This window comes from Agelaius tricolor, unplaced genomic scaffold (assembly GCF_023055355.1).
Source record: "Agelaius tricolor isolate 1412-34295 unplaced genomic scaffold, bAgeTri1.0.p SCAF_11, whole genome shotgun sequence".
Lineage (NCBI taxonomy): Eukaryota > Metazoa > Chordata > Aves > Passeriformes > Icteridae > Agelaius > Agelaius tricolor.
In genome coordinates, this window is record NW_027269271.1 from 15508361 (window position 1) to 15796718 (window position 288358).

The following is a 288358-nucleotide window of genomic DNA, read 5'->3' on the forward strand; positions in this document are numbered from 1 at the left end:
ACACCAAAACTGAAACACATTATTCCTTATAACTTAAAAAAACAGAAATGAGGAAAACGTCCTATACCAAATGCAGGCAGCCCAACTGCCTTTGGAGCAATGTCCAAATCCCTTCAGATTTATAGGGGAGTGTGTCAGATGCAAGGACTGACGGCACCATCTCCCTGCAGCACAGGCACATGACAGGGGGGAGGAAGGAACCCTCACACCCCTGCCTGTGGGCTGGCAGGGCTCCCAAAATACCCCCCAAGCCCTGGCAGAGCAGAGAAACCAGAGTGGGGGAGTTGCTCCAGCAGGAATGGCTTTTTTCCTGGCCATTTTGCTGGCTGCTGGAGTCAGACAGTGGAAGGAGGTGCACAGGAATGGAGACCATGCAGCTGTAAATCCTGTCAAGTATAACGATGTTTTTTTAGGCATATTTTCTTCATTTCCCTTCCAAGGGACCAAACCCAAAAGATGGTTTGATCTGTAGGTAACCCAGAAACAAAGTGCTTCCCAAACAAATAATCACATTGCAGTCTGACAATGGTCATTATTATAAAAGAGCATTTTATTTCTGTTTTTTCTGGGTGTACTATATTGCAATGTAACACTATGCAGGTCTATTATGATATTAAGATTCTTGCTACAGAATTAAGTTTGTCCATTTGGTCAAATTTCAAAGTTTTTTCTTGGCATTCCTGCAGGACTTGTCACCACTTAAGCACATGAATTACTGACGTGCCAGAAAAGTGATATAAGACTTGGAGCAGGCGTTTTCCAATCAGAATTTGCAAAAGTTGTTGGGCTGGCTGGATGCACGAGGTCAGCACAAATATCCATTCTAATTTTGACAAAGGGGGAGATGAACATCTCCAGATTTTGATCACAAAGTAGATTTGCTTGTCAGGCTCAATGTGCTATGAAGGTTGTCTTCTTACTTTTGACGCAATCTTTGTCATCTCTAATTCTGTTACCAAGGAAGATTTTTATTATTTTTGAACAATAATGGAAAAATGCCTTGCTTAAATTCTGGAACTGTCGTACTTGTTAGGCACCTGATTAATATAAGTAGTTATAGAAACTCTTTGTATATATATAAACCATGCTAAAGTATTGTCCACAAAATGTCCATCCACTCTAAGTCAAATACTATTGGTCACAGAAAGTCTAGTATGAATTGCATGTGAATATACATATGAGCAGTACATGATTCACTGAGTAAATATGGCACTTTTACATATTTTCCTGGATGTTATAGACAATTAGGAAACAATCTTCCCTCAGCTGACTCATTCCTAAGTCACTGTAATATGGGTTTGGAAAATACACCCCAGAAGAGACAGTAAGAGGTTTAGAAAAGTCAACAGTGCAGCTACCTGAGTTTGTTTCATTGTGAAATTAACAGTAGTGGGATATTTTATCATCCACTGTGAGCCTGAGAGTTGTCTACTCACAAAAGCCAAGCTGCCTCACCCTGCTATACATAAAACAGCACAGTTCTTCAAGCACATGGCTTGGCAACATGATGAACTGACCTAGCATCTCCAAAGGGACTTGCCCTGACTTCTTCTTGTACAGACCCCAGCTGAGAGTCCTGTCCCCTTGTTTCTCCCATCCGAGTGTCCATCCAATACTTTAGACAGCTGATCCAGCAGAAAATTAGTCCCTTTTTTAGACTGTAACAGTTTTCTGCTGGCTTAAAAAGCTCATTTATCCTGTGGAGGGATCAGACCAGCACCAGACCTATAAAGGTACAAGAGAAGCAGCTGGAACGTGTTGGCAGGAATAGGGAGCATGGGAGGAGGAGGAAGCTGCCCCTTTGTGGTGACAGTGAGCTGTCAGACTGAGGATGTTGTCTCAGCTGACCAAACCCTTGGAGAAGATACAGTTATTAGTCAAAGTGCTTAGACTGGTATAGTTTATTCCTTGCACGGTGAATAAAGATATGCCAGCACAAGGCACTTTATACTTGTGTAACTGTGTCCACATGAGGGGTTGCACTGGTATAAATATAATCAGTTACAAACAAAACTCCACATCCCCTAAGTGCTGTATTTACAAAAATGGCATAGAACATGTCTTCAACCTTCAGTTATGAGATGTGCATAACTTCCATTCAGAAACAAGACCACAAACTACACATGAAACAATATTACACACAAAATAAATTAGGGGTTTAAAATGCTACATCAAGGAATATAAAGACTTTGAAAAAAACGTTAAATGTAATCCCGTATTTAAAATCTAACTAAGAGAACTATACAGCTCCACCAATTACCTGGACATTTCAAACAGTTTACATTCATCAGGGACAACAGCACTTTGGTTTACATAATTAGGTTAATATGACCAATGAAATGTTTCTCTTCCTCACATAACATCATGGTGAAATACATTTAGAATATATATACTGCCAAGCTGTTCCAGTAAGTGCATTCCACACACAAGTAAGGGTAGCTCTTGCAATAGCTACATCAATTACAGGTCCTAAATAGAACTAAATCAAACCCCTTTAAAAAAGCTTGATTTGATTCCTTCATGCCTGACCCATTTTTGATTAATCTGGATCTTCTCCAGAACACAGCCAAGCGCAAAAAATAAGTCTGACCTGGTACTGTGGCAAGCTCACACACCAAATTGCACAGCACACCCTGGATTAATGAGGAAGTTCTCATTGTAGTTTGTCTCCCCACCTTTGTAAGTCATACTCTTAAACCAACTGTATGCTTTTGTACCAAGCTCAAGGACTCAGATTAACTGTAGCTCAAGACACACAATGGCAGTTAGAAAACATTTAAGAGCAACCAATCTGACAACTGTCAAATATTTTACATTAATTTGAACAAACAGCAATTTAACCTCTGCAATTTATGAACAGCATTGCCTCCTAGAGAAATAAGGATTTATTCCTAGATATTCTTGCAAAACATTTATCAAGTGCCTGCATCTGACTCAAATATGTGTTGTTGGTTACGATGCAGAGATCTCCTCCCAGCAAAATATTTTACTACTTTTGATTAGCTTAAATTAGCCTGTGAGCAGCACATCTCTTTAAAACCTGACTAAAAGAACTCAAATGGCTGGATTAAATAAACAGCTGAACATGGCTTCAGAGGATAAAGTTCCCAACCTGATGCACAATCATTGGAGATTACATTATTTTACAAAGCAAATTTCCAACTGTAGGATTTCCTATTTAATTACTCTCAGGGAGATGAAAACATAGCCTGCATCAGTGTCCTTGGGTATGCTGGGTAGGCTGAGACTTGTGAGAAATTAATGTATTCATTTAATCTCATTTTTGCAAATCTGCAAATGTTCCTGTGCTGAGCTTGGTTTTATGCTACCCAGGCTAAATCAAGGAGCATATTAGAGGCTATTTCCCTGTCAGAAGCTTTACAAACGAAGTATGATTGCACTTTTTCTGGATCCCATCCCTAGAAGGTGCCAAGCAATTTGGTGGGAAGTGGGCTGAGGGGGCAGAGGGCACTTTCTCTCTTGCAGCACTGGTGTTTAAGGGAGGATGGGGTTTTTCAAGACAGCATTTCATCTTGCTGAGTTGACATTTCAAATATGGTGAGTTCATTGCACCCCTTCCACTCAAGTTAGTAGGAAATGGGCAGCCACATCCCTTTGCACTGTTAGGAAAACCTTTGCATGAGTCACTTTGGTCCCGATTCCACTGTGAACTGTGACCTTACTCTTCCTGCACCAAAGAGGAAATCACAGTGAGTGCCTCCTGCTCAGTGCACTGTGTGAATGGCCAACAGGCCCTGAAGGAGTTCTGCATGCTCCCTCTCACCTGTTAAAATACATAAAGAACCTTTTCCACTTGCTTTGACCATCTGAGAAAACCCTGTTGTAAGTAAAAAGGGATTGTCAGCCTAGATTTGATCTTGTTAGATGTTGAACACCTTCTACTGCCACTGAAGAAAAGAGGAAACAAAGGCATTCAACACCTGCAGCACCACCTGTTGAAGACCATGTCCTAAGGGGTTAACAATAACTAGGAAGACAATATAATAATCTCTTACAAACTATGCAACCCAAAGCATACATCTTAAACACAGTTTCCCTGGTGGGATTAGGAAATGGAAAGAAAAACAGACAAAATCATTTACTTTTACCAGTAAAAATTAAGTTACAGATGCCCTTGTTCTCAGGGCAAAACAAACTAAAAATATCTTAAAACAGTGAAAAAATATGAGAAAATTTTATTTAAAAATAGATGTACTCCTTACTCCAAATTTGTTTGTACAGAAAGGATTTGAAAAAGAAAAAAATAATGACAAATTAAATGCATAATCAGAGTATGCATTCTCTAGAGCGTTTTTGGTAGAAGTGTTATTTCTGTAAAACTGAGCAAGAAGTTATTCAGCTTTCATTTGCTCCCTGACATCAGAAGGCAAAGTTTCAAACAAGTTGTCCTCTACAGTGAAACCAGTCCTCTTCAGAGCTCTACACTCACCGAGCTCAGGTGGGAGGATTTCAAAGTGATTGCCTTTAATATCCAAGTAGGAGAGCAATGTCAAATTACCAATTTTAGGTGAAAGGACTGACAAGTTATTTTTCCCAATTTTCAGAGTCTTAAGTTTTTTGCAAAAGTACAGTTCATCTGGCACACTCTCCACTTTGTTGCAAGTAATGGAAAAGTACTGTAAACTCTGAAGAACTCCTATTTCAGGTGGGATAAAGCGAATGTCATTGTAAGACAAATCCAAGTATCTGATTTTGTTGCATAGGAACAGGTGGGACGGAAGAACCTCTATTTTGTTATGGCTGAAGGAAAGCCGCTCTAAACTGGTGAGTTTCTTTATATGCTCTGGGATGTAGGTTATACTGTTGTACCACAGCTTTAGAATGGTCAGCTTTCGCAGATGTTGAAAACTTACTATTTCTTCAATGGATTTGAGGTTGTTTTCCTTTAGATCCAATTCCTGAAGACTGAGAAGGCTGAAGACTGCATGAGGTATGCGCTCTAAATCACAATGAACCAATTCCAGCTGTGTCAGGTTGACCATTTTCTTCAGGTTGTTGAGCATCACTAACTTAGTGCCATCATTATGGATACACAATTTCTGCAGGTGACTTGAAACATCAACTGCAGATTGTGGGATTTTGGACAAATTACTTTTTATGTGTAGAACTTTCAGGCTTTTAAGTTCCCGAAAAGACTCCAGTGTAATGTTTTTAGAAATATCATGACTTAGGGATCCAATTAAATAGAGTTCTTCCAAATTTCTGAGGCCATACATCCAATGTGGAAGTTCTCTGATGTCATCAAACTTGACGCTCAAGATCTTGAGATTCTCCTTCAGAAAAGCCAAGGCGGCACTGTGGATCTTCACAGAGCACTGGTGCAATGAGAGCTCCTGGAGATTGTCCAACTGTGCAATGGTTGCTGGTATCATTACATTATTAATTATTTCAAGTTTTAAAGACTGCAGCTCAGTAATTTCAAACACTGTGTCTGGTAGTCCGGAAAGCATGAAAAGCTGTAGCTCCAAATGGCTGTGGGAGTTTGTCTGCAGCCTCTGTCGCAGTTTATCTGCAGTCCACTCATTGTTTAGGTTCAGCTGTTTCAGCTTATTTTCACTGACTTCAGACAGGAAGACAGCAAAGCGCTTGGAGTAGAGAGGATCGTACTGATCGATCATATGAAGCATAAAGGCAAAGTCGTTCTTGACATCTGGGATGTCATCGATTCCCGTCTCCTGCCGGACGTACTCAAAAGAATATTCCTTCAGTGAACGGTAGAACAGCCAGTACAGTGTATAAAGGCATGTCAGGCCATAGATGCTCACAAAGCACAGGTAGCAGTAAGAAAGTTTAGAGAACAGATGTGCCATCGTGTGATTACAGCAAAAGTTCTTGTATCCTGTCATGTCTTCAATATCAACATTACAGACTACCGTAAAATTAACTTCTGAGACAAGTGCTGTGTTGTAAGCAATAATAATAAGGAATTTAATTACCTTAAGTACAGTCTGGCGAACGTACATGACATAGAGTATATCACCCTCCTCAACATGCAGTCGAAATTTCTTCACCTTTTCAAACAGTGCTTTGGCCTGTTCACCTTCTTTTTTATCTAATGCCCCAGGTGTTCCCTTATCCACAACTAACTTCTCAGGGATTGATTTTAAAGACTGTGTCTTGACCAAAGTGCCTTCAGTGCTTGGCTGAGTAGTATTAGACTTGTTAATGTTGTTCTTTCTGTTATCCTTCTCTTCAGAGTCTTCCCCTGACACTTCAGATAAAGCTCTCGTTGTCCAGGGAGAATCAAAACATTTCCCCAGTATTGAAATGAAGTGTTCAATTTTGGAGCTTGATCCAGGGAATTTGAACCAAAAGTTACTACACAGCATGAAGACCAGTGTGTGTATAAGGACAAGGTAAGGGAAGTACTTGGCATACCAGTGCAGAGCCCGTTCATAGCACACCTGATTTATAAAGCTGTATTGCTGAAGGTCCAAGTCAGTCTTGAGTCCTTTCATTTCAACTGTAGCTGGAGGGGTGGATGGCTTCGGTGGGGGAAGGGGGGTAGTATCTGGCATTGTGCTAAGCACATTTGAACTATTAGATTGGTTCTGGCAAGGCTGGACGCGCTTTGGAAGGCATATTATCTTGTCTTGCATGACCTGGAACACACAAAAAGATGTCTTTTGAACTGATGTACAAACAATGGTGGCAGCACCAATGGGTAGCTGTCCTTGGAGCACCTCCAGCTGCCAGGCATTCCTCCACACAGCCTGCTACTTGTCCCCACAGGCTGCACTATTATGATTCTCAACAAGACTCTTGTTCTGTATGCCAAGAACTAGGCCACCCCTTTCCATCTACAGCTAGCTTTCCATAATTTGCATAAGAGGGCACTGACACAATCCAGGAGATTGTGAAAAAGGAGAAATGTGGGGAATGCTTCCAGAAAAGACCAGGGATCTCCAGCTCTGCTCTCCCCAAAGACAGACTCTTACTGCCAGGTGTATTCATCCTGGCTACATGATGTTCAGAGATGGCTTAGGCTTGACAGCAGCACAACTGCATTCATGTGGCTATACTCTCACTCTGTGATGTCTTATCACAACAAAAACTGCTGACAAAGGCCTAATGTGACCTTATCTATGCAGGGATATTATTAACTTTCAGTCTTAATAAAGACAGATAAGGACAGTTCTTTGATGGCATTTGTGTGTGCATGGACATAAATTTTATTTAGTTTCTCACACATACACATAGAGTCCTCATAGAATCATAAAATTATCTGGGTTGGAAGGGACCTTAAAGATAATCTACTATTCCAGGGATAGGGCATCCACAATTTCTCTGGGAACTTTAACCTGTTTCACTGCCTCAACATCCTCACAGTGAAGAATTTCTTCCTAATAGCTAATCTAAACCTACCCTCTTTCAGCTAAAAGCCCTTACTCCCTGTCCTATCACTACATGCCCTTGTAGTCCCTGTCTATGGGGGGCTTCTGTAGGATAGACTACACACCTGGGGGAAATGATCTAGCTCTGTTCTTGAGTCTGTCTATAAAAAAAAACCAAACAAGAAGTTTTCTGAATCTGGGATGGTCATCCATGTTGACAAACTGAGGTCAAAGTGCCTCTAGGGACCAATCACCTTTGGTTTAATTTGGGATAACAGTTCTGAGTTCAATGCAAGACTCTCTACAAGTCTGAACTAAAATGCTAATCCATGTGATAAACCAAGGAGCTCTCTTACTTGCCCTAAATGACTACCTGTGATTAGCCCAAACTAAGAACATATGTGCAGTGTAGATGTACTCTTTGACATCATGGCTGTTGAAAGCACTAAATATAAGGTATCCAACGAGAGCTACCAAAATCAGATGATCCTTGATGATCCACCCTGGTCTAGGGAGATGCTGAGATAAGACCACAGTATCAGTGCCACAACAAAAACTTCAAACACATCAAAAACTTCTGTAGTTAATCTATGTCTGTAAAGTGTCTGCTGCTGTGATATACACCCGCAGCTACATCCTGGATTTATGTATCTCACAATAAGTTGGAATAAAAAACCATTTGTCTATTATTTCAGTCTTTCCAAACATTATTTTCCAGCGTGCTTTCTCCAATCAAGCAGGTAAACTTAAAACAGATATAACAGATGATTTACTTAGTGTGGTTAAGCAAACATCTACTAATGCAAAATTTAGCTATACAAAGAGATTTTTAAACATGAATGTTGTATCAACTGAAAATACTTTAGAATGGAGAATACAGGCAAAACTACTGGATTTCATGTGAAATTTGAAGCACAGTATATCTAAATCCTAGGCCATGTAAGTGAGCAAATTCCTCTGAAATAAAAGCTCTGTCAATGTGTCCCTTTAGCTCAATTTCAAAGTTGTGCCAAGAAATGTGAGATCCATGTTTGAACCCATACTGTAACTTTATATTTTTGTAGTCATCCCAAACAGTATTTTTCTTTTCTGCTTTTGGCTCCTCAGCAAAATGTAGCTAGCAGTGACTGACAGTAATGTCAATTGTTTATGTGTAAGCATCCTCAGAGACATTTTGGAATGGAAGAGACATAATATTAGCCGTGGGTGTCATTAATAAAATCAACACATTAATTTCAAAACTTTTAAAAGCATAATGACAGAAATAATATTAACATCTGCCAAATAAAGAAAAACAGGAATTACAAAATTCCATTTTTTAAACTTTCAAACAGCAAAAATGGTAACAGAAAAGAACTGAAGTTGATAATCTGTTTTGTTATGCCAAACTGAGGTGAAAACAGTGATGCAGACACCAGCCAAGCCAACAGCTCTTATCTTAGTTGGCCTAGTTCCATTGCCTCTATGCAAGCCTGCTGATTCACTGCTGCTAAAAGTCTGGTCTGTGTTATTTGATGTTGCTACTTAAACAGCTTTAATCCTGGGACCAGCACATTTTTGCTTTGTTCATGGTGAGCCCAAGAGATAAAACAAGATGGGACAGCGTCCTTCCAAGGCCCTTCCTCATTAGTGGTGTTCTTTCAGCAGCCCCAGGAGCACTCAGGAGTCTGTGCCTGGGCTTTACCTGCAAGGTGCAGCCGAACACGCCGATCATCAGCATGGCCACCGAGAGGTAGTCGGTGAACACATCCCACCAGGGCTTCAGCACGCGGAACGCCGGCTGCTGCTCCGAGAACTGCCGGAACTCGGTCACGGGAATCATCCTCCTGCAAAACAGCACGGCCAGCTCAGCCTCTGCAGCTCACACCCCTCACCCTGTGAGAGCAAGTGAAAAAACCTCCTCTGAACATGGAACCCCAGATGTGGCAGAGAAGCTTCCAGCTACTGACACCCCACCTCAGAAGAGAGATGCTCGTGCTGCCACTACACAGCTCCTGGAAGGGAGGAAGGGAGAGCCTGCAATGCCATCCATGCAGGCAGGAAAATCCCTCTCCCTGTTGACTCCAGCCATCTCTGACGGGTCAGTGAGGCCTTCTGCATCCTTGAAAATCAGCCCATTCTGTAGATAGAGATGTTCAGCATCACATACATTAGCCTTGATCTCAAAGGTCTGGCCGAAATGCTTGTCCTGCATTCAAACTTCACACACCTTTTTAGCTATCAAGTTTCATTCACTTCCATTTTATTAATAGTGGTTTCAGGAATGCTTTGAAATATTTTTGTGCATACTCACTGCAATTTTAAATCTACTATGTTTTGAATGCAAGTTCCTAAAGTGGTTTAGGTAACCAAAACTACAGCCAGATCAAGGGCTTTATCTTCACCTCAGATGTGTAGGCTTACATCATCATGTCCTCTGAAAATCAGCTAACACATGAGCATGTACAGGCAAAGCAACTGATATTAAAGCCTACAGCATACTGTGTAACTGAATCCCTGAGATCAAACCAGTACTGAAACTCCTTAGTAAGTTACAGTGGAAAGATAAATTCAGATGGGAATGTAACAAAAATACTCCCAAGAGCAATTAACAAAATTTGTCCATTAACTGACATCATAAATGCTCATCACAATCAGTTCATATCACAGTAACACTGGAAGTCTATAATCCTGATTCAGCTGCACACTGGGACCCATTAATGTGGGTTTGGTGACGTCCATTTCTGTGCAGGCTTAGTGATAAGCACACACTTGCTGAGAGGCTGCTCAGGAACTTAGGGGATTCAGTTCATTCAGAGCCAGGGAGCAGGAAGGGAATGATTCAAGCCCTAATGGCTGCAATTCATTGCAAGTGTACAGCCATCCTAAGGATTTAGAACTGACCCCCACTAACTGGCCATACACGTGTGGAAGGATGTTCCCTTTGGCACCTTCTCAGGGACTGCTCTGTCTCTGCCTGCCCATCTGATCCTCAGGAGGTACTGCAGCCCTCAAAGGCATAAGGTGAAGTCTGTAAAGGAACTTGTGGTCGTAGCTAGGCTGGGGTTTTGCAGCTGAGTAGCATAAAAACTTCTGTTTCTTGCACCCCTCTCCTCTTGCAACCCTTCCATGTTGCTTTAAGCACTATTTGGCCAGATAGGAGAATCCCCTCTCAGCTTCCCATCCTTCTAAAGTCTGTCCCCAGGATGCAGGCTACAATGCCAGATGACACCCACACACACCTCTTGCACAACTGGCAATCCCCAAGATGAAGGCAGGCTATCCTCCATACCACTTTCAAATTAATAGACCATCAGTGAAAATGATGGCAATGCAAGCCTGATGCCACACAGCCAGGTCAGAGGCTTGGCAGCACCCTTGCCAACAGGCCTGAATTGCTGCAGTGCTGGAAGAGGAATGAAGTGTTTGTTATCAAATGGCAGGCAGCCAGGGACCACAATTCTGCTTTTTGTGTGCTTGTCTTGCAAATGTTAGCAGACATTTAAGGGAAGATATACTTCTACAGCAGAGAAAAGCTGGTATGGCTGCTGGGATAAACCTTTGTTGCCTTTCACTCTTCTTTTATAAATACTGCTGGCAAAAGTGGATCTCATCAATTAGAAGTGCCCCATGTAGCTTTAAGTACATGCCCAGCACTCCTTCAGCTAAACCTCTGCTGGCAGCTCCCAGTGGCACCTGACCTGAAGAACATCATACACAATCTGTCTTCCAGTCCATATGCATTTCACTGCCATTGGTAAGGAATTACCCCTCTCTTTTTCATTTCTACATAAAATGCAGGTGACTGAGTAGCTGCTGGTAAGCTTACTTTTTTTTTTTTTTCAATCAAGCACTGAAAAACGTAGAAAATTCTCAAAGGAATCCACTAATACAAATGTTAGCTAAGCAGTTGCCATGCAACAGTCCTGCTCAAAGTTTTGTAACACATATACTACTGTTGGCTCAGGTTTTGAGGCCAGCTGGCTGACTGAGTGGAATGCCATCAGTACACCCAAGAATACCTATCAACAGATTGCTTTAAAACCACCACATTTTCTTCCCAGCCCTGCAATAATGCCTTAGGAGTGCTTTTTCATATTCTGATGGCACAGCCCCTAGAAATCCTATTTGTAAGGTGTTTTTTTCAAAAGGATAAACAATTTGAATGTCAGGTAAAGACAGAATTATGTTTTCTGCAGTGGAGATTCTTGACAAAACACAAGTGCTCACATGCACAGAAATGTGGGGAGACCCAGGAGTCACTGGTTAGACACCCAAGCAACTGTGGGTCTGAGCCCTGGTGTTATGAAAGGTGAACTGAATCAGCACTGAATCAGGGCAGTGCCTCACAGCAGATGGGACTGGAAACTATCTTGCAAATTACTGTGCAGGGACAGCTTTCAGACCAAAAAATCCTTTGGCTGTTGTTTTTTTATAGGTTTCACTATGTCTTTTTAGGGGTCTTTGTTGTATCATATATTTGCCTTATTTCTCCTAAGTGATGTGTGGGGAATTTTGATGAAGGCAGATAGGTTCTGATACCACAAGTACATGCTGCCCTGATCCCTTGTTCCCTTCAGAGGCTGTTGTTTGCATAGCATGACTCCTCATTAGCAGAGTGCACATCCTGTTCCCCCCGTTAATGGGCCAAGCAGAGGCAGAGCTGCACACAGAAAGGCCCTCTAGAAAACCCATCTCTGGGGGTGGAAGGTCTGCTGTCCAGCACCAGACATCAAACCCTGTCTGCCACTAATGTTTTCCTTTACTGCTAAAAAAAGAAAACAAACATCACTGAATGATGATAGTAGTACTGCACATAAAATAACAGTAAAAAAACCAACAACATCTACTGACAGACGATATTTTTTAGCTTTGGGGAAAAAAGATATTTGCAGAAACTTTAAATGGCAATTGAACGTGACAAAGTAGGAAAACCATTTTCCAACACTCACTGGAGGAACCCTATTGCTTCTCCCCTTGCTGTATTAAGAATCAAGGAAAATGCTGGAAAGAATTGCAGAGCAGCCCAGGCTAACCAGCACTGCTGACATCTGCATGCAGAACAAAATGACACCAAGTCACTTTTCATTTGTCTCCCATTTCCCTCTAGCTTTTTTTTTTTCATTCTGGCTTCTCCAGGGATGGAAAGCACAACTATCAGCAGAAAAGACACAGCAGATCCCCCTGGCACAGAGCAATCCTGAAAATCCCTCCTGGCCATGTCCAAAGCCCAGCTCTTTCCCACTGCTACACCCAAAGGTGCACCACTGCCAGACTCCTTTATAATCACACACAAACCAGGTCTGCACAAAATAAAAGGATTTAGTCAATCATCAATTTAAACAAATCAAGGGATGCTAAAAAGTCACACCGCAGCCCAAGTCACAGCACACCATTTACTCTGGGACAGCACATCATGCACTGCAGTTTCTTATCTCTCCTTGTAACAAGGAGACAAAAGACAAGGAGTTCAACATTTCAGCTGGTTGAACATTTCAGACTAAGACTGCATTACTAATTTGTGTTCACTCACATTCAACATGTTATTTAATTACACAGTACATTGTAGCTGAAATGTGGCATCTGACTTATCATAAAGTATTATTCTAACCTACTTTAGTAAATACTAGAGCTCTAGATATTGGAAATTCTTTTCAATTAAAACCAGAATATGTTCTTTTTTTTCTCTTGCATTTTAAATAATCCTCAGACCCTAGAGAAAATAAAATGGTACATGAGATAAATCATCTGCTATTCAGCTACCAGAAGGAAATAAAAAAGGAACTTGGATTAACAGCCAGTTGTACTGGCTGTTGAGCAGTGCTGTAGCACAGAGCTGTGGGTTCGCCAGATTAAATTAAAAAAAAAAACAAAAAACAAAAAACAAACCCCAAACAGGAAGAAAAAAGTAACAAAAATCCCAAAACAAACCAAAGGAAAAAAAAAAACCCACAAGAACACTGGAAGGGAGATAAATCAGTAGTGATTCTTATTTTAAAATTTTTAAGCAATGTAGAAAACTTGGTGCGTGAAAATGAATATGTCATAATAAGATTAAATACTTGAATCCAGGTACAAGTGCGATACCTACTCTATCAGAAAACCCAACTACAGGAATCAGCTAATGCATAGGAGATTGGGGGCGAGACACAACAAATTAATGTCACCCAAAAGAGCCTAGGAGAATAAATAGACCCAAGCCACAGACAAAAGTATTGGAACCAAATTAGACTTAATAAATCAACAGATTGAATCAAATGCTTATTGTGAAGCGCTGCAGCGTGGAGCAAACCAGCCTCTCAGCAGCTGGTTTATATCAGAGGGAATAAAGGAAAGCAGTGAGGACAGTTTGGGAGTAAGGATGGCTCTTGCCAGGGCGGCCAAAGAGAAAACCGGGGCACCAGGCAATCCACGTGGTGTCCGCTGCAGAATAAAAGGAAATCAATGCACAAACCTCCTGCCACAGGGGCTCTGGGGGCCCGACTGCCACCAACCAGCCCGGCTGCCACCAATCAGCCCGACTGCCACCAGCCAGCCTGACTGCCACCAACCAGCCTGACTGCCACCAACCAGCCCGGCTGCCACCAATCAGCCCGGCTGCCACCAACCAGCCTGACTGCCACCAGCCAGCCTCACTGCCACCAACCAGCCTGACTGCCACCAACCAGCCTGACTGCCACCAACCAGCCTGACTGCCACCAACCAGCCCGACTGCCACCAACCAGTCTCACTGCCACCAATCAGCCCGACTGCCACCAATCAGCCCGACTGCCACCAACCAGCCTCACTGCCACCAACCAGCCCGACTGCCACCGATCAGCCCGACTGCCACCAGCCGGCCTGACTGCCACCAGCCAGCCTGACTGCCACCAACCAGCCTGACTGCCACCAGCCAGCCCGGCTGCCACCAACCAGCCTCACTTCCACCAGCCAGCCCGACTGCCACCAACCAGCCTGACTGCCACCAACCAGCCTGACTGCCACCAACCAGTCTCACTGCCACCAATCAGCCCGGCTGCCACCAACCAGCCCGACTGCCACCAGCCGGCCCGACTGCCACCAACCCCAGCAGCCCAAGGGACTGCGGCGCCCCGGCTGGCACGGCTCGCTGTCACAGCACGGGGGACAAGCCCTGGGGACAAGCCCTGGCCCTGCCTTAGGGCTTCAGGTGGGCACTGTGAGCTGCTCGGCACGGCTTCGTGCCCGAGTGCTGCGCCCTGCCCTGCAGCGGCACACAAGGGACCCGGTCAGAGCCAGGACACAGCGTGCGGGATGGACAAACACAGGGGACACGGAAACTGACACGCCCCCTCATTAAGCTGCATTCAGCTTGTGTCTTCAGAGACTGTTCAAAGGCAAAAACATTAGTGCTCAGGAAACAGCCCCTCTGGGACAACCCTGAACAAAGCTGCCTTTGGCTTGCAGCACCTTCCAGGCCCCAGCTCTCGCTAGGTGACTGTGGCTATTTTTAAGCAGATTCTCACAGAGTCACTTCGTTCATTTCACGGAGCAGCTTGGTTTGGAGCAGCTCTCAGGAGAATTCAAGGGTCAGGCTGCTGGGAGAGCCGCACCACCAGTGACACCAGTACGTGGCACTCCCACTGCCCCACCCAGGCTCTCAAGGCACAGCCTGTAGAGACACGGCAATTAGGAGCAGCACAGAGAGCAAAACAAAGCGAGTAACTGGGAGGCTCTGCCTTAGTCCCAGCCAGGCAGGTCTGACAGCAGAGTTCCTCACTGAGGCACAGCCCCAGCAGCTCCCCCCATGACGAGCTGGCCTTGGCGTGTCTGCACCATGCTGCCAGAGCTGCTCCGCATCCCTGCCTAGGCACTGCTCAGTATCACCCTATGGGTGACAGACAGCAGCCAGCCCATGCCCTGCCCGTGGCCCCCCTGCCCAGCAAAGCCCAAGAGCCTGTCTCTGTGCCCTGCTGACCCTCATGTGACAGAGAAGTGGAGTCACTTCTGCTTCATGTGCTCAGGCAGGAGACCAGGATTGCCAGAGCTGTGTTTGCCATGCCACAGGTGTTACTCACCAGAAGTCAAGCCCTTGGCTATTTTGTCCTTCCACTAGTGGTTACTCAATCACATCACATGAGTTGAAGCGATCAGTGTCACCCATTGCTTGTTTTGGGGTAACAACCAAAGCTATGCACCAGAATTGGGACTCCTGGATGTCAGACAGGCAGCTATCATCCAGAAAGTGCTGGTATGGCAAGGGCAGGGTGTGAATTACACACCAGAGGGAAAAAGGAAAAGGAACATAGCTGGAGGAGAAAGAAATAGTGATATTGGCAGCTGGGAAGCACAAAAAGTTGGTGGGAAGCTGACTAGAAAAGATGTTTAAATGATTAGCCTGCTGACATTTGACCTCATTTCCCTGACATCCCATCAATCCTCCTCAGATGCAGGATGAGCATCATCACCTTCCAAGAGTGGCACAAAGTTCAATCAAACCCCAGGCAGCAGGGGAACAGCCCTGATCCCCACCAGGGAAGGAGCTTTCTTTCTGGCATGAGGAGCTTTGGGCTGGAGGCTGCAGGACCACAATTGCAGCCCAGCTGAATATAACTCAAGGGTCAAAGCTCAGATGTCCTCAAGAGCCAATTCAGACTGGCACTGCTTGGTCTTTCACATCAGAGATCTACTGAAAGGAGAAAACGCTAGGCCAGCACTGCTCTCCTGGCTGTTTTAAACATACTTCATGTTAGGGTAAATTATGAAATGCCTTTTGGGAATAGTGCTGCAAGGTCTCTGTGTTGGTTCCCATACATGATTTACTGCCCATCCATCTTCATTAAAGGAACAGAGCACAGCTCACATTTAACACAAAACAAACTTGTGACCTGGCAGCAGGGACTCAGCAGAGCCCAAGGGCTGTGGGCCACGTGTGCAGGGGCCAGAGGGTTTTTACACAGGACACTGCACACTCCAAACCCCTCATCCTTCATTGTAAACATTTGTTACTCTGCACAAATACCATAAAGTCACTTTTCAAGTGTTTTGTGCTGTTTGGCCTCAGCTACCATGGGCCAGGAGATGAAGTTAAGCTGGAGTGCTTTTTTTTCTCAGAACAGGGCCTGAGACTGCACTGAGAAGCAGAATTTTGCATTCCTGTTTTACCTGCTTTGGAACTGCACACCGAGACAGTTAACTAAGCATGAGTAAGGGAGTTTTGCAGTCAGGTTGAGGGTGATGTATTCTCAAAGAGGATATTTAAGCGAAGTCACTGGTCTGTGCAGAGCCCCACGGCTTAGGGCAACAATCTCCTCTAGACAGCTGATAGACAGCCTGGCATGAAAATGGCTTGGTGCCATCATCAGTCATATATTCTGTTGAATATAACTTTGCTAAATTTGTATTTTTCAGTGGGACTGGGTGCCCAAAACAACCATAAGGAAAAACCTGTGTAATTTAACACAAAATTTGAACAAAGATCTAGCCAGCAATTGTTCCATTCTAGAAACAAGCTTAGGAAAACAAATTGGATGTGAACCCTACAAAAAATTGTGGTCTTTGTATTTAACACTTTTCAGATCACCCATGCCCCAAAATTTGACCTGTCTCTTGGGAACACAGTTTTACTGCAGTGTGAAGAGCTGCCTACAGCTGGCTAATTTATAAACCTTTGGAAACTGTGGGTTTGTGTCCTTTGATGTTAGCACATGAACACTTCATTTTCAGCATGTGCCCAGAAACCCCTCACAGCTCCTGGCACTGCCTGTGCTGGCACCACAGATGACAGATTATGGACCTGCTTCATTTCATCACCTAACCAGGAGAGGACTAAAAGTAGACGCAGGGACAAGACACCAAGCTAGGGAAACTAAGATTAGATTAACGGGCAAATATGATGATAAGGACTGGAATGAGTAACTCTTAATTCCCAAGAGGTTTATGTTCCATTCTTATCTGTGTATTCTCACACACATTGTACATGCAGTGAAATGATGTCTGAACTACCCTGACATTCAGTTTTGATAATTATTTTGCTACATGCTTGCACTGACCAAAATATCCAGCATTTTGGTAAGTGTAGGTGCTTGGTCAGTTCCCATGTAACATACAATAAAACCTCTGCTACTGACTTCTTGTATTTGCAGCATTTCAGGAGACCAGTTTCCCTGCTAGGTTTTATTGCCATCGGTGTTTCCTGTAATATAAAATTCAATTAAAAAAATAATTTTAAAATAAACTTTTTGGCTGGAAAAACTACTTTGAACACTGGCTTGTGTTGCCACTGTTTGAAACATGATGGCTCCCTTCTTGTTCCGTTGACTGCAACGGAGATTTTCATAGGAAGAAACAGCATCACTCTGAAGTAAGAAGTACAAACAAATGATGCCGTTTCTTAAACATAAATCCCATGTAAAAGAACTGGAAAGACATTAAAAACAAACCATTTGCATCCAAACAGTTATTTTTAACAGCCCATGAGTTTACAGTATTTTCAAACAAATCCATGTCCTTGTGGCTGAAGCTGGCGAGGAAATGTGACCTGGAGGAACAACAGAGGGTGAGTCAGGAGTCTCCAGTGGGACATGGACATAGACAGCCTGTGCACACCACATCAACCCACCATGCCACCACTTCTCTAGCTGCAGAACAGAAAGGTATCCACTTTCTTTAGTGCCCTTGGTGGGAAATATGAATGAATAGTACTACAAAATCATAACATAGCTTTTTTCCAGTTTTCTGCAATGCCTGAATCCAAACTGATAGCATGCCAGAACTCCCCTAAAAAGCCACTGAAGTGAATTTGATTTTCATACTACATATTACCAAAATTAAAGGTCACAGTTGGTATTAGTTTACCAATCTGGAGAACAGACAAAATACAATTAGCTCACAGAAGACAGTATTCAAATACCCATAGTTTGGTGGTTCTACAAAACACGTGTCCCCTGTGTGACAGCTGTTCAGAGTAGGGAAGGGGTTTCATTTTCAGGTGCACTGACTGGGGACAGCTAGACTGTGCCACCTGAACTCCAGCAAGGTCCCAACCAACATCTGGAAAGCTGTGTTCCATTATGTCAGCTGCCAGAACTGAACTCCCCCAGAGCTGCAATTCTGCAGGACCACAACCGTGGGCAAGATGCCAACGGGGGATTTAGTGCTGGAGAGAACTGGAAAGGGTGCAACTTCCAGAAACATGCTGAAAACCTAGTCCACTCCTTTCCCTCCAAGTTCCTGAGGCCCACACTGCAAGCATCCAGTTAGGTTTCAGCTGCCCACCTGCCTAACAGCCAGGAGAGAGCGTGGGGGGCATTCAGAGGCAGCAGCAAATGCCCCTGCTCTGCTCTTGGTACCATCTGCTGTGGCAGTGGAAGCTCAAAGACCTGAACCCAGAACTCAGAGGAGACATAAGGTTGTAAAGAGAAGCTAGCTATAAAGGACATAAAGAGGAAGTGACTTTAATAAACTGCATTTCAAAATATATGTTGCAATTTCCACCTACATATACAGTAAGTGCTGCTTTGGCAATGAATCCCAGACAATAACTTTGTTGTTAGTTCCAACTGAGTCATAGCACTTTTTCATGTATTACACACCAAAAAGACTTCCTATTGTCAGCAGCTCTTTGACTTCAGCTTGGTTGGACTAAAGACAAAAAAATGTTCAGTGCAAGATTCTGCCAGATAAAGTCGTAGTGAAATCAATAGGAGTTCTTTCCATACCAAGCACATAGTCTGTGTGGAGACTTGGCTTTGCTGAGCTATTTCTCCAAATCTAAAGAGAAGTACACTCCACGCATTTCCATGTCAAAGACTACTTCAAAGGCAATGCTTACCATTTTTCAGCTCTGGGAGTAACATTCTTAGTTTATCAGGGCTATCACTCAAGATGCCTGCTCTCTTTCCAGAGCTGCAAAATGGTTTTAATGTGAGTAAAAGCTTTTAACAGCAAACCAAAGCAGCAAGCAAGTAACAATCCAGTAAGTGATATTTTCGTATTCCTGAAATAAACCTAAACAATTGACACAAATCTAAACAATAAAATCACATCAAGTTTTAACCAAAGTTATACCAGGTTTTCCACAAACACTATCTAACATACTCAGATAATGAAGACAGAAACAATGCTGTTAAAATGTCTCAGAACAGACAATATTACACAAATCAGTGTTATTCCTCATCAAAAAAGAGGTGCCTGAGGCTAATACAAGTGCTCATATTTAAAAATGTTCAGCTGATATAATTAAAAATTAATTCCTAATTGGGACAGGAAGCACAAAAGGTCCATTCTGAGTCTTAAGCAGCTCAATCATCTGAGAACTTAGTTAAAAACATTTTATGCAGTGAGTGAGCCAAAAACATTAAAGAATTCCTGTTTTCATGATTTGGGAGGCTTTTTCATATAAAGAATCTTTTTTGCTCCTACTTGCCTGCAACACAAAAGAACTTTATAAAACTTCATGACAGTCTCATAAAACATGGATCCCAAAACACCTTGATAAACATAAAGGTATTCTCAGCCTGAAGCAGTTGGTGGATTTTCTTCCTCCCAAACCATCCTTTGTTACAAAAATCCCTGACAATAAAAATAAACTTATGGTCTTGTCCATAGCCTTGAAAGAATAAGAAAGACTAAAATAGATAAATTAAAGCACATAAATTGCACGTGATCTACACCCACTCAAAGAGATACACTAGTAACTACAGAATCAGAATTGGTATTCACATAGGATGACTTTTAAAGATCATGAACTGGAAAACCAGGACTACCTTCTCTACTGGACCTTTTCAGGACAGTGTCCATCCATAGACCAGCAAAGGGGGATTAGCTGCAACCTCATTCCACCAAAAAGTCTGTTGCTGCATAAAACAGAAAAAATGCAGTTTCCATCAAGCCTAAACTGTGAGATAAAAGCAGTTGCTAGAGGGGATTCTGACAACACTACAGCAGGTGTGCAAGTCTTTGAAATTATGTCATCATGGTTAAATGACTGCAAAGAGCAAATACTCTTTTTAGTCACAATACACTTAAAAAGGGGCTTTTCCGAGAATACTGTCTGTGAGCACTGGTGAAAGCTACCTACCCCTGAGACAGCTCATCAAACATTCACATCAACTGCAAAATGTGATCTGTAATGGTCCTTGCTTAGAGCACCAAACCCTCTGACAGCAACCTGCACTTCTGAGCTGTTGCATTCTGCTGTAAATGTCACGAGTGTCAGGATCTTACACTGCTGCGCGCTCAGGGCAGGGCTTGACCTGTGCTCTGCTTCACCATATGCTCCAGAGCAAGCAATTAGTCCAAACTCCCACCTTCCTTTCAGTGATAAGTAAATAAAATTGGAAATGTTCTCAGAATGTTGGCAGTCTTATTGCTGGGTTGTTGAATTTCGCTTATTTCATCAATAGAAAGTCACTATGTACTATTGCCACCAAAGGGAGATGTAAACTAGCATCTCCATTTTCAGCAGCTGGTAGGTCAACCCAGGATTAGAAGTTGGTATAAAAGGCTGTATTCTGCTCACCTGGAAGCCAATGGAAAAGTTAAAGTTTACTTTGACAGAGAGAAATGGATTTTTAATAATGTGGTACAGAACCAAATATTTTTACATGTTCTAGTTCAAATTCAGTGGAACTTTATACGCTCATCATAACAGGGCATTAGCAACTTGCCCTGGAGAATGATGCCATCCTGTGCTGCAGGGGAGGCCTTTGTTTCACTTTAAAACCAAGAAAAAACATGCACTGTATCTTATGGCAGGATTCTCCCAAACAAGTGGGAAATGTGCAAAGCACATGCATGGCATTATCCTACCTTTTAAGAATCTTACCAGATTGAACATTATCCTACCTTTTAAGAATCTTACCAGATCAAATCTTACCAGATTGTAAATCAGTCCTTCAAGAGAGAAAGAGACTGTACAGAAACTCTGTACTGGAAAAATTCCAAATAAACCCTCATCCTGGTTCAAACCTATGACTCTCTGAATGATACAATTGTAAAGTTTATGCTGTGTCTGATTAGCTGCATGTGCCAGGCACTAAAATGCAAAATGATACAGTGACAGAAAGCTCATCTAGGGTCTGACAGGTCGAAAGACAGCTCTAACACACTTTGCCTGCCTGGGGATGGGAAGGCAGAAGGGCCTGCTCTGTGTTTTGAATGAAAGCAGCGGAACAAATGACATAATCACACCTGGCCAAGAGGCTGAATCAAACCTAGTATCTTCCTAACCAGAAAGAGGTCCTAGAAATACAAACCCAACAAAAGTCACTGCACTATAGCTTGAATCTGCAACAGAGTTTTGTTGCACAAAATCCATGGGTGAACAGCTCAAGGATGAAGAAGACAGTAAAGTTTCCATTATGTTGAGCATGTGAAATCCAACACTTGTTAACAGTTCTTTGACAAATTATTTGGAAGAATGGCTTCTTTGACTTAGTAAGAAAGGCTTTAAAGTATTTAGAAGGCTTCTTTTACCTGAGGTCAATTGTTTCATTTTCAGTGTTTTCTTTACTATACAGCCAGCCTTCCCCTGCCCTTCACAGCCCTGACAATGAGGACAGCATCTTTCTACCAGATTTCCTTAAAGAGGAAAAAACTATAAAATTAAACTCTAGCTCCTGTTATTGTGAATTGTTTGGACGGCAACAGAGTTGTTGTTTTTTTTTACTTCCCACAGCTCTCAAAAAGCCTTGTGTTGGGAAGTGCCTTTCTGGCCATGAATATGGCCCACTTCAACCAGTTGCAGCTGAGGTCAGTGGACAATCAGGGGAACTGCTCCTCCCAGCACCGTGACCCAGTCCATTATTCTGGGTGTCCCTGTGCTGTCCCTCGGGCCCTGAGGCCACCTGAGTATTGTTTAAGGCTCCAGCCTGCCCAGCCCGGATGCTGCCCCCCCTCCCCGGTCACAGCTCCTTGTTGTGGGCCCCAAAAGCCAGATACCGAGGTGGGATGAGGCTGCCTCAGGAAATCAACTTCAACTGCTACAGGAACTGATTGCAAGATAGCACAAAGCACTGAGTGAGCGCTTGTAAGGAGAATTTAGCAGCCTCTGATTTCATTTTTCACTGAAATCCACCACTAGCCTTTTCCAATACTGGGCATACAAAGCAAATAGATTTTTAGCCTTTCCATCAGAAAGCTTATCTCTAAAACTGCTTACAAGAGTAAATAATAACAAATAAAACTGAATGTTATACTATGGCAAAACCTCTCGCAGGGCCTGTCAGTAGTCAGACTGGAAGAAAACAGCAGCACGGATGCCACAAATTTAGCAAACTCAGAAAGTAGCTGGAAAAGGAAATGATTCACAAACCACAGGTGCTCAGCACCAGGCTGCTGTGCCCTGCTGGCAGCCCTGGGACACAGGCACTTGTGAGACAGCAGGAATACAAGGCCAGGTTAAAATTAGGGATCATCTCAGAACTGTGCTCGGCCCTGCTCTCCACGCTGATCTGCACCACAGGAGCAAACAGGTTTTTCCAGAAGAAAAGTGAGCCCAGGGGAATGCTACCCTCTTGACTGCTTTCATCATACCAAAAAGAAAAGTAAAAGCAGTTCTAATACACCCGGAGGCAGTAGGGGGATGATGGGTGGAGAAGGTAAGATGCATAATTGGTTGAATTGGGAAAGGAGATTTTAAAATTATTATTTATTTCCAATGTTGTCATGTTTTTCTCCACTATCTTGCAAAGCACTTTTCTGCCCGTACAATCTTTTCCAGCATCATTTAAAGCTACAGTGCTTTGTGGAAGCAAACATTACGTGGTTGTCTTCAAACAGTGGTGCTAAGAACACTGAATCTCTCGTCACAGGAAGTACAAACTCCAAAAGAAAAAAAAAAAGAAATCATTAAAAAGCCAAACCATAACTGACATACTTACCTGAGCAATAGAAGTCCTTACTTTTAAACACTTTAACCCTCATGAAATTCTGATAGGATACATTCAGTGGTCTTTCATTAGCGTCTCATTTTGCTTGGTCAACTCTTTCTAATGAACTGGACAAACTGCACTTGGTGAATAATCGGCAAAACTGCCCATCACTCTGCGACAAGGCAGAGCTGGTTTTAAGCCGATATAAAAACCGAGATATCGACGCCGGAGCAGCCCCCGGGGAAGGGACCGGCGGGCGCGGTGGCAGCGCGGCTGAACCGCCGCCTCCCCGTCCTGCTCGCATCCTCCCCGTAATGCGGTCTGGTCTAGGGCTTATTATCGGGGAAAATGAGGCCACGGGCTTTCCCCAAGCCCTTCTGCCCAAAGGCTTTCCCAAGCCGCCCGTCTCCACGGCGACCGTTTCCCACCAGTGCCCCCTCGGCGGCCCCGCTCCCGGGAAGCCCCGCTTGGCTCCGGGCCGCCGCCGTGCCGGGAACCCCCCGGGCTGCCCCGCCCGGCAAGGGATGCGGTGGGATGGATGGGGCGTGGGGGCTGCCGCGGCCGCTCCTCCGCGGGAGAGGAGCCGGCGGCGAGCCCAGACAAAGTTTGGCTCCTCCGGCACTGCCCCGGTTCGGAAGCGGCACCGCTGGTGCCGCCGGCGGGCAAAGGCGGGCCCCGGCTGCCGCGGCCGGGCCGGGCCGGGCCGGGCCCGGCCGGGCCCCGTCTCTTCTCCCCGCGGGGGCGCAGCGCCGAGCCCTGCGGGGCGGCTCCGTTCCCGCGCCGACCCCCGGGGCCCCCTCCCCGTGGCGATGCCCCGTCCCCGGCGCGGGCAGCGGAGCGCCCCAGGAGAGGCAGCCGGGCGCGGCAGCGCTTACCTGGTGCTCGGCCGGGCGTCCGGCTCGGGGTCACGGGCGGCAGCGGCCGGGCGGCACCGCGAACATCCCGCGGCGCGGTGCGGGGCTCAGTGCGGCGGGCAGGGCAGGGCCGGGCCGGGCCGGGAGGCCGCCCGCAGCCGCGCTCCGCCCGCCGCCGCTCCGCCCCCGCCGCCGCGGGGCCACGTCTCCGGTCTGACGCACGCGGCGGGTGCCGGGGGGCGCCGGTCGGGCCGTGCCCGGCAGCCCCCGCGGGGCCGGCGGCGGCGGTGGGCGGGACGGCCGCGCTCCGCCCGCTGCCCCTGAGCCGCCGGTAACGGGACCCGGGAGCCGCGGATACCTCCGGGCGCGCCCGCCGCATCCCCGGCCGGAGGAGCGGCGAGGCGGGGGCTGGCGGAGCGGCACGGACGGGCCGGGCCGGGGCTGCTCCATGGCCCTTACGGAGCGCGGTCGGTGCCGTGGGAAGCAGCGGCGGGCGGGGGGAGCCGCGAGGCGCCGTCCCCGCGCGGGCGGGCGGCTTCGCGCCGCGTAGGGAGAATGACAGCACAAATTGTGATGGAAAGATCTGGACCTCAACACGCAGGGCCGTGGAACGACTATAAAGAGACCAGGCTGTAAAGCGCCTGGGACTGCATTAACAATGGAAAAGTGTCTCAGAGAGTGACAATTGGAAACACAAACTTCTGGCCCAGCAATTCAAAAAGCGCAGTCTGAAAACTGCTGCTGAAAGAAACCACATGTTTAAAGGGACTTTGGTCTAATATTTCCAGAAAGATTTATATCTCTGGCAGAGCAAAGAGACAGGACAAATTCTGCATCAGAGGGAGGTACTTGCCCTCCAATAACTTGCCCCTAACCTTAGGGTAATGTGTGTGTATCCCCCTAGGGACACTACAAATATGTAAACAAGGAAATACAAATATATAAGCCCACTGGGGAGGAGTTAATGAAAACAAACACAACATGATGCCTCACAGCTGTTTTGCTGCAAAAATATTAACTACATGAGGATGTGATCCAAAGGTCTGCCAGGGATATCTGCAGGGAATTCTGACTTAGTGTACTTTGTGACCGTCTGCTACAGGGACTGCTGAGGGCAGACTCAGGTTCCTCATTTGGGAATCATCAATGTGATTTATAGCTGTGGGAGTTTGGTTCATCATTTGCCTGAAGTGTTTGCTTAAGCGCTTTGTTGTTCAGAGCTGCTTTTCTCAGCTAAAACCTCAAGGCTTTCTGAGGCACCTCAAGAAACAAGGTCCAAGTGTGACAGGAGCTGGAAGAGGATGTCAGCACAGCTCCCTCACAGTCCTTCAGAGCTGCCAGCCTAAAACATTTCAGCAATATTGCACCATTACATAATTTTAAATGTTCCCCCCAATGCTTTTTGGGATATGGCTAAGAAATAAAACAGGACAAACGAGCAAGGTTTCCATACTGACAAAAGCACTGGGCTTCTTTTTCTGAGCTGAAGAAATAGTTATGGTGACTGCTGTGTTCATTTTATTGGTTTCTTTCCATTACTCTTAACTCCTGGCAGCAGCTTAGAGAATCCCTCCCTGTCCTGGATGGTTTCTTCTTTCAAACATTTGGAGGCAGTTGTTCCATTCACCCTTTCATCATTGCTTAGCTCATTTAATCTTTCCTCATAAGTCAGTCCCTCCTGTTACTTAAGTGTGGTGCTGCTTTTCCCTGAACTCCCTCTCAGTTGCTCGTTTATTTTACGGTGACATGGTGGCCAGTAATCCTGCCATTGTTAACGTTTCCTGTTGTGGACTTCGGGGTTATTTTTGTTCAGAGTTACTGCAGTACTTGGAGGACTGAGCTAAGCTTCCCCTGTGAAGAATAATTACAGGCAAGGTCACTGATACTGCAGTAGAAAACATGGTCCATGGATAAATATAGCAGCTGAGTTTGGGGATGGAGGCTTACTGCAGTTCTGGTGGAAGAAGGCCCAAAAATACACATTTGATAGTAAACACACAACTGGGGCTCCAAATACCTTTGCTCTAGTGGAAAAATTCTGCTGCCTGCAGAAAACTCTAATTTATTTGCGAATTCCTGCATTATTTTAAGACCATCTAGGCCAATGAAATCTGAAGTAACTTTGCAGTATTTCTTTTATTAAAATGGTAGGCAACAGTAACCGGATTCAACCATCTGTATGACTGCAAGTTTTTGACATGCTTTGATTTCACTGTTGCCTCTTTTTCATTGACTCCAGAGGAATGCGGGATAGATCACATAAGAAATGTCATTACTCCTAACTTAGTACATTTGCCTTCTACTGTCAATTGGCTTATTCTGTCATTCAAAACTTCGAGATTCTCCAAGTGTCATTGTTGCTACTGAGTGCTACCTTGCAGCACGTACACTGCGGCAGAACCAGGGCAGAATTTGATTTGCACCCGAGTTAAAACTGTCACAGACCAGCCTCCAAACTCAGCTGAACACAGGGACAGATTGCACTGCCAGTGCTTACATTGCAGTTATCCTCTGTTCATGGAGCCATGGGCTGATTCTCACATGTGATCCAGGTTCACGATGCCTAATCCTGGAGTCCTTTCTCAGCACCAACTGCCAGGATACAGCTCCCATCTTCTACTGATTCCTGCTCGGTGTTCTGGGGTTGTTTTTCGCTCTCCAATCCCTTCATGATTTGAGGATGCACCCTGAAAAACCACAAAGCCATCCCATACACTGAAGCTGGGTCTGAGGGAATAGTGCTGCACAGAGCTTGACAGACCCTTTACCCGCAGCCTCAGGAGAGATCAGAGTAAGAAACCGGGGTTTGAGTGCCACAGCCCTGTCTGCACTTGGAAGCACACCCACAATGAAAATGCTTTTCATCAGTCATCTCTCCAACAACTGTTGAAAACAGCATAATCTGCTAACATAGAAAAGCTAAATTGCTTTCAGACGAAGCACTGAAAAAGCGCTTCTGTGATTTGATTCAGCTCAGATCCAAAATGCATGATTTGACAGCTCCAGTACTTCTTAGCTGCTTGAAGTTTCTGTCAGAATTTCTTTTCCCTAGTTTGTTTTTCTCTAGTTTCGTATTTTAACCCTTCTCCCCCCAGATTACTGTTTTTGAAATACTATTTTTAAGGGCACCAGATGTTTAAAGAATAGCACTGCACTGGGAATACAGTGCTTCTAAATAAATTGCATGGATGCTATGGGCTGAGTCTGGGAAGCTGAATCAAAGCTTAAGAGCAGGATGAAGAATACAGCCATTTCTTAAGCCCACAGCATTTTCTAAGTACTAAAACTTGCTTTAATCAGAAGGAAAGCACTGAAAGAATGTTTAATCTCATGAGCTCTTTTGTTGTTCCTAAGTAAAGAAGAGCCACATTCATCACTGGTATGATTACAATGAAAGCAGTGCAACCACCTCAGGGAAGAACTTGGCCCAAGTAGATGTTTCTAGACCTCTAGAGCTATTGACAGCTGTGCTGTCCCCACATATTGTTGAGAAAATACAGAGCTAAAGACATACCAAAAGAAACAGAACTAGCTCCCATTTTTCTTTGGCTGAACTGGAGCTCCTGGATGTGAAGGCTGCTTTACTTCTGTAACATTTCTGATCATCATTAAGTGATCTCTCTGATCAGTGATCTGTCTGAAAACATCTTCCTAACTGAGGAGCTGTGCAGCTCTGCCTGGTCCAGCTCTTGCAGCTCTGAGCTACTGAGCCCTGCACTTCAAAGGATACAGCATCTTACCTAATTTTAGATGTGATGCAACGAGTGGGGGTAGCTCACATGAGGCAGGAGGATGCTCTGAGCAGCTCGAGCTCAGAGCAAACACTTTATAATTATCAACTGCTACTTTCAAAATAACAGAGGTGTTTATTACTTCCAATGCACATTTATGGGTGTGATTGAATAAACAAGTTGGAGGAAGGACAAACACTTCTGGTGGAGGATATTAGGACAAGACAAGCAGTAGGCTTGCTGTCCTCAGGTAGCAGCTGAGGCTGCTGCCTCCCAGCCTTCTGCCTCTGACGTTCTCTTACTGAAATGCTGTAGCTAGATCAGACATACACACAGGCTTTCTTCTGCATGGGAACCATCTCTTCCCCTCATTCAAGTGTTTGGTTTTCTCAACAGCTTTTTGCCTCTCACTGAATTAGTTTGCTCATAACCAAAACCATGCAGAGAATCTCAACATTAGTACAAAGAAGCTCTACTTTTAGGGAAGTTTCTACTTGCCAGAGCAGTGACCTCTCCTGAGCTACCCTGGCTCTGTGCTGTACTGGATGGAGTCACTGGTTACATGACCTGCTCCCCTGGCTGACATCCTGCAGAGATAACAGGCTGTTGGTGGTGCTCCAACTTGCATCAGGCTTTAGGCTTGAATGTTTTGAAGAGGATTCAAGTCTTTCACTGTCATTAAACCAGGTTAGAATATCTATGCCTAGTTCCCCTCCTCTGAAATTCTACCATAGAATCACCCACCCTTTTGCCCACTGTCTTTAAACAGTTAATTGTATATCTTTTACTGGTAGCAAACCAGTGTCAATAAATCATATTCTAAAAAGCACAAACAGCACATTCTTAACGAAAATATCTTTTACACATCTAAACGATAAAGTAAATGTTTGAGAAAGAAGTCTCTAAATTTTTTTCATGGTATTTTAAAACAGTCATCTCAAAATAAACAAGAAGAAATGTTTGTTAATCATCTGGAATTTTTAATTTCCTACTTTGCATGGGAACCTGAGTAATCAGACATATGGTATGCTTGTTAGCTGGGAAAGGGTCAGGATTAGAATAGATTCTCAAAATTAGAAAGCACTAAAATACAGCAGCAGTCTTGGCTGCCTAAACTTAAACAATGTTTTGTGCTAATTGCTAGAACAGAACAACACTGAAAAAACACCACACATCTAAATGATTCCCTGAAATTCCTCTTGATTAGCAGGAGAGGAAGTCTCAGGGGACTGGGGATGAGCTAGTCCATAACTTACCTGTACAGGGGGTTATCTGATAGAGACATAGCTGATAAGGAACAAAATGTGTTGGTGGCTTCTGTACAAGCTCAGTAGTTTTAAGAGTTGTGAGATTCCTAAGACAGTAGAGGTTGTTTAGATCAAACTAATAGTATTTTTGGATTTACAGTGCTAAGCATCACTGAGCCAGTCAGCAGTGAGAGCGTGTCCTGGTGTCAGTGAAGGCACAGTCTGCAGGGCAGGTGTGGGGAACGAGGCACACCAGCCTCCTTGGGGCCTGGAGTCATTCTCTCACTCAGGAGGGCAAGCGATGGCAGCAGCAGCTCCCAGCATTTCCTGCGTCACAGGACAAGGCCCACGCAGGGATGAACGGCTTTGTGTGCTGCTGCTTGTCCGTGGTCAGATCCAGATCAGCTCTGCTCCTGCCAGCGGAAATCAGTGAGGATCCTGCACCGTGCTTCCTGCATTTCAGTGAGGATCCTGCACCGTGCTTCCTGCATTTCACTGAGGATCCTGCACTGTGCTTCCTGCATTTCCGCGAGGATCCTGCACCGTGCTTCCTGCATTTCACTGAGGATCCTGCACTGTGCTTCCTGCATTTCAGTGAGGATCCTGCACTGTGCTTCCTGCATTTCCGCGAGGATCCTGCACCGTGCTTCCTGCATTTCAGTGAGGATCCTGCACCGTGCTTCCTGCATTTCAGTGAGGATCCTGCACCGTGCTTCCTGCATTTCACTGAGGATCCTGCACTGTGCTTCCTGCATTTCAGTGAGGATCCTGCACCGCGCTTCCTGCATTTCCGTGAGGATCCTGCACCGTGCTTCCTGCATTTCACTGAGGATCCTGCACTGTGCTTCCTGCATTTCTGTCAGCCACTCACTGTGGAACGTCTCTGACCCACTGCAATTCTGTCTGCTCTGTTCAGACTTGCCTCCATTTCAGTGCTCATGGGTAAAAGGGTTTCTTCCACTGGTGTTTTTCAGTCGTGTATTTGCTCCTTGCAGTTCACCAGGAATCAATTTGAATCCAGCTATTGGAAAAACATCCCACCAAAAAAAGCTTTGGGATAGTTTACAATTTCAGCTCTGGCTACTTCCCTCTACTGCAGTGGGGGAACAGCCAAAAAGACCATGTATTTAATTGCAGTGTTTGGGAACACTGATTGGAATAAGCTTTTTTGATGAGGGGGCATAAATAATAGCAATCTGTGGCCTGCACTAATTGTCAGTCCAATGTCATGCTTATTCAGGCCTCATACACAGAGCATGCACCTGATATTTTCATTTTTATTCTCACCCTTCCTCGATTGTCAGTGATTTGGTCTCTCCTGGGACTACATCAAATTCAGCCAAGTCAGTGACTTCATATTTAAAAGTCTCTATCATTTCTTTAATCATTACTTCTCTATCATTATTTCTTTTCTTCTCTTTAAGCGCTTTTGTATCCTCCATGTTCTGGCTGTAAGCCCTTCACACAAGGAAAATATGATACTCTGAGGGCTCCAGTCTTCCCTTGTCACAGCTGCAGATGTTTCTGGTGGATGTGATTTGCAGACTTGTACAAGCAGTCCAGGCTGCATTGCCAAAACTTTCTATCAGTATGAACAACTACCACACTATTCAGAATTAAGGCTGCATGTATTTCCATATACATATATAAAACAAGCCCTCATGCAGCTGAGATAAGAGATAGGGTTGTTTACTATAGCACAAATACAAGGGGATGAAATATCCATGCAGGCTGTTTTGGTCTAGCTGTTGGTTGAAATGGATGTGGTACGTTGACTTTGTTTTCAGCAAGAGGCTTATTATGTACCTACACTTAAGACATTTAAAACTCAATGCTTCAAACAACTTCCCCTATAGACTGGTCAATAATAATTTAAGAGACAGAATTGTGCATTTTTCTTTGCCTGCCTTCATCTGCTGTACTGTGGTTTTAGAGCAGTGTATATGACAAACCTTCCAGGATTCTCAAACACAAACTGACGTTCCACTGAATCACTTAAAGCAGCTGAAAAACACCATCAGAGAGGCCACACAACTGCATGGAATGTGATGAGTTTCCAGGAATAGGATTGTTTCCTGGAGATTATTGTGTAAAATACAAGTATAAAGAAGGAACAAAGGTAATGCTGACAGTGTCTACACCACCAGGCTATTTTAGTTTGTGAAAAGAAGAACGAAGAAAAAAGACATGCTGTAAGACCTTTGCTAGGCTAACAGGAAGCCTAGATGTCAAGAGCAGACTCTGAAACAAAGCAGTACAAAATTATCTCAGCATAAAATATAACTTCTCTGTGATTTTATCTTATAAACCAGATCCATTTTTAGCTTGAATGGAGTCCGAATAGAGAGGTTAGGAGCTTTATGTTCATGCTTCCATCCAGCAATAATAAAAGAATGACTAGGTAAAAGGCAATAATTATATAGAAAGAGATGAAGCCTGCAGTTCTGAGGAGAAAGGGGCACAAATGATGTGGGGCACACAAGCAACAGGAAATCTGACCATTCATTTTCATTAAGAAATCAGTTCTGCTGACTAGAACCTACTCTGAAGCAGAGGTTATGCAGAGAACTTTCAGAATAAAGTATCACATAGCACGTGCAAAAATTTGGCCTCTGTATATAACAAAAGCGATCCTTCCAGGAGAGCTTTTTGCTCTTTTTCTTCAGAGAGACTCTGCTCCAACATACTGGAGAAAGCCTGATTTAAAAATAAGTGGGCTCTTACAAGTAGAAAATCTGGTATGGTTTCAACCCTGGAAGTGCTTGTTTCTCAGCTTTATCAAAGAGATCTCAGGTCCTGACACTGGTTATTAGTGAGTAAAGTCTGCAGCTTCTACTTAGACATCAGGTGTCAAACTCAGGTGACATTGGGGTTACTGTTCAGTGTTTGTGTTCCTCCTGTTTCAGGTGGTACTTGAATGTACAAAGATGCTTGGATGGAACACAAAAGCAAGGTATAGCACTTCATGAAACAGGTTTTCAAATGCTCTCATATTTTGTTACTTATTTACTTTTTGGTGCAGCAAAGAGAAGATGCAGGAATTAAAAAAACTCCACATATGCGCATCCCAGGATGAGCAACTAGCTACAGGCAGCTTATCAAAATTTAAAAAACAAGGATACGATACTGGAGTTACTTTTCATATTCACATATTGCAAAGAACAGCCTGTATCCATGCAGCTAAACTCCCTCATTGCCATCAACAGAGCTCCACCCAAACTGCCAGCAGGACACGATCAGTGGCCTCTGTGCCCCAGAGTGTGACAGGGAGGGGTGCAGCCCAGCCCAGAGCTGAGCCATGGATGCACCAGGACGCGCAGGATGAATGGGGAGCGTGCGAGCGCCTGGGCCCCCGCCCAGAGCTGCTTCAGCCTCCCCGTGCCTCTCTGCACAGCTGCAGGAATATCTGCAGGGAGGGGAGGAGGGAGGAGAGGCCAGCAGAGCCACCAGCTTGTGCCAGCTCATGCTATTCATGGAACTTCAGCTGAGCCCTGACAACAGCACTGTGTGCCAGAGAGATACAACTCCTCCAGGCTGACACTGAGGACACATGCAGCAGTGCCAGCCTACCAAAAGTGATACGCCAGGTTGGAACAGAGAACAGGAAGGGATTTTTTTTCTTGCTCTGCACCTGTATTTTGCCATTACCTTCACAGCATCTGAGTGGTGTGGCCTTTAGTCCATGCATCACAGTGCAATGCCCCCACACAAAGCACCTCTGTGCAGAGGTACTGAGCCAGTCCTGAGGAGCTGGCTGGGAGAGCTGCCTGGCACAGCCCACAGGCCTTTGCTTATAGCCCAGAAACAGTCAAGCTGCATTAGCTGAAAAGGAAGACAGCAATGCAGGCAGCCCAGCCAGAATAGAGAGCAGTCTGCATTCCCTCTTCTGGCATGTTTGTTAACTGAGAACTCCTACAGGATTTAAAAAGAAAAAAAAAAGAAAAAGAAAAAAAAAAGTTGTCAGTTACTGTTTAAGTTCCTTTTCCTTCCAGTCTAACAAATAAAACCACACTACTGGCTCAAATTCCATGAATTTGACAAGAACATTAAGTCATTATGAAAAAACAGAAAGACAAATGATGAGCAACTTTCCAGGAGAAGCAACAGCAACAACAAAACTGATTAGTTAAAGCTTTGATAATTACACCCAGGATCACTCAGGCAATCTTGTTTTGTGCCTTTGGATAGGTCCATCTTCCTTTTCTCCCATCTGTTTATGTTAGACTTTGCTGATAAAGTTAAAAGCTGAAAGGAGATTTGATATGTATAGATGCACACTTGAAACTCTGATCCATCTCCTCACTTAAAGTATTGCTTTCTTCACCTTTTTCAAAGTTCATTAAATATGGAATGGATTAATTGAGCCAGAGGTTACTGCATTTGTAGTAACAAATACAGTTTCTGCAGATTCCTTAGAAGGAAGACTATTTACATCATATTCCCAGAGGTAATTAGGTAAAGCATAAACATTAATAATGCAATCTCTGTCATTCCTCTAGTAAATATTGAATGTGCTGGTTGACTTCAAACAAATATACCAAAAGAAGTCTCAGTTATACAGGAGTTCCTTCAAGTTGCATGAAGAGAGATAAGTGGCTACCTAGGGGAGGCAGATAGTATTTCCAAAGTGTTCCAGCCAAGAAAAAGCCTCAAAGATTAAGCTAAAACACCAGAAAACCTGTAAAAGGGAGGTCACTTTTAAATAACTCAAGTATGAGAAAATCTTCAGGGACACTGAGCTGCAGACCAGGCTTCATTCGTGCAGCTGTTTCTGAAATGACGCAGTATTAGACTTTTCCTCCTGGGTTTCAGTCTTCTCAGCTTCCATCCAGTTATGAAATAGTTTGTCAGCTTCAGGCTGATTGCATGCATCTCCAAGCTAGAAACAGTAAAAATCATCTTCAGGTAGGAATGTAAAGATAATACCTGTGTGTCTTGAAAATCCCAGGGATCCCCAAGAGTCCTGACACTGTTGAAGTGTGTGTTGTACTGACAGAAGTCCCTGGCTACACCATTAGCTGGAACACTACAGCTCTGACAGCAGCTATGGCTCCAGACCAGTTCTATTGCTCTGTCCTCTTGGCTTTGCCACTGATCTGCAAGGCATTCACCAAAAGCTGCCCCAGGCACAGAAAGGCAAAGGCCTTCATATATTTTTTTTCCTTTTTGGTTCCCGGTACCTTTAAAAAGCTCCCACTGAGAACTTACTAACTCTCGTCTTTCCATCTTCTGTCCTTCTAACCTTGGAGAGCAGCAGGATCAGGAATATGCCTTCATAAACATTCAAAGCATTTTGGAGTATGTTCTCCTACAAACAAGCAACCATCCTATAATGATGTAGTAGTTGGTGCTCCAGCTGGAGAAGGTGATGTTGACCTCTGGTGACTATTCTGGGGATGCCTGGTGGCGTGATCACAGTGAAACATTTCTGAGAACAGCTAGGCAACAATTTCACTGAAGCTGACACAGGAAAACAGTCACCCTTCCTCTTCATGGAAGCAGTTACACATCCCTTCCATGGAACAGGAACACCCAGCTGAAACAAAGATCCCCAAAAGGCTGTCTTATAGCCTCAAATATGCACACAGAGAGATTTGACTAGAGAACAACTGCACAGTGGCTGCCAAGTCAAAAGAGAAAATACACACAGAGTGAAAGGACTGAGCAGAGCAGTCCATGGAGACAGAAATCATGGTATAATCCAGGAGAAAATCAGAGGGTGAGGAGTCAGTTAAGAAAGCACCTTAGCTGGCAGCAATGTATTAAATATTTAGATTTCTCAAATCACAGAAATGAAACAAAAAGTGACAATTGGGATGCACTGTAAATAAGCAAAACAGCAGAGGAACACCCCAACTAACCTGCTGTCTATTTGTTTGCTGACATAACCCAGTAGACAAAACACTTTGCCAGATTGTAATGAAAAATATTATTAGACACTAAGAATTCGAAGCAAGCTATGCATTTGATTTTTAAATCTCATTCATTCTACATAATGAAACATTTTTTTCAATTACATTTGAACCTCATGTAGCTTATGCTATGTTGGACATTCATAGAATAAAACCAGAATACAATACATGATGCCTTAGGAAGTTACTCAGAACTCATCTACAGATTCAAAATAACAAGTGTTTTATTTTCCCACTTATTCAAAAGAAATGAAGAAAAAACCACTTTCCAGCAGAGCCACTCAAGATACCTAAAGAAAATAAGATATTTAAGAAAGGTTAAACAACAAAAACAATTTGAGGACTGAGAAGGAGAGTAGATTTCAACCTAGTGACACAGCCTAAGCAATGTAGCAACTTTAGTGCCCCATGCAGAAAGAGATATCAGCAAAAGGGAAATTAGGTGAGCAGAGCATGCCTCCAGGTAACTATTCTGACATGGATTAGAAGTGGGAAGAAGATTAACAGAATTTATATTCCCCACAGAATTAAGTTGTTTATCAATGGAAAAGGATTTCTCAATTCCCAAGATGTTTTCCACTTAATACAACTTTTGTAATAGTAACATCCATCTTAATAACCCAGCTTATTTCTCAGCTTGGATTGATGAGCATCAGAACTGGGCAGACACCCTTACAGCAAAAAGTAAACTGAAAATGCACATTCTTCATTCAAATCCATACATTAAAATAAGGAATTCCTTAGTGTTTTGCTATTTGGGTCGTGCATTTGCTTTGCACAGTGAGGACAAACTGGTATTGCTGCCCCCACATAAGCTTTCCATTCTGCTTTCTAGTGTATTGCTCCATACCGCAGAGACTGGAACCCAAGGGTGTGTTTACAGTCAAACCTCAAGGAGCTTACCTTATAATTTGTATTTAATTCATTTAAATGCTTTTTTCAAACGGGCTTTGCAAGCAGATGCCGGTACCTGAAGCCCTGCCAGGGCTGCCAGGCAGGCAATAGCGCCGTCAGGGGGACACGCACGGTACAATTGCCTGAGGCGGTGGAAAGTACGAGAACGCAGTAGAAACACCTTATGCAAGTTCTTGGAGCACTTCAAAGCTGAAATAAATTGGCATCTCAATAGGAGATTAAAAAAAAAATTAAAAAAAGAAAAACAAAACACTGCAGAGCTTTGCAAATGCTTGTTTTAGCTTCCTGGGCAATGCCTGATAATTTCTGAACACTTAACTAGTAGCTTAATTTTTAAATCTTTAAGTACCATATACACATATCTTCTACATTTGTGTAACTGTTCATAAATGATTGCAGTCCTTTTGTTAGCGTTCCTCAGCACATAGTCTCTTTCAACTGGAGATGTTCTCAGGATTTGGAAGGGAAAGGCAAAGACGTGATTTGACAAGTATGTCAGGTCCCCAATTGCACAGGATGAATTTTCCATGCTTCACCAGCAATCTGATTCAGTATCAGTTTATTCAGCTTACACTAAAAAGCTCTCTGATTTTCTAGCATATTACTTTGGCTGAGAAAAAGTTCAGGTAAATGCTACTCCCTCCCCACTGACCTCTGGACTTAAATAACTGCCAAGGAACCATTGACTTAACTCTATGAAGATGGCAAAAAGTACAGCTGTTGGCTAAGCACTGCAAAGGATGCAAGAAGAAATGCTGGTAAGGGGAGACTCAGACCTACAACCAAAGCCTTCCCTTCCAAATAGTATTTTTCCAGTACCCTTTGCCAGCTCAATTCTTTCAATGTATAGCAGGGACAGCCTCTAGAATGACTGAGTTTGCCTCCCAGTCTGTGTGTTTCTTACTCCATGCTTTATAGTTGGATACAGCCACTATGTAGGTCACTATGTATGGCCACTATGTAGGTCACTATATTTCTATCTCTGGATGATCACAAGTGGCACAGCCACTGAAATAATCAGCCCTACTGTGCCCTTCCCAGCTCCTTCTCTCATGCCAGCACAAGCCTGAATTCTCTTACATACCAGGTTGTAATTTTGTCATCAGCTGGACCCTAAGGGAGAGACAGCAACCATAGTGATTTAGTATCTCCCTGACCTCAATACAGAAGCCAAAGGAATGTTTACCTAGACACACAAGAGATAATTTTCTCTGTCATCTAGAAGCTTTAGGGGACTCCTTTGCCCTATGGAATTATTATGATTAAAACTCACATAGGGGTGGGCTGTTAATGAGAAAAGGCAGTTGAAATCAAATGACACACAGTTAAAGACAGAAACCTCTGAAAAATGCAAGAGGGATTTTGCAACTTAATGGATCTCAAAGCCTTATTAACCATAGCAGACTTCTGCAGCACAGCTTTGTTATTTTCTGTTAAAAACCCCAAATCAACCCAAAACAGAACAAAACAGCAGCTTTTTTCAGGGGAAAGAAATAATTTCCAAACCTCAACTTGTACTCTGCTCCACTTCTGTTTTGAGTCTGCAATGTCCTGGAGCAATACTCCAAGGAAGCAAATGACTGAGATCTGAACTGATTAGCCCTGAAGTCTTAAAAGAAAAGTTGTCATGCACTATTTGCTACTTCACTGCTGACTCAAGAGCATTTAGCTCGTGTGCATATTCCACTTCCCCATCTGCTCACTGCTTCAGCTTCTCTCTGACAGTTGTGCATTTCCAGAACAAACATCTTTGATATATTAAGAACTAAGTGCAGGGCAGCGTAAAATGTGCACCACTTTTCATCAAGGTATCAGAAGCACTACTCTATCGACTATTAATCTTTATTTGTGAGCTTAACTTATTAAATGCCTCCATTGTAACATAATAAATAATGTAACTATGTATGGTAGCCTATTGCAACCAGAAATGTTATGTAGAATTTCAGCCTCCTCTGCTACAGAATATGAGACTGTTTATATCATAGTGGATCTGTGTAAGTCTATGGCAATGAAAATCAACCTGTCTTTAAAACATGCTAGCATTACTAAATACAGAAAAACAGGCAGCTATAGCTGAAAGCAAGACTCAGTAATTTGAAAATTTTATACCTAAGTTTATCAGTTTTCTCTGAAGCAATGCAGGAAACAACACGTTATCAGTTCAGACTGTTTAGTGGATTTATTTCTCAAGCCAGCAAAACCACAGCCACTTGGCATAAAACCAGATTAAAATAAAATAAGATTTATATGTACTTGCCTTTGACATTGTTGCTCATTTCATACCAGAAAACGTACCTCTTTCCTTTTCATGCATATGTTATAATTTATAACCACAGAACAGAAAGAAAACAAATCTTTGTTTTACAAGATTCTTTTACCAAGACATCTTGAAGAGCGAGCTGAATAACTTGAAAGAGTTATTTGGAATGGTATGAATAGTCTGAACTTCTGCTAGCTTTGGGTGGGAGTCAAGTACACTCACTAAGCAGTTACTCAAAAACTCAGCACCTTACAGAATCAATCCCCTGCACAGCCCTCAAGTTACTTCAGCAGTTTAATGAGACAGACTGCTTTGAAGGAAAAACTAGCAGTAGCTCTCATCAACCAGATTCAGCAGTGAAAGGGACTTGCTCTACAACACCTGGACTAGCTCCTGCTCTAGCTTGTCTCCCCTCTTCAATTTTCTACCCCCACTATACTACACTCTGTTGCTTTGACACAGCCACTTTGTCCATCTCATAAAAAGCAATGCCAACTTCAGATTGCCTTAACACACGCTGAAATACAATTCAGCTACTGCTGCTGGAGAACCAGAATCATCCCTAAGTAGCAGAAAATTTTCTACAGAGCACAGAAACTGCTACTGCTCCATAATAGAGCACTAATCAAGATAAAACACAAGCACCCTGAGGAAAACAGAGTGTTAGGGATTAATGAGCACACATATTCAGCAGTAATCATGGGTTGCACAGCATGGAAGTGTGATTATTTTCCCTTCTGTTCCTAAATTTTCAGGCAGCCAGTGCATCCACAGCAACTAAGCATATCTGTTATCTGATAACAGTTCAAGACATGCTCTTTAGAAACTCTTGAAGACTTTTTTAAAATCTATCCTCATACTTTCTCCTTCTTGATATTCTACTTTAGATAAACATATTTAGTATATTTGTGTGTCCTAGGCCTGTTTAATTGTCATTCAATATCTATGTATGTGGATATATGTAGCTATATATGTAATACAATCCATGAGAAGTCATACCCATTCAGTTGTAAAGTTGTACTATATTAAAAAAATCAAACAAAATCAAAGAGGCAGCCAAGGATAATTACTCTGCAAGCAAATACAAAGTTGCACCCTAAGCAGTTATCATAAGGGGAGGTACTGATCTTTGTCCTGTTCTGCTGCTTTTGGTACTTGCCAGACTGTACCAGACTAATTTAGCTGGTTAAACCAGCAGAAAACAAGTACACTAAAGTGTTTTGCCAGGCTTTTGCATAGAATCAGCTCAGCATAAGGTCCAGCAAAAGCAAAAACAATGGTTAGACTAGAGAGCCAAAGCACAGAGGTCAGAGTGATGAACACCTTTAGCTATAATGAACAGCTTCACTAAAAAATCCCACCCAACTGTCTCATCACAATTTTATGCATTTTTGCTACTGAGCAAGGCCAATTTCAAATGATAAATCAATTCACTATTAACTTGCAGATTAGCTATGTTTTCAATGAACATAATGAGCTACACTCCTTCTTCCCCTTGCCATCCATATACTGCAAGCCTGAACCCTGACTTGAGAGGTTTTCAGGTTGCAATGCCGGGGAGATTGCATTGACTGGCTTTTTTCCCCTCCACACTTTTCAAATACTTGCTTTACAACATCTTTTGACAAGAGTATTGGTTCTGCAATAGACAGATATGCAAGTATGAGGTAGGGGAAAAGACAAGAAATAACTTTTATTCAGGGTGTTATAAGTAACACTTATCAACAGTAGCAGTAAATATTAGAAATAGCATTTTTATAAGAGGAAGAAAGCAATAGCAAGTAATAAATGTACCTGTTTAACAGCAGGCCCATGAGCTCTACAGACTGATACCTCCCTGTGTTAAGCACCATGCTGCCAGAACTGCTTACCAGCAAGTTCTGCTTCCCAGGAAACACTTCCCCAGAGCCTCCTGGGCTAAGCAGCAATAACCATCTCTCCAATCTCTCCTGTTACTTGGAGGAATTATTCCTCTCCCCTCTCTCTGAAGGTGGACTCATTTCCATCCTCTCTTCTCCACATGTTCTCCAAGTGTTAAATGCATATGACTTGCACATCCATACCACTTCAAAGTCTTTTAGCTGGCTCCTATGAAGCAGGGTGCACATTTGTACAAAATAACAACAACAACAACGGATTATAGGTTATTAGAAGCTGAACTAAGAGGGAATGGATATTCACATAAATGGAGCAACATAAAGAAGCAAAAGACAAAGATGTCCTTTGGTCCTTTAAATGGTCCTTTAATAAACACACTGGACTGAGATAATGCCTGAACCCTTCAGATGCCAGTCCAACCCCAGAGTGGGTTTCTACTGCCCCCTGCATCACCTACATGTCCTAGCAATGGAGCACTGGGAGAAACTCTTCATGTAATGCCAGGATGGAGACTTCTTCAGACACAGGAATTCCTGAAACATTACTGTATCCTGTTAGCATAAATGACCACAATACACAAATCTGTAGGAGTATGAAAAAACTTTTCATAAAAGCACAATCTGTTTTTAAAAGCACAATCTGTTTTTAAAAGCACAATCTGCTTTATTTTACTAACACTACCTCCTTGAAACAGGTAAGTTGCATCATTTTTTATTAGTTATTTCATTTCATGCCCAAGAAAAAAGGCCCACAGTTCCATAAAATTTACTAGGAGGGTTCTCATTTTGAAAAATAAAAATACTTTACTTTTACTTGAATATGTAACACTACTTGCAAGTCTGAGCTTTTTCCCATATTTTAAGAACATTTCACACTGCTGTTCATTACCTTCACACTATCCTGTAGAAGATAGGCCTGGTGCCACATAGATACAGAGAGCTGGAAGCAAACTTCTGAGCTTTGCATTAAATGCAACATCTGACGAAAAAGAAAGAAGAGTTCATAGAATTGTAATGCAAACAAAAATTTAATCTTTAAACAAAACGTTCATGATACGGAAGGTCACCATACAAAGTTCTTTAACACAATATAACACAAACAAGTTGAAAAGCCTTTTTTGATTGGAAATGATTATTTATACAAAGACTACATGCCAACAATATTATTGTACAAAGTCTGACAGTGGATTCATAAATTGATTCCCTGAAAATTCCCTTGTTTTGAAGAAATAGTGAATATTAAGGTAATGGCTGAAGTGAATTCAAGGAATTCAGAGTTACATTTGTTTCCATCCTCAATTCTAAGCACTTGGATTAGGTTTCATGGTACAAAAGGGATAGTAAAGGCACTGTGGTTTGAAAACAAGGCTAGATATCATAGCCTTTACATGTTCCAGCTTTTGTCTGGGTGTTTTTTAAACACCCAAACATGCAGCTAAAATAATCCAACCCTCCTGAGGGGGTGCAGAGTGAACAAATTAAAGTCTGCAAAAAATGTAACCCATTTAGCCTATAAAACAATATTATTATTAATTATACATGTGGGTCTCAAATCCTCTACCTTTTTAGAAATTAAGTACCTTTCTCCAAGTTATTTCTGTTAATTCACTCCTGACAAAATTAGTGTAGAATGCACATTTAAGATAATTTTTCACCTTCATCAGTTTGGTTGATTATGGAAAAGGACTGATGCATTCCTAAAAAGCTGAAGCTATTGGCAAGTCAATTACTTGCTGATTTAACTTTTTCAACACAGCTTTCTAATTTAGAAAAAAAGCTTTAAAGAAAATTCACATTTAATCTGATAAAAATTATTAGACTGCAAGTCTTAAGTGTCAAATTCTGGCATAGTGTGTTCTTTAATGTTAAGCTATGAAGTCCAGACAGGCCTATTGCAATTATTAACACAAGTCTTGCCACAGGGGTGTAAGTCAATGCATTGTGGCTTAATCACATGTACCACAACTAGCTCTGCTGATGAACCATGTCAATTCCTATGGGACTGTTACACAACTCAAAATGAGTTAACAGAGTTTGGAGGAGTTACATATGGACATTATGAAACACTGTTCAAGCAGCACTGGCCTGCACATAAACATAGCTAACCAGTTTAAACTAAACATTTCTAGAGCTACATAGAAAGCAATTCGTTTTACCACACTTTGGTTCCCTGAGAAGAAAAGTGCTCCAACTACAAAGGTCTTTGGAATGCCATCAGCACAGTGGATAAACATGCAACTCTTGCACTGCTCCTTCAAAGACATCTGCTTTCATGCTGGTCAGAGTTGTTTGGGCATTTTCATTCAAAATAGCATTACACTCCAAAAAACTGGCAGTGGAATGGGAGCAAGAGATGACTAAAAGTAGTCTAGTACTAAAACTAGTTTTATCTGTGATGATTTGTTATTACAAATTGGAATGCAGCTTGTTAGCACACTTCTTGAACACAAAGTCATTACGGGCAGTTTACTTCATCTGCTTAACCCATAATTGAGATTAGTTTTTGAAAACTGTATTATGTTAAAGTTTTAAAATGTGTTTTTGGAAAGAATGCTAACCTCTTCTTTCCCCAGGGCCATAACTTATGTTTCTGGTGAACATGATAAACATAATGTGAATTAAGACTTCAAATATAATAAAACAGCGCACAGCAGAAGAATGAAGTCAGGAAACATTTTATTTCCATCCATTTTTGCAAGTATTACGGATGGCATAAGAGTTTTTCCCACCACTCTGATTTATGAAATTATTACATCCCTAGAAGAGGCAAAGCTTATAATGCTTCCTGTCTTTTCCTCCCAAATGCTTCTAAGTTGTGTGATTATTTAGTTTGTTTTATCTTTGTCTTTCTGTCCCTATCTAATACAAACCTCAAACCTCCTTCATCCTCTCCCCAATAACTGGGTGTGGAGAAGCTGCACTGAGGCAGTCAGTAATGAGAAGTTATAAAAATATTAATCAGCAACATACACTACACTAACACCTGGGATGCTCACAACATACAGAAGACAACTTTGCAACTATTCTGTTTGCCATCATTGTTTCTGCAGATCAGTAACGTAAGATGGGTTCTCTAGGACATGCGCACGACAGTTACTTCAGATTCTTCCGATTCCTCCCAATTTCTAGGCAACATTTAATTTTGTATTTACTATTTTTAAGACAAAATGCTGAAACCAGTTCTAGGTATTTAATAGCAAGATTCAAATGGCATCTTCCACAATTATAGAATTAATGCTTAGTACTTGTCAAAAGCTTTTAAAAATTAAGTTATGTTGAAAAATTACTTTCCGTATACCCCATGCAATTAAACTGCTCAAATAGTTTAAACTCTTAATTTAATACATCCTAAGTTAGAGAAGAGTTCATATTTAGAAACTAATTCAAGACAGTTCTTAGACCTCATATGGCAGGAATAAAACTATTTTAAATCATTGCTATCAACAGAAAAAATTCTCATAGGAAAAAAGTATATACACTCTCACTATAGCCAGGCAATCATCTCTTCTTTTTCAATACTACCATAAACATCTAGCTGAATTATTTCAATCAGTAGAACCTAACCAACAATTCATGTTCCAAAATTCAAACATGTTTACCTGTAAAAGGCTGCATCTTTTGTTTAAATCTAAATAAATTTTTCTTTTCCAATACAATCAACTTAGTTCAATGCATCAAAGTTTAAGACTGGTTTGTGAATTGCTCTCTCTCCTTCACTCCTCTCTACGTATACAGATCTTTAGAGAGATATTAAGCAAGACTTGTAGAATGCAACAATGCAGAGTTTCATTTTAAACTTAGGACTTATCTGAGCATGCCTGCAAACGCTCTCTTACACGAGGTGGAAGTGTTTTTAACAACCTTTCTTCTACAATTAGATTATTTCGCTTTAAGAGCTGACATTCTTCCAGTTCAGCGGGAAGTGATTCAAGATAGTTTCCAGTGAGCTCTAACTGAACAAGATTCAGTAGCTGACCCACAAAAGGGGACAAATTCATCAGACTATTATTTCCCAGAAGAAGAAACTGCAGCTTTTTGCACTGAAATAATCCATCAGGCAGCATTTCAATCTAGAAAAAGGAAAGAAAAGAACAAAAGTAAAGTACATTAGAAGGTGTTAGCCTATGTGCAGCTGTGTGTTTTGACATTTCCCCTTTTTATTTTAGGGTAAAAAACCCTCTTAGTTTATGAAAGGAAAAGGAAGACTAATTCCTCTATCATTATGTGATCAAGTGCTTGAGAGCACTATAATGGTTTTATTATCCCTGTTTTCTTACAAAGCTGCTTAGCTCCTGGCACAAGCAAGCCTGGAAGGGGGAGCACATCCATGTATGCACGCAGACGTGTGAGGTGGCAGGGCAGAGGAAGAACCTACTATTCCTAAGAATCACTTAATGGAGAACAAGCACAGACTGTGGAGAGACATTAGCAGCCTCTGTGTTGTGAAACCTGTGCAAGCAGTTATCTGTGCAGTGCAGTCCTCCTGGCCCACTCTACTGACACGTAACATCCAAAACCAGCCTCACCAATTAAAACAATTACAAACCTCAGAGGAAGTCACAAGCCTGAGCTCCACACTAACAAGTCAGACAATTTAGCACTCATTGTGAGGTTACCAACCACAATTATTTCCCTCTTCCCAGTCATACACCTGAGATGCTCATCAACCAGCTGTTCATCCACTTTAGCATTCAGCTTGATGTTTTAAGGTAAACATTAAACACTGTTCACTTCCACTAAAATACTACATAGGATTGACAACTGCAGGGCAAGGGAAGATCTATTTCTGCAGCCATGTTAACCTATACCATCTCTGGATCAAAGCCCTTAAGCAGCTACAAACCAGGATAGTACTTATTCAGTATTATGTGAGCTTTGCTGATACCAAAGCTTTAGTAATTAAACAAGCACCACCCCTTTTTTCTGGATTTACTTTAATCATGAACACCACAAAAGCTAGAGGTTGTTCTAGAAGAAATAGCAGCTTAAGTCTATTTTTGTTTTTGAATACTAATTCAAAGTTCTACTCACATGGTTTTTTGTCAAAGCCAAGTACTGCAGGTTGGTCAGATAACCGATTTCTTCAGGGATGGAGGTTAGCTTATTATAGCTAAGATCCAAATAGTGTAACTTTCTGCAAAGAAATAGCTGCAATGGAACATTCTTAATATTATTATAATTTAGATACAACTGTTCCAGGTTTGATAATGCACCAATCTGCACTGGGACATAGGAAATACTGTTGTGCCACAATTTTAAGCAAGAAAGATTCTTAAGATGTTGGAAACTAATTATTTCTTCCACTGTTCTGAGATTATTTTCTTTTAAGTCAATTTCATGCAAATTGTTTAGGGTAAAAATGGAATGGGGAATGCGCTCTAAATCACAGCAGATTAGTTCCAAGGTTCTCAGGTTTACCAGCTTCTTCAGGTTATTTAGCACTATCAGTTTATTTCCCTCATTGTTGATAGACAAGTGTTGTAAAGAAGGCAGAAGATCTGTGATCACTTGAGGTATACGGGAAAGGTTGTTTTTTAAGTGAATTGATCTCAGATTTTTTAGCCCCTGAAAGCCATCATTGTATATGGAGTTGTGATGATCTAGCATGAAATATCCTGTTAAACACAATTCTTGTAGGTTTTTTAGATGAAAGACCCAAAATGGAATTCTTCCCACCTCACTAGACTTCAAACGCAAGGTTTTCAGATTTTCTTCTAAGAAGTTGACTGCTGGATAATCCATTGTTAGTGATGAATGATAAACATTGAGTTCTTTGAGATTGACAAGTTGGGTCACAGCTGAAGGAAGTTTGGCTTCAGGAATCAGTTCCAGGCTTAGAACTTCTATTTCTGTCAGTTCAAAGACACTGTCTGGAAGACCATTTAACATGAAAAGGTGAAGTTCAGTCTTGTCTTGGGAGTTTCTTACTAGTTTATTTTTCAGTTTTTCCACTGACCATTCATTGTTAAGATTTATCTGTTTGAGCTCATTTTCACTCAAATCAGACAGGAATATTGAGAATCGTTGGGAATAAAGAGGATCATACTGATCTGCCAAGTGAAGAATAAATGCAAAGTCATTCTTCACATCAGGTATATCAGTGTAATTACTTTTCTCTCTCAACTTCTCAAAAGAGTATTGCTTAAGTGAACTTCTTAACATCCACCACAAACTGTAAGTACAAGTTAATCCATAGAAGATCACCAAAACAACATAAAATGAAGCCAAAACTTTAAAAATTTCTGCCAGCGAATAAACACACTGGTACCTTTTGTAGCCTGTAAAGGCTTGAACATTAACCACACAATCAATTTCAAGTGTAATAAATGATAAATAGTAGGGGACATAAGTTACTATTATGACAACTACAAAGACTTTCACTATAATCTGTTTCATATACACTGTGTATACAACATCCTTTTCTTCAGCGTGTACTCTGAATTTCTTCACTTTTTCAAATATAGCTTTAGCTTGTTCCCCTTCTTTTTTGTCAAGAACACTGGAATTTTCTCTTCCAGTTGTTTCCAAGCCATGTTGTGAATATGGCAGGGACTGTCTGCTGGCCCCTATGTCTCCTGAACACTGAGGTGATGAAATCGCTGTTTTTGATTTGGCTGTTGGCAACTTCCTGGCAGACTGCTCAGCAACTGTTTCTGAGAGGGCACGCGTTGTCCAGGGAGAGTCGAAACACTTCTGAAGAACGGCTACAAAGTGCTCAAGCCTGGAACTTGTACTGGGATAGTAAAGCCAGAAATTACTGCAAGCTGCAAAAATGAAGGTATGCAAAAGCACTAGGTATGGAAAAAATTTGGCAAACCAGTGAAGCTGTCGCTCATAACATACTGCATCGATGTAGGAATACTGCTGCCGATGGAGATAATTCTGGATTTTAAGCGGGATGATTATCGGTGCTGTCGGGCTAGCTGACATGTTAAGGTTGGCTTTAACTAAATCCCAAGGCACAGCACAATGATTGTCAAATTCTAGCTTGCAAGGAAGACAACACAATACTCTGGTTTGAGTAAGCTGGAGAGCCCCAGCAAGCACAGCAACTAGCAGCATTATCATGGTGAGGTAATACCAGAAGACATCCCACCATGGCTTTAGTATGTGGTAGGATGACTGGGCATCTGCTAAGCATTTGAGTTCTGTTAGCGTGATCATGACTTTCACCTGTGAGAGAACAGCAGCTGGTAGAAGAAAAAAGAGAAGAAAAGACATTCTTAGAGAATTGCTTTAAAAAAATCTCACCATTAAATACTTGAAATCTATTATTGTTATCAGAGTTCTAAATATGTATAACATGTGACTTGGACTCCAGAGCATAGCAAAAGGATCCAAGAACTTCTGGGACCCGACCCCATCCATCATCTCATGGATTTATTTTAAGGAAAGGTACGTGGGAGTGCAAAAACTTAAAGAGTGAAACTAGCCTGAGAGAAGGTATATTAAAACCAACCATTCGGGTACTGCTGCAGTAGAAGCCACAAACAGGTATAAGTCAAAGAAGTGGCTGATGTACTATTAGCAGTCCTTCACTACCATTATAAACTTACATAAGTGATTTTTTATTTATGAAGAATTCCAAAATCAGAGTGGTACATTAACATGATGGCTCTTGTAATTTAGAATTTTCTACCAGATTAAATAATTCTACCCAATTAAAAATACACAAATTCCTAAAAAGCCCTTGTGTATTACATATTCTTATACGTAATTCCTCATCTCTTCCCATCAAGAGAATTAAGCGTATTGGCAGAATTAAAATTAAGGTGTCACAATGTATTATTGTTCAATATTGTTATATATATATATAAATGACACATTTAACTCCCAGAAGCATAGGTTTGATTCATACTTACTTTACCAATTAAAGAGAATAAAAAACACAGCACTGCTCAGTCAGGAGGTCTACACCTTTTAAAATTCCTTGGACATGCCATCTTTACATTTGTCTTCATTCTGGATGAAGAAAACATTGAATATACTTATTTAATGGCTTAATGTAAATAAAGAGCAAACATTTCCACTTTCATTACAACTGCTGCCTCATTATGCCTCCATTAAGCTCTGCATTGCTACAGCTACATGAAACGGAACAGGATGTATGTATGTGATCACGCAGCATGCAAAGTCAAAGTTTTGCAGTCACATCGCCAGAAAACTCCCCAAACACCCAGGAAAACTGCCTACAGCTAAGCCCTATTTCAACAAGGAATTTATTTTTTTCCCCCAAATAACTATGAACCTGTTACTTAGGAAACTGACCCCCACCTGGCTACACTCTCCTTTCAGGCAGCTGTAGAGACTGGGAAGTTCCCCCGACTGATAAATTTCCCCTTTTCTCCTGGATGAGTTCCCCCAGCTGCTCCTCACAGAACCTGTGCTCCAGACCCTTCACCAGCTCCACTGACCTTCTCTGGGCTCACTCCAGCCCCTGAATCTCTTTCTTGTAGTCAGGGCCTCAGAACTGGACACAGCACTCGAGGTGGGACCTCTCCAGTGCTGAGCACAGGGAAGGGCCCTGGTCCCCCTGGCTACACTGTTTTTGATACAGACCAGGATGCCATTGGCCTTCTTGGCCACCTAGCACACATTGGCTCTTGTTTATAATATATTGGTACTGTACATTTCAATTTTAAACAGAGCTGACAAACTGTTATAAAATGTCAAACAATAGCTGAACCCAATTCTTACTCCACATTCAAGTGGAAAAAATGACTGAAAATAAATTAACCCTTCTTGCAATGACAAAGCTATTTATAATAGAATACAAAAACTTACCAGGCCCACCCAAGGGAAAGCAGCTGAAGAAGGACTGGATGGTTACAGTACACTCCTGTAAGGAAAATAAACTGTCATAAGACTGAAATGTTTGGACTCCAAAAACTGTGAGTATTAGAACAGCAGCTCATTACTGCTTCCACAACAGCATCTCAAAGAGCCAGCATCTATGAGTAAAAGATCTGAGGATCTACAAGATGCCACTCCCTTCAAATTATCTACGTGTTCACTATCTGAAAGTTGCTTTTCCTAAAGTAGAAATAAAGTGATGGCTTCTCTCATTGTCCCCTTTCTAAGCACTAAAAGCCATTTAAGCTCAACAATTTTTCCATTTACATAAAGTTACAAGTTCTGCAGCTGAGATGCTAAACAGCTGAAAAATAGCAATTTCTTTAATCACTCCACTTCAACTTCCAAAAGCACATCTCAAATGCCTTTAAAATTATTTCTTTTGACATAATTCTTGTGGTTTGAATATAAATTTGTCGGTATAAAAGCATAAAGACATACTAAACCCATTCAAACTAAGGCTTTCATTCTGCAAAGAATACCTGGATCACATCTTGACTCAAGCCAAACATGCTTGATTTGAATGTAAACAGAAGAAAATCAAAAACATTTTTTCCCTTCCAGCCTAAAACTTAAACCAGTCAATTCTTCTTTCTTGAAATTTGTTATAAAAATGGAAGACTTGGGACCTCTGTTAAAGTTGTAAAGAACACACTAAGAGATTAATATATTGAATGATGCAACAAAGTAAGATCAAAAGGTAAAAGTAGCAAACTTTTAAAAAAGAAAATCACTTGAAAAGTCAAAATTTTCACTAAATTGGCTGAGAGTTTAACATAGTGTGAAAGGTCTAATGAGCATGAGGATGGGAGCAATTCTTTTCCTGACAAACATGTAAAGCTCATCAGGGACTTGCAGAGATACTAATGTGTTAAGATGATTCATATAACTAAATGCTTACTGGAGTATTCTTGGGGAATAAGGCATACCTGCTCAATACAAAGGACAAAAATCAGAGTACAGTAAAACATTTGATAAAGCATTTGATAAAACATTTGATAAAGCATTTTCCCTAAAACTTACAAAACAGAGAACAATTCTGTGAAAATCATATTGCTACACTTAAGAGTATGCATCACTCAATACACCTTTTTCAACCGATGACATAATGCTAAAAAAAAAAAGTGCTTTGTTTTTGTACAGACTGAGAACTCAATCTAAGGCTAACCCAGGTGACTTTGTAAGGTTTGTTTTCATAAAGTGCTTTGTCACCTCTCTGCCTTGCAGAGATTACACAGTATATACAATTGTAACATAAACATGTGAATTATTGATGATAATTTTGCTGAAGACATTTTTCTTTCAAATCCTATCTGTATGCCAAGAGTGGCTAATCAAATGGAATAATGCTGAACTGTAATGGATTTGATAAACCTCATCTCCAGCAGCTTTCAACCCATATCAAAGTCATAAAAGCTTTTCAAAGATGGCCTAACTCAATTGGCAATCTTTCTTACAAGAAGAGAGAATGAAGCTTAGCCCCAGGCAAAATGATGACTTCAGGAGAGTTACTCCAGACCAATACAGAGACACAGGCCAGAAAAATAAAGTAATAAAGATCACTAATATTGAGGTAATTTTTAGTTACTTCAAGACTTATTAAATCAGAACAACAGAAACATATCCAGAATGTGAATAAAAGGCTCTCGTTTTGAAAAATATTATCTGTAAGCATCAGACATCCACCACCACCCCCAGCTGCCAAAAGGGTACTTAGTATTGTATTACTCTGTCATTTGGTCACTGCTCACAGAATTTTAGGCACATTTAGTCAGTGATGTCGTTGCAGCAAGGCCTGTCCTCCCTAAAGGGTATTCAACTGGTGTTTCTGACATACTAATTTAATCAAAATAGATTTATACAACTAAAGCTTTATACAACTACTTGACAGGTACTCCCATGGCCCCTCTGTCTTGCTTTTTTTCCCCTCCCTCTCAAAGAAACACAGCCACCAAGTTTTCAGGCAGTCTCTTTAGACTCTTGTAGCTGCTTCTCAGCCTAGATAGGGAGATGCTGACATACTAAGTAATGTATCTGTTTAATCAATTTTCTATCAAAAATCATTCTTGAACTACACAACCAACTTAGCTTCTAGCTAGTTTAAATAGATCACTTTTTCTTCTCAAGTTTTGGATGGAAAATTAAGTTCGACAATGAACTAAACACATCATCGGTTTTGCTTCATAGGCAGTTTTGAGACTCCTCTATGAGATTCCCAGCACCTGTTTATGGTTTCATATGCACAGCCTGAGCCTTGCAAATAAACCCTCATGAAAATTCCCAAAAGAACAAAAATAAACGAACTTTACCCATACACACACTCATCACCCACACCAGATCTTTCCTGGCAAAACCTTCTCCTTTTATTGGCATGTTACTGCTCCCTTTCTCGAGTATTCTGTAAACAGCAAATGGCGAGGTACTGCAAGAGTTCTGGTGCAAGTGACTCCATAAAGAATGATGCTGCCATATTTACTCTTAGCAGAAGCATTTACATGACTGCCTCTGCCTTTTTTAAGCTGTGATTCTTTCAGAATCTGTCCTTTGGTCACCTCTGTGCATACACAGATTCAGTTGCAGGACCTTTTTGATAGGGATTGTGGTTTTGAATCTGTATTCCACTGAATGCTGAACAACACAAACAAGATTAGAGAAAGCTTCTTTCAGATCCCTCTGAAGAGGATCACAGGTGACAATTAAACATGTATAAGTGATTATCCTTTTGTATTTAAAACAAATCCAAAGACATTTCCACACTCTACAATAAACAGTATGTTCCTCAAGCACTGGATCTTCAGCACTACATTAACATTATTCCAAGTTTGCCATATCAACCTCTTAAATAATCAAAGACCTAAAGTCCTTCCAAATACGCAGAAATTAAGCTACAGACAGTCTCAGCCATGTGTACCTGGACTGGCTAGAGGCCCTTGCCTTTCTTAAACACTCCCGCTCTCAAGACAGCTGAACATAAGGTGCAAAACAGTAACAGCAAAATTTTACACTGCTTAAAAATCAGTCTTTGCTCTCTGGGGAAGGCTTTATAGCCAAGTAATTTCTCAGGAAAAGAATTGTAAACATGGTTTAAAATTTAGTGAGTTAGGCTACACTAACATTTTTACTTTACAAGATCTACCCTTCTCTGCTACAGCTTCAAAGTTCATTGCACAGCCCATAAGTTGATACAAAAATCTTAAGATCAAGCAACTACTACCTCACTGTACTACTATCATATCTTCATGAAGCTGAAAAAACCAAGAGTAGAACATGGCAAGTATATCTCAGCTTCCTGAACTACCTAAAAGCTTGAACATTCCCAGGTTCAACACAAAAGGACTTAGGTGGGAAAAAAAGAGGCAACTTAAAGGCAGTTTCGCTCTTCTTTCTCTCTCTGGTACACTTAAGGTAAGAAAAATACTTTGTATAGTCTAAAGTTATTATAAAGTTGCAGTCTAATCTAAATTGAAAATATGTTTTACTCCAATTTGATTTGCTTTACAAGCACAAGACTTTTTCCTGAAATCTGACAGTGCAGGACTAGACACATTACATTGTGCATTTCCTTCCTATGCCTGGAACCTCCAAAAAAGACTAGTCTTCCTTGAGCCATATAAATTTCTCATTAAATATCACTGATATCCACATATTGAGCCTTTTCTCTATTCCAGGAAGGACAGTCAAGAGATATAAACTTTGGTTGTAAAATCTGTCACTGTTCAAACACTCACTAGGGAGAAGGACCACATTCAAACATTCCAGTTGCCTAAAATGACAAACCTGTGGGCCTTCACAGATGATGGACCACATCAGTTAGCTCTGCCCAAGTGCATGAAGGTACTGGAGCTTAACTCTCACAAGAAGATGGGAGGGTAAAAACAAGTCCACTATTTTGAAGATTAAACTCCATAATGAAGCTGCATTATAAGATTTGCATTTAAAAGTTGTGTTAAGTGTGCTTTTTATTTCATTCAAGTCTAGCCCATAGAGCAATTTCAAACACAAATTCACATTCAGATAGAAATATTTTTACTAGTAAAAGCAGTTTCTCCAGCCCTCTCCTCAAATTAAAGATTGTGTTCTATCTGAAATAAGTCACAACCTATGCTCCTAGAAAGTGAGAAAAAGATTCAGTTTAAACCCAAGTTTAGAACCAGAGATAGGTGAGACAATCAGTTTACACAAAAACCCTACAAAATAAAACATAGAAAAATTGGTAAGTGGGTACAAACCTAAGATTCAGAAAAAGTATGTTACAGAGTTAGATAGATAAGACTTCTAATGGTAAAAAAAACACAGTAAAATGAAAGATGGACCAGCTTTGCTTTCATGTAATTGCATCAACATTACCAGTCTCTTTGAGAACAAGCTGTCTGCTTGTCCAGAGCCTATAACTCCATTTGTAGCCATGGTGCTTTCTGAGATCCCTAATGAACCAAGCAGAATCTGGACTCTGAATCTGAGCATTTCTAGTAAGCAATGTTTTTTACAGCTTTACTGTCTCAGTACTATTTTTAAACTCAGAAATGCATTTTTAAAATATACAAATTAAGGTTATAACTTAAAACTTGAGACATATCAGACTCTAAAATACTGACTACAATAAATATCAATGCAAGCATCTGTTCAGAAGAGTGCTTTATATTGATCATACAATAGATACTTACCTAGTTACATCCCAATATTTAATTAATAACTTATATAATTTGTGTTCATTGGAAACTCTAGCACTCTTTTTTGCTTCATTAATTTACATTTCTCCAAGCAGCTGTATACTGCACATACTCCACTTTGAAAAGGAAATTATTGGATAAATGTGGTAGCAATGATGTAGCTCTCAGAGCAGCAAAGGCTGTCCTTCACTAATACCCAAGAAAATATTTGCAGCAACAAGGGGCACCATCCCCATACAAATCTAATCTGGATGTCTAAAGAGCTTTATCATCTCAGAAAAAGGCAACAAAACCAGAATCAGAACTGCAAGACTAAGAATGCTCAAAGGAATGGTGACTTAAGAAATCAGACTAAAGGAAGGGGCTTTCTAGCATAAGGGAAAGAAGAATGAGAATATAGTGGGGATGGAAAGAAGGGGAGAAAATTGTATTGGAAATGTATCTGCCTTCTTAGGCCAGAAGCACATAGTCCATAAGTGCTCAGCTAATGCTAATTTAAACCACAGGAGACAGCTCTCTCCAGGCATGCCATGCTGTCAAGCATTCCAGCCCAAATGTGTCAAGGAAGATACCAGGAAATTGGCACAGATCACACTCTCAAGTGATATCTAGAAGAACAGGCCTCCTTTGTCCTTCCCCTATCTCCCAGTTAGGTTTTAAAGTCAGTAACTCAGTTGTAAAGATACAACAGTCTTTACTTCCAAGTTCCAAAGAAATCCTGGAGCAAGTTTGGAACATTAAATATTTAAAGTCTCCTTGGTGCTTCACCTGTTCTTTCCTAAACAAACATGATGACACCAAAAGCAACCTCATTAGTCCCAGCCTAGGTCTTTTAACTGCACCTTTGGTAGCTCTCCCAGAAACCATCTTACACAACAGTACATCAAGCCCTTCATCCCAGTACTAACATAGATAACACAGAATCAGACACCTTCCAACTGCATGAAATAAGACTTTTCAAGCTTGCTTATTGTACCTTTTTATTCTTGTAACCATGTTTTTGGGTCTTTCTCATGCTGGCAAATATGACTACATAACCATAAGACAATGGTATCAGCAGCATCCCTCCAGCATTCTGAATGGGCATCAATGGTATCTATTTTATTTTGCATACCAAGATAAGTATTACAATAGAAAATTAATTTTTATCCCATCAGTTTCTGTAAGTCAGAGATATGATGTCAATTCATTGTGCTGCCATGCTCAGGACATCAGAATGCAAAGCAGAGAGAACACTAGAGAATATTCACAACTTAAATACTAGTAGATTTTTCTACAAGCAGATTCTTTATTTATAGTATAGCTTATTATCTTCAGTCTTCAAGACCAGTAACAGTACAAAGGACCCAGCAGCATAATACAGTTAGAATTACATAACAAGAGACCCTCTTTCCTTGGGAAAAGGCAAGGAATTGCACATACACCCTCTTTCCATTTTCAGCGTCCTTCTCAATAAAATCATTAATGGCCAAAGACATTTGAAATAGCCAAGACAACTTCAGTAACCTTACTGGAAACCAGTCTGAAATAAGAGAATATTCTCAGAAGGAAGAACTTAGGAATATATCCACAAACCTGAACCAGCTCTGAATTAATTTCTCAAGCACCATCAAGAGTGCTGCTGTCACAGCAGAATAAAGTACACTGACTACAAATCCTGCTTAACAAGTGAGGTAAGCATTTGGGTCAATTTTGTCATCCACAAGGTTAACATGTTGCTATAACTAGGCTATCAACATCATTTGTTACATGGCAATGTAATACCAGATGTACTCAGGTATTCACTAAAGCAGGTTCATATTCTCATTTGCTTCTTCTAAATAAAGGAATAAGGAATTCAACCACTCTGCATTTAGACAATGATGGAAGGTGCCAACATTTTTCACACCACTTCTGCAGGGAGCAGAATACTGAAATCCAGTGGTTATTGTTATTCAGAACCTCCATTCCATATGAATTTCCTAGCTCAAACATTGCTTTCCAATACAATACCCATACCTAACCTAGTTAATAATTTACTTCTGACAGCTGAATCGCTTCATGCAAGTAATTTCATTTCTTTCCAACTCAAAAGACTCAACTCCGTCTCAACTGCAAAATTATGGTAACATTTCTGCTATTCTCAAAAAATTATTTAAATGAGGAATAATATACACTAATAATTTCTTACTAGCTATTTAGCTGTTTTGGATTGTACTAAGCTTCTGTTTGGTTCTGAGAGCTGGAAATACATGCTATTCCCTTTCCTAATAGTGGTCAAACAGTTATCACCTTTGTCTGATCTCAGAAATATTAATTTGTATTTGTAGTCCTCATTCTACCTAGAATAATTATGATATTTCTAAAATATGAACAGTTATCTAGTACAATAACTTAGAATTTCAACACTTGGCTGAAAAAAGGATACCAAAGTTTTTTCAACACTTAAAGACTGCTAAGACCAAGCAGCATTCTCTCAGGATAGCAGATGTTGAGAATGGAAACAGCAACCGAGGTCACAAAAAATAGATACCAAATGTATTCTGTCTCTGCAAGATAATTATTACCATGTACAAATATAGCCACAAGATTTAAGAATAGTCAAAAATTAGTCTTTTAGTTTTAATTTTTCCTGATGCTGTATAAGATTAAGAGAACTTTCTAGAAGGGAATATTATTACTTCCACAGACAAGAACTTAATTGCATCTAGGAAAATATAATTATCAGGGCAGCAATACAGAAACACATTTCACTCTATTAGTTCTGACATCAGAAAGCTGATTTGGATTTTCAGTAGTGGCTCATATCTCCTTTTAGAAGCAGCAGGTTTTCATCTCGTTTAACTGGAAAGACAGTTACTCATGAATGCGAGCCTGACACACTGAAACACTCTATTCTAGATGTTTGGTCTAAACAGCTAAAACAGAATAATGAGAACAGATAAATTTCCAATTGATATCTGATGGAAACTCAGACATTCTTTCTGTATGCCAGCTCTCCTGAAACCCATCTTATTATCTTTTTAAAGAATATCCCCGCCCCAAAGTAAGAAAAAGAAAAACTTGGGACTGCAGTCTAATACAAGCCTGCTTGAAATGGAAATTGAAGCAGGCTTTACCAATCTTCCAGCAGTGAGCAATGTGGCTGCACAACCCCCTCAGCCTCTTAAGTATCCTCCTATTCATATTACTCTGCATTATGTATATACTAATTGGACAAAGCAACCAGCTACATCTTCTCTTCTTTTAATAAAATGAGTGGACTGAAAGACAGATTTCCCACTGCACACCCTATGTGGTAGTGTCTGTACAAATTGCATGCCTAAACATAGCTGTACAGTTCAGAGCTGCACATATGCATGGGATCAGGAGAGCTGAAAGCCCATTGTACCTATCAGAAACATCTCCTAGAACAATGCTAAGTTTCAGAACCACAAACAAGTGATCAGACTTGAATTCTACAGTAAATCCACAGTAATCCTGCTTTGTTTCCTGAACAAACACAAAGCTAGTTCAGGACCTGTGTTCACGCGTTGTACTTCCATCAAACCCAAGTATGCTGTGCAAGTCTCCAACTGTGCAAAATTTCCTTTTTTGAGCAGGCTGTCTGAAGAGACCCAACAGCTGGTAAGGTTTTTCAGGTAGCAGTATTAATCAGAAACACACTTTGGTAGGAAGCCAAGTTTAAGAACTACAAAAACAAGAGTCAAGGTTTTATCATCACCTGAATCAATTAAGAACTTTAAAGTAAAAAACCTCTAGCTCCATATTTGTATGAAACAAAATAATAATTTGAAGCAAAGCAGACACTGCTTTTAACTCCTCTTTGGTAAAGAACTTGAGTATTGACATATCCCATCTCACTTCAATTAAGCAATAATTTTCCCAACTTTGTAGTCAGTGTCACTGCGAAGTTAGTATTTAAACAATGTTAATGTTTAAAAAAAATGTGTTTACTTGGCAAAGGCACTGGAAAAGCAACAATCTGTTTCACACTTACATTGGCATAGGTTGGAAATTAAAGTTTATCTTGTGAATAATTTAAACACAGACTAGAAACAGTCAGTTTTTAGTTAAAAATTTTCAAATTCCCTCTCTTCCTCAAATATTTTGGGTTACACAACAAATGCACACTAAGATTTTGCTTTCATTCAGGAAGAGAAATTAGTTCAAAGGACTAATAATTCAGCATTAAAATCACAATGTGCTACCATTAAATTTCAGCGCAGCAGATCCTCATATTTGGATGCAGATGATTTTTTTAGCTACCAGAAGGTAGCTAAATAAACATTTCACAACCTGAACTAGTCACAGAATACTGGTATTTTCCCCAGAAAACCAAGGCAATAATGTCTGGGAAATAAGGGGTTAAATTTTCTGCAACTGAAATAAGAGCTCTAAAAATCAATGTCACTTTAATTAAGCCTGAGCAAACTACATGACCGTGGTTTTGTAGCTGTTGCGTCACAAAACTGAAACTTTGCTAACCAAAATCACAATTCAAACTACTATCTCACAAAGGAACAAAGTGTTTGTAACAATATCTAAATTCTACTCACAATTAGTAGCAACCAGATTATGTTACTATCATATTCTTATTGGTATCACTGGACCCCTTACCAGCATTTCAATCCTTTTAGTTTCTCAGAGTCAACTAAATTCTCAATTTCAGAATAAGAAGTTGCATTCCAGCTTACAGCATCCAAATGTACTTGGAGGCTGAGCCCTTACAATGGAAATGCAGTCATATCATTTATTTCAGAGTGTGCAAATATGTTATTTTGAAACACAGCAACACCAGTGAGAATTGAACAAGTCAATTACAAGTTCTCCACAGTTCCCTTCTGATTGTTGAAAGACCCTAGAATCCTTGTGGGTGTACATCAGAAGGCTGTGTCAGCACTGTCCCTTGAACTCTGCATTTGTAACAGCTTTACTGAGAGCTGCATCATCTGCCTTCCTTCCAAGGTACTGCACCACTACAAAGCACAGCCTTTTCATATGGGTAAATTTAAATCAAATAGCTGGGGAAACTATTAAGTATTATGACCCTTTAGTTCAATAGTGAATTACAATTCGATTTCAACAAGCTAAAAATTAAATCCAGAACTCATTTGTAGCAGACTAACAACTCTTGGGGCAAATAATCCACAAACCCAAGCAGAAGTACAATAAACTGAAGCCCACTCACCAAGTCTGGTAAAACTCTAACTGGAATTATATAACCTATTCCATTTAAACATTAAAGACATCATATGTAAACTTTAGAATATTAATTCCACTTTACATCTCTCAACCTTCTACATGGCGACCCATGATATCTGAACCAAATAGCTTCACGACCACAGCACAGACTGCTAACTTATCTTTAAAAAGAATAACTGCAAAAGCAACTGGCAGAATAACACTATTTACAAGACAACAGCTGAACAGCTGTTATAAGGATGCCTAAGGATAAATACAGCCCACAGGTTAGTGCTAAGAATACAGAGAGCAGCATGAAACATTTAGATAGGCAGCACAGAGACCCATAAAAACCACACCTTATCCCCTTAGTCACATGAAACATCCATTTCTAATCCTAGCTGAGTAAAGCTTTATGGCTTTAGCAGTAGGCAGTTAGCTGAAGTAGTGTTACTGGTGCCACAGCCTCTTTTGCTACCTGTAGCACATCAGGCAGAGCAGGCACAGCAGCAGCTAAAGACAGACAAGATTTCCCCCTCAATCCCCCTTAGAAAAATATTTCTTTGACAGTAACATACTGCTCTACAAGGTTCATTTTGCAATGCTGGAATACAGATGGATGTTTCTTTAGCACTATTGGTCCCTTTCTAAAAATTATTCTACATTATTTCATTAATTTCAAACAACAGCTGTATTGGTAACTTGCAATAAACAAAAGGCAATTTTCTCCCCATAAAAACCATGTTTTCCCGAAAGAGGAAACAAGTACAAGCCAGACCAGTAACTCCCTTCTCTCAAAAGTGTAAGGGAACTAGTAAGTTAATATTGCACAATTTCTAAAAGTTATATGAATCCTACTGAAATTAGAAGTCAATTGCATTATGTGAATGCAAAAATATATGTTAGTGTAAAACTCTCCAATAAACATTTGTTATCTGGCTACAACAGAATGCTTCAAACACTCAAGAAAAGTCTTAAAAATCCCCCTATATCATATATTAACTACTGGTTCTCTGCCATAATCATTCTCATTTCCACTCTCTTTTCATTTCATGTCCTTTGCACTGCTCAGGGCCACAGATACTGAGGGAAAGTTACCTCTTCTATCCCTCACGCTGTCATCTGAGCTACATGGATTCTGAAGAAAACATGTACAATACAGATGGACAATACTTAAATTCTACAAGTACAAGTAAGATTTCACTACTGAAACCTCATGGGCTTTCCTTCATCACTCTCTTTAAGTTAAACAAGACAGATCAGTAAGGCCTAATCTGATGCCCTCCCTGCTAGGAAGGTACTTAAGAAAAAATTCCAAGACACCTGAAACAATTGATGTCTCACCTTACCCTTTCATCAAACAAAGAAAGCTGAGAGTCAGCAGAAGATACAGCACGAATACTTGAAACCATAATAAACCTAGCTTGTTCAATGACTACCTCACAGGTATAGTTTTAAATGACCACACAAGGGGCCAAGTCAAACACAGCTTACCTTATCAGCATACTTAATTACACACTTAATATAAAATTAAGTTTTAGGGAAGTCTGCTTTAACCATTCCTACATAACTAGTCAACTGCAGCATTCACTATGGCCAAATTCTGACCCAAAGCCAGGAAGCTGCCCCAGTTTCCCTGAGAAAACGGGCACAAAGTCAGCCTGGCGCCACTTGCACAGCTCAGCCAGGGCGCAAAGCGAGGCTGCACGCAAGGGGCTGCTACAAGATCCCTGACTAGCTGGGATGAGAAACGCTGGCAGGAGAAAATTGGCCAGGCAGGAGAAAGGAAGGCAACGACAAATAGGACGGTTCTTGTTCGACACGCAGAACTGTCAGGCCTCAACACTGAGTTAACACTTTTCTCCCTTGCGGGGAGGCTGGGACTTGGCTCCCGCCTGCCCCTTGCCCGAGGGCAGGTGCCACAGGGGCCGAAGGGTGGCAGCTGCCGCCCGGCCGGGCGAGCCCGGGGCGGAGGAGAGCGGCCCCAGGCGACCTGTAGCGCCCGGGTCACTCGAGGACACGCAGATATCGGTTACGCAAACCACAGAGCGGTTTTCGCCCGGCTCCGCCCGCGGGCCCCGGGGCGGCCACAGACCCGCTCGGCTCCCCGAGCCCGGTCCCTCTCTGCTTCGGCCGGCCCGCGGGGCCACGGCAGGTGAGCGGCCCCGCACCGGGCGCCGCCGAGGGACGGGGCGGCCGCCGCGCAGGCTCACGGGTGATCCGACGAGCGGCGCCGGGCACCCCGCGGGATGGCAGCGCCCTCCCGGTCAGCTGGCGGAGGGGCAACCCCGGGAAAAGCGGGGACTGCGAGAGCTGCCCTCAGAAAGCCCCGCTCCGCGCCGCTCCCCCTCCTTCCGCCCGCACCTCCTCGCAGGCCGGGCCCGCGGCGCACCTGTCAGCGGCAGCCGCCCCTCCCTTACCTGCCGCCGCCGCCCCCGGCCCGCCCGCGCAGCGGCGCTGGGTCCGCGCGCTCCGTCCGCGCGGCAGCCGGCGGCGCAGCGCGAGGCACCGGCTCCAACCGGCGCGTCTGGGGCGGGCCCCGCCGCTGTCACGTTACCGCCCGCGCAGCCAATGGGGCGCAGCCGGCGGCGCCGCTGACGGGCCGGGGCGGGGGAGCTGCGGCGGACAAAAGCGCCGCGCTCGGCCCTGGCCCGGCCCCGCCGCTCACCTGCGGAGCCGCCTGACCGCCCCTGCCGGCGGAGCGGGGAGCTCCCGGCCGCCTTAGAGCCCCTCGGTGCGGCACTGCGGCCGTGCCGGCCCGCAGGCAGCAGCCCCTCCTCTGCGTGCCGGCGTTTAAATAACCCGAGCCGTTGGAAGAGGTGGAGGAAGTGAGAAAGCCATTGTCGCCGGCCGTTAGCAAATAAAAATAGACGCGGTGACACTCGCGAAATACAATTTAATCCCACCGCAGGCTTCGGCTGGGCTGGGGTGCGGATTCCGGAGCGGCCCCGACCCCCGCTGGGGGCGGGCGGAAGGAACGGGCCCGGGGATGCTGGGGAGCGATGCCGGGGATGCTGGGGAGCGATGCCGGGGATGCTGGGGAGCGATGCCGGGGATGCTGGGGAGCGGTACGGCGCGGGTGCGTTCGGGATGAGCTCCTGGCCCAGCCGCGGCACCGCCGCTGCGAATGTCCTGCTTGCACCGGGGGTCTCCTTCCGGGGCCAGGGACACCCAGCGCCGGCAGCCCTTTCTGACAGGAACAGTCAAAAGTCTGTGCGGCCAGACTCTTCTATGGCTCTTAGTTCCACTAGAACCCTGATACCGATATTATAAAGTTCACAAATAAACACAACGTTTTCTAAAAGTCATAATTCATTTTGACTTTCCTGCACCTCCTCCAATAGGCAGTGAAGCTCCCTTCTCCAGATGTCTGAAGAGGCCAGTTCTGCTGGGCAAAGGCATGAAAGTCTGGAGGAAAATTTTGATTCCTACCTAGATTTCTACAAAAACTGGGACAAATGGGCTCTGTCTCCCTCCTCTTACTCATGCAAACATCTCACTCTATTCAAGTAATTGTCCTGACATATTTTCATTATTAGTAACGCCTTTGCAAGGACTTAGTCTAAACTCTATTTACAGTATAATTACACTCCTTACACTGGCTCTGTTACGGTAATGTTTATCCTCTGTCCAGTCATCAATTTCGTGGGAAAAGGGACTATTTTCAAAATATTGCTTTTCCTCTGTGAAACACAAAAATCCTTTTCCCTACAGCTGTACAAAACCACCTTCATCTTAAATAGCAAAGACACTAAATTTTACAAAAGCCAACAATTTCCAAATTGTATTCACAGTTTTCAAATATGTATTCAGTACACATTTAGCTAGTAGTGTTAGTTTCAATTTAAAAGAGACATCATACTTTTGAGGAACCACAAGCATTGCACTGGAGCCAAAAGTGAAACTAATTAAAACAAAAGGGAGCCTTGCTTTTTAATCCAAACTTGTAGAAATACCAATGCAGAGGTGTGTTGAAAAAAAAGACCGTTCATTTTTCTAGTTTGCAGTCCCATTGGTAGCCTAGCAGGGAATGTATTTGTTTTAGGCTGACAGTTTCTACTTAGGCTATGTATGCTGATAGTAATCTAACCTCAGAGAAACAGCTCCTGTCACCACAAAGATGTCAACATCGTGGCATTGTCTGCAATTACCGCTCCAAGAGTCCTTGGTGAGGTTTGGTAAACAGCAGAGAGCAGGCCAGTCTCTTCCCAGGAGACCAATTCCCTTTTGTCTTATGATCTGCTGCCTCCTTAGCTGGCTGTATCAGCGAGACAAATTTTCTGCTCTATTAGGGTTTCCCTGAGGAATTATTTAATCCATTTTACAGGGACTATTTCCCCCATGCGTGAGCAAAATAAATAAAAGTACATCTTGTTTTATAATCTTGCTTTCTACTAACACAAAAATGAAAAGTCTTTCTCAAGGATCTGCCATATTTTCTTTTTGTCAGCAATATACTAGGAAGACAAATTCATGTTTAATTAAATTATAAAACCAAGGACTATTTGCACTAAGAATCAAAGTATTGAATTAAGTCAGAACAAGGAAGTTAACGTTCATAAGGTTCATCATTGCTTGAGCAGAAGATTGCAGCACAATTATCTAGATTTAGTTCTTTACTCTGATACTGAGTAGTTCATAGGGAAGCACAAGGGGAGGACTCAGCCTGTCAGTCACACCACACCAATCTCTGAGCAAAGGACATATTTTGTTAACATCTTACTCAAAACCAGCCCTGTTTTATCCATGCAGCTACTCACTGTACACCCAGCCAATCAAGCTCATCTTTGAAGTTAGCTTAGAGACACTTATTTCAGGATGAATTTCTTCCAGTCTTTTTCAAGCAACATTATCTGGAAAATGTTCTTCAAGTTCCAACACCCATTCTATTTGTTTTTGACAGCCATATATAAGATACTGAAAAACAACAGCTTGATAATACTGTGAAAGTTGAGCTTCCTTTCACACATCCTGCCATCCCCTGATCTTTTTTAACTGCTATTTAAATGTCACAAACACAACTTTGGATATATATATAAAAAAACTAACAATTTAAAATGTGCTCAGTGTGAGTATTGGATATCCAGAGCATCTGCCTCAACCCCTTCACTTGTACAATTTTGGGAAATTCCATATAATAAGAAAGGGAAAGCTATATAGGAAAGTGCTGTATATTTTAAAAGGCAATACAGTAAAAATTTCACTTTTAAATATCTTCTATTGAAAATTCTTTTTAATATTACAGAGATTATATTTCTCTTGCCTTTTAACCCTCCAGCAGTGCTTGGGGTTGCAGGAGCAGCAGCATCTTCATCAGTGATCATGCTGGCAGCAGTATCTGAAGCTGAGCCTGCTCTGTAAATAAAGCACCCTATGACAACTTGCCTTGTGATCACCAAGTGAGTTTCTGCCTATCTGATTCTCAGGATCTTGTCTTTCCATATGAAAGGCTACAGCTGCATGTTTAGCTGAAGCATGAATTATCGGACCACAACTCTTTAACTCCTAAAACTCCATACTACCATTTATTCTCCTTAAGAGAATAAAAATACATGTAAGCTTCATAGTTATAGATATAATTTCATTTAATTTCCTGGCACATCCTGATTATTATCTCACTCGCTCCTTCTGGCATTTGCTAAAGCTTCTTTGTCCTCTACTGACAATTTATAAATCACATGTTCCATGCGCTCCAGATCATTGATTCCTGGTGCACTAACGTGGCTCGCAGTGACCAACAAAGGCTCTCCTGCAGGGCGGGTCTTCAGAACAACGCTTCCCTCTGCCGGACCTGTGGGCAGCCACAGCTCTGCCTGCCCGGGGGGACCTGCGCGCCTTCCTCTGCCTCTCGCTCCGACAAGAGCCCTGCTCCTCCCGGACTGCGCGGGACAGCGCGAAACTAGCAAAGCTCAAAATAATTCATCAGATGAATAGGATAATCATAAAAATTTCATCGACTATCAACTGGACAGAAATATCAATACACTTTCTTCTCAAGACAGGAGTATCTCAAAGCCATAGATAACGTGAAAACTGGGAGTCTCAGGGTCTGACATTTCATATTCCCTCCAAAACCCTGACAGCTTTATGCCAGATGAAATTAGAACAATATTTAAAAATACCTTTTACCCAAATCATCAGGTATTTATTTCTTTATAGGGCCATGCAAAGAAAAAAACTTTAAAAGGACAGTTAAGAATTGCCTGCATCTCTTGTGACTCTATGAAAACTAAGATGGTGCTACAGTGAATTTTAATTAAATGCCACACTTCCTACTTGGCCATCTATTCCAAACTGCTTGCAATGCCCAGAGTATGACATTTTACAGAGGGGTTGATGGAAGCTACTATATTCAGATACAGCTGTCTTGCCTTCAAGTCATTAATGGGTTGGAATATTGTCCTCAGCTGATGATGTGTTAGAAGGAAGGGGAGAAAAACTGCAGAGATACATGAGTAAGATTGTGCTTAATTCTTGCCCTTCACAAGGACAGGAACTGGTCTCAGTGAAGTACTACACATGCTCTTAACTCATTTGTAAGAACACCACTGAAAAACATAATTAAGATTTTTACTGAACAAAGATTCTGTTCACATACTCTGCTGAATGAAGGCTTTTAGTGGACTTCAAAACATAGGAAGAAGATGAGTAAGCTGAAGTTAGAAGGAGTAGGAAATACAGATGTAATTTTAAAACAAAATTCCCTGTTAGTGAAATTTACTTTGAAAAGGCAGACTATGTTATTTAATGTCATCACTGTTCCTGTACTTGTTAGGCCTCAGACATGCAGCCCTGATTTCAACTGGGACAGCCCAAGAAGGTCACTCCGTTCAAGTTTTCTATCGTTGCTGATTATAGTCCCCAGCTAATTTTTCATCAGAAGTTGCTGCTGCCTCAGATCTGCAGCCTGATTTCGGTGTGATGTCGCTCCCCACTTTGGGGTTATCCAAACTAAGTGGATCAGTTAAACACTTTTATGTACAAGGTTTCACTTTGCATCATTTTGAAACACTCAGTTTGGGATCTACCAGCATAGGCTCTTTCCCATTTAACTTGCCCTTACAAAAACCCAGAATCTCCTCCTCACCTTGCAGTCTCGGATCCTCAGGGAAGCTGTCAGATCAGAAGACCAAAGACAAATTATTTGTCTTTCAGCACACATTTAATCTGGATCATCTCCTCGTTCCCTTCAGTCTTCTTTCTGAATGTGTATTTTGAGGTTGTTCAGTGATTTATCTGGAAAAATTATCCCAAATATCCCTCCAGAGAGTGTACACATCAGTTCTCTACTATTTGAAGCCCATGCCAGAAAAAAAGTCTAACTTGAGGAACCCATAAGAAAAAAATGTCTCTGCTACATCTCAACAGCAACTTGCTTTAAGTTTTCTAGAGAGCATGGGAAAAATAAGACAAGAAGGTCTGTTACACCAAAGTATCTTCACCTCAATTCAAATACCAGGAAGGTACCTCTGGAATTTGTCAGAAAGTACTTCCATTGTCCATACCTTCTTTCATTTTTATTAATGTCATTATTCTACAGGGGGGAAAAGCTAATTTTATCCACAAACCCTTAAAATATAAAAGTATTTAATTTTATATTGAAGTCAAATGTACATAGACACAATATATGATCAGTATTGGCGGTATGAAAAATATCCAAATAATAAATTAATTGTTTGTGGGTACTGCTAAGAAATGCTAGATCTTTCCAACACCTGCTTCACTCTGCAGTTGCATTCCATTTTCTTTCTCATACTTTCATTAAAAATGTATGAGGTCATTTAAAATTGGACTCCTCTCAGCACCTTCTAAGATTAGATCTTTAGAGGCAATAAAGCAAGTATAATCTGAATTCCAGGATCACATTAATTGCCATTATGCCTTTTTTAAAACAATGCCAAGCTTATATAGTAACTACTATCTGATAAGCAAATTGTAACAATGCAGCCTACCAGGAAAGAAAAGAAAAACTCATTTTTTAATGAGAATCAAAATAAATGCTTACAGCACAACCTGTTATGGGGAGTTCCTTGGCATATATTTGGAATGTTTAATCACAAAACAATGTAGTCAGATATGTGTCATACAGCTCACCCCAAATGACTGAGAAAACCTATGCATTTGTTTAATATTCCATACTCTGAGTAATACGGGAAATTCTCACTGAAGTATTTCCAGCTTCCTAGAATTCCCTTATGCAATCCACTGTTAGTCACACAGTGTGGGAGCAGAGTCACATCCTCTTCTCCAATCCAGATGCTGGCAGGACTCAGCCTTTAGGAATAAAGCTGGGCTTGAGAGATATGTGGGCTGGACTTCTTCATCTGTATTATCCTGCATTCTTTCCAAGATGGCACACTAATTCCTCATCTCCTCAAATAAGGATTTGCAAAAGACAAGATTCACGTTCTTTCTGGAGCAGGGTTTGCAGCCACAACATGGCAGACTGTGAAGTGGCAGCAGGACCATGGGCTGGGGGTAAGGATGGTCCCTCCCACCCAAGAGACTCCAAATTATCCATGGCTGAGAGGAGTGTGGGTGTCCTGCCTCACCCACTGCACAGGCATGGGTACAGGACACTGAGCTGCTGCAGACACCAGCCTGCCTTTCTGTGCTTTTGCTTGAAAAGCATAGCTGTGCAATTCTGAGGGAGCCAGGCTATAGAGGAAGACACTAAGAAGAGGAATTGTGAGAAAAGAGATTCTCTCATCTGCTGTCCAGTTGATTTTGTAATGAGAAAAATAGGCTTTTGTCCATTTCTTGTTAGTAAACAAGTGCGTGACAAAGCCTTGTATGTACCATCAGTAATTAAATGCTTTTTCTTGTTGATGAAAAAAATCTTTAGGGCCTTAAATTCATATAAAAAAGAAATTACCACATATACCTGCCTTTTGGAACTGCCACATATAAGGTTTTATTTTTATGACTTGTGTAAAACCACTTTGGAAAGTGTTGGCTATATGCCAAGGGAAAGCTGATTTAAATTTTATGTGTTTCATTTCTATTTTGATTTGACAAGATACAGATTTATTAGAGTCCTATCTACTGCAGCTAGGGCAGAAAACTCTGACAAAACACAGCTGAAGTCAGCTGATTTTTTATGGACTGTTAATAGTGTGCTTGGGCACCCAAATTCTGCCAAGTAATTTTGTCCTCTTCAATTGAACTGCCTCACTAATCAGTTTTGAAGTGTAGAAACTCCTGACCTCCTTTCCTCTTAAAAAAAAAAAAAATTGAGCTTGATTATATAAAAAGAAATTAGACTAAAAATGCACTAATTCTTACTTCCAATGAGAATATCTTAAGCTACTATGGTAGACTTCTTTCAAAAATTGAGGAGGCATTATTAAGCAGTTACAAAATGAGTGAGATGCTTCCAAACTTAACCTCAGTACAAGATACTTGGAGTCCTTAAAAAAGGTCAGGAAAGTTAAATTTGGGTGATGGCAAAGTTACTTTTAAAATATAGAAATAGATACTGTTTTTATGTATGAAAGACAAATCTAAAAAAGCAAATGCCTTACCACACCTAAATTTATTACTTTAGCTGAGCCCTGGGTTTCAGGACTGATTTAATTTTATGAAAACTGTTAAATGCTGTACTCATCAGACGATGTATTTCATCATTAGGGTCAGTGCTCCTGTTTTCCCTGCTGTGCCAGAACTGGTAAAATTCTCTTAAGTTAGTGATCTTTGAAGAAGAAATTTTGGACCCTCACACTGCTCAAAGTGTAGGAAGGCTGCACTGCTTACTCAGTTTCTCTAACACTGATGAGACAGGCATCCTTTGAAAAATTGCTGCTGCACATGGGTAGCAACAACAATTTTCATAGTTGTTCACAGCTACAGCAGACTTTGATTGTTGCAGAAGTTGGACCTCTTATCTGGTTTTCATATTACTTCCATTGAAATTTAAACCAAAACTGTTGCACCAGAGGCTACAGAATTGTAACTAAATGAACAGACACTGCTGTCTTTGCCACGTTAGTTAAACTGCAGTGGATGCCATTAACTCACATGCTGAAAAGATTCTGTCACACCTACAAGAGTCACAGTCTTGCAAGAGAGGAAATGTCGGTGCCAGTTGGAGCAGACAAGACTCAAAGGCTCCTGTACTCCAGCAGACTATCTCTGCTGATCTGGTAAACACTGGGCAGCACTGGGGGTAAGAACTCAAGCAGTGCTTGTTTCATCATCTGAGCATGAATCAGGAGACTTTTACCAACATCCCTTCAGCTGTCTGTGTCATGGGCCTAGAGTAGACAGGATGATGCACAGGCCTGGAGAGAATCACAGTTCATGGATTACCCCTTGACATCTGCTTTGTACACAAATCTCTGAAAAATACGTGCATCAATGGAACTAAAGGCCAATGGTAGGCTAAAGTTTCTTTTTTCCCTTTTTGAAGCACCTCATGACATAGCAGAGGTTGGGATCTGCTGCCCTCCAGTGCATGCTTGCAGATGTCCTCTTTAGAGACCACGAGAATTCTCAAGAAGCATTACAAACAAAAAAAAAGTGTTAAATTTTTTGTGTGTCTTATTTAGGACCTAAAATAATTGCTAGGACTTGTTTCTTAATTTTGCTGTATTGTTCTGGCCTTGTCAGAGTATTTCTACATCCAAGTAGAGTGTTCTAGTTTGTTCTAAGAAATTGGTTCTCTTCAATCAGCTCTTACTCTTTCACTTTCTATGAATATACACAATGATTATATACATAACACAATACATATGGTAATTATATGGAAATAGTGTATATATCCCATTTTATATCTGCATTCTGCCTGTAATTGTTATCTTTGTGATACTTACTGACACATCAGAGAACTTTCTAGTATCCACATTAAAAGGAAACAATAAAGACTTGGTATAAAAAGCATTTTATCACTGGCTTGTCCAGTTCTTTCAAAAATATTTATCTGTATTATTGAACATTTTTGAACAAGAAATGTATTTGACACTATGTCATGCCAGGCCCTTGTAAAATCTGATTCATGGGTTCTTTCAGCTCTACAGAATCACAATGGGACTTAGCATAAAAAATTGCTTGAAGTTATATGGCCTTTCTCTTAAACAGTGATGTGCAATGATGTAAATGATCAGTACAATGGTGTTGATATTAAGGGTTTTATAACCAGTTTTATAAACATTTATAAGAGCAGGAAAAGTAGGCTGTAAAGACATTGCAAATATATATATTTCTAACTTAGTAATCAAATTTGGTGACAATGAGAGGTTGATTAAAGGGAACTTTTTAATTTACAAGTTGGGTAAGTCTCTGTCCTGATTGTGAAGGGAAACCTTAAAAATGCAGATTCTGTGAGTTTATTGAATACCTTAAGATATCTGGAAAATCTCATTCTCCTTATAAGTGGTTAACTTAGGCATAATTTCCTACGATTTTGACACTTTATTCCCTCCAGAAAGGCCAAAGCCCGAGAAAGGTAACCAGTTAGCCCAGTTTTCCCAAGAAAGCGCCAAGTTTTATGATGTTTGGGAGATGCTACGGACATGTGTGTGTGCAGCTCCATAACGTACCGGGGAGAGACATTTCTAAGCCATGGTGCTGCTCCGCGCTGCGCGCAGTCCTCTCGCCCTCGGCAGCTCCCCACACGCGCGGCGGGACGGGCGGGACGGACGGAGCCGGCCCCGGACTGGAGGAACGGGAGGGATGGGCGCTCTCCGGCCCTCGGACTGGAGGAACGGGAGGGATGGGCGCTCTCCGGCCCTCGGACTGGAGGAACGGGAGGGATGGGCGCTCTCCGCCCCTCAGGGCGGCGGGACCGGCGGCCCCGCCCCATCGGCAGCGATCGCGGCGGGCGGCGGAGGCGGTGTCGGGGTGGTGAGTGTGGCGGCGCCGGCCGGGGCGGAGGCGCTGCTCTCGGGGCCTCTCTCTGCCGAGCGCCTGCGGGGGAGGCGGCTCCAGCCCGAGCTCGGGGTGGCCGCGTTTGTTGTCCCGCAGAGCGGCCGGGCCGGGCCCGGGGAACCCCGGCTCTGACCAAGGGGCCTGTGGGTGAGGGCGGGCGGCGTCGGTGCCCGGCAGGCTCCGGCCTCCTCAGCCCCGTGCTGCAGGGTGCGAACACGTGTGGGTGGGAGCGTAAGCGCAGCACGGAGTGGCTGCATGGTAGAGCTGCTCTACGAGCGGAAAAAAAAAAGTAAGAAAAAACCCCACAATCTCATCCCGCTCCTTAATCCGTATTGTAAAATTTATTTCCCCGCGCACAATTTGCTCCATTCCTTGTAGACTATGGAAGAAGAAATGACAAAATTTGACTGCTATGATAAATCTTTCTCATAGAGAAGGTTTTAAGTTCAGTGTCTTAGCCCAACTTCCCTGAGCACAGTGATCTGGCAACAGTTCCTTTGGCTCAATAAGCCATTTATTGCATCTAGATGGTAGGAAAAAAAGTCCTGGAGAGCCCTCCACTGGTAAAATGGCACCTTTTCTTTCTCCAAGGCTTTCGTCCTCTAGACAATAAGAAGAAACAGTCCTTCAAAGTCTTGACAGCATTTAGCTGAGGTATAACATTTTCCAGATTTGTGTATCCAAAAAATATTAAGCCCAGGACAAATATAACAGGAATTATATTTACATTATGACATTACCGTGGTGGAGACAGGCTTTCACTGTTTATAGTAATGTTTGTCACTGAGGCTCCACAGTAAAATGAAACTATTTGTTACCTGAAAAAATGCAGCACCTTAAGGGGTCTGATCAAGTGTTGTTCAAGCTCTGTGACATGGTTTTTTTTAGAGATGGAATAACTGAAGCTCATAAATGAAGGAACAGCAGCATTTGGCCTTTTGTTTCAAAGGAGAAAAACAAATTAATTACAAAATTGTAACTTTTTAAAAATGCCCCAGAGGTTCAGCATGCCAATGTCAGGGTATGACCAGGAGGCTGGGCAGCTGTGCAGGGAGCAGAAGAACTTACAACTCAGAAATTGTATCTATGCTGGAACAGTTACAAAGCACAGCATGAACTAAATGATTGTTAGTACACAGATGTATTCATCTATTTCCCATGACCAAGTCCAATTATATCTTCCAGCCTAGTTTAAGTACCAAACCTGAGTTTCAACCCAATTAGCAACCAGAATGTTGCTACCAGTCCCACTAAAAAACATTTATGGCACTGACCTTTCTGGTAGCCTTGCTTGCTTCTCACTCCCCTAAAAATATAGAAAGCTGTAGGAGTAGTAATTTGTTATCCCTTTTCCTCTAACATGTTAATTTTCCTGTTTTCTCTATGGATATGCAAGCCTGAATTCCAGGAGGACTGACTACATGAATGCTTCAGAGCACTGAAAATTAGAATAGGATTAAAAGAATTCCTAATTTAATTTCTGGGTTTAGTAGACATGACTCTTGGCCAAAATGCTGATGTTTGACTCCAAGATTTAAAAAAGAAACATTAATAAGACTAAGAAAGAAATTAATATTACCTTTTAATTCCCCCACAAAGATCAGTGCATTTTCTGTGTTTGAAGAACCTTACAAATTTTGAAGAGGGTTGAAATGGGGTTTGCAGTACTTCTCTAGCTGCCTGGTGTGTAACTTCCATCATCTGGAAGAAACTTTGTATCCCAATGATAAAAACTCAGCTTAGGACAATAAAAACCATCTCATTGATGTGCCTTACACATACTTACATATATGGGGTAATAATTGAGAGTGCATTTATCGTAAAAGTAACAGGAAATAATTCTCCTGAGCCTGTGGTGTCTTAACATGTCATATAAAATTATACTGGGAATGTGTGTGTTTGGAAAAAAAGAGTAGGAGTAGGCCTTGCTTTTTTTTTTTTTTTAGATCAATGTGTGGGAGAGTATCTGGTTATATTAAGGAGGCCTTTCCCTTTAAATCCTTGAAGTCTAAGTGGAGGTCCTCAGAAATAAAAGAAGTCACAAAAGTACTTTATAGGAGGCTTTTTCATTTAATGCCCAGTACTCTTGTCTCTTGAGTCTGAACAAATGCTGTTCAGTTTTCAGTGGAAAAGTGTCACAAAGATAGAAACAATGGGAGAAGTGTTACATGCCAGTGCCTGTTCTTACTGAGGCTGTTCAGCCAAGTCGTTTCCATTATGTTCCTCATAAAGTTTTCACAGTTTGTACATTTCTGTGGTATTAAAGGTGGATATAATTTTTTCTTCAGGTATTTTAGGCACTTGCAGAGACTGACCACACCACAGTTACACAGGTCTGCTGCTGCTCATGCAGTGTGGTGGGTTTGTGTGATTGCCTCGTGTCAAATACTGGTTCTGTTTTTTGGTGTACCGTGGCACTAATGCTGGAAATATTTACAACTGTCAGTAATTTTTCTTACTTGCAAGTTAGTTCTGCATGTAAGGCTTGCATGGTTTTTGTTTAATTTTTCTATTTCTCAATACAAAATGAATCAGGCAAAGATATGCATGTTTGTCTCACTGCACTAACTAATTACTGCAAGTGTTCACAGTGGGCTGAAGAGTTGTGCTGTCTTTGGTCTGACCCTAGCACCAATGTCATGGTTATGTTTTAAGATAGCATCAGTATGTTATACAAGTAGTTTTTGTAACCTTAGACAAGGAGAGCAATAGACACCTTAATAATATTTTTGATTTTGCATAGTTGTTCTCAAAGATAACCTTGAATATGCTAAGTGGTATTATTAGAAATCTCTAAAAATGGATTTTGGTCCTTTTTAAGCATATGTATTTCTTCTATGTCTTTAAGAGTATCTGCTGACTAGTGTCAAAGATTTTCTTGCTGTTTACTTTTGTTAGTTCTCAGACTAGTAGAGTTTCTTCTTGTAAATGAACATAAATTGTTTACTTGCAGATTGCTAAATGCAGTGGGATCATGGGGCTATTTTGAAGGTCTAATTGAGTTAGCCACAACTCAGTGGTGTGTGAGAAAGACCCTAATTTCAGAAGTAAGACTGAGTTTGTAGCACAGGAGTAAGAGAAAGGCAAAATCAGCATGCTTTTAAAACTTATGCATTGAGGCATCTTTGACTGGTTTTCTATTAGTTAATAAGTGTAAAGGACATTTTCTTGTTGGACTAAAAGCATTCTTCTTGATGAAAACATCATATTTCACTGTGCTATGGATTTACCATTTGCTTTCTGTTCACAAGGCTCACATGGTATTGTTTTAAGAGGCAATGGCATTCCTGTGTTTCTAATGCAAATAGTATAGTTTTTTCTTTTTTTGTTCTCTTCCCCTTCTCAGGTAGCAAAGTCGGGGGGAACCAGAAGTTCTATATCCTTTAATGCGTAAATGATGGAAAACAAAGTTAATAATTAAACTGCTGTGGCTACTGTGTTTCTGACATTAGATTTGTGGGTTACATGTCTAGCACATTTCAGTCATTGTGGCAATGCAATCTAACATATATGTATTAAAGTATCTTCTGCAAATAGTTGCATGAAGTACCAGATCTTACTTATTTTTTGATAGTTACTAAAATTAACAGAACACATTTTCTCTAGTCTGTGAATGATTTTACTCTACACAAAGTGTCTTTTCTAGCTGTTTTCAGCCATGGGAGATATTTAATGTTTGCCAAGTCACTGTGACAAAACTTATTGTAGTTACATAAAGTTCCTAGGCCTCCCTCTCCAGTGTGACTGGCCATCTTAATTATCCTGATTTCAGCATACCTGATTTGAAACACTTGGAAATGGAGACAAGTTTTAAAGATGTGTAACTTTTAAAAAATTGGGCTCTTTTTCTATTGTATATTAGCAATCTTAATAGCAATTTTTATTACACAAACACATTTTCACAGGAATTCTAACAGAGACTTTGAAGCTTGAATTACATTTAGTCTTAGCTATTATTCAAAAAAAAAGATCAATGTTGTCAAATAAAGGAAACCTTCCTTTGAGATGACATTCAGAACCATTTTTCAGCCCTGTCAATTAGAGAGTTTCATCCTCTATGCTTACAACTGTGACAAGGTAATCATTTAGTAGCACTTAATTGAAACAAAATCACTGGGGGGAAGAGGAGAGTATCTTAAAATTGTCTAGTGTTATGTAGGAACTCCTTCCTAGAATCTGTAAGGTTTTTCAGGTCACTTATTTATTATGCAGGCATGTTTCTTGCTTCACGAAACTTCTGTTGCCGTGGCATTAAGCTAAGAACAGATTTGCTTTCCAGATCCATCAAACATTCAACCTCTGCAGTAAGTATTCCTTCAGTTCATAGACAAAACTGTTTCATATTTCATGCAGTGTTTTAGAGATGCACTAATTTTGCAATGTTGAGAATATATATGCTTTAGCTGTGGTTTATTTCTTATTATAGATAAAAAACATTTACTATCAAGAACAAAATAAGGTATTTGAACCAGTCAAATATTAACCAGACTAGCGTAACAGAATTTGGTGATTATTGCTTTGTGTACTTTAAAGTCACATCTAGCACATATCACACCAGAAAGATTCCTTAGCTTATAGAGAGAAGCCTGAGATACAGGAGACAGGTTCAATCTCAGCTTTATCAGAGGCTTTTTGTAGGTCAATTTATTTATTTTTATCTCACTGTTCCTTTAATGATATGACAATAATGTTGCTTCTTGATGCTGCAACAACAAGGGGTCTATAAGTACCTTAAACTTAATTTTATATAGAATCTTTTCGGTTTCTTAGCTTAACTGCTTATGAGATTGTGTAACTTCATTTGAAGTTTTCCAGTTATGTTCAGAGAAAACAGCTTTGCAACATGGCAGGCAGCTGGAGGTGACACTCTGCATTCCATAGAAAACACTGGAATGTAAATGGTGTTCCCAGTTCATCTAGTCAACTAAGACACATGACAGATCCTTCAAAACAGATGCTTGAGTCATTATACTGGGAAGTTGCAACATATTTTGCCCATATGAGAAGTGCAAGCCACTTTGTAGGTCAGCTTTTGCCTGAGTCAGTTTTTCATATGCTATATCTATTTATATTCTGTTTAATTGAGTTGGATATTCATTAAATGTCCTCAAATTTAATATTGGTTAGGTTTTTTTTTTTAATTTTTAATTTTCTTAAGATGTTGGCTTAAGTTGTAGCTCTTTACAGCGTATTCTACAATTTATTTATGTACCACGTCAGAGTGTCTGCTTCCAACATCATTAAACTTACTGACATTCAATTTCTTTACAAGTTTCCCTGAATTAAGAAAAAGATAAATACAAGCAGCACCTGGATTTCTATCAGGTGTTAGAGGGTGTAGGGAAAGTAGGAGGTCAGTTAGAGCTTGATGAAGACATGGGTCTCCTGCTTAACACCCATTTTTGACTCCTGGAAATCCTACCCCTGCACCTAGAAGTGGATTGGAGATTATCAGGTGATGGCTGAAAAAAAAAAAGATTCTTAAGATTTGTCATGACCTTCTGGAAAAAGAATGCCAGTAAAGGTTTCTTTTTAAAATCTCACTTAATTAGCTGGCTTGCCCAAAGTAGTGAGGTTGACCTGAACACCACTGTAATCTGAATCTGTGAAAACCTGAAAACTAATGCAAGTCCTGCTATTCTCTTTTAAAACTAGTTCCAAGATATAAGAAAGAAAGAAATAGAAAGACTTGGATTGTTAAATATATTTAAACTTGTACAGTAGGGAACAGTAAGGTGAAGGCTTATTTTATTGTCAATACATTTTTAGCTAGGGAAGGGTACTCAATGCAATTATAAAAGTCCTGCAGTTGATAAGCCTTTAGCTTTTAGCAAATTGAAACAATTTAAAGAGAGGCAGTGCATGGAACAAATTTACTCATGCAGCATACAGAATTGTCATTGTTAGTTAGCAAGATCTGAGGTGGGTCTTATTCCCTCCTCTACAAGAAGTGGCCTAGCATGTAAAAAAGACATGTGTGTGTCTTAGTGTAAGTATTACCTGTCTTGTTTGTACTTTTGAAGTACAGCCAAACATTGATCATATTTACCAAAACATACACTGTAAAATCAGATTAGTCTTCTAAACTATATGAGTGTTTTTAAATAAATCCAATACCGATGACCCAGTCAGGACTCTCCCTTAACTCTCTCTTGTTCTGTGTTAAGAAATCTGACTTGACCTGTCTAGTGATCTTAAAGGTTTTCTTCCTGAGGACAACTAAAAGGTGTTCTGTGTTTGATTCCTCTTGAGTTTGTATCACACAATGAGGTCAGAATCAGATCTGTTGAGAAGACAAAGGAGCACAGAAGATTCTGTTTAATTTATAGCTTCCCATTCTTCATATCAGAACACATGAGATGGCTTCATTACTGTAAGCAGGATGAGTGCCAGCATTGCCCTGCTGATGTGTCTACTTGGAGTCATTTCTATGGATGCAAAGTTGAAACTTGAGTCTAATGGTAATGCAGACATTTTCATCTCAGAGTATGCTGGCTAGAATATGGTTTTTGAATCTTTCTGATAATAACAGCAGCTGGCAGTAGTAAAAGTAGCTAAAAATCTGTAGCTTGACTCAAAGAAACAGGAGTGTCTTGAGTATTGAGGAACTAGGTAATTTTTTTCTCTGGTATCAAGATAGTTTGCAAAGATAGATATGAACTTGCATCTTATAGAAATAAATTTGGGTTTATTTTTCCTAACTTTCTTTCCAGTTTTAGCTTAAAAATACCACAACTATCAGTAGGTTTTCCTCTACCTCCATATAGAGTAGTTATTACAAACCTACTTTATGGAAGTTTTCCAATACCTTACTTTAAGGTCTGAAGACGTAAAAAACCCATATTCGGATGTGGTTTTGCTGTGCTCTAAGGTAGATACTTTAAAGCTTAAAAAATCTGAACAAAACCAGGAAATGTCTTTGCTATTTTCTTCTTACCCATCAATTTTACAAATAAAATTACATTGCAAATGCATACTTTCCAAACTGGATTGAGCAGGAATTGGACTAGAAATAGCATAGTCTTTGAGCTGTTAGCATATCATAGAAAAGAAAAAAGAAAGTATGTACACTAATTATTTCCTTTTAAGGTCATCTTTTAAAGCTATTGAGCTAAATTTTGCCCCTCCTCCATCCTTGCTGATGAAAGTTTAGTGGATTTAGGTAATGATGAATGATAATTTAGGAGATTTTTGTGTATTTTCTTGTTAGTCTGAATTCAAGATATTATGCAAGCTTTAGTGAAAGAACAAGTCTGTAATTCTGTGTAGCTACCGAATTCAGCTGGCAATGGTGTATTTGAGAAAGCATGAGGGAGGGTTTTCATGCTGAATCCAACAATATCATACTTTGTCTTCCTTAACAAAGCCCTTCTGTCTGTATGTTTTGATCTTGCAGACAATGCCCTTCAGACACAAAAATACAAGACGGATTGAAGGCCTTGATAGCAATGTGTGGTAAGTAAGAGGAAAATATCTGCAAATTTCAGAAAATGTCCTTGGCTGATGTATTTTCTTTCCAAAAAGATAATAATTACTAATAATAAGATACATGGCAGTTACTATCTCTGCTGGAATATATTCGGCACCTGTTTAGTAGCAGTGAATTAAATTCAATTAAAGGTGTGATTGATTTTTCTTTTTGAGCTTTAAATATTAGGCTTGGGCTTCTCTTCATCTATAAAACCATGTAAGACAAATATAACTCATGGGCATGGTAGTATAGCTGATTTTCAAATTTAAATGTTAATTCTGTTGAATAATGTGTTTCAATTACACCTGATTTGTGTTTACCAAACAAGTCAGATTTTTATTAAAGCCATTATACTTGTTTTATAATAAGCCATTATACTTGTTTTATAATTTGGCTCATTATTTTTAATACATCTTTTTCTAGGTATTAAATTGGTCTTAAAGCAATATTGCCCTCACTGATAAATATGGAATTTTCTTAGTTGGTGAAAAGACTATTTTGGGCTTACCTTAGTTGTATGTATGTGTTGCATTACTTGTGTATACATATACACAAGGTGTCAGCCTCAAGCTAATTTTTAGCAATTTGTATTCATTTTTCACAGGACTGTGATGCTATGTGGGAGGGTTATGATGGGGAGAGGGTTGTTTTGTTTTGTTTTTTTAAATCTTGTTAACATTTCAGTAGGGAGGAAAGAGTAAAACGTAAAGCTGATCTGTGAAGGGAGGAAGGAAAAATCTGTTGCCTAAAATTACTTTAAAAAATTATAGCACTCTGAGGTGACTGGGTAGTTTAAATGACACCTTCAATTGACTGATTTTAATCTTTAGGACATTTAATGTGCCTGGTATTCAATTTCTGCATATATCCAGAGAAACTGTGCGTTTGTGTATCTGCACATCTGAGCACACTTCTACCAGAAATGTTATTCTATTGATGCAGAACATCAATCTTTCCTTGGTTGCCCTCTGACTCCTGTGATCACATTATTTCAGCCCTCAGCTCTCCATTCTACTTAAACCTGTTCCCATTGCTGGAAATTTGGCAAACTGAAATATTTTTGTTTTGCCTTCTAGTGCTAATGAATAAAAAGATAATTTTATCTGGTATGTTAACTTTAAGATGTTTTTCCCTCCAGGGTTGAATTTACAAAAGTGGCAGCAGATCCCTCAATTGTTAATCTCGGTCAAGGCCTTCCTGATATATCCCCTCCCAGCTATGTTAAAGAAGAGCTGGCAAAGGTAGCAGCAGTTGACAGACTGAACCAGTACACCCGAGGCTTCGTAAGTATTGTGGAACTCCAGGACCCAAATTCGGTGGAAAATGTGCCACAGGGAAAAAAGTTGACTTTAAATTAGTATAATCTATAGATCATAGTCTTATGTCCCAAATTAAGTTCATCTAGTAGCTTTGTCTGTTACTAATGAACTTCCTCTGTGTAGGCTTCTTCGAGGCAGAACCCTTCAGCAAGAGCAGAATGGTAGAGCAGGTCTGGGAGGTCTCTGAGGAGCTGATTCAGTTTAAAGAGTGTAGGTTATTTACCTCTGACTTTAGTCAGTGGGAACATGAATCAGACAGTACAATGGGAGAATGAGAAAGAAATACTTGGTATCACTGCCATGTCCCTGGAGGGGACACAAATGGTGAATGGTACTCTGAGATTTGGGATGTGACTATATGAATCAATATTTTGATCACAAGTGCTATTTATCAGCAATATATAAATACAATAAAAAGATTTTCCTTGTACCAAATACTTTTAGTTGAAAGATAAGAGAGGAAACAGAAGGAGCTGAAAGAAACTCAAGAGGAGGTGAGGGTGAATTCGTGTCAGAGTATTCCCTTCTCTCCTTCTGTCTCTTGTCCTAGCTAGGCTATAGGCTATCTGGACCTACTCTGAGATGTGATAATATCAAAGAAATTAAAAAGCAGCAGATAGAAAATAAATTTCCGAGTAGATACAAATAAATTGAAAACAAGCTTTTCTTTCCTAGTGTGCAAAAACTTTAAACCCTGTTACCTGTTGGCAGCCATTAACACTGAGGGCTAGTGTTGTATTTTTCTATTTCAAAATGTAATAGTTTGATACACGTAGAAAAGAGCTCAAACTCAGACTTTATACATTGTCAGGCACGCTCCAATCAGTTACTTTCTTTTTGTTTTGAACAGGGACATCCATCACTGGTGAAAGCCTTGTCTCAAGTGTATGAGAAAGTTTGTGGAAGAAAGATTGATCCTCTCACAGATATCCTGGTGACTGTGGGAGCTTATGGATCTCTCTTTAGTACAATACAGGCACTAATTGAAGAGGGAGATGAAGTAAGTTTTTACTGGAAATATTCACATATACTCGCAGACATGAGAATCTTTATCTTTTTCTTATTTGTCTACTTCTAAATATAAGTTAATGTTGGGGCTTCTTTCTGTCCCTATTGGTTTGATTTTTAAGTTGTACATCTGACTTACGGTTTCAGAAGCTGTGGTTACGAGACTATACTTTGGATGACTTCCTATTACTCATCAATTAACAAACACCTTTTTTCACTCTTAGGGCATCTGTGGTAGTTTATTTATCACTGTTACTGTTAGGTGACAATACACACTGATTTCTTATTTGAGAAAACATGTGGATGTTGTCTGCAACAGAGGGCACAAAGAATTGTTGGTGTTTGGGTAACCATTATGTATCAGGTTCTGTTTTGGGCCACTGCATGGTGGGAGCATAGGGTGCAGAAAAGCTTAGTTAGTTAGTTAGTTAGTTAGTTATCACACTAGCTGTGATGGCTCAGCTCTTCACTATTACTGATGTCTGCCTTTTTGTCAATGAAATAAAAAGTAATTTTAGAGGAATATTTGTATCCATAGTGGATAAAACCTTTTTGTGTTGTTGTGTATTTTGCTTTCAGTGTTTCATTCATTTCACTTGTATATTGTATTCTCATCTTGTTTTTCTGTTGCTCTGATAGTCAAACTCTTTTGTTTGGAATAGTTCTATAAGCCTTTGCTTTTGGTGGGTTTTTTTTGGTTCTTTTGTTTTCTTATTGTCTAGCCTCTGTGCAGTTTTTCTTGAGTTTTCCCTCTTTCTTTACCTGAGAATTATTGATAAAATTTGAAGACTTAACTGTTCTTTTGAGATTTCTAAATACTTGGAAATCCTGGAATTTCATGAGTATAATTAAAGCAGCTCTGCTGTGATTCAGTAATTTACCATTGCTATTTCTCATCTTTGCTTTGTACCTTCAAATCTGTGTGTAGGTCTCAAACATTCTTATTATTAGAACTCAATAGCTGTAATGTAGAAAAACAGCCTCTGGGTGTTGTCAAAAATGAGTGGTGCTTATCATACTTAGCCTGAGGGCATTATTGTATTGTACTCTAAAAGGAGGAATATTCTGCAATGTTATAACATTAAACCTGGACTGCCAGAAACATTATCAACCTATGGCACCAAGGTAAATGTAGAAATAGGATGGTATCATGCACAGTAAACTCTTTGTTTCTGATACTGATGATTGTCATTTCAGGTAATAATAATAGAGCCATTTTATGACTGTTACGAGCCAATGGTAAAGATGGCGGGTGCAAAGCCTGTTTTTATCCCACTAAGACGTGTGAGTAACTTTTTAAAAATTACTAATTATATAAAGTTTCTCATCCATGTTCAATGCAGTTTGCTGAACACCTATATGATGCTTTTCTATATAGTTTTTCATAATGTCAAATTACATAAAAGTGAGATAGATTGCTAGAGTGTGTCTGACACAATGATAATCCAAAAGAGAATATTTTATTAGTGTTGGAGAAGGTGTGAGAATGTTTCTTATTTGCTTTAATTTGTGCATTCTGAAAGCTGATTAAAACTGCTTTCTTCAGTTTTCAGTGCAAATTATTGAAGGGGGATCCACATATCAGTGCAATTTCTCTGTCAGTTGGTTTTCAAAAGGTTTGGTTCCTGATCCCTACAGCAATTCCTACAATTACAGAATACAATTTATTTTCCAAAGTATGCTTGCTAAATAAGGACTGATCATGTGGTAGATGTATTTGATACACATACAAAATTACTGTTTCCTTTATTGTTAAATAGGCTATAGGTTAATTGTCAAATTGGTACTGCTGGCATTATGCCCACAGCTTGCAAGGATTGTTCTGCATGCCAGTTGTGCCTTGTGCAACTGGCAGCCTTGCTGAGGGGCTCTTTGGGCAGCACTATTGCAGGAACACCATGAAATCAGAACAACACAGAATGACAAGACTTCCAGGACTGAAGTGGGAGTAGGTGGAAGTCCATCTTCTAGGGATGTTTCAAATGACAGGGCACCTCCAAGCATTTTCTGTTTCACACTCTTGTTTTTGGTCTGGCCCTCTCCCAGTCATTGCAGGTGTCACAAGGGTAGTGTGGCCATGCTCTTTGTTCTCTGTACCAACTGGCCCAAACTCCTTAGCCATTTGTAATACCTCAGGGATACTTGTATTGTGCAGTATATAAACTCCAGAGACTCAGTAGTGCAGATTTTTAGCTCTTTGGCCATTTTCATTAGTTTAAGGAGAAGGAAAAGACCTTGAATCCCCAGTGGTGATCAGTCTTTTCAGTCAAGCAAGCACACACTTGCTCTACTGTCTGGCAAGTCTGTAAACTCTCCTGCCATGTGACTGCATTACACACTGTGATAATCAGCATGTGTGCAACAAGATCCTGGAAACTTATTCCTGCAGGGGCTTTAAGACAGACAGTGGCCAAAGGAGGACAGCCACTGTCACAATAGTTTACCTGTTCCTAGAACAACCTTCTCTTAGGTGAGCAAGACAGATTGAATAGGTTGTCACATATGGTTATGAAAGTGTTTGAGAGTGAAAAGTTGAGCAGGTCTCTTTAGGCTGCAACATGTATTAAAGTCACATATATATTTATTGTGGTTTTTTTTTTTTTTTGTTTTTTTTGTTTTTTTTTTTTGTTTTTTTTAGAAAAAGGATGGAAACTCTGCATCTAGTGCTGATTGGGTCTTAGATCCTGCTGAACTTGCAAATAAATTTAATTCCAAAACAAAAGCGATTATTCTGAATACTCCACACAACCCAATAGGCAAGGTAAGAGTCGTCCTTTAACACTACTTTAATTTCAAAGAATGCCTTAAATACTGTGATTAATGTATTTTCCTTTACTTTTCCTGTATCCCAGGTTTTTACCTTGGAAGAGCTCCAAGTAATAGCTGATCTCTGTATTAAACATGACACCCTGTGCATCAGTGATGAGGTGTATGAATGGCTGGTGTATAAAGGGAATAAACACATTAAAATAGGTACTGATTTTTTGTAGCATCTTAGAAGTAGTAGTGGAATGATGCTGTGAACTTGCCTCCCAAGGATAATGCTTGCTGGAAGAAGCTCATATTTCAAGCTTTGAAATTTTTCAATGTTTAGGCTCTAAGGAGGAGATCCCCTCTCTTTTCTAAAAATTATTTTAAAGAATAATTTCCAAACAGAATTTCCAAAGCGCTTAAGTGACTTTGAAGCAGATATCCATAGAAACCAGTGGGACTGATGCTTGTAAGTCAGTTATGATCATATGAATTTGCCATCCTTATTCAGTTACTCTGTTGGCCATGACAAGTATAGTTGCTGTCACTGTATGTATATTAGACAGTGCTTTGCTAAAGAACTAATAGAAGGAACAGGAATTAGAACTTCCTTCTCAAAGCTTTGTAGAGATAATAATGAGGGAAATGGACAATGAGAAACACAATTATTTTTGCTCCACTAATTATAAAAAACTAAAAAATAGTATAAAGGTCATTGTGGAGATAGTGCATGAGCACTGTCCCTCCCAAGGATGGAGACAGGATTAAATACTAGACATTGAATTCAGTGAAGTAAGTCCTGCAAGTGCAGTATGAAAGCCTGTTAAATCTTCAGGTAGTGTTCTTACAGGGGTAAAGCAAAATTGTAAGAACAAACCAGAAAAACAAATAATGATGCCAGGTTCTTGATCCTCTTGTTTTACCTGATCCAAGTTTCACTGAAGTTAGTGGAATCACTCCCACTGCCTTAAACAATTTAACCTAAGGTTACTGATCTCCTTTTCCAGTTCTATAATGCTACAGCTATGTATTTCTGTGAAAATTTCTAATCTGGTGGCCTTGGGTTGGCTCTGCTGATGTATTTGAAAAATCCAAAACTTCCTTCGCATATGTACAGATATTTTGTTTCTGATTGTAGCATCTTGCATGAGCTACCTGTTCTGATGTACTTATTGTATTGAAGGCACATTTCAGTCGTGTGCAATAGAGGCATATAGTTAAGATTAAACAATGATATCAAGGCACTTACGTATAAATTAGACATGGAAAGACTTACCTTTTTCCCTAGCTCTGCCACTGGTTGAATAACTTTGCTTCTAGGCTTCAATTCCATATTTGTACAGTGACAACAAAATCCATTGGTGGGGGATACATCATTGTGAAAATTGAATCTTATGAGTAATAGAAAGAAAATATCTAAATGACCTTGCAGTAGTTGTTAGCTCAGCTGCACAGTTGCTGATCATCCATTGATTATATTGGCCATGCATAGGCTGTGAGTCTGTTTTGAGGGTGACCTAATTCTGTGGCTGTTGTGGTTACCTTGATAGAGATAGTGTCTCAAAGACCTTCCGACATGGAAGAAGGAGAACATTTTGGGTACATTAATGTGACAGTAATCAGAGTCACTGCATCTTAACAGGTTACCTAACAGTAACTGATCATGTGTCCCAGCTGCAAAGTGAAGTCAGTTAGATTAAAGATTTCTGCGTGGGCTTAGCAGGTGTTTCATGGCCTTAGCATCTCATGCAAGGCTGTCTTCAGAATCAAAATCTCTCTGTGGTATAAGGTAATCCCTTTTCCTTTTCAACAGCAGCAGGTCCAGACACATTGTCAGCTACACTTCATCTTATGGACAGGGGTGAATTCTTAAGATGCAACATCTCCATTGTCATCAGCACATTAATGCTTCAAACCAAAACACTGCACCAACCAAAGGCATTCTGTAATTTAGCTTAAAATGTAAAAGTACTGTATAAAGAAAAGGCAAATTAAAGCCCAGAAAGATAGTCAGCTAGGTTTAGGTATGGATTCTCTAACACATCCCATGAGATCATTGACTTTAGTGTTGAAAGTACTCTACAACTTTCAGGGTAACACTGTAAACAATAACATTATTTCAGTGAAAGAAACAGACTCTGCTCTTTTTTTACTTAAGTTTCTCCTCTTCCTTATTACTTTAAGTCTACAAAAACAATACAATGAGTGTGTTATTTCTCTATTTATAAACTCTTGTGTTTCCATAATAACCTCTATATATTCTATACAATGCAGTGACACTTTTTTTTTTGTGGGAGATACAAAATGGATATTGCATCAATTTACAGGACCTGATAGTTGTTCCTTCATACAATTTTAGCAGGGGTTGCTAGCCACAGCTCATAAAATTAGTAGTCTTTGTGCTGTCACTGAAGCAGTTTTCTGTAGCATATAACACTTCATCATGTTTCCCATCATCTGAGTTCTGTGAAAACATGGACTTCCTCTGCATAATGACTAGGGTTGTGCTGACAGATTTAGAGATTGCACCTCATAACTGAGGATTCTGAGCAAGCCACTCAACAAGCTGAGTACTATCCCAGGTAACAGGCTTATTATATGTTAGCTGCACTTCATTAGTTTTTAAATTGTAGTCAGACTTGGTTATGGTGTCATATGATGTCAGATATGGTTGCCACAGGGAAATTTCCCTCTATTTAAAACTTGTTTGGAAAAGCAATGGAGCTGCTTCTTTCTCTGTGCCCTTGTACTGCTGCTATTGTTTGAAAAGCTGTCATGTTCTATCTCCAAGGTTGAATTCCTGTGACTATGTGGCAAAACAAGCTTGCTGGAGGCCATCAGCTTTGAAAGGCAATTCTTTTTGCAGTCTGTGAGAGCTGGTTTGGGTGCCTCTAGGAAGTGATCTCTACTGTTGGCCTAGCTTGGTAGAAGATACATCTGTTCAAACTTTTTCTTTTCAAGGTCACAGAGTAGTTGAGTATGGGTAGGCTAATAGAAAAATCAGTTTCTTTCATGCTGTTTGGTTTCTCTTCTTGGTAAGTTTGCTCCAAAAATTGCAATACATGTTTTCAAATAACTGAAAGACTTATGCCATGTCTAATGCTGATAACTGCCACAAAAACTTCCTCGTGAAATTCAGGAGTTTAATTTGGAAAATCTTTGTTCATTGGTCTCGCTAGAGAGGGGATTTAACAACTGACAGATTCACTGGTAGTGGTTCTAGTATGCAAATGAGGTGAAGTCAGATGTTGGTGACTACTGTAATTGCAACCTTGACTGACTTTGTGTCTCAGACTTAGGTGTGTCTGGATTTGTCTGTTTCTCTTGAAATTAATTAAGTTGGAGTCCAAGCAGAGCTTTGCAGAAGCTGTATAGAGAAAAAAAAATTGCAAACTACAGGAAGAGACCTTTGCTCTCTTATCTCCTTGGAAAGGGAACAAAGGATTTTGGTCTCCTATCAAATACAACTGCAAAGACAGAGAGAGGCCTCTGTGAGTCCCTTAATCCTTGCAGACATTTTAGCTAACTGCTATTGTCAGTCAGTCTCAGGCCTGTTCAAATTGTACAATACAGCATAATTTATTTACTCACTCTGCTAGTTTTCTGGTGTTCTGTTGTTTGGTTCTGGGTTAGAAGTCTTAGTAATTAGTTTCTTTTTCTGATGCCAGACAGCCAGACACTGTCTGACACTGGCCATTCTGACACTGAACTGGACAATTCTAGTAAAGAGGGTTGCAGTGCCTGAGTTAATGTTGTGTAAAGTTACCAGGCATCAGAAATAATCTGTCCTGGGGTGAATGGATAGCCTTAGATAATATTTTTCTTATGGATAATTGTGCATTTTTGCTGAGGATAATTAACATGTAGTTTTCAAACTGTACTTCTCATTTTCAGTCTCTTCTTTCTCTTTTCATTAATCCTTACCTTCTTTTCATGCTAAAAAGCACTGGCCCATATATCCTTTTTCATTTGTTACAATTGCTATAATTTCAGAATATTCTTGTTGTTTGCTTAAGATGCTGCAATGAACATACAGCTCTTTGCTAAGGGCAGTGCAGTTCTTCAAATTACATGGAATATGTGAGTGCACCTGTACCAAATTAATTTTATTTTATGTACAGCTACATTGCCAGGTATGTGGGAAAGAACAGTAACTATAGGAAGTGCTGGGAAAACATACAGTGTAACTGGCTGGAAGGTAAGAAGAATCAACATAAATGAGTTAAATTACATAGAATGCATTTATTACTCTAAAAACACCTCTGTTTTTATGACCTGTGTTCTGAAAGTTTCTGGCAAATCTTCATGTCTCCAAAATGTGACAATACCATTCAGTTGGAGCAATTACCTATTTTTAACACCCATATCTTAATTATCTTCTTGTCTCTTAACTGATAAACTCTTGTGAGCATAAATTACTAAAAAAAACACCACATTATGTTTTGTTCAAAATCAGTAAAGATTCTTGGAGAAAATATGGATATTATAATATTTTAACTTCCCAGTTTTCCCATCTTGACTTTTAAATATGTATCAGAAAGTGAAAAAAAAAATTTTTAGCAACTATATTTTTCATCACCATGTGTTCATCAGCATGTGTTCAAAGTGAACCACAGCATATATGATGCAGTAGTGAGCTTTTGTTTTATATTCAAACTGGCTTTGACACAGTAGCTTAAGAGATGGATAGGCTCTAAACCAATTAGAAATAACATTTCTAATAAATGTTCAATTGGATTTCTAACTCTTGTTTTATGAAGAGTTAAAAGTTTACTCAGTATCCTATGAGAGATAGGGATATGGGAAAATAGAATTGTTGTCTCAAATCTACCATTTTTAAAGGCATCATACACCAAGCTTTGTGTAAACCAGCTTTTTCTTAATAATTTATCAAAACAAATGCTTAAAATAGAAAAAACTCAAGACATTGTCTAATTTTTAGTATTTGTTATCTCTTAGTAACACCACTGCCTGTAAGTGTAATATATGCACCCTTTCCTCCCTTAGCTTGGTTGGTCCATTGGTCCTGAGCACCTAATTAAGCATTTGCAAGTTGTTCACCAAAATACACTCTACACTTGCCCAACTCCATTACAGGTAGGTACAGATGGGGCAAAGGAGATTGTTTTCTGGTGTAAGAAAGCTGTTGGCCTCATGTAATAAAACAGTAATCACGACAATGAACTTTTAGTTGTCAAGATACATATTCTAGGGTGTAAGAAGAGGAAACAAATTTGATCAGCTCACCAGACATTTAAAAAAAATCACTCTTGCGGATTTTGTCATCTTGTACCTACAAACTACATGTTGCATAAAACATGACAATCTTAATGGTTTCCTAGCAAATATAAATGAAAGTTCTGTCTACCAGTGTCAAGTATTCTATGGTACATTATTATGAAACAATTAAATTTAATTTCAATTCAGATTGTAAACTTTTGTGTCTAGGAGTCCGACTTCAGTGTATGATTAGTGCCTAGCAAAAGATTGGGTGTTTTGGGTGATGCCACAGCACAAAGTAATGAACAGATTACAGATGTATCTTGTGTAATTTGTGTGGTGGTTTGCTTAATATGAGCCAGGATTGAACAAAATTCTCGATTTCAGCAGGAAGTGGGAGTGTCTGTGAGGGTACTGAGTGTTAATGAGTACTTTTACCCTGTGTTTCCAGGAGGCTTTGGCACAAGCATTTTGGAGGGACTATAAGCGCATGGATGACCCTGAGTGCTATTTTTACTCCCTGTCTCGAGAGCTGGAGAGCAAGCGTGATCGGATGGCTCAGCTACTGAAAGGGGCTGGACTAAAGCCTGTCATTCCAGATGGAGGATACTTCATGATCGTTGATGTTTCCATGTTAAGTCAGTATAAAGTTTATTAAAGAGTGTGTGGAAAGTAAATCTGGTTAATGAGAAAATTCAGCTTTCATTTTAAACTATATTCTCGTCTCATATGCACCCATATGTGTGCATAACATTGTCAGGAGTACTAACTGGGATTGACATTTTCAGTTTCACCTTAGCTGCTAAGGTAGATTTTATGAGCTTCAGCAAAGCACTTGTGATCCTAACTTGTCCATGTTTTCCAAAGCTATGACAAGTTTTTAGAGAGGATAAAGGAGGTAGATAAACATTCCTATTTTCAAAACATCTATGATTATGAGAATGAGAGCCAAGCGCCTGGATATTATACTGAGTTCATACTATTTGCATTTTCTTTTTCTTTGGTCTTTTTTCTGTTTTGTTTTTTTTTTTTTCTCCTAATCTGAAGTCACACCCTAAAGGGTCTTTGAAGCATTCTGATCTTTAAACACTGAATGCTACCAAAATTTACAAACCTTTTGAAAATTCAGGCTATGGTAGCTTCAGAGAAAGAATTCACACAGGGGAAGGTCTTTTTAGTTCCACATTTTTTCACTAACTAGTCTAAATGGCATTTTTCACTTAGAAATGTTTAAACACAGAAAGATATCACAGTTTAATCATGTGTCAGGAAGTTTTAGGTACCCCAGTTTCACAGATGAGAAAACTGCATTTTCAGGGATTATTGCTGTCCATGCAATAAATGCACTCTTCAGTACCCTCCATAGCCCTGATCCCCAATAGTCCAGACTTTAGGACTTCTTTGAGTATTACATGGCTTTCTTCCAAGCTACATGTCTGAATTTGCTTTGGACGGAAAACAAGTGCTCAGATCAGAAGGGAAAGGTTCAATCTGTTGGCCTATTTTACTTCTTAGAGTGTAATTTAAAAATTATATATTAAAATAAAACATATATTTTCATTCTCAAGTATTAACTGTAATAAAATGCTGTTAATGAATGCCTCCCCATTGGAGTCTAGGAAATCTTACAACATATTTGTTTTACATTTAGATGTGGATCTCTCTGATGTAGATGAGAAACTACCTTATGATTATAAATTTGTTAAATGGATGATAGCATCTAAGGTAAGATGTCTTAGTCATACTCTAGTTTTACGAATGCTTTTCTATTGAAAGGAAGAGCAGTGCAACTGTAGTTATTAAATAATGTAGTAGAGATGTTCCATTCAAAATATTATTTGGTGTTATTGATAATGATGTGACTAAAATATTGTAAGTATGTTTAAAATGTACACTGTAGGTTTGTGCTACATCCCAGCACTTTTCTTTCAGGAAGCTTAAGTGTTAGTTGTACAAAAGTACCTTTGAAATATTTTGCCTAAGAAAAGTAATTTGAATTTAGTACAAGCCTAGCTAGTGCATACAAAACTGAACCTTGTCTTTCCCTCATGTGTTGGGAGGGAGAGTTCTAGAAACAGAATAGTAAAATCGTCATGCTTAAACCAGATTTCTTATACACATTTAAATAAGCAAATGCTATTTCTGTTTTATGTTTCAGAAGCTGTCAGCAATTCCTCTTTCAGCATTCTGTGCTCTTGAGACAAAGAAACACTTTGAAAAATACATACGGTTTTGCTTCATTAAGGTAAGCTTGTGTCCTGAAATCAATGCAGTACAGGAATCTGCAAGAGACTGACTTACATTTTTCCCAGGATCTCTTGTATTGAAAGCTTTTAAGAACATAAAGTTAGTTTGATGTAAAATTCAGCACAAAGTATCCTTCAATTGTCTTTTTGCTGAAGGACTTTACACCATCAGTGTAGGTGGCATGGCCAGGAAGGGCAACTGGCAGAAAATAACTGGATGGGTAGCCCTTTTAAGCTTATTGTATTAATTTTTAAAAACATTCTTGACCAGTGGTGACAGTGAAAATTATTGAGACAGGTAAGCCATCAATTAATGTGATACCCATAATCCAAAGCAGAGAATAACTGTATAGCAGAGTGTGTGCCCCATGTCCATTCAGTGTCTAACAGCAAAAACAGTGAAGAGGTCACCTTCAAATTTAGCTCACTTGCCTGAAAATACACAGACTTTCACGTGAGCTCCAAATTAAAAAAGAAAACATGGTTTTTTTGTGAATTGGCTGGTTTTTGCCGTTTTGTGAGCACCTTCTTTGCAAATATTCTTCCCCTGTTAAGTTTGTTCTTGAAAGGCTGAAAGGCTTTGGGGACAGGTATGTAAACTTCAATAAGCCCAAAGCCCGGAGATGTTTCCCAATTGTTCTGTAACAGAGTCAGCATAATGGAACATCTGCAAATCCTGAGCTGTTCTGTATAAAGATCAGAGCCTTAGCCTGAAACAGTAATGAAGGGGAGTTTCTCCTTGTGTTACTTACTTCTTCTGATGAAGTGTAAAGTCTGTGGTATAAACTGAGCCAGTAACAGGCAAGATGAAGTTACTGGTTGTGCCTGTGGCTAACAAACAGCACTAATGGTTTCAAGTTAGACTGCCTTTATGACTCACCAGGCTGGAGCCAAGCTACACAGTTTGGAGGGATTATGTTTAAGTAGTTTACAGCATAACCTGGTTGCAAGGAGTTTGAAAAATCCCAACTGTACTCACAGGGATTAGGAAAGTGTGCTAGCATGTCTCCAAACCAGAGCTGCTAAGTTACATCACTGCATTAATGCCATGAATTTATGTAAGTATTGTTTTCATTAAATGAATGCTGAGATGGTATCTTTTAAATATATCTAATAAATGTTTTCAAGGAATCAGCACTGAATGCTTTGTATTGTCCAGATTTGTACCTAACAACTGTCAATGAAAAACTGGTTGAAAAGAAATTTACAGGATGCAGCTGAAGCAACCAAATACTGATTTGAGATGATATAATCATGATTGACTCTTTTCAGGAACTCAGTACTTGCAGTAATAGTGTTGTTTCTTGTTTTGCAGAAAGACAGCACACTAGATGCAGCTGAAGTGATCCTGAAGAACTGGAATAAACAGACAGACTGATTTTTCTTATTAACTCTTCCATATAGTGTAATTATCTAATAGTAGGGTTTTTTTAAATTGGAAATTTAAGAAAAAATTACTTAATATACTACAGAATTGATATGACATTGTAAATAACTTTTTACTGATGCCTGCTGAGGAGTTAAAACAAGGATTTACTGAAATACGTGTAATGCAACTCAGGAGTTATTTTCAGTCTTTTAAAAATAAATTGCTTTTCTCTTAAAGAAACCCCAATGTACTTCTCTGCAAACTTGTGGCAGTTTTGCTCACGCTTATCTTCTATGGGAATTCCCGAAAGTGCAGAGTGTGCACAAGAGCAGCTGACCCGGAGCCACGGCCCGGGGCCGGCACGGTGCGCTTTGTGCAGGGGGTCTGTGGGTCGCTGCTCGGCCCGAGGGGAGGGTTCCAGCCCACGTCCCGCAGCCCCGCTCCCCGCTGGCCCGGGGCGGTCCCGAGCGTGCCCCCGCCCCTTCGCGGCACCCGTAGGAGCGCTCGGTGGCCCCGCCCGCCGCTCTCGGGATTTAATTGCAGGGGCCGCTGGGCCGCGCGGTATCCGGCCCTGCTGCGGCACCGCCGACATGGCGTCCACCAGCCGGTACGGGGGCGGGCTGGGCGCGGGGGGCCGAGGGAGGAGCGGCTTCGGCTCCGGCTCCGACATCGCCCCCGTCCGCGGTACAGGCGGAGGATGGCTGCGTCACCCCCGCTACCGCCTGGGGACTGAGCGGCGGCCATCGCCGCCCTTGCCCGGCCCCGGTGCTGCCGTTTTAGCACGGCTCTCGCGGTGCACGGCGCACCGGCCCCTCTCCGGTGTCCTGTTTGTCGGGGCCATTCCTTAGGGCGGCAGGCGGTCGGGCCTCAGGGCGCCCGCGCCTGTTCGTGCGGGCCGGGCCGGGCGGCCCCCGGCTGAGCGGCCTCTAAGGGGCCGAGCTCGCCGCCTCTGCGTCTTCGTGTCGCTATTGCTGGGCAGCGCTCCGAGGAGATGCCGAGGGTTTTGGGCGATTGATGTCCTGCGTGCGGAGCTCCTCGTCAGCCACAGCTCGGTGCGAACGGCGGCTCGGCCTGGTCTGTCCCCCGAGCGCGGCTGTGGCCTGGCCGGGCCCTGTGGGTACCGAGCCCGTCCCGCCGTGTCCCGCGGCCGGGCACTGGCAGCTGCGGCCCCTGTGTCCCCCGTGCTCAGCGCTGCCTTGAGCCGAGGTGCAGCTCCCTGGCCTGGCTCCGCCTTATCGGGGCCTGCAAACTGCTTTCAGGCTCCCACCCTAAATCCGTACCGGCACTAGTCAGCGACCAGACGGGTTTCGGGTTCCGAATTCCTTCCTCCTGGAGACACACCGAATTTTTCTTTCTAGTCTGAAAGCCCACGGAGCAGACTGGAGTGACTCCGTAACTCCTGCTAAACCTGTCCTAGGATCTAGGAAGTGCTTCCGAGTAATCTTGCTGCAAGTCGGGAGTTATTTGCTGGGATGGGCCTTTACACACGTGCCATGCATTTTCCTTGGGTGTAGGTGGCTTAGTAAATTGAACCCATTGCAAGGAGTACAGCGTATATGTGTCGGTAGATAAACCGAGTTAAATTGGCATGGGAAGACAAATTTTTGCAATGTTTTATGAAGGTAAAGTCTGAAACAAAGCATGGGTGGTATTCTTTGAGACATCTGGATTTTTTTTTTCCCTTTTGCTTAGTGTGTCACTGCCTTTTATGTAATGCCAAATGTCAGATGATTGTGAATATTTTGTCAACAGTGTTGTCATATGAAACTTGTGGCTGGGAATAGAAGGAAAGTTGTCTAAAGAGCTTTCATGTACTCTTTTGAACATAATTTACATCTGAACATCTTGTGTTGACATGCTGTCTGGAGGTTTTAATATTAATAGTTATGTTGATTTTCAGTTTTAGTTTCAGGTTGCAGACATTTTTGTGAAGAGTCTGTGGATTAAAATGTTCTGGTTTTTTGTGTTCTAGACTCATTAGAAATATCTAAAAAATGAAAATTAAGATGGGGAGTATAGGTTAGGCTGAATTAATGGCATAAAGAATTGTGGAAAATGGGGTAACCCAGAGTGATTCTATTGGAAAATTTTTTAAGATTTAATGGATTACAAATTGGTTTTTTGATTTATTCAAATAGAAGTTAGTAGTCATAAATTTTTTGAGATCAACTTCTGTACTCTTATGCTTTTAAACTTGAGCAGAATGGCTTTGTGGAATACATGGATCCCAATTGTAAACACTTTTTACTCCCATTTTGAAATAATTTTAATAGAATTATGTAACATACTGTTAATATGAAGTATTTACTTTTAAAACATTTGGTTAGCAGCAGTTGGTTGTTGCTTTAGTTAGTAACTAAAAGCTGTTTATTAAATAATGCTAATGCTTTATGGGAAGTTGTAATTCTTGAAGATCCATGAGTGTGAAAGAGATCCCTGTTTTCAGAACTTCTTGTCATGTAATTGCCGTAGGAGCTGATTATTTTTTGTTAAGATTTCACTATGCATTGCTTAATTTAAAATGGAATTTATTCTTCAAGTACTTTAAAATAAATCAGTGTTTGAATTGGGAATTTTCCAAACATACATGTTGTATGTGCGCTACTTTCTGAGTTAAGGACCTGGTAAATAATACTGTTCTGAGTAGAAGGAGTGAAAATGCTGGTTTGGAATGAAGAAATCACCACTAACTTCTTGGGAAAATTCGTTTAGCAGTAGTTTGAGTTACACTGCATTTAATCGAGTCTGTTACGTAGATTTTTAATGTTTGATTTGAAGTGATTTTGGTACAAGATAGATTACAAGAAAATTGGAATTTAGGTGATCTGAAGTCTTGATTGTCAAATGTAGTTGCAGCATTCATATAAAAAGTGCAGCTCAGATAATCGAGTTAATATTCTATAATTTAAAACATTAAGTGCTGTATTACTGAAGTGTTCACCAAGGAACTTTTTTGCTTTTTTTCTTAGTTTGGATGTGCTTCCAAGGGTGACTTGCCCAAATCATCCAGATTCCATTTTAGTGGAGGATTACAGAGCTGGTGATATGATTTGTTCTGAGTGTGGGCTAGTAGTAGGTAAGTAGTTATTCATATTTTTATAAATTGCTATGTAACCCAAATGGTGTGTGTAGGTTTGTGCTCTCTTGATGCCGAAGTGTTTGTGGTAGATTTGATGGGGTGTGTGTTTGTTTTGATTTTTTTGTGTGGGGCTTAGTTTTTTTTGTGATTGTCTGTTGCTACAAGCTTACTGCTCTGAATGGCCTGTCTTCTGGTAATTTCTTGCACTACAAAAATAATCAAACTCTGTTTAAAGACTGAAAATTTAAAATGTGCTGTAATATGAATTAGAGCATTGTGCTGTCCAGTCCCGTATTCTGTTTTTATTCATGACTCTTCTCTGATTCAGGTAAGTATAAGAGGTGTTATAGAAGCTCTCTATGAAATAACTTGCTTATAAGAAATAAAACCAACACAGCACAAAACCAAACCCCAACCAACCTCAGTTTCCCAGTAGCTAGATGTTATCTTCTGCCCTGAAAGATTTATCTTTATATGGTTGCTAGCATGTGTGTTAATCACTTTTCCCAAGGCTTTTTAAGACTATCCTAAATTTTCCCACTGGAATTTTGTGAAGCTCTTTTACTTGGTTTCTGTAGCAGCAACTTCCACAGACTAGACTGTATTTCGAAGTAGAATTGAATATTTAAAATGGAAGACCTGTTAGGCTTTGTCTTTTGTTTGAATGAGAAAGAGGCAGTTGCCATAAAACTTGCTGCATATACATTTTTATTTATCTTTTCTAGGATGAACATCTTACATGCACCTTACCGTCTTTATTCCTTTTATCATGGGAAACTTTCCTTGCTTGTATTTTGATAATCCTTTAAACTCCATTGTTTTCTGTTAATTTGTTTTTGGCCATTATGTGAAAAAATCCTCCTTGAAGGTACATGTTGGTGTGATTCATTCAGTGCTGATAAATATTTCAAATTGTTTAGATCTATCTTTCCTAGACTTCCTATGGTGGTTTTGTTTTGCCTTGCTGCATTTAAAGTTTTTCCTTAAAAGCTGAAAGTTAAGGTATTTGTGGAGAAGATAGTACTAATTTAGCCAAGCAACTAAAATGTCTTTTTATGCAAAAGCAAACTTCTACATAAATTGTTAAAGTAAATGTTAAAACATTTAAACTTGAGTACCAGTTTCCTTTAAAATCATGAAACCGTTTAAAACCTCTAAAGGAAGGGTTATAACTGCTTTGTTAAAAAGAAGGGGTGGTTTAAATTGCATAAATTCTGATAAAGGTCAATTAATCAATAAATTTCCTGGTTAAAAATTGAAATACCAACAGCAGTATTTCCTACTCAAATATGATAGTAAGCTTCTAAGTTACTGCTTAAAAATACTTTGGTGCATGTTCAGCTCTTTGTGTGGCTGTCACAGAGATTGAGCAAAAGTTTAGAAGAGCCCGTCTTAATCAGTTCATAACTTTTAAGATAGCTCTGGTATTGGGAGAAGAGGAAAAGCTTTTTCTTCATAAATGTAATTTTTTGGAACTTGGAATTTGTCACAAGTCTCACTTCATGTACCTTCTGTTACCTAGTCACAAGGAATTCTTGCCTGAAGAGTTTATCCTCTGTTTTTTCTGAAGTAATAGCATTGGTGCATTCTTTAGTTCAAAATGTTAGCAGTTTCAATGAGCAGGATCATTAGAATATTAATAGAAACTGTTTCTGAATTGAGTTTTTAATGTGTTTGTAGTTGTCTTAGTGCGGTTTACCGACAACATTACTGGTAGGATAAAAAATGTTTTTTAGGCAAGCATTCTGTGGATTTCTCCCCAAAAGGCTTTAACAGCATTGTGCTGATTGTTCTCATTCTGTTTTGCATTCCTTCAGCTATTTAGCCTGCCTCTGTGTCCAATTCCTAAGCTAGGGTATCCAGCAGGTAATTTAGAAAACCAATTAAATAGGGTGACAATAAGTAATCAAAGAGAAGTGAGAGCACTAAATATTTTCTCACCTGGTCTGATAAGAAATTTAGAGAGGGTGTAAACCAGATCCAATCCTTGATGCCTGTTTTCTGGAGATGCTTGTGAAGTAGGGATTAAAGGAGTGAAGACAAAATTTAGCTTTCATGTGTTCCAAATGCAACTTTCCTGTATTTGTAGCAGATTCCATGAGACACATTCCCCTTGAGAGACTAAAGATTTCATTTCCTGTTTTTACATAGGGAAGTTTTGTTTCAGGGCTTGCATGCATCGTGATCACATGTGAGCATAGCTCACTGAAAATATATTTTGGTATGGACTAGAAGTTACTGGGATCTTTCAGTGAACAGGATCATTCAGAACAGTTAACCCTCCCTATGCAAAAATCAATATATCTTGTAGCTGAAGAAGTGCTACAGATTTATTTAAAAATAGTGGTTTTTAGTGTCTGCAGGGCACTGCTGGTATAAATGGTAAATGCTGAATTTGTGCTCTTGCTTTACTGCTGTAAAGTACATACTGGTGTGAGTTCACTGATTTTTTTCATTTTTCTTTTTTTTTTTTTTTAGTGTGTGTGTGCAGTTTAGCTGTAGACAGAGCTAATAGTCTTTGACTTAACTAAGAGTATTTGCATTTGATTTTTTCTTGCTTGCTATGGTAAAGTACTGAAGTTGCTTATTTATGGAAAGAGTGTAAGACTATTATATGTAGAACTGTGTTGTAGGATGAAATAGCTGTGCACAGATAGTTTTCAGGTTTGTAATCAATTTTCTGGGAATAGGAGATTAAATCAGTATTATTGACTTGGATTTAGCAGTTGAAAGGGTAATGCAGTAGAAAATTTTGGGGGAGCAGGAGGCCAGGACACAGAGGAGCTGATCTCTTTATCAAGTGAATTCCATATTTTAGGCAGACCTGTATGTTGCAAGTACTACTTTTTAAAGGGATTTTTGAGAAAAGTTTTTTATCAGAGTTGTTTTCTACTTACAGGTTTCATTCTTAGTCTCAATAATTTAAGTTAGATCTAGTATGCTGGGGTTTTTTGCACAGTATTTTCCATGTGTTCTGAATAAACTGGTGTTTTGCTGTGTAGTATTAAAATAATTTAATCTTGTAATGTCATTATGACTGAAGCTGGTATTGAGAGTATTATTGTTTCAAAATACTGCTTCATTGTCCTAAAACCTCTCATCTGCCTTTTCATTATTAGTTTTTGTGGATTAGTTTGTGTTCTGTCTTTTCATGGTAATTATTTCCAACTTGTTAACTTTTCCTTCTGCTAATTGCTTTTTACTTGAAAGGCGCTTGGAGACCTAAATTATAATCATCCATGAAATTTTGATATTAGTGTGGATTGACATGCATTTGAGACTTAACAACTCTGTCCAGGTCTATTTGCTGTGACAAGAATAGTGTTTTATTATCCCTACCTTTCTCCAGTCATTCTAAGCTATGTGCTTCACTAAGAGTTCATGGCCAGGGTTCTTAGGGCTTAGTTCTGTGTTCATTTAAAACGTTCACCATATCTCATTCTCCAGACAGGGTTGGTGGGGGGAAAAGGGTGTTGTTCAAGAACAGAAGGCTAGTAAATCCTCTTTCTTGACAGGCAGATATTTTGCTTACTACCTTATAGGCAGTAAAAAAGGCTGGGAATCAGCTCATATGCCAGAAGGGGCTGAAGAAAGCAGAGTGAAAGTGGAAGACAAAGCACTGAATTTTCTTGATGTAGCAAGGTGGTGATGTGAATTTCAGAGGAGGATAAGAACAAGTCTGGTGGCATGTACTGCTATGTAGTATCTCAGGTATAAGGAATACCTCAGGTTAGGAACACCTTTTGAAGACATTCCTTAAATATCTATATAGATAGCTTCATTAAATGTTGTCTTAGTGTGCAGGAGTTAAGCAGTGAGGAATTTATTTTCAGTGTGTAGTAAGTGATTTTCTCAAACTGGTTTGCTCTGTCTGCTTTACTAGGCGGGTGTGGCTGAGAGGAACAGTGCTCTTGTGTGGATCTGCTTTGGGGAGCCTTCTTTGGTAAAAAAGCAGAAGTCTGTCTCCAGCTGATGAGGATCTGTGGACACATATCAACTCATTAAAGCTTTGAATCAGATTATGACAAATATTCAGACATTTCTGCCATGTTCTGTGTATACCTGGGTGTTCAGTTGAAGAATTTTAGGGAAAAATAGTCAATAGTCTGTGGTCTGCACTAAGGCTGTTACAAAAATTTGAGGATTTGTTTGGCTGATACTTCTGACACGTTTGAGATCAAAATGGTGCATTGTAAATTCAAATTGGTCCGTGAAGAATAGGTAAGATTTGACTATACTACAGGTGCTTTTTTCTTCTTGTCAGTATAATAAACAAGTAGAAAGGGGTTTCACAATTGCCTCTCAACTGGCCAGTTCATTACTCAGGATATCTGTCATTAGGGATAAGATTGCTTGCTTCTGTATAGCTGCTTGTTTTTTCTGAAAACCAAAGAAATCTTTTATTTCTTTTCAGCTGTTTGTAGTACCCAGTAAGTGGGGAAGGTGCTTAAGTACTTTTGACTTGCATCCAGTAGAGGGCAGTTACATCCATAGGGGAAAAATCTGTTAATATTTGCCTGTATGGTCTAGGTTTACTCCTTTCTGCAAGTATTGTTAATCTTTAAAATATTAATTCTTGATTCAAAGTATCACTTAAAAAGTAGGCAAAAATCTTTAGATATGGATGTGAACTAGCAGCCTTTACATGCTTGGTGTCTAGACTACTAAAAAGTGTGTGACAAAAGTTGACCCTTGGAAAAAGACTCTCTGCATTTAGAGGAAAGCTAATTTTAAAGGATACTGATGCTTAAAGATATTCTGAATAGTTGACTCTTCCATGAGCATTCACAGATTCTTCATATTATAAATTTCCTGTATTAAGTAAGTGACCTGCTTGCCTTTCTCAGCCAGCATTGCAAATAGTCTGTTTTAATTCTAACCCTTTTCAGCTTTAAAGGCAAAGGGTGATGCTTCTAAGTGTTTGGCAGTAATGCTTGTAAGAGTGGAAACAGACTTTAGATGTTAAACGTCAGCATCTTTTGTCAGGCTTTGTAATAAGCGCTGCTCTTAGCATGAGATTTCCTGGAGGGTGCGGGGAGCTTTCTAGTTACTGGGTTTTTGGCTAGGGACCTAAGGTATTTGAGGGCCACTACTACTGCCATTAGGTGAAGTACTAGATTTTTCTAGTAACAGTAACATTTTGAATCATCCCATTTAGGGAGTGGTTTGTAGCTTGCTTCCTTACCAGGCTGACAGGGTAATTAGGCAAATAAAGGCTGGAAACAGTCTGAACTCCTCTGATGGAAGAAGAGTCTCAAATATTATGATGTAGGGTAGATCAGGCACAACATTTTAAATTGAGATTCTGTAGTTTGGAGCATCCTTCACACAAGTATTAGAGCTGTTAATCTTTTAAAGGCCTCAAGTCCCGGGGAGGTGTAAATTCAATTGACCAGACTTGTCCACCTGATCATTTAACATTTCTACTCTCATTTGCTTCTTCCAAAATTATTATGCAAGCTGATGGCTTTGGAAGCCTGTTAGTCCTTTTAGATTTGTCATCATTTTGATATGCAGGAGCTGCTAAGCCTTTGTTCTTGTAGCAGTCATTTGCCTGCGGTGCTGTACTGTCTGTTTCAATCCATAGTTGCCTTTTGGTACTGGTGTGATGCTGTTGATGTCTGGCAACTAGTTAAAATCATCTGTGGCTTTTTTGTTTGTTTGCTTGTGGGGGCTTTATGTTTTGTTTAGCCATCTGAAAGCCTGCTTTAGTTACTTTAACTGTCTTGTGAATAGACTGGTGTTGCTGATTGTGATGATAAATTTGTGGTGGTGACAATTTATTGAAAACAAGATAACTTTTACAAAGAATACAAATGCCTTAGTAAGGGCTAGAAATAATGATGACTGTAAAATTATATGTTCATTTATTTTTCCCCTCTCCATGAGTTTATTCTGTGGAGCATTTAATACATCTGGTCCCTAATAGAAGTTCTAAGGCTGAAAAATGGACAAAAAGGTCATGTGTTCCCATATGGGGCAATATGTAAGCTAATAAATAGAATATGGAGTAGATACACCTGGAGTACTGTCTAGCTCTGGACTTCTGTGTACCAGGAAGAGAGAGACTTGCTGGAGCAATTTAGAAGGTGGTTGCAAAAGTGATTTAGGAGTTAGGAGAGTCTTGAGAGCTGAAGCTTGATCTGATTGTTCAGCCTGGCTCTGTGCAGTTTCATGTCTTCATTCTCCCCAGCTCGTAGCCTGCTCCTTAGTTTTTTCACTGTAGTTTGTCACAGCACCTCATTACTCTGCTTAATAAGGAGCTGACTGAAACTTAAGTGTAATCCTATATATCTATACACACATATTTATATTTAAATTTGGCATTGTAAAATGCTTTTAATTAAAAGTATAATATATGTGCTCACTAGATGGCAGCAGATTCCCTGACTAACTGTGAGAATGACACATTCCCTGTTATCAGTAGGTATTTTGGATCTTCAGAGTGCAAATCAACTTTTAATACTGTATTTATGTTAAAATTAAAATATTAGTTAACAATATGCAGAACTTAATGCAATGTGCAGCTAATATTAGAGCTCCTCTGAAAAGAACTTAAGAACATGCCTTCTCAGCAGTGTTTCAAGACTGGATATGGAAGATTACATAGCTCATGAATGTCATCATATTTCTAGTTTTGGTTAGATATCTTCAGTTTTAAGCTATCTTGTCTTCTTATAACAGATAATGCAAAATGCAGAAGGAGAAGAAAATACATATGTCTTATGAGTTACTGCAAATTTGATGTATAGATATTTCAAACTAAGTTTTAAAAACTACTCAAAAGTCTATTTTAATTTTTGGGTCTGACCTGAGTTTGGTTTTGCATTTCTGTAGCACATGTTCTTTGCATGTGTCAGTTGCGAAGAAAAGTAACCTTGGCCTGAGGTTTTCTGTTCTGAGTAGCACTTCTGCATTTTATTAAATGAGCTTTTCAGATGATGAGTAACCTGAATTTGGTTACCAACCAGGGGAGTTGGCAGTGTGTGTTTGCACTGGAGCCTGTGTGTTAGTCTGTTAGACTGTATTTTAAAGAGACACTGAATCCTGGAAGAGTAGTTTATGAGAAGAAATGGAGCAATGGAGAAAAATTAGTCTGTTCAGAAAGATGCTTTGGGATATCAGCCTGGAGATGCATTTCACAAGGATTTGGTCCTGTAAACTGTTGTTTTTGTATGTATTTCAGAGGAGGAAGCTGAGGAGCTCAACTCCTCTGTTAGAGGAAAATCAAATAAAGGAGTATCTAATGTGAGTGTATCTAGTGAAGCCCTTTTGTTCAAAAGGACTGCTTAGAAAGGGAGTAGCCAAGGAATATGTGGCCACTCCCATCCTTATTGCAGTTTTAGGTTGCCCAAACCAATATAAGATTGTGAGAAAGCAGAGACAACTGTATGGTGTACTTCCTGGGAACTTTCTTACTCTCATGTTGGACTGTTGGATCCATATTCCTGCTTGGGAAAGTCAGTCAGTAGGGCATGACCTAGCAAATTGAGTTTAGAGCTTGAAATCTTAAGTCAGTCTAATTTAGTCAGTAAAAAAATCTTAACTCAGTACTAAATTTAGTCTTTTTGTAAGACTAAATTTAGTATTTTAAAGTTTTGCTTTGACCACTTAGGGTGGGGCTTAATTGCATCTGTACTAATATCAGAGTTCCAATGTGGTTTTTATGTATTGAAGAACTAAAGATAAGTGCTGCATTTTGTTTCTTGTTTTAGTTTCTTGTTGAATGGGATAATCCAGCTAATCATGCTTGTAGCTGAATACGTTTTCCATCTATGGAAACCTGTGGGCTTATTTGTTCCATTTTCATTAATACTTCTAGCTTGTGTCACACTTTTATAGAAGCCTTTTGAAAGATGGAATGTACTGCCTAGGATTTCTGTATATTCTCTGTGACACTGACAGTATACAGAAAAACTTCTTTTCTGTAGTAGCAGATTTCTTGGCAAAATGAAGATATTTGCATACTGCATCTTAATTGCGCAATTGCTTTATATTCAGTGATTTGTTCTACTTAATCTTTTCTTACTCTGACATAGTAGTCTCAGTCTTCTGTTTGTGATGTGTTTATCAAAGCAGGCAGTGATGTAGAACTTTTTTGTTAGAGCAGGAATGGTTCATAACTCACAAGAGGCAGATCCCTGAGTGAGTCATTTAGGTCATTCCCACTTGTGTGGAAAAATATTACATCATTGCTCTGTACTCAGTGTTCTATTTATACCATGCCAGAATTTTAAGTACATTTTGCTTTTTTTAGATGCTGTAAACAGTATTGGGGGTTCGTCTAAAAGTAAAGTTACTGCTAGGCCATAGAAGGAGCATTACTGAATCAAATATTTACAGAATCCAGGAGTCAGAGGAGCACACTGTCTGCAAATTCAAGCTTGCCAAGGGTGTGGGGGTTGACCTTTGTAGCAGAAAGAGTAAAAGGCAGCACAGATTCATTCTATCCATAACCCTGTAGCTTTTCATGGTTTTTTCATGGTTGATTTTTTTTTCTTCTCCCTCTTGGTTTTTATTAGACCAGTAAATAAAGGTGGAGCCATAGTTTTGAGCAGGTCTGACAGGTATTGATGAGAACACCTTTAACCTAAAGTTTTTTTTTTTTTTGTTCTAGCAACTTCTTTTGGTTCATTCACAGCTTTCAATTTCAGGCATCCTCCTTGCATAGTTTTATGTTAAAAATTGAGTTATTCTGTCAGAATAGAGTCCCCTTGTATCCCCCAGGGAATTCTGCAGTTGCATCACTCTGTCCACACCTTCTGCATTTTCTCCAGCTTCAGATCTTGTATTGTTTGCAGAGTGCTTTTTTCTGCCTTTTTCTCCGGGTTAAATCAGCCTCTGTGATTTCATTCTAAGACTTCCATACTGTAAACTGTGCAGTCAATGCTACTTTTTTTTTGCAGGGATTTCTCTCACAACAAACTTAAACATTGATAGAGGTGATGAATTTTCTCTCAGGTTTAGCTAAGGGTACCAATTATTCTGAAGTTTCTTCTGAGCTGTATTCTGCTTTACCGCAGAACACTAAGAGAAGTGATCCTTTTGTGTTATTTTGTGCATGTGTTCTTAAAAATTCTGTAGTATTGCTCTGGAGGCAACACCTTTGTGATGCAGCTTTTATCAGATCTTTGAATACAATGAACTGTGCTGGGTTTGGGGCTGGGGTTTGTGCTTTCTTTTGTGTTTCTTTTCTTCCCCCAAGTTTCTGTTGTTGTGTTTACTGTAGGGCTTTTGCTTGCATCACAAAGTTTGTGAGAATTAATTCTCAAACTGGTAAGTTTTGAGAAATAATTCTCATTGCTGTTTCCTCTCATAGCTGTAGGAAAGGTTTAGGTGGATGTGAAATTAAGAGAGGACTGCAAGGAAAGTTGTTTCATTCAGAAAATATGGTGCTTTTCCTGTTTATTCTGAATCTGTACTGAAAATCTTCCAGTGTTAACAGGGTTGATTGTGTTTAAGTAGTTGAGTATATATATTTTATATAAAACTGTCAAGCATCATGAAATTGGGCAGGGTCACAACTGTCTTCAAGAACAAAAATTGAACTGCAAAATGTCATCAGTGGTGGGTTAGGAGGTACAAAATTGAGAGTACAAAGGAGCTAGAAATTACTCAAGTAATTTACTATAGCTTGATGGGATTGTGTGTGTGATAGGTAATTCGTGTGTGCACTATTTGTGCACTATTAACACATGGCAAGTGTGATGAACTTAAGTTACAGCAACTGACTCATTGAGAGCAATCCACAGGCAGTCCTGACTTCAGCTTGAAATTGAGATCTTGATTCCTTTTGTGTATTGGAAATGCCATGATGTTCTTAATGGATAATCCATAAAGGTGACAGTTCCTGATTTCAGGATGCATTTCTTTAGTTATTTATGTCTTCTGTGCAGCTCTGGTTGCATTTTTTTTCCATTGTAGATCCTGAGCATTCCGGTTTGTTGTCCTGCAGTTACTGTTGTGTTTGGGAATGCCAGCAGTCTGCCTCCTTGGAGTGCAGAGCTCAGATGCCTACCTTAATGTTTCATGCAATATTTTAAAGCACTGTGTCAATGCAGACTTTGTGTTGCCCTGTGTTCCCAGGTGACCGGGTCATAGACGTGGGCTCAGAGTGGAGAACGTTCAGCAATGACAAAGCAACCAAAGACCCATCTCGAGTTGGGGACACCCAGAATCCTTTGCTCAGTGATGGTGACTTGAGTACAATGATTGGCAAGGTAACACTGGAAATACTAAAGTTTGCTGAGTGTTTTTATTTCAAGTACCAGGTGACACTTCCATAGAAAAACTATACAACATATATTTTTGAAGAGATTTTCACCTGAACTGAAATTGCATGTTTCAACAGTCTATAAAATGTGGCCCTTTCCTGAGGATAGAAGGAAAGGGCCAACCTTTGCAAAAAAACCAAAAAGTTTGCAGTGTTGTGGGGTTACTTGCTATGCTTAGATATGTTGCTATAAATAGGAAAGCTGATGTTGCAATTTTAAAAGAAGTATACTTTGATTTAGCAAGTGTATTTGAGGTGGCTCTGAAGTTAATGTTGAGATCTCAACAGCTAATGCTGCTGTTGTTTTTTCGTACTAAAGTCTGTATCAGATTCATATTGGAGACCTGGAGACCACATTGTACATGTTCTTTCAATTAATGTTAAAGCACTAAATGTAGAGTTCTTTCATGGTCAGAGTGCCTCAAAGCAAAGTAGCCCATCTATACTTGGGTTGAAAAGATGTGGTGCAGTCATATCCTGCTGTTTCTTCTGAGAGCAAGCAGGACTAGTCACACAAATGCATTCCCTTTAATGAAGCAGCGACCCAGGTAAGTTTTAATTGTTGTACTTTCTTCTTCATATTTTACTGCAAGATCCAAATTAACTTTTTGTGGATTTCCTGGATGTTTCATGAAAAGGGATGAAGTTGCTGATTAGAACATTTTGCCGCTTTGTGTTTTCTCAGAAGTTTTTGTCCCAGTGATGTTGCTAGGATGAAGTGCCTGAATATGTACGTATAGGGCAGTGTGCAGCATACTTTTCATCCAAGAATTCTTAAAAGCAAGGAAGTCAACAAGTGAATACTCATGGGCAGCTAATTTTCACCATTAGTGAAAAAGAAATCTTCTCTTTGAGGAAATGTCCAAGTAGATTATTATGTTTTGGACAATTCTAAGCATTGCTGTCTATCACATTTTATGATTATAGGTGGCTTTTGGAGTACATTCAGACAAACAAATTTCTGCACTGCTTCATTAAAACATTGGCATTGCTAAAGGGCTCTGTGAAGCAGTGTTGTAGAAGTCACTGCAATTCTAATACCACCTATATAGGATCAGAAAGATTGTAGTTCAGAGGGCTTGGACTTCTGTTGCTGATTTTGTCAACTGTGATAAAGATCTGTACCTTTATAGACAGATGGAGAAATGGACTGTTTGCTCCAGGTTCACATTGTTTCTCACTCTGAGCTGTATAAATACAAGGTTTGTTTCTGGGAGCTCAGTTTGATTCAGTCAGTAGAATGACCTGAGCTCCTTTAGAACCTGGACACTGGAAAAGACAAAAGACATTTCAGCTTTATCACAGGTTTTTTTGTCCAGGTGATCAGTGACTTGTGCTGTTAACCCCCTTCCCTCTGGATGTTCAGATCATAATTTGGAATAAAGAGGGATAGCAACCTTAGTGAGAGAATTAAAGACACAGGAACTTGTGTGAAAAGTTTGTTTGCCCATGAATGTTAAAGTTTTTAAGAGCTGGACATTTGACTAATGAAAGTTTTGCTGTAAACCAGAACATCCCAGAATAGGCAGGAGCAAACTTGTTGTAGCAAAGAGTGCCATTCCATAAAGACAAGATGAGAGTTTTAGTGTGGCATGATTTAACCTATGAGAATTGAGTAAAAAGTGCTGGAGCTGCCTGGATCATGTTTGGGAATGTAGAGGGGGCAGTCAGTCCAACTGTGGATACTTTATTTGCAGAGGTGCATTATTTTCTATGGGAAATTGAGAGTCCTTTTGACAAACCAGGATGTTTTCTGCACAGGAGTTCCTGTGTTTGTCTTGCTAGTAAGCAGGAGCTCTGCCATGTCAGTTCCTTGATGTGAGCTCTGTATAAGGGACTGCCTTTTTTTCAGTCGTTTGGAAGGAAGTGAATGGCTTTTATCAGAAGATGCTGAAGACATCTCCTGTCAGTGCGGAAAGGGCATGAATTTTGCAGCAAGGAAATAGTACATTTCTCAAGCAGTCATCTGAAGTGCCTGCTGGCAGTAGGTTGGGATGTGGATTGACCTGGATAGACACAGTGGTTGAACACTAACTAGATAGACACAGTGGTTGAGCAAGGGTGAAATTGGTGTAGTCATGAAGAGGGTAAGTAGCATCTGACAGAGTGCAGAACAACCTATATGAATTCCAGAGAATGAAACAGGGTAAGAATATTATTTTCCCAGTTAACAGCAGGTTTTAGAAGGGCCTGGAGTGGACCCCATGTTTGTGTGCCAGAGATGGCTTTAACCTTTCATATGGGACAGGACCAGGGCTCTTTCTTTCTGCTTGAGGTAGGACTGCAGATAATAAAATCTTTACAGCTGACCTTCTCCACCCTCACAAAAACACTCTCACCAGAAAAACCCCTAAAACACAACCTGTGTTATGGGAAATCCAAAAGAGAAGGACGTTGATAATTCTCATGGCATGTCATGTTAGATCTGTTGTAGACTCCTGGGAACAGAGATGGAAATGGAGTCTCAGCCAGTTATAACAGTATTGCTTTATAACAGTAGAGGAAGAGGGTCAATTCTCCTTCACAGAGTGGTTTGTGTCTCTTTCCTCTGGGAAGGCAGGAGGTGCTGCTCTGGGGCCCCTTCCTGCAGGGATGTGTGGTCTGTATGTGTTAGCTGCTCTGCCTGTGCAAAGGGATTAATTCCTAATTGGTTTTAATGTGTAAGGAACCCATCTGTCTGAGGCAGCAGCAGCAGCAGGCATTGGAACAAAGATTAATTTGCCTGTGGAGAGGAGGGTGAATAACATAGTTGGCAGTGCTGGAAGTGGTTTGAATTCCACAGGCAGGTCTTCAGGATACTGGCACAGAGCTGTAACTCTGAAATTAGATACTGTGTGCTGCAGTTGATCTGATTACAATGCAGATCAATTGGAGGCATGGTGAAGTGTCACATTAATTGTGACTTGATTGCCAGAATGTTATAGTTATTTCTAAAATTCTAACATAAAGAAAAATAACTAAACAAGCATCTTTTAGTTTTGCTTTGATACAGGGAGCTCTCTTCTAGGAATCTAAAAGCAAAAACTGCAAGTTTTGTTTCCTATCTTGTGGAAAATGTCTTTTGTCACCTTTGCTAGTTAATTGATTCCTTTTTTTGTAGCAACTGCAACTCCAAGAGAATTTATAATGGTTGAACAAAGATCTAATGCAATTTTTTGGCATAGAATTTCTATCCTTTGATCAGATGTCTTTGAAAGAAAGCTGGCTTTTGTTAAACTGCATGACCTGAATCTGGAAGTGTTATATTGATAAACAGTGAGAAGGTACCAGGGGCTGATGATTGAAAAAGGAGAAAGGATATATCAGACTGCTCCATGTGAGCTGGTTGTACTGGGCAAGAAGACTAGACTGCTGGATCAGGGGGCATGCCTTGGTGCTGTGGTCAACCACAAATCAGTGATGTGGGTGATACTGGTCATACTGTGTGCTGCTCTGGGGAAATACTGGGGTACAAAGCTGTTGAATGCCAGCACTGTAAACCTGACCTCCACTGAGCCCCTTCAGAGATTGTCACTGTTTACTTGACTGCATTTTTTCACTTTAGTTACCTCAAAGGGTGTTTTCAGGATTGTATCCATGAGATTTCTGTTCTGTTTGAAAGCCAGACTGGTAGAACTCCCGACTCAGGCCACAACAGTAAACCACATGATTCATAAAGTCAACTTCATTTCAGTTAAAACTGTGTGGTTTCTGTCTTTTTCCATGAAGGGAAAGGATCTCCTAACATGATTGTCAAGGGCTGAAATCAATAAAGTATTGTCCCTCAAAGCTCCAGAAGGAAAGTAGATGGTGCATTTAAATAACACATGCAGGGAGAATTTCCGTGGTTTATGTAAGCAGTTGAGGTGGAAGAGAGTTTTCTACCCTTTTTATAGTGTGAGTTGTATATTGGGCATGGCTCTTGAACGGGGCTCACATCAGCAGGGTAAAATCTTTGTCTACTTTCACTCTGCAGCACCTAATAGATGTGGGTTGTTCTTTGTTTGGTTTTTGTAAAATTTCTTTTGTTCTCCTTAACCAGCGGACCAAGGAAAATCCCTGTGATGAAGGGGAATCCTTGCTGGCTCCAGGACAGAGCAATATTTCCTGGTAGATTAGTCTCTGATACAAAGCCTGACTAGATAAGGACCTGGGGACTTGCTGTTGTTTGTGCTCACTCTTCTGGCATCTACAAGGATTTGAGCTCATACAGTTCCATGTAAGCATGTGTGCATAGCACTGGTGTGGGAGGCCATGATAAACACAAATGTAACACCCTGCAGGGAACAGGGGTATAACTGATGGCCAGCAAGGAGCCTTTTGGCCTAAGAGTTCTGTATACTTTGGGCCAAGGGAAGTTTTGGCATAATTTTTGAATGGAAGGCCTGGTATTGCTCTTTGTGGCCTGAAGTCTGTTGTACTTTATTCTTGCTCTTTGCTTACCTTTTCATCTTACTGGGAACCTTTGAATAGTTGGAGGTGTTCATCCAGCCAAGGAAGTAGGATTGTCTTTGGAGCAGCCCTCTGTTGTGTTGGTGCCAGGATCATGTCTGGGTACTTATTTTGTATTAAAGGATGTTTGGAGTAGTAGGAAAAAGACATGAGTGGTTCTGGAATCTGTTGTAAAGACCTGTTGAAGGAGCTAGGGAGACTTGTGAGGAGGGTTCTGTGCCGAAGTCCTCAGTTGCCACAGTGAGTCAAGGTGTGTGAGCAGCACAGATGGTGTCTCAGCAGGGAGGGATCCACTGGGGCTGCTGGAAGTGGGGTGTCCTTGAGGCCTTGGGCATGGGAAGGGGAGCAGTGTATGTGAATGGTCAAGAGCAAGTGTTATTACTGTCAGAAAACATGTATTAAATGCAGAAGTGCACCTCAGAGATGACAGAGTTATAGCCTGTGTTAAAATAGAAGGGCACTTCCCAAGAACATGGGTCAGGAAGGAAGAAACCGGGCAGCTGAGAAGAAAAAGATGATGCCAGGGATTGTTCTATGCTTTGTTCACTGTGTCTTTACCCCACTTTGTACAACCTGGACATCTCAATCCATTGCTGGGTATTTAGTTTGAGATTTCTGTGTGCAAGTGCTTAGCTAGGTTATCAGTCAGCCACAGATCAAGACCTGCTTTGTGTTTACCAGTTTTGGCAAAATGACAGTGTGGTAGTCCGTGTCTGTGGTGGCTTGTTTAAATGACCAAATCTGTCTGTAGTGAAAGCTGGATGCCCCATCTCAGGTAAATCGTTTGAAGGTACCAGCAAGGAATAAATGCTTGCAGATTCAGGAAATCCATGTTTCTACACATGATGGAATTATGAAGAAATGGTTTCCACCTCAAGGAACTTGGGGCCCCTTGCATACTGTGACAGTGAACACATATGTAGACAATATAAATTACAGATTATAAATTGCTCTTCTCTTACAGGACATGTCATTATCAGCTATCACTAATCTGACATGGCATTATTTGGTTAAGACTTGTTTTGGACTGCTGGCAAACTGAGAACTTTGAACATTTTAGAGCCTTTTGGTTGGGCATATTTGCATGTTTAATAGAAGTATGTATTTTGCTCTGTAAGTTGTTAGGTACAAGCAGAATGGTACCTTGGAAGCTTGTTTTGAAGTTGCCAGGTTGAGTGTGAGGCTTTAAATTCTCTGAAGACCTCAAGCTTTTCTTTTAAGAGGCCAATGATTTTTCCATAAAGTCAAAATGCCTGGATATTTCCATTTTCTGATAAAGGCTTGCAGCCTCTAACAGGCATGGTATTGGGTTGGGTTTGACTGGCTCATTGGTTTGTGTGTTCTCTTTGCCCATGCCTTCTCTATGATGGTTATCATTGTAACAACTGGTCTCCAGCTGACCATAAAAATGTTTTTATGACTCATCGATGTTAGGGAAGATGAAACAGGAAAGCCTTATAAATATGATTGCCTGGCAAAAGATTTTGAGCGTATAGAAACTATAAGCAAGATTGAAATGAAAGCCAGCTTTGAGATGCCTTAGTTACTGAACAACGGGAAAACAATGGTGTGGCCAGCTGAAGGTAATCCCCTTTTGATGAAACAAGACCCTCTGCTTGCAGACAGGTCCAAGGGTCAGAGCAGACCCTGCCAGCTTGGCAGAAGGGGTCCAAAGAGTAGTTTTTAGGGTTTAAAATGTAGCAGAGTGTGGTAATGTAGTGATTCTTATAGGCTGTATGGAAATGCTATAGGATTTGTATATTGTACTAGATTGGTTAGTGAGAATCAGAATATTCAACACAGAAGATGATTTATTGTATTGTAATGGGAACTTCACTCTCCTACCTTTTTTACTCTCTTATGCTTTGGCTCTCTTGCCTTTTACTCTCTTATGCTCTTACCTTCTCATCCTCTCTCTACCCCTCTCTTCTCTCGGGCCTGCCCTGAGCTGCGGCTGGCAGTTCCAAGCAGGGCCCTGCACCCAGGCCCTTTGCAATAAACTGCAAGTTCCATGACCTGGCTGCAGAGATCTCTCATCTCCGTCCGTCCCAACTGTGCTACCCCCTGATGCTCCTACAACTTGTCTGCCACAGATTCAGCCTAAAGGACACACCAGAGTTGCATAGAATATCATCCTGGACCTCAGCACTGGTGATAGGAGTATAGAGATGCACACATTGGCTGTATATTCTTTCTCTTTTTGACTGTGTAACTATTGTTATATAAGGGAAGAAAAAGCACTGTGTAATCTGCAGTCTCTGGGAAGCAATTAATGATTTGAGACTGGTGGAAAGTGTAGAACTTGTTGTGTGGAACGATGCTTGGTTGAATGAGTTACTTTCAGTGATGTTTATTTGCACAACTGTTGGAACCGATGCCTTGAGTTAAAATCTATAAAGCTGGAAGATGTATGCTCTTGAAGCGAGGAGGAAGTTGCTTAGTTGCTTGTATTATTGATAACACAAATTTTTCTTTTCAGGGCACAGGTGCAGCAAGTTTTGATGAATTTGGGAATTCAAAGTACCAAAATCGCAGAACTATGAGCAGCTCTGATCGTGCAATGATGAATGCTTTTAAAGAAATTACGAACATGGCAGACAGAATCAACCTCCCTAGAAATATAGTTGTAAGTTCATGTCTCTCTTCCTTAAATTGTTCTGGCATTGACTTAGTTAGCATAATATAATGAGCACATGAATTTTTGATATTGCTGCTAATTAAATGGCCTAGAGTTAATTAAATTTCATCTTCTTGCGTTGAAGGATCGAACAAATAATTTATTCAAGCAAGTGTATGAGCAAAAGAGCCTGAAGGGGAGAAGTAATGATGCTATTGCTTCTGCTTGTCTCTACATAGCCTGTAGGCAAGAGGGTGTTCCAAGAACATTTAAAGGTAAGTTTTCAGTGATACAGATTCAATTTTGCTATGAAGGAAAGGTTTAGTTTCTGTCACTGTAGGAGGTTGGCTTTTTCATTCCTGGACCTTGTCAAATTGGTCGTTCTCAGCTGTAGCTCACCTTTGAGGGGAGGGTAGAAGGGTCTGTGAGAATTTGTTGTATTTGTGGAGTAGGCTCTAGGGCATGGGGGTTTTAGCATTTGAAAGTTATTTTGAGTGTTGGTGAAACTTAAAAGGCATTGCTTTGATCAGAAGATGGTGGAGACTGTTGTAACTGATTTAACTGAATTTGAATCAGCAGTTCTGTAGTGAATAGTGCAGCTTTTCCCTAACAGAGATACAATTCTCTAGCATTCAGTACCAAATTTCCCTTACTTAAGTGAGCTATATTAATTAGTGCCTTGTGATAAATGTGCACTGACTGAAGTTTCACAAATGGTCAGAGCTTATTTAGTGATTGTGGCCTTCAGGACATTGTCCTTCTTTGTGGGTCTTAATATATTGAGAATCAAGTTTGATTATTTTGGGGGCAACAAATGCTGTGAAGCCTAAGATTTAATTTATACTCTTTTTTTTTTTTTCAGAAATATGTGCAGTGTCCAGGATTTCAAAGAAAGAAATAGGCCGGTGTTTTAAACTTATTTTGAAAGCTCTGGAAACCAGCGTTGATTTGATTACAACTGGAGACTTCATGTCACGATTCTGTTCTAATCTGGGTCTTCCCAAACAAGTACAAATGGCAGCAACCCATATTGCCCGGAAAGCTGTGGAATTAGATTTGGTTCCTGGGAGAAGCCCTATCTCTGTAGCAGCTGCAGCTATTTACATGGCATCACAGGCTTCTTCAGAGAAAAGGACGCAAAAAGGTAAAACTTGACTCTTTTTGGTCTTTTTTTGGTTTGTTTTTAGTTTGCCATGTCTTTTTTTTCTGAAAGAAACTTCAGTATTGCTGTAAAACTTGGATGAGGTCTGTTCAAACAGTGATAAGCTCATTTTAACTGCATACAGCAAGGACCAAACCAGGATCCTCCCACTCCCCAGAATGAACATGGAGTAATTTGCTACACTCAGTGTAAACTGAGTTCATTTTCTTCTGGTATTAGGAGTTGGATTCTTGAATGCAATGGACCAGTGCATTCACATGAGCATAATAATTTAAGTTCACATATATTTTCATGTGTCCATTTTTCTGCTCTAAAATATTCCAAACAGGAACTTGATGGCAGTTGCGGGGAGCTCTTGGACTTTGGATTGCATCAAATCTTTAATCATTCCTGCAGCCAGGAATCACCTGCATTAGTACATGGTCCTTGACTTACTGTGAGCCTGTGGTAAAGATAGAAAGTGTGGGATGGCAAGGTTTGCTGTGGACCAGCTGGGGCAGATTCCCTGCTGGTAGGGTAGCCTGTGGGGAGCCAGTAAGGAGTTCAGGGCTCTTGAGCTGCAGAGTAGCATGGAATCAGCCCCTGGGGCTCAAGGGAATGAGGCTACAGGGCAGTGATGTCTGGGGAAAGAAGTTTACTAAGGCTGCAGGGGGTAGAACTTGATGTGAGAAATGGATTCAAGTGCTCCTCTGAGTTGTCCAGTCCAGATCAGAAATGTTGAAAATGTAGCAATTTCTTAAAGGAGCATTCCTTTTGGATAAAGAATAGCTTTTATCTGTCAGGTTGTGGTTTGTTCTGCATTTGTAACTGCTTATGTCCTTGGAGCTTCCATTCCATCCTGTTGGCACTTTCCTGGGCCTATGAGTGATCTGTAGCCCAGGAAGTTCAGTACCTTCATCCTTGCTGGTTGTGAGATTCCATCTCTTAAGAGTGATAATTAAAATACAGCTAGCTGCTTGCCATGGGCACCACAGCTCCACACTGCTCCAGTGGTTTTGGAGAGTGCTGAAGGCTCTCATGCAGTTCAAGGTTTAAATTCCTGACCTTTTTTCTTTTTTACTAACTCTTGAATAAATTTAAGTTTCTGTGCATCTCAAGCAAGTGTTCCCTTAGCTTGTTATACAGTGGTGTGTGCCTCTGCCTTATTTCTTGGTGCATTTTAAGGTAAATGTATTTCATGCTTAAGTGAAGGTATCAGTTTTTCTGTGGCTCAGTTTTTTGCTTGTTTTTAGTTATACTTAATCAAAGCATAAAAATGAAGTTCTAGAAGTTGATGGTGATTCGTTAAAATACTGGTGGTCATATGTAATAGATGTTTCTTTCTAATTACTTTTGCCCTCTTCCAATTTGAAGTTTGTTATTCCACTATTTATAGGTTAAGGTGAACTGTAACACATAAGATGACAGACTTAAGTATCCAAAATATTAGTCACCACAGTTAACACCATTTCTACCAGGCTTTTGGGGGAGTTGCAAGTGAAGCAAGTGTCCAATGCCTCTTGATAAGTTATGCTTGCTGGTTTTTTGAATGTAAATGGCAAAAGTAAAAACTAACCACTTCTCTGCTTTTTGTTGTAGAAATTGGTGATATTGCTGGTGTGGCTGATGTTACGATTAGACAGTCATACAGGCTGATCTATCCTCGAGCTCCAGATCTTTTCCCAGCAGACTTCAAGTTTGATACCCCAGTAGACAAACTACCACAGCTGTGAGATTGCAGAGGGTTAATTTCTGTTAACCCCCCCAAAAAAACCCCAACAAAAACAAACTCTTTATTTTTGCCTATAATAAAGGATGTACAAAGTGTTAATATTGGGTCTTCGTGTTGTGGAACTGGAGGATATGGAGATGGAGCATAACTGCTGGAAGGTAGCATACATTCCAAGGGTAAACAAGCTGATTGTGTGGCATTTTGTATGTATATATTAGTGGAAGTAAATATTTAATATCTGTTGCAACAAATTTAATTTGATACTGTTGTACTTATTTAGATTTCTTTTGTAGGGATCTAGTAAGATGTATTTTGGAGAATTTAAAATACTGTGTAATTCCCAAATAAACTGTTTTCCAAAAACACCATCTTGTGGTATGACTGCAATGTGACATGCACGTACTGTTGTACATGCTGAGAACTGGAATGCAGTCCATGGAATGGTGGAGTGAGCTTCATACTTGTGGGCTTGGTCACAAGGCTGCTTAAATGCTCACTTTATGGACAATTTCTGATCTCTGGAGTGCTCTAGTCGCTGTAGGAAGCTGTAGTGTGAGTGCTTGCACCCGGAATGTAAACAGTTGCTGAAAAGCTGTTCCAAGTTTTGCACAACTGCTGCAGAATATTTCCAAACTGGTTGCAAAAGGATTAATCCCATCCTTGCCACAGTCTTCCTGATTCTCAATGTCTCTGCTTTTCTGCTGTGAATTTGAGGTAATCACAAAGCAGCTACTGAGAAGCATGAGTGCTCACTGTAGTTGAATTCCTGGTAACTTCATGATGCTTAGTACTGTACAAAGAAAAGTAAAAATGTTTATAGTGTATGTTTGTTAAATGTCTGTCCTGCCAGCCCACCCTGCAGTCTGGCTGGCCTGTGGTTGTTCTAAGTGAGCATTTGTTGTTTGAGCTGATATGCCAGGTGCTGAGTGAAGGCCTGAAGTTGTTCAGCCCTGCCCAGACTAAGAGCTTTGAACACTGGTTGCCTCCTGACAGTGTCCCTTTGTGTACAAAGCAACAAATGTGCTTAACTGGGAGTCTTATGGTTCCTGAGATTTTTGTATCACAGGTGCAAATGCAGTTTAGCTACACAAATAACAGCTGAGGGTTCAGCTTGCTGCACATCTGGTCTAAGCCAGCCAGAGGAAAGGCTGTGTCCAGTGCTAATAGCACTCAATAATTGCCAGTAGTCCTTGCTGTTTGTTTTCTAGTTGAGCTTTAATCCTCTTCTGCCAGTAGATACTGGAAATGTGGAGTCTGAACATTTTTTTCTGTAGGTTGTACATTCCTGTTACACCTCAGGAGCTGTTGGTTAAGGCCATGAAGGATTCTGGTGCAGGTATTGGGAGTACGCTCAGTCATTGGCAGGGCATGTATTCATTGTCTGATGTATTGCCTTTGACTTTGTTGCAACATTTTTTATTATCTGGGCATTCCTGGTCTTGGTCTGTACTATTCTGCTTGCATCCTCTGTGAGAAAAGGGGGATGCTGTGAGTGGGCTGGGCCTGATCATTAATGTGTTGCTACAGCTTGGGAATGCAAAGGTGGAAATTGCTTTTACTCTGAGTGCTGCTTTCTAGCATAGATCTGTGGATTAAATCTGCTCCATGAAGGTTGAAAGTGACTGAAATGTACATTTAACCATAATGCTTGCTTATCTTAAATCCTTTCAGGCGTTAGGCATGAGCACTTGACATGTGATGGGTGAGTGTTTGCAGTTGAAATTGTTGCATACAGCAAAGATTGCCTGGACAGGAATTTAAATACATCCGTGCAAAGCTCTGAAGTGCAGCAGCTGGAGGCAGGGAAGTGCAATCCTGCCGTGACCCTGCAGTTCCATAAGCAGTTCCTGTATCTCCCAGGGTGTGGGAGTAACTGTGCAGCACAAAGAGGCAGAACTAGGAATCTCCTTAAAGGGGCAGGTATATTCTGAAGGCCATTTACTACTGGTTGCAGTATATTAGTTAATGTGAAGCATAGCAGGAAAAAATACGGCCTAGCCCTGAGTTTTTAGGCAGCTCTGAGCCCTGTGGTAGCTCCTGCCCGGCCCAGGGGCGGGGCCCGGGGGAGGCACGGCTGCCCTCAGGCTGAGGGCGGGCTCCGGACGCTCGGCTCAGCCGGGACGGGCCTGAGGAGGCGGCTCAGCAGCCAGCCCGGAGAAGGCAGGACAGGACGATGAAGGGTTGTGTTCCCCACACACAAGTGTGGGGAAGATCTTCAAGCTTTAATTCAACGGCAGTTCACATTAAATCCTTGAAATGCTGAAGCCAGCCCTTTCTGGAACGATTGTTTAGCCAGGTGTGAAGTGTCCGCCTCGGGGCAAAATGGCCGCCTAAAATTCCATGTGCCTCCTAAAAGTAAAGAGTTTCGTTCTAAATGCACTCAGAAGAAAGCTTCATCCTCTAGATTGTCCAAAGAACGAGCTCAGTGCGGGGTAGGTAGGTACAGATTATGGTTTGGTTACACAGCTTGCTAAGGAATGGTGGTAGGAAGGAGACTGTAATGAAGCAGTAGCCCAGGAGCAGGGCTGCGTTGTGTCCCCTGTGCCCTCAGGGGAAGCTTGGGAGGGAGAACTGGGAGGGAGAATGCTGAGCCAGGCAGACAGACTCCAGCTGTCCTGACTGCTCCAAGCCAGAGACTGCTCAGAGGCAATTTGTAATGCTCTTTAAAATAAAAAAAAAAAAAAAGGAAGCCTACTGAGCTGCCACCAAGAGACTGTGTCCCCTCCTGACATTAAGCTCTTTTCTGAAGTTATCTGTGGGGAAGACATGACCAGCCACTTCAAGGAACAGCAAAATCATGTTTGCGACACAATTTACAAATTACTCTATTTAGACCTTTAATTTGTGATATTAATGACTGCAAAACACTTAGAATGACATTTGTTAAAGGCACATTTCATTTAATGCATAGTGTACCATTCTAAAATATCCTAATTTCCTTACAAAGTGCTTGAGCAGCCACATACAGATAAAGTATAGCAAAATATATTTACAATCTAGGGTTTAAATCTTAATCTGCCTAAAAATATTTTAAAAACTACAGAGATAAAATTAGTGCTTTTTTTTCAGCTTAACTGGGTGAACATACCCTGCCCTCTAATTTTTTTAATTTTTTTTTTTTTTTTAGTGATTTGCTTAGATTAAAAAAAGATTTCTGTACAAGATGTAGTTACAAAAAGGTATGTTTGAGGATACTTTTGTAAGTATTAAGCACCCTGTGAGATGCTTGTGTATATATATATTTGGGAACCAAAAAGGGCAAGCTGACTGTACCTCAAAAGTATTGGTTTCAGCTAGATACAGGAACATAACTTGTTTCTAGTCAATATAGGACCTGGAAACAAGGAATGCTGAGGAGTTGACTCACTCTTTCCAACGTGATTTGTAGCAGTGGGGAAGGGGCCTGCCCCCTTCCTGTGGGGGATTGGCCTGATTTAGACCTAGTAATGATTATTTTATTTTTCTTTTTTTCTTAAGCCTCTCCCCTGCCTAACCCTGCAGGTCTGTCCAGCATCTTGATTTTAAACCACCACCTTAGCTTTGCATACTCCAGTGGTTTGCGTTTCTTCTTTGAATTAATAAAATTACCAGTTTTGAATTCATTTGAGTGCGATGCTCACTGCCTTAGCCCATGAACAGCAAACTCCTGGCCAGGATGAACCTGTGAGGTTACAGTGCTGAATAGTGCTAGAGGTAAGGACCAGGAGGAAAATTTATTTTCCAAGAGTCAATGTTTGCCCACAGAACAGCAGATGCCAAAAATAGGTCTTAGTTTACAAATACACACAGTGTCTGGTCTAAATTACTTTTCAACTTTTGAGGTACAGCTTTTAGTGTTAAGGGGTTTATAAAATATACACTGTTTTTATCAAAAATATTTATACATTCTATTACAACATATTGCTTTTTACCCTCAGTAACTGCCAATCCAGGGGCTGGAGCTCAGTGGCCTACATGGATACATTTTTTTGTTCACTTGGCCACTACGCAACATCGGTGAAGTGGTACAGTTAAATAACTTGCCTGGAGGTAAGAATACATTACAACTTCCAAATATACATGTTCACAGCATGTATACATTGAAAACGCTTACTTTTCCTAACTGATATGATGATACTGTACAGCAGACAGAGGAGGATGGAGGGGATTGCATACGGACTGGGAACTTCTCTGCCCCCTCGGGCTGCGGGAAAGGCTCGAGGTGAGTGTGGAAGGGGCTGGGCCTGGCCCTTGCGGCTGCTCCACTCTGGGGTTACACTGAGCAGCGTCCTCCTTACATTCCTCATCCCAACCAGGGCCTTAAGCTATGCTCAAGGAGCTTGAAGGCAAAACTGTTTGGCAAGTGACTTTGGTGAACTCTCCGGAGTTTTCTGGGTTTTTTCTTTGTAATGGAAGCACTTACACAGTTGTTATCTCAAAGGCAAGGTCTTTAACATTTTTCCTAATAAATACCATAGAAAATTTACAAAACAAGGCATATCTGTTCTCAATAGCATTATTTTAAGAACACAAGATGAAGGTGTACGTAAAAATGTGCAGTTTTAAAGACTGCACAATGTTTAGCAGAAATCATTTGCCTTCTCCGACTAGAACCAGGTTCTGTGTGAGTGTCACCAGTATCCCAACTTACTTCAGTGTGGCTGAGTGGAGATTACCTAGCTCAAAGTCTGCTTTTCCCACGTAAGGCAGATACTTTAAAAAGCGTATTATCTGCTGTGGAAGAGTGAGAGGAACTGTACAGATCCACGTGCGCCCGTGTGCAGGAAGTTCAACACAGCCTGGGTTCACCAACTCAGCTTAGGAACGCCATAGACCTGCTTTCCAGTGCTCAGATAAAAAACAATATACAAAGAGGCCACTCTTCAAAAGAGTGTTAAAACAGTACTTAAAAGGATCTTCATGTGATTTAAAAAAACCCAGAAGCTGCAGGTGGCACAGAAAGCAATTGAAGGGTCAGTATTCTTCAGAGAGAGGCATTCTTGTGAGCCAGTCAGCTGGGGCTTCACAGTGTGTGGAAGTTAACACCAATCAGCAATGTAATCAAAATCTCTGAACATTTCCTGCTCTTCTTCTGAAAGTATCCTTGGTTCCCGAGGTGGAGTGAGGATAGGTGCTTCAGAGGTAAATTCATCATCAAAATTACTGACATCTTCTCTTCCTCTAATGGTAGGGACGAAAGGAGGCTTGACTTTCTTGGCCAGTAAAGCATGCCAATCTATTTGCTGTAAAATAAATCAACTGATGTTTAGTTTCCCATCTCTACTCCTTTGGGTTCTTAAAAATAATACTAGTTTGTACTCACCCTGAAAAAGTGATGTTTTTTCACATCCTCAGCATCTTTCTCTCCAGCCCCAAGACGTCGCTCTGGGTTTCTTCTTAGCAGCTGACAAAACATGCAGAGTTTCAGTGGTGAAATTCAGGGGGAGGGAAAGGAAGGAGGAAGGATGAGTGTTACTGTCTAAGAGCCAACACCAGGATAAGGTGGACAGTAAAGCCATACTGCCTGACCTGTGGGTAGTCCTTTCCTCTTGAAGGAATGGACAGACAAAGCTTTTAGCAGTGCTCTTTCAGCCTGCCAGCACAGTTTCAGCAGCAGCTAAGCCAGCACCAGTGCCAGAGCAGATCTGTCCCCCTGCAGAGCTGTGCTGCCATGTCTTGGTACTGGAGGTGATCTGGGGCAAGTCACAGAGTACAAAATTCCTCTTTGCTGGTGAGGGTGCAGATTTACATAACCCAGTGGTTCTTGCTCAGCTCAGAGAAGAGATTAGTTACCCTGCTGTCTCAGTGCTCAGCTCCCTCAAAGCATTTGATTTACCAGGAGAGGGTTCAAGCTGCTTCATACATTCAGCCAAAGGAAAGGGTTTCCTAGTTACCCCCAGAAGTCTGATGCTCCCCCTTGTGAACTGTACTGCTGTGAGCAGCCCCCTATTCCAGGCAGGGCCCAGCAGCTGGGTTGATATTCAGATGCAGCCATCAAAAAATAATGTCTAGTATATTGTGAATGAAATTCTGTGATGGAAAGAGCATGCAGAGAGCTCCAACTGGTAAACTGCCAGTACAAAGCTCCTAGTACATGTATTGTGGGTGCAGTGTAGCAGCACCCTGTGGCTTGTGGATATTGGCATTTTCATAGCAAAAATACCTTCCCCAGGTACGGCCTTAAATCTGTATTCTGCTTTCTTTCACTAGGCAAACACTCTCTCCCTGGGACTAAGCAATTGTTTTAAGTTACCAAATATTCATGCTATTACTTAGATAGTTTTGTCACAGTAGGTACTGTGCTACAGCATAGTGCTGAATTGGGTGCTAAACTGATACATAGCGTCAGGCATTTATGTGGAGAGGCTGATTCCAAAGGCTTTGGAACCACCATCAATACTGCCTTTCTATCAATTGTGATAAGGTGCTAACTTAGGTTCAACTGCATTCCTTTGATAAGCAGACGAATCTCACTAAGGAATAGCACTAACAATTTACCATAACCAAAATCAGCTGTTCCTTGCCAAGAATGGGACTGCAGATGCCATGTGTACTGTGTTCTCTGCCCCAGATGGAACGAAACCAAAAAGATTTACAAGTCTTTGAATTAAAATATTCATGTGACAATGCTAATCCACCAAATAGGTCAATGCAGCAGTGTTTGGCTAGGAGAGCTGAACTACTCTAGTTAGGTAAAACTAGGAAACTTAGTTCACAGAGAAAATGGAGCCTTAAGTGTTTTACACTTTAAAAAGAAAAACTTGCTCCTAATAATGTGGAATGGCATAGACTATTTTCATTTAAGGTGACAGGCAAAACATAAATGAAGCAAGTCTGAAATTTAATTGTCAAAAAAACCACGAAGTACAGGTTCCTAATCTATTTTGTTCCTCACAAAAGTAATTGTTGGAAACAGAACAAGAGGGAGATACTGTAATAATTAGTAAAATGTTCTTACCCGTCTCATTATTGAGATGGCTTCTGTAGACAGAAATCGTGGATATCTTACTTCATCATTAACAATGCTGTCAAACACCTCTTCCTCATCATCTCCAGGGAAGGGAGACTATAATGAAAGAGAAAAAAACCCCATTATAAACAGGCTTAAAATCACAATTGAAAACAACATAAACTTAGCTGAATATTTGGAATTAGACACCCCGAAATGAAGTCTTCCTTCCCAGAAACAGATACATGGCTTTCCATAAGGAAGACAGAAAAGGCAAGTTAGCATTCTCCCATAATACCTACTGAAGGACTGTGTTTTAAAAATGTTCTTTTAGAGGTAGAAACACCTAAAACAGGGATCTTCTTTGAACTCAGGGTGGGTGTACATGGAAATTATCTATCAGCTCTTCTTTGGGGTAGCTACCATTCACAAATAGTGTGGGCAAGACAAATTTGTTTTAGTAAAATCTTTAGCATGTTGCAGCTCAAGTGTTTTCAAACTGTTTTGAAGTGGCCTGACAGATGTAGGTGATACTGTACAAGCTTTTTGTCCTTTTTACCTGAAAGGAAGTGAAAGTAATTTGAATGACCATCTTTTTTTGAAAAAGAACAAAATTATGAGTTTTTAGCATGCACACTATCACTGTGCCACCTGGGAGATACTGTTACAAAATGGACCAGAAGGCAGAGCAGTATATGCAATGGCAAATAAACTTCTCAACAGTGATTTATTTATACCAGCTCATTTACATGGAACTGAGGCTTTATATTTTAGTGTGTTTGGCATAATCTTTCATTGCTATCCAGTTTTCTGTGTTAAAGTTCACTTTCATTTAAGCTAGAAGAGTTAAGAAGTTTATTTTTTCCCCAAAAGCATTTGAAAGCAGAAGACTGATATTGCTGTGCACATCTAGATTTGGTAACAGATGTGTCCTGGAAACCTAGCTCCCCCAAACTGTATGTACACATGTACTGTACTCTTAGAGACACTACCATTACTGGAATTTGATTTAGGACATAATGATGTAATTAAAAATAGAGTAAAGCAAAAATCTGTTACAACTTGTTGGCTTCTACAATTGCTGATAATTCAAGCTCCAGACATGACTTGCCAACTTCTCCAGTGTTATAGCAGCCAATATCAGGTGAGTGGCTGCTCAGTATTTCACACTTCTTTTTCTTGATGACTCACATTAAGATTCTCACTGTGAAGCTGGGTATGCCTCTGCATACTGTATAATGAATACTGATACTGCGGCAGGTAGGGCATATGAAATGTTAACAGGCTGGTATCTTGAGGTTTGTAACCTTTGAACGTTGCTTTTTATGACTCCACTGTACCTTACTAGAACTTACCTCACCCACCAGCATCTCATAGATAAGAACACCAAGACCCCACCAGTCTACAGCTCTTGTATAGGAGGTTTCTGTCAGCACCTCTGGAGCCAGAAATTCCGGTGTGCCACAGAATGTGCTTGTTCTGTCTCCAAATCCCATTCCTGAAAGTTACAGATGATGAAAAGCAAGCAGTATTTTCTGCCATTCCACAACCCGTTCCTCCAAGCAGAACCTCGCTACAGAGCAACTTCAACCAATACTGTAGATCCAAGGCCTGTGACCTGAAGGCTCAGGCCAATGAGATAAAACATTCCCTCCTTCTTCCTCCCCATGCCTTTGTTTCACATGTGCTTCTATTCAAATTTTTCTATCCCTTGCTATATGCAATGAGCCAGATTAAGGTTCCAGTTACACCTCTGTTACCCAGTTATCTTTGTTTGGAAAGATACGATCTTATGCTCCATTTCTACCTAGTTAGCACAAGAAAATGCAGTACACACTAGTTTAGCCAAACGTGCCCCTCTGGATGCTTCTGCAGTGCAAATTACATATAGTAGAGTAAAACATGGAGTGTAGTGAAAGAATGTGGAGCAAAATAAACCCTGTGGATTTGCCAGAGGGGCACAGTTTGGGACATCAGCACCACCAGGCCTGATGTGACATGACAAGGGGAGCTACTGCAGAAAACTTGGGAAAACCATTAATTGTAGCAGTCAGTGAAGGAAAGAACTTTTCTTCTCATTTTGTTTTGTCATTTACTGAACTTATTTGTAGCTACAATCACAGGACTTCCCCTGGCACTCCTGTCTGAAGACCTACTGAGTTTACCCAATTCCCTCTTAGGCTACCTTAAAGGAAAATACATGGAAGACAGACTAGAAAAACTGAAAAACGATCTTTGCCCACAGAATGGGTTTTTAGAAAAACACTGTAATAACTACCTCTATTTAGTATTTGCCAATAGTGACATGCTTGAAAGTAACTTTCTAGGCTTCCCTTTTGGGACAATCTCTCAATTTTAGCTGTAGTATACTTTACATATCATTTTCCTAAGAATCACACACAGAATCACATTTCCATATACTCAGAGTTGCAACTGGTTTTGAGCTAAAAAAATAGATAGTCTATTTGTAAAAAAACAAGAACTCGGGATGGATTATAATGGCACTTGATTTTGTTATGCGGTGTCAAGATGTTTAGAATGAGGAAGCCACCTAATGCTTTTCCTACTCATAAAATGTGCAGTGTGCCTTGTTAACAAGCAGCTATGTGATGAAGTAAGAGTCAGAATAGGTGATGCTCACACTGACAATAAATAAATAAATGAAAAGAACAGGGCAATGCTCACATGCTCCTGATATCTCCCTACTAAGGAACTTCCTATCTTCATATTTGTACAATCAGAGGAGTATTTTTTTCCTTCAAATGACACATGGTAAATAGACCCTATGCACATCTGGCAGTCCAAAACTCTCAAGGAACGGTCAAGAGTAGGACAAACTATGGAATTCCCCTAGAAAGAAAATTTAAGGGCTATTACCTTCTTTGCAAAGACCAAAGTCAGCAATTTTCACAAAGCCTTCTGTGTCCAGCAATAAGTTATCCAACTTCAAATCTCTAAATGAACATTTGAGAACAAAATTGCATCATTGATGTGTTTCTTTAGTACTGTTCAGAACAGCTGAAATTCATCTGCTGGAAATGACTACTTACCTGTACACTATTTTGTGCTCATGTAAATACTGAAGTCCAAGAACCACACACGCAGCATAAAATCTGTTGAAAAAGTTAAAGTTAAAATTTCAATGGAATTTCGTCTTGCTTTTCAGAATGTGAAGTCCATTATTATTGATTTTTTTATGAGCCATCCTTTGAAGATTACCAATTGTTTTTTTGGGTACAGATTAGTTTTACAAGGCCAGAGTTTTAAAGCCAGATGGCAAGAACACTTAAACTTGCAGCTTTCAAACTGTGGCATGTTTGCTTGGGCTGGAGGATAAATTTTCTGTAGTGTTCACTGCTATAGCATTGAAGGTTTTCTAAATAAGCTTATTCTTTCCTTTTTTAGCTTTGTCTACTATTTTAACTCTTCTTTCGCATTTTTATTGTGATCCTAAAAAAAGTATTATAAAAACTAAATACTTGCGTATAGATTTTCAGTGTAGAATTCAGTGTAGATTCAGGCACATTAAATCTGCATGCCATCTTCTAACAACAAAATCAGTTAGAATCTCCAACCCTCAAGCAGCATTTACTGAAGTGGCATAATGTGGTGGCATGTGGTGATAAAGCCCTTAGTTCTTATCCACTGAGCAAAGCGCCCTTCCCTTAATGCCACAGGAAGGGAGGGATACTCACACTGCTCTGGGCTCGGAGAAGACATCAGTGTGAATGTGCATCATCAGGTCCCCACCAGCAGCATATTCCATTACAAAGCACACGTGATCTTTGGTTTGGAAACAAGCAAAAAGGTTCACCAAGAAGGGATGTCTTACACTATTCACAGTTTCAAATATTCGCTTTTCACACATCAAGCTGCAAACAAAATCAGGAATAATATAAAGCTTAGTGCTGAACAACAGTTTTTCAATTCTGAAATTATTGGTATTTTATACTTTATGGTTTTTGCTCTATTCCTCAGGATAAGATAAGAACTTTTTTTGTTTTGTTCAAGAGAGAGATTTTAATATCAGGATTTCATGAATTTTTATCAGGATTTCATGAATTTATATTTAGCTTTCCCAAATGAAAAGAGGAAACCTAGCAGTCCATGAAAATTGTGCCGACAATTTTCCTTCCAAATACTTGGATTGCATTAATTATGCACTGCAATCATGTGACATTCATTTCAATCCATTTTTATTTTAATTATTTACAAGATGTAAAGTGGAAATCCAGTGACAGTATTACAGATATCTATCTATAGTAATTCCTGGTTATTCCTCTTTAAACCAATTGTTTAAGTTGTAGGTTTTTGTTTATACAGCTATCCTTCTTCCTGCAAATGAACACAGTCACTCTTAAGCAACTGTAAAAACACCTTCTTGCACTAAAACCAAACAATTTTGTAATGGCTCTTTCATGTCCAAGCAATTAAAAAACCCAAGAAAAGCAGAATCTAAGTTTTGGGTCAAAAAGACTGAAAAACACCCAACAGTATACGAAGGGAAAATATGATGGACAGAGCATGACAGTATGTTAGAGGTTCAGAAACAGCAACACAGGTTCTGCCAGTAAAACAAACAGTCACTGTTATCCCAAATGTGATGTAAGTAATTGGAAGTAATTAGAATAAATACTTGCAAGAGAACCTGAAAATCAAAAACAGGATCAGCTTAAGTCAGAGCTGTGGTTCAGGCATAAGAAGGGCACTAAAACAAAGCAGGGGTTACTCTGCTCCCTGCTTGCCCCAGAACAAGCATACACATCTACAGCAGCCAGCTACACAGGGAGATGACAGCTGAATTTGCTCTTCCACTCAATTCAGCAGCTCCCTGGCAGAGCAAACAACTGGTTTATGGAATCCACATGTTTATACTGTACAAACTGACCTGTCCACTTCATCACGAGCCACAATATCTCCTTTCTTTAAGGCTTTAATAGCAAACATCTCATTTGTGTTTTTGTATTCTGCCAACAGCACCTAAAACAGAGGAGATAACTTTAAGAGCTATATCTACTTTTTGATAAAGCCTTGACACTTGAAACAGCCTTTTGACATTTACCTTTCCAAAATGTCCTCTGCCCAGTACAGCGCAGCATCTGAAATCCTTCAGACTGAACTGGAATCTTTGTTGTGATCTACGTAAATAAAAATTGGTCACAAAGTTTCTAGTTTGTTAGCTTTAAGAAATATTATTCAGATCAAAATAGGAAAACCACCGCTTTTTTACCTTCTATCTTCAGACTCTCTGGTGTTGGTGTATTTCATGTCTGAATGGGGAACATCAGACTCACAGATTATTTCAGGCTGGAGTTTTGGAACAATACTATTTCTGCCATTTTCAAAATCAAAAGTTGCTACTTCATCCTGTGAAGAACAAGAAACCTGAAAATTTAAAACTGATTGTGAAGGCAAGTGAATGCAGAAATTTTACTAGAAGGACATGAAATTCTTAATACACCCATTGCCTAGGCTAAAATGACGAATTTCCAGATGATACAGCTAAGTAAGATTTTAGCAGACTGATAAAACCTACTGCTCCAGTAATTTTGCTCTCTCTTAATAAAACCATTTTATCCTGAATACGCTAATAGTTTTGGAGCTCTGGCTTTTTTCTGTGGTGGAACTAATTACATGGAGTGTTAAACACACCAACCACAGAAACAGTCTGCCACCAAGAGCAATCGGAGCATTCTACTGACACAATTCTGTGTGTGGAAGTTAAGGGAGCATGTGCTGATTTATAAAGGCAGAAATCCATCATAAAGATGCCAATACTACAACCATGTTAAACTGTATAACCCAAGATTCTTAAAAATTACTTGCCTGAGAAGGCACATCAGGCGCCTTTATCTCGGAGGAAGATTCACATATTTCCGCAAGGGAAGATGCACGGGGTGGAGCAGGTGGAGGCTCAGGCTCAAGTTCAAAGTCCAATTTGGCTACAGGAGAGTCACTGGCAAGAAAATAAATAACTCCTCAGTGTATAGCAAAGACTATTTTAACACCTGTAGATTTCTCCTAAACCAAACATTGTGTGTCTCAATCTAGCTACAGAATAGTTCTCCACAACTAAAAGAAGGAAAGGCGTGCAGCCTTTCAGGATAACCAGACTGTGCACACATTCTGTACATGAGGGCAGAAGCCTCTCAGCACTCCCTCCTGCGCTCAGGGGTGCGGCAGAGCTGCAGAGGTGACCTACCTGGCTGGCAGGGTCAGTTCAGCAAGCTGGGCATCCACCACTTGGCCTGTGGCAGGCACTGCTGCTTGGGGGCTGAAGGTGCCAGAGTGATTCACTGTAGGAATAGCTCTTCTCACCAGCCTTCCCCAAGTGGCAATATTAATATTCATCTGAGGAGCTCGGAGAAATGTTTTGCCTATAGATATTGTGAAAAAAGAAAACAGAATGCAAGTAATTTCCTAACTCATTACCAAAACCAATAATTAAAAAATCTCATATTAATTAATTTATAGTTTATGAAAAACAAACAAAATTTGTAATTTTCCTTTGCAATTTCTAATTCATCACAATTAAATGCTAATGCATAATAAGGAATTCTAATACAAAAGATTTCTAAATGCAATGCCAAATCCTTCATTATCAACAGTATTATTTGCAGGCAAACATTAGACCTCTGTATAAAAAATTTCACAGATCTATACAAGTTTTAAGCTTTACATGTTTATATGAAAGAATCACCTTGCTGTTTTGAAAAAATTTTCTTCTGCCTCTGGAGTTTTGGTCTTCTTTCAATAACCGGATTAAAAAACGTAACCTGCAGTTCAAATAATGTGTGTTATAGTTCAAGTTTCAGAACAAAATGCATTCTTAAAAGTTCAAGGAAAACTTGTTAAACTATTCTGCCATGTAATACTTTCGAGTATGTTCAAGTGCTTCAAAGAAACATTCTTACCTCTGCAAACAAAGTGCCCTGGGGTTCGAGATAGAGACACATGCCATGCCGTTGGTTATCCAGGAAATCTTCCAACCTCAGAAACTTTACTGCACACAAAGATCTCCAGTCACGCCAATAAACTGAGATTTCTAATTCACGTGACTATGACAGGAAACACAGACACAGGAAATCACTTATTAGTAATTGTTCTGCAAGAGTTACCACGGTACAACTGTAAGATCAAGGAACTCAAGGATCAAGATGCAGAGCTGTTATTTTAAAAGGCTGGCAGAGCTAACCAGTCAGACTGAAGCTCTGATGATCACAGCATTTCACTTCAGTTCAGATGAGATCTCCATTGTACAAATAAAAGCACAGATGTAAAATTTTCCCTGAGAGTAGAAGCAGAGAGCCACAGCAACCAGACTTTTTGGGTCAGTCTAACAACACTGCTTGTTCAAGATGTTTTAGCTCAAGCTCTGACAACAAAACTTAACTTATGCTTAGAAACCTCAGTTTTGGTAGTTTCCATATTTTTTACAAGTACCAACTTCATTTGATGCCTGCAAACATTTTCGTACCTGGATATCCATGATGATGCAAAACCTTGTAGACTATCTCTAGAAACGCATGCACCTTTTGTAATAGGGTTGTAAAGAGGGACCAAAAACTTTAAACTACCAGGAACTACTGCTCTATCTTGCTGATGTGATTTACATATTCTTAGAGTGTCTTATATGTGTGTTACAAAAACCTGTCCCAAAAGTGAAGAATCCTGCAATACATGTGAATCCTGCAATGTAACAGCACCATCGCATGTTACTACTTCAATTCCATCGTGATACATCATTTTACTGTCTACCATAGCTATGACAGGTTTTAAAAGAAGGAGAAGTCAAGAAGCACCAGATTAAAGAATAACAGGGCTTGGATTGTGCATTTCAAGCACAGAAGGATTCACAGAATATTCTGAGTTGGAAGGGACCTGCATGGATCATCAAGTCCAGCTCTTAAGTGAATGACCCATCTGGGGATTGAAACCACACCTTGGTGTCACTGGGACCAAGCTCTGACCTTCTGAGCCAGTCTCAGGATACGTGGCCAGGAACAGCAGAAGCAAAGTCCTTTTCTGGCACCAAAACCTGAGTTCTTAAATAGAGCCCACAACGTATATGAGGCTGGCAGGAGCAGCTACTATGCTGAGTAGTTCAAGTCTTAATCTGAAAATAATTGAGGCTTCAGGGCTCCACAGCTCCTTGTTTTTTTTTTTTTTTTTTCTGCACTACTCCTGACTGTAACCTGAATTTCTCTACTTGCAAGTCTAAAATTGCTTCCTTCCTAGATGGAGGGAATCTGGACTGGGGCTTGGCAGGGAAAAAGCAAAAAAACAGGAAAGTGGCTGTTATTTTTTCTCACGTGAGAAGCATGTATTGGAGTAAACATGTACTGGAGATAATTTAAGCTCCTAAAATATAGTTTAATTTTCAGAAAAAAAATAAACCTCATACCTTAAAATACTAGGACTATCAGTTACCTAAAAAAATACTTGGTTAAATCTATATAACATAAATTCTACTTCAAAAGTAGCAACTCAATACTTTTGGGTTGAGCCCTCTAAGTAACATTTAAAGTTATAAGAACGAACAAGTAATGAATTTATTATTCCTGAAGAACTGACCAGCTTTACATGAGAACACTTCTATAAAAACACTAAAAATTCTATGATGTAGTTTTACCAAAACATCCAAACTGATCTGATATCACACTTTACTAATAAATAATTAAAAGCTGACGATCCCAATAAAAAAGTAAGCACCATCTCTCCCATCTCCCATCTTTGAAAAGCCACTAAGGGTTAGATCTTGACAAAAATATTACATCAGTTTGTAAGTCAGAAAAGTTAAGATTTCTAGAATGCTGGCCCAGCACAACAGCTTAAGCCCAGGGAGCTCTTTCTAGTAAAGATGGGAATGCTGCACTTACGGAATTTGAATAAAATGACAGCAACAGGGGAAAAAAGCAACATGAAATTAATACAAGAATCAAGTACAGCTGTTGAGGAAATCAGGCCACATTTTTACCCTGTCTAGTTCCAGTGTAAATTTCTGATCCCATGACTGATTGGAAATCGGTTTCCAGCTAGTTTGACCAACCACGGTGTTATCCAGCTTCAGTACAGCACAGACTTCATCTGTAAGTAAAGTACACAAACTCAGCTTAAAACTTTAAGAGGATTTTCCACAAACAAAAAAAAATCTCCAGTAAGTTTCCCTTAGAAATGTAATCTCATATTTAATTGGTTCTTATGGGCATAATAGTGTGGTTGTGCTTTTGTTAACAGCTTAACAAGTAAAGAAATATTTAAAGTTTAAAGCTTTGAATCAATTTAATATTTTAAATTACAGAACATATCATGCCCATGAAAATTTAAATAAAAGATAATGCATAAAAATAAGAAAAGTAAGGGTATACTGAACTGGACAAGTCATCAGTTTTCAGAAGGTTTCTACCACTCCCACTTTTACTTTTACTGGGTCTACTTATGAAAGATGATCTGGCTTCATTTGGACTCCAACCAGGCAATGTAATTGATGTGGCTTTTGATCGACCAGGGACATTTTCCAATATATCTTGGCAGCCCATGAGTCTCACTTCCAGGGTACCTAGAAGAAGATGGACAATGATTTATGAAAGTTTTCTGCTCTTAAGTAAGCCAAGTGAATGACTAATGACTGATTGATGGCAATAGCTCACATTCTGACTCCCACAGGGTATAACAGAAAGATCAGATGAAATCAAAAGACAAATCCAGGACACACATATATATTGAAAATAAAAGCATTAAAAGTCAACTATGTGGGACTCAACCTTCTAGAAAAGAGCAACAGTTCACCAAGATAACATAAAATAAGTTTTTGTTGTGTTCCAGAAGTCTTTTTGTTTTCTTCACTTGGGAACCTAACTGAGTTGGGTTTGAATTGTAAACAACGTCATTTTTTAAGACTGACAAATTTCAAGTTTCTTATTAAAGCAATGAATCTTCCAGATGGAGCAATAACAATTTTTAATGAGTTTTATATAACTAGTTAATACTGGATAAAATTAACAAACTATTGAGACTACAGATTTGTGTAAGAAATCACACACCAGAAATCACATCTGCCTGGTGCATGCTAAAGTCAAATTTGTATCAGTATGTAATTTAAAATCATTCAATTGTTCCAATTTGACTGAATTTGGATTTATAAAAGCTGAGACAAGAAGCTACTCTTCAACAAGCTATTCTTCCAAATCTTCTGCATCTTTAACCAAATGAGGTATAAGGCTGCTGTTCAAATTGAAGAGTTTCCTCCAGTAGCACAAAAACATCTGAATACCACAGATGGTTACAAGAATGGTAGGCTGGCTTCATCCTGTACAAGATAACATCTATGAAACTGTGACAGCACTGACTGACAAAATCAACTACTAGAAGTGGTGAAATTAGCCAGTTCATAATCAGTGTCAGTTAGAAATGCAGCTCTGAAATGCAGTCTTCTTTTGACAGCAAATGTACTTAACCATGACACTTAAAAAGTACTCTTTTGTAACAGAAACTTAAGTCAGACTTAACCTAAAAATGATCTGGCAACATCATAGCCCACAGAACAGACAGCAAGAAACCAGTCTAAGAAGAAATCCCAACCTGTAGGAAGCTAACAGCCGTAAGTGACAGCTAAGCATTAGGCTATGAAGACAAAGAGATGCTATTGGCTTCCGAAACAGGTTAAAAGGTAAAAGAATACTCCATTCCCAAACTCTGTTTAGAAAAAAAAAAGATATTAATAAGCAGAAAAGCTATACTCTTGTATAAGGAATGGATGCAAATCAGAAAGTCATGTTGATGCACTTAAAGATGTATGACAGTAGCATTGCTCTATTTCTCACAAAGCATTAGAGGCAAAACACAGAGACACTTCATTTAAATCCAGCTCAATACAAAAGCTCTTTGCGTAGGCAATATGAAAGTGAAACTATTAAGAACTTCACAAGCATGTAGCTTTGTCAATTTCTATTAAAAAAATTTCATATGTATCAGTAAATCATGTTTAAAGAGAAATTATAGCCACTATAAAGTATCTGACTCTTCATTATGTGTTACAGGAAGCAGAAAAAAAAGCAAGTTGTTTTAAACCCAAGGCATGATACTTCCTGCCTGCAGTCACTGATCATTTCAGTTTTCATTGGATGGAAAAAGTTCTTCTTGCCACACAACTTTACAAGGACTCTCAGCTGAGAGACTCTCAGCAAGTTTCTCTTGCTTCACAATGCAAGAGAAATAGACTTGCTCCATATTATTATTATTATTATTATTATTATTATTGTAGCTCAGCCGAAAAGTTCCTCTTTCTGTTTCAAAATATAACCCCACAGTACTTCAAAATTAAATTCTGTTTAATTTCTACATGTATATCCTGAGTAACATTTGAATTCCAGGTATTTTTTTTTCTTATAAACTTACTCTGTTAATAATAGGCTTAATAGTTACATGCCAAATGTGTTAGGAAACAAAACATAAAGTCAAACCTATCTGTCCTAGGAATTCTAGACCACTGACTAAAAAAATTTAGAACAGCAACATACCCCCAAGTAGTCAGAAGCATGTTTTTCTTTAAGAATGCTGTGAGGCAAATGTTCAAGACATTTGTTAAAGTATTGTTCTCTGTTGAAACCTTACTTTCATTGAAGGACAATTCCAGGTGAACCCAAACTATGAGATTTTCCTATAAATGTGGTTCTTCACAGTAGGCCAAGTCTCTTTAAAAAATCACTCCAATCTTATTTGCAAGGAAAACAGTTGGCACCAACAAACAAGAGTCTCCCCCATGGTTTCATCTATGTTTGTTAGGATCTCCTTCTTTGGATTACAAATATAATGCATGATTTGGTAGTATAAATCTCACCTTCCAGAAATCCATTGAGGTCCAGTGGGTAAAATAGGAACTGGGAGAAAAGCTGGTGCCTATCTCCAGCTCTGTCACCTACTTGTTGTTTGATCAGGGCAACTCACTGAACCCTTCTGCAACTTAGCTTCCCTATCTGTAAAATGGGTATAATGATACTTATACACCTTGATGACAAGTACATGATAATCTCAAGATTAAAGGCATTTGGTAAATGCTAGCAATATCATTCCATAGGGAGCTATTTAATGCCAGAGCATCACATTTTTAATAACATTATAAAAAGGTAAACAAATAAATCAAAGAAACTTATCTGCATTTTTTGCAGTGTATAGACACTGGGAAATTCTAAATGCCTTTGTCTAGCAAAAGAACAACAATTACATATGTCCAGTAAGAAATATAGTTGGCATTAAAAGCTTGTTTTAAATCATTAATTAAGATCAAAAAGGAAAACCAAAAAAGCTCTTTAAATCATACCTGTTAAAGCTGCTGGTTTGGACAGTGTACTGTACTGGTTTTGAGTAGATATTACACTCTGACGAGGACTTAATGTGGGTGAGGAGACTAATGAAAGCTCTTCTATAATAATACTGCTTTTGGGATGGTTTTTAGGAAGTTCATTCAATCTCTGTTCCAGTGAATACTTCAAGAGGTCCAGCTTCTGGCTTGATTCATTAAATCTTGCTTGCGCCTTTTTAAAACAAAAAGAATTTGAAATAGTTCAATTTTTTTCCCTTAAATAAACTTTAAAAAAAAGTATCAGAAATTGTAATGACAAATTACTTCTGAAAGTGCCTTTCTGTCGGTAACTTTCCCAGATCCAAGTAATTTCATCACATTTTTTGCACCTTCTGCTACAGCGTACTCTATCCTAAAATGATGCCGTAATTCTTCCATTCGGAGTTCAAGAGGGCTTATCACAGGTTTTGCTGCAAAGAGATATAAACAAACAACCTTCATTGAAGATAACAACCAGGTTTAATTTCTTTAGTATCAACCCCTCCTCCATATAAACAGAGGGGAGAAGAAAAAGGAAAAAAACAGGAGAGATGCATATTTGGTAGTCCAAAGAGAAACTTGAAGTATGTAATAAAAGTAAAAACTGATATTTTAAGCATCTACATTTGAATGAAGAAACAATTGATCAGGGCCTCAATTCAATAAAGAGCTCCTACTTCCTGAAGAGCTATAATTGCTAGAAGATGTGAAAAAAAGAAAATGTCTTCAGGGGAGTTAGGGGACAAAACTGAAATATCCCAAATATTCAACTGGCAAGGAAGTTTTGGGACTTCAACACTTCTGAACTACACCATGAGCATTTATCTTTTATACTGCTCTGCAGCCAAGGAGATCCCTGATCAGTTTCTGATAATCGCCCTGGCTTACTTGAAATCCCATGGAATCTGGCCTCTGCCAGCACAGAGAGATGTGAGAGATTCCATACACTGCCTTTGCCAAATGGCCTGGGTTAACCATTTTAATGTCCAAAATCTCAGAGTGCTTAGATATCCTAATCAGAACACTTCCTGAATATATTCCTTTCTGCTTAAAGCACTAAGAGTAGCAGGAACACAAAAAGGCATTTGAAAGCCGTTTCTAGCATGAATTTCTTTTCCTTTTAAACAAATTGTATATATAATCCATGTGCTAAAATGGGGTGTTAAAAAGCGGTATGGAAAAACAAACACAGAAACCAAACACCTCACACACCACAAAACAAAACATGAACACACATTTTTCCTTACAGGCCCTGTACAAGCATTGTCACACAATGTCAATATTCAGAATTGCACACAAATAAAGTTCAAGATATAGAGATATACCCATATGCCTGTAAGTTTCTAGTACACTCATTGCTATTAGAGCTCAAGAGTAATTTTTTTTTATTATTATTTGAAGATTTTCAATGAAATGAAAGTCTAAAAATACTTCTGAAATGCAGCATGAGTATTTCAAGCCAGGTCATTTAAATAACACTTTTTTTTGTTGCTTTAAAGGTAGTTGTTTAGCACTCAATCTAGCCTAAATACCTATAAAATCAGGAAAAATTCTCCTCCATCTGTCCCCTACCACTAGAAATAATAAGGTCAGTCTATTAAAGTATGTATAACAAGCAGGCTTTGTACTGGCATCAGATTTTTTTTTAGCATCATAATATAAAGACTATATGCTATAAAAAAATCACGAATTATTAAGATAAAAGAAAGCATGCATGAAATGAGAAGGTAGACCACAAAGCAAAAATGGACAGCATGAAGTATAGAAAGGATGATAGAGATGGTATTTCTCTTCATTATGATGAAGGTATTTTCCTTCACATTCCTTCAGATGTTTTTGGCCCCCCAAGACACACAAAGTTTTGCCTAGCCTCTGATTATTTTTGGTTCATGCAAGCTTTATCAAATGTTCCTAACATAACTTTTTGGCAAGCCTGTGTGCATATGGGTATATATCTATATGACATTCTGACATTAATGATTCATATTTCCTTTCTACACCATCACCATTATCAAAAGCCAATTCATTGGTCTGGACTGCCTGAAGAATCTGCATCCTTATAACTTCTATTTTTGTCTTGCTGTCCTGAAGCATCTGCTGAGCTGTGGCAAGAAGTTTTCGATCCTGTTAAAACAAACAGACAAGCTGAAATCAGAAACATCTTTATAGAACAAGACACACTGAAAGTTTCAAGCCACACATACTTAGGAACAAGAACTAAATCTATGCATTTCATTTAATATAGATTAGACAAACTAACCACATAAAGATATTAGTGAAAATTAAGTTAGGACAGAGGCATTGGTTGATTAAAGACTGTAAGCCACTCCCAGGGAAACTGTATGTGTTTCAAGGTGAGTGAAGGAGGCATGATCTAGAAACATTACATATGTAGATTAATATTTTGTAATCTGATACTAAAGAAAGGAAAAGATATTAAGTGCAAAATATCTCCAAAACTATGTAGAATGTCTCCAGTTTACTTTGAGTATGTTAAAAACTCTTGTAATAGACAAATTTGCTAGACTAAGCACATATAAAAGTAATTGTACTATTTAACCTGAGTTGATTTTCAATACTGAAATTAGAAATATAATGTTGCTTATACAGCTCATTAAGTTTGCAGTACATCTTTTTGAACAAATGAAAGCTGAAAATTTTTTGCATTAATAAATATGTAACAAACAAGGGCTACTTCATTAGCTATTTCATCAGCAATCTAAATACAGTACAGCACTTTTTAATCTAAATAAACTAAGATAACCAAGCTTCATTTTCAAAAGCAGTATCACAAGAAGCTGTTTAGAAGATAACATTCCTAAAGATGAAGTTTCATAAACTTCCATGGCTCCACGTGGCTCTGTCTCTATGTTCTGGCAATTACCAGACAGCTTAAAGGTGATCTGACTTGCAGTACGAACAACAACAAAAACAAGGTATAAGAAAATTAAAGGAAATTCAAGGCAGTGTATTTGTCCTGTCCATGCAGTACCAATCAATCACAGTTATTAACAGCAGGCAGGGCAGATGTGTAGCACCCTTACAACCCAAAGGGTATTTTGGTTCGCTCATTTTGTAGCCACTCTATAACCTCATTAATAAGTTACTTTCCCATAGACATGGTTTATAATTGTATTCTTAATTTTATAATGAAGTTATCAACTACTTAAGAAGTTAAAGAAAGTAAATTCTTCCCTTGCCATAACCAAGAGAAAGAACTGCAGTGAAGCTCAGGTCCCAGAGCTGGAAATACTGGCACCATGAAGCATACTGTAAAAAAGCATGCTGAGAAATTGACCTTCACGGAGCTCCTCTATGACCTCTCCCCTTGACTTGCTACTAACTCAGATATTTTAATGCTGCCTTTTGTTCTGCAGGGTAGATATACCAAAATCTACACATAAAAAGACTTTGGTTTCGTGGAAAGAAATTGTGCCCCCTCTGCATACCGTAGTTTCAGAACTCTCGATTTGAAGTTTTAGTATTAATCAACATTACAGGGAGATACCACAGATTTAGTATTTTAAGATTCCATGTTTCTTATCCCATTAATGATCACACTGACTTTCCTAAATCAATACTTTCTCGAATACAGGTGTGAAATTCTGTAATAATCACTGACTTTAGCAGAGTATAGGATTTAAGTAACAGATTACAAGTCACTCTAAAATCCTTTACTAAACCTTATCCATGCATCATTCTGATGTATAAATATGCTGGAAGTGTTTCTTTGTCTGTATCTTCACTTTTATCTTATTTTTGATCTTGCTGCTCTTGATTATCCCTCATAGTCTCTTACTGGAATGGATTTGCTTGCTCAGGAGCAGCATTAGCCCTTCAGTGTGTAGAGCAGAGGCAATCCAGCGTTACAGAGATATCCTTAGGTTTTAAAGAGAGAGATCACATCTTCTGAATCAAAATGTATGTGTAATGCTCAGCAGCTCTCTTAGTGTTGGAGGTTGAATACAAAGTATTTCAATGCATCTTCTGAGTACAGAAGAACTGACAGTGCCTGTAAAACTGATCTGCAAAGCTGTCATGGGATCTCAGAGAACCTACGCACATCCAAGGAAAGATGATTGTTATCTCAGAAATGTTCAAGTCCAAATAGGTTGAGCTGAATGTTACTGAAGCAAGTAAAGTACAAAGGGAAAAGCTTCCCATGAGATGATGGGTTTATTAACAGACTGCTTTTTCATTTTTAGAAAACAGATTATAACCTCCCTCCATTAAATTTAGGTCTCAAAATAATACAACAGATTTGAAATTAGATCATATAGTACACTTGCAGAAAGGTCACAAATGAGTTTGTGTTTAAAGATGGTCCGATGACTACTTTTTAAAGAACTACTGGATTAATGGGATTGGATTCAAACTGGGGATTTTCTGCCCCTTTAGCCCACCCCATCCAGATGGTTGGATTCTTTTAAGCTCTGCTTTTTAAAACATAGTCAGCATGCTCAAGGCTACAGTTCAAACTTGCCAAATAACTCACTACTGAGCAGGAAAAAAAAAAAAAAGAGAGAATGAATACCCACCATTTCCATCCTGTTTGCTGAAGTGGCTGGCAATGCTTTTGTGCTTTGCAGCTTGCTCTCTCCAGCCCAGATACTATATACTCCCAATGTGGTAGGCTCATTTAAGCATTTACCAATCGCAAATACAAGATTCAATCAGAGATTTTAATTACATACCTCAATCTAAAGCAAACCAGAATTTATCTTCTCTACCTAGTCTGATCAAAGCCTGCTAACAATGTCTAATATTACAGCCTGAGTGTTTAGTTAAGTTTTTCAGCCTGTTATAAGGTTACTTACCAAGGGTTTATTAGAAACCTAATTTGTGTATGTCTTTTGATCCATTTGGGTTAGCTAATTATTAGTTCTAAGTGTACCTGATGTTAAGTACATGGCCCCAGAGAATGTAGACTCCAAGGGTTTCTAGGAGCTGAGGGACTGTGGTGGATGGACAGCATTCCCATGACCTTAGTCATAATGTGCACTCCAGCTATTTCTTCTATTTGCCCCCAGCTAGTACGTTACAGGTCACTTTCAGATAAGGCTGCCTGGGTCAGAAGGAACTTGATGGCACCTCTGGTCCATCGAGTCTAAACTCATTTTCTGTGAGAAAGCAGCGCTCCCTGCTATTTGTTCAAGGTATAAGGAAGTCATACAGTAGAGACACACAAAGTGATCTACCTCTCCACCAACACCTAGCCCAAATTCAGTCAAAAACATGAAGTTCCTTTCCAACAATTTCTAGTTAAAATCAGTTCTAAGGGGTAGCAATGTAATTCCCAGATTCCTTCTCTTCTAGCCAAACACTTCCTTTTAGTAAGTTGACTGACCCACATAGGTGCTGGCTCAGCTAAGATCTTAAAACATTTTGATTCTCCTTACTACTCTCTGGACACAAAAACATCTAACCAAGCTACTACACACTATTTGTTAGATCTAATCTTGTGTTTCCCCTTAGTCTGGAAATTAATCTCCTTAATGATTTAATAAAGGTAAAGAACAGTTCATGAGTAATGAATGAAAGGTGAAGGGGAATGTAAGTAGAGGATCCTTCCCTCCCTTTTTTCTTATTTGAGAACTATGACTGCCTTCCACCTCCTTGGAAAAATTCTGGTGCTATCAAGAGAGAGTGAGTGCAAGTACTTAAAATTCAGATATAATAGTAAGTGTGGCTTTATTTTTAATTTCACTTTATTCTATCAGTTGCTACCTCTAGATTACCACACTTCCCTAAAAAAGAATTTATTTTCAATGAGTATTTTATGTGTATCAATGCAGGTTATGACATCTCTATCAGAATACTACACACATTCTATTGAAGCATTTGGCACAGATCTTTTTGCTGCTAACTACAACTAGATGACAAGTTCAGAATATACTTGGCAATATTGCCTTTGTTGTAATTATCGTGCACGTTACAATGTTAAACTAATAGATCTTTTTTTCAGTGGAGCTAGGAAAAACACCAGCCACCAGTCAGTCCTACCAAGCTTTGCTGCTAAGTGAATCCCACGTGGTCAAAGATTACTAGATGTACTAAATTTAGTAAGCCGGATTTATTATTTAGGTTGAACTGTATCGGCACAAACTGATAACACAATCACTTCAGTGGGTATCAAACCACAACAAAAAATGGTATAGTAAATTGTAGCAGATTTCATGGAACTGTTTAACAAAAATATAGTCAGAACTAAAATACTGAAGCTGCATACTGTTTATACATTGTACAGTCACACTACAGCAATGTGAAAACCCACATTCATTTCATGATCTTTAAGCATTCCAAAGCCTTACCTTTGAAGAGCCATTTGAGTACATCTGTATCATATTTTCTGCTCCCTGTTTTACCTTCAGTTCTATATCCAACTGCTTCTTTAAGGCCATCAATCTGTTGTTCGTAGAAAACCGAGGATCACTATTTGGAGTATCAGGAGTGCTAGGACAATCTGTGAATTAAAGATAAGGTATAAGCATGCAGAAAAAAAAAAAAAAACAGGAAGAAAACACCCAAACCACTCCCCCAAAACCCACCTTACACTCTATTCTATGAAGTTACAGATTGAACAGAGCTTGAACATCATATTTGAGAATTAAGTGACCCTCCTGTCCAGGGCTACTTTGCAACAGGACTGCAAATGCGCCTTACCATGAAAAGCCTCCCGAGAGCCCTGTGACTCCTACACATGTCCTAATTCACATGAATCACTTCCGGCACTGGGCAAACAGGCAGGTTTGCAGCTAAGTCTATTTTTATTTCAAAGGAGATTTAATTCTTCTCGAATGTCTTGAGTCAATTAAAAAATGCAGTTTTCCATTAAGCTTTCTTATACTCCCGATTTGAAATTAAAGTGTTTTAACAACAGACTTGGATAATAGTATTAGATACTAATGAGCACTGTCTGAATACAGCTCTTGAGTAGATCCTCATCCATTTTAGTTTGAATACTGCAGACACTGTTTTTGTCAAAATTAAGAACAGATAAAAATAAGCCGCCTTCTTATTCTAAAGCTGAATGTATTCTGCTCTGCAGTCATAATAGAAATCTGGGATAACTGGATACATAGTCAGGTTACTGAACAACTGACTGATCTATGGGAAGGAGAAAGCTTTTTCACTCAACAGTATTACTGTGTTTGGGTCTCCCTCTTGTTGGATTTATTTCATGGAATGCAAGTTAGTTTTATCAATTAAATTATAAAGTCAAGCTCCTTAACTTTTCCTAACCAGTCTATTGTATAACTTCCTATTTCAGCTTCTGCAACATGAACAGTTAGTAAACTGAAAATAAGTGGTCACTGGACTATTTCCAATACATCTGTCATTATAGCTAACTATCCTCCCGAGCAGTCCCAATGACTTCCAACCTTTTGGTAAAAGAGGTTGGTAAAACAAATTATTTCCACCATAAGAATTAAAAAAAAATTATTTCTTCTACCCCAACAACTGAGAGAATACCTTCTCTGTGGACAAATGGTTCTGGTTTCCTTGAAGACAGTATTTACTGAATATGAACCATAGAATCTTTTTTCCAGTTGTAATAATCTTCCTTGTATTAAAACTAGGATGAGGAATTCCAAAATCCTCAATTACCAGAAAACAGAGGCAGTTCACTAGTAACTTACAAATTTTTACTTATGAGGTGTCAAGGGGAGATATTTTATCTGCCATTTCATACTTTTTCTGTAAAAGTTTCTGATAACTACTTCTGGAGATTTAACACATTTTGTTTCCAAGTTTGCTGGGTAATTTCCTCCTAAACGGCAATCTTTGTCAAGGCTACATACAGATTTCAAGTAAGGAGTTTTAATTTCCTCTGCTGCTAATTCACTCCTCACTTCAAGCCACTTACAAGTCTCTTACTGCATCCTCACTACATAAAGGTAGCACAGAAAATACCAGCTGTTTAAAAAAAAAAAATCTGCATTACTCCTCAGCTGTTTTGTCATTGATCCTCTCCTCAATGTTTTGGCTTGGTTCCTCTGTGGAAGAGCACTTGAACAGCTTTACCTAAAATCTGTTATTAATAAAATAAAGATTAACAAAATGCTTTCCTATCACTTATGTCTTCAGTTTCAACTAATCCTCATCTAATAATCTATTCAAAATGAGAACAAACATGAACTTGAAAGTCACAGTGTCAGGTCTCCTTGTAAAGTAGATTCATCATATAAATGAGTATTTACCAACTTTAGATATATGATGCAAGCCTCTCCCACTTAAAGATCCCAGCCCTCTGATGATCCCTGTGAAGGCTGTGGGGCTCCTGAAGTCTGTTTTCACAGCTTTTAAGGATGTACACAAGCAGCCTTTCTTTGCATTAAAACAACACACAAGTTGCAAGTTAAGGACTAATTAGAGATACCATGTTTCAGGCTGCCCAGGCAGCTATCATTATCTGCCTTTGCATGTCTCTGCTGTGAAGGTGTAACCACACCACTTACCTGGGTCATCTCAAGAGTTGGTCTGTACTTGTGGGTGTAACCTACCCTCTACTAAGTTAAAATTGTTGTACTGTGTGCTTTGTTAGTAACTAATAGCAAAGGAAACTTTTCTGCAATAGGGACTAATTGCTAGGAAGAAGTAATTTTTTGCCTTTAGGCATAATGGCTGCTCACTAAACTCCCAAATATGGAACAACATGCTTCTTAACATATTATGTTTATAAAAAAAACAAAACAATAGTTTTTCAGAGATGCTTTCCAAGGGACTCCTACCATCCCCCAACCAATCTCCCCATTACTACTCAGTAAGCAGCTCAAGGCAGCTTCTTACAGAATTCAGATTAATTTTTAAATCAGCCAGACAAACCGGTTCTATTGCAGAAAGCATTGACAGTCTCAGCAGCAACACTACAAGCTACATCTGTATTAGCTGTTTCCTTTTCTCTTTGTTCTGGAAGGTTGTAATGACTTTCCATGGCTAGTTATCTCAGATTTATTTATGTAAAGCACTTTACAGAGGGGGTCAAATCTCCTCTGAAAGCATTTAGTTATCTTCATAGTACAAATAAGTAATAAATTCATCCAGGAAATTGCAATCAATGGAATTTATGTATACTCCTAAAGTTATACAAGAGTTAAGTACTAATACCAAATTGATATTTCACTCGAAGTAGGGACTGGGGAACAGAAGAGATTTTCCAGGCTGCCCCATTTGTTGGTTAATAAGGGCAGTACAAGACTTGCCATTCTGGATACATTCAAGTACAGCTTTGCATAGGACAGCAAGGGCTTTGCTAGGGTACAGGGTCGGGCTCCCAGACCCAAATATTGTTCTTGACAGTGAGTATAGAGTGAAGTAACAGATGCATTTCAAGTGAACTCAACTTCAAGCAAATAGGCATCTTATTATGCTCAACAACTATTAATGTTGTTGCTTAACACCAGTGAGTTTTGTGCAACTTGTTAGCAACGTCCAGGCTGCTGGAAGAGCTACAGTGCTGCTTCCCTAGCACCTAAAATACCCTGTTTTCATAAAAATATACTCACCAGACTTAAAAGAAGTTAATAGGGATGATTTTTTATTTAATATTTGGATTACATGAGGACCATGGCAGTTGTCAGTCTGAAATGCTCATATGAACTGTGATCTTTGCTCTTCTGAAAACCTTTCCAGTTTGAGTTTGTTCAGTGCTCACCAGCAAAAACTTCTTGCTTCTAAATTGCCTTTTACCCATCACTGCTATCTAAATTATATTTATAAAGAGCAGTTACATAACCCTACTCTTCTGAGACTGCTGCTCATTCCTTAGGGATCTCCTCCCCAGATGCTACATATAGTATTTCTTCAGTAAGCTCAGTGTGAAATCGAGGATCCCACATAACTTTCTGAATTTGGCTCCCCAGATGGTACTGCAGCGTGCTGCTTAAGTATTTAATTAGCAGCAAGTACCTTTGGTAAATAGTTAATTTTAATCTTATTTGAGGATATTTAATTGCAGTTAGCCTCATCAGTGTCATACCCCACAGAAATACCTGCAATGCATTTAGGCATTGCTGAAGGGAGGAATGAAGATGCATTGTCAGGCTTTTCTCAGGGAGTCAGAAGGTTGGATCAGCACTTGAACTAAGTCATCAGTAGGCCCAAGGCAGCAGGGGACATTCTGCACTCAGAAAACATCCAGTGCTGACCTCCTGGAAACTTCTCAAGTTCAGCTGAATTTCCACTAGGTAGCAGCTAATTTTAACTACTAAAAAAGTGACAGGAGAGTCTTTCAAATTGCATAGATAATATTATTCTACATTAAGGCTACCAAAGTTATCATGATATTCCGATGGATATGAGTCTGTAGGTGGAGTCTGCTGTCTAATAAGTCACTACCTATTATCAGTTTGGTTGCTACCTCTACCAGTTTCCAGTAATTGGTCTTAGGTGGACACTGGTGTCCAACAGATTAACCTAGTCATTTGTAAGGACAAAGAAATCCCCCAGACAGCCAGCTAATCATATTATTTAAAAAAATAATTTATTTTCTTTGCAATGCCTACAGCCAAGTTTGATGTAAAGTGGATAGCTTCCATGTCAGTTAGGAGGATGGAAGAAAAGGCATTAACTTGTCTTTGAGTTAGTTTTGTCCATATTTTATCCAGTTTTATCAATTCACTCAAAGGTTTTCCTATCATTACACTTCTCTATCCCCCTTAACTTCAGCACTATGAAACAGATCAATTTGCCAATTTATAGGTTTTCGATGTATTAGCTACATGTTTAATTAAATCAGTAACTTGCTGTAGGTAAGGTATTTCAGTCTTACAACTCCCTGAGTCATATTAGAGACCACAATCTGTACTGCTGCTTTTGACACAAATGCAAATCCACCAATTCAAACTTTGCTGTTGTATAGAAGTATGTTTTCTAGACACAAAATTTCTTCATCTCTGAAACAGAAGTAATTATACCCATAGGACACATTACATCTCTCAGACTTCCAGCAATAATGGTTGCTAGGCTTCTCCTACTCTTTTTATGTTGCTGGATTCTGCTTCACTTTTAAGTGTTGACCTACAAATTTTAAAGTTCCACATCCTTGCATGACTAATACACTGCACAACAAGGGCAGACTTGGGTACAAAGTCCCACTTCTAAAACAAACTTCAATTCATCAGCAATCCCTATAAGGTAAAGTACACCTATGTTGTGCTAAAAGTTGTTTCTGAATCACATACCCACTGTCAAATCTACCCTCACATACTCTAATAAAGCTGTTTGGCAAACTGCACTTTCTGGTTAAAGTTAAGTACCAATTCTTCAAATAATTGTGATCTTTCAGCTCTAGGCAAACTACCACAAAAACTTCTAAACTTGCTTGGAATAGAATGTTATTAAAACAGATTTTTCTACAGTAGATTTGTTAACACTACATTTAATGATTTCAACATGTATTGATTGCACTGTGCTGATTACAAAGCAGTTACATTAAAAATTAGTGTCTTGTTAAAAAGTAATACAAGTTACTGCTTGATACCATAAGCAACAGAAAGAACTACAACAGCCTGTGTAGCATTTCTCAGCTCTATACTGGGAGTACTTCACAAATATATGTTCACACCCACTCTTCAGATACAGGAACACAGGAAGATTAAATGACTGTTCTAAGTTACCAAAATGGTCTTTCAACCAGTCAACAAAACAGTGAAAATATCTTTACAGTTCAGGTCCAACAAACCAAAGAGATCAGCTCAATGAATCTCAATCCTGACTTTAGAACCTGAAAAAACCTACCCAGTATATTCTGTTATACAGGGAAAAACACAGGGCTTTTAATACTGAAATATATTAAAGTACACAAAGAGAAGACAGACCTTGACTCATACAGCTCTTGAACCCTCTTTACCTTATTTTCAGCATTCATGATCTGCACAGTCTAAAAATTTCCCATATATTTCCACCTCTTTTATATAACTTGTTACTAAGTGACCAGAAGGTCAAACACAAGCTAAAGTGAAAAGCAGTAACACTGAATAAAGATAATCTCTGGAAACAGTGCACATTTTGGGGAGCTCCCATATTTACCAGAAAATGGTTATTAAATTCACTGCCTATTTTAGCAAAAACAAGAATTCCCCAAGTGAGGTGTCTGTGACCTGTCCACTGAGGTATCTTATGTCAGATGGCAGTCACCTTTCAGGTTATGTATCTATGCACTTCCTCAATACCATGTGTGTGTGTGTATACATATATCCACATGCACACACACACAGTTGGCATGTCATAACTTTTATGTTAGCAACTTTATTTTGCAAAGGTCAAGCTCACCAATACCTAAAGTGAAGCCTAAGGCTTCAGTATTAAAAATCAAAATATCACCAAAATGACTTGCAGCCATTTGTCTCAAGACAGACAACATTTACTGATAGTGCTCCCCCTCCATGTACTACTGACCATGAATGAGGAAGGAGACAAGCACTTAAATTACGAGGCAAACATTACAAAAAACTCAAGCACTTCAACTCCAGAGGGTGGGTGCTTCCAAATCTTTATCCAAAAAGAGGTATTAACAGAATTAAAGATTACTTTTTTTCCCCCCTCATGCAGATTATGCAAAATATTCCATTTAAATGGGTCTTGCATGGGAATACCTGATGTGATACTTTACAGAGAATATAAAGATCTCAACCATATTTTCAAGTTTTTTCTTGCATATTTCCATGATTAAGACTGTACAACCTATCTACCACTAACACCTAGAACAGAATAAAATTTAAAAACAGTCGTAAGAAGTTTAGCACACATCAAAAGCAAGTAGAAGCACATAAGATCAACCATGATCTTTTATCCTTTGAATCCCTCCTTTATCCTTTGAATCCCTCCTGCATTTCCCAAGACATGCACAATGACAATATTACTCATTAACTCATTATGATAAGGCTTTTAAAAATGTTACACTGGAAGGAAGCAAGAGCATTTCTGTGCTCATCCACTTTTCAAGTTCTACTGCTAGATGAATTTTGCAAATTATATCTGCACAGATTTTTAATATTTGGTCTATACACAGTTTGTATACAATTCTCTTTCTGTTCCTTTAAAAGCCACAGTCCTGTCAACACTGAAGCAGATTTTCATAAACTTTAGCTGACATGGAACAGAATGCTTCATGCCTACCAAAAGCCCAGTGGCTATCTGGAAGCATACATGATTGCATTCATTTCCATTTCATGCTGCAGCAACCACTTAGCCTCACTGGTTCCAGCTGTGTCGCTGCTCCACCTCTTGTATCCTCACACAGATGAAATGCAGAAAAGAATCCAGCACAGGCCACCATGGACACCTGAACACCTCTGCAGTGTGTCACCAGACTATGAACTGCACACATCACCCACCACTATTTCCTAAATTCTCACTGTAACCAACCTTGCATCACAAGGATGCTGCAGACCTTTATTCTACTGCCCAAGCTTCCTCAGGCTTGGCATTTACTTCACATGAATCTTCAATGGCTTGAGCACGCTATTAACATTTTGCCAAGAAGAGTCTGTGCAATGTGAAATCACCAGGCTGGCAGTATCTCCCAGCCATTCCACAAAGCTCAAAGAGGACTGTTTACTTTCACAACATTCCATCTTAAAATACCAATCCTGGTATTTTTAAAAAATACATTCAAAGTTAGTATTGATTTGCTGCCATGCCACAGAAAATACTAATTAAAACCATCAACTACAACCATTCTGTGAAAACAATTTCAAATTGTCTTTAAAATAGTAGCTTTGCTGTGGAAAAGGCTGGAGAATAAATAAATTGTAAGAAATGTCACTGTAAGAAATGTTTGATAAGTTAAATAACAGCACAACTGAAAAACATTTTCTAAGTTAAGTTTAAAAAACCAAAAACTAACAAAAATTTTAAGTATAAATGTTGTAATTTTTCTCCTGCATTGAATAAAAAGGTGCATCAGTGCTGATGTCTACAGTGTAATTCAGAGAAAGTCACTGGGAGAGCTCATGAAATTTGCTTTCACACAGAGAAAAGTTACTAGGAAACATTACAGTGACTGAGAAAATATTTTAGTATGCTAAGAACTGAAAGTGAAGAACTCAAAATCCATAAAAGACACTGTTCCCTAGGAAGGAATTTTAAACTCAAAGGTACTGGATACTGACTTGTGAGTCAAAACAAAGAGACATACATAAGTAACAAGCTCACCAGCTATAGATTTGCTTGTTCACAAAGCAATTTTTCAAGTGAAATGGGGAGAGCTTATCTCAGCTATAAAGAAAAAGTGATTTCACAGTAATGCATGGTACCTGCAACATCTTCGAGATCTGTTACAACAATGTGTGCATTTAGTTCCTGTAACTTATGATGCAAGTCTTCTAACTTCTTATTTGATTTTTTCAAAATGTTGTCCACATATGCCAAGTTCTTTTTATCCGTTGTGACCTTCCTGAGGTTCTCTGCTCCCTCCTTGATTTTAAGTTCCTTTCTTATTTCTCGCTTGATTTGGTCCTTTATTTCATCCAGCTTCTGCTGTACCATTGTATCTGAGAAGTCCAACTTCTGGCCAGTGCTCACATTCTCAGAGGTTACAAGGCCTTTGGCATCCCCCTAGGAAGAAAAACAGTAATATAATCACCAGGCAACACTGTTTCTGACAACACACACTTACAGTGCCCAGCACTCAGGTCTGTAGTTAACCCTGTAAGGCCATTCACTAACCTCAGCTTACACTCACATTGACCCAAAGCAACAATATCACAAGATATGATGTTAACTGGAGCTACATTTTAGAACAGATTTATTTTAAATTGAGTGACATCTTTACTATGCCTATTTTTAACAGCAAGAGATTTAAATACGTTTGTATTTGTCATGGCTGCTTGCCTAGCAGTTATATGCCTCAGAGCTAATGAGTCATGTTTGTGATTTTATAGATTTAATTTGTGTTTTAATAGACAAGATGGATAGAGGAAAGAAGAGTAACTTCTAATAATTATAATCTATGGGGAAATTTTATACATTCTTTATAATAGGTTCCTTTTAAAGATTTTTAAAAAAAATAGTGATATTTGCAGTTGTTTAAAGAAATACTGGCATATCTATAAGGATTTGTCAAGGTTTTACTGGAAAGACATTTACCAGGTCATTTTAATCCTTCAAGTAAAGATTTTTTTAAATTTTAAAATAAAAATTAATTTCTTTAAAAAGTAATAATCATTAAAAACCCCAAATCTTACTTTCTTGTGCAGGCAAGCTAGGCTGAAATGAAAAAAAAAAAGTTGCAATAATGGAACAGGAGTTGTTGTAGTAAGGGAGCAGGGGATGAAAAGTCTTCAGAGCCCCCAGAGTACACAGGGGGTCATAATCGTGCCTATGATACGTTCACATATCATTGAGAAGTAAGAGCACAAGGGCACATTATAGAACCTACACCAATGAAGTTCATATACAATTAATTACATATGTGACAAGATTTGTGTGCCTTATGCACAGACCCCAGACAATGAGCAGACATTAGCTCCTACCCAAAAAATTCCAGCTAGAGGCAAATGAGAGAAGATCAAAGAAAGATTCTCCTGAACTTGAATTTGAACCCATCGTAACTCAGAATTTATTTAATAAATGTCTGGCCTGATTTGCATGTAACTACCCAAAAGACCAAAATTCCACCAAAATTTCTTAAACACTATGATGAAGTTGCCTTGACTTCTGAAAAATGGGGTGAACAAAAGGCATTTTATGGCATAATTAAAATGTAGAAAGTTTTTGTCATAAAATCAGTTAGCATCACAGTAAACAGAAGAAAACTTTTGGGAGGGAGTTCATGGAGCATCAGGCTAATAAACTGAAGAATGTCCAGAACACAAAACTACTACAGACACTCTACAGTAACTTGGTTTTCAAAACAATTTGTATCACGAAGGTTGTGCCTGGGCCCTACATGTCAACAGATAATGTTGGTCAAACTATTTCAATCCATGCATATTCCAGCAATATTGCCTTCCATAAGCAAGATCCAATCTACTAGTCCTCAACTATAATTTCCCAAGATTCCTGAATCTCTCATTAAAATTTGTCTACCCACAGATTCTACTTTTAGTACAAAAAGTTAACAACTCAAAGATTCTTAAATATTCAAAGTAGTCAGAACCACCATCTTGCCCCAGAATTTGACTATCAGTAAAAGAGAGAACAAGAAAGCAATTTAGAAATGACAAAGTGAGTAAGAAATGAAAGGGAAAAAACCATGCAAATTTACTTTAAGTACACTTGTGAGTGCTTTTCTGTCAGTGCAGATTAAAATAAATAATTATGCATATGTGGAGAGGCTATTAATAGCTGTACTGGGAAGTACATGGCATTGTTTCCATATATAGGCACATAAAATAGAATCGATTTTTTAAAAATAAAATAGAATAATCAATAGCAATGAGCATCTAGTCCAAAGGTTCATGAAATGAAGGAAGCCATCCACCACGAGTTGAGTGTTTAGTTTTGAGAAAACTGAAACTGAAAATAAGTTGATATAACAACTGTATGGCAAACTATTTAAATAGTAAGTATATCCAAATCAGATTAAGATCTTTGATTTCCCTGTCTTCCTAACACATAAAAATTAAGGACATCAAAAAAATACAACATTAGTATGCTACTAGTCAGTCTTTAAATAGATATTAAAAAACGTTTCTGAATAAAAAGTATTTATTTTTACACCACAATTTTTCATGCCTGTTCTGCAAGCTTTCTAGAAATAAACTTATATATCACCTGCTTCCTTAAAGCAGGATATTATACTTTTTAAAGTTCATAGGAGAAAGACAAATGAGAAATGTAAAAAACCCCAAATCAAATAACAAAACCACCAAAACAAAAAAGAAAACCTTTTTTTCTATACTGTAATAGCACCTGAAGTTTGCTAAAATTATGCCAAGAATGTACACTTCTCAAACAGAACAATGTAATTAAGATATAAATAATTCAGAAATATTATTCACTGGGGTTTACCAAAGAGACTTCAGTTAATTGTTCATCCATTGAACAATAATGTATTTTGTTACAGGGGAGGTTTTTATCCCTCTACAAGCCCTATATCCCATCTGTTAAAGTGTTGTTATGTTCTTCCATAAAAAGGTTTTTGGAGCCCTTGTTTCAGACAGAGTCCCTAGTAAGCCTTCAATGAAATTAAATCTCCATGATCATTAGTAATTTGCCTTTGGAATTTGCAGTAATTGAGTAGAAGGTCTCCTCAGCCTGAGTAGTCTCAGCAGCATTTTTGTCCCTGGATTTAAGGGTTTCAGAACAGACTTGTCTTCAATCTGCTTTTGAGACAGTAGAGAGTTCAATAGTGTGGATGCTAACACTGGAAGGCTGGTCACACTGCCTGTACACTTAAACATTCTTTTTTAAAATCCCCCCAAAAGCCACAGATGATACTCCTTCTGTCTCTCCTGTCATCCAGAGTTAATTACACTTTTGAGCAAGAAGTATTCTCTCACCTAGTTATCCAGATGTGTCACCTGGCACAAAGGTCACTGTGAAATAAATTCTTCCAAGGAGGGACCTGTGCACTCAGTGACCCCTGAAGGTCACTGTGAAGGCAGAGCAACACTGTGTTCTGCAAGGGAAGCTGCTCTGGTCCTGCACTGATGTGCTTTGCTGCTGAGATGCAACAAAGCTTAGAGACAGAGCCTCATGCTGCAAAGATGAGCAGCCTCAAAAGTGTTCCAGTTTAAGATGAAGATATCCACAATGGCACAAGACAGTATGTCTGATAGTTAAATCAGTCTAATAGTAAATGTCTAATAGTAAGTCAGTAGTAGAAATGAGGTAGGATTTTTTTCTTTAAGAAAATCACCTCCCAAATGCCAAACTCAAAACTATACTTTTAAACTGAAGTTACTTAAAACACAGCATATTCCAGTTTTCTTAGATGAGAACCTACTACCAAGTCTCTGCTTAGAGTTGAATATTCTTTCAAAAAATTATTTTTCTCATTTGGATAAACTCCCTCCCAGGATAAACCTCACATCCTTTAGGTTATAGGTGCTCTGCCCGCTCAACCTGAAAATTAAGTGTAAAAAGAAACAACAATTAGGGACAAGGCCCAAGTTCTTTCCTTTGCAGTGCTCAAGCAGGCAGCGTGCAAAAACAGAAGAAACCATTCACATTCTGTATGCCAAGAAGCTATCAATGAATTTTTGCACAACTCTTCCCTTTACTCTCCTTCTTAACATAAAATATCTTAAGAGTGGAAATGCTCTAAAACAGATAATGACTAAACCATTCTTGCTGGCAAAAGAGAGAACAGGCCTCATTGCTTTACAATCCAAGGCAACAGAATGGGCAGCCAGTTACTAATTCTTAGTTTCTTTTAAAACTCTGTAGTGTTTTGATGGCTGGTTAAAGAGAGGGGCCAATCTTTGCTGGGTGCTGCCAGTACTGGACAGCCCAGCACAGCATCCTTTCCCCTTGTGCCACACCAACTGCTGGGGACCTGGCTCTTGGCCTGAGCAGTGGCAAAGGGCAGCGTCACCCACCCACCGTGGGAGGCACAGACAGCACTGAGAGGCAGCACTGCACACCTCTCTGCTAAATAACTGTTTCTGAGCCACTGCAAATTACTGAAACATTTCAGTGTGTAATGAAACTCAAGATATGCTTACCACAATTAACTATCAACAACCACACATAAGATACTACTGCTTGATTAAAAAAAAAAAAAAAAAAAAAAAGAAGGAAAAAAGGAGTCCATTTATGCAGACTTCCCATGGCACAGGGCTTAACCTCCCTTTGATTGCTGGCTCAAAGACTATCTATTTACATAGATTAATTCAAGATGCCAGCCTTCAACTTCTGTACTTCTGGGAAATATTTTAAGTATAGTTGCTGAAAATAATGAGTAGTGGTCTGAGCATGTCTTTTAATAATACAGTTGATTCTGGCTGGTGTGGTGAAAGAGAGTAGTAATACTGTTTATGAAAATCATGTGGGGCTTGCACTTTTGCTTCAGATCAGTTCTGAACCAAACAACTGGTGAAGCAGGTGCTTTGACATACTGCATTTTCCACCAAAATCCCATTTAAGAATAAAACATCCCAACTGCACAGCAGTGGCAATGGTACTGCTGAAGAGAGTACCATGAAGCTGAACATAGCAGGGAATCTGCTTAAGTTGTGTAAACCAAATGGCTTTGAATTCTAAATGAGATTCTTAAACTGCTCCCTCTTAGAAGATAACACTAAAACTCTGGGCATTAGTAACTACTGAAGACTTGTTCCTGAGATCACAGTACAACTTGACTGTGCTATACCATATATTCATTATAGAGAATATCGATTAGAGCAAGAATTTCAATTGCTCATTTCTGTTAGAAGTTGTTATAGAAAGGTAAGTGGAGCCTTAAACTAAACCACACTTAACAGCTGATGAGTGCTCATGCACAATATTATTTACCTTTTACACTGATGTGCTACAAGCACACACTAAACCTGCATTTAGAAACAATCCCAAACCAGAAACTCCCAGTAAAACTGCTTACATTTTTTCCTAAAAGTATTAGCATTTCTTTTTATATGCTCTTGAATTTTAGCAATCATTTCAATAGATAATGAGACAATTAAAAACCTGTTTGACAAATATATTAAAAAATGCTGTATAACAATAGGATTTTCATCTTATGTACGATTAAAAAAGTGATCATAACCCAGAAAGAAAAAATGTTTATTAACATGTAATTTAATTTTGAAGAGCTAGAAGTACAGCTTTGGAACTACTAGGTATCTTAGTATAATAATTTTCTGAATAATTTTTTAGGAAAAAAAAAAAAAAAGGAAAAAAAGCTGCTTTTCTGAGCTAACTGCCAAGGTTTCCAAAGTTCTCTACACTAATTCCTAAGACTAGAGTAGTCTTTTATTTTACAAACAATGTTAATCAATTGCAAACTTCCCTTCCCCCCGAAGTCATTCATAAAACCAGATGTGACAGCTTGTCTGCATTACTGGAACAACATGGACTATTTCCTCCTACTCAGAAGCAAATGTGATTGTGGTCAAGATCTCAGCACTCACCCAATGTCAAGAACTGAAAAAACCCCCAACTTGGAGGCTTAATAGATTTTGGCATTAGTTTGCTGTGCTAACATGTCACAAATCAGGATTTAAATTTAATCTAAGTCACAGCTTTCTGCTTTGTAACAAGAGGCTGTTTAAGGCAGAAATATCTACAGTCCACTACATTATACATGGATGAATTCAAGTAGGACACTAATTAAATGGGGTTCAATTCCTGTGCACAAACAGTGAGTGCCCAACTGCATCTGTAAGAGATGAAATTGATTTTAATAAAAGGAAAAACGTGTTCCTTAAATAGGGAGGTCCTCAATCAGCTGGTCACCTCTGCTATGCTCTCCCAGTTTGAACTGCTGTCCTGATGAATACTTTAGAGGGAACATTTGCTTTCACTCACACAATAGGTCCTGGGCTGCAGCAGTTGGTCCTACAGCTCCTGAATAAAATCTGTGTGGCCTGACTCAGCCAAAACACCTCATCTAAACAGGTAATAAAATTCCCTGGGGTGTCCTTGCTATCATCTAGCTTCCAGCCATCAAAAATCCCTGATTCAGCCAGAATTTTCTAACACAAAGAGCATGGCCCCCAAAGGTGCTCTAAGGGCAGTCAAGACTTGCTTACAGAACTAGAAGTTGTGTCCATGCAGAGCTGTGCCAACACTAAGGAGAGAAAGGGGCATAAGAGAGAGAGACTTTTTTGCTACAGAAGGGAAAGAAAACATTCTAAGAAATGTTGCCTTCAGCTGCTTCTTGTTGCAGGAGCTCCTGATGGTTTTACACAAGGAGAAGAACCTGCAAGGAGGCTTCCAAGGAAATATGACATTGAAAGAAAATCTTCACACTGAAAATCTTCACACTTCACACTGAAGATTTTCTTTCAATGCCATATGACTTCATGTGTCATATGTCAATGACTTCACACAGTTTCTCACAATCACGAAAGCTTGATGGAGGCTATGGCACAACACAGGTGATGAGCACTCAAATGGGAGGCCAGCAAATGGCTACAGTATCCAAGAAGCATGACCACATATTCTGGCAACAGGTGTGGTACAAACACTTCAGCAGTTTCCAAACTTTTATCTCTAACTTGAAGTTCTGACTCAAGCCAAAAAATTCCAATAGAGGCCAGTACAGTGGAAATGAAACTTCCCCTCTCTAGTTTCAGACGTGCAAAAGAAATAGCAAAATCCTAGTTCCCATCAGTAGGGACTGCTGTCACAATCTTTATTAACATGTGCCCAGGAAGATCAGGATATGAAATTATGGCTATAATAATGCCACTTCTCCATTCTCTATGAGACTTTGCTTAGTTTTCATTTAGCTTCTCATCACATATGAAAATAACATACTCGGAAGAAAATTTCTTTTTATGTAAATAGTATGGTTTCAAGCAGACCACATATGGTAGGTGAAGCTCTATTAAATGCCAAAATACAAACAGTTCCTTTCAAGGTACACGGAACAAGATTTTATGAAATGTTAATACCATAGTGCATGCTGAAAATATCACCAATAATGATGTATCATAGAACTGTGCCAAGAAGACTAAAGTAATTCCCCTAAAATGCAACCTCACCAAGATGCAAGCAATCAAAGCACTGAAATGATAATTTCTCATCTAATGCCTGTAACATTACCATATATTAATAATGTGGTAAATATATACACCTTGCTTTAAAAGATAAGGAAAACAGGTGGATTAAGTGACAGTTCAACAAATGAAAGAGAGGCAAGTTCAAAGGAGCACAAAGTATTGCAAGACTAAGTCCCTCAGCCACAGATCCTGGAGTTGTGCACTTACTGCACTGGACTGGGCAGCGAAAACAGACAGGTATCTGTGTCCTACCTCCTACTGCCAACACAGGAATTCCATGCACAAACTTGTTTTGCATTTTCTAAATTTGAACTGAAAAATTTACTCTTCTTTTGAGAAATGTCTTGGTGAAAAGAATCTTTGAGATCCCATAAAAATATGAAGTAAATATATGAAAATATGAACTAGTAAATAGCAGAGAAATGAGCATTCTTGTATGTGTTTGACAGTTTGAGGTTTCTTTAAAATAAAAACCCCTTAAATTTTAAAACTGATAGCAAAACTATGTATTGTGAGGGACTTAGGTATTTGTGAATTTTTTTTTCTTTTCTTGTTACTTTAAACAATTTCAAAAATCCCATAAGAATTGCAGGGGTTTTTTTTCATGAGAACACCTGCAATTTTCTGTACTATATAAATAAATAAACAACTTCATCCTAATGGCCTAAATTTATTTCTTGAATATATACAGCATGTATATATTTAAAATACAGTGTATTTTAATACACTTGCCAAACCCTACATAGAGGTATCCATGGTATCCATTTCTTTCAGAAATTCATACACTCATTTTGAATTACTGCCAGAGACTGAAACAAGGAAGGGGGCTTGACAGAAATTCTTATCACAAGGTTTGTCTCAGTTTGACTTGACTGATCTCTCTGTTATATTAAGCTCAAGTTTGATGCAAGCAGTTGTTATAATGCTTTGAAGTGCTTGAAGTATAACATAAGTTACTCAGGAAACAGAACTATTTCAGAAAAAGGTAAGATCATGCAAATACTGTGTGGTGAATTTGCCTCTAAGTATAAGTAATACAGAAACTAATCAGTCCACCAGGGAGAAACACTCTCCCCCCCTTCCCCATACTGCTTCCACCACAGCCAGTAAGGGATCTGCTGAAGTGCATGTTAAAGCAAACACCTAAACACAAAAAATTCTGCTGCTACTGAAAGTTAGCATAATTTTGTTCCAGGTCACCCCAATACCAATATGTTTATTGCATTTTTTTCATTCAAAACATTTACCTGTTTTTGTCTAACATTCAGAGTAGAGTAATATTACATATGTAGCTCAAGTTGTTTGAAAAAATAATGTCACTACATTATCCAAACTACAGGATGTGGTATTTAATTGGGTAGAAGAGATTTTCAAAGGTTAAAAGGTCAAGTCAACAGACATGAGTCAAAATCATGTCTTATGACTTTGATAACTCCTCCTCAAACTCAATGCACACTGTACAAAGGTGATAATTTGGTGGGCATGCATCCAAAAATATGCTTACTTTAAAGAGAAGCTACCATTCATTGCAACCATATATTTTTAACAGCTGTAATGTTAACATTAAGATAAAAATGTGTGGGTAAACTTCTGCTTGTGAAGGAGTTTTAGTTACTATGCAGAAATACAAAAATCAAACCTCAAGGAACCCAAACCTTAATTTATTAATGCTTAAGGACAATCAGGTCCAATCCCAAGCGGTAAGATATTTTTCTTGTATATTATGAATGAAAAATGAGTTAGATAATTGCTACCACTAAAAAGATATTATTATCTATCTCGGGTAATGCAACAGATTGAGAATTCTGCTCATCCACAAATCACAGTATCAGCTGTTGCCACATCTGTTAAGTGGTGGGACTTCAGTTTAACACACTTTAACTAAACTGCAAGAGAAGAAAGCTAAAATGTCTTACTACAGAAACAAATCATTACAACTGGAACTTCTGCGGTCTTTCAGTGCAGGTTAAAAATCTTAAATATTGAAATGATGCAAAAGAAATCCTCACAATAAAAAGGAATTTCTCAATAACACAAGCAAGCATCAGGACATTGCTGAAGACCAATACACAATTTCTTTAATCTGAAAAGTACAATAAAGGGGGTCTCTGAATGAAAATCTCAATTTCTGAGATGGATAAATAGCAATTGAAAAGAAAAACCCTCGAATTTCTTTGTTTCTGGCAATTCCAGCTTTCAGCAAAAACAACTGATATGTTAGTCCATTTTACTTTACTATGTTCTACAGGAGCTATTTTTAGCCATTTCAAAACTAATGGAAGAGTTGAGAGTCTACATTCCACTCTAATTAAGCCATCATCTTTAGCAGCCAACTATTTTGTACATTATAAATGCAGCAATACATATCAGAGATAATACTAACATCTGTTTTATAAGGCAAGAGGCCAAGTGGCTAAATACTAGATCCTGGTGAAGGAACCAGATTTTTTGCTTTCTAGGACTGTGTGCAACAGCAGCTTCAGCAGAGCTTATGGGTTTCCCAGCTTGGTAGCTGAATCTGTTATACAGGAAAGGGATGTATGCTTGTATTTATACCAAGGATCTGTGTCTTCCTACTCTAGGACTGAGAACTCTCTCACAGTAGTTTGGGTTGTTTTATCTGAAGTTACTCAAGTTCCCAGCCTACACTCCAACCAGCTGGAAATCCTGCTCCTGCTTTCACCTCCACCAGTAAAAGAAGGATGGGAAAGTCTTCTTAAATCCTTTCCTCATCTTTTACAGGTGGTCAGTAGAAAAAATCACTTTTCCCTACTGGGACTGCCACACCCAAAATTCCACTTGTAGAGATGCAGCCATCTCATTCCATGCTCTTGCAGTAAAAGTTTACGTATGAACACAGGGTTATTTATAGAAGCATTACTTCATGTTCCATTTGTCTGAGACTTCTACAGAGCATCACTGATGCACATTGTGATACATTTGAATAGCGTTTTTGCAATCCTTCTTCCTCTGACCCTTAAAAGATGGTAGAAAGATTCTCACTGGCTCTTAATGTCCATTTTCTATTTAAGAATCCCTAGGCATTACAGAATAATGAAGAAATAGTACCCTGTCTTAACCTGCAACAGAAGCCAAAAGAAAATTGCCTGACTTAACTGCTTTATATGCAACAGCAATGAAAAAGAGGCAGGTGAATTCACTTCCTACATGGATTGCAAAAAATTCTTAGTACATTTCTAAATACAAATATGCCTAAAGCTTTGATTGTAAAACCTTTCTACATTTTCTTAGTTTTTAGGAGCCCTGATTCTCCATTGACTGTAATAAGTACTCTAAGTAAATCTACTTTTTTATGACCTAAAATGAACATATGACTTACATATGAAGTTTACAGTGAAAAGTGTAGAATAAAAGCCTAGGATTTTAGCAAGGGATTTCTTACTGCATATTGAACAAATTTTACTCTTTATGCTTAGCCTCAGCACCATCTCCCAAGTAAGCTGTTTCCTGTTTTGCACATGTACTTGCATAGGACTCCCCTCCACCTAGCTCTTGCTACCAGCACAGCACAATATCAGTTAAATAGCAAATGGGAAGCAGCAGTTTCAGAGTAACCAATGCACCGAGACCTGTAACATAACAGAAATAAAGCAGAACAAAACAACAGTTTTTCAGTGCATCATGTATAGACATACATATAAAACTAAATCTTAAAGGATATCCCAATAAACCCATGTATACATAACAATGGTAAAAAGGTCTCACCTTACAAGTGCATTAGATTAAGGGAATGATGATGTTTTTTATACTGCTTAGTATTCAGAAAATGCACAAGACATACTTGTTAGTGATCTCAATACTCCTCCCTTTTCAGAGTAGGTAAGGTTACATATGCAGTCTATGTGTTTTCCAGCCACAATCATATGAATGGAACCTTGAATGTGGTATGTAACATGTTTATCCTAAATTGATCAATTTTTTAACAATAAAAGCCTCACCCTATTTTACAGGGCACATATAAACAGCAGTCTTCATATACACAATTTCAAAAAACATCCTAGAAATACTTGTTGCTAATGTGAATCTGATTTTGGTCTGCTCATCACTTTTGAGGCATTTTTCTTCAAGACTAAAAGTTTTCTACTTCATTTCAGTTAGCAGCCTGAGAAAAATCTTCAGATTTTTCTCTGTAGAAAACTAGAAACTGTAGCATGAAAAATCCGTTAAGCAGAAGTAGAATATTCTGCTTTATTAATAACTAAGAACTACCAAAAAATAGTCTAGATATGACATTGAGCAAAACCTTCACGAAGAACTGCCTTAAGCTAAGGAAAGAAACTACTGCAATCAGAAGCTATTTATGGTTAACCTGCTGCATTCCCCAGAGTATCTACAATGTATTCCTCTATAATGACCTGTCTAATCTAAAGCATGTCATCTTTAGGAGACAAAAATACACAAATTAACTTCTGACTGAAAAATACCAGCAGGAAGATGACTCTTACTTGATGAAAGAGACTTTCATATTCTGAAATGTAAGTGTTATGTGGCTGTGGCTATTTTCTAACTGCACTTGGAAGGGGCTGATTCTGAGTGGGTGGAGTGTGTTTTTTTGATGCTCTCTCAAGTATTGTATTAAAGATGTCAAGAGTCACAGGAGAAAAAGAAAAATCAGTCTCTGCAATAAAAAAAAAGAAATTTAACTACAATAATAAAGTACAGTCCCAATCTGCATACACCATTTTCCAAATTAAGCTAAGATACTATATTTAGGTCAGGCTACCATCCTCTCAACTCTAAACATCTCTGACCTCTCTGAGCATTACTGGTTTCTTTTTCATGCCCTTAGCACTGCTTTAGCCAGGCAGGACACAATGAACCAGCATTATTATGAACGGTCTGGGGTACAGCAGCCAATGCTTCTGCCTAGGCACAGGTCCTCCCCATTTTCTGAAGATGCCAGAACCACAGCCAGCTAACCCTGAGTGAGGAAGAGGCAGCTCTGTTCATTCCCAGTATATGCCACTAAAATGCTCACTGCCTTTGTATCTCAGGTTTCCAGGAATTCCCAGCAGTTGTATTTCACTCTGTACTAAGTATATTCATTGCAGTAAAGAAACATCTATGGATGCCTGTAGTTAAGTTTTAAAAATCTGTTTACTTCAAGTACTGTATAAACCTTAAATTGACACTAAATTAATTAAAGTAGCAGATGGGAAGGAGGGCAAATGCTAAAGAAAGGAAATGGCACCTTTGAGCTCATAAAACAGTATAGTCTATTGTAGAAAGAAAAAAAATTGCAAAAATGGGAGATCATTAGCAGAACTTGGATCTCCCTTGCTTTTCTTTCAAACCCAACATCATCTAGTTCAAGAATGTCACTGGAGTTAAAGAAATCAATTTCCATGTTCACAGAAACTGCTGCCCTGACAGTGTCACTGAGTTACTGCCTCCAAAAAGAAACACTTCAAATTAGTTAGTCTGGCTGCTAACCTGAAAAATATATGATGATACTGGATACCCCTCCTACACTTAAGAATCTTCTAAGGATTTAAAAAAAAAAACTGTTAGAATTAATTTAATTAAAACTTGAGAATATATTCACTTGCTCTCTTGTGCAGAATCCTAATACAGATAAAGACCAATTTCTAAAGCAATTAAACTTACAATTGTAATTTGTTTCAGCATTATGTAGCATGTTACAAGTAAAGGCAGAATTCAAGAAAGGAGTTTGCCCCCAAAACAAAAAATTAACTGTTGATAAATGCCATGTACTTTGCCAGAGATTAATATTTTATTTGAAAAATGTACATACAAAATGAAAAGGAAAAAAGTCAGATCAAGATGTTCCTTTTTGAAGTGGCTTGCTTATATGCTGAGGAATCTTATATGATCCAGCTCGATAAAAATGAATACTTAAAACTAAATTTTTCACCCAACAGAAAAATACTTAGTTTGACTCACACTAACTTGCCTGAATAAAGAAGTAGAGTACAATTAAAAAACCCTCTGAAAGAAATTATGTTTTTCTAGTATTGAAGCACTGTCTGCTTTAATTTTCAAAATGTCATGTTCCCATCTCTTGGGAAACCAAAGATGCAAATCATAGCAACTTGAAGAAAATTCCCTAAATAATGAGTTAAGTTTCAATAATAAAATTTAAATAATCTTTCTGAGGACCCCTAGTTATGGATATTATAATTTGCAACTCATAACTCTTGACATCCAGGCATTTTCAGCCTAAAACAACGGCTTCATATGAGCTTATAAATAAGCAACAAACAAACTCAAATATTGAAGAAAACATGCTTCCATTAAAGGAGATTGCTGAGTCCCAGATGGGCAGCAGTTCAAGAATGCTACATGAGTAGTCAGGCATGTACGATTTACAGTACTTTTACTTTTCTACTGCTGTCACTAAGTTTAGAATATGTCTACAAAAAGGCCTTGCTGATTTTAAAATCTTCTGTAGATCTGTATGCTTGTTTTTTGTATTTTTCAATACAAGTCTCTGAAACTTTGACTTTGGCTTCTGCAACCTTTTGCTAGAATCTGGTTTACTCTGTTGGGTCTCCCCATCCGATCATGCCCATGGAATTCCCGACATGCTCTGGATGGGTTGCAGGCAGCACACACCCTTACAACTGCAGAGGTTAATAACACTTGTCAGAAAAGCTGACACTTCCTTGTCATAATTTATCTTATAATTTTAGCTTCCACAATTTGAGTATTAGGAAAGAAAGAATCTTGTCATGCCATATGCAGATCCATCTATAAAGGAAACATCCTCTTAAAAAATATTCCACTTCATTGTTTTGCAGTGTCTTCCCATAGAAATTAACATATGAAGTTGAAAAGCAGTGGATGATTTGCATTCCTTCTAAATTCTCAGCAATAGATTTGGATGCTTTTGGGCTTATGTTACTCAAAAATCCAAGTGATAACATGCATTACAATGATGAAAAAGAAACTTCAATCTCATATCTAGTAAGCTCAGTGATGCAAATAGGGCAAGTCCTAAAATCTATCATAAAAGGAAGTGGTTATGTTCCTCTTCCTGCAGAAGAGAAGTAAGAAAGGTAGAAAAACAGAACCAAGCAAGTTTTTTTTCCATTTTTCTAAGGACTGGCATAAAGTTTCTAGCCTACATTACAGAAATGAGCTTGTTGTTACTAGAGAGCTCTGGAACACCTGGAATCACCAAAAACAATCTCCTTGTTTATTTTAAACATAATATTTCACCTCAACAGCACAGATACAAAAGAATACATTCAGGGTTTGCAAGTACAAGGAGAATGAGAAAGAATTTATAATTTTGGAATTAATTCAACACAAGAACATTGAAAACATTTAATCACTTTGTTACCTCAAACTTCTTACTTCTGCACCAGATTTTTAGGCCTTTTCTCCCCCAAATTTGGCTAGACCCCTGAAACACAGAATCAATCTTGTACACAGTAGTTCAAAGTCCTCTAAGTGGTGCTTTAATTGATGCTCATGTGACCATTCAGAGATATTTTCCTATTGCAAACATTCAGCTCATCACTGTAGGGGATTTATTTCCCTATTGAATATTCAAATGTCTCACACTTATCGAGCTACTCATTAACTGACAAATGTATTCAGACCAAGCTGTATATAATACCTCAGTCTCTTCATTACCTTTATGGGCAGTACATTTATAGTATTACTTGCACAGTACTTTGTCCTCACTCCAAAATTCAATCCCATCCATTTCAATTGTACTCACTTTTTCTTCCACTTCAGTTAGAGAAATAACAAAAATTCTCAAGATTCTACAAAATTTCTTCTTGCATTGAGTGCATAAAAGATTAAACAGCAAAGACTTAGCATTTCTAAAAGTTAGCTAATAAACTTGGGCTTATAGCCCTACACTGGCCTCGTACTGCTACCAAACCTTACCACTGTTCTCAGCCTTCAACATCAAACTAAATGTAACTATATTTTCCATCCATGCATGATGTCCAAACCAATTCTATTTTTAATGCCTTTTCAGATAAACAGGTTTTCACTGTCACAGGCATATTGTGAGACTTTCTGCTTGAAGAACGTCAAGCTAGAAGAGAATTGCCACAGACAGTGGCAATTGCCACAGACAGTGGCAACAGACTGCTCATTATCAGCATATTCACCTGCAGCAGAATTGGACTCCACACAGTCCTTAGCTGTGAATCTGTATTCCCATAAACATTTTACTGCATGAACCACCACTGAGGCAATAAAAAGCATCCTAAAGAACAAGCAGTCCTGACCTCCCCTAACAGTTTGTTCCTGTTCCAGACCACTCACTGATATATGCAGTACAAATTTTTATATGGCCACACAGTGAACTGCAATTTTGAACCTGATCTGGCTGAAAACTAATCTAGGGGTGAAAAAATCCCACCAAAACAACCCAACAAAATCTGTTCACCATATAGCTGCCTGTGCAAATGTAAAGCACCATAATATGGCACATGCTCACTTTCAGCAGTGGTACCAGCTGACAGAGTCTGACACTTTCTTTGAGCAACAGACTCAAGTCTGTATGGGCAAGGCTTCCAATTTCAGCACAGGACATCATCAATGAACCAACTAGAACTTTTCCATCCTAAATTTATGACACAGACCTGTCTTACTGCAACAAAGAAAACCAAACTGAATATACTTTCAACAGTTTTCAAAAATACATATGTTAAAGTTCCTAAGTTCACAGGCCAACTATGGCACCAGTGATATACTAAACAACATCACTATTACCTGGTTAATTAGATGGTTTGTGTTTAGGAATTTGAAATGAAAAACAAAAAAAGGACACTTTTTCTGATGTTTTATACATCAACTCTCAGTTTCTCCTCAAAAGTTACATGAAGTTTGTATAAAAAAAAATGATATACATACACACAGCTGAATAGAAGAATAATTTCAAAACACCTATGTACTGCTATTATTTACAAGTACTATTTCAGGTAAATAACAATTAAAATTACTATTACTTCTTATTAATTTAAATAACCTATTTATTTCAACAGTCTAACAAATATGAGTACACAGGATAGTGCGTATGTATTTATGAAGTTCATGTATGTGTATTTACTTTTCAAGTTGCATTAGAGAAAATTTATGTGGTAGAGATGTTCAAGTACTTTGAGTATTAGGAGCTAAAAAAAAAGCCAACTACAAGGTGTATCAGCACCCACATTCCAAGAATTGAGTAATATTCTCTGGTTTAGGGCTCAGAAAACTACTACTGTTGTATTTATCCACAAGGAAAGTTCTCCCTTCTGACCTGATCTGCTTGGAAGTGTTTCATCACAGTAACAAACAGAGCCCCACGGTATTCCTGAGATTTATCTTATAACTTTAGTAGAATCTATTAGTTCCTTGGTATTGCAGACTTAATTATGCCTTCTCCTGGCTATAGATTTGCTGCCTATTGCATTTTGTTACATCCTAATAACAAGTGTGGAAAGTTAATGGAAAGCTCTCTGGTTCTTCTCAACAGAACTGATTCTGCTACTGATTCTAGAAACAGAACTGATTCTGCTACTTTAATTTTCAGGCTAATGTGTTCTTGTATTTAATGGAAACTTAAAAAGTATGAACCCTACTACCATGTTGCAAGGTAACAAATGTCAGAAAAACCTCAAGAGAATAAAAACAGTTTTCTTCAACACCAGACTCCCACACATAACATTAAGACAGGAGCCAGGTATTAAAGGCTTCTGATTCAAACTCTCTGATCTGCACTTATTTAGAGAAGGAGTCAGAAACTCCCTATCATTTAAAAAGCAATACATCTCCAGTGAATAAAACAAGGCTTAAAGGAATCCATAGGAATTGGAGGTAGAAAAAGCGAACTAATTTAGTCACATCCACATTAAGGTTTTTACTAATCCTGATTTGTATGTAGGGCCAGAGCACACTGGCCCTGGGTCTTGTCACATATCAGCCTTTCTTCATGGCACAAAAAAGAACAGAGAAATGCTGCATATCCTAAACCTTCACAGCCCAGCCCTTTCCAGTTATCATTTCTTATTTGGTACCTATCTGATAGCTAGCTATGTATCTACAGTAAAATAACAAAGGCTTTCAGTAGGGATATACTTGGCCTAGGAAAATACACTCATGCTAATATTCCTATTTTTCCCTGTCCAATGGAAGTAACAAATTCTATTACTGAGACCACAGTCTTGACATCTCTGTGCATTCCCTCCAGAAGTGCTCTGTACACTGCAGCAGCAGTAAACAGGAAGTACAGCCACAGTGGGCATAATGCTGATACAAAGCATAGGAAACTGTATCTATACCTGACATCAAGAAAAAGTAAGGCGTGGCCTGCTCTAAAAAACAATCAGCTCACCACTACCCAGCTGGTGGTCCCACTTCTGAGCCATAGCAACTGATCACATGAACCCTCTCAGCTCACCCTACTGATGAAGTTGAATGCACTACCTCGAATAGCCTCATTTCAGCCTCTTCTACTGAGCAGAGTAGAACAGCAGCAGAACTCCCAGCAAAGCTGGCTCATTTAGCTGAACATAAGCCTGCAAATGTGCACTACTATCCTGTTCATGTGAGTGTCTCCTCACCACAGAAACCCCAGCCATCTCATCCTCACCAGATACCAGAATTTGCATGGCAAACCTGATGGATGCCACAAAACTTTCTTAGTTTGACATACTGTCACAGAATTCCTGAAAGTTTGGAAAATCATCCCACAAAATCATGAGAAAACCGAGCAGTGCTTGCTCCAAAGGATGTGCTCTGAAACTGCCATGCAAGTAGTTTAATTCACTGGTAAGGTGTCAAACAGTAAGTGGTAGCTGTAAAATGGCAGTAACAAAAATTGTGTTGATTTGTGTGACTGTGACCTAACTGTATTGCTGCAGTTCAAATAAACAAACATCATATCTGCTGGCACTTGTAAAGACAGGCCTAAAGCATTTTGTTAGCTAACGGTATTATTAGTTTCTGTTTCGATGTACTACTTCTCAATCATATCTCAAAGTAACAGAAGCCATGGATTCAATTTTACAACATAAATCTCATTTCCTTAAAAAGAACCTCCCCCACCCACACCAAACACTAGCAAAGATGCTCTTTTGCTTGTGTCAGGAACTGCAGACCAAGCATTAATAATTAAAGCTTCAAAGTACCATATAAATGCTTTGCCCATGCTACAGTAAAGTCTCATGAGAGATGCTTCAGCTCAGTCTGTTCCTGAACCCATTCACTTACTGGACCCATGTAGTGAAAAAACAAAACAAACAAAAAGCCTACCATCAACCAATTTGTACCAGCTGTACAAGTGTGTACAAAAAAAAAAAAAAAAAAATCCACTGCACGTAACACATACAAGACTTTGTTACTCTGAATCCATGTAGAGGTCTTAGTCTCCAATTCAGCACTGAGGCACTGATGAAGAAATCCTTAATCCCAACATGAAATCCTCAAACCACTGTTTCCCAATGTCAAGGACATATTTATCTAGTTATTCTACTGCAGACTTTAGGTTACACTGTAATGAATGACCTTCATAATGTATAAAACTCTTCCAGAAGAGCTATTACATATAGTGTAACTAAATACTTTTCTACTAGCCATCACTAATAATTTATCTTGAGTTAAAGTAACAGATCTAGGTCCTAAAAAGACAGCTACTCTCATAAAGAAAATCCAGTCAAATGTATACAAGTCTAAATTATATACAAGTTCCTGTGTTAACAGGAACACTAACAGAATTCAAAAAAAGAAAAAAAAACAAACCCCAAAACAAAAGAAAAAACTCCACCCATCCACCTACCAAAAGGTATTTTAAGGATTGTTTATGTTTCAGTGAGAACAGGATGCATATTTTGCTAATATAATATTTGAGCACAGGGATGTTTAAAGAGTATATACATCCACAAATGGAAAAAAACCCTGAAGTGCTTTTCTAAATCCACCAATTGTGAAAACATTTGTAGGGACCTAAGAAGTCCCAAGCAGCTGTACATCCTTTTTAAACTGCAATTGACTAGTTCAGGATATTTTCACCTGAATGTGACATTCTTTCCTCCCGAAGAAACAAGAGTAATTCAAAATTATTTAAAGCTAATCTGTCCTAGCTGAATATTATTTGAAGGCAGTCTCACTGCTGAGTGTTCAGCCCAATTACAATGTTTCTTCAAAACAGATTAATTAGGTTACTTGTACCTTTTTACGGTGTCCTTAGGCACTTGACCACAGCTAATAATAAATACCCAGTACTTTCTAACTCTAAAAAAAGCAGGCATCATTACCTCTATTCTAAAGATGAGGAAATGGAGACATGAGTAAGCAAAGCCATCTGCCTAATGTCACCTAGCTGAGAGCAGAGAAGCCAGGAATGAAATACAGGTTTTCAGAGTCCCAGCTAGTAGTTTAACAAGTACAAGCACCCAATTTTATACACATTTATATACAAAACATAGTTGTATAACCTCAGACTCAACTGTCCAATTTGTATCATGCAGACCAATAAAATACTAAGCATTGTTCAGTCACATTAATTTAACATATATTCTTGCCCTAGATATGAAATGGAAAAATAAAACAAACCAAAAACTATACCGGATGTACCATCATATAATCGTAATTTACATATTTCAGTTGTGATACTGTTCATCACTATCTAAAAAAAAATTACCATGGCCTTTGAACATGATTCTGTCAGGAAATTTATGCTTTATGATCTCTAAGTACAGCACCTTAGGAAATTAGGTGACCACGGTATTAAAACAAAATATCCATTAAAAGGTCCCTTTATGCTGACCAGTATAAAGACATTTTTAACAATGTTCAGTAATATCAAAAATATGTATGATGGTTGAGTTTGAAAAATTAATTCCAGGAAGAGACTTTAATATTTCCATTTGAGGTAATGGAGGGTTTGTTACATGCTTATTCATTTCAGGGCATAGCCCAAGTTCTCTATCTTGACCAAACAATTTCATATAAGCAAATAAACACAAGTAATATACTTTTTTCCTGATATTAAACAAGTATTGCTTTGCAAAACACAACTTTGAGTGAAGTGAAAATTTTTGTAAAATAAATCCAGTAACATAAACAATAAAAGCCCCAAGTTTAGAAGATTTACAGTACTGTCTAGAAAAGAAGTGCTAGGGAACACCTAGAAGTACACAAGTGTAATCACTGTGCATACACAATGGTTTCATTTAAATACTCTAAGCAATAATTTCTGTTAACCCAGCCATACCAATTTACTATCCTGACATCTACCATCACTGCCAAGAAAGCATACACACTTCACAAAAAAATTATTTTTAATAATGATTTGAAAAAAACAAACCAAACATTTTTCCATAAAAAACTTTAAAATATTTTATTTTGTGGATGCCTTATTTGACAAACTACAGCAGCATATGCTAGAGTTTAATTTCTTTGAAGAAACAGAGTTGGCACTTCCACCAGGAATCAAAGAGTTAAAGACTGTGCAATTAACCTGAGAGCAAGCACTGGAGAGGCTAGTTTACCTGGTGTACAAAGTTCTAAGAGATGCAAGCCCAGAGAAGGACAGCAGAATTTTGGAAGGGAAGGCAACATCAGCAATACTGGTTCTTACCCAAGCTCATTCCTCCTCCTACTAAAGAACCTGTACTAGAGATAAAAGGAGGTAAAAAAGGGTAATCTGACTTTATGTAATCTTTCAATCTTTAGTAATCAGGCAATTTCGCTGGTGAAGCTACCAGAACAAACTAAAACGTGGATTTGCTTATTGCCAAGTTTACCTTGTACTTTGCATTTGCTAACTACTGAGAAATAAGCGTTGCATTTTTCATCCTGAACAGACTTAAGTTTAAAACTTGCTAAGTGGCAAGATATACTTTCTACATCCCACTATCAGTCTGGAAAATGTTTAAAGTAAAATAAAATATACAAGAATGGATACAATATTTTGTAGAAAAAGCAGAACAGAAATATGAAGTTGATATTTGCTAGCAGAGATTTATAAGCAATTGCTCTATCTGATATGGCATCACTTATTTAAAATACAAAACTTTCATTGTGAGAAGTGAGATCTAGGGTCTATTTAAGGCCTGTTTAATTAAGCCTTTGAAACAAGGACTCGTACTGCATCTATGTTTTACCTCTTGCTTATTAGCAACTAGTTACTTTGCTCTTTCGTTTTTTGTATTTTCTCAGAATCCACTTCACATCCTGTTAGTCAGTAGTTGTGTCAGTCTGCTAATCTTTCTGTCAGGAGCATTCAATTGATTCATAACTCCTGATCCACCTCTATCAACTTCACCCCAAGCTAACAGTTTCCTTACAGCACGCTGGAGTGCACAGGGCTGTCATAACCAGGAGCACGCAGCCCTTAGCACAGCACGAAGCAATGTGTTCTATTGATCACTGACTGATACTTTAGAGCCGTGGCAGGAACAAGCTTGGCATTCACACTGGGTTTAGCTTGTTTTCAGTACGTTTTCACATCTATTAACAAAACATTTAGACCACACATCACCCATGATCTAGATCAACCCATGGACTTGACCCTTTAAACTTTTACTGTAGCCATGAATTCTTCAACTTCCTCATCTCTCTGTGCAGGATTGCAATATACAAGCAAAAGTCTGTTTCACATATAAGCACTTTTAAAGTTAGAGTTCTTATGATTGAGGAAGTTCCCTCCTGAAGAAACATGAGTGAAATGGCGTATCTCACACTGCACTGTAGTTCCCTTTACTTTCAGACCATTATCACTAAAGCAACTTTTATATACAGGTATATGAAAAGCAATTTGTTTATGTACAGGTATATGAAAAGCAATTTGTTTTGAGGTATTCCCAAGCAGAACGACATTGATGCCTTTGTATTTCACTGCTAATATACAGCATGGCAAACAACACTATCTTTACAGCAGTTCTTTCTGATATGAAAGTTCTTCTCAAAAATACCTTAAAGTTAGCAGTTCACAAAGCTTAAACACTGCTGGCATTCCCATGTTAACTTAACCTTTCTGTCTTGTGCAAGAAGCTGTATTTATTAATACAGAAGTTTCATATATAATGGAACAGATAGTGCAACCCAAGAATCGAATCCATCCTAGGTTTTTTGGGTGGTTGGTGGGTTTTTTGTTTGGTTGATTTTTTGGGGTTTTTTTAGTTGTTTTTTGTTGGTTTTTTAAATTAGTATCACTGTCAGTCTCATCTTTCAAGAAAAAAAGTAACAAAACAAAACCAACATTTCCAATGCCCCAAAGAAAAATCTCCACTCATTTCTGTTTAAAGTAAATGGAATCCTGCTTTGGGTACTTCTACAGAAATGCTGCTTCCATTTAGCCTACTTGAAACACTGCTATGGTTAGTTATTCACACAGCTCTCCACTTCAAACAAGTTTACAAGCTAATATATCATTGTATCAAGTTTGTATTAACATACTGATTCTTCCTAGGCACTTACGAGCCACTGATTAAAGTTCAGCATTTTAGATGGATTCTTAGCCTTCAGCCATCTCATGTGCTACAATATTAAGTAGACTCCTGCATCTGTTGTGCCTTCTCTTCCTTTGCTATTCAAGTGAGCACACCTCCAAGATTCAGAACTACAGGAGAACTTAACAGCATTACATAAATAAAACTACTTTTTTCTAAGACATGCCTTTCTAATTTTTATTTGACCATTAAATTCAATACTTTCCATTTATGGACTTCTTACTTTGGTTCATTGTCCAACTAATAAATTCAGAGACACATTCTTTGCCTGGGTAAACATAACAATTTGCACGGATTAAGTGATGTATAATTAAAATTAAAAAAAAGAAAAAAGAAAAGCAAGCTTTCTTCAGAACAAGGAAGCTGAAGAGGTAGCAGGTTGTGCTGACATTTAAAGATAAGAGCACAAAAGTGAAGCTCCGGAATTGCATCTAACCTTGCAGCTGGCAAGAAGAAAAGTAACAGTTGCACAGGGAACCAAACCCGGTCAAATTACAGCGATGGAAACCTCTAAGCCTTGAGCTTTCAACCTTTAACAGTGTTGCGGGGTCTTTTGGGATTGTTTTTTCGTAGTGACAAGAACCCTTGCCGTGTGACAAATCAAGTCGATCGCACCATTTTCTCCTCTTCCCAAGCTCAGCGTTCAAGGCCTACAAGAAGGAAGCTGCTCGGCTCCTGCGCGGTGCCGTGTCCAGAGGAGAGAGAGGCTCTTTGCCTGACCCTGACGCGGGCGTGGGGTGGCCACCGGGAGCCCTCTGGGCCCGGCCCGGACGAGCGCCGTGCCCCGGGCGGGGGGGAGGGCGAGAGCTCCGGCCCCAGTAGGGACTCCGGGCGCGGGCAGCCTTGGGGCGGGCGGACGGAGATCCCGGAGGGGCCGCGGCGGGGACGGGGGCGCGGCCCGGGCAGGCCCCGCCGGAGGGACACGGCCGCTCGGCGGGGGAAGGAGGGAGCCGAGCGCAGACAAAAGCGGGTCGCGGCCGGCGGCGGGGTGTGGCCGTGACCGGGCGGCGGCGCCTCCGCTCCCGGGGGAGAGCAGCGGGAAGAGGCCCGGGGTGGGCACGGGCTTCCGCCGGCCCCCCGGCCCGGGCTGGGCTGGGCTGGGGTGGGCGTCCCGCGCCGAGCGGCGGGCAGGGGGCGGCGGGGCGCGGCGGCTCCTCCGTCCTCCCCGCCAGGAAGGGAGGGGAGGGGAGCGGGGCTGGGGCGGCGCCCCTCGCCGCTTACCTGCAGCTCGGTGAAGAGGATCTCCCTCTCGGCCGCGTTGGACGCCATTTCGCCGGGGTTTGAAGTCCGCACCTGGGCGCTGCTGCTGCCGCTGCCGCCGCCGCCGGCGGGGAGGGGAGCGAGGGAGGCGGGTCCGGGGCCGGGACTAAGGGCGCATCGGGGGCGGGGGGAGCGCTCCGTGCTCGGGCAGGCGGGCGGGGGTGCGCGGGGGGGCCGCTGCCGACCCCTCTACTCTCATGGGGGTCGCGGTGGGCTGTGGGGCGCGGAGCGGCGCGTTCCCCGCGGGGCGGCGCGGAGCGGCGCGCTCCCCGCGGTGCGGCGCGGCGCGCTCGGAGCGGCGCGGAGCGGCGCGGTGCGTTCCCCGCCGTGCGGTGCCCGCCGTGCGCTCCCCGCCCGGGCGCGGCGCTCGGCCCTGGCAGCGCTGGGGCCGCCGCGGCTGCTGCGCCTGCGGCCGCCGCCGATGTCGCACCATTTGGCTGTCACCCTGTCGTAAAGGCGTCACCGCTTTGCGGCTCCCGGAGCACGTGACTGAGCGGGGAGGAAGAGCGGGCTTCCTCGGAGACGGAGAGCGGCGCGCGCCCCCCGCCCCACCTGCCCCGCGCGGGCCGAGCGGCGCGAGGCGCCGAGCGCGGGAAGGCGGGCGCGAGGCCATTCAGCCACTCATTCCCCTCAGCCCCTCGCTCCCCTCACTGCCCTCAGCCCCGCGGCCGCCTCGCCCCTCTCTCCTTGCATGCTCCGCTCGTTGCCCTTCCCCATCCGTTAGGCTCCAGCTCTGGGAATCATGTCGTTTCCTCCAGTGGTGGTGGGGTTTGGGGGCGTGTGGCACATTCCTGGTGTTGGGGGTTCCAGAGGCTCGGCTCTCCCGGGCCCAGGAGACAGCTGAAGCCCTCAGTTTCTTGGGTAGCGAAGGCAGGTAGCTCAGGAAGGAGAGTTCACGCTTGTCTCAAGCAGCCACCTGCCGCCCTGGGGACCTGGAGCAGTGGCCCAGGAGGTTGTGGTGAGTGGGGGCTGTAAATGCCGTTTTTAACAGTTTAAAAGGCTAAACATTTGTACTTGGGATGCTTGGTGAGTTTTTTTTGGGGGTTGGCACTGTTCAGTTAATCTTCAGAGTAATAAGCTTCTCAGAGCTTCAAAATCGGTTAGAGTGTCTGGGAGGAAATGGTTTCTCTTTCCTCGTGGCACCATGTCACAAGACTGTTTCTTTTCAGCTTCCTGCCTGTGCCGAGGGTTGGTGGTTTTCTTCACCTATCCATTAAACGTGTGCTTTCTGTTGTCGACTCTGTACCCACGCACTTTCTCATTTCACCCTAATATTTGATGCTACGTTCGGCTGATTGGACTAATGCAAAATGCTCTGTGGAAGCAATTATAGCTGTTTGGTGGTTTGTTTTTTGTTGTTGTTTTTTTTTTTTTTTTTTTTTGTATTTTTTTTTTCTCTATGCAGTTCATGTAAAATTTATAAGCTGAGACATTTTCAACTTCATGCAAGCATCATCAGCATTTGCTCTGTATATGCTACTGCATCTCTGTATGGCTACAGACCAATAGTAGTCTGTTTGCTCTAGGAATGCAAGTTAAACTTTGGAGCGTTGGCTTGTTTTGTTTTCTTGAGGAACTAGGAATGGCAGAAGTCAGCATTAAATTATCACTACTATTCCTAGGAAATTTGAAGCATTTTAAGTGTACTTATACTTCCACTGTTGAGCACCAAACAAGCCTGGCAATCTGAGGTACTATCATGCAGTAGAAAAGAATTTATGAACATATGCACACAGTTTCACATAAAAGAAATATTAAGATAGTTCTACAGTAACAATGCACATATTTACTGAAATTACATTTTCACTGACTTACATGTAGGTAGCTGTTTGATACAGTTCATAATCTTTCACATACACAAATTTATGACTAGACTTAGTCCATGTGAAGCCAGTGGCTTAATTTCTGTGCTGTGTGGCCAGGCAATTACAGGCTCAGAGGAAAACTTTACTTGCTGATTGTGTAAAAGTCACTATTTTGGAAAGGCTCTTGTCCAATGAGATGTGTGCTAGCCCAGCTTCAGTGTCAGTGGGATGAATTAGTGCTGTTTCCCTGGGCCCATGTCCACAGCCATGACATGACTTGTGGCACACAGTGCCTACAAACAGGATGGCTGGGATGGGGAAAGAAAGGCTTTTATATAATAATTTCTCATTTTGACCGTGATAGAATGATTCCTAATGTTTAAACTTCATTTGAACTGGTTTTGAGAATAGATGTTGAAGGATATAATGAAGTAATCAGAAATCACTGGATTGCTGTGACTCAGTGACTTCATATACTTGTCAGCACCTATGTGGTCCATTACTGCAGCTCACCTTGCCTGGTCCCATTGCAAAGGAAAAAGAATCAACGTGCTTGCATGTCTCGTTTACAAGATGTGGTCAGAGGGAAACACAGATTGTGCACCAGAGAAAATTCATAGATATATGAGTGGGTGTCAGCAAAGTTAGTGAGGCTTTGAGATTCTCTCTAAAACAGGCAGCTGGCTTTGGTTCATGCTTAGCCTAGCCTGCCTATTGAGTGTAGCCTAGAGCATATTATTACTCCTGTCAAGACAAGGCATGTAATCTTTTTTTGTATTCCAAATGTTACTTGCACAGCTTGGGAGGACACAGTCCTAGATTCTTTGATGGAAGTGTAGTGGCACAGGAATCTAAAGAGAAACTGGTCTGGTAAAACAATATTAGCTTAGCTAAAGCTCTGATCCTTAATAATTCTTCCTTTAGAGTCTGGAAAGTACAAGGCAGTCCTGAACAACTGTAGCTCTGCATTTAAGTGCTGTGACAGTGAATTACTGAGCAAGAGGGAACATTCCAAATGAGTCCCAAAATAGAAGGCAGTTAAGTACCTAACTCTGAGAATTTAGCATTATATGGAATCCTGAGTTCAGCCTATGCCTTAAAATATCTGAATGCAATCTCTTCAGCCATTATTCTGTTAGCTCATCCCTGCAGTCAATTAGCAAGCTAGAAAAGCAAACTGAATGAAATGGATGTCAATACTATTGGCTAAGCCCTTTAATTGTTTCTTTTCTTCATGTTGTGTTATTAAAGTTTTGTCACAAAGACCTGGAAAAATGAATAGCTGAGACTTTCAGTGTTCCTGGTACAAAACACACCTTGTGAGCCCTTAAGCACAGTACAGAACACTATGTAAATGTGTGGGATACTGTAAGCAAAATCAAGGGTATTTTTAGGATACTTCTAACTAGTCCAATGTATCACCTAAGAAAGAGTTACTTTCACTTAGTGATGCATATAGAAATGAGGATTGACATGTGAAGAGCACCAGATAATTGGTGTTAATTATATGCTTATATTTACTACTGGCAAAACACTACCAGGAAAAAAGTGTAATTTCGTTTTTAGGCTTTTGGTTAATCTTGCTTGTTAAAATTAGTCATGTAGGTCTACAGGGACAACAATGTAGAGATGTGCCTAGATATGGGCAAATTTAAACTCTTGGAAAGAAGAAATTGGATGTGATGCTACATATGCTCTTAACAGATGAGTAGGGCAAAGCTCACCACCTTTTTAAGCACAGAACAAGCTCTAAGAATTAGTGACCTTGTTAATGGGGTGGGGTAAAGGTTATTTGATTTTGCAAGTAATATTGATACCTGTTAAAGGAAATCCTTGTCTCATAAAGCAGGAATGCTAAAATTCATACTTCAAGTCAACTTGGGGATAGAATTTAAGTTCTTTCACTTAGGAATAAAGACAACTAACTATATAAAACAAATGTAGCCCTAACATTAGTTAAAAGAAAACAACCTCAAACCACTACCACCACCACAACAGATTTTCAATAATGTAACCATTAATTGTCCCTGACTTCTAGACAAAGCAATGTTACTCTTGCATAGTTAACCCTCTAAGTTGGATCTTTTAAAAACAAAATTCTGGAACTATGTGTCACAGAAAAATGAGATGGAGAATGTATACATCTTTGCCTTCTTTATTTGTTTACTTCAGCCCAACGGTGTTGAAAAAATAGCATATTAATGAAGAATAGTACTTTCCATCTTCCTGTTTTGCTTCACAAATAATTGTGGGAATAGGAGTAATCTTTGTTTTATAAAGCTTCCAATATTACATTTTCCAATAGATTTAGGAATAAATATGTCTAGGTCAGGTTAAAACTTGAGACAAAAAATCAATGTATATAATAATGTTTCTTAGATCAACAATTTCCTGGTGTTTATTAAAGAAAATGCCATAAAGGAGAAAATAAAAAATTGAAAAAAAAATTAAGTGTGGATAATTTTGGTTTTTTGAAAGCTCACTTCTTTCATAGCACTTCTCAGGAGTTAATTACCTGCCTTTCACTCAGATTTCTCAAAGGGAAATCCATGTAAGAAAAGGCTCCTGGGAGCATAAGAGCATGTTGATGTACCAGTGCCAGTGAAGGGGATGAGTTTATGGCACGTCACAAACAGAACACTAAAATGATTTCCTACGTTTATTTAGCTCTTGTGGTGCTTGCAAATTTCTTGTATACTTAAACTATTCCTTTATTACTCTTTTAATTACACAACTAATCTTACAACTTCTGTGTGGATTACTGTGATGTAATCATAACCCTCCTAGCAATTGCTGCACAGTTTCTGCTTAAAATTTGTCTTCTATGTTTACATACTATTACCCAGGGCTAAGTGTAGGCATATTTTATGAGGTGTGGAGTGCAACAAACTTTATCTTACTATCTGTTTTATTAATTCTGGACCCTGGGAAGACTTACAGTCAGTGATAAAAGAGTGCTCCAGGGGAAGGAGGTTCATTCCTGTTCATTATGGCCTGCTGTTTTTCTTTTCTATCCTTCTCTTATGAGGAGAAGTCTGCCTTATGCCAGCTAATGTCACTGGTACCTTGAGGAGAGGAAAGCCCTACCTGTGCACAACCAGCTGTTAAGATCAGACCTCATTTCCCTAGAGGACATCAACTTGGATTATTTGAAGTAATAACAAATGCATTATGTCTTTACATTAAGGCTATGAGCCCACAAGTGGATCAACATTATCGATCTCTACACCTATGCTAAGTCTCAGTGATTCTAATTAATCTTGATTGTAGGATCCAGCTTATTATACTTGATGTTGTTTCTGTGAATGAGCTGCCCAGATGGACTCTTGTGCTTTCATTGACTCTACTGATGTGAATAGGGCCTGGTGCAGCACTGGTAACATCAAGACCTTATTTTCAACAATGTAGATAAAAAATCAGTCCAAACAAGGTAGCTATATCTCTGGATAGTTCCTGGTCTCATTGGTTTATTTCTGTAAATTGCAAGCACATTACTTCAAATGGTGACTAGGGGAAAATATGTTAGTTTGTTACAAAAACAAGGCAAGATGACAAATATGTCATCCTGTTATGAAGAAGGCTGATTTCCTGAAGGAATGTAGGTGGCTGGCTGTGACCTAAAGTTGTTATGAATAAACATCAGAAAATTCAGGCTCAGGAGATAATTGAAGGACTTCTTGTGCATCAGTAAGGTGTGCAACTTCCTATGATTCTAGGAAAATCAAGTTCCTCCAAAAAGCTTTTCAAATAAAAAAGAGTTTTACAACTTCAGCTGAAATCCCAGTCTGCATTTGGAGGAAAGGGAAATGTATTGCAAGGGATGACTCAGACATGGCTTACCCAGAGAAATCTTTGCAAAAGAGATCTGTGCTTGAAAGGCTGCTGCAGGGATGTCTCTTGCATGTTTGTGATGTGGGGTTTGACCTGCCTATGGGCAGTCTGTTGCTTCCAGAAATATGAGACTGCAGATTTGCTAGCAGCTTACAGCAGGGTATAAAGGAGTCAGAAGATTGTGTCCATTTTCTTCTGCACCATGCTATCCACAGACTTGTCTCACCTCGTGTTGTGGAAGTTGATGTGTGTGACTTGTGAACTTCTGGTTGTCCTCAACCAATTTGAACTTGCTGTTTTGAAATCTGCAGCAAAGACTGACAAAAGCAGGAAGTAAGTCCTTTGTGTGACGTGTCTGGTGATACAACATCTATACATCAGTGTTTTCTTAGCTCTAATATGTTTGTGGACACCTAACTATGTTGAATAGTCCTGAAACAGACTTCATCAGACACTGAGTCTTAGGTGGTAATGATTTCTGGTCATGATTAACTTGATGGCTGGTTTTTTTCCTCCACGTCTTTATCTCTTCTCAGAGACAGTAGCCTGCATATGTAACTCTGTCAGGGACTGAAGTCCTAAGCAGTTATTAACTTGTACTTAGTAGGCAATGTCCCTGAATTAAAAGGGCAGATCTATGTTCATCTAATGAACACTTAGAACAAGAGTTACCTGGCAGGTTTGTAGCTAGCTCTAATTGCATTCCTGCTCTGCTGGGACGGACATCCCCAGGAGAGAAGAGAGCTTAAAAACTTTCTGCGAAAATGACAATTGCATCAAACAATATAAAGAGAAAAACATTCCAAAAAGTTCTGATACCAAATATGTTAGAACTTCCCCCTCACTCTTCCTTGTCTTATATCCCTCACCTTCAGTTTTTTTATTCTTAGGCTGTAGCAAACTTGCTGTCATGTAATTTAGTGCAACTTTACATTGCTTTCATTTATGTTCTGCTTATGAGCCCTGTGGTTAGAGATGGCTTGTTACAGTGTATTCCCCTTAATTAAGTGTTATTCAAGCATAAGGGGAAGTAAGACTAATCCCTCTCTCTCTCTCTCTCTCTCTCTCTTCTTTTTTTTCTTCTTTTTTTTCCTTCTTTTTCTTTCTTCATTCTCCCCCATCCCTGGAGAGGGATGGTTATAACACGAGTGAGCAGGGAAGTTAATCACACTTATCACATTTGGGATATACCTTTTTAACTAACTGTAATTTCCACACATTTCAAGTTCTTCAAAGGCGCTTTCTCTTGTGTGAAAGCATCTGCTGGCGTTTTCATGTTTTCTGAAAAAAAGCCACAAAGTAGAAAGGCTTAGGTGAGATTTCTTAGGTTAGATTTCTGTGCTGAAGCCTAGTTACAAAGTTACTTGTGGAGTGACTCTTCTGACTGGAAAGTGAAGTGATTTGGCATTTGAGAGATTAATGAAATTGTTGTGCTTCTCTTAATATGCGTAGATACATATGTGCCAGTGTTTTCTTAAAGTGTAAAGTGTTTTCTTGTGAGGATTTTATGTCATGGGTTTTATGTTCTAGGCAAACACTGGAGGTCTCAAGGACTAAGCTGAATCAGTTTGGGTTAAGTTGCTTGAAATGGATTCACTGAAATCCCACGCTGTCAGTCTGGCCTCGGCTTTGAATTGTTTATTATCATCACATAATGAAATCTAAAACACTTTCAAGTTGATTTTTCTAGTAGGTAGTTTGCAGTTCATGAACTTGTTTGTTCTTTACAAGAAAAATGAGCGTAGAAGCCACTGGAAAATGTGGGTGAAAATGTTTTGGAGCCTTGATCTGTTTTCTGTCACTACCCTGTCAAGGAGCAGTCAGCCAGAGGCAATCACTGAGGTGGACTTAACAGAGGGGAGGTCTGAAGTATACTGGTTTGATATTTGAAATGTGATTATGTGGATGTTATGTTCATTTATGTTTTTGTGAGCCGCAGTGCTAACATGTCAGCTTTAATGAAGGCAGCTTTTACACAAATGCCAGAAGTGTCTGCAGCTAATGCAGCATGCTCATTCTTGGCTTGTTCTTTGCTTTCTTCTCTTGCCTGCATACACCCCTCTTCCCCCCTGGAAGTAGTGCAGTGATGGAGCAAGGCAAAAAAATGAAGTGTAATAATCTCAAAACAAAATAATAAGGCTTACCCTCCTCCTGTCCTACATGCTTTCTCTTCGTTCTGAGGTCCATCTAGTAAACCATTGAACAGCAATGTCCTTAATGACTATTTGATTGAGATAAGGGAGATAGTGGGGGGATAAGGGAGATGATGGGGATATATCAATGATACATCTTCAGAAACCTTAGAACCATGGCTGATTTCTCTAAGAGAGAAATGCACAATTGCCTTAATAGTTGTATAAACAGCCTAGTGTTTGGATTTTGTTTATCATTAATCATGATAGATAACAGTAACAGTTCTTGGAAGAAAGCACCACATCTAGACATTAAAAGCATGGACTTTCACCATTGCTAATTGCACCTGCTATGCAGGTAGAGGTTGATTTAACATTAGAAAAGTTCATTAATAGGAAGGATATTAAACTGTATACTTTAATATGATGTTTGCAGACTTTAGATGCTGTAGACCATTCATGATGCTTAGATTATCATACTTATCAATCAGAAATATGAATATTTTGTAAGTATGGTATAACAGAAGTCTTTTAAAAGAAGAAAGCAGAGGCCAGTTGGGGATTGCTGTTCACAGGCTGTCCTTAACTGTGTTTATTCCTTCCCCTTTTCCCAGCAAATCCAGTATTAAAGAAGGATTGTAAGACCCATGTAATCATTGAGGATTTACTTTCTTGGTGCCTCAGAGCAGCATTCAGCAACACCACCATTGTTCTGTTTTTAAACATACATATCGCCTTCACAAGGGACAGATAGATGTGATCAGGAGGTACTTTGGATAGTAACAACTGTAAATTGTTGCTTGAAAAGAACATTAGAAATATAAATAGACATAGGTTCAACTTTTGGTCTTACACTGACAGAAGGCACTGTAGTTTTACAGCCATCTTAGATACAACTGATGTAAATTGGGACTCAAGCTAATGAGGTCAAGTCTCTTTGCCTTTTGTGTCAGTACAAAATTTTCTTAGTTCTGAGTTTGATACTAAAATATAGAAGAATTCTAACTATATAGTAGTTAGGCTAAAGTTCAGGGTAGGATAGAATAATCTCTGCTGGCAAAAAGTTCTGGTGTCTGGTGAATAGAGAGCATAGTATTCTGATAAACTGCTTAATATTTCTGAATGCTTAATGTTTCTCAAGATTAGGAAATGTAGATTGGTGGATTAATTAAATTAACAGTTTAACAGAAGTAGTTTAGAATTGCACTTTACCTTCCACCATTTCCAGTCTCTTTGCTTCAGTAGGCAAAACACAGAAACGTTAGTGTTTATTCATATGCAGTTTTCCTTTTACTTGCATAATATGCAAGGACACACTATTTCTAAGTATCCTTAGCATAAAAAGGAAAAAATCAATCGGTAATGGGAAAGGTAAAAGAATCTTTATAAATGGAATCTTAATATTAAATTGCTCCATCTAGTGGCTATCTTCTAAAACTGACATTTTTCTTTAGTGATTCTTATTCTTTAGTAACGATTATGCCTCTTAAGAATTTAAGACTGAATTCTTCTTTTACATAGGAAGCTCTCTACCAAGGGAACTGCACATGTGTCAAGGTACAAACTTTGATTTTCCTTCCAGTTTCTCCTGATGGTTTGTACTGTTTACTTCAATGAAAGCAAGCCTTAGCTGTCCAAGTGTCTCAACTGCTTTTGAAATCTTGGTTTTAGTGCCTTACTGGTTTTTTTTGGGTTCTTCTTGGGCCTGGGATGGAAAATAGAGAAGCTGGATTGCATTAATACTACAATAAGGATGTAGTATTCTTTGTCAAAGAGTTAAAATACACAACATACACAGTGAATTATGTACTGAGTCCAGTACATAGTGAGATGCATAGTGATACATAGTAACATGCATCTCGTGTCTTAACATGAGAGAAATACCAGTTGCAGATTGTTTCATCCAAATGCCTTAACTAGCACTGATGCTGTACTTTTGATAATAATAATGAATAATTGAATGATTTGTTAATGTCAATATACTTTGTAAGCAACTGAAATTCTTATGCCAATCAAGGTGAAAACACCTGTGTTTCCCAGCTATGAAAAGAGGAAAAAATTCAAAAGAAAAATGTTCAAGAAAAGATTTAATCCAGACATCTCTGATGCTTTCTTCCTTTGAACACATTGAAAAGACAAAATAGAAAAAGCAAAAAGGAGGGAGCTCTTGAGGAGACCTGCAAATTTCTTGCTGCCCACTGCTGTGATCCCTTATGCAGCTGGCTTTAATGGGAACTGAGGTGCTTAAGAAAGCAAAATCATAGAACGATGAATTACTTTCAGGGTGATTGGTATTGTTTTTCTGTTTCTGAATAGAGCCCAGAATTGTGCAACCAGCAGCTGAAGTCCTGCAGAACACAAAAAACATTTAAAAATGAAAAGCAAGAAAAAGGGATAACTAAAATAATTTAAATCCAAATTTTAAGTATTAGATTTTTAAAAAGAAAGTTACCTGTTCTTGAAAATGTAACAGGTGCATTGGACTTTCTTACTCCCCTGTCCTTTACTTTTGTCATTAATTTTTCAGTTTTGGTTAATCTGCTACCTTTAATTTCCTACTAAATTAATTCTCTCCTCGTTTCATGTCTAAATACTCCTTTAATATTAAGAAACTGCTCTATAAGTCTAGAAGAGTTGCATTGTATTCCAAGACTGTTGTTTTTATTATTCACTTGAATAATGGAACATAGACCTTGTAGTGCACTTTTCCAGACTTCCTCTTCCCAATTAGTTTGGTCACTTAAAATTGCAGATTGCTATTCCTATCTTCCTTTCCCAGGCCACTGACTATCACAATTGTGTAACTTCCCTACATGCTAAGTAAAGTTTCCTTGCAGTGTGCATTTTAACCTCTGCTGTTGTACTTTTGGCTTAACTTTCAAAGTTTGAAATACAAGGTAGCACATCCTGATAATAGTGCATGAAGAAATAATTAATTGCTGTGAAATGGAATGATGCTTTATCTTAACAGTGGAAATTTTCTTTGAATTAATTAAAAATACATATATGAAATCTTTCTTATTTCCTGAGGCAGATATATTGTCAGAGTATGCCTTATGCAGATTGGTACTGGTTCAGTTCTGCTCCTCTCTAGGGTTGCTTTGTTGTGTCTTTGTAGTGATTTTGATATTGGAAAACATCTTTACCATTTTATTTCTCATCCCATCGAAAATGCCTTGTTTTTGTAATGAAACATAAATGTTTCAAGCCTGAGCCAACCAGCAGCAGTCCCAGGAAACAGTCAGCATGTGCACTGAGGGAGACAGTATTTGATGTATACTCCTCTATTTTTTTTCAAGATGTACTCATCAGAACCTGGCTGTTATCCACATGCAGTGTAAATAAATATTTGGTATTGACCACTTTTTCTTTAGGCTTCATCTTTGCTTCTGCTTCTGTAAACTTCCTTGGTTTCTAGCAGAATATGTATTTTTAAAAATGTTATGGATGGATACAAAAATGGTGAGCATGTTTGTCTTTTTGCAGGTTACTGAGAGTACTGATGCTGATCCATCTGATCTGAGCCTTTTCTCTGAACAACTTCCATAGGACAGTGCAGGACCCGCAGAGTTGTTGGGGTTTTTTGGCATTATCCTGGACTGTTGGGGTTTTTTGGCATTATCCTGGACTTGAAGAGCTTGCTTTTCTTCCAAGTTTCTGAAAATTTTGGTCTTGTGCACCTTCTTCATTAGACTAATGCCATAAAGTTTTAATTCTGTCAATCTGTCTTGTGGCATTTTGCATTTTACATTGTTTACTGTATGAGATTGCTTATTTCATAAGCTTAGTGCTGGATTGTGTGACTTAATTGGGCAAACAACTTATTCTCTTTCATCAAAAAGTGATTCTAGATCTCCAAGCATGGATAACCTCTTTCATTTTGGATTGTAATAAAATCTAATCTTACTGATTATTCAACCCTTTTTGATCATAGAGATGTTATCTCCCTGAAAGAAATAAATGCCACACTTTTTTCTTTTGGTTTGTTTGTTTTCAGTACATTCTTACCATTGATGATTTTTCTAGTTGATTCAGGTTTAACTCCTTCTTAAACTTTCTTTCTTATGATTCTTACTATCATATTCTAACTTCTGTGGTATTTCCATGGTTGGCCTTCTCTTAGCTAATTGAAATTAACTGATTTTCACATCCCCCTCTAATCAAAAATAGTGTCTGTTTTAGTGGCATGTACTGTGAAAAAGAAAACCAGCATGTGGCTTCTTGTTTCTACATATTTCCATGCTGACAGGTAAAAAACCATTCTACTCAGTTGTTCTACTCAGGTTTGGGCTTTTAACCTCTGATACCATATGATCTTCAGGAATAATTTCAGTCCTAATATTGTAGCCAATCGGAAATTATTTTCATTCCATCTCTTTCATGACTGCAGAACAGATAGTGGACTATTTTGGTACTCCTTTCTAGATTTACTGCCACCAAAGCAGAAGTTGACATTGAGAGGCATTTTTTCAGTCCATCAAGCTCTCCATGTCTGCATCCATGTTTCTGTGAAATTGTGAATCAAAGCTTTAGAGGCAGAACATCTGAAGGACAGGTGGAATCACATGGGATTTCATTAGCATACCTAAGAATCCTTATGTAGAAGTCCTGAATGTGTCTGCTCTGTTGTAAAGACAGCCAGTAAAAAGGACCACATAAGTACAGAGCAGAGAAGTGATGCTGTACTTGGCTTTTGCCAAGACTACTGATACTTCCCCTGTTTATTGCTAACGTGAACTTCCCACTGTTGAATTAAACATGGCTGCTCATAGCATCCTATTTTCTTTAGCAGATTCCAGTCACAGCAGTTATTCTCAGACTTGACAGACTGGAAGCTGGAGATATGAACCAGGCATAGCAGGGAAAAATTTAGGTGTTCAAGGACTTCTAGATCTCTGTTATCTTTTCAATTGCTTCTCTTTTTTTTCCCTTTTTTTTTTTCTTCTGTGTTGCTAAACTGAATTTTGTCCTGTTATTCTCCTAAAGTAGAATTATGGGGTTGAAGTTTTCCCTCCTCTCCTGTGAGTAAAAAGTAGGTTACGATATGTGAGGTGATTTGCATATTGTAAGAAAGCAAGAATAAGGGATTGCAATGGAGGCAAACATTCCCTAGAAGTAGCATTTTTCAGTCTTCTTTCTGGGTTTTGCATTAGATTTGTGTGTTGGAGTATAGAACTGGACATTGTAGAAAGCTCCAACAGAAAGACAGGATGTCCTTCTGAAGCACATAGATCTTATTTAACAATGCTTTTCTGGAAAACGTCTGTATATTGTGCCCACAACAAGCAAGACAAGTAATTCAATCTCTGATTAAAGGTCCCAAAATAGTTCTTGTGGGAATTGAGCTGAGATATATGTGCAGATGTAGCTGCTATATGTATCAGAATTTCTTGTGCAAACCAAAATTAAAAGTTGGTAGTTACTGTATTTGAGTAAATTTAGAGTCTGGAAGGCTGATGCATCTGGATCATACAATTTTGTATGTGTTAAGAGGTAACAGGCCTGTGTTATATTACAAAACTGTAGGAGGATGCAGTGTCCCACAAGGCTATAGGAAATGCACCTGACTTACTGAGAAACAGAAACAGCATCTGCGGCTTTCTAGCAATGAGATTGTTTCCTAAGGTGCAAGGATATTTTGCTAAAAAGGATGGATAGATTATGTTGAACTTAGTTTGAAATTTGCCTCTTTTAAACATAATATTATGTCATGTTTGCTGTAAGACAGTAATCACTCTCTGCATGTTCTCCTGCAAATAGGTCTGCATCATGAATTTCCTGTGCACCATCACGTTTATTGTTTGCTGCTTCTAGGGCTATTGAAATGCTTCCCAGTTACAGACTTAATTCTACAGCTCACCCACCTTGTCACCATGTAACTTGCCATCCTCACAAGGTTGCATATCTGATCTTACGACTATTTTCTTTTCTTCCACCCAAGAGGTGACTTTGAAACAACCTAAAACAATTGATTTACTGTGTGGCAGTTATGAAAGAACACTGGGGTTATGGTGCTCAAACAGCAGGGTCTGCCACTCATGTGAGGATGTGGAAAATTGTGGATTCTCAGCCTCTGAAAACAGATAGATCATACTTTTCTAACTGAACTAAAAGCTTGAAGACTTGGCAAAAATAACTGGGTATTAGTTTGCTGAAAAGAAATTAGGCAGGGCTGACGGGGATGCCAAGAAAATCACCAGCAAATGTGTTAAACTGATTCTAAGCAACCAAAGGATAGCTCTCCTCATTACTTATGTTAAGTCTCTGCAGTCACTTGGAGAAGAATAATGTGACAAAGAACAATCCAAATGGATCAGTCATATCATCAGTATAATCAGTCATATAATCTTGCTTGGTTTCACTCCTTGATTGGAGAGCTAATTAAGTATTAAAGGGTTGTATACCTTTGCAATTTCTGTTTCATTTAATTCAGAAAGTGCAGTAGGGAATCTCTGCTTTTCAGAAAGATTTAACAACAGCATACAGGCAAAGGAGGCTGCACTGCAGCATGCAAATAGTGACTATGGTCTTACCACTGCAGAATCCTGTTTGAATTGAGTAAATCCAGTTTATTGGGCTGAGTATACACAGATTATCTGACTAATTTATGTATAGTAATGCTACTGTTGTTTCTTGAGGCCCGTCCCTTTGCACATGTGCTTTAAAGATGGGACTATCTTACGGCATTCTTGGGTGGTTTGCCAATTATTTTTTATTTCATCCAATAAGTCATCTTTGAAGGTAGGGTTGCAGATAACTTTCCTGTTTGTTCTGAGATTCCCAGATGCCTAAAGGCTGTAGAATACTTTACGTCAAAGCATGGAATCCTATCTAAAAAAAAGACTTCAGTCATAATGCATCTTTTGCTGCTTAGCATCAATGAGTTGTTAGCCCACAGAAAGTCGATAGGAAATAACCTGGCTGTTAATTAGCTCATTAGCATCATGTAACTAAAAGCAGAATCAGGTTTGTATTTCAAGAAAGTTCATTTGTAGAAGACAATTGAAATAACAGGAGTGGTGGTTTTTTGTTTCACCTTATGGAGAGAGATTAAAAAGATAATACTTTTGTCCTTACAGTGAGTTCTCTGAAGGCCACTAATTTCAATTCAAAAATGCCAAACTTTTTTGGGTTGAATTAGAAACTTTTCCTAGAACATGTTAATAGCTCTCCAATGAAGGAACAATCTTCCCTTCTCCACAGGGCAGTTCACCTTATCCAGTTGTTTTTTTTTTTAACCATTATTGGTTAAAAAAACCCCATTATTTTAACCATTATTGGTGAAGACACACATGGCCAAGAAATCAACGGCTGTGTATTTTTCTTACCTTTCTGCTCTTAATAGGAAGCTGTGGTCCTCAGACTTTCTTATGTTGATTTGATGTTGTTTTTGTAAGTGGAACAAACTTTTTTAATCAGTAAACCAGAAAAATGGATGGAACCTGCTTTCCAAAACTATTTCCAGAGATAGTGGAAAGCACTTAGTGGAGGCTTTTGTTAATTTAAACTGTTGAGTTGGCAGCCTTGGCCACTCTCTTCCCCACTAGGATGGGGAATATAAGCTTTTCCATTCCTGCTATAACCACACATTGTGTCACTGATGACTGAATGGCTAGGATGCAAGGATAAAGGAAGTAGCTGAATTACTATGCTTATTTAATCTTCTTTTAACTATTGAGATTTCAGGAATAGTGGCAATTAGAAAAATTGTAACTGCAGTCTTGGTGTTCATATGAATTAAATGTCACAAATGAGTTAAATTCTGTATAATGACTTTCCTACAAGGATTCTAATTCTGCTGGTTTGATGTGGTCAGAAGCTGCTGTATAGAAGACCCCATAAGAACTCTAGGATCAACGGTTGCTATTTGCCTTGGTTCAGTAATTGTTTTCTTTTATGCTACTTTTTAGAGTGCTCTGACAAGGAAGGAATGAACAGCTTATCTTATCAAGATTTATAGTCAATAGCTTCTGTAGTCTTGTGAAGAAGACATCTGCTGTGCAAATAGCAAGGTTAAAGTGATTGCACATGAAGTAAATACAAACTTCAGCTAGTATTTCATCCTGAAAACCAGTCTGAACAATACTTAGATAACTTCATGTAATGAAAGCCCTTTCATAATCTTGACCCATATACAATTTTGTCAAATCCAAGGTCAGATAGAATTTAAAAAATAAGCTTTATTTGAACTTCTGTAACCATGATTTCACAATTGTAAGCATGCTCTTTAATAAAAAAAAAAGAAAAGCACTAGTATTGTGTTGTGGGTTTTAAAAAAAATTCTTATGTAAGTCTCAGAGTTTGATCACTTGTAATAGAAAAGAAAGTATTATCTATTTGTTTAGGAAATATCTTCTAAACCATTGCAGCAGCAGACAAAAGGAGTTCATTTCAAATTGATTAATGTGCTATAAGTACCTGGAATTGCTTGGTCTAGTCACTTTGTTGCTTTCTCATCTCTCTGAAAAATCAAATGAAGCATCTGAAGATACCTGATTGATGCAGTCAGCTTTGTACTGATATTACAGTGCATTTCAGGAAATGTTCAAAGTGGGGCAATAATTTTCAATCTATTTTCAAGCATGCTGCAGTAAAGTTTTTCTATCAGATTATACAAAGTCCATTTCCCAAAGAACTGTGGATTTGTGTGTTGTGCATTTGTGGGCAGGTGCTTCTATGTATGGACCTTTATAAATGTGTATGAGAAAATGATGTGTTGGTGATATTGCCTACTCTTGTAGTATGCCGAGGTGCATTTTTTTTCTCCATAACCTATACTGCCTCTTTTGATTCTATACAAGCTTTAACTATTTTATTTTCTCAGAAGCCATGTGTAACTTGGTTTCATTTCATAAGGTATGTACAAATTTTCCAAATCTTGCTGCAGAATGTTTCAGGACCAAATCCGGTAATTCATTGGTAAGAATGTTAAAGTACAGGAAACTGTAACAAAGAAGATTATTTTCCTCCTAAATAGAGAATTTAGACAAGATAGTATTACTAATTCCTATATTTGTTTTTCTCAGCTTGTGAGGAAAGTATAAATTACCTTAAACGTTCAATTCTGCAAGGTCTTAGATGTGGATGTGATGTGGCCAAAAGAAGTTCACGCACCTAAGCTTCCTGAAGCTGTATAAAAATCTTACTGTTGATTTGGTTTCTTTATGAAAGCATTCAGTGAAATAAAAGCATAGCCTTTAGTATCCATAAGCTATACATGCAAACTCTGCAGGAGATCTTGAGCTGCAATAAAGGTGGAAATACAGAAAAACTTTAAAATTCCCTCAGGAACCCCCTCCAGTTCATAGCAGAATGGCTGGCTGCTGGCCATGCTGTCACTGGCTGCTGGCCAGCACCAGTACTCTGTGACCCCTTCTGACACAGCTCGTAGGGGCTGGAGGATGAGTTAATGCTGCTTCTAGCACCATTAATTAATCAAATTTTAAATGTGGATTCTCATCCACAGTGGTGTGAGAAAGTCCATTGCTCTGAGAAGAAACCAGGAAAGAGAAACATTCTCTTAAATTTAGATTTTGTGTAGCTGAATAAAAGGAGTCTTTTTCTTCTGATCAACCCCAAAAACAACACTGTTGGTGTCTTACAACAGCATGAGAAAAGAAATAACTGATTTTATTAGCATAGTGCCATGATTTGTATAGCATATCTTGTATGTGTACTCTGAAAGCTGCCTGATACATAGCTTTCAGTGTTGCTCTTTCTTAGTCTAAAATACAATGGAATATCCTGGTTCAGGATGAAAAATAGCAGAATATATTTAAGCCTGTACTTAACTTCCATTGACTGTAATGAGGTTAAAGAAAGGCTTATAAATTCTAATATGTGTAGGTAGTCTCACGTAGAAATACTTAGGAATGATAATTTCAAGATACTAATCCTCAAAAATGGAATGCTGACACTCTTAAAAATTTATTGAACATATTTTGTAAAAAGTATTATGTAAAAAGTGAGAGCAAAGCAATTGTGTCTTGAAAATCTGGAAGTGGAGCACAAGCATGATTAAATTAGTCTCAAAATCATTGATATAAACCTTAAATAGGGTCTCCTAATGATAATGATTTACCAAAATTATTTCTTTTAAGTAGCTGAAGCAGTAACACAAGTGAATATTCTTTTGCAGTATAAATTGTGTTCAATTCAGTCTCTATTTGCTTTCTTATTGCTGCGGTGAAGGAGGCAAAACAGTTGCATAATCAAGTCTTTATTGTATTGGTGTAATTTGCATGTTTTCTTTATTGTTTCAGAACCATCACAAATTATTATGAAACACTTATTTTCATGCTGGATGGATGATTGGAACTGCTGAGTGAATTTTTCCATATTTTGGGGGTTGTGTGATAAGGAAATATAAAAAGTCACTGTAGTTTGTCTGTTATACAGTAAAGTATATTTTCCTCTTTTTTAACCTTTAGCACATGCAGCCTGATTCTTTTTTGCTGAGGTGATTTTGTGCCACAGAAGTTATCAATAGCACTGTATCCTGGACACCTTCCTTCCTACCACATTACTTGTACAAAATTGGACTTGTGTGAACAGGGCCATTGTTTTCAACTTGACTACGTTTGCAGGGATGTGATCTCTGTAAACTTGGCCTAGTGAGACCAACTGCAATGTAAATGGAAAATTCTTTTCCTGAATTCACTGCAAGTCTGCACTAAGCTTATAGTAGTACTATTTAGGCTGCCCCATGCTGTTTGAAAATTTGCTCTTCAAAAGGAAAGGCATACTCAATAAAAAGGCTGTCTGTTGGTTGTGTGTGGTTTTTTATGGTTTTTTTTGTTGTTGTTCATTTGTGGTTTTGGGTTTTTTTTTTTTTTTTTGTTTAGATATGGGGAAATGTCAATGGTTTGCTTAATAAAGTTGTTACTGACAAGAGCAGCTCTCTCTTAGTCTGATAGTGTTCTGAGGCTTGATTATCAAAGGCTGGTCTACTGCCCTGTGCTAATCCCAGATCAGTTTGTGGCCCTGTGTGTTTTGTAGTCCAGTGCCCCACAACTCCTTCATCTCAAGTACACCACTCCTGTTCTCTGTGTGTGGCTAAATATTTTAAGCAAAGTTCCAAAATATCATAGTTTCAAAAAAATTCTGCCTCCAGTTTTAGGCTATTTTCTTATGGATTGTAACAAAAGACAGTAATTTTCAGTGTTCAGGTGTTTGCAGTTCTTCGTTCAATTTGAATTCAATCATTTATGGAATGCTACAGTTTATCTAAGGCATTTTTTTATGTAATAGTGTATGGCACTGTTTTTCTTCCAGTTCTCTGAATGTATTTCTTTTTCTAGGTTAAGGGCAATCCATTCCATATAAAACTGTCTTTTTTTTTTAATTAGGCCTAGAGATGTTTTGCATGACATTATAGCACTTCTTCCCCATTCTATTTTTGTTTTGCAAAGTGACATGCTGGGTCTGTGCTTGTATTTTGTAGTGTTTGCCTTTGGTCGGCACTGTGTCAACACAAAGCTTTAAAAACAATAAAATACTGACTTTGGGGGAACAGAAAGGCTGAAGGATTGACTGTATATCTCTTTAATTTTAAATGATAACAATAGTCTCATATACAGTTTATATTAGCACCCCTATCAGCACTGAGCCCCCTTCTCCCAGAAAGTACATCTTCCAGACCTCCTGAGTACATGAAACACTCTCCTCAAGAAAGCAATTTCCCTGCAGAATCGGTGAGCTTTGCCACCTCTTTGTCCTTCTTGAAATGTCCTGTGCTTCTGGCCCTTTAATTTAATGTGAGACATTCCTGCACTCAGGCAGCAGAGACAGCTCATGGCAGAGACAAATCAGTATTACAAGAAACATGTAATGAGCCATACAGCCTGCAGAATTCTGGACAGCATAAAGGGGAGACCCTTAAAGACAGCTTTCTCAAAGTCATCTCAGTAGCCTGGGAACCAGGGCTACAAGATAAGAGAATTCTTAATCAGAGACTGGAACTTGCTTCTTATGTTTATTAGAAACTTGTTTTTCTAAAGGTGGTACAGTATATTTTCAAGGGGTCTGATAGCTAAGCTGTAGTAACCTGACCTGTCTTGAGTTTCTATCATTACTGCTTGCAGACTGGAAACTAATTCCCAAATGGTAGTTCCATAAAACAGTAGCTAGGAATATCTGAAAATTACCAGAATTTATAGTAAGTTTGGATTCTGGAACCCTTGCATTAGTAATCCTCTGAAATCAAATTGTTTTCACACGGGTAGTGCAACCGGAACGGGCCAGGGAATCCCATTTTCCCCAAAAACTTTTCTCCCATGACTATTTTAACATGAAATACAAAGGTAATGGAGGCTTAAGCCTCAGCTCCTGAGTAACAATTATACTTTTCCCTTCAAAAGTATGTTTTGGAACCAATAAGTGAGACCACTATATAAGGATAGGAAGTATAATTTTGTGAGATTCCTTAAGTAACTGGAAAAAGCTTTTGTTCTGGAAAGAGGAAGTGTGTAGGTATGCAGGGGCGGGAGGGAGAGGGAAGGGTGCATAATAGTTCCCACTGTAGTACAAAAAACTATGCAGGAACAGAGCTATCAGCAAAGTGGAAAATAGGAATCAGCTTTGCTTCTAAGGAAAACAACTCCCAGGAGGAAGCAAAAGTCCATATGCAATACCATAACTGCTGATGTGCTGTTACTTCCCACAGCACAATGAAAGTTCAGCTCGTTTTGTTTCTTAAAGAGGCACCCATGAAATTATGGAAATTCTCATATATAGAGTTTAGCACAGGACAGCTACTAATATAATGAGTCACCAGCTGCAATGTGTATTTTCCTCTGTTATTTATCTGCAGAGGGGGAGATAACAGCAAAAGAAATCTCATGCAATATGGACTGAAGAGTTATTATCGCATTTTCTTAACCAGACCCCCTGCCCCAACACAGTCATTTAAGCCTATGAGATGCCAGAGAATCAGTGCAGAAGAGGTGACAGTTTCTGAAGGAAAATTTTATCCTTCCTTCAGTGTCTAGCTACCCTTATTGAACCCATGGTTATAGATCTATATTTATCTTTGTTGGCTCAAAGCTTTGAAATCTGTGTCCCTTATTTAACCAGTAAAAAAGTGCTGATGCTCATGTCTTGCCTACATTGAAGAGGCAGGAATAAATGTTCTCTTAAGACCCTGGTGGGTGGACATGTGATGAGATTTCCTTTGACTTCTGTCCAATAAGGAAAAGTGGAGGTGCTGGTGTCCTGAAGCCATATGTGACATGTGGCCAGGGAAGCTAAGCTTTAATTGATACAAAGCTTTTGCCCCCATAAATACCCCAAATGTAGTATTTCAAAATAGTTGCATTGGTAAGTATTTAAGGTTGTAGTTATGCTGCTGCTGTCACTTGTAGGAAGTAGGAAAGCTGGAGTGACATGAGGTATGATCTCTGCTTTATGTCACTAGGAGTTTTGTGAGCATGAACTTACACTGGCAAAATTGTTGCGGCTGTAATCTGTTCTGTGCATTATGGCTTAACTGTATCGGTAGAATGCACATCCCTGTAACAGTCACAGTAGGAGAGTGGCGGGGTATCCCTGCATGGGAGTGCCTGTAGAATGAGCAAATGGCAGGCACATTTCTAATTCTTATTTTCTCGTGTTGCTACAGCTTCACAGTGGAGTCTGAGGCCCTTGCTTACAGAGTAAGGGAGAAATTTAAAATCCTGCAATATCAGGGTTTTACACTTAACAGCTCTCATCAGGAGGCAGCTGTCACGGCTGCTGGGAGCAGGTTGATGTCTGAAGCGCAGCCATGGAAAATATGTTAGTTGAACGCCCCCTAGCTGAAATAATTTTCAGAACATGGCTAAGACAGAGTTTTCCTGGGGATTTCAATATACAGCTGGGAGGAATTCCACGTTCAAGCTTCCTTGTGTTTTGGTTTCAGCTCAGCCAAGCAGTTACTCTAAGGATGGATACATTTTAGTTCATATACTGATCATTTTAGAAATATGTCTTGCATTAAAAAAGCAATTTTCATTTTTTGTTCCTGTTAATTAAGTTGGCACAAATTTGGACATATGAGGCTGTGCTTGCAAAACTCATCTGAAAGCTAGATTGGCATAGATGTGTTCCTACTTTAGAGCCAAATAAAGCAATCCTACAAATACAAGTGTCATAGAGCTCTGTGCTTTCTATGGTGTCACAGATTGCAGATACTTCTCAAAGCAAGAGAGCTCTGCTTTTTCTTTTAGTAAATTGACTGAACTTTGAATAAGCCAATAGCTTTGGTTTCATCTTCATTGCAGTGGACATTTTAATGTAGAGAAAGAAAAGAAGGAAAACCTCTTTCTACGTAGTTAAGACTTTGACTTTATTATATACAGAGGATGGCATTGATTCTACCTCTTCCTTGGTCAGATTGCTCAGCATAAGAATTTCTCAGTCTGCCAACACTGTATACATTCAGGAGAAGTTTTCATGTATCCAGTTAATGAATTATTTCTATTGCCCATATCCTCTCTTTCTCTCCCTCTCTCTCTCCCCATAAGTCCCATTTTTAGTGTCATCTTAGAGGGAAATACCTGGCCAGTTTAAAAGCCGCAAAGCTACACAAAATTAAATATCTCAGGTGATACACTTGACTGCTGCTTGATTTTGGACAGGCTCTCCTGTGAGAGTTTCTTTAACTATTAAAAAAGTATCACTTGGCTAGGAAGCGGGTGATAGGCTTGTTAAAATGGTCATACAGTCCTTCCTTTGCAATGATGACATCACTGCTTACACACAGAACAGAGTTTTTGAAGATGAAGTAGTATTGTAACAGTAGATTAGCCTGGTAGTTGCAAAAATCAAGCTATTGAAGGTTAGAGACTTCCTTTCCTGACATTATCAAAGGAGGTTTTGTTGTCTTACTGTTTTCTGTGCATGTAAGAGTGCATGAAAAGGTGGACTGTCACCACAAGCTGTCTATGTATTATTCTTTCTCAAGCAGAGTATACAGAACTGAGCAGGAGTAATTGATAATAGACTACAGCAAATGCTGTCTTCAAATTTACAACAAGCATAACAAAAGTATATTCAGTATGTCTCAACTGCTAATCAACAGCAGTTGTGAGAAAAAAACTGAGAGAAGTTCAGTACTTCCACCCCCTCCAATTAGTGCTGAGCAAAAGCTGGTCTCCCTTGCATTTCAAAAAGCAAAAAGTAAGCTTTTAAGCAACTTGTAAAACAACCTCATCTTGGCATTCTGCAGAATGTATAAAAGCAGCAAAAAGACACAACCCCTGTTTTTCCTTTGTGGATCACTGTTATGCTCAGAGATCTCTTTTCTCATGGTTACAACTGCAGTAGGCAAGTCCAAAAGTTGGTGTGCTGTCTTTTAAGGCCCCTGGTATTTTTTTGCATCTTTGGGGAAACCAAGACTGGGAGACACATGATAGAGTACCTGAAAGCATAAGGTAATAGCTCCTTTCTAGCTGCAGCTACCTACATTTTAATGGTTACAGGTGTATTTCCAAAAGTACAGTGTTTTGGTTTTTTTTTTTTAAATGAAAATCAATGAGATCAAAAAGCAAAATTTGGAACTTACTTTTGCACAGTTCTTTATGAAATGTGATCAGAATATGGTCTATTAGTAAGACTACAATACAAGGCATGGCAATTATCTGAAAAAATCCCTTTACGTTCTCACAGGGGTTTTTTTTTTCCCCTGTATTAATTATTCTTTATTGTAATTTGAAAAAGGACAAAATTACATTTCCTTCCTTCCTTCCTGCCTGTCTGCCTGCCTGCCTGCCTCTCTTTGGGAATCACACTGATAATAGGCTGCTAAGGAGTAAGGAATTAGTACATTTATCAGCTCATCCATTTTAAAGCAGTTATCTAAAGCATGCTGCATATGAAAATCTCTAACAACTACACTGGTAATCGTAGTTTTTGCATAAATAAAGAATTGGTGGGTGCATCTTTATATATGTTTTGTGTATACTACTTTCAGTTAAGAAATGAATTTGCTGATAAAGCACTTGAGAAGATTCTTAGACTTGAAAAATCAAGAAAAATACCTAAGTTTGACAATAGCTTATATGTATCAGTCTTGCAAGTCTTGACTATGCTGTACTACAATGATTATTGTCAAACATTACTGAACTACCTACCTGCACTAAAATGAAACAAAGGTGACACAAAGTATGAATTGCTATAATAACATTTCTGAACCGTTATGAACTAATTCCACTACCACCTACTAATTAGTTACTGAAGCCTAAATCTAATACAATTGCTGTTTCATATCAAAGTAGCAAACCATTATAAAGGAACAGAGGAAATTAAAGTTTAAGCTGTATTAGTTTAGCATGTGTTTAAATCATGCTGCCAAATTACTTCTGCGTTTAGCTAAATAGATGAGTTTAGTCATGAAAGCTCAGCAAAAGAACTTGATTCAGTACTTAAATACTTATAATCATACCAATTTGAGTGCATAACACTGAGTCAGGATTTTGGCTTATCCCTGCAACTGGCATTTTTACTGCAAAGATCTTAGTTTGGATCCCAATTCTTAAAAAAATCTAGTTCTAGACCCTTCTGTAACAAAATATCAATACAAAGTCCTTCTGTTACAGGCACTACAATAGCATGCTCTTATTACAAACAGATGGGTTATCTAAGACTCATTAGTGACTCAACCATGAGGTTTTGTTGCCTTTAGAGTGTAATCAATCAGGAGGGAGAACTATTTGGTGCTTGTCTAGTGCTTTAGTAATTCATTCGTTATAGATCCTCATTAGAACAGAAAATTACAGCTGTAGCAATGTCTTAGTTTCAAGAAACAGAAGCATCTTTTTTTCTTTCCCCTCTTTTTAAAATAAATGTCCCATGGTTGTAGGTGAAGGACATGCACATTGGGAGAAAAGCATCAAATGGCTGCTGGTAACTTACTCATTGCATTTTTAGCCATTGCGGAAGTTCCCTGCTCTATACAGCTGTGCTGGTTGCTACTTTAAGTTCTCTCAGTACACTGATACAGGAGAAAGAACCAAGCCTGAGGATCAGTTACTGTTGGAAGTAATGACATGTGATGTTATGAAGGATCACAGGAATTGCAGCATTTATTTCCTTTGCAGACTGTTTTGTAAAAAGGGAAAGGAAAATAAAAAAATTGGAAATCTTGAAAAATCAAAAGTCAGAGCTCATAGCGTTTCACATTATTTTCCTACAGAGAGCAAGAAAATTTGCCATGAGTTTTTACCACTGACATGTTATACTATGAATCCACATCTATTAAAGTTTAGTGCAAATCTAACTCAGCTCTGCAAGTGTGAACAGTGTTTGCATGGTGGAAGAAATATTAACAGCAGGCCTCTGTGCTAGAGTATGCATGTCCTCTAGTGGAACCACTTGCTTAGTCTCAAGTGTGGGCTGAAGAAGAAAGAGTGTGCAGGCAGAATAGGTGTCTCTCAGAAGACAGGATTAAATGAGAGGTTTCTCTCTCTGAGGTGGCTGCTCTGTTGCCACCTGTGTGTGATTATTTTCCCGTAATCACACTTCACCATAGAGATAACCACAGAGCTGTATTTCCATAGTGCATCTCTTGGCTCTCCCTCTTGCTGTAGTCTGTATTTCTAGTGGGAAATACAGATCAGGCAAAGAGCTTCCATAGATTTGAAGAAAGTTCCCTTGCTTGACCAAGGAGTGTGAAGGGCTGATAACATGCCAATGTTAGACCAGACCTATGCAGGCCAAATTCAATCTATAGTGCAACATCACTAAAGCTGATGGACGTGGCCCCATTTGCATAACACATGCAGAAGTTTTAGACTTCACTGCTTCTGGCTGTCAGTCTGCTCCTTGCACTGGTGTTACCACCTCTGAGACAAAGCTAGCACAACAAGATAGGTGAGTTTGCATCTCTACTTATATATTTTTCAGCCTGATGGATTAATGCAAATTCAGCTTCATTGTTCATGTAAATTAAGATATCAGGTTTGGACTGACTAGAGAGAGGTGTGGACTTTTACCTTTCTGCTGTCCTTTCTTCAGGGAACAGCCTGTTGCAGAGATAGGTAACTTTTAAGGGCAGTAACACTGATTTGCACTAATAAACTTGTGGAGCCTTCTCTATGCAAGCAGTACAGTTGAATTATTTTCTTTAACTATTAATGGATCTTCAACACATCTTCTCAAAATTAACAAGAGCAAATTATACTTCTGCAATATTCTTAAGAAACAGTTTTTAGGTAACTCCTGGCTCTTAATAATTACTGGGATAGCTGACCTTGGATTTATATCTAAAGCTATTAGAATTTTGACTGTCTCCAATTGCCACTTAGTGATAGTCAGATCAACATGCCTCGTATATTTAGCAAGTCTAGGTTTTTGGAAGCTGTTTGAGATTTGACATTGCTTTTTAAATTACTCAGAATAATTTCACAGATCTAATTAGGGTATGAGAAAATCACTTCAACTCACCTCATTTGACATTAGTTCATTAAAGTAACTCATGAAGTTTTGTCTATTGTTATATATTACTGTCAGTGCTACATGAATAAAGATTCAAAAAGAGAATTAGCCTAAACAGAAACTATAAACCAGTGAATCATGTGGTCTTAATTTTACCTTGGCCAACAATTGTCATGTGTCACTTCTAAGTAAAAGAAACCCAGGAGGGAGAAAGGTCTGAAGGGAGAAATAGGAAAAAAAAAAATCTATGCTATGGTTGTAGGAAACACCATTTAATCAGCTAGACCAGTTAATAACTCTTGCTGCCTTTTTTATTTGTCAAGGGCTCAATATTTTTTCAATATGAGATCTGCTTCAGTGTGCTTTAAATGGCAGTTTATAATTAATGGTACTTGAGCATCTCTTATTTCAAAAATTCATACAACATTCTTGGTTACAATTTATACATGATTTTAAAGTATAATTAACGTTCAGCTTTACAAGATATATGCAAACAGATATGCAAATTTGGAAATAAATATGCAAACATATAAAATGTTGTTGAATTAAGTAGTCCTTAACATTTTTAATGAAATCAATATTTTATTCATATTTTGCACACAATTTTGAGTACTTAGTGATTTGGTAGTTCTCAGACTTTTGTGGACCATGGCTGCGGATTGATTCTCTTGTGGCTCATCTTGTCTTCCACTCTCCTGAACCTCATGCTTTCTTTATGGAAAACAGGAGCTAATCCAAACTCCTCTAAACTATTTGGATTCATTTCAATTATGCTTTGTGGATATTTGGGATATTAAACTTAAAATGTTGCTGAAACAGTTGAAAATAATCTTTATAAAAACTTTCATATTGAATCACATTAAAGGTTTGTCTAGCCCAATATCCTATTCCTAGTAGTAGCTAAATAAAAAGGGAATGAGATGAAAATATACATCAAGTATATCACCTAGGTGTTTTTGGAGCACACAGCCAACTGAATCAAGAAATGGTTGCTTTTATATATATATATGTGTGTGTGTGTGTATGTGTGTATTCTATCTTTGTATATGTATTTATAAAAATGAGAAAAAATACTGAAAACCTTTTTCACAGGCATGTAGACTGTTGGTTTGTATAAGCTATGATCTATAAATTTTACACAGCTCTTCTGAAAAAAGTTGCCCTAAGGAAAGGGATTCCACATTTCACTTAATTTCTAATTCCAGCTTTTGGAAGATTTGAGCCAGTTGAAAATGTGGATTTTTGCTGATCTGAATTACACATATATGGATGTATACATATATTCTGGAGATACATATGTATACGTTGTCCCTGACAGTGTTGGTAACACACCAGTTTACCTGTGTCTTTTGAGTGATAGAGATCCCAACCCCAAATACACTATTACAGCTGTGGTCTAACAAGTGATGAGTTTCTCCTCCCTCAGTCTACTGATTATGGTGTCACCACAGTCCAGGATGATGGCTGCTGTCTTCACCAGATATCATGTGAGCTCACTGCTGCAAGCTAGGACATTGCCTCACCTGCCCCAGCCCCGAGAAATGGATCCTGGCGATCCCTGCAGCCCCTGAAGACTGGCATCCTCTCCTCAAGAGCTCATACAACACAAATGCTACCTCCAAAGGACATATAGTTAAGATACCCAGATAGACAAGGTATAAAGATGTGTGGAATTTTGTATTTACGTGATAAGACAGGAAAATTCTCAGGGGTCCTGAGAGAAAATCAGGGTTCTGGATGTAGTTGCTAGTAAATAACTAGCTATTAGTACTGGGAGACTGATGGGTGCTTGACAATTGTCACAGACTGAACTAGGAGTCATAAAATATTGGTACTTCAAACTACATCCTTTACAGTGTAATAAGAGAATGCATGCTGAGGAGAGGCACCAGGAGCAGTTGAAGGGCTTGGTGTTATAAAGGCTGAAGTAACAGACAAGGTATGGAGGCAAGTTTCCATTCTGCCTTCATTTCCATCCAAAGCATGCTTTAAGATTGCACATTGTTCAACTACTGAAAGAATTTCTGCAGCTGGAAAAAATTGCTCAAATTGGCTGTTTCTTCAGACACCTAAAGTCCTCCATCTAGATTCTGCTGTTAGGTTGGCTTGGACAAGCATTGACTTAGACTGAAGGAATTTGAATACCTGAGCATACAAATGTAGAGTGGATGAGGAAGGCATAGAAGATTGCATTCAAGTCACAATGCACCACAGAATGTAGGAGGTGTACCCCATTCAACTTCCAGTCTCAGAACCTGGGTAAATATTACGTTTTAGCCTTCATATGCTACAAATGCCATCAGTTAAAGAGTAAATACGGCTCCCTATCCTTGGTTTGCAAGATTACTAATCAAAATCACATTCCTGGGCTTTAATTCACTTACGGTTACTACACAAACTTGTTACATACAAAAGAGTCATACTGAAATCTATGTTGTTGATCATGTAAGAGTTGTGCATTTTAATAGTTTCTAGATTTGGTCACTTACATTTTTTTCAATACAACCTAGAATATGTTTCATTTAGTTTTCGTTGATTCATAAGTAGTCAAAATCATAATTATATTGCTAAAGAAACATCACTTTAAAATAGACATATAAATGCTGTTTTGATCATTGCAAACTGCTATTTGCGGTGCAGTGTTTCAGTTATGAGATGTAGAAAAATTCATCTGCCTTTGCAGGTGCATACTCAAAATGCTGTTTCAGGGCAAGCAGTGCTATAGTATTTTTCTGAGAGATATTGATTGATTTATTACTACAGGTATAGTGAGTGAAAATCAATACAGCTGCTTCCCTGTACATCTGTGGTAGTTACAAGGTTTTCAGAGTACAATTTACTGAAAGAAGTAAGAGCCTGGTATACTTAGCAAACCTGTGTTCAGAGCTGTGCAACACCCTCTGCTTTCATACCAAATAACATTGGTCTTTAAAAGACTATACCTGTACACTTGCTCATATATTTTTTATTCTCACAGCACACTTCAGTGCTGGGTTCTTGCAAGATTTTGTTTCTGTGGGCTGGATTTCATTTCAGCAGATTGCGCAATCCCCTCTTCCTTCTATTGTAACTGGTTTTGAACTGTCTGAAATTCACCAATGGCTTTATGACAATCTGAAAACTAACAATGGCCCCTTACTTGCACAGGGCTATGTGATTCACAAATTCCTTACTTAACTGATACTCCTTTTCCCCTTACTTTCAGCCAGGCAATCTTGTGTGCTTTTTAAACCAGTGTAAAGGCAGTAAAATGTGTATGCATTGAAACTTTTTCTTCCTGGCACTCTATCACTTGGAAAGCAATCTGAGGCTTTTCCATAGGCTGATGTTTTGGCAGTAACTTAAAAAAAACCCAAAAATATAGAAACATGATTTTTGATTATGCTATAAATTGGGATTTTTTCCTTCAGGCAGGCGGAAGGACATGCCAGCTGGACTTTATATGTTGGCTGTTAAAAAGCTTTAGGAGCCAAAATTATAATTAGCTCACTCATATTGAAATATGTTCTCCCTAGCTGTTTTATTTTTTTGCCAGAGCCTGATGCAATTTCTGAAAGATGCAATTTCCTTCAGCACAGGAAATACGCATCATACTGTTGGTATTAAGCAAGCACCCATGCAGTGGCTGTTGCAGTGCTTGCAGGAGGAGATGATGCATCTGCTCCCTGGTGCATTTCCAGAGTGTCTGGCTGCAGGGCCTGGTGCAGGGAGCTTGCACCAGCTGGGACTGCTCAGTGCACCAACTGCAGGGATCCACACTCCAGGCATAGGGGGCATGAATTACCCAGACTTGCAGGAAATGCTTTTTAGAAGCAATCTGGGTGAAAAGCAGGGCTAGTCCAGCAACACATCATCAGTGCAAGAAAGTTGCTTGTATTTCAGCAGCACCTAGTTTTATGTATTATAAAGTAGTGCTTAAGTGCTCATTGGGATCCAGGTGTCACCTATTCAAAATCACTATTGTGCACTGAATGTAAGTGGTGGGAGTGAAGGACTGATAGGCATAGCTGAAAGAAACTTTATCAAGGAACTTTGACAGGAAACGTGGACTACAGCACAGGATGCAGATCTGAAAGACATAATGGATACTTACTGGGACAATTAAAGTCTGTTGAGCAGGGCAGTGAGAGTAAAGCTAGTCTGGGAACGTTTTCATTCACCACCCCCCCAATCAATCTTCAGATTTTAGCATAGATGTGTCCATTGTGAGAACTGGTCCATAACTTCTGTAAATCACCAGAGCTGAGAAAGGGAATGGAGGATACTGAGGGAGACGGGATAGCAAATGAAATTTCATAACAAGTCAGACAAAACTCTGCAAGACGAATCCAAATTCTCCTGTTTCACAGTTCAGTGCCATCCAATGGTTCATTTTAATTTGATCTGAAACTGTTACTAATTTTTTCTCCCACTCTTTGGACTATTTATTTGCAAGATGCATATTCAATCATATTAGGAGTGGTAAAATGCTTTTCCCTGAAAATTCTCTCAGATTCTGTGTTTGGTTGATTCCTTTTACTTGCATTTGTTCTTTCTCTCTCTGTTGTGGGTGCTTTCCCATGAATGGGGAAGTTTCTCAAAATGAACCCATTTTTTAATTCCATATTAGATATTTATGATGGTTACACATTTGCATATTTTGAATATTTTGCTTTGTTTTGTGTAAGAGACTCTTATCCAACTCTTCATTTTACTACTTTCTTCCCAAAGGAATATAAAACTTTCTTTAGGAACATTATTTAGTTTGAATAAAAGACTCATAAACTTCTAGCGCTGGGAAAAAATGAAGAGGGAGTGTTCTTAGTAGAAGATGCGAGAGCCTTTTAGGCGGTGCGAGCCGTGCACCGTTGGCAGCTGTGGTTTAGCCGGCTCAGCTCTTCCCCAGCTGAGCTTTAGCCGGCCGTTCCCCAGCTGAGCTTTAGCCGGCTCTTTCCCAGCTGAGGTTTAGGCGGCTGTTCTCAAGCTGAGCTTTAGCCGGCCGTTCCCCAGCTGAGGTTTAGCCGGCTCTTCCCCAGCTGAGGTTTAGCCGGCCGTTCCCCAGCTGAGCTTTAGCCGGCTCTTCCCCAGCTGAGGCTGTGCGGCTCTTGCGCTGGCGGGACCGGGCAGGGGTGGCCGCCCTGGCGTTCGCAGCCCGGCGGGGGCTCCAGGGCAAAGTGAGCCCTCCCCGGCCATCAGCCGGGCACCCGCAGGACTCAAGAGCGTTTTAAAGAGTACTAAATAAGTTTCTAATTATTTCAGCATAAAACTCTATGGTATGTTCATGAATTGATTAACTGATTTTATGGACAGCCTCCCTTCAGATCGAATTCTCTAACTGGTTTTGAAACTGATTCTTTGCAGACACAAGAAACACATGGAGAATCATATTCTTGCAACCACAGATCAATTCAGGTATTTTGGCAGGCAAAAAGAAGAAATTCAAAGCTGGAGTAGAAGAAAGAGCTAAAAATTAACGGACCACTTTGAAGTTTGAAGGCAAGCAGTAATGTTACTCTATGAGTTTGATAGTAATCCAGCAAGTTTTTTCCCAGATACTGGATTTGATGTATGTGTCTTTCCTTAAGATGCTTTGTTAATTTGATTTGTTGAAAGACTAGGGAAAGAAATCATGCTTATAAGTTTGAGTTGAAAACTTTCTTACTAATATTAGAAATATTTTAAGGGATGGTTGAATGCTGACTTGACTTCTTAATGAACAGACATCCAATATCTTAGTTTTGCTTAGATTCCTGAATTCATGCAAATATCAGTTACCATCTCTAACTCTGCTTTTTTCACTTAAGAAGAATGAATGCTTTTGAGTGTGGTACCACCAGATAACTGAACAGAATGAAATGTTTAGAATTAGAACTCCAGAAAGTAAGCATGAAGTTTTATTACTTGAAAATTACTGTAGTTTCCATGGTGAAAAGTGTAGAAGGATTGTAATACAGTTTGTAACATCTATAAAAAGCATTATTTTGATGGACCATTTTCTATGTTTTGAAATCAATGAAATACAAGTGATTGGAACATGATAACAAATATGAATAGGGTAAAAACTTGAGACCTTTACTGCTTGAAAAAAGGGAGTACTCAGACTTTTATGCTTTATGTTCTGGAAACTATTAGTAGCTGAAATGAAAAAACTTCATTTTCCTATAAGTAATACAGTGACATACTTGTAAAGGTAGTATCTTTTCCTTCTCTTTAAAGCTGGATGTGTATTGTAAAAGCAGTTGCTTTCCACACTTTTTATTGACTTATATCTTCATAACTTTTTTTTAAAAAATTAGTTTTGCATTAAAATACATGATGCCACCATAATTCTCTCTGTTGTACATATTTTCACAGGACTGCATGTTGCCAAAGTAATTCTGATTATACTTTCAAAAATCTCTAGTAAGCAAAATGCGGTTTTAACAAATACCTGCTTTGTGCTTTTGGAGGAAATACATATATTTGAGGAAAGGAAGAGAAGTTTGTATGTGCTTTAGACCTGATTCAAGCACCTCCATTTAGTATAATAGTACTGATAAGCACTGTTTTGCTATGGCCCTAATGATTTGCCAGAGAGCAGCAAATGTAAACAAAGATCAGTAATCCCCTCAATGTGAGTTCAATGCTAGGCCTTGTTAGATTCCTACCTCTTGTTTTTATGTAGGTAAGACAAGACATGCAAAGGAAATACATGTTTCTCTAGGGCTGTTAGATCTGAATTGAGTTTGCTTTGAAATTGGTATTTTGGAAATAAATTGGTAATAATGTGGTTATAATACCAATAAATTGGTATTGGAAATATTTTTGCTTTTTGAAATTGGTCTGCTTTGCTGTCTTTGCCTAGAATACCTATAGTCCCAAGTCCCAATCCCTATATTCTCCAACAGCTGAGGATATCTCTACTGCAGAAGTTAATGAATGTTTGATGCAAGGACTTACTTTTTGACAATACACTTATCTTAGTGACCTATTGTGGTCACTAAGTAAAAAGCACTGTCCTACTCTAATATTTCAAGAAGATAATCTGCAAACTCTGGCTGGTGGTGATCATGCCATAGGAGCCAGCAGGAAGTCTGTTATGCTTCATGTATAGTTGGTTAACCATTGGCAGTTACCAAAAACAGCATTACATGAGCATATACAGTGAAAAAGAAGCTAAAACCTTTTGTGGGAAAAAGCAATGTAAGAGTGGAAACTGTGACACAAGAAGGGTAAAGCTACACACCCATACAGAAATTCTCTGTATCATTTGGTGGCTTTAGTACAGAGAAGTGGCTGTGTGGAATAACAAACTGTTGTACCTCTGAACTTGCCATTGAATAAAGAATCCTTAAAACCAAAAAATGAGACCATGAATAAATGAATAAGCAATGAGCCGTCAGCTGAAAAGAAACAATGGAACACTAGGAAGGGAGAGAAGAATGAAGAGGAGTTGATGAAAAAAAAGGTGCCAAAAAAACCAGAGTCTGTCGGTTTGGTAGGAGCAATAGTCCCTAGTTCTCATTAGCTACATATACAGTGCCTGTTGTCAGAGTCCTTTGGTCCTACATTAATTTATTAAGTATTTTGATAAACACAAGACATGCCAATGAAGACAGAGAAGGGAGGAAGCAATGTCTAGGAGCAGTCATGTAACAAAGGCACAAAATGCAACCAAGGGTTCTAAAAGTTTACTGAAATGCATTTTTCGTATAATGCAATGATCAAATAACTGTCATTATTCAATGCAATGATCAGACAAATTTCGTTATTCGATAATTATGGAATAACTTTCATTATTCCATAATTCCATTAACTGTCATTATTCCATAATTTTCTAAGTTTAGCCACTATTTATATATGATACTAATATTACAGAGATAGTAAATGTACTCATTCTTTTTATGCAGCTCAAGTGACATTGAGGAGAAACCGTGCAACTGTACTGACACCATTAGGGAGCTTGAGCTGGATCACAGGTAAGTCAGATAAATATTTTGGCTTTGTGTATTTGGGTACAGAGCCTGTGGTCAGCAGCTGGTATTTGGCATGCAACAGCCTACTTTATCCATTTTTATGCACCAACTAATTTCCTTGATGTAGGGATTTGGGGATGGTGAAATAATTTCATCAATTATAAGCAAAAAAAAAAAAAATCTGTTTCATCTACTTCATTCTGGATAGCAACTGCATAAAACCTGTCAAAAACATATTGCTTCGGGTTCATCCCTGCTGCAGTTCCATTGATTACAGTGGAGTTAAATCAAAGATGAATCTGTCTGTTCAATTTAAATCTAATGATTGGTTAAAAAGTCGGGGGGAGAGCCCTGTCTAAATCCAGGGCTGTTTTATCCTTGTGTCAGCATTTAATTCCATTTGCATATAAGCCTATTTCCCTTCTCTAAATTTAATTTGTTAGAGCTAGGCCCTCAGCAACAACAGCAACAACAAAGTAATTGCATGCAGTATTGGGCAATGGTGCCAATACAGCATGTGCTATAAAAATGTCTCATGCAAATTTATAAAATGTAGGCATTTGACACTCTGCCTGGTAGCAGGTATCTGGATACTTGAAAAAAACTCTAAGCTTGAGCTTCATGGACATGTGACATCTAATAATAATACACATATGAAGAAGCCTTTTTTTAATATCAGCTATTAATTGTGTCTGTTTCACCAAAGGAAATAAGATATCCGTGTCTTGTATGACCAATGGGAACATTCTAGAGTTTCACTGTGATGAGATAAAACTGGCTGAGGCTTAGTTCTCAGGCTGCACTAGATATCATCTGTGACTTTGCACAAGGTACACTTGCAGTCTGACTTAGCAAGCTTGTTTAACTGGGGAGGAGTGGTTGGCATTGTCACAATATTCCTTGTTTGTTTAGCTGCTACACTCCACTGCAGGACTGTGTTCTCATATCACCTAGTCTCGAAACACAGAGCCCATCTTCACTGAGACCTTTCACCTGGCCATTTTTAAATAAAAATACTCCTGTTGAACTTAACCTGATCAGCAGTCATTCCAATTCAGCTGTTCTTCCAAAGGTAGTGGTACCTGCCTTAAGTTGATAGAATCCTTTATTCTCCTTTTCCCTATCCTAAATATTTTATTGCACCCAAAGGGGAAATCCTCAAATCAAAACATTTTGTAGGATTTGAGTTTTTCTTTCTGCTTTAAACCCCAGCTTTTTCATCATACATACTGATGCAGCAAAACTAATCATGGTCATAGATTCTTATATATTGTCAATTTTGCCCAACTTCATGATCTGTTGAGAAGAGGTCACTTCAGTTTCACCATTTGTGGAAAGAAGACACTGATGCTAAGGGTTAAATATATTACCTGGGACACTGTGCAATTTTATGCAAATAACAAAGCCTGGAAGACAAGCCAGGTTTTCTGAATTCGGGCTGCATGATGCGGGACTAACTTATAGAGAGCAGAGAATAAACACACATCCTCCTACTTTCTGATTTCTGTGTTTAGATAAATCAGGTGATTTCCTAATATATCAGATCTTTTCAATACAGTCTGTTCCTCATGTGGCCAGGAAAGCTCACTATTACCTCTGTTACTTGTTCCCATTACCTCTCATTGCACTTACAGCCTATCCTCAGTAGGATTAGAAGGCACTCAGGACCTTTCAGGAGGCACTTACCACTTTACAGGATTAGGATAAGCCTACCTTTGATGTTTTTGTGATCATACCCATCTGTCATAGCTGAACATGGTGAAGTAGGCTTTATTTTTATTTAATGTTCTAATTATGTTTAAAAGGTCAAATATATTTTTTTTCTCAGTTTGCCTGCTTTTCTTTAAAAAATCAATGAGGATGTGTTGTTTTTCAATACATATGCTAACATTTGAAAAGTAAAAAACCCATGGTTAGAATTGGCAAATAGAGATGTGGTTTCACCTGATTTTAAGGTTTAACAATTGTACTCTATGTCACACTCCGTCCTCTTCTTCCATCCATATATTCATTACAAATGTCAGATAAGGCTAATCCTTCATGTGACATTACTACAGATGGTTACACTGGGGACTTAAACCAGATGCTGATAGTCTGGATAATCTGGATAAAAGCTGGTAACCTAAAACAAATCCATTTTGTGTATTACTCATGCTAACAGTTAAGATATATATAAAATCTTTATTACCCTTTAACACTTTACATAACTCTTTTGCTTTCCTCTTTCTATAATTTCAAAGGTGTTATTTTAGAGAAGATTCTTCTTCATGTCTCACTGTCCTAACTCATCTAAATCATGCCTGTATGTATGTAATAAGATTTAGGGAGGGGAGAGACTTTCTAGATAAGAATGAGCACTACATTTATCTTTTGTTTTAAAATTCCCATTGGGTTCAAAATTTGCACTGGAAAGTAACTTTAATTTACTTTCATAAAAAGAAGTTTAATAAAAGCATTAACAAAAGTAACTCCCTTCTGTACTTTTGAAGAGTCTCTGAAATTCTGTGTTTTGGATGGGAGCTGATAGGGATGTCTTCTGCTGGGTGGCCCAGACCTCTGACTACACTTGAGTGTACCCATTTTTCTGTCTATTTAAGAAGAATAAAATCCTATCTTAGATGAGATTTACTCTGAATATCTTTATTCTGAATATATATATATTCAGAATATAGAATATATAGAATATGTATATGAACATATATCTGAATATGTTTATTTTTTCATTTAGTAATGAAGTTTGTATTCTGATCTGAGAGATTCACAAAGACTTGTTAGTCTAGGAAGAACTCTTGGGTGTGTGTTAAGCAGCTAATTATTTACATGGGAAATTCTGTGACATAAACATACTGGATCCTTCCTTGCCCACCTATGACTATCACTGAATGCTGTCCATGGCTGGAGGAATCGGAGAGGAAGATACTGGGTTATTGTTTGTAACTTAGTGTAATGCTATTTTGGGCTCTTTCAGCTGTACTACTTTTTATTTATTACTAGGTTTTGTTTCTAAACTGGTCACTAGTCTGGAAGTATAGGAAAGTAAGTTTACCAGGCACCTGAGCTAGGCAATTATTGTGTAGCTTTTCATCTGTTGCTTAGCACACTTGAGATTTAGATTAGGGTAAGCAACTTGACCAGGTCTCCATGCAGTAAATGATCTCGGGTCTAATCTGATCTCCCTTTAATCCAGTGAGCTATGAGGGCAGTGGTCTGGAGCATGGTTCATGGAGCATGGTTTCTGTGATTTGCTTCTAAGCCTGTTTTGCCCCTAGTGTGTACTACAGGAACAGGTAAAGAAGTCAAGGTCCCTGGTCAGCCAAAGCACATGCAGTACTGAAGTTTGAATATTGGGATTAATACAGCCTTCTGTTACCAAAGCTTCTCAGCTGGACAATTCTCATAGTTTTTAGCAGCATAGCTAGTAATGACTATCTCTCTCAGAGTCCTTACTGTTTCACTGATTCTAAAAGTGTATAGATCACACCATTGATTCAAATCAACACAGTTCTATTGAAATCAACAGAATTCATAACCCTTATACCAGTGGAGAACCTTGATCCTTCCCTTCATGTATGGAATGATACAGCAGTGAAGAATACTGCTCATTGTGAGTCAAGTAATTCTCAACAAGTTACTGAAATTGTTTAGAAGAGTAGTAAGTCATTAGGCCTTAGAGCATACTGCAAGCATATATGGTGCAAACCTTCTGCATCAATGGAGATGAGTAAAGGCTTACTGTCCAGATATTTTCTGTTGATAGTATACTGTTATCAAATACCATCCTAACTGTTGTTCATTTTGGGATCATAAACCTTTATAGTGGAAGAAAAGGTAAATACTTTGGTCTGAAAGGTTAGCCAGAGGAAGACAAATTACTGCAGAAGATGTAGAAAGGTGAAAAAGGTGAGTAATTACATGAACTATTGCAAGCAAGGAACCAAACTCTTACAATTATGTGTTTTGTGGCAAATGCAGTCTTGGTGGGCTGATACACATTATTAATAGTGGTAATGTTATTTTTAGTGTTTGTGGTAATCAAAGAGTGGAAGCAATAACTGGATCTATTTGATAGCAACATTTGACTAACCTTTGACAATTAATTTTTTAAGCGTAAATTTTTAAATTGTGACTTTAAACAGCAGCACTTCCTTGATGATTTATTTTAGAGGCTTACTGAAAGTATGAAAATAGAATGAAGTTCTATTATCGACAATATAGATGTGGTTGAAAGACCTGTGCACGGGGCAGATATTTTGCTACCATCTGTTCCACTTTAGAGGAAATGCCCAGTTCAGCAGAGCTATTTCTTTGCATGTTGTAGGCCTGGAAATTCCATTTCAGCACTATAAAGTCTGATTGGTCAAGAATGAAACATCACTTTCAGGAATGCTGTTTAGTGGAGTATGTATGTATGGAAATTACGTCCTGGTGTAGAGAGGGTCTTGGGTTATGTGTATTTTATGATCCACATATCTCTAATTCATCTTTTCCTTTTGAAACATAACACATGTTTGAGCTTCATTGATATGGGTTCCTGCTTATTATAGTTAATGGATTATTCATCCTCTTTGTCCTTGACATAATCCTAAGTATGTGCATAAAACTCAGATCATGTTGCTCATAAAAACCAATCAGCCCAGAGTTCTTCTGCAAGGTGTTGAACATTCACCCAGAGCAGATGGTAAAGATAATGTTTAATAAAGAGTTAGAGGATTAGTTGGAACAAAAATAAGCTAAGAGAAAGGGATAATTTCATTTCATATGAAACTCCATGACATTTCATGTACCCAAGGACTGATTAAAATTATGCCAAAAGCTGCTCTTTTTGGCCAGTTTGTCCTAATACTGACCCTGCTTATGTTGTCAGCTGCTGTATCTGCATGTGTTATTTTACCACTCTCTGAATAACTCAAAAGAAAGCTCTTCTGATTCTCCTGTGGCAGGGAAAAGTAATTCTTAATTAAATAGGAAGAGGAGAGATGATAGGATTCTGGTAAATGTGATGAATATATTTAAAAAACCGATACCTCAACTGAGGTTTAGAAGAAAAGTTTTGTAGGTAATTTTAAACATAAATAAATTTTAAATGGTAGTTTTCATAATATGTGGAGTTAAGCTTTGGTTTGCCTTGAATATTTAGATGCTGAATGGAAAACAGAGCAGGGGGTAGTCCATAAATGATATTCAGTCTTGTTTTAGGAAAATTTATTTTTGCTATCAAAAACATAGTGGAGTAGCCAAACCTATAGATTTTGCATATTGCATAACATATGTAATGAATGTCCAGTTGTTCTTTAATAAGGCTTAATAATAGAAATTGAATAAAACAAATCAGAAGCAAATATTTTACAGTTATGGTATTTCTGGGCCCACGGTTATCTACTACAAATTTAAGATTTATAAATCAGAATCTCTGACGAAGTGTGTCAGGTATGGATGCTGCAGAAACAAGTAAGTGGAATTTACTTGTAAATGCAGTGTCCTTTGTTCTGAACACAAAATTTAAATTATTTGAAGCTGTTCTCATAAATAAACACATGTTCTTTTAAGAAGACATTTTAGAATGGTTGGTAGGAGACAGAAGACAACTCTTTCTTTTAATTTTATGGCACAAGAGCAAAACAGGGTCAAAATCCAAGCCATTAACTTACTTTACTGAGACTCAGTGGTCACTGAAGCATAAAACCAGATGTAAGCATCTCTGGACTCATTCCAGCTGAAGCTTAAAGCTCTGACCAGTCTTTAATGGTAGAGAACTGTTAGCTGCTTCTGTAATGCAGGAAGACAAAAGTATTCTAGAATCAACATAATGGCTTTTGCACTGAAGTGGGCCAAAGCCGAAACCTTTGAAAGTCTCTTGATATTTGCTGGCTTGGGTAATATTACTACCTAGTACTTCCAGAATTCAGCTGAAATCTTCTCAAAACCTGCTCTGCATTTTATAGCCATTTCCTCTGCTTAAGACAGTGTTTGGCTCCCTAAAATGAACACCCTAAAGTAGTTTTCTGCTCCAGATTATTCCTAACTTAACTTGTGCTCCTGTTGTTTCTGAAATTAGTTACTTTTGAAAATGTTGCATTGGCCAGTTCAAAGAGCTGAGTATATTTAAAATAGTCTGAATTAACATAAAAATAGCAAGACACAGTTAAGAATGAACTGGAAATTATTGAAATCTTAATTTCACTGACAATAATTGTAAATATTTTATTAAAAGATGCAGATTTAGCTGACTAATGGTTGTGAAACACATTACTATAAAACTTATTTCCCAATTTCCTTCAGTCTGCTAAATACTTGTCCATACTTCATTGTAGCCATCTTTTGAAATCACAGTGGCAAGAATAAAGCTCAGGATGTCTGTCAGCTGATACACAGTATCAGCATGAGATAGTGCAGCTCAGCAAGAAGAGAGGGTCATATCACACAGCTGAGATGAGACATAGATAAGTCTAAAGCAAGTTATGGCTTTATCTCATCTTAACCTTGAACCAGATGCCCTTCCAAAGCCCTCCCTTCCCCCCCATCCCTCCATGCTTGTAGTGCACTACAGCTGTGCTGTAACAAACAGCTAGAATGAACAAAATTGGAGATGGGAGAAAGGCAGCCTTAAAAAGGGTATTTTTTAATTCCAAACATGTTTCTTAAAGTGTACAGATAGAAATAAATTGATTGACTAGCTGAATTTTGAAATAGAACAAGCAAGTCAGGTATGAAAGGACTTCTGTTTAGCACTTCATGTTAGTAGAAAACTGATAGCAATGAAATGTGTTGTGAAACAAAATATTTTTAACTTGTTCATATTTTTAATTTAAATAATATTCCAACCACAATAAACCCCAGAAATTGTGGTCATTGAGGGGTGGGTAGGCATTCTAATTCTTTCCCAGATGGTGAATGATTAATGTGCAAGTAATTTCTCCCAGCACTTGGAATGTTCTTCACCTTGTAAGTCCCTTCAGTTACTCACTCTCCAGCCTGCCAATTAGTGTATTCACATCATCCTCAGATAATGCTTTTTTTCACCTATCTGTATTTTTTGGTCTTGGAAGGGAAATGTCAGAAAATAAACTTTGCTTTGATTTCTTCTACTTTGTTTTTTTCAACTACTGCCTTTTCAAAAGCCTTCAGAAATCAAATGTATGTGGCTGCTTTTTATTTCCCATTTTATCTGCAGTGGTTTCCTAGCTTTCGTTCTCCAGCTCTAGTATGTCCTTTAATGGGGTCTCTGTGCTTCTTTATTCACAAGGTGAACACTTTCTTCACTTTTTTTGTCTGAATTATACACTCATACCTCATTAAGACATTTTTGGGTTTTGGTAGCTCTGGGATAGGTGAGCTAAGCACTCCTACCACTAAGCATACCACATTTTGGATGTGTTTCTTGTATGCATAGTTATTGCTAATAAAAAAATCTTTTTTTTTTCTAAGGCTCTTATATTCAAATTAATAATCTTTTTTTTTCATTGTTAGATGCTTGTCCAAAGGAAGGTTAAAGTTATACTTGAATATCATGAGACAGTAATTTTTTTAACAGAAAACCCACAAATTATTCATTGGCCCAATGTAAGTCTTTCTGAAACACACCCTTGTGAAGATAATAACTGGGATGATAAGTGCTTTTCTCTAGCAATAGTTTTGCTTCCTAGTTACATGAATGGGTTTTAATAAAGAGATATCATGCTGCTACAAGAAACTATCTAATGATATTTCACAAACTGCTTTTCCCAACAGGAAAGAAAGCCAGTAGCAGCTAAAGTCACTGCTTTTCTTTACAAATATTCTTAATTTTTATCTCATTTTAGACTAGGGGATCTCCAGAATAACACAGTATACCACATATTCCAAAACTCAGAGTACAGCTAGATTTTCTCTTCCTCTCCAATTTCTGAGGTCCCTGCTGAAGATTTACTGTCTTAGCAGGCCTGATGTAAGTTCATACTCGAGACAGATCTCAGTCTGTAGCTGCAGTTCTATACCCAAAACTGTAGCAACAACAACTTAGTTCCTGCTGGTAGATTATTGCTGCACCTGTGAGTTCTTAAATTAGCCCCAGCTGGACTAGCTGGGACCTACCAGCCGGCAGTGGGGAGCAGCAGTGTGAGGAACTCTCCAGCTTCTCCATCCCATGCTTTTGAATGGAAAAACAGCAACGAGGCAGGAGAGGCAAATTCAGGTTCTCTTTCCTCGCACAGGAAATAACCCTTACTCAGTTTAAGCTGCATCAAAGCCATAGTCTAGCACCCACTATACAGATAAATATTATAAATATTTATCTGCATACTGCAGAAATATCGCTGACATACTCCCTTCTTAATTTGGAAGATCTCCCAGTCACCTGAAGTAAACTATCATTTTTCACCACTTGTGGCATCTACTTTCTCCAGATATGCAAAAAAAAACCCCCAAAAAACCCCCAAAAAACCCAAACAAAAACCCCAAACCTGGTGCAGAAGAAGAACTGGAAAAATCCCATTATAAAAAGATATTTGAAAGGACTGGGTTTTTTCTGTTCAGTAAATAATAGTTTATTTTTAAAATAGTACATGCTATGCCCTTCCATAAATATCCTCTTCTGGAAAGCCCTATAAAAGAGGAATGAATTACATGCTTTAAGGATGCCCTTCATTAGCATAATTAGAGAAGCAATCCTGTCTTCTTCTTTCTTCTGAGACAGCACATACCATCTGACTTGGCTTGGCTTGCCTTGCCTGTGCAAGTCACACTGAGCTGGCTGCTACTTTGGCCAGTGAGAACATGGAGAAGCTGGAGACAGAAAACAGTGGATCCCCACAGTTTCAAGTAACATCATGTTTTGCAACCTCCTTTCTTAAAGAAAGTATAGAAATTGCTCCAGGTTTTCAGTGAAGAGTGGTAAGATGCAAAATATATTGCTATTCCCCAGAGGTTAAATTAGTGGGTAGGAAGGATGCCTTGCTTGTTTGTAATTGCCAATTAAAAAAATTTAAAGGAAATGTTTTGTTTTAAACAATTCTATCCCCTTTTGAATGTGGGCAGATGTGTACATATGAAAATCAAACTTACAATATTTCCAACGCATATAAATTCAAGTATAACACTTTTAATCTTTAGCAGATAAGTATTTACTGGGGACTTAGCTTCATTCTATTTCCTCAGCTGTGCTCTTGATGGTATAATGGAGCTGTTTGTGACATTAGGGGTGGTGGATTTGATTTTGCTTCAGGTTGACATTTCATGGCACTATGTGTGAAAAATTACATCGTCAACAAAGCTTTCCTTGCTGGAGCTCTTGGACACAACAATAACACCTTCTCATGCTGATTGGAGCCTGTATGATGTCTGAGTGGTTGCTTTGCTGTTCTTTTTGAGTCTTTGACACTTACCCTGTTGCCATCAGATGCTAAAGATAAGATGAAAGAGCAAAACATGTAGAAAAAGGAAAACAAAAAAGGCTACATATTGGTTTTGTGTACATTTAAGTGGCATTATTTAAGCAGGTCAGTTCTCTAGCAAATCAAATGAAAATGAAGTGCATGGAGGATAGCTGGAATAGGTATATCTATCATTACTAATCTGGACTAGGATTTCTTTCTATTGAAGCTACAGGAATTCATATAAATAGGGGACAGTTTTCATTAATTTTCAATGTTTCTGAAATATATATTTTCATATGCATAAATGTTGAATTGTCAAGCATGATAGAAGATTGTAGAGACTGATTGCCTTGTGAATCAACAACAATGAGGCCTTTTCCTCATGAAACTGAGAGCCTTGGATTATAAATCAAAGGAAATGAGGGCAAACTAAGAGTTAATGTGTGGCAAGGTTGCTTAAGATCAAGAGTACAGTCTGTCTTTTACAGAAATACTGGTCTTATTGAAGCAAAATTTGGTGATACCAGCACATGGCCTTGCCACAGAGAAAAGATAAATTTAGATTGAATGATTTCTCAGTTAAACAGGGACCAACAGGGAGTTTATAATAAAACAATTTACGCTTACTTTGGAATATGACAATGGCAATTTTTCTTGTGCTGAAAACAAACCATTACTGATGTATGTTTGAGACCCAGCAGGAAGCTTTCTAATGCAGACTCTTTCCACATCTATCCAGTAGCAGATGTAATTTTTCTAAGTTTTGTAGCAGTATATAACACCACGTATTATTACTCTGGTCACATTTTCCTATCATGGTGAAAAATCTAGATTTGTTAGGAATCCCCTAGAAGTGATGTATGTCCCTCAGCCTTGAAAGTTTAGCTCTTAATGAATTAAAGACTTACATTCACTTTTCTCTTTTTAAATTTCATTAAAAATATTTGTGGTGTAATCTCTGATTCTAAAAAATTTATGAGGTAACATTTTGACATATGTAATAGCAATTTTTGATTCACAGGCTCTAATGTAAATCAGGAGGGGTTCCTTTGTCAATGCAGTAAATCAAGGTGAAAGGACTGACTTCCTTTTTGCAGGAAATTTTAGTTCAATTCAAAATACCTGACACTAGAAATATTTATATTTCTTGTGGCTTATTTTAGCTGTAACAGGAGGAAAGGTTGTCAGTATTTCTGATCTAAATCTGAGGTCTCAAATTTCTATTTTTGTTAGTATGGATACAGCCAATCCCACCAGATTGGTACAGTAGAACCCATGGACAGAGAATCGCATGTAAGAGCAACCAGTCTCTCAGGGGATGTCCAGGATCACTTCAGGTCAGATGGGACTATTAGTGCTCCCTAGCACCAGGCAGAGATGTCTCTAAGACTTCCTTGCTGAATGAGATGACACTGATACAGCTGATTCTGAACTAGAGAAATAGCTGTCATTTTAAAGCTTGGGATCTTGAAGAGCTGCCCATCTAAAGGAATGCTTTGGTTGTTTGGTATTGGTGTGCACCATTGATTTATGGGAGAAAAGTTAGCAGAAATTAATTTTAAAGTATTGATAATTGCACTGAAATTTCAGGGCAGGCCCAAGGGGAACACATTCTTCTGATTTCTAGATTATATATAGCAACATCTTGATGCTATTATGATGATTACCCCTTTGCAATTGATATATCTTAGCACAAGAACGTAACATTCCTAATGAGATATAGCAATAATTGACCTGTCACAAAATGATCTTTTCCCTCGGAAGTGACAGTGTCTTACTGTTACAAATATGTCCCCATTGACTAAAGCACTAATGAATACAGGTCTAGCATTATCATATTTAGATATTTATGCCATTTGATAAAATGTAGAACTTGATCTGCATCAAAACTATTCATATAGTGCATGAATCCTAGTGCATGAATATTAAGGCAGTGAGGATATCTTTTCTCTTTTTTCCTGGCACACAGAAGGCTTGAGCTACTCAGGAAATAGCTCAGGTAAATGAAGAGATTTTTCAAAGGAGACTAGAAGCGTTAAGCATTGCACTCTTAATATAAGTTTTTTAAGCAATTCCTTTTGGAATTGCCATTCTCTGAGCCATTGTTCCTGTAAGGTTCAGTTCTGTACTTCTTCTTTAGGCTTTGAGCCCACACATTTATGTGGGGTTAATTTTAAACATGCAGGCCTGTGGCCTTCAATAGCCACATCTGTATGCATTTTCAGAAACAGAGCTGTAGAAGAGATTCCCATTTATTTTGATAGGAGTTCTGCCTGAATGCAGCTTGAACTCTTGTGTTACTAAAGCCATTTTCTGACACTCCAGTTGGACTGTTGTAACTAGGGAGAAGTTAATTCAGTGAGAGAAATGTGTATTGCAAGTTTTGCCACATTTATCAGAGGAAAACTTTTTTCTTACTGCTGAATTTCCTTAGTGATGTAGATTTAAGTTTACTTCATAACACCTGGAGTAGCTGATACATAGTTTAATGTCAATATTAACTAAATTTTGTACTGTTGCTTTTGCGTTATTTTGCTTCCTATGAGTGTGATTGGAGAGATGGCACAAATCTTCAAAATACACATTTTATGTGATATGCACCACTGGGAATTATTTTATAACCATTCTATACATTTTAAAAGTACTGTATAACATGGTATTTCTTTGCTGTATTGTGATTTTTGGTCATTTTCTTACAAAATCAATGAGGATGACTTTCAATACTTGAATAGAGTACAGCTATTGACCAGATGTTTAGAAGTGTGTTTGAACTGTGCATATAACTGCTGGTCAAAACCTAATGATAACCTAATAACCTTATGTGGCTCGGACTTCCAGAATTTGGAAGTCAGCTTTTAAGAAATATTTTAGGATTAAGGTTACTATTTTAACACAGTACCTCCTGCATATTGGTTTGCAGGATCTAATGGAGACCTGGGTTTGTATTATTTTGTGGTAGTGCTGCATTTACTGGCGTGAAACTAGATACTGCAGTATTTGAACAGAACTGGGTTTTGAGGTGAAAGAGAATCTTAAGGTGCAAAATTTCCAACATTATGTGAATAGTGCATGAAAGTTTGTGAACTACTCTTCAGCAGTGTAATGTCTTTAAACAGGTAGAGGGCAGGGCTTGAGATTGATAGCTACAGGACTTTAGACACATTTGCAGCCAATGCAGCAGAGTTCCAGAGTACCCTTCACCTACAGGACTGGGTATGATTTCACTGGAAACGTCTTCCCCACATGTTTTCTGTATGAATGAAGAAAATTATCTGAGTGTGGGTTTGAGCAAGTACTATTGGGAAGCACCTGCTAACTCCAGCTACAGCCCATCTTTAATAACAGTGATGGTTTGTATTATGTTGCTTAAAAAAGCACTTTAATTTCAGAAAACATTGAACTGGCTTTAACTCTATCAGTACTATCCCAATATGTTGCTTTTTAAAACTAGAAATGTTTAAGAATTTCTGAAAATTCATGTCACTGGTACTAGGCTGTCACACTGGCTCTGTTCTGTAGGAGCAGGATGCAAAGTGTGCCATGAGATGACCCCAAGTACAAATCCGTATGAAGGACTGGGGAAAGAACACAATGGGAGATATTTGAGGTGGCTGATAGGAAATCCTCTTGGTTAGCATTTACCTTTCCTCCACATTTACACACTAACATTAAAAGTATTGATGAGATAGAAGAGAGTCCTGGGTGGCTCATAAGTCCTTTCAGTATATAACAAAATACTGCAGTATTGTATATTTCCATCTGTTTTAGTACTGGTTTCCTACAGGGAACTTAGGCCAGCTTACACCTGATAATTTCTGGACAATACTAAAGTAGAATAGATTTAAACTTGTATGATGGAAGTGAAAAGCCCTATTTATTTGTGCCTTGACCATCCATGAGCAGAGTTTGTCCAGAATTAATATTTTTTGCTAAAGGCATTAGAATCACTTGAATAATTCTGATATAAACTACGTTTGGATCATCATATTCTAACACCTCATCAGCCAGAGTAATGCGATGAAAAATGTAACTAGTCACTTTGTCTGGGAAGATTAGGAGAGTACTTCTTTGAAGTGATTGGAAGACCTCTGATATGTGTGAGGAAAAGAAAACCTATTCCATTTGTACTGAAATATGCAGAGAATCTTTAAACTGCTAAAGTGGTCCATTATTAATATTGAGCAAATATGTACCAAAAAAGCACACAGAAGGTATGTAATATAAAGCGGATGCAAAATATTTCTTCAGTAGTATTACTTATTTTCTGTTACAGGACCATATTTGTATCTGCTTTATAGGCAAACCATTTTCTTTTGAAAAAAAATCTCAACTCATACGTCACATAATTTCTGCTACAATAAAATGAACATGCCTTTAAAATGCTGCATGGAAAAAATTTTTTTACTGCCCCCCAAAGGCTGGACTTAGATAGCTGAAAAAACTGAGGAAGAAAAATTATATGCAAAAGGGCATCACTGACCCAAATGTTGGCCATATTTGGGTACTTAGTCTTTTGGTTCTGATATTACAAGCAGATTGATACAGGCTAGTAACTAGCATGTAGAAATGAGCCATCTCTGAAGTATTTAACATTTATGCAAAAGCATAAATGTCAGAGTTAATTAGCAAAATAGGTGCAGCAACAATTTTACATCTGTAAAAGCTGATATAAATTAATATTTTAATGATGTAATGATGTATACTAAAGCTCCTGTGAGTTTGAAAGCTATTGACAAGTTCTTTTATGTACTCACTGTACTACCCGCTCAGCAGTACACTGTCATTTTAGAGTAATTGCCCAGCAAACTTTTAAAATGCTGTCACAAAAAAATTGCTAAAACAGAGGTAGCTCTTTAATTTGTCTGTCACTTTTTCTGTCACTCCTACTGCACTTTATGTTGAGTGCAAGTTTAGCTGTCACATTGGAAGTTCTTCCACATATTTTCACAGATTGGGTTGAGGCCATGTTGCCAATTTGTCCTACAATGTTAAGGAAAGTTTTAAATAAAATTATTTTGTACACGCTTCTTTTACTTCTACACATTAATATAGAAGATTAGGAATTATTCCTCCTATAGCTGGAGAAACTATTTTGGATTTGTAAAACAGAATGAGTTTCACTTGAGATGATGATTTCTCCAAATCCAGCTGTTTCATAGGAGAATGTATATGTGTGTGTGTGTGTGTATGTGTTTTTTTAACATATATAATACAGCTGCTTAAGGCTGGTTAGTAGTTGATGTTCTGCCCAGGTACAGGTTCTTAAAATGAAGATTTTTCTGTTCATAGAAGATAAAAAGGCTACAGTGGGAAGTTTCAGAACAACTTACCTCAGACTTCAAGTGGCCAGGATGCTCAGCTGGAATGTGAAAGAATGCTAAGGGAAGAGCTAAAACATTTTTGTAGTGTTCACTGATTTATTCAGATAGGAAACAGTAAAACATCTGGAAATTTTGATTTTTCATGAGATGGAAAGACTTTTCTTTACAGTTCTAGATCCAGGAAGTTTCTTGTGCATTAGCTATTCTTGTGTGATGCTGGAGGCAAAATGGCAAAAACATAATCCAATTTTTTGCACCTTTTCTAAAAGATTTTATTTTCTGCTTGCCTTTTTAGGGAGGCGCTTCCAAGCAGTAAGATTCCATGTTATCTCTCAGGGCAGAGTAGAAGTATAAGGCAGCTATGTCAGACAGCAAGTTCTATGCCAAGAAATGGGGAAAAGTTGCTTTAAGGCCAGGAGATAGTTATGCAGCCACCAGACTTCCATGTAGTTAGCATTGTTTTGTGCAGGATATTCTGAGATCATGAGCAAGAAGTAAGAGGAACTGAGTCTGTTATCCTTCTTTTAAAAGAAACTTAACTGTGGCATATATTGCAGACTCCACAATTGAAATTGAATGCAAAATTCTGAATTGCAGCAACTTGATCAGCTAAATGCTTTTACTGCTGGAAAATGGTTTGTGCTGTCTGAATACCATCACAATTGGAAACTGTATTAGGAGGAAACAGCTGAAGTTCATCATGACATGATCACTTTTTTTTCTTACTCCCTAGAAAGACTTTTCATATTTAGTTTTCATACTTTTTGAGGGTAAGAGAAAAAAATTACTCTCTTTAGGATTACTTTTTGATTTCGGTGAAAGGAAGGATGCGTTTTGATTTTCACCATCATTTAATTCTCTCAAGTAAATAGTTACAAAAATAAAAATGAATAATAAAAAATATGAAGAGCCAGGTATGATTTATACATTTAAATTATGGAAAAAACCCTTCTTTTAACATACAGAGTTACTAACAGTTTACACATTTGACTGTAGGGGGAGTGAATATTCATAATAAGAACAATTTCACAGTATGAAATGGCAGTAGTTACTGACAATCTGTAGATATCAAAGAATGAGCACTGGCACATTAATAAAGAACTTAAAAGCAGATCCACAGTCTAACATCTTAGGAGCTATAAAACTACAACTTCTACACGAGTCATATGTTTGAACTCCAAACTATCTTATAAAATTTAGCTGGAACACATTTTTCTTGACACAAATGAGTATATTAATTTCCATAAGATATTATCTCTTACCATATATTTAATTCAGATTCTCTTTCTACTCCCACTAAAATAATTGCTTACAATATATTGACTTGATTTTATATGGCTAATTAGAGCAGTGGATGGAAAAAAATAGGTTTGCAGGTAATAGTGAAATTAAATATGTTAATCTGTAGCTCAGTGCACACATTTTGTATAAGCTTTAATTTGCTATATAAATTATAGTTCTGCATTTATAAAATGCCCTTGAAAGAATGTCCCATTTTTTGAATACTAATACCATGGGAAACAAATATACAAAGCTTTTAGCTATAGCTATATTTGCATAAATTAAGACAACTAGTCAGTCTGAATATCCAACTGCAGATACACTTTCAAAAGATATTCTACAAAGAGTTGGTAGGACTCTGTATATTTAAGATTTTCATTCAGTTAACAATGTAGCAGTCCTTCATAATAGGCAAGTACATTTTGAACAATGAGGCATAAATAGTATAATAAATAGGCTGTGGTTTATCAGCTAGAGCACAGAACAATTATTTCAAAAGGCTCTGAACTAATTTCTCTCTGAGCTGGTAGCGAATATCTTCACTACTGGTCTGCTTTACAAGTTTATTCTACAAAAAGCTGGTATGAATCTCAGTGTAGCTGCCCAGTGCAGTGTATGTATTTTGTGAGATGGCTGCAGTGACACGTGCTATTCTCCACATAGATTTTGGTAACCTCAGCAAAAAGACTAGTAGTTTCAACCTTTTAAAAAAAATCCTCACTATTTAGAAAACCCTCTGTCCATGTGAATTTAGTTCAGAGTCACTAATGATAGAGAGAAAGCAATTAGAAAATTTGTGTTGCAGAGTATATCCTAATTTCAGCTTACAGTCTTTTACTAAGAAGGAGAAAGGCATATGTATGGCAATACACTTTTATGCTTCTTTCATAGTCAGGGTAGTCAAAATATTCTCTCTTGTTTAGGCAATGTCAGTAAATTGGGATCAAATCCTTAAATGTGAAAAAGAACCTAAATCCTTTCTGTATCTGGCTCAGGAACAGTATCTCTACTGGAGTTATACAGACACGTTGTGGAATGCATAGGAAACACTGCATAGCATTCAAAATGCATCCCAGGGAATGTTTATTTTGAGGCAGCATCCTAATTAATTTTTATTTACTTTGGCTCTGTATCAGTAATCAAGATCTTGTATGCTCTAGACAGAAGAAAGCATCACTGGTCAGAAGGTTTTTGATGAGTCTGTGACTTAGACATTTAATAGTGTTAGAGTATTAACATTTCAGCTATATTTTATTGCTTCCTTTACCATCTTACGAGGCAGCAGTATGCTCTGAGTCTTCCCACTAGCTTCATGGTGGAACAGAAAACTCAGAGTTAATTTAACCTTCAGACTGTCAAAGTAAAATAAACATTTTTTTAAATGAAAATAGCTAGTTGGGAATAGTTCACAGTGAAGAACTTCATTTTTTATTCATTCTCTTCATACAAGCTGAAGATCATACAAGTGAATACCTAATATTGTTCCTCTGAGGGAGTGTCATTGAAAGTATCACCTAGAATTAATGGTTTGATGATGCTGAACAAGCCAGAGAAAATTGCCCCGGAATGTTTTTTAGTAGCACTACTGTTCTTGGGTGAAGATTTTCCCTTTGGATTTTTTTCATTCTATATAATGCTGTTTGTGCAATTAAATAGTCAATTTTACATTCTGGCAAAATAGCCCTTCAATATCAGCTTTCCAATAAGATTGTTGTGATTATCCATTGTTCCTTGCTGTTATATGGAAGTTAGTACAGCGCAACAATAAATCTCCCTTACTAAAAGAAAAAAGCACATTGCATAACCAAATGTCACCAACTATGACTAAATATGTGACACTATGAGCCCTAGTTATGAGAATTGGTAGAAGAAATACAGTCTCTAGTGATACTTTCATCAATCTTTAAGCTAGAAGTATATGTGACACCTTTATATCTGCCTTCTCCATTACTAATCTAGGAACAGCTACAGACTAGCAAATAAAAAGGAACATTTAAAATATGAAAATGTCCGCAAAACTCAACTTAGGCAATGTAATGGTGTAAGTTTGAGGAGAAATCTCCCACAGGAAGATATCCAGAAATATGAGAAGTCACGTCAGTTGGCCAATTTTGAATTTTTCTTTTATTTTGAAATATGGGAGAACACTTAGCTGAAGTGTACAGTCTTTAGGGCCAGTTAACATGGAAGACCATCATACACAATTTCAAGATGCACTTGATGAAAAAAACCCAGCTGGAATTGTCACAGAAACCTTGTTTCACAGCAAGTACATTGACAGGTTAACTGTGACGATAGAGGGAAACATGGCAGCTGAATGATAAACGGAGTACAAAAAGTCTACCACAGCTTCCCAGATTGACTCAGACTATGAAGATATTTTCTGGATTTACTGAGAGGCTCTGCAGATACAACCCACCAACTCCACTTAGGAACAGTAGAAATCAGGGGTGAAGGAAGAATGAGCCTTAATCCTTTCCTCCCATTGCAACGAGAGCTCATCCAATCTGTACTAAGAGCAATGTAATTTTGCTTCTGCCTGAAAACTGTCAACTAAGACCAAGTGAAACTTAAAATGGAACAATTTCCTGCAAGAGTTGCTAAATTCTGTCCATTTTTCTTTGGAACACTGGGGGACAAAAACGGGGATATGCTGAAGATCTGTATTTTAGGATAGAGTGAGTCTATGTAGATGCAATACTGGAATGTTTGATGGAGCAGGACATGGGATTCATAGGCATTCTAAGAATGGGAAAGCAGAGGAAAGGGAGAAAGAAAAAACTCTATTAATAAGAACTGTTCCTGCTTTTATAAATCATAAGTTTATCCAGATATTTCACAGGCTCAGGATCTCTGAATTAGTGTTTCATTGAGGTGAGGACTTGAGAATATTTTTAAACAATATTTTGGATGGAAAAGCAAAGAATTAACAACACATTTATTCCTCTTCAAAGACGGAAAATACCTGAACTAAAACATGCTGAGAATAGCAAAGCAGAATCTTTTTTATGACCAAAAGTGCTGTAGGGCATCAGAACCAATCACAACACTTGCATTTGATACAGAATCCTTTTAATTAGTCAACAAAGGTCAGGTCTTAAGTCAATGCACCAGAGTCATTAGACTGGACTGGACTGGACTAAATCTAATTATTCCCAGTCCTACTGTCAGACAAAGATGCTTTGATAATGACTTCTAACAGTGTAACAATGACAGCACTCAAAAAAAGGAGGAAATAAAAAATGATTCTTCAAAATAAAATCAGATTTATATCAACATATATTACCATCTGATAATACTTAACCAAACATCTGCTTTTTGAACATAGAACCCAATTCATTATAATAACTAGCTTTGACCCCAAATACATTACATCTATCAGAAATTGAATCCAAAGTTATAGTCACACATATTTGGTAATGTAGTCTCCCTTATTAGTGGCAGCTTTGACTCCAACATTTACAAACCCTTTGGACTCAGGATCCTGAGTCCTGGTCCATGGTTGTTGTACTGTTTAGTGGGAGGACTCTTGGTTCATATAAAACTGGTTGATGTTTCTCAGTTCTCCCTTTGGCTCTTGCCTGTTTTGTGCTTATGTGCAGTGGATGTTGTGCTTCATTGATACACAGCCAAAAGGAGGATCCTTAGGGTTCAGTGGCAAAGTTGCTGAAGTTGTAATACTTCTAAGGCTGCCCTGACTTACACCGGGAACGGAATTATTCCTCGAGTATTACAAGATAATAAAAAAAGGATAGAATTAAAAGCTATCTTCCTAGCTGCAAAATATAGATTTGTATTTTGTATAGTGGGATCTGTCCCTATTTCCCTAATGAAACAATTACCTATATGCCTAATAACACAATCAAACCTTTTTCTTTCTTGCCATGCAGGTCTGCGGGTATCCATCAAGCTCATGAAAAAACTGCTTATTCTAGTTTGAATGGCTTAACTGCTTTTGTATGTACTGAATGCAGTTTACCCATGAGATCTTTGTATTAATTATGATATATCAAACTGTATTTCAGGTGTATATAGTGCTGTACATAGATTTAATAACCAGGTTTAAACAATTGTTTCATATCAATGCAAAAGGAAAGATGAAGGAGATATACTTGCCACAAAGGGCAGTCTTCTTCACGTTCAAGGGAGTGAGGTGGTATTTTTTCACCAAATTAAATAGATGAAACTGCAGCTTAAAAATTACCATAAACAAAAGAAAATGATGGGGTTTTTTTGTTTTTCAGTAGACTGATATAAAAGACTTATCCTAGGAGTGTCTAGTATTGGAGTTTCCACTCTGTAATGAAATACATGCCCTTTACTTTAAACAAATTCTAGTCGTTAAGACGGATTGATCCATAATTTGAGTAAAAGAATTTGTGCAATTAAAATAGAGAGTATCTTGTACTTTGGCTATAATATACTTAAATATTACAGACAGTGAAAAGTTCTCATTCAATGAAATTGTTTAATGGTCTGACAGATCACTTGTTTCAGGCAACTGAATAGTAAACTGTATCTACAGATTAACAGTTTGGGGCTTGATCCTGTAAATAGTCCTATGAGTAATCCTGGTGAAGTAATTTCTTCCTAAATGAATATTTCTAAATGCTGTAAAAGAGTGTGGTGCTGTATTCTAAAAAGATACTGCCTTTTGGAATACTCTCCTGCTTCCAATGCATAGTGTCCACTGCCAGCCTATGCATCAGCTTCAGGAAGCAGCATAACTGTTTTCTCAATTTTTTTTTTCCCAATCTGTGAAAAACTCCAGTCTTGTGAAAAGCACTAATTAATGCCAGTGAAATCTGCATAGTTGGACCCTTGTGGGAGTAGCTAAATCAGGATAAACTGAGTAGTATGTTTGAAAGTAGTATTTTATGGCTACCAACACTTGAGCCAGATAGCAACCTGGCCAACAGTTTGTACTTGTGGCACTTGCTCTTCATCTGTGAATAGCAGAGACTGCTGTGTGAAGTGTTGGGCGATGTGTTGTGTCGTCAGGGGCTCCATCAGTGTAAAGGTTGGATGGTACACACATGGCAAGGCTTATTCTTAGAAATAAACGAGTGTTGGTAGGACTGAAAGGCTGCGCTGAAACTGCGGGTGCTCAGGGCCCCGAGCTAGATCTTGTCCAGTCTTGAAGGGCCCTACCAGGCAGTGACACACCACGCCCTTGGCCCGGGCGGCTGGAAACTGCGTCTTCTAGGAGAGGCCTTGGGCTTGCGGGAAGGGCGCTGAGTAGGACGCCAGTTTGCTCAGGGCAGCCTGAAGGGCAGAGCTGTGCCCTGGCCCAAGCGCGGGGCAGAGCGGGCGGCTCCCGGCACGGACGGAACAGCCTCGGGCCCCGGCTGCTCCCGGCCGCGCCGTCCCAGCGGACAAGGGGCGCACAGGCGCTCGCCTTCGCTCCGCGGCCGCCCGGCTGGGGGCATCCCCGGCCCCGCCGCTGCCCCCGAGCTGTGCCGCAGCGGCGCGGGGCCCCCGGGGCGCCTCGGGCTCGGCGGCGCCGGGTTGCAGGCGGCCCCAGGCCGGAGGCCGCCCACGGTTGCCGGTGCTGCCCCCGAGTCTGAGGCAGCGGGACCCGGGGCGAGGCAGGGCCAGGGCCAGGTGCAGAGCCAGGGCCCGGCTGCCGCCTGCTGCCGGCCGCCGCGCGGGTAATCACGCGTCCCCCCGCACTGCTGATTTGCAAGAGCAGATTAATCAGAGCGCGCGGCTTGATGAAATTTGCTGTTATTGTGCCCATTTTTAGAAACATCTTTTATTATCTTCATTATTCATTTACAGGGGACCGGCATCAATTATGCAAATGAGTTCACAGACTTTGCAGATTACTTCATTTGCCGCTATTGTTTGTGGAAATTTAATTATTAAATATTATTAAGCTTGCGTTTTCTTCAATTTTCCGAGGCTTAGTTTCATTTGATTTTTCCTCCAGCTGCTCTCGTTTCCTTTCAGTGCCAAAACAGCTCCTCATCAAAGCAGCTCTGGCATGTGAAGACCAAATAAAATCTCCTCAATTTAATAATTTTGATGTTAGTCCCTTGTTCTCAGCTGCTTGCTCAAAGCAATGCAGAGAGAAACGCAGAGCACATTCAATTTAATGAGTAGAAATTGAATTCAAGTTTGTTCGGAATTGACTTCAATTAAGCAGAGTCTTAATGATAAATTAATCTCTTTTCTTTATTCCCTAGAATTTGTTTTTCAAAGTAGGAAATTGGACTACATTGAAAGACCAAATAAAGAATACCAATTTTAACTAGATTATGGAACCGATAGCAAAATTTAATTCTTTATAGTAACGTACTTGGACAAATAGCATTCACTCTATGGCATGTATTATAATTTATATTCATTGTTACCACTCACACTTTCATGGCATGGATAAAATGGCAGTTGAATTAAATATGGGCCTGTAATAGACTTCAGAGTTTTAATCTTTATTAAGAAACTCTAATTGAATGCATAATTAGCTTTTCAGGGTCTAGGAAACTAGGTTTAATATCTATGTGGGCTGAAAACATAGATCAGGCTTTTTTTTTTAAGAGCATTTTTCATTAGTTTATTTTTTAGGAGAAATTATCTTGTAACACGGCTTGTATAAAAAGCCACATTTTAACTTCATTGCAAGAAGCTACATATAGAGGAGCAGTAACAAGTTTTTTTGTGCTCTGAATGTCCAAAGATGGCTCTTGCATTCTGGGTCGATGGTGGGGAGTGCAGCCTTCTTTCATTAGAACAGGTAGCTTGTGTCTGTCCCCATTGAAACACGAAGGCCAAGCAAGTCAATGCTTTTGAATAGCAGTGTGCCCTTTTCCTTCTGTGCTGCGGTTCTACCATGCTTAGACACCGTAGTATCTCAGTTGCTTTCCTCTGTGTTATTCTTGTGGTATGACGACCATATGCTCTATATTTTTGCTATTTCAGAGAGCAAGCTGTTTTTTCAAGAGTGGAGAGTAATTTGGGTGCCTGCTCTAGGTTTTCAAAGGTGATCAAGCATCCTTATGATGTCTTAAGCTGGCCACCTCATGCCACTGGTAATTTATGAAACTTTGATTCTTTTACCTCTCTCCTCAGTAGAAAAAACCCACTATTTTTACTGTCTATGATTAAACCTAAAGAAATATCATTAGATAGGGGATCTTTGAACCAAGCTCTGTCTCATATATGCTTATATTTATGTATAAATGAATAAAATATCCACCCACAGTACTAGCATTTTAGAACTATTATGCAAACATTCTTTCCAGTGATGTCTCAGTTATGAAAGGATTTTTTACTAAGATTAATTACAGATTCAGGAGGGCTCAAATTCTGTGCTTTTGGTTTTCAGTGAAGAGTGGGTAAGTTCAGCCAGCTGAGGAACATTCAGTCTTCTGCTTTACCTGCATGTAAAATCTGTGGTTCCCAGGCACTGGGAAATATAAAGCAAAGGTATATATTGCTTTTTAAATAAGAAGTAATAAATTGAACAATTTCCGTTAGACACCTTTTACAATCTTCATTGGCCTTGTGAGCACCTCCCACTGTGTGTCCAGCACTGGTATGTTTTTGTTTTCCTAGAATTTCCTGTTACTTTTTCTTGGTGTAAAGGGTCAAGGGCCTGCTAACATACTCTCTGCATGGCACACAATTGAAAATATTTATTAATGCAACACATTTATTTTTACATATCTGGGAGATTAAGTTTTAGTGCTTTAAGGATACCCATATTCCAAAGATTTGCTTCAGTTTTCTGAATGTGTTTTTCAGTAAATAGCCATTTGGAAACGGGAACCAGCTTTCTCTGGAAATGGCAAAGAAAGTTTTGTTAGTCTTAACTTACCATATGTTTTGGGGATATGGTTTAGTGGTGAACATGGTGGTTCTGGATTAACAGTTGGACGCAATGATCTTAGAGCTCTTTTCCAGCCTTAACAATTCCATGATTCTGTACTTCAGAGCTGAAGTTATTTAGAAAGAGATGAAATAAATGTTTTTAAAGGAAATTGCAGTTTCAGTTCATAGCTGTAGCTATGTTGTTCCGTGTAGAAATCAGTCCCTTTGTTCCAGTAGACATAGACCAGATTTATAAAAACATGAAGGTGCTCAGAGTCACAGAAAGCCTTGTAGAGGTGAGAGATGTCAAAACTCCAGCAGTCTTTGCAGCCTATATGTCGAATTAAACCTGGCTTTAGGCATGACATTGTAGGCGTCACACACACGTGTGTTCCAGCAATTGATTACATTATAAAACATCTACAAAGAAGTAATTAAGATAGTGTTCCTGTTAGAACACTAACTGTAACTGTACTATAACAGCATTGTGGTACTCCATATTCCCTTGTATATCACTGATTCTCTTATCAATTTCTTCAGTGCAAGAGCATTAAAGACTTTTATTGCATATAGATCTTACAAGTTCACTTTAAGGTCTGACCGTTAAACCAAGCTGTTTTCATCTATTTGTCATCATTTGCAGTAATGGTTCTCTAGGTTGGTGCCTGCCTTCTGCAGTCCCAGTGTTTTCTGATTAGACTCCTGTGGACACCTGTACAGATCACACTGCTATCTCTTCCTTTCACCTGGAAAAGCCCTACAGGGCCCTATATGTGGTACAGTGAAACAGTTTCTCAAATTTATTTGTCTTATGTACAAAGGAAGACCATATGTCAAAACAACTTTTTTAAAAAAAACCTTAAAATTTCTTTCCCTCTTCCACAACTGAATTTGATCTTGGTGAGCATGTCCCTGCTGTTGCCTGGTACATTTTTGGAGGAGATTTGGCTTTTTCAAATCTCCATCAAGCAGAAATGGGATGGCTCCATAAGCAAAATTCAGCCAAAGCAGTAAGTTTCCTGGAGAGGAAAAGAGCCATAAAACCACTTTCAACTAGTGAGTATATTCTGCATCTGATCCACAGAAATACTGTGCATGTATTAATATGCCTTTTAAAACAGAAAAGTGAATGTTTTTACAAGAGACATTTGTGTCAATTTTAGCTATGCTAGGGAGTGTAGTTACTAGCAGATTATCTGGCCTGGCTGGAAGCTCAAGCTCTCAACTTCTCAGAGAAGAGTAAGGCAAGATACTGTAAAAGGAAATTCTTTGTTTCTACAAGAAAGATGAGAGGGGAGGTAAAGATCACCTTCCTTAAATTATTCCTTAGGAAATGGAAGAACTCTGGTTTGTATGTATTTACACACCTACAGTGATAATAATTCCCCATGACAGGACTATAGTTATTTTATATTCTGAGTTTATGTTCTGGAGATTTCAAAATAACACATTTCTTATGATCACGATTTTACAGTTTTCTTTAATAATTTCTCAATAGGCAGTATTGTTTTCCGTGCTGCTCTTTTCTACTTCATTTTTCTGCACCCGCTTTCAACAACCCTGATGGTAAATGCATGAGGCAAGAGTAAGGCTAAGTATTCAAAAGGTAAGAAATGTCACACTTATAAAATCCCTCTAAGAAACAACTCTTGACTACATTGTCAGCTACTATTTTTGAAGTACAATTATTATATCACTTCAGATAATTCTGCATTTTGTGCTGTTGAACATTTTTTATATGCCAGAAAATCTGGTAAATCTATTATCTACTACTGCAGTCTCTAACCACAGGTCTCTATTCTGTTCTCGTGGTAGGGACAAAGTATGGATATGCTGATCCACCAATATCTGAGTACTTTCTAGTGAATAATTCTGTAAGTCACAGCTGCTTTGCAGGTTTATTCTACATTACAGGTATGATTATCCAAATTTCAAGCTTGGCAGATGATCTGGGTAGCTATATTTAATTAACTGTCAAGGACAGAACAAAGCTGTATTCTGGATGTATTTTTAATTTTCCAAGATGTGAGAAAACATTGTGCAAATTTTTTTTCAGCTGTTTATTCACTGTTTTTGTTCATCATGGGCTGGCCACTGTTGTTGCATAGTGTGACTGTTTGTCAGATTTATCAACCAGTTTAAGAACATTGTGAGATGTGACTTGCATTTTTAGGATACCTGTGCATGCAGCTAAGTTAGCTTCAAAGTAAAATCTCATCTCAAAATGGAACCTAAGTCAGCATTGCTGCTGCTTGAAAAAAGTCTATAGTATATGGCTGCTGACTAAAAAAAATATTTACTGAAGAAAGATGAGGATTTAATCAGAGAAAAGTTTGTTGGTAAAGACATAGTGGACTATTATGGCAGTGAAAAATATTATGTAGCATTATAATCTGCATTATAATATTATGTAGCATTATAATAATTATAATCTCTGACTTTGTGGGAGAAAAAGTATGATATTGACAAGTAAGTGATTATGTAATTAGACTATACTGTAAACTATACAAAAATGATGGACAGCTAAAAAGATTTGGAGTTTCTGGTCTGCCATGTGGCATTCCAAATATAGTTTCCTGAAAAATCTCAAAGTTGAAAATCTTTTACTATGTAAAGAAAAAATATTAAAAAACAAAGTTCCATTATGTGGAATTAGCCTCATCACTGCTAGAAGACTTGGTTTCATGTGCTTCAAGAAGACCTTCCCCTTTCCTGTAAAATTGGTTGCAGGTTTTATTGCAAAAGACCTGTACTTTTTGTGGAAGCTCATTTCAAACCTTCTTCAAAAAGTAGCTTCCTTTATGCAGGGCCTTCTCTTGGAAGATGTGGAAAAGGGCAGTTCAGAAAGTTTTCACCAGGGGGGAACCGGGGTCTCTTCTCAGTTTTCATGGGAATTGAAGTCTGGACTAGAGATAAGAACAAAAATCAGGCCTTTCAGCCCCAGTGAAATACTGTTTTCCAGATGGAGTAAGAGAAGTGGGGCTCTTGCAGCTGTGATATTACCAGGGCTCTGTCTGTATATAGACCTTTGGATGACTGTAATTGTATTGTTGATTAAGATCATTAGCCTCTGTGTGGTTCACAAGCTGTTTAAGTGTGTCCTTAGATTCACAGTGGCTAAATTTTGCTTTCCATTCTGCCCTTCTAAACCAAAGACAGTACAGTTAGTTTTACTACTGATTTCAGCAAGCATAAGCAAAAGCAGTTCCCCTGAATAAAAATTTGTGGCCACTTGGAAACACTTCTTAAACAGCACTATATAGAATAAATGCACATTTTTCTCTCTTGTCCATAGCTGTGTCCTGAGAAATAATTTTATTTGTAGCCCATGATGGAATATCACAGTTGTATCAAAGTGTCACTGGAATGGAAATTTACATAATAGAAACATCCCTGTGTTCTTTAAAGTGATTACTTATAATTATTATTTTTTTAATATCTGTTCTTATGGTAGCTGTGCTTAAAATCACCATTTCCATTGTTTGTGTTGGATGACCACATTGCAAGTTGTATTTTGTTATCACTTACTGGTGGGTTTCTTACACCTTTCCCTGGAGCATCTTCCATGCAGGAGATAGGATGTGAGACTAAATAGCCTGTGGTTCTGATCATGTTTGGCAGTTCCTGTGATCCTGAGTTTGTGTACTGTATTGGAGCTTTGAAACTCTTGCATTAGATGGGATATGGTTGTTTTGCCCCAGGGATGCAAAGCTGAAGTACCAAAGGAACAAATTAACAGGATGTCACATTAAAATAATTTTTCTACTCTAATTTAGGTAACTAGATTAATGTGAGTTCATTTAGGAATACTTAAATATAACATAATCACATCTAAATGATGTACAATATCAACAATAATTAAGGTAGAAAAATCAAATTTATGTAAAAAGGAGTCTAGACTTTCAGTGTTTGTACACCTCAAATACATCTGCTGAAAGAAAGTAGAGTCAGAAAGGAATGGTTTAAATTCCAAATCATGCAGGAAACGTGACTTTGACTTGGACTCTTTCTGTAAGGAATTTTTTAACACCTGACATTGTCTTCTGTTTTATTTTCCATTGCCAGGACTGGTCAAGCCCTTCAGTCCACTTGAAAACATTTCACAATTTCTGGTAAGTACTAAAGCAGTGTGACCACCATCTATAATAATAATTCCTGAAAATTTGTGTATTTTAAGTGTTTTTTAAAATGTGTGTGCTGTGGTTCTATTTTATAAAATGTATGAATGTCACAGTACCTTTTGGCATGGATGTTTTAACTGCAAAGTAAGTTTTAAGGGTGAATTCAGAGATGGGCTAGAAGAAAAAGAACCTTTGAAGCTTGTGATGTAAGTGAAATAGACTTAATATATGATTAATAAAGTGGAAAAACTAATTTTCAAATGTTGGTTGAAAAGCAAGGAATTATGTTCACTGGAATAGGTCAGGTTACCCTGAGAGTACTAGCACTATTAATTCAGCCTGGATAAACAGCAAAAATATCTATTTTCATTTTCCAAGGACAGATTTCTTCTACTTTTTAATTTCCTTATAGAGAAAAAAATACTGTTTATCTATCCAGGAACAAAATTCTTTAGGAGAGTGTCCATGGTCTTTACTGTGTACCATTTCATCTTACTGCAATACAATTTTAAAAATTATTATTTGATTATTTAACTGTGACTATTAAGTCACTGGAACAATGGAGAACTAAAGTGAAAATTCCAAATGACACTTGGTAGGTTTTGATGCTACATGAAAAGGAAAAATCATCCATTGACTGATGACAATCTGCTGTTTGAAATAAGCATTTATATTAAGACTTAAGGCTTTAGGTGGTTATTGCATTTCATTGTACAGCTTCCTGGAAGTTTACCTAATTATAGTGGTTCTATTATATTGCGCAGAATAAACTCAGTTTCCTGTCTCCAAACTTTCTCTCTGTAATTGAGCAATCAGTTGGCTGAAATACAAGCTATTGACATGTAAGAGCAACAGACAGGTATTTGATCAAGACTCTGCTTCAATGGAAAGTGAACCACTGCATTATATTGCTCACTTCTCTCAATAGAGAATAGAGAATATTCACCTTTGTGCCAAAACTTTCAACATGTGAACTTTTGGATTTAGAGCTTTTCTAAACCCCTGTTTAATTGGTGAGAGGAGTTCAACGCTGAGCGTGAACATCCGAGTGATTTATAGCCTATTCAACACTACTGGTGTGGTAGCTTTGCAAAGGATGAGATCATAAGCAAGCAGAGAATTTATCCTAATTAAACTATATATGTATACTGTGCCTAATATGAAAACAATCCAAAAGTAAACCAAGAGAAGTCATTATTAGATTCTGTTCCTCAGAAGCTTGTTTTGTTTGCCTTTAATGCTCATCGTACAAATGCTGTTGAGAGATCTACCCTTAAAATATCTGCTAAAGAAAAATAAATTATTGCTTGAACTTTCTTAGATTGCAGCCACAAGCTCTTTTAAAGGAAATGTAATGAAATAAGGAAAACTAAGATGATGGGTGAAGAAAACATGAGTCAGATTAAACAGGACAGAATGAGTTGGAGAATGTCAACAAGGGAGACTTCTGCTGAAGGTGCACTACTGTTCATGTGGGTTTTTCATGGCTTACCTAAGCCCCACACCCACACAGCTGTTTGTCCACTCCCCCACCAGCAGGACAGAGGAGAAAATCAGAAAAGTATTAGTCAGAAAACTCGTGGGTTGAGATAAGGACAGTTTAATAAGCAAACTTGTGCAAAGCAAAACAAGGAATTTTTTCAGCAGTTCTCACAGGCAGGCAGGTATTCAGCCATCTTCAGGGAAGGAGATCTCCATCAGGCAAAATGGTCACTTGGGAAGACAAAAAACCATAACTCCAAACATGTCCTCCTTCCTTCTTCTTCCCCCAGATTTCCATGCTGATCACAGTGCTATATGATGTGGAATATCCCTGTGATCATTTGGGGTTAGCTGTCCTGGCTATGTCCCATCCCAGCTTCTTATGCACCTCTGGTCTACTCTCTGGTGGGGTGGGGTGAGAAGCTGAAAAGGCCTTGATGCTGTGTAAGCCCTACTCAGCAGTAACTAAACCATCTCTGAATTATTAATGCTGTTTTCAGCACAAATCCAAAACACAGCCCCTTACAAGCTACCATGAAGAAAAATAACTACTTCAGCCCAAACCAGTACTAAGTGTCAGTTTGCTGTGAGCGTGGGAGGATGTGTACAGAATGCAGAAAAACTGTCCTGAAGTGCATTTCCCACACAACTGATAGAAAAAAAGTCTTGCTAAAAAAAGGAAGTGACAATCCATGGACTGTTCCAGTGTTTTAGCACAGCAGATTTTTTCCCGTCAGGCATGAGAGTTACAAATGGAAGTATATGCATGTCTAGGGACAGTAATGTCACCAAGGTGAGTCACCTCAAAAGAGAACAGTTGGTGAAAGTGCTATGTTCTCCTTGAAGGAAAAGGCACCATTTGGTGGCTGAGTATCTCTCTAGCTGGTTAACAGGAAGCTTGTTCAGAGACTCTGTCTGAGTCAGCTATCTTTTGAGCCTGCTTCTTAGACAGATTGCCCGATGCCTATCCCAGAGAGAGGCTGCCTAGGAGAAGGTTTGTGTATGATACCAGCTGCTTTGTCTGTGGGTGAATTAACTTGGTCTGATTCCATCAGTATAGCAACTTTCAGCAACTTTCAGTTCTTATAAAGTAAAATGTTTTAGACTGATTGAGGTGGTGCCTGTTACCCACAACTTCTATACCATTAGCCTTTATTATTAACTCTGGCAAAATCTATTTTCCACTTTAGCTTCTCAGTACTAAGTAGTAATTATTCAAGGCCTAGACTTGAGATACATAAAATAACCAGCAATATCATACTCATTAAGCTGTTAGTTTTCAGCAGGACTCTTGTGGTATTACCCATGGCTTCCTGTCTTCCTGACTTCCTCCAACAATCTCTTCCATCAGCTGTGTCTCTTATGGCCTAGAAACTGCTGTCTGCAGCCTGGTGGATGGCTCATTTGACATGTCTGTCATGTTGTGAAGTTTGTGTAGGAGCTGGATAAAATGAAGAGAAGGTTGTCTGGTCTGACTGTCTACTGAGGAACTTCAGGTCAGGGAAAGCTTTCTCTACATTAGGATTGCAGTAATTGGAAGAGAAGAAAAGTAGAAGGCAAGGACAGCTTTGTGGTGAGGTAGGGTAAGGGAGGCAGCAGAGACTGGATGGAGATGGCTGAAGTACATGTGCTGTTGGAGTATAGCAATATTAGTTCTTTTCAGTGCCATATTCGAGTCTTTGAGAACTTTTAAGGAAGTCATTTACTGTCAGCTTTTTCACCCTTAGACTTTTAGCACACAGGCTCCTCCTAATACTTGCAGGCATTAGCTGTTCCTGCTTTTGGAAAGGTGGAGGGAGAAAACAGAAGTAGAGGAGAGATATGGAAGTACCTGTCTCCCTGTGGATGAAAAGAGTGAGGCATCTTTTCCTCCCCTCTCAAACCTGAGTTTTTTGTGGAGCACATGCTAAGTTATAGAAAACTCTAAATAATTCTGCACTCTGTGGATGTCAGCTGCTTTTTACAATAGATTCATAATGTTCTCAAATACAGTGGTGATACAATGGTAAGGTAAGCAGTGAAAATTTCTGATTCATTTTTAAGTAAAATGAGAGAGAGAATTGCCCTTAAAATTACATTAATGAAAAGTCATCCCTTTAAAATAGAGGAGAGAGTTATTTTTATGCAAGTGCAGATTTTTGATGCCAAGACAATAAAGAAAAACCACAGTTTGTTCCATTAAGCTTGTATCATATTGTCAGCACTTGCCCATATGGAAAACATATAAATTGTCATGAAAACATGAAAATGGGACAATTTAGTAATGTTTTGAGTAGGCTTTATAAATATCATATGTATTTTTAAATACATAAGTGATGCAGTTTTGAACACAAAAGAGCCACAGTTGTGGCAGCCAGATTTTGCTGTGTTCCCAGAGCAGCAAAATTAGCAGAGCTGCAAATTTAGTTATTCAAAAGTTGAAAATTTGGAATAAGTCAGAAGAAGTATTAAGAGATTTGGTGGGAAACCAATAAAAGCTAAAAGCGGCACAAATACACATTCTTTTTTCTCACCAGAGGTCAGAATTTGTGTGTGTGCTTTTAGATTTAACTGAGCTTTTTTCTTCTTTATGAAGACTCAGTCATTAAGCCCAACAGCTTGGTGTCAGGGGCGTATTTTCACCTTGTGGGTGGCTGAAGTTGTGGTATTGTTGGGCAAAAGGTAGAAATGTGAACAGCTCTGTGACCTTTCACCGTGTTATGAGCTTCTGTAAGTCTGGAAAGTCCTAAGGCTGGGTCTACAGGCTTATTCTTAACCTGCTTTTAGACATACCAGTTGTACAGAATGTCAGAGCTCAACAGGTATGAATGGAAAAATGAGGCTATGCATTAGCTGAGGATCTGGCTCATTATGCAGAGAGGAGGAAGCAAAAGCATCTTTGTGGGTTTTTCCCCCCTTACCTTGTTCCACTATATGTCTTCCCTGTAGGTTTTGTGTTAAATTTCTGATGGCCTCAGTTTCAGAAAAAATAATTTTAAGCACTGTTGAGTATTATGATGTGTGTATTTCAGTAATTGATGCAGGCCAGAGACTAGGAGGTGTTTGGCAAGCAGTAGTGTTATTTTGGGATCCGCTCTGCCTGGGATTCCTTCACATGCTAATCATTCAGTAGCTTTCGCCAAAATCCTTTCTGACTTGATTCCCTGTTTGTAGAGTCAATAACATTCCTTTCTTTCCCACCTTGTATAAACCTTTCCTTACGGAGTTTAAAGTCTCCAGAGCACATCACACATGCCTAGCTAAGGTCTTGTAGTACTACTCCAGTGCACCTTCTAATGTATTAAATTGTCATTCACTGGTGTTCTGGGTCTTGAAAACAATGTCACCTGATTGTACTGACTTAGCCTGTGAGTCTCCTGAGGCACCATCTGAATGAGAATAGCTCACATCTCTTCTCTACAAAGGCCAGCTGGTGTGCAAACCCCACCTTTTTGTCTCTCCCTGCAGATTTGTGACCTACCAAATGGGGGTATTCCATCACTGGGGAAGCTGTGCTTCCAGCTGTGTATTTTTTACTATTTTTCCCCTGGTGCTGTGAGGATCTGCTTCCAAAGCTGAAGAAATCTAACTCAGAATGCCAGTGCTTTTAAAGAATATTGTAGAGGGATTCTATGTTGGAGCCTCCCGAGAGGGAGGACAGAGAACATGCAATTAGGAAATAGTAATTCTTGTTGTTACTGACATGACAATAATAGCAATGTCTGTCTTTTAAAAAATTCCAAGGAAGTTCCACTGATTCATATTTATATAGAAACTGATATTGGAACATTTATTTCATAGCTAGTGGCTAAGGGATAAGATAAAATTCTGGTGCTGAATTTATATTCTGTTTTGCAGACATATCTAATCTTCAGTGGCATGAGAAATGTTGTAGAAAAGTATGTCATCAAAAATTGCTTCAGCATCACACTTAAAAATCTGTCCTCTGGAAAACAGGTCAACTTTTACTGTAGCTTATGGTAATACACACAGACACTACAGAGTATTTTATATCTTATAATGGAGATAGTATAGATAATAATATACTTTCATCTATTACTTTTATCAGATCATCTTATCTCCTTTGTGGAATCAAAAGCATGTTTTCAGAGAAGATTGAGACAGAAGTGTCTGCTTTATTTAATACGCACATGAAGGGCCTGATTCTGTTTACACTGAAGTCAGTGGAAATTTCTGTCCTTGATGGGAGCAGAAACAACTGTCTGAATTCTACTCACAGCATTTCATTAGTGTTCTTTATGGTATGCACGTGGGGAATGAAGACTGACCTCTCAAATAATGAAAATATTGTTATAATTGAAAAGATATTAGTGCTGTAAGTTTGTCATCTATTAACAAACCTGTCAGTTCTGTTCTGTCAGGGTGTGTGTGTGACCTCTCATTGTTATGGTATCTGAGTTCTGGCAGCAAAAGGAATTCAAAGTAGCATGCATATACATTCTCTTTGCCTTCCTAGTAATTTTTCAGGGCATTAATGATTGTCACTTTTCTCCTGTTTTTCAGTTGTTTAGAGTATGGATTAGGAGTTTTTGCTTTGTTGTAGAGTTGTTTGGAAGAAGATGCTGTTTATGTTTCCTGTGATTGTCCCAATTCACCATGTAGTACTGATTTTTCAGTCAATGGTGTGTTAAAGTTTTTTTAAAAGGCTTTTTTTTTTTTTTTTGTTTTGAAGAACTTCAGAAAAAAGACTAAAATTTCAGAGTATCTGTGAATCAAATCTTTGGCAATGCAGTGGACAATAACACTCTGCATTTGGTTTGAGAGGAAAAATATGAATAATTTTCTAATGTTTTTGTTCATCCAACAGCTTCTTTTGACTTTATGGTAGCAGTAATAGGCTAAAATATCGGAGGTTTTTTGCGGGGTCTTTATTATGGAATAATTTTTTCCTGCTGACCATATTATTGCATATTTTTACTTCCTTCTGGGAAGGAGTGTTTCTGAGAGAATTCAGTTGATCCCAATTGTTTGCCTTTCTGCATCACCCAAGGAGGTTGAAAACCAGCTATAAGTGACAGAGTGACAGTTTGAGATATTTTTCATGCTTCCAGAATAACTGCTTAACTGTAAAAGTCAGAAGTTAAATAGACAGTATAACTCTCAAGCCAAGTATTCCTACGTACCTGTGAGATCAGACCAGTTGAAAGTCACTTTTTCAGAAAGGTTTTAGAAGCTCAGCTCACATAAGCATCAAATTATCAGGATATTTCTCTCAATTTCATAGATTTCCTGAAACTGTAAATTGAAAACTCAGCCACATTAGTAAGCTTGTGAATCCACCCTTCTTGTTATATTTAGAATTATTTTTTTCACCAGAACTAGGCAGGGTAAGAAACTGTAAAATTCTTCTATAAAATAGTTGAAATTTTAATTAAATGAAAAAATCTTCTATTGATCTCATTAAAGGGGTTAGTATTTTGTTTTATCATACTTTTGTTTGTCTTTAATATTTTTAAAGATGTCATGTTGTTCAGGAGCACAATGACAGGATTTTTCCTTTCTTTTTGGAGACACTAAAAAAGGTTCTTAATTTTAAAATAACCACAGTTTAGAAAATGCTTTTTGAATTCAAGATCCAGTTAGATGTCTTTAAAGCTTTGGTGATATTTCTGTACTTTCATTGATTGGATATGGAGAAAATGTTTTCCTTGTTTTAGATTTCTTGAAGAGACAGAAGGCATCTGTGGTGAGTCATGGAGGAGTTTAGCTGTGATACGTTACTAAAATGCATTTTGGCAGCAAATGGAGAAGTAGCTACTCAGTCTGTTGTGAAACAAGGGAGTCTTTCAACTCATTTTTCAAAGTGCTCACAGTTCTCATTTGAAGGCAAGTCAAACAATAAAAGTAGTGAGCAAAGTAAATTAATGTGTATCTGGAATATTTAATTAAAAATAATAATGATAATGGATCCATGGTGCTCATGACCTCCTATTTTCTTCTTATTGTTGATTGATTCTGCTAAATTTTACCCTCAGCAAATTATGTTGCTGTTCTGTTACATTTCATATTTGATTACTGAGAGATAGTGAAGCAATTGAAATGGGACTTTTAGGAAAAAATTAGACTGGTTTTGAATTGAAATAGTATCCGTTAAAATAAAGAAAGTTGTTTTAGTACAGTGATTATTTATAATAAAAGATTTTGCAATAAAAATCTGAAGAAAGAATTAAGTACAAGAATTAAATAGTTGGAAGACTTTCTTGAAAGCATGAAGCAAATGGTAACTTCCAGGAAATTAAAATGCAGCCTTGGTAACGACAGAATTTAAACAGAGCAACTATTGGAAACAAATTATTTCTCATAAAGTCTTTGCTTCTAACTGCAAGTTCTCTGGTTTAATCTTTATCCTGGAATGCCGAGTTTCTTCTGAGTGTGCTGTCAGCTCTACCACAAGAATCCTCTTTCTGTTAGTAGCATAAGCTGGTTGTGTACGAGCTGTTTCAGTCTGGAAGCCTGTTCTTCATGTTCTGTCAATAGGGTTAAATTGCTCATAGTTTTGTTACTTGATGCACAGCCTTTGGGACAGAACAGATCTTTCTTCTCTGAATCTGTAACTTTAGAACAAACTTTAATTTCACCTTGATTTGCAGTGGTTCATGTATTTCACACTATAGTCTGGAATGATTTAGATATTATAGCAAGAAGAGGGGAATGACTGTCTCTCTTTATCATGAAACCTTAAAAGTAAAGTATGACACTGCAGATATTAAGGTGTATATAAGAACACTATATTTTTTTATGTGCTCAGTAAGACAGAGAAAGTGATTCAAAGCAAATCTGATCTAATTCTGAATCTTTTCCTCCAAAACTTGAGGAGTTTGCATTTACTTTTTTGTGTTTTTTTCCAACTTCTCTATGCAAGAAAATGTTGAAGGTTGTTCAAGAGAATGAATGTTTTCAGAAACTTACTGAAAGTAAGTTTCAGTCCATACTGAAAAAATACATTGACATTTGTCAACTTTGTACTTGATTCTTGATACTGGACATCAATGGACTCAATTTAGTCATCAATGTGACTAAATTTATACATAAATTTATAAATTTATACTAAATTTATACATGTTTTAAAGGTATTGCTTGAAGTGCCCTATGTCCAAAGGTCTTTAGAATTTGAGCCTCATTTTCTTCATTTAGAAAGAGAGATGGAAGCAAAATGCAGGACTGCTCACATGTCGTCAGGTGGCTCAGTTATGGCATAGAGTAAGAGTGGAAAATGAGCCAGTTTTGCATACTTGAGAAAAAAGGAAAAAAGAATCACAGGCTTCTGTGAGGAAAAGGTGTAGCTATGTGGTTCCCCAGATACATATGTGAGCAAAATGTATCCTCTTCCTCCAGAAGAGGAATGAAGAACAAAATGGGAAGAACAAAAGCAATGCTGCTCTACATAAGAACATAACGTGGCAGTAGATTCAGCTTCTGAAGAGGGGAGAAACAGAAAACAATTCTTAAACCACAGGAAATATACAGAATGGAAAGTTTTCATGATTAGACATGGTTTATCCAAAATATTATTTTGTAGCTTTCAAATGTAGCTTTCATAAGAAACTCAGTCTGTTCTCAGTGTGTTTTCCAACTTCCTTGTTTTCTGACCAAAATAGACTTCATGGAGTCTGACTGTCATATTTTGAATATGAGCTCTATCTACGATTTGGTGGGAAGGACATGTACAGAGTAGTCACAGAATCAAACAGAATAGTCACAGAATCAAACACACAAAATTCAAGAAGTAGCTGTATCTGTCTTGCAGTTTCTTGTTTTGTTTTGCCTGAAACAAAGGCAGTATGCACATACCTAATTGTGTTCAAATGTTGTAGTAATTCAGACCACAAAAGAAAAATGGCCCATCACATATGGAGAAAGAACATAGGAGAAGTGTTATTCTCTGATTATGTTTTTTTTTAAATAAACTGTTAGAAGATAAAAGTTGTTAAGAGACTTTTATAGTTATTTAGAACTCCAAATAGACTTTAATTCATTTGATTTTTATAGACTAGTAGTCTTTAATCTCTATTGCAGAATCTGAAGTATACCTGTTACATACTGGTAAATTACTTGTCAATCCCTTGGGCAGTATATTTTAATATCAGTATTATATGGTAGATGATATAAATCTTGTATATGGTATTATTAGCTTAGGCAGCTGCTGACTTAAAAAGGCCAGTTTAACAAGTCACCACTGTATTATGTTTAATTAGGTACAGTTTATATAATGAGGTGTTCAGTTCTAATGGAAAGACATGCTGTGAGCAGCACATCTGCAGGAATAACTATTACAATCAGCATTGCAGAGACCCATGGAACTGCAAATTAGACTTACTTATCTAGAAATAAATTACATCCCAATGCCTTCATAAAGCTCATTAATTAATTCCACTGGCATAAAGGTCTTTTTCTTAATTTCATGTTCCATTAGCATAATAAACACAATTTGAGTTACAACAGTATGATCAGTTTAATGGATGCTATTTATTTTAGTTTTTTATTTAAAGTCCTGGTAACATAGAATTAACATCAATATGCTGTTTGGTCCTTTATTAAAAATTCCCATAGGATAACCAGCACAGATGTTCAATACAGCATCATATATTTGCTGCATTTTATGACTTTACTAATTGGCCATATGGAAAGGTGTTGCTTGGATTTTTTTCTCTTTTTTTTTTAAATTCTGATAAATTATATGGATTGTAATAGTCACAATTGGTTACTATGTGAAATTGGACAGGTTAATATACACTGCATGCTGGGATCAAAACAAGAGTAAGCAAAGTTTTTATGTATGTGGATTCATAGTGAATAGAAACAATGTACTTCCTGGTGTATTACAATCAGCTTCATTTATATGTAGTTCCTGACATAATTGTAATTCTTTAATTTATGCAGACCCTGTCTCATCAGAATGAAATGCTGCCAGCTATTTGTTTAGTCACAGTTACCTTATAGACAACCTAGTTGTTCCATTCAGCTTTTCTTGAGTCCCACTATTAATGATAAACTACACTGTTAGCAACATTTATGATAAGATGTTGTATGTTACTAGAACAAGGGGTTTCGTTATTTATCTATCTAATACTGACTATTGCAGATGAAATCCATGCCTTTGATTTTTTAAATTTGTTGTAGACTAGAAAAATGTCTTTAAAAATTTGGTTTTACCTTATATTGCCCATTTTATGCCAAAGTCTAACTGTAATATTACCAAGCTAATTTTGTCATCAACTTGATAGAAATGTTTTCTAAGTCTTGTCCCTTATATTGTTTTTGCATTTCTTGATCTTATTTCTTCTCTCTGCATTTAGTATCAGTGACTATCTCTGCAAATATCTTCTCCTTCAGCCTTTAATGCAGCCTTTCAGCCCCCTTTGAAAGTTACAGAGTGATACTCATGCATCAGGTAAACCCATTATCTGATTTTTCACATAAAAACTGATTGCTGTCTTTACACTTAATTCACCTTTCTATTTCTCCCATGCTTTCCAAAATCATCTGAACCTGAGTAATTTAGTTTTGCTAGTGTGATTTCCTTCTATTACATGACCTCAATTATGTTATCAGAAGAGTTGCACCAGAGCAGATGAGGGCAGGTTGCCCTAATAGTGTGTATGTCTGGATGGGCATACACATACACAGGTATATAGTTCTCAAGGATCACATGGAAGCATTTTGCTTTAAAAAATGCTTCATAGCTCATTGTATTTTTTAATATCCCCCAGCCTGGCACATACCCATACCCTTGGGATTTCTTGTTTGAGGTTTTTTTTTTTTTTTTAATTCCTTCTCATATATTTAATGACTGGATGTTTTTAGGCATTTGAACATGGATATAATCTTAAGAATGGAATTTTACATTGAAATTTACGTTTTTATTGTAATTGGAAATTGTCTAGCCACATGCAGAAAGAGAACTAACCTTTAGTATCATCCCTTGTGGGTGACTGAGCTGTAGGAAACACAAAGCAGTGTAGATTGTGTAAGGCAGTGAAGTTGTATGATCAGAATAATGTCTCTTTCTTTGTAAATTCTGTTTAGTGCAGATGTTCAAATGAAATTTTTAAAATGAATCACTATTTTCTGATGTTTCAGTGTTATGGGTCCTAAGACACACATGTCAGCAAAAAATGATTTTGCACTGAAGGACAAAGCTAACATTATTGCACAGCTGCATTGTCTGTGAGTATAATAAAGTCTTTCTGTGCACTATGTAGCCGCACCCTGAAAAGATAAAAGAGAGGTGACAATAGGGGATTGATTCTGTTCCATATTTAAGAAACAGTGACTTGAAAAGCTTGTGCACTTTCAAATTCTTATATAGTTATTTGTTATACGGTTCAAGCTGGAAACATGCGTTACAGGATTTTGACAACAAAAACAAGCTGGATAAATAGTGCCGAGTCATGGCCTTTTCCAGGTGATTGAGCTGGTTGTGGTTACATGGACAATCATGTAGAGTCTTCTTTAGCAGTGTAAAATGAACACTTCCAATTACATGGATGAGTATAAGCTAAACCTTGCCCACGTGGCAGCAGACTGCTAGAGGAGATGGCCTGAATGCATTTGGAACAGAGGGAGAGGCAGATAGTACTTTTGGAAAACAGGGCAGCAGAATGATTCAGATGATGATAGCTCTTACTACACTGCTATGAAGTGGGAGTGAAATAGGAAGCTGAGCAGTAAGATCCACGGGGACTCTGCAGCCACCTATAGAGCTCTATGTTGATTCCTTTTTGCTTTCTATGCCTTGCTGTGAGAGCTTAAACTTATCTCTTGCTGTTAACCTGTGTTATTAGCTTGTGTTACAAGGACAAACATATTCATGAAAATTTTATCCTCAGGAAGAAGGTAAAACCACATTGCTTTACATCTGTTTGTAGAGACTTATTTCTATATTTTATTTGGATATCTGAATCTGTAATTCCAATTCACCTACAAAATTATATTCATAATGACAAGTAACTGGCACAGAAGATTTTGGAGAATCTTCTACCTGCCCTTCCCTGATCTCAGAGTGCCTGAGGTTTCAGCCTATATGAAGTTAAGCATTTTGATTTGTCTGGCAGTGCATTGGGCATCTGACAGCTTGGGTTTTTTTCCTCAGCTGTCTTTTTGTTATAGATACCACAATCCTATCTCCACTTCTACCACTAGCTTTGCACTTTGCAGCTGGACAGACAGTAGTTGGCTTTGTAGGGTTGAATGCCTGAAATGCATGCAGCAATTTTCTTTGATCTGTTGGATTCAGATTAACAGAGAAGTCTTGGGGGGAGAGAGAGCAGGTTCCTCATGCTGATACTTACTGATCTGATCTCTTACTCAATTGTGTCCCAAAGACTGGTTTTGCTTAAAATCTGAGTAGATGGAGAAAGAAAGGATAATGCTCAGGGCATAAGTCTTAAGACCCACATTAGAAGGAGATGAGTATTTATTGAAGGGCAAAGCTGTCTTTATACTGCTGCATTCCATATAACCCTCTGCTAGGAGGAGTTCTGATGGAGGGCTCAGAAAGAATAAGGAGAAAATCTAGCACAACACAAAGTTTTCTACATATAGGCTTAGTCTTCTTCTTAAATAAGGCATCTTTTGAATATTGCTTGCTGTCTGATAGAGAGAGAGAAGTAGCAGAGAATCAAAATTGAATTGGCTTCTCACATTGCCTGAGGCTTAGGAAAGAACTTTGTGTCACTGAGGAATACAGAAAAGCATAGCTGCAAGTATCATTTCACAGACATGGCTGGTCCTGGGAAAATTTGGCTAGGGAAGAGGCAAATTACTGGTAAGTTTGACCAGAATCTGATGAGACCAAATACAGTAAAGTCAGAATAAAACACCTTTGCCGCATAGACATAAATGCCATCTGCATTCAGATGGAACTGTGCTGTGTTGTCTGGTCAGCGGGGCTCTGACAAGAATATTTTTACAGAAGTTGAGAGCTTCTTCCACCTCTCAACGATACCTAGAGACTTCTTATCTCATGAGTGTCCCAATAAAAAGAGATAGGAGATTTCTTATTTATTTAAAACAGTATGGTGAGTAAAAATACTTTGTTATGTAGCCTTAATATAGACATTGACCAGATGCCAGGTTGGTACAACTAAGTAAGATGTTAATACAGTCATACATATTTCTTAAAGCCATCCAATTCATGTTATTTCCATAGGAGGTTGCAGATGCTTTATTTGCATCTTGGTGATAAATATTTAAGGAGCTGAAATATTTAAAAATCTTGTAGGACTACAGGTGTCACTTTTCAGAATGGAATCTATTTCCCCTAGTTGTTTATATCAGTGATTCTGTAAGTACCTGTGGAAATGTATTTATTCCTTTCTGCCTAGGAGTGCTCTCTGTAGTCTGTCCTTTGCATGCTTTCCAGGAAGCAATATCAAGTACCATGCTCAGGCCTTAGACTTCAGACCACAAACTGGAGGTTTCTGGTTGTTGATTTTTTTCCCCAGTTCATGCTTAAAAAAGGTAGATAAGTTCTAGGAAAAAAAATCAGAAATATGTAGAGAAACTGAATAGTAACACTAATGTTGAATCCACGAGCCTTGTAACCTGTTTCATTTGTTTAAGCAGCCACTTTTAATTATAATAGGTAGTATTGCACTCAGGTACACATTAGTGGTACTTGAAAAGAGCACCTAAGAAGCGAAGGATTTGTAGAAATTCAGTACACATATAACTGAACTCCTTTGAGAAGTTGCTTTGTTCTTGTCATAGTGCTTGAAGTTAATGGACAACTGAAATAGAATGGCTGTATGTGTCATACATTGAGTGAAGAGGACTGACTTAAAGCCATTAGTGTCCAGAAAAGAAAGACAAAGGCAGAAATTATATTGCTTCCAGATGAATCCTAACTGTTCCCCAGATTCCGTGTTAGCATGACAGGCTATAGGAAGGCCATTAATCGGAAGGTCAGATAGCGCAATTTTAGTCAGATTTTCTTGATTGAAAAAGCACCAAGAAACTCTCTAGAATGTTACAGAATCTACAAAATACTTTTTAAAAACTGGTTTAATGGCTTGATGGCCTAAGTGACAATTCTACCTGTCATACTAAAAGGGAAAGTTAGCTTTCAACACTGTGTATGGTAGAAGTGCTAGAAGAGCTGAATTATGCTGTAGTTTGAAAAAACCAGTTCATTATTTTTTGGTTTCTTCAGAATTCTTTAATGCAGTTAAAGCATAAACCTTAAAACTCCCTTCCATTACTGCTGTTCTTGAATTGATCTAATATCAGCCCTCAATAGCTTCTTTGCTCCTGAAGAAGTATATTGGAAACAGATTTTTATCAGCGTTTTCTCTTCAACAGTTTTAAAAAAATAATAATTTGATAGCTCCCCCACACTCTAAATCTATATTTAAAAAAAATAGATTTTTTAAATAACCCTATCAATCATACTTACTATAATAATTAAGGTGTGTTTCAAAACAGTCCACTCTTCACATCAAATACTAAATACAAAACAGGTACTTGAATATATGCAACATGGAGAACTCCACTGTAGATCATTGTGTTCCTGTGAAAAACACGTCTCAAACCCTTCTCTTTGATTAGCAGATGTGTCACCTAGAGCTTTTCATACTTGTTTTCTGACTGTTGATTCCTCCCACTTCTCAGTCATTATAACAGCCTGTGTATTTCCTGGGCATCTGTATAAAGCTGGTTTGGCAGGAGGCAGGCTGTCTACTTCAATTTGCCAGTCTTGAAATTCTGAAGTTGGACTAGAGCTGAAATGATGATGGAGACAGAAAGAAAATCTTAAAATCCTCTTTTTGCTAACCAATAAAAGTTTCTCAGCCAAAAAACCTCTCATATTTATGGCCTCATAATTAACATAAGGCAACGTTTGCTCTTAGGCCTTTTGTCACTTTTGTTCTCCTGTCACCGCTTTTCATTCTCTTACTCTCCTCCTGTCAGTAAACCCACATGAACAATAACGGAAAGATCATTCTTTTAGTAAAATAAGTACTGTAATGCCTCATTGCTTGAGCTGACTTATCTGCTGCTTGAAGCTTGAATGAATGTCCACAAGTTGCAGTAAATGTGTTTCTCTGTAATGGAGCAAACCCCAAATACTGCATAGCAAGAATCATTGAGCTAGAGTCACTACAACTCTAATTCTTGTATCCTTGGGCTCTCAGTACATGTTGGATACCACTTGCAGTTTTGGATGAGAAATTGGACAGGCTACAATAATAAGTGGTCTAGTTAGTGCTGGCTGCAGAATAACTACTTGTACCAAACAAATGGTGTTTTGCTGTAAGAGGGGGAAATGCTACTGTTTTAGATTAAAACCTTTCATTTTCCCATTTTAGTTGCAGACATTTTTCTGTACACTATGGAAGTACAGTTCTGAGGAAGGTAGAGCAGATGTGCATTCAGGCAGTGGTATTTTGTCATTTGACTTACTGTGAGGAAAACTAGGTGACATTTTAAAGTTTGTGTTATGTAAGAGGGCAAATAAAATCATCTAATGATGCCTTTTAGCCCTGAAAATTAATTAACCGGTACTGTGGGGTTTTTATTGGATACGTTTTCTGAGACCCCTTTTCCATTTCATTGTATTAGAATGTAAACAGTCTTCATTAGTAATAGTTAATTAGTCTAGTTTGTAGTGATTCTGACACATTCAGGCCCAAAACAGGAAAAAAAATGCTGATATAATGTTTACAGAAGTACTCCTGCTAAATTTTCTAACATGTAGTGATGCGCCATGCATTTGGATTAATTTTGTGCACAGTATGAAGAAACACACTTTTTGAAGTGAGAGAAACTACCCTTTGTGCTACTCCTAAATAACCTAGGAATTTTTTAAACTTTGCATTAAATACATGTGACTTCACTGTTCATATAGCTTGTAATGAAAAATATCAGTGTCAACTGTTCCCTTTATGCCTTGATATTATACAGTTGTCAAAGAAAAAAATTGCATTCTTCCTTTCCCTTAATATTTACCAACTTAAGAGATTTTGTTGTCTGTTGAGCAATCTCAGAATGAAATAAATGACTACATAGGATGGAACTTCCAACTATAAGACTCATTGTCTTCCTTTTTATTTCTTAGGCCATTTTCCATCAGTGCAGTGAAATGGAGTGCTAGTGCCCAATATGTTGGAAACTACACTGCTTTTCACTTCTGTTTGGCTTTTTACCTTTTGCTGTTATTTACCCTAAATAAAATTATGACTTGTCCTGAAGCATTTATCAGTTAAATGTGGCATTGTAATCAATTTTATGAGTTTTTAAGTCAAAGTGAATATCAAATTGCAGCTGAGGGCCCTCAGCACTTTACAGGGGGGGGCCCATACTGAAAACTGACTTTTGAGGAGTAAATGTTGTGTAATAGTTGTAAAGATTTGTGAGATTTCATTGCGAAGTTTTGTTTAAATTGGTGGAAAATTGTCATGGATAGAGTCATGCACTTCACTCACAAGAAAGAAGAAACAATGCATTTTGTTTCTATCAGGCAGTGTGTTAACAAAGTTCTACGGTCAATGTGACTGCTTTAACAAAAATCCATGGCAATGTACGTTTGATTATTTACTGCTTGTGAACAGGGTCAGAAAGAACTGACTGAGACCCTCATGTTGAGTCATGAGGTTCAGAAGGGACCCCCTTTCATTCTAAACTCCTCAGGGGGAGTTTAGATCCAGCTGGATACAGATTTAGTCCCAGACTTGGTGAATGATTTATGTCTAAAGATTATATATGCACATCCCTTTCTCTATCTCACTTAGATAAGATTTCAAAGTTTCAGTGTGCTTATTCCCAATTCACTTACCAAGTATTTGATACAATAAGGATTCCTACTCAGGGACTCATTCTAATGTGCAGCCCATTGCCATTCAGGAGAGCTCAATGGGCCCTGGGCTGCCCATATGGAGTATATGGAGTCAGATGATTGAATTGTAGTCATTTTTGTATACTGACTACAGAGGTTAGCTTTGTCCAGGTTTGGCTTGAGTAATGCATTGACCAGCACTGGGGTTTGGAGTGTGCCTTGCTCAAATTAGCCTTTGGCTATTGTGTTGTTTTGTCTCCCCTGAATCCACTTGAAGCCGGGTGCAGCCATCATTACCAAACCATCCATTAGGACCACCACTGGTGGTTAGTACTTGAACAGATTTACAGGACATAGAGGTCAGGTTGATACAAAGAAGGAGAAGCACACTGTCACAAAAAGCATGGCAACAGGACAGGATGTACATAAGAATGTATCCTGTCTTCATAGGATAAAATGACTGCCCTGGGCAAATAATAGACCGCAAGATGTATGTCCTGATTTTAGATAATGCTTTAATGAGAGTTTATAATTTGGAAAGCCCTCCAATCCCATATATATTGCATCTAGAATACAAGCCTGAAGGTTTCCTTGTGTTTTTGCTTTTTATTCTCACGTGACAACTTAACTTGTTACTACTTGATTATAATTAGGTGCTTGATTTTCATCAACAATAATTTCTAAGTGGAGTACTTTATGTCTTTTTAGAGCAGGCTTTGCTTAATATTTCATAGTTTCAGCCAAGAACATGAATTCCTCTGCCTCAGTTTATGTTTGCACACTATGAGTAATTTACCTAACTCAAATGTAATATTCAGCATAAAAAAAAAATCTGTGTAACATTTTAAGCTCCTCCTGATGTTAGGAGTAAATTGAACTTATCCCCCATACTATGTTACATTAACCTCTGAAATCTTGACTAAAACTGATGTTTCAGGCCTTGAAAACCCCACTGTTATCTTTTGTAACATCTCTTTTCTCTTATTAGCATAGCATGCATCTGTTTTAATTTCGTTGAACATTTCTAATTTCACAGTCACATGTTTGTTGAGTTTCTAACCCCGAAGAGCTACCCAGGATTAATCAAAGCTTAGTCTGTGTAGAGAGTCTTTTGATTCTCTTCCTTTTGCTGTCTTTAACAGGACATCGCCTGTGTAAGCAAAATCAATGTTAAATGCTTGTTAGAAATGTTGGGAAGTTAATATAAAAGGTTCTGTCACTCAAACGAGGGTCCTGGAGAAACTGGAAAACTGCTTACATTTACTTCAAGTTTTGCTTAGTGTGCTGCAGTCTGAAAGGGGAGTTCTGGCAGCACCCAGACATGTGCACATAAGGCTGAGTTTCATTAAACCATTTTCCAGGCAAAGTAAAGGTAGTCAAAAGAAACTGAACATTAAAGTCTTACTGGAAAATTATTACTGAAAAATTGCTTGGGTATTCTGTGTATGTAAAATATATGAACACTGATTGGTTTCCATTTATGTGCTAGAGACTGTTAGAGGCTCTTGTAAGGACACTGGTGGAAAAATAATTCAGGGTTATAAAGGAAAAAAAATAGAGATCATTTTAAAGGATATTTTAGTGAGGGAAAGGTATGAGGACGGAAATTCATTGTAGAGCATGCCCTGGGCAAGAAAGTGATTTGGAGACGAAAACAAAAAAACACATTTCAAAAAATGAGTATGGACTATTAGTGAAAAAATGCTGGCTACTCAGAGGTATGTATCTGTGAGAGAACTGACCCATGAGGCCTGAATTCAGAAAGAGGTTCAGGAAAGAGAAATGTATGTGGACTCTTCTGGTCACCTACAAAGAACTGCATGTGAAAATCTTGTAAAAACCTCCGTGTTTGCTGGCTTACATGTACATGACTAACTTACAAACCAAGGAAGGCGTGAATGTATGGCAAGTCAGTACATATCCTGGAGGGAAATCTGGTGGTCTAACATGGGTCTTGGTAATGAGAGCAGAATCAAACAGAATGTGCTGAGTTGGAAGGGACCCATGAGAATGATCAAGTCCAGCTTCTGGCCCTGCAGAGCACTATCCCCACCACGTGCCCAAGAGCATTGTCCAAATACTTCTTGAACTCTGTCAGGCTGGTGCTGTGACCACTGCCCTGGGGCGCTGTTCCCCTGCCCAACCCCCATCTGGGTGAGGAACATTTTTTTGATGTCCAACCTAAATCTTCCCTGACAGAACTTCAGGCCATTGCCTCGGGTCTTGGCCACCAGAGAGAAGAAATCAGTGCCTGCCCCTCCTTTTCCCCTCAAGAGGAAGTGGTGACTGCATGAGGTGTCCCTTCAGTCTCCTCCAGGCTGAACAGACCCAGTGCCCTCAGCTTCCCCTCAAGGCCCTTCACCATCTTTGTTGCCCTCCTTTGAACACTCTCTAATAATTTAATGTCTTTCTTATATTGTGGCACCCAGCCACAATAAAACTCTCCCCAGCCACAATAAAACTGCCCCCAGCACTCGAGGTGAGTCTGCCCCAGAGCAGAACAGGACAATCCCCTCCTTTGCACGATTGTTGATGCTGGGTCTGATACTCCCAGGACACAGTTGGCTGTGCCATGGCTCCCAGGGCACTGCTGACTCATATTCAACTTTCTGTTCACCAGGAGCCCCAGGTCACTTTCCTCTTTCCAGCACTGCTTTCCAGCAGTTCCCCAGTCTGTAATTACATCTAGGATTGCCCTATTGCTATTCTCAGAGGGTTTTATGGAAAGGGACAGAGTGACATAGTCTGCCTGAGAGGTGCGACACAGTACAGAATAGGGACAGAAAGTGGCCCTTCTTTCAGAAATTTCTATCCTGAAATGCAGACCATAGCAAAACACTCTAGGGAGTGTTTGGCAAGTGGAACTCTACATATTTCTAAGTATTATGAGTTTTGAAAGAGTTGAGAGGTTGAAAGGTTTCCCTTAAGTGGTCATTAGATACTGATTGCCTGGGATATGGAGTTTTTTTAAGCCACTTTTTCTGTGAGGTATTTAAATTGGGCAATGGCTTCATTCTCTAGCCAATAACATCTTGTGTATTAGGCTAGTTTGTATTTTTCACAGAAGTGCCTGCTTGTTACGTACACAGCATTTTCCTTTTCCCAGAAACCCCTGTGATATACTTATGTAGAATTTTATGTCTTTTCTGATTCAGACAGCTGAGCCTGAATCACAGCATGGAGGAGAACAGCTTTTTTTATTCCATAAGACAAGTCAGTGTGCAGGCTGAATTGGTTCTTCCAGTTCATGATCCTTCACTCATTCCTGTAGTATTTGAAGTGATTCAGTGCTGTATTGGAGGTTCAATAAGTACACTTAAATCCTTCCATCAGTTACTCAGAAGCGTCTTATAATGTGACAGGTACAGGTGCAAATGTCTTCACTCATATATAATTCCACTTACAGATCAATAACTATCTTACATATTAGAGCTATGATAGATTTCCTTGGAAAATTGCATTCACCAGTGAGGTGCAGTGGGGAGTATATAATTTCAGATAGCTTTTAATACAGAATTTTTTTTTAATAGAGAAATGATCTGTTATTTAATTCTATAATGAGATGGGTAGGCAAACAAGTTACTACATCCATAAAGCAAAAATATGAACTAGCAGCACCATGCTGAAAACTGCAGGTTGATTGCTCTTAACTCTAGGTAAATATAAGGTAACATATTCCTCAGTAATACAGTAACAATGGAGGAATTAGCATAGAGAAGCTGTAGTGTGTAATAACCCTCTCCAGCTTACTGCATCCATGTGTTTACTTGTTCTCTATACCTGAATTTTTTTCTCTTGGTTTGTAATTAGGTAATTCCTCTAATGGCTCCTTGTCATTGTGGAGGAGCTATACAACAGCCTTTGTGTTTCACTCTGCTTCTGAAGTATTTGTTCGCATCACATTCTTTTTCTAAACAAATAAATAATGTTTATTAACAGTGTAATCACAGTGACTGCTGTGGTGAGCTTACTGTGTCTTTAGGAAGAGGTTTGAGGGGACCCGAGGATGTTTGGGCACTGGGACAGGCTCCCCAGGGCAGGGGTCACAGCACCAGCCTGACAGAGTTCAAGAAGTGTTTGGACAATGCTCTCAGGGACAGGGTGTGACTCTTGGGGATGGTGCTGTGCTGGGCCAGGAGTTGGACTTGATTCTCATGGGTCCCCTTCCAACTCAGCATATTCTGTGAGATTCTGTGGTTCTATGACTGTCCTGCTCTGCACATGTCTTGGAGCATGTGTGATCACACCCAGAATGACACATAGGACACCATCTTTCCCCATTTTCTGCCAGCTTTCTGCTTTGACTTCTGTCGTGGAAGATGTATATTGTTATTGAGAGTGCCTTTATGCCTCCAAGGGAGATGGTTTTCCCTTGGTTCTTGAACCAAACTTCGAAATTGGGATAGAAATGTGAGGAAGCTTGGATGTTTGTAAATTAAAGCTCACTAGTCTAATGTGGGGTTTATGTCCTGTAATTAGGCATTGACATAGAGAGGGAGGACCAGGTTCAATTCTGCTTCTGGACTTTGAATTTATTTTTGTGTGGAGTTTCTATTCTACCCTCTAAAATTATACAGACTATCCCACTTTGGATCCTAACCCCAAATTATTTTGGGCATTTTCAGGTACAGAGTTATGGGCATACACATGCAACATGTGAGATTTTGTGAACAGTTGTTCATTAAACTTAGGCAGTATTGCACATGTATATGTAAATTGTATAGATTTTGAATCCAAGTGATACACAAATTGTCAGTGAACGGGTTGCAGAACCTCCTGTCATTTATTTTTATAGCTAATGGCTTTTTTTATATTCCATTTTCTACAAGTTTTCATTAAGCCACGCATGTAAAGTGCTTCAACTTGACTTTGATGCACATTCAGTATCAGAAGGAAAGATCAGGCCTTTTATCTCTAAACTACAGATCAATTACCTTTCTAAACACTTACCTCATAATTTTCCTTTAAATAAAAAAGAAAAAAAAAGTACTACAATCAACTGTATTAAAGACAAGAAAAATGAAAGTGGATGGAAAAAATGGAAGCATCACCGAAGATAAGATATAAGGGACTATGGACCTGCCATTATAGGATTAGATACTGGTGCACAATTATCCCATAGAGTGTAAAAGAAAAAATTGTACCTTAATATTTGGAAGTAAAAAAATCCATGATTTCTTGAAGCAAGAAGGTAGCTGGCTTCCTAATGAATTAAATATGTGACAGCTTTTAAGTGAAGCACAGCTGCTGAGTTGTCAGAGCAGGTGACTTTATCATCAGCAGATTTTGATGGTATTATGCTTAGGATGAAATAACCACTTGTTTCAAAAAACAGTCTCTAATATCCTATCTGAAGGTCAGTCTCATAGATTTCATACCTTAATATTCTAGCTGACATTCCCATTTTCTGAAGTATGAGTCTTTAGATACATAAGTCTTGGATATTGTAGTAACAAAAAGGCTACAATGTGCAGCATTGCAATTAGTTAGAGAAAATCCTCTTACTATTACATCTGTGAACTGTAAACCAAAAGTTCCAATTTTTGTTGTTTATACATTTTTACTGGGGCTCTCATAATAGAACAGTCAGGTTCTAAATAGGAGTGCTTTTTGATTCAGCACTATAAGACTTTAAAAAATAATTCAATAGAAATAGTGTTGGAGGTCAGTGTAGGTAAAATTCTAACATCCTCTTACACAGCTCTTGGCTGTGTAGGTTCAACTTAGAGGGATTTTTTCTTTTGAAGTGACATGATATTGAGTTATTATTTCAGAAAGGCAGAAAAGAGACTGTTATTTTATTCATTTATATTCCAACTGTATTAAACGTGCTACTTCAAAACACAAGACTCCCCCTCTTTGAAATGAACAAAATAGTAAAATGCAGAAGAAGCTATTCAAAATTGTCTTTTAATAAAAGTTTAAAGTCTTCAAAATATATTTGCCCCTGGAGCAAACTTTTTTCATTTAATATTGTGTCTGTTAATTAGTGCTTCAAATTTGCAAATTCTTTATTGGTTTATATCAATGTAATACCCAAAGCTCATCTCATTGCCAGCTTTGAATGAAATATGATCCTGTTTATTCTATTAAAACGAAGGCTTGAAATTGTTACCCAAATGCCACAGGAATTCTTGCCATTTTCTCATCAAATTCCTCATCAGATTTTTTGTTAAAGTCACATTGTTTTAGATTTTGAGCCTTGGCATTTAAATGAAATTCAATGTGCCCCACTGGAGAAAACATCTGCAGGGACATATTATGTACAATATCCATTCCAATCAAGCAGGAGTGCACTGTGTGACTGAATGAGAAGCTTATTCTTACTCCACTTAGGTTTACCCTGATGTGGCTATTGAGTCGGTCTGTGACAAGAAATGTTTAGAAAATTAAACTAGCAGAACAGCAATGTTTTTTTAATGCTCAGAGCAAATACTTCCAGTTGCACAATATTAATTTAAGAATGACATTTTATAAAAGAACCTGGATGAGTTTGGTGCCAAATTCCCTCAGAAATTCAATGGAACTTGGGAGTTGGAGCCTTCAGGTTGCCTTGGTAAATCTCTGAGAGATTATTATTAGGAGTTTTCTTTGAATATAAAATAGTGATCTACTGAAACTGAAGGGAGTAGAGAGGTGTTGGGGGAGAATGAAAAGAAAGAATAAAAACCTCAATTCTGTAATACAATAAAACATATTAAAAAGTTGCAGAAATTCTTGAAGCATGGAGTTAACCTGGAACAGTCCCTTTTTTGGAGCAGTTGCCTTACACAATTAGGAGTGTCCCTTCCAGTTGGTGGGCAAAAAAAGGCAGTGTGGAGGAGCAAGCCCTTCTACAGCAGATGTGGGTGTTTGTGGAACTTGCTCCTTTTTCCAATGTAGAATTCTGACCAAAATTAAAAAAGCTTCTATAAGATGTATTCATGGTGGCAGAGTCCTTTGCCATCCTTTGAAAGAATACTTTTACAGGCAGAGTTCCTGCCTGTAACATCTCTTCTGCTGCAGACCTGTGAATAAGAGCTGTTGTTATGGGCTTTTCAACTGCTTTTTAAAAACTATAAGAGATGTGGCAGTGGAGGCAAGGGGGTCACTCCAGAGAATTACTAGAATTTATCTGTCTTTAGCACTACAGGTCATAAGGACCACATCAAGAATACCAGGTCCAATTTTTCTGGCCCCATTACAGGAAGGACATTGATAAAGTACAGCACAAGGACACTGACAAGTACTGCACAGGTTTAGCAGGATGGAGCCAGGCTGTTGACAGTGGGCCATGGTCAGAGGGGGAGAAACAATGGACATAAATTGGAGGAAAAAAGTAGAATTTCTGGCTGGATGTAAGGGAATATGCTTTCCTCTTGAGGACAGACAGGCATTGGAATAGATGATGCAGAAAGACAGCAGTCTCTATCTATGGAAGTTTTTAATGTCCAGTTTAAGCCCTGTTTAACGTGATCTGACTTCAAAGCTGTCTTTGTTGTGAGCTTAAATTTGGGCTAGAGACATTCTGAGGTCTCTTACAACCTGAATTTTCCTATGATACAATTGGATTTGTAGAGGAGGTTTCATGTTTCTCTTTAAAATCTTCCTCATTCCTTTCTTGTCCTTATTCTACCTGTTTATCTCAGTTTGTTATTTAGAGTTATGTGAATGGATCTTCCAGTGGTGTATAGTTCCTTTCAAGAGCACTTCTGGAAGAACTGATTAATAATGAAGAACAAAACAAAACAAAAAACCAAGAAACAAACAAAAAAAAACCCCACCAACAAAAATCACAACAAATCAGAAAATACAGTCAGCAAAAGTTGTCCAATATGGTTATCAGATAAGGGAATTCAATTAGTAGGGAACAGAGCAAAAAAAGAAAAAAGTATAATAATAATAATGAAACATTAAATTTATGGTAGAGTCCAATCCTGTGTGTACCTTTGTTTACAAAATGTGCCTATTTGGTAAAAGCAGGCACATTAAAGCTTATAAACATATGATTACCCCAAGCAGTGTGGTGCTAAACTTCTCAGGTTCACATCTACTTCCTTCAATTTTGATGAGACAGAGTTTGCACACTAAATTTGGAATTTGGGAAAGCTGTACACCAAACAGAAGAGGTGTCACTGCAAATATTCTCCTTGAAATCTCTTGCATTTGATACTCAGAAAGTATTCATTTAATGTTAACAGCTGATCCTAACTGTCAGAGGAGCCATGCAGTAAATAAACACTTTCTTAGAAATGAGGTAGAACAGATAGGAACTGGGTAAATTCAAAGCTACAATGAGTAATCTGTGCTAATAGAAAATAACTCTGGTGCATCCTATAGCTAACTACAAGGGTAATTTTAAGCATAAATTGCAACATATGGTCTTAAGAAGTATTCTTCAAATTATTTTTTTGCTGATTTGAAAGGATTTACAAACTAACTGCTTTCACTCTGTTGTGCATGATAGGTTTTTTTTAGTAACTATAGCTCTCTAACTTACCACAAGAAGTGAAATTTGTTTTCTTTCATAATTTGCATACAGCTACATTGAGTAGAAAAGGATGATGAAAAGGAAGTGTGAGTTATTCTAGCACCTGACAAGTAAGAAAAGTTGTTTGGGGCTTTTTAGTGCCCAGGAAAGGATTGAAAAAGCTTTTCAGAAGTGATGTTCCATACTTGTTCTACATGACCATTAAAGGAAGGTTGTGCTCTTTGGAGAGCACAGTGTTAGTAGATTTTAGAGAGAAATGTGAAGCAAAGTGAAATAGGTCTGTAAATATTTTGTTCATAGTGGGACAAAAAGGAGAAGAAGCATGAATTAAAACATCACCAACTGGTTCAACAATTCAGTTCACTTCTGCTGGCAAGAAAGGATGTTGGCTGATGACATGGTAAGTACGTACAGTAAGGCTAGATTATTTCTTTTTTCATAATGTTTCAGCCTTTTCTGTATTCTTCAATAGTGCTGGGGAAAATGTAGTGCTAAAATAGGAGCAGATTCTTTGGTTTTTTCTGTCTGTGATTCCCCATTACATTTGCAGAGATGACATGTCAAATTTCTGAACTGCTTCTTCAGCAATCTCAAATGTTCTCTGATGAGAGAGACCATTTCAGGCTCAGATGCTTTCTAGCTCAAGCATAATTATCATGAATAACACTTTCAGTAGGTCTAACTCTGCTTTCACTTACCGAGTAATCTCCTTATCTTTTGTAGGCAGAATACAAGAAATTCTTTTTCTCATGGAACGATTCAATTTGAGGTTTGCATTTGTGTTATAAAATTAATTCTTCATACTGCATGTGTTGAATTTGCCCTGATTTTCTTTAGCTACTGTCTCTGCAAGGCTTGCATGAGTAAAAATAGTATTTTAATAGTTATTTATTTTTATTTGTTCATGGGTTAATAGATATGATTCTGAAGACGTGAATTCTTATGTGAGGAGCAGACTTATTAAATAAGCAATCACTATTTTTTGAAGGCTGAGTACATGTTCAAAACAGAAAGCTCCTAATACCACAGAGATAAAAGGATCATATGCACTAATTTATGAAGCTAATTAATCAAATGAACTGATTACATTAAGCAGTTGGTGATATTCTGCTGAGCAGGAATTGAAATAGTTGGTAGCAACTTCAATAACTTTTATAGATTTGTTTTCCATTCACTTTTCATTCCTTCTTTTCTTGAACTTTAATTTCCTGCACCTTCTTGCTAAAAACTGCCTACTCTGTCTGTGACAAGTCATGATGGTGAAGAGAGAGCACAAGAGCAGAATCTAAATGGAAAAGTCGGTTATTTTTCCAGCCCAGTCCATTTCCCACCCTGGAAGACTGAAAGGAATAGCCTCTCTGATACCCTTTGAACATCTTGTCAGCTGACATGATTTGACGCAACCCTAAAACTACTCAGCTTTGTTTTGTGGTCAAAGCTGAACAAAGTCAAGGAAGAAAAGTATTCAAAAGTGGACATCTGAATTTTATGACAAATGCAACACTCACTACATAACAAATACAACATGCCAAACCAGTATTTCCTAGAGAATCTTTACAAGAAATTGAAAAGAGGACATTTTAAAATATATATAAATTTTAAAAAACCCTGTTTGGTGATGATTTCCCTCTAGCTTTCAGAAAGAGAGGTATCCCTAAGTTTTCATTATGTCTTTGAAGTTCTCTCCTTAACATTTGATGCTGACTAATGCAGTAGTCATTCCTTTTCTATGTTAAATCATTAACTGATGATATCCAGTTCATAGTTTCAAGGACATTTAATATTTTTTTTCTTTTTTCAATTTGTAGAATAGTTCCTCCCCCTGGCAATTCCCACACATTTTTATTGCATACTGAGTGGCCTCAATTGAAATGTCTTCTGTGAACTTGAGCATCTTTATGGATCAAACTATGACTTTCAGAAATAGTTGCAATTTTAGGGATTAATGCTTTTCAGTGCCTAGAATACATTTTTTAAGTTATGCATTGCGAGTGTTGCTGGTATCTTCTTAGAAACAGTTGCTTCAGATCAAAACCGTTTCCCACTCTGTTGTCCTTTACCATATCAAATAACAATTGAAACAGCAGCAGCAGCAGCAGCCAATGAACATGGATCAATGATATCTTCAGCCACTGCATTTGTGTAAGTTTAATGCATTTATGTGAAAATCAAGTTACTACTGGCCTGCTTTGTCTTTACTGGAAACAATTGATAATGTTACTTCAGAAGAAATTAATCCAGAGAATTAATTAGCAGAATCTAGTATCCAATAAATGTAGTCTTGAGAAAGATTTCATGGATGGTCAGTTGTGACATTAAATGGAAGGTTAAAAAGTAGGTTCCACTAGTTTTTTTCCATAATCAAACAGAAGTGACAGAAAAGGAACAAATAGGATGATGTTGACTTTGGAGAGAAGTAAATAGGTCAGTTCTTGTATCTCTTGCAGAAAAGCTTTGAGAAAATTTTTTCAACTTTTTGGCTTAGGTCCATATTTAAAGGGTTAAGTTTTTGGAAGAAATACTTTGAAAAGCAAAAAGAAAAAAAGTTTTTTTCCAGACCATTGAGACCAATGAGATTGATACCTCAGAAGCTGCACTGGTACTTTAAGATCAAATTCAACCCAAGTCAGTGGGAAAAAACCAAATTAATGCTTCATCATTCCTGTGTCTTTCAGTAGGTTAAGATTTTGCAGTTCACAGACATGAACCTTATATCTGATTAGTTAATGCAATTTGGCTGATGAGTGGTAGCCTCCATAGCTGCAGTATTTGAATTTTTGATTTTGAGTCCAGCCCTCTTTTTTTATATAATTTAATTGTTATTATTGAATGGTTGCACTTAAAAATACAAATGGAGATCAGTAGGCTATTTCATGAAAGCTGGGTGTGTGTACAGCCATGTACTTTGAGCCAGATTTTCAAAGGTATTTAAGAGTCTGAACTTTCAGAGAGATGTCTAAGAGGATCTTTGAAAGACTGTCTGCATGTTTAAGCAGCTAAATGGCTTTAAATATCTTGGATTATTTCTGAAAGGTTTAAGCAAGTGTTTAAGCAACTTCTTGAAACAGGACTTTAGTAAGAGTGAAGATCTCTTAAAATCCTGAGTAAATAATATTTTTCTGGGGTGGGAGTTTTTCATGCAACTCCCAAACGTGGAAGATGTTTCTAAAAATAGCTTGTGTTTAATTTAAAAAAACTCTTTATAAACTGACTTTTACTGCTTACTCCAGTAGATGTAACTCAAAGGAAAAAGAAACTACTTTCCAGTTAGAAATTCTATTTTAAGCTATTATCTCTCTTGACCCATAGTCCTACGTATGTCTGACTTAACTCTGTGGCCTGTAGCTTGTCACAGAGAAGGATTCTGCTTTTGGCAGCTGTGCTCATTCAGCGTGTTTGCTAACTTAGCAGGAAAGTGCTTCTGTATTTGCTTTGTCTTGGTTTCTGAGCAGTGACTTATTTACTGAAACATTTCTTTTTCTCTCTCTTTTTTTACTTATTGAAATTGATTGTGTGAGTGAAATTCAGGATGTTGTGACTGCAGGATTGTATGCTGTCAGTTTTTCCAGAAGGTTTTATGTGTTGTAGGACCTGGTGTTTCACTCATTTCTCTGACTAAAGTGAAGAATAACTGATATGGGGAAACATGCTGTATCAATAATCGCAATAGAAATCTTTTTTGGTGCAGTCTTTCTGCTAAAATCAGGGATTTTTAAAAGATGTATATATTTTAGATGTGTTTAAATTAGTAGTTGCTTTTTTCAGAAAAAATCCCTCTGAGGCATGTGTAAAACTAGTGGCTACATAAAGCTAAAGAATCAGATATCTGCTGGGCAAATTGACAGAACTCATTAATCTTAGACGCAGTGTACTATAGAGTCTGTCCTTTCATGCACCTGCCCATGCCTAAAGTAATTACATGATGGCACTATTAATACTGAAGAGCTTGAGTGGGAATAGGGTTATCTTCTCTTCCTAGTAATTGATTGCTAGCTGATTAGTGGACAACATTTCTCCTACAGTATAATTGCCTTTCTGCTATTGTAGCTTCTCTAACCTGGGGTTAGGCCATCTTACTGGTTTGGAGACCCTAACAATAGCACCACAGCCCTCAAAGTAATGAACTGGAACTCAGTCACTGTGAATTCCCCAAACAGAAGATGACTAGTTAAATGTATTTCAATGATAGCATATTTTACAGCAATCAGACAACTGAAGATTTGTTGCCTTCGCTCCTGCCTTCTCTTTCAGTGAATATATTTTCAAACCCTCTGATTCCTGTGTGGAAAAGCAGGCAGTTGATGTCTATTAAATCACATCTGTTGCTCATATAAAGTTATTATCTAAAATGTATCAGAACTGAGCAATAAGTTTGTATAATCTTCTGTGACCCTATAGAAATAGAAATCTATATATTTTTCTTTAGAGGCAAACTGGTAATAAAGGAGCATGTGAATTCTATGAATTCTGCAGTGGAGTCTCAGAGATCTGCTGGTGTCTAAACATGATTATGTTCTCATATTTTGAAAGGTGGTGATTCTGTGGTTGTTTTTTTTTTTTTTTGAAAGCTGGTAGAAATCAGGCTGCTGGAGAGGCCAGATGATTTCCAGGGCTACATAGAGCTGCATCAGTTCTCCTGCCCTGTGACTCTTGGTGCCAGCTGCGCTGGCTTGGGGACGCAGGGACCGGCTGAGCAACTCCTTGGTGTGCAGGTTTATGAAGGTGGAGATGAAAGATTACACTGCAGGAGATGTGACAGATATGAATCTTAGGAGGAAGACATGAAATATATGATAATTTCTACCCCCCAGCTTTCTGATGACCTGAAAAATAGCTCCTACCTTGCATCACCCTTGCATCTTGCTATGTTTTTGTTTTCTATAACTCTGCACTAAACCAGTCATATAAATCTTTGAGCTTTCTTACACTGGTACTGGACACAGATGGTATGTAACAGCAGTGGTACAGCAAAGAAATCTCTAATCTCTACCTTAATGCTGTGTCATGTACTTCCTCACTCTATTATCAGTTCATTCTATGGTACACCCAAAAGGCTAATTTTACTAACATTTTCTAAAGACTTCTGATTGGTCCTGTTCAGTCCAAGTGCTTAGGTTAATCACTGAAGTGGGTGTCTAAGTTTAAATTATGTAAGCAGTTCCCTAGATCCCCAGTTCCAAAGGTATTTTGGGGCAGTTAATAATATTACTCAATATTATTTTCAGTATTCTGTCTGTGAATCCAGCCAGAGGCATATTCCTAAGAGAAAAGCGCGAGAACACACAGTTGTCCACTATGTGACATAACCTGTCTGGAAAGACATTTGATTTTCTAACTTTTGTAAATTACCAGGTACCCAAAAGAATGATGACTTGCCTAAGGAATGATACCAAACTGGTCAGAAATCTCAATGACTTCTGTCTTTCTTCTTGTGGCATACCCGGTAAAATAATACAAATATAGCTGAAATGATCAAGTACTTTGATTGATGATTTTTGTAGTAGCCTGTGGGTTGGTGAAATGTCCATATTTGATATGGAAATCAAATCCCATGCCAATGAATTTCACAAGTACTAGTTTTGGTCTCAGACAAGGTTTTTGTCTGCCAATGGATTTTGGCACCTGACTAGTGATTCTCAAAACTAACTTCTGTCAGATGTGTAGCAGGTATAGAGAACTGCAGAGGAACTACTGAGTTTTGCATGCACTTAACTGGTGACATGACTTATTAAAAATTCACTCTTCAGATCTAGAAAATGAGCCTCATGTGAACTGGAGCTGAGAGAAAGGCTCTCCTGTGCATGGTGTATTTTTGCTTCATGGTATGACCAGCCTTCAAGAAACTGAAGTCCATGCATGTGTGTAGAGTCATCACACTCTGACTCCTTTGCTCCTTTGCACTGCATTGTTCAACAGCTGCATGCACTGGTTAGGTTTTACTCGGAGACACCACAGTTTATGCCCTTATGCAGTATTCAGTTGAGTTGTCCTTTACACATTCATCTGGGATTACAAACTGAGCCTCTGTCATTCGCAGTGAGTTAGCATTGACATAAAAATGTCTAGCATACAAGCTCATGCAAATTAGAGCATTTTTTAGCATTTACCAGAGCATGTCAGGGTATTAGGGATGGATATTAGAGAGTCTTGGGGTCATAATAGAAGTGAGTTGTCAGGAAAGCAAAAAAGCCTCCTCATTTTCTCTCCTGATTTCCTTTGTTTTCTGCAAACATAAACCAGTCTGGTTTTTGCACCATAAAATTTAGACCAAGAGTCTTGAACTGCACGATTCCTTAAAGCAGTCCTTATAGCTGTATAACTGTTAAAACATCATTTGTTGGATAGAAGGAGAAAAATCAGCCTTTCCCAGGAAATGCTAAAGGATTTTTAAAAAATATTAATCTAATATATGCATACACTTATTCCAAGTGGGCCTATATTATGTGTAAGAAATAGTGAAAATGTTAAGGTTGCAAAAAGAAATCTTCAAGTCAGAAAATGCCACCCTTAAGGTTGCTCCTTGAAAAGCATTTCCCTACTTTGTGGCAATGTTTCATGAACGGTCTTTAATTATTGGATCACATGCTGGTTTTTTTCCTACAGGACCACTGCCTCATTCACTGCACAGATGGGTTATGTTCTCTGAGTTCAGCATTTTAGCGTCATTGTTTCATCTGTGGCCCTAACTTATTTGGGAAATACTCATATCCTGCTCTAATTAGAGAAAATTTCACTTCCACATAGGCTTATCTGGGCTGCTCACCACTGTAATGAAAATGCTTCTCAAATGTTATACATAAATTTTCTTGAAACTCTGGAAGGTGAAAGTTGTATGTCCGTTTTACAAAGGGAAAGTTGAACCACAGAATGATAGTTACAGACTTACCCAGGAATTGTGTTTCTCAGGACCTGTTTTTTTTCAGGATCTTTAGTGGAGTATGTGATAATGTTTGTGTTTACTGGTAGACTTCCTCTTGATTCTGCTCAGGTGTAGAAGCTTTTAACACTTTCAGAAGTTACAAATAAGACATGCAGAACACAAAGGGCATGTTCATCTTTTCAGCCACTTGAGTTCTTAATGCAGTGTCAGATTACTATAGCTAGAAGATCCAGAACAGATCCAGGTTAAGAGGACATTCCTGTGTAGTGAGGACTCTTTACTGCAAATCTCTAAAGCTACCCATCACCTTCAATTGAACTTTTAAACAAAAATTAATTCCCAGGAAAAAGCAGAAGAGATTAAAGGCATTTTCAATACCCTTAGTGAATAAAATGGTTTACAATGGCAAAATTAAAAAAAATCACTGTGTCTCATAAGAAGCACTACTTCTTAACCCATCTTTTTGCCAAGGTGACCTGAGAAAAATGTGTTTCAGAACCTCTGATCTGATTAGTTTAGCATTATGATGTGAGCAAGACCCAGCTCATGAAAATCCCAGACTTGTAATTTCAAGTCTGTGGGTTTGATTTCTTACCAATGCTACTCTCTACATTAAACAATCCATCTTCTTTTATAATATTTGCTTCCCAAATTCATGCATTTACTTGTTGAGTCTATATCTAAGCCCCTCAAAGGAACTTGCAAGATCCTTTGGTAAAGGAGGAGTCAAATAAAGTTCTCAGTCATTCATCTGTCTCGAGTATGAGATAATATTTCTTTTTTGTATGGATCAGAAGAATTCATTTTGCTGAATGAAAAGAAATGAGAAGATGTACAACAGGAGCATGCTTAATACTCTCCAGTGCTACTGGGCATTTGGTTTGCAACCTGAAGGAAATGAGGACATTGAGGAATGTTAACAAGGGAGAGTTTGTACTGATCCCTTCCCATTGATCTCAATAGAGATCAAATTGGCATATCAATTTCTGCTCTCAGATTTCAGCATCAGGAGCATTTCTTTAAATCAGCTGCATAAACTTTTGCAGTCAGGGATGGTAACTGTTAAGACTGGTATGTTGCCAACGCAGAATTAGGCATATGCTTTGTTAATGAAGAAAGATGTTTCTGTAGCCCTTTTGTATAGAAAATTTCAGCTCAAGCAGTTAAAGCTGAATGTAGTTCCAAGGGAAGTGTCATGGGAAGTGCTGGGAAACCTTAACTACAGGTGACATTACTGCTCTACCTGTAGTAAATATTCTCTACAACTATTTAAGCAATATTGTCCTTCACTATCATGTTTCTTCTGTTGAAGTTTTTGAATAGTGAGCCTGAAAATAACAAGTTGAGCTCATTAGTAGATTAGGTGTTGCAGTGAATCCATGTTCTCATTCTCCAGTTTGATAGGGTTTCTTTTAGAAAGCAATTACATCTGATTGACATGTTTTCATGTGCCTCTAGCCTTGACTCCTTCTTACTAAACAATTCTAGATCAAGGACAGTGACTCTTCTACTGCCATTAACTGAAATCAGGATCCAGGAGAAAAAAGTTAAATACCTTTTAAGATGCAACTTGAAACAAATTATAAAATATGTATAAAGAAGAATATATTTTGGTTTCATATACTGTAGTTGTTGAAAGTCAAGTAAAAAAGTTTAAGGCATGGACATGAATTAAAATTAGGCAACAAATTCTCTATTTCTACTTCAGGCAAAAATGAGGTAGAGGGCCAAATCCTATCACTAAATGTGCATATAGTTTTCCATATATTTTTCAATTTATCATTAACTTAAAATGATGTAATTTAGTGAAGTTTTATACTAATATTGCAGCTATATATCCCAAAGTAAGTAAAAGTGATTTAAAAAAAAAATAAAATGTTTTACCATAAAAAGAAAAGCATACTTTAAGGTACCAAGTGTTCTTGCCCACTGGATTTTGCTTCTTATGGAAAAAACCTTAATTTGAAAAGGATTAAAGGCTTAAAAATTAAACCAACAAAAATAATTCCTCCCTTACTAAATCCACTATAGCTGAATGTTTGCTTTAGTTTTAATTTGGGTTTTTTTTAAAATTATGTACTTGTACTGGATTTTGAGGCTTTTCCCCCCAAATTTAAAATTTTGTTTATAGGTAGAAATGAAACAGAAATCTGTTTTTCTGTTCTCTTTGCACATCGGGGTCAAGGGATGGATTTTTAGATCCTTTGCATGCACTTATGATCTATTGGCAAAAATTCTTTTGTTGAGCTTGTGTTTTAATGAAGTTGAAAGGATCAGGATTGCCCAATAAAGAGTTTTTGCCTGAACACAGCAATAAATGCAAGAAAAACTACAATTGCTCTCCTTTCATAAATCAATGTCTTTTTTTTTTTTTTCTGATGCCTGTCTTGGGAAGCTGCTTAACAATTTGTGTTAATTAGATGCGCTATCATAAGTAAGTTGTCATGCTGTAGCTTTTGAATATATTCTGCCTGTCCAGGGATATATTTTATTTTCATTTGAGGGCATGTTTGTGCAGCAAAGAATACTTTGCCATGTTTTGGATCCCATTTTCACCTATCTGCTATAAATTTGCAAAGCCCCCCCTTTATTTTGTGAATCTGTTTCACTGGCTAACATATCCAGGACTTCTCTCTTCTCAGACCTTTTTGACTACCGGGTTATCCTGTTTGGCTATAATAGCTACTTAGCAGCGGCTTACAGATTTTATTTATGGTGATTGGTGTACACAGTTTTGTTTCCTGCCTTGCCCTAATTCACTGCTGAATGCTAATTCTTAGCACTGGTATTGTGGTAGGAGGTTTGGGATTATGATCAATTTATCAACTTCTTCTTCAGGGGAAATGCAGCTCTACCAGGGAAGTGCAGATGAAAAATGGGGTGATAAATAGCATGGAAAAATAACCAGAAACACTTGTTCTTGCTGTTGGTCCATATTCTGTTACAAGCAAAGCTCTGGTCTGTAACTGTGTCTGGCACATGTGAATGAAGATCCCTGCATTATTTCATGCCCATGTCTAATGAAGTGGTTTAGAATTGGCTTCAAAACTGGAGGCAGGTAAGGCACTTGAACTGTGGATGGTATAGATAGTCAAGGTCATGTGGCTGGAGTGGATATTGACTAAATGATTGTACTTGATGTCTGTCTTGCCCTGAGGATTTTGGTTCTTAATAAGGATTATTTATCCCGTTGATGTTTTATATATATACTTAAGACTATATAAGTATATATATTATACTTATTATTATGTCTTATTATTATGTTGTTCTTGTTTCAAAACCAACATAAATATAATGTATTTGGTCTGTCAAAACTAGAAATTTCAGGTATTCTAATGCAAAGCAATAATGGCCCTGTTCATCATTTGATGTTTCTCATGGAATTATCCTGCATTATGAATTGTAGAAACCCAATGTGGTTACACATATGCATTTTTCTTTAATCTAGGGCACTCCCATTTATTTCAGAAGCCTTTTACTTTCCCTGCTATTGCTCACACTCTGCCTCTCAGTTAAGTGCTATGCTATTGTGGTGTTAGCTAGAGTAAGCCAGGTGTACTTTTCTTTTTGACAACAAAAGTCCAGATGACACAACTTTTTTGTTTTTATGCATTTTTCCCTGAAAACTTAGCAGGATAGAATTAGTTCTCTCTTGCCAAATTAACAGTTTAGTACAGTAATTAGCAAGTTCTGCCAAAATATCTGTTCCAGCAAGGAATTGCATTTGGGAGATCTTCTATTTTTTCCCTTTAGCACTGACCACAGAACTTAATTAACTTTCCTTTCCATCATAAATTCCAGTGCAGGCAATGACCAGTGTGTCTTCCCCCACTCCTACATGTTCATTTATGATAAATTGTCCCATTCGCAGCCAATCTGGAGGCAGGTGCCTGTGTGAATCTCAGGGGTTACCCATACTGTACTATCCACAGGGCTGATTAATAATGAGGTTTTCACTGAACCCCCTTCTTTATTCTGTGTTCATGCTTCAATGAAAGAGGGAGAAGTTTATGGTAGAATGAGAGCTTTCCTCCCTTCCAGTCATACTTCTCATTTAAACTAATGTCTTTTGGAACTGATTTGCCTGTGCATGCTGCAAGGTACCTGCACTTAACCCCTTGACCCACACGTCCATTCTTGTGGTGTTTTGTAAATACAACCTTTGCCCCCTTCCTTTTTCTCAGTACCTCCTATGTTTCTATACCTTTGCTTCAGTGTGTTTACTTACCTGCATTCCCCCTTCCATTCTTGTCAACTTTCCATATCTAGTCAGCTCTACATGAACTGCTATTGCCCAACAGTTTGTGTAAAGGGTCTCTATTTTTTTTTGTAACTTTGTCTTTGAGGTTTTTACACATAAAAATAGCTAAAAGTTGTTACCAGATTTTTTAAACTTCATGAGACACTTTTTAGGAATCTGCCTATGTCTTAACGCACGTAAATGTTATCAGCAACCAAAATTTAATCCCAGAGCAATGAAGCACAAGCTATTATGTGTCCATGGGAATAGATGCTACAGTGCACATTGGGCTGAATTTGCTAGGCTGCAATGTTGCTGCAAAGCTGTGGTGTTGTGCAGATGCAGTGGCCTGTGTGTGAACAGTAAACTAGAAGGACACTAACTCAGTATTTGCTTTTGGGTCATGGTCTAGCTCACTTCAAAGTCTCTGCACCACACATCTTGGATGTGAGAGTCTGTCCAGTGGATCAGATGATTTTGCATCTGAAGTGTAGACAAAGCCCAAGTTACTTTGGAAATGAAAAGTTGATTTTTTTCCCAAATCTGTTCATTAGGTGTTTCTGAAAGCACCAGTTCTTCTTTATAAGGAAATCTTTCCAGGCCTCTGATAACTCCTTTTAATTTTTTTTTTATTATTTTCTTTTCTTTTTTTTTCTTTTTTGCTTTTGCTCTACTGTTTTGGAGCTCTGATTACTAAACTAGAACTAGGAACTAAGGATTGGAAGGGTGCCTTTAAACTAGGTACTTAATACTTTCCCTGTCTTAATATAGCATTGTATTTTCATTTGCTTTTGGTTCTGTTTAAAAATATTGTGGATTCTGAGCAGACAATTTCATTGCACTGCTAGGAAAAATGTTTTTGTTTCTTTTATGGTGACAACCTTTTGGTCCCCAAGTTTTGTGTGAAGACAGGAAACACAATTTTCATTTGATGGAATTCCCCTAGTGCCTTGTTGGATTTTTAGTAGCTGATGACTGGGGAAAAGATTTTGGCCGTGATTGACTCCTGTTCCCTGGCTATTTCAAGCACTAGAGAATTTGGTCTTTTTATTCAGTGTGAAACATGCTGCAGGCCTGACTGGTTTTGATATACTGCTTCATCACCCTTTACCTTTTTCCTCTATGTTTGGTCTCCAGGACCTTTACATATTTTAGTTCTGTTCACAATTGATTTGTAAGTAATTTTCTTATTTCCTGTTAAAGGCAATCCTTTTTCTGACAGCTGTTTTCTTTTTTCTTCCCTTTTTTCTATTTCTGTCCTTACCACTTGTATGGACAGGAAAATACTCAGGAAGGACAACAGAAAAGGCAGTGTGAACACCCATGTAGTTGTTCTTCTTGTTTCAAAACCAAAGCAATCCATAACTAAATCAAGCTCAAATGTCTTGTCACCAGAATGACGATGAATGTTTTAATTACTAAGAGATTCCAGAAAGGGGAGGAGGGGAAGCCAACTTGAAACAATAAAGTTTGTTGTCTCTTACTGCTGTATGTGTCTTCATCACATAGAACTGTCAGTTTGACTTTCCCTCTTGAAAATATCCTCATGAAATTACTTGATAACTAGTGGAGGGTTAAGCTGAAGTACTATTTAACTACAGCTCATGATTCCTTTCATTTTGCTAGGCAGACTATCAATAGTGAGAAATGTGATATTTCAACTACCTGCATTTTTTACTTATTATCCAGGTCTAACTGCAGTTTTGTTGTTATCTTGCATTCAGAATAAAAGCAGGACATAGGAAAAAGTAGCTGTCATGCTGAGTCCAAACATCATCAAAACAAAAGGCTTCTTCATAGTTAAAGGTTGCTCTCTGATCTTCAGATCAGCCCTTAAAAAAGCATAACAACAATTAATGCCAGGGGGCTTTCTGCATTACTTTTGATAAGGACACTTTAAAGCAAGTAGAGTTATGGTAGGTGGTGTTGGTGTTGTTTCCTTGTTGAAAACAGTCATATTCACATGTCTTCAAAATGAGAGTAAGTGAGTGAAGGGACCATAGCTTGTTAAAAAGATACTGGATACTTCATGATACTGAATCATAGTGGCATAGCAAGAGCACTCTCTACCTAGGAGAGATGCTTTTTGCCTTCTGAAGAACTTTCCAAAGGATGAAGGAGTCTTATTATATTCTCAGATATTATTTATAAAATATTTGAGTGCAGTATCAAGCACCAATATTTTATTAGGAACTGTTGCTTACAGCCTGAAATTTTAACAATTATCAGTATGTGGTATAATTTTAATTGCATGTGAAGTAGCCTATTTGGTTTTACACTTGAAAAGCCAGGTGCTAATTATATCCATTTGGATATTATACCCATTTGGGTACTTTAGTAACAAGGTTTGGCTTTTGCCTCAGGTAAAAAAGAGTTTTATTTATGTTTTTAGTGCCTGGTGCTTTTACTAATTCCAGTATTTGATATACAGGAAGGAGGTTCCCATGATTTCCACTACAGCAATCTGTGACAGGACTAAGTGTGAACCCATTCCTAGGAGAAAAGCCCATGGCCTGTGTTATCAGCTACATTGTGTGTGCCACTGGCAGTGCTAGTGCACACCCAGCTATGCCACTGTATGTGTTACCAATGTCACATGGATAAAATGCATTCCAGGCTGGGTTTGTGCTTTGCATTTACATACTCCTTATAAGGGAGCTTGGCAGTGACCTCCACCTTCTCATAATACACCTGAATCTCCATGTTGACATACTTTTCTTCTTAACAATTTCTTTTCCTGATGTAGAATAAATGAGGATACAAAGTTAATTTTAGGAACTAAATAAGCAAGGAACTTGGTTGTTGCAATTCAGAGTAAAATTTGTTGTCATGAGTTGTATAAAAACCTAATACATGAGGTTTTAATTAGAAGTGTTTTGTTAAAACATACCTAGAAATATGAATGCAATAGTGAAATCTTTACTGTATTGGGTTCAAAGCTGTTTAGAGGTTGACAGGATCTTTAAAAAGTACACAACCTATAGCTTTATGTGAAGGCTACCTGTTCATTATATTACATGGAGAGTTGATTAAAGCTGCTGTATCTGAGAGTTGCCATACATTTAGGATAAACATCAGAAGCCATAGACCCCTGAAAATATAATCTAAGGCTAGACTAGACAGGAGCTGACCTATGTGAAGAAAGGACTTCCATTGTGCAACAGGTGCAAAACCAGAAACTGGGAAATTCATCCTTGTGAAGGAGGAGGATGAGGATATTTGAGTGCCACAGATGAAATAAAGAGCAGACAGAGCCAGTAAGGCAGAGGGAGGATGGGCAGGAAATGAAAACAATACGACCCTGAAAGAAAGGTAGGAGGGAGCCCTTCAGCACAGGCTAGAGAAAAGCAACACACTGCACTGAGAATCTGCTGTTTTCCCACTGTGTTCAGGGGAACAGGACATATATATTTTTGAAAATAAATAGCTTTGCATCAAAGAGATATCTGTCTCTGTCATCAACTTCTCCATGTAAAAGGGAAAAGAATATTTAAGATTGTTTGCTACTGCTCTGATCAAAACACACCAATATTTATCTCTCTTTGCCTGTACCAAGGAACATATGAGGCTGTTGAGGCTACCTGCTGAGTGCCTTATGGAAAATTTTACAAGGTATTTAAGCTCCTGAAGATGTAGAGGCACCTATTGGAGTTTTTAAAAACACCCAGGATCCTAATGCTATTCATAGACAATGACAATTAGCTTCCCAGGTGCTTTAGAGAGATCCTATTAAAGGTCCCCTAGGTCTTTCAGTGCTGTGGAAATCTTGTGGCTGGTCTCTAGTGCTGACAAATATATCAGTCTGTTCTCTCTATTGCTTGTTTGTTCCAGGTGAGAAACAGGCAATGTGTTTGTGAAAAAAACAAACAGGGCTTTAAGTGGAACTTTAACTATTGAATAGCTTTCTTAATTTTTGCAGTTCTCTGGGACCTTAAAAGTAAAAACCAAAAATCCTATCCACTCAGCTTCAAGAGTGTTGTGATACAGGCTACTTGGGAAAGACATAATAATTTACTTGTAAACAGTTTCTCAGTACTGAAGCCCTACCATCATTAACGCAATCAGTGTGGCAGAGTTCTGTTTGAAATATTCATTAGACTTTCTTCTTACTTTCCAACATTTTCTGTTTTGTGCAGAAGCCTCTTTAAGTTACAAGAATTGTGTCTGGCTTTTTTATTTTCTGTATGCAGACACATCTTGGCTATGAATTAAAACAACTTAAAAGTGGCAAGTATTTATTCTTAGGATAAGTGCATAGTATTATTCCAAGCAGAATCTATGGAATGCAGTTCTTAAAATGATTCATATAATTTACCCCAGACATCCTGTAGAAGTAAGTAATGCTCAGTATTCAAGGCAGAGAAGAATACTGCAGTCTGGCCATTGAATGAAGGCTCATCATCTTTTCAGGAATTCTTGAGTGTTGGCTTCCTCATGGAAAGATGTAAGTCTCATCATGCTTACTTTGAACTGGAAGAATGCAGAGTATTTTGTTTTTTCCTAAAATATTTTAATTAGGTCTGCTTTCTTCATAGCTGTGACATCTCAGTAGTTCTGAACAGGAAAAAATGCTGAAGTTATTTTCTGTGTTGATTTCAGTGTCTGCTGTTTGCCATTTTGATTATATTGCCAAATTTTGAAGGTCACCCTGTCCTTAGCAGTCCCATCAGAACAAAGTGCTAATACTGACTTTTTTCCCAGACAATGCAGAGCTTTAACTAGCACGCAAGAGGAGTCCATCAAAACTTTATCCTCCACTGAGTATTATTGCACTTGTAAAGATAATATTAATACACATTTCTAATGCTCTATGGATCATTATCTGGCAGTGGACCAATAATTGGGTATAAAACATTAACAACTAAAAAGGAATACTGATTCCTTTGGGCTTGCAATTGTTGTTCATTACAAATTGCTTCCAAAACAGGTCTGAGCTGATTCATAGAGAATTAAGTAGATTTGGTTTAGTAATGTTTTCAGGTTTCTGAATAAATTATGGATGCATCTTGACTGTTAGAAGGAGCCACTGACATTATGAAATGGTAATGAACAGATATGCAAGAGAAAAACAGCCTCAGCTGATCATCCTGTTCAAAACCTATTAAGGCCTGATGAAATGAGAAGGTTTTTTCCTTCCATCTACAGATGTGCAACAAGTCATAAGTTGTGGACTTTAATAATATATTTTCTTCACAAGCAATAACACAGCAATTAGGAAGTGCTCACTGAGGTAGAAATAATGGTAACTGCTGCACAGATTAGTGCTGCTAAAGGGAGCTCAGACATACAGTAAAACAACATATTCCAGGTTCCTGTTGGTGTGTAATTTCTACTTTATTTACTTATCATCTCAGTTAAAGAGGACTCCTGGCAGTAATGAGGCTACATAAATGCACATATAATACTGTAAGATGTTACAAATGATATAAAAGATAAATCTAATGATTACCTATTATAATGACAGTGCAATCACTAGCTAAATTGTACAGTTCTGAGAAGTCCATGACTGCCAAAAGTGCCACTATGCAGTGTATTATTTCTGAGCTTTTATTTCTCCATGACTGTTTTGTAGGAGATATATAACTCACTTGGAAGGGAGCTGCTAAACAAAATGGCTCACAAATCTTCATCTAGGGCAGCAATACTTACAAGTACTGTGGTAAGTATGAAGATAGCAATCCTGAAAACTTTGAGGGATTTTCTTGCTGGAAATTCACAGTATTTGTTACCACTGTGGTAAAAAAGAAGATAACATGACTGCCAAAATGAATCTCTTGTACTGTAACTGCCTTAAAAATAAGCATGCAAAAGTTGCCATATACTGCAAGTTCTGTCAAAAGAAGGTAAGTTCAAGTCCATCAGTGCTAACTCAGGGAAATGGATATTCATATCTCTGAACCCAGCAGAGTTTTAATCTTTAAAATCTGCAAGGTCTCTGATGCCTCAGATGTAGAACATTAAAAAATTGTCAAACAGAGTTTAGTCATAGATTAAGCATAGAACATTGAGAATATGTTCTTACAGTAAAACATTTGTAAAATAGCAAATGTTAATTAAAATAAATTATGATTAAAAAGTACTTCAGAAGAGTAAATTCTTTTTTCTTTTTATGCTGGATGATAGGGCCTGAATCCTACCCTCTCTTCCTGTGAAGGCATTTATAGGATTATATATGTAATTTTGGATCCAAAGGCAACATAGGAAGTCTGTTACTGAGTGGTATGGAGATATTAGAGGCATTCTGTGCTGAGTAAGTCATGGTATTTGTGTAAGTGAAATACATGAAAGAGAGCCAAAATGAAGATTTAATAAACAAGTGACTAAAGCTGTTAAATGTTCTCTGTAGCAGCTGAGCACTTAATATTTAAAATCTAAGTGCTTACTAATTTAGGAAACAAAATACGAATTTACTTACAGTAACCATGTTGTATTGTGAAATATTTGCCTTAAAGAAGGCATAGTGATTTGTGGTGGTTGTTGTTATTATTTCTGCTGTTATTATTAGGAGAGAACAAAGAGGACAGTAATTGGAAGATGGTAGTAAGGTGTAAACTAAAAGTGAGTGTAGATTCCATGGAGTTTTTTGAGTAAACCCTGGAAATGAGTGGCAGAGTGAATGGATGTGATGTGTTCAAGCTTTCTGCTTTATGTAATGACTGTGCAGTGCTTGAAACCAGAGCTGGAATGGAAGAGTGCCAGCAGGGTAGCAGTCTTCTAGTCTATGAGAGGATTTGAATGGGGAAGATTAGATATTTGATTTTTATGATTGGTAGTTTACACACTTGATTGGAAAGGAAGGGAATGGAAGCTATCAGAAATGATAGGAACTAGCCTCTTGGAGCTAAAGAAGGAGATAAATGTACTCTTTTTCTTAAGGGAAGGTGTTCACATCCCCTTATTTGTCTGACAATTAATTCTTTTCTACTCTCCTTATCCAGTTCTGAAAGGTCTAGATTGGGTTCTAGCTTTTTTCCTTTTCTGTGAATACTTTTGCAATGAAGGATACAAAAATGACATCTTTCTTGGAAATCTCTTGGAATAATTCTAGTCTCAAAAAAAAAATTCTGGAAAATGAAGGCAGCAAGGCTCACAAGAAGAATTGTTAAGATAATAAGCAATTGAGTAAAACACCTGAATTTTGTCTGATAAAGGTGTCTATATTCAATTACTGAATTAAGAAATCAGTATATGTACTGTTGAAGGGTACAACCCAAAGTGAGTGAACTGATGTTTTAGGTACTGTGTTTGCTTGTTTGACAGAAATGGCGCACTCCTGCTTTCATTTACCTATCCCAGTACTTTGAGACTCGCTTCAAACCAGTCAAGGAAACACAGACAGGTTATATAGCTGCATCAGCCTGTCTTCCTTGGGAGCCTCCATTTCTGTTTGCATGACACAGACATGCATACATTTTTGTATGCCCATTTCAAAAGTTCTTTCCATGGCCCAGGATTTAATTACTGCTGTAAAAAATGAAGGAACCCCATCTTCCTAACCAGTCACTTTTGTAGTATCTTAAGTGTCTCTATAAGTTTATATCAATGTCAAGAACCATGAGCCAATTTTTGTATGACAGACAGAAACACTTCCAGCAACTCTTGGTGATTGAAAATGTCTTAAACTAATAGGCATAGAAGACTCCCTTGTTGCTTCCCTGCAGTGACAGTCATGTGATTGCCAGTTTCTGGCTGAAGCAAAGAAGATGCTGCCCTCACTTCCACACCAAGTTCTGGTTTGTGAGGTATAAACTGATTCCCCTTCATGTGTATATATCTGGTGGTGTGGAACTATGCTATCAAGAAATGTATGTTTTCAATAAGGTGTGACAATTTATCAGTACTTTAAGCTGTAGATTACACCGGTGTACAGTGCCTGACTCCATCTCCCTGTGCTAAATCATGTCCGGATCTGAAATTCACTGTTCCATAAAATAGAATAGAGGAAGCCAAAATATATGGGCACACAGGTATGGGCATCTATGTAGCAAAAAATTAGAAGTAATTTGGAGACTCTTAACAATCTCATCCAAATCCCCTGGGAATAAGTTTTTTTGCCCAGTTAGAGTTCCAAGGGAAATGGCAGGAGCCCAGTCACTTGTGTCATTTATAGCCAGCCCAGACAAAGCACCTCCACATTTTAGAGCAGGAGGTGCTCCTGCTCTAGCAGAGCAATGTTATTAATGACCATTAAGTCTTCTGCATCTATAAGATAAATTTTGCTCAAAGCAGATATGCCTCAATTTGTAAAATCCCTATTCTCTTTCTAGTGTCCTTTATTATTTTTTGAATCAAAGCCATAAGATGCAAGAGGCAATAAATGCATTAGTATAAGTAGTCCTTTTTTAAAAGTTTAGGAATTAGAAATAACTCACATTGTATAAATCATATGGCATCATTATTGCATTTAAATGTTACATTACACTTATGTTTACATTAATTCTTAATAGGTCTGGTTTTTTTCCTTCTGAAAACATAATTGGAAACTGTATTTTCCCTCTTATTCTAATTAAAATATTTTAATAAATGTTTATTTAGATACTATGTCATGGAAGGTTGCAGCCTTGGCTGCCTAATGTAATGTAAAAATCAATTAGATGCAGAAAAATATCTGAATTTAATTTACAAAGACTAGATATCTGCCTGATCACTACTGTGTAGCAATATCCATAACGTTTTATATATTAAAATAGTAATGATTAGTATTAATCTTGGACATGCTGAAGTATTTACCTATTCATATATTCAAAGGTAATTTGTTTCCTTGACTGCAGCTTTTGAGTTGCCATATTGTATAATTTCTTTACCAAAATGTCTTCTACAGTGGTTTGAAAGCAATTTCTAAGATGCATCATATACTCGAGGTTTATTTGTCTCATGTAGAGATCAGCGTGCAAACATTGCTGCATATGTAATTCTTGGAACTAATTGCATGCATGCAAAACAATGCAAAGATTTTAACATTGTACAGCAATTAATATCTCTGCTAGTGTAAATATGTTTCCTTCTCCCCATACTCTCTTCCTCCATGCCCCCCCAACCATAAATAATTTCCAACCTGTCAGAATGGATCTGTGCTGGCAAAGAAACAAGGGTAATGTTTCAATTTTCTCCATCTGGTAAGATATTTTCTGTTAGTTTTTCTCCTTCTCTGTACTCATTGAATTTGCATGAAGAACTATGTATTGTAGACTAATAAGATTTCCTGAAATAGAGTGGAGGAAGCATGACCTGTCTCCCCCTAAATCCGAGGTTGTGTGAGATAGAGTAAATTCTGTCATGTTAATGTTATTGAGAAGCTGAGGGCCAGACTGGCTTCCTGCACCTCTGGTGCAAAGGGAAGGATGCTGGCATACTGGGAGAGGGACTGAGATTGTGACTGCAGGCCTGTGAGTCACTGTATTCTAAGCCCATCTTCCATTTTTCTCAGTTTACAAAATCAATTAAAAATTCCTTCTAAGAAAATGTTTCTCTGTTTTCGTAAATATCAGTCATTCCAGTCTTTAGCATCTATACTCTTTTTGAGGCTTAAACTGCAAGCTTGGTGGGTTAAATAAACTTCATTTATTTTAGGTATATTGTTAATTACTTAAAAAAGAATTTAATATGGAAAAATCAATATCCTCTCAGACTACCAGATCCTATGTTGATGATAGACTTTGTGAACAGTTCTCTGCATTGCTGGGGGATTCTCTTACATACTGGCTCACAGATCAGGTAAAATTTTGTCATAGCCATTAAAAATAAAAACTAGTTTTTACTTGCACAGAGAGAAAATGTTGGGCCCTTCTGAAGGACCACATCCTGTACTTGTAGGATCTATGGACAACAATAAATACCTGAGGGTACAAAATTGTAAATGCTTTTTGAATAGCTCAGGGTCCATACCTTGAACCATAGCAATCCTTGGGAGAGTGGTCCAGCAAGGCATGGGTAGCAAGGGTGGACTTGGCAATGAAGCTCTGATTAGTGCTACTACACCAACTCCAGGGCAAAACCACTTTCCTGGGAATCTGATTCACGTCCAAAGTGGAAGCATTCCTCTCTCTTCTTACCCTTGTTCTGTACAGTGTAGCACACAGCATTTATCTGAGGAACTTAGCCAATTTGCTCCACTTGTCAATCCAAATATTCAATATTGAGTTGAAATTAAGAAATTATATTAAAATTATATTGTAATTAAACACCCCACTTATCTTTCATTTTTTTTTTTTTAGTTTACCTTTGGTTGTTTCATCTGTCTTGGGTATATTCAGTTCATATTTTCAAGTTTTACTTCATGTTTGAGAAATCTAGACACTTGTTTTCATGGAAGCTCAGATTCACATTTATTAATATGATTTCAACAGCTAGAACATTAAGAAAAATAGCAAATATCACAAGATGGAGGAAAATAATGAGAGTTGGCAACACTATCAATTTCCTCTGAGCATACTTCCATTATAGTTAGGTTATTGGACATACTTATTTGTTATTGCAAGGCTTCCTCTATGTGGAAAGAGCAGAGAGCCTTGATCTGAAAGAGAATAAAACCCAAGCAGAAGCAGAAATTCTCTGTGAAAGAGCAGAGAGACAGTGTGCATGTGCATGCATGCCTCTGTCTCCATGAATAGTCAGCACTGAGCACTGAAAACAAAATGCTGTTTGACTTAACAAGTAGGGAGAGTACTCAAATGTAGAGGCACAAAAACGTCCATGCAATTTCACAGCTAAATACACTACTATTATAATCTAATGCAATAACAATTTTAAGGGTCATTTCATTGTAAGAGATAAGATATCTTTTGAGTGGTAGAAAGCTCCCACCCAGTCATCACCTAAACAATAGTTACGGTTCCCTGGGAGGGGAAACATTTGGATCAAATTGCTGATGCAGAGACAAATTCCTTTTCAAGTGTTTTTTTCATGTACCCGAAGTTCTCAGAAGAACTCACACATCCCCATACATACCTGGGGACTCAAATTTAACACCCCTATCAAAAGAAAGTTAACTCTTCCTTATCTGTGGGTTTGATTTCTAAATCTTTTATGTTTTAAAGGTTAGTTATTGCTGTTGGGTTTTATTTAGTCTTTAGCAGCTCCATGTGTCTGGAAGAAAACGATATGTATCCCAAGACGTAGAGTTGTAGAACTATTGATAAATAAAGGATAAATTTACTTTTTAATTAAGTCTAAGTATATGGCAAACAGTGCTCTGTGCTTGAAACCGAAAGACTTTGGATAAGATCCTAACTAAAGACAAAAGGAACAGGAATGTTCCTTTTATCCTGTAACTTCAGTCTCAGCTTTTTCCTTTTTACGTGTTCCCAAAGCCTGTCTAAGTATTATTTGTGTTGATGTTCATTTCAGCCCCTTGTTTTGCTCTGTGGTCCAGCAGTGACTGGGAGCACTTCAGAGCCAGCACACTTTCAGGTGTCACATTACAGCATCTCCTCTGACTGATAAAAGAGAAGTATTAACAAGCTCCAAAAAAGCCTCATATTCAGTACTTTCACCACTGCAATGCTGTTCATTAACATGTTAGTAAGCATCAATAGATGCCTCCAAAAGAGACCAAAAGCAGCCAAAATAGAGCTGCTGCTTCCAAGCACAAGCAGTGGTGTAGAAATACTACATTTGAAAGGAGAGCTCCATTCTGTTTCATGGGTCTTTCAAAACAACGATATAAGTCATCGTTATTAAATCAAAAAGACACCCTCTGTGCCTGCCAGCCAGTCTGCCAATCAGATTTCTGGAGTGCTGTGTTTTCTCTTATAAAGCTAAAATGTGTTACAAAGGGTTGAGGAAGGCAGAAAGAAGGAGAAAAAAATTATTGAACTGATCAAAACATTAACCAGGAATTGTTAAAAAATGTTTGTGAAGCATTTCACCAAATTTTCAAAATTATATGTTCCACATTCTACAGGGCTATAGCTCTCATTTTCTGATTATATTTCATCTTCCACAGAGAATGTTCACTGGCTTGTCAAAAGTAAAAATAAAATAGAAGGAGAGCAGTTGTAAGAAACATGTAAAACAATGTGTGTTCATGTGAGTAAAAGGAGAAAATGAGATGAAAATCATGTCTGTTTAAAACATTAAGGAATTATAAGCAAGTCATTGCATTAATTTAAAAAAATGTGTTCCAGAGTAATAGAAAGCACAAGTTTGCTTATCAGGAGTGTAACTACTTGCATTTCTAAATGCATGATGACAGTGGAAGTAACTGAGATTTACAAGGCAGTTGTATATGTGTAGTACAATAGATATTGCTGTTTGCTCAGGTAAAACATTGAAATAGCCAGCCACCTGAGTTGCTGGTTCATCTGTGGTGCTTGTAATGTCGGTAGGTCCTAGGTAGGTTCATTTCAAATGGGGTTTTGTTAGATGTTTCACACCATAGAAGCCAATAAGACTGAAACACGTTACTTGAACATATCACAGAATCACAGAATATTCTGAACAGAAGGATCATCGAGTCTAACTCTCTGTGAATGGCCCATACAGGCTCAAACCTTGGCATTAATAGCACCATTTTCTAACCAGCTGAGCTAATCTCAGTTTTATACTGGGTTTGGACTTAGTAGTGTTTGACTGATGCATTTATGAAGGCAAGATCCCAAATTCTTGCTTTTTTAGAAACTTATTTCGATTTTGAGATTGCAATTGAGGTAAGTACTTACTAAATGTTATCATAGCCAGTTATATTTTTCATCTACTGTGCACTGAGATTAAATTCCCAGGCAGATGCACAAACCCAAACCTGAAACACTGGCAGGCCTGGGAGGGAGTGATGGCTGAATGTTACAGTCAGGACTATTCAAAGTGCACTGGTTTCTGAATGCTGCACAAATGCAGAAGCACAGCTGACAAGTTCAGGGTCAAATTATGATCCCAGCTGTGCTACTGCCAAAAGGGGAACTTGCTTTTAGCTTCCCAGGCTTCCTCTGAATTATGACGTCCTGCCCCCTCCTGCCACAGGTAAAACTCCTTGCTAAATGTGATTCTGTGGGTGGATCCTTTCCTCTCTGCTTTGTTTGCTGGCCCAGTTTTCCCCTTTTTGCTAAGCTGAAGGAGCCCAGGTCTAGGAGGACCCGGAGTCAGGAATGTCTGGTGAGGAGCACACAGTTGAGAGCAGATGGCAGAGTTGAGCTTTTCCTTTTCCAACAGCAGAAACCAGTGGGATCAGCTCATTGTCTTGTATGTAGCTTCACCCAAAGCAGCAGATTCGCTTTTGACAATGTTCAGTTGTGGTGGCTTTGTTTTAACATGCTCATAACTGATGCAGATATAATTACTTTTCCCAACAGAGATTATCACATTGGAGATTGATGTATGATCTAATGAAGGGGGATAGTAAAGTAACTTTGTGTTATCTGTGATCAAGAATGAGACTGCTCTTTTTTTTTTTTTTTCACAGGCATTTTTTTGAGCAAGCTGATTTGTGAAAGCTTTTAATTTTTTTTCACTTTTATGAGTGATAATGATCAACCAAATAACAACCTGCTGAAAAGGAATGCTTTATTAAAAAACACCTGAAAGCTAGTGCCTATAGTAAATTGTAAATTTCATTTTTAGAAAATGCCATATCTGGGGAACTAGAACTTGGTCTCATGCACTGTTATCTAGATAATTCACTGGACAAATTCCTCATTTAACATATTTCAGCTTGAAGTACAGTTCAGTACTCAGACTGGACTGTGGACATCTCTAAATTGGTTTATAATACAAAAGCCAATGGGAGGAACACTACTAAAGGAACAGCTATAAGAAAATACCAGAAAACTACTCTATATCTAATTATACTTTAAAATAGAAGTTACATTTATAGTTTTGTTTTGTGCCTTAAACTTTTTTATCACATCTTGGAATTATATTCAGAATACTTTAAATTTAAATTCTTCAGTCAAAAATCAAGACAGTTTTTTGTAGTGTGGATTATTTACTGAAGAATTAGCTACCAGTGAGGTCTAATTATTGTTTTTTATCCATGCAGTGAGATGTTTCGTACTTCTGACCACTGCCCAGCTAGAAATCATAACCACTTTTGTAGGATTTTGGTAGCTAAGCCAGAATTCTGTAAGGTGCATGCAAGTCTAGTACATTTGCTTAGCTTTTATTCTTATGTTAGAATATTTGCTGGAAATATATTGCATATTTCTTATTTCCTGAGAAAGGCAGTAGTTTGTGAGATTTTGTCCTGTAGTGGTTGCTGTCTGGCACAACGGTGACCTCCAACGTCATACATGCCAACAAGGTCTATGGCACAGAAACTCATTTAGGGGAGATAAAGCAGACTTCAGAATTCTCCCAAGTACAGTTACAGTTCTGGGGTGTAGAACAGCTTGTATAATTAAACATCCAACTTGCACTGGCTGCACTTCTGGCTAGTCCAGGAGAGAAGAGCAGGAACAAGTTTCTTTAGTGCTTTTTCCAGCTTTAATCAGAGGTTCATTGACTGTGCTGCTGGGCTGGGGGAGACTGGTCAGGCACATTCTTCATTCTGCTACACCAGCATGGGCCTTTTCTATGTTGTAGCCATGTAAACAAAGATGTTTTAGTTCTTCCAAAATTATGGACTTTTTAATTGCAGAATATAGTCATATGAGATTATAAATTCAGCTGCTGGCTCATAGTTGATATAATGTTTGAAATAGTCCTGTCTATAATAAGTACATTTGTTTTGTCTTCATTAAGCTGACTGCCATTTTTCATCCCAACATAATGTAAAGTCTGCTATGTATGGGATTTCTGTAAACGAAACAGTGCTTACTTTTAAGAACTCTAAATAAACAACTACCAAACTCTTTAACAAGATGTTTTAAACTTCAGAAAAATTTGACTTTTACATTTCCCAGATGCTTTCTTTCATTGTTACTCTTAGAGTTTGGCTTTAATATCTCTGTTGAGGTTTTGGCCATTTTGATAATTCATGTTTTTAGCATTGAAGGTGACATTTGGATAGCAGTAGTTTATTATTTTTTATAACTTTTTATTGCATGCATGTAGACATAATTTTGTTGTGCTATAAATAGGACTGACCATATTCCCTTATTTTTTTGCTGTGCAAATTCAGGTTCCTGCCTAAATTTCCTTCCTAGTCTTCCATTTTTATTTCAGAGACAAAGCTCTCATAATCAGTGAAAACTGATTGACCCAAGGACCAAAAACCTCTCTTTTTTTTCCTATAAAAAGGTACCAGAAGAATGCAGTACAGTTAATGTGGTGATTTGTCTTTGCAATTCATTTCATTACCTTATCTCTGGCAGAGCTGTTTTGTGTGTGTTAATGTAGTACGTTTAAACATCAGCAGATGGGGCCCTTGTTTCCTTTGAAGAATAGTTTGTCTTTGAATTTTATTTTTTAATGTCTGTGGCAAGAATGAATTTTTCTTATTATAACACATTAAATTAATGTAGTCTTTGTAGCAGATAGGGATCTAAATGCAGATCAGAATGCCTTAACTTTAGTAGGAAGAGAGTGTTTCCAAATCTAACTGGAGATCTAATTTTCATAGTTGGCCTTTATTTCTGTAACTGACTGAACAAAAACCTCTGCTTTGAATATCTCAGAAATCTTCTAGGGTTTGGAAACCAGCTGTTCTGCCTTGTGGTTGAATCTGTCTTTTAACTGTATTTCATAAATCTTTCTAAAGGTAAAAGAATAAAGGAAATTCTGTGTCTTCTCTAGAACAGGCAGCACTTTTCAAAGTTATTTACAAAATGCCGTTTCCCTTTTCCAAAGGTGAAATAACATAAAGGTTGCATAAAAGTGAAGAAAAAGGCATTGTAGAAGCAAAGTAGAAATCACTGTAGAGAGTAATGCTTTATTTTAACTAAGGGAAAAGCATAGGCACATGCAGCTAAGGGCAGCATATGTCTTAACTCAATTTCCTTGCTTTTGAAAGACGCGAATTATAAGTGGAATGGGTTCAGTATTTGAATATGGTCATTTTGTTTCTAAGCTTGTTGTCCCCTTAATGATTCTGTTAGACTTAAAATACATGCATTTTATTTATAAGGAAAAAATGATATGGAAGGCAAAGCAATATACTCTCATGCCTTAACCAATCTTATGAACGTGTTACAAATTTATACTTGTATTTTGTAAACGGGTGTCTCATAGTTTGGAATTGCTTCTTCAGAGTTGTTAATCTTTCTGATCTAAATAAGAATCTTACTTGAATGTGGCTACATAGTGGAATTTTAACATAATGTATCATAGAGGGCAAATCTTTCATATTATTAACTTGAAACACCAAAATTGCTCCTTCTGTGTCATTGTAATCTGTCATTTAAAATGACTGCTACTTGCTTATGCCAGCTTCTTCATGTGGTTCATGTGTGGGCTAATTAAAGACTGCAGATTTGGGTTTTTGGGGGAAAAAACCAGAATAATGAATGCATTAAAAAAATCCTTAAGTCAAGAAAAGAAGCCACGTCTGAAAGAGAAGCACACAGTTTGCATTTATTGAATATTGTACTGCTACCCAGGGGTTGATACTAAGGGTTAAAGTACTGTGATTTTAAAATTGAAAATTGCATAACATGCAAGCAGTTATTAAGTTAAAAACATCAATTTGGTATATAATTTATTGTTGCTTATACATAGAAGATTACATTTGTGCAGCCATGATTTACACTTTTTCTTTACTTTTACATATGAGCCCTGTTATTAACATTAATCACATTTTTCATGTCTAATGGTGCAGACCATGCAAGGCCTGTCAGAAATTATTAATATTTTGAGTCTGTTTTTTGACTCCATTTTTGATGGAAGTA

General features: G+C 38.6%; 5 protein-coding genes across 14 annotated transcripts; 2 read left to right on the top strand and 3 right to left on the bottom strand.

The window, feature by feature from the left end:
- Positions 1 to 529: 529 nt before the first annotated feature.
- On the bottom strand, positions 530 to 24472 carry LRRC8C (leucine rich repeat containing 8 VRAC subunit C). Of its 2 annotated transcripts, none has more exons than XM_071436326.1 (3): positions 24043 to 24472; positions 9040 to 9181; positions 530 to 6623 (listed from the first exon to the last, which is right to left on the bottom strand). In XM_071436326.1, the coding sequence occupies exons 2-3, from the start codon at positions 9175 to 9177 to the stop codon at positions 4353 to 4355; spliced, it is 2409 nt and encodes an 802-aa protein (XP_071292427.1). In that variant the 5' UTR covers positions 9178 to 9181; positions 24043 to 24472; the 3' UTR covers positions 530 to 4352. The 2 variants fall into 2 exon arrangements, with proteins under 2 accessions (XP_071292427.1, XP_071292428.1); XM_071436327.1 differs by lacking the exon at positions 24043 to 24472 and adding an exon at positions 20060 to 20149.
- Positions 24473 to 42622: 18150 nt separating this feature from the next.
- Positions 42623 to 61339, bottom strand: LRRC8B (leucine rich repeat containing 8 VRAC subunit B). Of its 2 annotated transcripts, none has more exons than XM_071436333.1 (5): positions 61318 to 61339; positions 48748 to 48802; positions 47826 to 47925; positions 44995 to 47153; positions 42623 to 44033 (listed from the first exon to the last, which is right to left on the bottom strand). In XM_071436333.1, exons 4-5 carry the CDS (start codon positions 47125 to 47127, stop codon positions 43761 to 43763), a joined length of 2406 nt encoding a protein of 801 aa, XP_071292434.1. In that variant the 5' UTR covers positions 47128 to 47153; positions 47826 to 47925; positions 48748 to 48802; positions 61318 to 61339; the 3' UTR covers positions 42623 to 43760. The 2 variants fall into 2 exon arrangements, with proteins under 2 accessions (XP_071292434.1, XP_071292433.1); XM_071436332.1 differs by lacking the exon at positions 61318 to 61339 and adding an exon at positions 61070 to 61193.
- An 8866-nt stretch (positions 61340 to 70205) lies between these two features.
- Positions 70206 to 92144, top strand: KYAT3 (kynurenine aminotransferase 3). 5 transcript variants are annotated; one of them, XM_071436338.1, is made up of 14 exons: positions 70206 to 70490; positions 74727 to 74818; positions 77911 to 77969; positions 79124 to 79268; positions 80155 to 80304; positions 81510 to 81596; positions 82951 to 83073; positions 83165 to 83285; positions 87185 to 87261; positions 88071 to 88160; positions 88735 to 88921; positions 89935 to 90008; positions 90442 to 90528; positions 91845 to 92144. In XM_071436338.1, exons 1-14 carry the CDS (start codon positions 70400 to 70402, stop codon positions 91905 to 91907), a joined length of 1446 nt encoding a protein of 481 aa, XP_071292439.1. In that variant the 5' UTR covers positions 70206 to 70399; the 3' UTR covers positions 91908 to 92144. The 5 variants fall into 5 exon arrangements, with proteins under 5 accessions (XP_071292439.1, XP_071292436.1, XP_071292435.1 ...); XM_071436335.1 differs by lacking the exon at positions 70206 to 70490 and adding an exon at positions 71106 to 71168; XM_071436334.1 differs by lacking the exon at positions 70206 to 70490 and adding an exon at positions 72803 to 72871.
- A 224-nt stretch (positions 92145 to 92368) lies between these two features.
- Positions 92369 to 115536, top strand: GTF2B (general transcription factor IIB). Of its 2 annotated transcripts, none has more exons than XM_071436339.1 (7): positions 92369 to 92505; positions 94868 to 94974; positions 105064 to 105197; positions 112161 to 112307; positions 112444 to 112573; positions 113161 to 113442; positions 115039 to 115536. In XM_071436339.1, the coding sequence occupies exons 1-7, from the start codon at positions 92489 to 92491 to the stop codon at positions 115170 to 115172; spliced, it is 951 nt and encodes a 316-aa protein (XP_071292440.1). In that variant the 5' UTR covers positions 92369 to 92488; the 3' UTR covers positions 115173 to 115536. The 2 variants fall into 2 exon arrangements, with proteins under 2 accessions (XP_071292440.1, XP_071292442.1); XM_071436341.1 differs by lacking the exon at positions 92369 to 92505 and adding an exon at positions 92618 to 93520.
- A 2447-nt stretch (positions 115537 to 117983) lies between these two features.
- PKN2 (protein kinase N2) lies at positions 117984 to 173151 on the bottom strand. Of its 3 annotated transcripts, none has more exons than XM_071436328.1 (22): positions 172718 to 173151; positions 148698 to 148998; positions 140751 to 140902; positions 136446 to 136563; positions 134725 to 134870; positions 134419 to 134632; positions 131473 to 131658; positions 131077 to 131186; positions 129014 to 129157; positions 128800 to 128875; positions 128302 to 128476; positions 127926 to 128055; positions 127330 to 127484; positions 127162 to 127237; positions 126988 to 127079; positions 125795 to 125971; positions 125150 to 125212; positions 124977 to 125053; positions 123455 to 123597; positions 122109 to 122216; positions 120474 to 120554; positions 117984 to 120393 (listed from the first exon to the last, which is right to left on the bottom strand). In XM_071436328.1, exons 1-22 carry the CDS (start codon positions 172763 to 172765, stop codon positions 120190 to 120192), a joined length of 2976 nt encoding a protein of 991 aa, XP_071292429.1. In that variant the 5' UTR covers positions 172766 to 173151; the 3' UTR covers positions 117984 to 120189. The 3 variants fall into 3 exon arrangements, with proteins under 3 accessions (XP_071292429.1, XP_071292430.1, XP_071292431.1); XM_071436329.1 differs by having other exon boundaries at positions 127330 to 127466; positions 172718 to 173150; XM_071436330.1 differs by lacking the exons at positions 148698 to 148998; positions 172718 to 173151 and adding an exon at positions 140988 to 141009.
- Between the last annotated feature and the right edge of the window lie 115207 nt (positions 173152 to 288358).

Bases quoted from the DNA above. Each gene is read 5' to 3' on its own strand.
- PKN2 (XM_071436328.1), bottom strand. From the start codon at position 172,765: ATGGCGTCCAACGCGGCCGAGAGGGAGATCCTCTTCACCGAGCTGCAG. The intron at 131,187-131,472 runs GTTCAGTATACC...CTTTACTTACAG, and splicing joins GAAAACTGATGACTTGTCCA to ATGAAGTCTGTGCTGTACTG. The intron at 122,217-123,454 runs GTAAGTTCTAGT...CTTTCATTATAG, and splicing joins ATGAGATGCTGGTGGGTGAG to TCTCCCTTCCCTGGAGATGA.
- LRRC8B (XM_071436333.1), bottom strand. From the start codon at position 47,127: ATGATCACGCTAACAGAACTCAAATGCTTAGCAGATGCCCAGTCATCC. The intron at 44,034-44,994 runs GTGAGTAGAACT...TCCTTTTTCTAG, and splicing joins TGGCTTTGACAAAAAACCAT to ATTGAAATGCTGCCTGATGG.
- KYAT3 (XM_071436338.1), top strand. From the start codon at position 70,400: ATGGGCGCTCTCCGCCCCTCAGGGCGGCGGGACCGGCGGCCCCGCCCC. The intron at 83,074-83,164 runs GTAAGAGTCGTC...CCTGTATCCCAG, and splicing joins CACACAACCCAATAGGCAAG to GTTTTTACCTTGGAAGAGCT. The intron at 88,922-89,934 runs GTCAGTATAAAG...TTTTACATTTAG, and splicing joins CGTTGATGTTTCCATGTTAA to ATGTGGATCTCTCTGATGTA.
- GTF2B (XM_071436339.1), top strand. The intron at 105,198-112,160 runs GTAACACTGGAA...TTTTCTTTTCAG, and splicing joins TGAGTACAATGATTGGCAAG to GGCACAGGTGCAGCAAGTTT. The intron at 113,443-115,038 runs GTAAAACTTGAC...TTTTTGTTGTAG, and splicing joins AGAGAAAAGGACGCAAAAAG to AAATTGGTGATATTGCTGGT.
- LRRC8C (XM_071436326.1), bottom strand. From the start codon at position 9,177: ATGATTCCCGTGACCGAGTTCCGGCAGTTCTCGGAGCAGCAGCCGGCG. The intron at 6,624-9,039 runs GTAAAGCCCAGG...TGTGTGTTCCAG, and splicing joins TGTTCGGCTGCACCTTGCAG to GTCATGCAAGACAAGATAAT.